Raw genomic sequence first — 288,358 nt, 5'->3', positions numbered from 1 at the left:
AATTTAGAAGTTTCAATTGAAGTGACAGATTTGGCAGTTTCTGGCACCTGTAAAACTACACGGAAACAATGGGCTTGTATAAGTTTCATTGAGAGTCAAATTTGTACTGTAGAATATTACTGGTGACGATGTGCAAGTAGGAAAGAATCAGGCTTGTCTTTCTTCACTTAGTCTGCAAAGCTGACAGCAAAAATATCTGTAATCTAAATATATTTGATCTGAACCTATATAGAGAGAAACATGACAACCTATCACATCTTTTTTCTTTTTAAACAAAGTCATATTTCTGAGAAGAACTGCAATTTAAGGAGTCTTTCAAGTTTTGAGGTCTAAGCCAGTTACGAAAGCAGAAAGCAGACATAATGAACATGCAAGTCTCCAGTAGGAATATTTAATTCATGTTAAATAAATAAATATGTATATAAATAAATAAATATATTTTATATACAAATGGAGAATTAGCATGTTCCTCAGAAGGATGACTTCCCCTCAGAAATGTACAAGAAAACTCATCATAACTTTGTTCTCAACAGGGATCACCTCATATTGCCTTCTGGAAAGCTTTCTAACATGGGCTAGAAATCAACCTGTTCATTAGTTGTAATACTGCATCATTCTCCTTCCAAGAGATGCTTCAAGAGAGAGGTCAGGAGACCCCACCGGGATCCAGCTAGCCTCCTTCCAATCTGTCTGCCCTGTGGCTTCAACCGCACTTCTTCACAAGATCCACAGTGTTCCTCTGATTTTTTTCTCAAAATAACCTAATGTGCTACACTAACACTAGCATTAACACACTTTGAAATCCAGCTACACCATTTTGAAAGTCTAATTATCACACAGATATATATTTTCTACAGTTTATTTTATATTTTTAATTATTCTAGACTATCTCACCACCTTCAAACAACAAACGGCATTGTATGTATGGAATATGGGTAAGACTGGCTGGAAAACAACACATTTACATATTGAGAATGTTTGAAGTTTTGACTTCTTCTGTTTCTTTTTTGATCTGCATAAGTAGGACTTGATCACAAACCTCCCACGCCTTGTGTATGTACTAATTTACACTAATCTGTACCTGTTTTGCTGAAATTCTATCAAAGATGTGATGCAATCAGCATCAAAACTCAAAGGTCTTTTGCGGGGAGAATGGAAAAAATTTAATCAGCTTTAGTTATGACTAAGTAAGGCACAAACTGACATGGAATAAATTTAATGTGGACCTCCAAGTAAGGCTTCAAAGATTAAGAAAAAAAAAAGAGGAAAATGAGAGTAACACAATGCATCTTTTTACTTCGATTAACAAGAGGCACAAAGGAAAAAAAACAGATGTTGATCAGCATTTAGAGGACATAAGAGAGGTTCTTGTATATGGATATTTCTAATTCTTTTCAAAGGTCTCTGACAGAGAATAAATCTTTAATTTATGATCTAAGAAAATTTGAGTATCAGAAGCATAATAGTCAAATTAAACTCAAAAAATTATCTTTCATGTCAATAACACAGTCTACAAATATGCACAACATTTAAAACAAAATTGTTATAATTCAAATCTATGAACATCCTTATGCAGAGATCCAAGTGCTGAATATTAACATTCCATACCATATTCAGTTCTATCTAAAAGGATGGACAGTGCACAAAGCCCTTCCCCGAGAAAAAGGGAACAAATGGTTTCTGAGGCAGGAGAACTAATGCAATCTGACTTCCAGTGGATTTACTCTTCATGTCTTCTTCTTCCTCCACTTGCATGGCAAGAAGCTCAAGTCAACTCATCTTTCTCACTGTAGTCCCATTAGACCTTCTCCATTCCACCAGCTACCTGCAATCACCGTTATCTGAAAAATGCCTTTTGTTCCTCTCTATATTCTCATTGAATCACTATGCTGTTCTCTTTTTTCCTCTACCTCACCTTCCTCTAGCATTCCTTGTTTGCTCCAAACCTCATTGACCTTTCTTGGTTTGGGCAAGGCATAGCAAGATTTTGTCTGAAGCCAAACATACCTTTGCTGAGGTACTGTGCATGCGCTTGTATACTTTTCTTACCTTGCATCTGGCTGTTGCCAAACTCAACAGATAATAGCTGAGTTTTCTCTGAAATTCTCCCACTGGTGCTATTCACAGGGTTTCTATCCTTTAATCAGCCACTCTTTTCAAAAGTGTTTTAGGAACTTAACATCTTTGAGACCTCTGTCTCTATGTTACTTTTGATTAACATTTGCCAGTGAATTCAAAACTTATTAGCAGAAGACTGACAGAAAGTGCTATCACTTATGCTTTTTTCTTGAAGAACCCATGCAAAAAAAAAAAAAAAACAACACAGTTCAAAGAGCTGTCACTCACAGTGTTATTCTTTCTTCTGCCACAAAGTTCTTCTCAGATTCAGTATAGCTTTTCTTGCTATATTACACTTTTTCCTGACCAAATCATCTAGAGTTTCATACAGACTTCAAAGAAATTGAAAGGTGTTTTGTGCTAGGTCATACAATATGTCCATGACACAAGTGTGATTATAGTGTGATTATAGTTCTGTACTGAAAATCGTAACTTGTCTTTGCAATGGTAAGAACAAGGTGTAGCCCCACATTGGTCCTTCTAAGAGGACATGAGTTTCACCTTTATAGAACAAAGGTAAGAACATATCAGAATGGTCTGGATAAATGAGCCAAAAAGGTATTTTATCTTGGTTATTAAGGCAACCTGTAAGGATGCAGAAAATTTTTAGAACAACTGAAATGCTGCTGCAGAGTCTTTGATAGAATTTTCTACCCTAAATATGCTTGGGTATTTTTGTATTTTAATTGCTACTTTAAAACACTTTAATAGTTCAGTATAAAAATAATAATCAAGAATGTTGGTCATTCTCACTCAAAAACTTCCTGCAGCACTTAAATATAATGCTCCTTCTTTTTTCTAAGTGGGACTGACTCCTGTTTCAGATCAGATTGATCTGAATCAGATTGAACATGCAGCACTGCCCCTTCTGATTGAATACACTGCACCTCCCAGCCCTGAATGGAGCCCCACAAGAAGCTTCCAGGTGTAGCATAAATAAGTATACAGTGATCAGTACTGAAGACAGTGAATGGCAAACTATACTTGGTAGGAACTATTAGTGGCCTCTGAGATATCTGCAGGAGCAGCTTCTGACTCAAGTGAAATATTCTTTCTTCAAGAAGCAACACTTCATCTATAAAGAATTATAGAAATATCAAGGGATGCCTTAATTGCCACACGTTATTTTAAAACAAAATTTTAATTGTTTGCCTTAAAGTACACAAAACAGATCAGATTATTTCATTTTAAAAGAATTGGAGGGCTATACTGTAAGATCTGCCTGTGTACTGGGCAGAGAACATGAGAAATGGAAGCTCTACCCACAATCAGGACAATAAAGGTAGTAATCCTAAACAGTCCAAACTTGGCTGAAGACTTATCCATGGCTATTCCTTTCTATTGTCTCTTGTTGTAATAGTCCTATTGTGTATGAATAGATAATAACAAGGATAGAAAGATAAAGTCCTCATTCAAGCATTTAAGAGCTTCTCATTTAAGCATTTAAGCTTCTTGTGGGATGAGGATGACCAAGCTTCACCTGTGCACTGCATTGAACAGAACTGAACTTTCCCAGCAGTTGAACCATTCCATCAGAATGCCATTCCCACAGTCATTGTAGGAAACAGTAAAGCACTTGAATCTGTTTGCTGTGTCTGAGATCAGTGCTTCATCCACAAGAACACTGCCTACGATAGAAGTGCATTCAGCAAGGAATTCCAATCAAAATTTTAGACCTCTCCTCCTCCTTCTGGTTTAAGTGTCATCAAAAATGCTAGATTCCTACAAAACCTTTCTGTTTCAATGAATGTGTATTTTCACATAGGAAGTTTTAGGTGAAAAAAAAAAAATCCTGATCAGCCCTATTCAGAGTAGCTGCAGAATCCTGTCTGAGGGATTTGCAGACTCTTATGAGAAACCAGAATCTAAAAAGTGATCATTTCTCAGAACTTTGCTAAGTTTAGATTTCCTTTGATGCTCCCTTAACCCTGGCCACATTTGTTCTCAAAATGAGAGCACCAGGAAAGCCTTGTAAAACTTCAAAGTAACCTCAAAATATTAGCACTTCAGAGATGCTATCACTGCTAGCAGGAAGAGGATACTGGAGAACATATTTGTATTTTTCTGGTTTTGTGGAAGCCTATAGACTTGCAGAATCTATCAGATGAACTCACCACAGCTGTGACCAAAGCACACAGGCTCACCTTGGATAAGCCAGACAAAGTGGTACTACAAATGAACCAAGGTCAAATCAAGGAGTAGGTGCAAAAGATACCTCTATGGGAAAGAAAGCTCTTTGGCTAGGAGAGTCTTACTGGCAGAACAAAAATACAGAAGCTGTATATATATATATATGTACATATATATATATATATTCACTTCACAGAAAATGGCAAACATCATTAAGCATTGTTATTAGCCAGCCAGACTACAAAATAAATTATTTTTTCCAGCACTTCTTACCAAAATGTGATTGCAACTGAAAGTGACACATTCTTCTAACTACAAGCTTTGATGTAAAAAAAAAAAAAAACATTAAATAGGAATAATCTAAAATAAAGTTTGAAAATATGATTTCTAGCCCTTCACTGCCTACATGGGGAAGTTAAACATACAGATATTTCATTCTTGGCACATTGAAAAGGTATTTAGATGGTTTCCTCTCTATGCAGGCTTTGCTGCTGCAGAGAACAGTATGAGTTTCCCAAGTATATACTAACATAAAAATCTTAGATATTCTAAGTGGTTTGGATGTTGTTCACCTTTTTTTCAGTGCAATTTTAGGATCACCGGACCTCATATGTTCATTAAAAACTTAAGCTAATGGATAGCAACTAAGCTTTTCTATATGAAATTATACATGAATTTACATCTTGGTTGTCCCAAAGAAACATAAGGATATTGAGGACAAAAAATAAAAAATAAAAAGAGAAAAAAATCTCTTTCTAAAGAGTTCAGACACCTCATTTGCTTTCTGTTTTTACAGTTTTTTGTGTAAAAAGTATTTAGAATGTATTTCCTATACTTTTCAAATCCAATATGCCAGAAAAATTGGAATGGGATGAAAAGGAATTGGTATTAAAGTGTTCTGTACAACTAGAATAAATTGCAAAGTTTCAGACTAAATATGTATTCTTTCTGTCCCAGCACGATGCAACTCAGACCAGATATCACATACATTGAAAAACTTTATCACAGTAATGCTTGGAAGATAGCAAGGGGGGGGGGGGAAAGGAAAGAAAACTTCATCACAAACAGTCAATCTGGAATAGGCTGCCCTGACAGGCAGTGGATTTTCCAACTTTGGGGATTATCAAAACTCACCTAGACATGGCGATCTAATTCCGAAGTTCAGTCTAACCTCAAAGCTGGCTCTGACTGTGTGGAAGCTTAGACCAGATGACCATAAGGAGGTCCCTACCAACCTAATTTGTTCCGTGGTTTCATTTTCTGTGTCAAGCTTTGCAGGCTAACAACAGTAGCATCTTACAATCTCAGGAGTACAGCCTGCAGTTACCACCCTAATACAATGATTCTTCTTCGAGTTCTGCCCACTGTTCTTTGCAAAATTTGTTTTATAAGCACACCTTACATGGCATGACCATCTCCCCAGCCAGTCATCATTCTGGCTCCCACGGTGTTACAAACTCCTCTATCTTTTCCTAAGAGCATCCATCATCTCACATCCTTTCGAATCCTGATGCTGGAGGAACCCTAATGGAATTTTGCCTGAAGAAGGAAATTCTGTGCTTCTGCACTAAAAAAGGCCATTGACCTACTTAGCACTAACTGCTGAACTAATGACAAAGTCCATATTTATTTGTTCAGTTTGGCATTTCCGAACTTCGAAAATTTGCACTTCACCTGCTCGCCTTCCCAGTTCCCAGGCATTCAGCCAATTGCACCTGCAGCAGAATCAGGAGCAGAAGAGATGTCTCTGTGCTGTGGTTCAAATGGTACATGCAGGTGTGGAAGGCAGAAATTTCTGAGTTTGAAACTAGGCAGTGTGCACTTCACCTCCGCTTTTGCACAACTCCTAGATTTCATTCATCAACACCCGTTACAGGAGATTCCCAGGGTTTTTATCTTAAAATCAGATTACAGGCCACAGCATTGTAGTATCCAGTGTGTGTAGCATCCAGTAGATGTGGCCAGAAGTGGTGAGTGAGAAAACAGCCGCCCAAAATCTAGCCCTTAAGTATTCGCTATGGAGTAGGTGCCCTTGGGCCATTCTTTTTTTTCTGCGTGTTCTGATTTTCACCTGACTGCCCCAATTAGACTAAATATGTTCATATAGTAAATACTGAAATAACCTAATCAAAATACCATGCACAGCATCAAGTCTGTCACACCACTCTGAGTTTTAACTCGCTAATTATCTTGAACAGCATATGGAAATAAAGTAGCATGAGGCCACACAAAGTGCTATGATTTTAACCAACTCCTTTCTAATGCCTTAGTCTTCAGATATCTCCTCCAATGACTTTTGTCTTTTAATCTGCCATAAACAAAAAGATTGTGTAAATGCAACCATTGTAGAGTTTGCTACCACTGTTTCCTGGGTGCGGCCTGTGGATCAGTGATGCTTCTTCACTGCCATTTCAAGAGAACCAAAACATTCCCATTTCAAGAGTCAGCATGATGTTTCAGTGTGCAACCTACCCCTTACGAAGATATTGTGGTGTTTAACAGAACACAGAGACTTTCTGATGCGGATATATGTGCATGCATGCACACAGAAAAAAAAGAAAAAAAAATAGACTGCCCTTTCCTTGGCACTGTGGAAGTGTCATCTCTGGCTTCATTTTATTATCACTGAGGAACGTGCTTCTCTTTGACTTCATCTGACCTTTAAGAGAATTGTCTGCTAATGCTAACAGCGTACTACTGTGCCTGAAGTGCACTGAAAAACGAGACTGACTTCTGGATATGCATAGTGCACGCAAGCAAAGAAAGCCTTTTTAATGCTGAACAGTGACAGTCAAACCACTGGAGGTTTGAGGTTCTGTTAAGCACACCAAATGGATGATTACCCAAACCTTTAACCAAACCTCTTTGGCCTTTGAATGCAGAAGGAAGTCTTTCAAGAGCAGGTGTGGGAATTCATGCTTCTTGCTTTGTTGAACTTGGTTGGTTTGGTTTTATTTCTTTTTTCCTCTGGATTAATTTTAGGTCTCTCTGGAACAGCTACCCTTCCATGATGCAGGTTTTGCACAAAGGGCCATGACTAGAACAAGTGCAGAGTATATGAAAATGAATAAAAGAGAATGAACTCGAAGAGCTTAACAAAACTCCAAGATCAGAGCCTCGATTGAGAGATACCAATTAAAATCTGACAGATTTGACAGATACTTCAAAAGTAGTCCAATCTACGTTTAGAATTGACTGTTCTTCACCAAGTCCTTGAACTAATTTTATCTGGACTGATTTGCCTATTTCTAATAGGGTGCCCTGAGTGCTCTGTTAACACAGTCCTGGGAATGTGTTACCCACACTGATACACTGACTTCAAATTTTAAGACTCTGAATAGCTGGAGTTTTTTTTCCTCTGGCAAACTGGCAGTATGACCAAATATCTCTTACTAGCTCCCATTAAGGGGAACATATTGTAGTAATTCCATAAGGCAAGCAATAAGACAGCAGGAAAGACAGTACATATTATAAGGAAAATTTTAAATAGCAGCCAACAGAGTACCCACAATTCTTACTGTATTAAATGTAAGGAAAATGCCAGCAAACATTACAACAAAGTACATAATTGCAGTGTTTTCTGTGAACACCCAGAAATGGAATTACAATTGATACTACTGTCTATACCATTGATAAGGCAGTAGTAAAAGAATGATTGAAACAACTGGGATTAGAACAAGAGAAAGTCAGGACTGTATACTCCACTACCTTTCTTTACGTTCCTCCTCCACAGAATCACAGAATAACTGCAGGGGTTGCAAGGGAGCTCAAGAGATCATTGAACCCAATCCCTTGCCAAAGCAGGTACTCTAGAATAGGTCACACAGGTAGGTGTCCAGATGGGTCTTGAATATTTTCATAGAAGGAGACTCCACAACCTCTCTGGGCAAACTGTTCCAGTTCTCCGTCACCCTTACTGTAAAGAACTTCTTCCACATGTTTGTATGGTTAGGACATTGCTCCTTGTCCTATCACTATACACCACCAAAAAGAGCCTGGCCTCATCCATTTGCCTCCCACCTCCCTTTAGATATTTCTAAACATTTATCTGATCCCCCCTCAGTCTTCTTTCCCCCAGGCTGAACAGACCCAGATTACTCAGCCTTTCCCCATAATATTCATTATATTGAATTTTAGTTTGGACAAAAATCAAACTTTCACAGAATTAGAAATCAAGATCTTACCCAAAGCACATCTGCAGCAATACTTACCCAAACCCTCAAACTCTTTGCCAAAGCTTTTCAGAATTAGTAACAACAACAACAAAAAAAACCAACAAAAACAACAACAAAAAGCAACCAAACTCCTTTGAAAGGCATTGAGGACAATCCTGCATGAAAATGTTCACTCAGCCAATTATGGTCAAATATTAGCAGTGACTTTTCTGATGTGGGCACTACTGATGATTTATAGAGAGACTATTACTGTAGCAGTGAAACATTTACTAGAAACTGGACAGGGGCCACCAATTCATTTCACACATGCTATTGAAGCAGCAAAACGCTCTCTTGTTTCATTACTAATTTGAGCCAAAGTTATTCAGTTCCTTTAAATCAATGTTTCTCATTAGTCTGCTTTAGGTTCAAAAAGGCTGCTTACAATCTTTATGACTATTTATATGGCTTTTAAGCACTTAGTTTAGTGTAGTTCATTAAATGAGGGTTAAAGTAATTGAAACATCCTTGTGAAACATACGTAGGCCTTTTTCTAAAACTTTTCCTGTTTCTATACATTTGAATCATTTTGCAACAATGAAGGCAGTTTAATAATGCAAATGGTATTGCTGTTTTTACTTGTTTTCATCAATCTTTCTGATTATTCATGTGGAGAACTGCAAAGCAAAGCCAGCTACAAGTAGGCTGGGACATGGATGCACATGCTTTGTCCACAGAGGATCATAATGAAACAACAGCAACAGAAGAACATAAGCATAAAATTGAGCAGATCCACCTATCACCTTTAACACCAAGACATCATGTAGTGTACTATCTAGACTCAATTCTAGAATGTCTTAGCTACCAGATCATAGAATTATTTGCTCCCAAGCTTTCCTGTTGGAGATGCCTCATAATGTATAAATGAATAAATGGCTCCCTGCAGTCCAGGCTTGAAACCTTCTCACTCATCTGTGGTGGATGTCCTAACTGTGGACATGGATTTAGTCCTCCTCACTTTTTGCTGCTGCAATTATGTTCATGAAGAATAGTTGTGTTAGGTAAAAATCCAAGAACTTTTCTCTATTCTAGAGAATATCTACTCAGAATATATACTCAGAATATCACTATTCTGTGATTTGGTATTTGTACCATTTGTTGACTACTTGAAGCCACTGCTTAAGTTGCTGATCTGCTTAAAGATTTGAATGTGGATTACTCACATCTCCAGTGAGTGCCCTGCACATTGAGTCCTCAGTGACTGCTTCAGCTTATGTTTGTGAGACTGTATGGGTGTGTGAGATGCTTTCTCATCTAAGTCATAAATTCCACTCTGAATCTGAAATTCTCTTCAGGAAGTGCCTATTGTGACACCTATGTTATTCAGAAAATTCCAGCCTGACAATTATGCAACCTGTATGTTGGATACTCACGTTACTCCAGATTGGATTTGAGTTAGAGGACACTGCTGCTGATGGCTTTCTCTTTAAAATGAGGCTTTCAGCACAAAATTCTCACTTCCTACCCTGTTTCCTCCATCTCTGTATGAACAAGACACAGGAATCTAGGCATCACAGGTAAACGGCTTGCAAACACGATGATGCAATGTCTGGTGAATACCCCAAACTTCCTTCCACTCATTTTAACAAGCACACTCAGCTGACCATGTTCCTAATCTCCCTGCTCCTCATACAGAGATGAACACTGTGTATGGAACTGCAAAGAGGAATTATCTTCTGTCTACTGCTTATTCTCCCTTACAGCCCAAACCAGGACAATATACACACCCAAAACCAAAGTTTGCAAACAGACCAAAGACAGGCTTGGAAACAATGTGTATGTATTTCTCATGAGATAAGACAGACAGACTTTAATCCACAGCACTGGATTTTACATATGGAAGCATTAAACTTGCTTAAAAAATATCACACCTTAGTTTAGATTATAATGTTTTGGAAAAAAAGGAACAATTAGATAAACATGAAACCTCCAGTACTAAGTTCAGTCACTGAAAGAATATTTGCAGATCTTCTCACTCAAACAGCACGCTTCGTATGACTCAAGTAACAAACCCTAGGTTTATGTTTGTGAAGTTATCAGCCAGTCTCTGAGGACAGTCTCTTGAAATGTATTGTAACTGCACAAATAGATTTTGTTACTTGCTGTGACTGTTAAAGAGAAAAGATGACTACGTAGGTGGGGAGACTACAGAAAATAAGTAAAATAAGGCAAGTCCCAGGGAAGAGGAGCTTATGGAAAAGTTGCTCCCCACCCTCACAAGAATTAAATTTGTTTTTAACGCAACAGCCATGCTTTCAAATGGTTATAACCTAATCTCGTCAAAATCTATGGCATTAGACTAAATTGCACACTACCTGAATAGTACTGACCAGTACTCTTTTTTGCTGCAAACTATTCCATCTTCACAAATAGCTCTTCACCATAAGAGTCTCATATGGGCAGAAAGGTTCTCATCTCATCTCTCATGAGCTTCCCATGAACTCTAATTAAATAACTTGTAGCAGGAGTCCGGAGGCACCAGCCTGGTTTTAATTGTGTTTTCATTAAGGCAAGCACTGCTATTGTCCAAACAAACTGTGAGTACTCCAGTGTGGCCTGAACTGCCTCTGCAAAACCCATGTGAACTGCAAGCTCCAGCATACACTATTTGGAATACAGTACTGTAAAGAAATTAAATGCTATGGCTAGCAATGTAGATGGTCAAATTATAAAGCTACTCGATTAAAAGCAAAACAAACAGTTGTTCTTTCGTTCCCTTACTTTACTGCCAAGAGAAATAATAATGCTAAGCCACTACTGAGGAAAGCGGCCTTACACAGCAGGCACATGGCACTTGCAAATACATAACACAAGTCTCTCAATGCTGATCAAGTAATACAGATGCAGTACCGTCCTAATAGAGAGGGGAAAAATAAAAGACGATACTTAGCATGTCTTCCAAATGAAACCTGGCAAAGAAAGATAGTAGTTTGCACACAAGGTCTAGCCTATGCAATTTTAGCTTAACATCTGCTGCAAGAGTAGATATTCCCACAAAGCCTCTACAGTTATTAATATTGAGAAAATAGGATTATTGCCTGAACAGCGAGGAGATGAAAAACTGTTTGTATCTGTGAGCTGTCTGCTTTTTTAGAAAGCACTGAACGCTTTTTCTCCTGATAACACATTAGAAGAACAACTTTGGGAAAATAAACCTTTTGGACTATTTTTCACTCTCTCTCCTCCCCGCAGATGACCTGTGTTTTTTTCTAACTGACACGGATTGCACTAATTCTTGCATCTTCCTACCACATGCTTGGGAAGGGCTTTTGAGAGATTAAATTCAAGGATTCCAAATCATAATATTAGAATAATAAAGAATGATTTGGAGGGCTTCCTACCACAGCAAGCTTGTCCTGAAGTACTTAAAATCAGCCATCACTATTACATAAAGAGGTAAGCGTCTCTCAGGTTTTTATTTCAGACCCTAGCTAGAAAACTGGAAAACACTTGAGAGGAAGAGTGGATGAAAATACTGGCCCTGCTGATGGTTGCTAGGCACCAAGCAATGCATTGAGGCCTACAAGACAAGTTTCAAACAGATTTAGATATTGTCCTAATGAACATAAAGTGTCATTAAAAACCCAGGGATGCTTTAAACAATTTGGTCCAAACTGTTCAAAAAAGAAAGTGATTTTGTCTTACCTTATTCTTTAAAAAACAGATTCAAAACTCATGTGGGTATACACTTTCAGGTTTCAACACTGACAGTTGCAGACACACAGTTGATCATACTCAATTCCCAAATTAAGGAAAATTAAACAGCATTCAAGACTCCTGCTGAGCACAGGCTCAGTGATTCACTTACCAAGTGTCTCTCACAGAATAGGAATGTGAATCCTACCCAAACCATGTATGCTTCATTCCTGAAAGTGTTTACATCTTTGCAGCTTTGGCTGTACATCATTACCCAGGATGGTTATCGTGGGCCCCTACCACCTTGTCCTGCCTTGCAGAGGTTTCAGGCCCGCTTTGGACAAACCTCTGCTAGTTGCAGAACACATGTGGTAAGTTGTACCTTTCGAAGAGGCACTTCCATGGGCAATGTCCTCCCTTTGAGTTCATCTGCCAGGAGTCCAGAGCACAGTGTACCTCTGTGCCTACGCTAAAGCATACTACTGAGCATTAAAGAATCCTGAAGTGATCTGCATTCGAGATCATCTGATCGAGTCTCCCACTCAAAGAAAGGCCCTGGGGTCCAAGCAGACTTCAGGTCTTTAAGCAGTTCTATCCTTAAATAGATTCCGTTTCAGAGTCTGAACAGTTTGGAGGAATTTTGTTTGTTTATTTGTTTTTGCAAGCTCAAGTCTTTGATCACAGTTGTTTTTGTGGAGGCATGACACTTCCTCGCCCATGTCTGCCATTCCTTATCATGGTTTAGATCTAGAAACTGACTGGAAATAAAATCTGAAATCAGCCCAGATTTTGGAATATAAATACAATCTTCTCAGTTGTCCATCTGCTTAAAGTGCTTCTGTGAACATAATTTATCCTAGCACTTTCTTCCCCCGATTCCCCCCTAACTTTTATTATTGGTACTTAATTAAAAAAGAATTTAAAAATAAGAAAACCAATCATCCTCAAGCCAAAAGACTCCAAACAATCCTGAATCAGTCAGGGAGATGATCAAAAAGCAGATACACAGACACGAGCTCCTTTCCAGACGTTCTGTGTTCTGTTGAGGCCATACTAAGTTTCTCTATTTAAAACAATGAAGCTATATGTTCCTCCGTATTTTTGCAATACAGAGAATTCTCCAGGTCACCTGCTAATAGGACAGAATCCTCTCCTTATATATTCAGTTACCTTGTGTTACATCTTTGGAGCATTTATAGTCTATATTTATTTATCTTCTTAACATGGAACAAATTTTATTTTCAGGTTGTATCAAAACTTGTGTTCCCATCTTCTAAGGATATTTGGACAGAATTTCCATTATTTAAAAGTGGTTTTTTAGGCTAATTTGTTCTTTTCCATGATTTTACTGTGTGAAACTTATTACCTCTATTTTTCTTATTCAATTTACTTTTGGAGCAAAATCATAGAATCACAGAATGGCTTGGGTTGGAAAATGTATTTAAATAGCTACATCCAGGATGACTTTATGTCTTAAATTTTTCTTGCTTTTCCATCTAACTTTCAACCTCATTTTAACAATTTACCTTCAGTTTTCACAATAACGAAAATACGTAAATTGCTATAGTAACACCACTGTTAATAAGTTAAACTTCCATCACTTAGAAGTTGAACTACTCTTAGCCCTCTATATAGGGGCCACATATAAATTTCTGCCATTATGAACTAGTAAAAATTAGCATCATTTTAGGAAATGCTTATCCTATTGTCTCCAGCTTTTCAACCAGTTCAATTAGGTTGTGATCCACATAGCAAAATTATTAGCACAGGGGAAAGAAACAGGGAATGGGGCAGCTGAGAGTAGTAGCTGAAGGGAGGAATCCCTTGAGACCTGCATGGTTGGAGGACAAAAGAATCCCACTCACTGCTGCCCAAAGTGGAGAGGAACAGAGTTTGACTTCATAGGCAAACCCAGCGACAGCTAAATATAGCAAAAACCTGCATTCACCCAGCTATGGGTGCAGCAAGCTGTCTGCTCCACCGTTTTGTACGACTGCAGATAGTTGTCCCCAGGGCTCAGGCAGTAGCACGCAGAGCATCTGCCAGTGATTCAGCAGCCACATGTCACTGTGCAGTACACTAGCATGATTCCCAAGGCAGGTGAGTTTGCCTTCATGACAACTGAAATGCAGTGGGCCAAGGGAACGGCATAGTTTGCTATTATTTGCTATGTTCCATGATGCCTTCTTTGCCTCCACCAGTTCCAGAGAGGGTTCTGAGTCCTTCTCCTTTCTTTATGCACTCCAATAAGCCAAGTATTTGTTATGTTGCTATTCATACATACAGAGAACTGTTTCCTTTAAATATATCCCCATGTGTCATTCAGTGATTTAATATAGAGTTAATCATAGTATTCCCCTGATGCTTTCATAGTAGGTTTTAATGTATTATCATACAGGTCTTTTCACTGTTTAGATTCTGGCACAATATGCTACAATTCTGCTATTACCTGCATTCACTGATATTTGTAACCAAAGCCAAGAATTTGAAAAGCGACTGCTAGGAGTTAGTACTTTATGTCTATATTTAGGCATCTAAAGCAGCGATTTGATTTTCAAAAGCACTGAGCGTACAGCTGCTTCTTTAACTTTCAAGATAAAGAATAAGGGTCACTGAAATTTGAAATTTTTCTTGCTAAAAGAAAGTGTGTTTTTCAAACTTTATTCGCTTTTATTTTCATGATGCAGCTAGAAAATTTGACAGGTAAAGCAGTCTGGCTGAATAAATAAAAGCTTTTATAGCGATACTGGAATTCATTGCTACAAGAAATGAGGGAGCTCAGAACTTCAGTGAGTTTTAAAAGGAATGCACATAAATAAAATGTATTGTAGATTCTCAGCCAAACAGTATGAATATTTTCCTTCTCAAATAGGATTACACATTATAATGGATTTTCCTCTTCCACTCTTCTATTCAGACATCACTACAATCCTCCACCAAAGGAAGGTCAGTGAACATGAAAGACAGTATGAATTTATTGTTATTGCAGTTGTGGAAATTGCAATGTTGTCATGGAGCACCCCAAAGCACTACTCTGCCCATTTTTTAAATCCCACATTTCCATTCTTAAGTGCACAAATACCTCTTAGATTGCATTACGCATGGACATAAACAAAAACAGCTGTATTCTTCCTACTTGAACTTAATACCAATGTATATTCAAGAGTTTACCAAGAATACAGATTTTTGATATTCCAGACCAAAGGCAGCAATATTCAGACTTCTGAATTTCAAGCACAACCACAGTATGAAAGCTCCACCATGCCAATATGAAGTAAGATGGAGAAGAAATCAAAGTGATAATAAATTCCCATGTAATAGCCAATACAGTAACCGTGAATCTAGCCCAATAATTAGTTAGATGTCAATTTCTGAAGTTTCATAGGAAAACACCAAGTCCCCATTCAACACACTAGTAGCAGAAATCTGTAAACATGGGAAGAGTAGGGGAAGCTCACTGATTCCCACAGGCAACCCTCTTACGTCAAAGCATGTGGCATAATTTATCCGTGATAGTCATTATTTTATTGCATTTAAGCCCAACAACCACATTGTTTTACCAGTAAATCCTACAATTTAGCTAACATCTTCACAAGCATTTCAGAAATTTCTCCAAGCTGTTTTATGGAAAGAAAACAAAAATACTTGTGTTGTTAGCAAACATGTTTTCTCTTCATACAACTGTGTAATATGAAGTCGATGGAAAACAAGATGAAGGTGAACAATGCCCAAAGTGTTCTTCCTTATCCTGGCACAAACTAGAAGTTGCCCCTAGTCAGTCAGCTAATTTAACTAACATAGCTGGAACAGTGTCAAGCCTGTCAAGGACTCAGACATGCCCACACATCTTCTCTGCCAGCTGTGCAGTTCTTCCAAATGACTTGTCATGCACGAAGAAAAGATGGACAAGTCTTTCTGCCTTAATCCACTACCATGTGGGAACAAAGGCTTTGGGACAGTCACTCACTACAGTGACTGTAGTTGAATTATTATATTTTTTATTTGATTTGAATAACTTTGCGTCTAGCAGAAAGCTATCATTCTGTCCTGATCTTACATCAACATTTTATACCATGTAGATGTGTAACAACAAATCTCACTATGTCTTAGACTTCAAGGATTTTTCTTTCAGGAATGGGATGCAGAATTTAGAATATGCATATCCCATTAGCTTAAGAGATAAAGGGAAGAGAAGCCAGAACCATGAGGGCCGCACAATATGTATGCAGCTCATCCCAATGACTTTATTTGAACTTGCCAGTTGTAAAGCATTTTTTCTTAATATCGGGCATTTTCACCACTTTTGAACAAAGTTGTCATAACACATAGTTCACAAGGAACTGTGCTTCTTCCAATCTGAAATTATTCTGTATCTATAAAATATCTGAAGGTAATGAAAAACTGCTGTCTTCTTGCCTGTTGCTTCTTCTCTCCATATGAATCGCTTTCCTTACTCATTTATTTTAATTCCAGCATGAGAAAATAGGTAACTCTTGACAAATTTCAAAAAAAACCCAAACACATAACCCCTTGGCCACAGTCTGAAAACAGTCACTCACAAATTAATCTCCAAATACCACAGTTATATTCATGATTCTTGGAGCTTAATCAGTTCAAGTTATGACTCCCTTCTCCTCCTTTTTTGATAACTTTCCACAGCTTAGGAAGGTGAAAATGCTATGTAAAGTCACATTCTTAAATACAGAAATTTGGTATGATAAATACCACTTGCTTTGAGTCAGCTCTTGACACATATATGAACTCACTCAGATCTCAGCTTGTGATGATATAAACAAAGCCTGTTCTCATTCAGGACAAGGAATGGTGCATCTGGAGGAAACTATTTGAGCTAGACAGGCTTACTTCTTCCAAGCAAGGAACAGGGACCAACTTTTATTTTTAGTAGTGTCCAGCACAACAGGATCTGGTCTACCTCTAAGGCTCCCAGCAGCTTGAATTCATTAAATAATGCTACTGCAAGGCAATGACGCAGATGGGACAGATCAATTTGACAACTACTCCGTGCTACTAATACAAACGCTGAGTGCCGCTCAGTTGTCATTGCATTATGTGGCTGCATTGCTCAAGATAGCAAAACTAAAAAGACAGCTTCACCCAGGTCTCTACAGAAGATATTTTCGTAAAGATGCACAGAATGCTTCTAGAATCAGTCCCAACCTACTGAAATTCAGCCTACTCCACCAGATCTGAAACCCATGGCAGAAGCGGGTGGCTACTCTTCTGCTTCCTCCCAAACAGCAATGACCACAAACTCTGACCCTTCTCAGCTTTCACAAAAGCACATGCAGACATGATATTCTGAGCAGCAAGCATCATCAGAACTGGTATCCTGGCAGCTGAACCACTAACCTAGGTATCAGTAATGGAAAGGTTTGGAGTTTCTGAGGGTATCAATAACACTTAAAAACAAGAGACTCATTCACATTTAGTGGTAACAATTCAAAAACCAGTATTTGTACATCTTGCATTATTTGATCTAGTTCTATGATATTTAAAAAATAGTTCAGATGAATGTTGTCAAATGCTGCTTCCTTAATGTTTCCAATAAGATTAAAAAAAAAAAACACATAATTTACATTACTAGTGATTATTTCTCTAAAGGTACTGCTTAGAGAGAAAAGCATTTTCTACTGAAGTCTTAAACTTGTCTTTTAAAAATCCGTTAGCTGTGCTTATACTCAGAGCCTTCTCACATAAGTATTATTCACGTAATTTAGGTAATGTGTTTTTACAGAATTTATTTGTGGTGGTTGAATTAGGAATATCAGTTTGAATCGCTTAGCAGAAAGTTTTTCTCAAGTATTTTTACAACTATTTTATAATTCCTTTGTTCTTTGTGCTACTGAAGTCTTCTAAAAAGTGTTTTATTAGTGTTCCTACTAGGACGGAACTGCTTTTTTCAAATCACCATATTAACTAAATATTATTAAAATGACAAAGGTGTTGTCATGATACATACGCTTACAGTCTAGAAGTGCAGAATACTATAATACCTCACAGATGATACTTCTCATTTTCTTATACTGAAAAGTATAAGAATGTCAGTTTTATACTTAGGAAAGTTGTAAAAATGGGAATGAAATAACAAAAAAGGTTCTGGTCATATTTTTAGGCCATTACAAAAAAAAAAAGCAGCTTCATCAACACTTTCATATAGGAACTGCACCTACAGTAGAGTCCAGGAAGGGGATCTGGCAAAGCCATTGTAGGTTCGCCTTGATCTTAAGTTCCTGCTGCCTATGTTTGTGTCCTGTTTGGAATCTGAACCTGAGACAAGTTCACAGGGGTTCAGATCCAGAAAGAGATTCATACTACTCACCTTCCACACCTGCAGATATAGAGAAAACAGTGACAAATTAGATGTCAAGTAGATCCAACTACAGATTATGTTAAAAACAGCGATTTTGCTTCACCTGTCTGGGAATTCAAAACTGCAACTCTGAGTTTCACTAAATTGCTTTAACACCCTCAGGAGATCAGTAGCAACTTGTAGCAGACTATAAAGGAAACCTTACCAACAAAAGATAAACTTAACAGCAGAAGTCAATAAAACTCTGAAAAAAAAAAACAGAAGGATGTGTATAAAGTGAAAGATCTCAATTTGAAATGCATAGTGTGAAATCTAACAGCATCTGGGTGATATATTAGTGCACTTGAAAAAGAAAGCAGAACAAACAAAATAACTTTAAGCTTCTTTTTATTGGCTTTCAGAGTAATTTTGCTGAATTGTCTTCCTAGAGAATGTGAGAAATGCCAAAAACAACGCAAGACACAGCGGTATATTTCCCAGCATGAAGAGTCAGCATTCAGACCTTCAATTCAGACAACAGCAGGGACTGACCTAGATGTCACAGAGCTCATCCTAGGCTTGTAGTTGAGCGCAAAGAAATTCACTTTCATTATTAATCCACAGTGAATGCAGATACCTCAAAATTCACAGACTGGTTATTACATACCCTGATTTGAATGGGATACAGCATCTCCTCTGTACATTTGGTAATGAGATTCTTGCACCTGTGTTGCCTAACTTACCTGCAGGTACCACTAGACAACCTTTTGAATAGAAAAATCTTTTAAATAAATAAAAAAAATATTGAGGAAAAGGTAGAAAAAAGCAATTTTTTCAGTCATTTGAAATTTAGCACCGTTCCAAAACATTAAGGCATTGAAGCATCAGCAGTTGAACAGAACAGGTCTCATATTCCTAAGCCACCTTGGAAAACGTCAGATTGGTGCTGTGCTTCCTTTTCATAGAAAGGCTAAAAGGGAGCAGATACCTTGAGAAAATGCATAGAAAACCCCTATGCAATTACAGCTGGCGTTTGTTGATAATATGTCCAAGTAATAAGTATAGCTTGTTCCTGTAAGCTGTCTTCTAAGAAAGTTTCCCAGTTAAGAACTTTATTGGAAAGACTGTGAGGATTCTTTTCAGGTGAGCTGAGGCCTTTCAGAGATCCATTTTTCTGATATCTGGGACATTTATATCTGGACTCAAATTTGCTAGGGAATTGATGAAAATAGGGATGATATCTAGACCGTGCTGCTAGGTTGATTTTCCTTGGAGAGAGGCTGAAATGTCTTGGGCTCTGCCATCTCCTTTATAGTCCTTGTGTGTGACTCCACTGAAAACTCCTTGAAATAAAGCTACTGAAGGACACTGTGAATAGAAAAAAAGTGTCACAAGTCTGATGTCAAGTCATCAGCTTCTTTGTGACACTAAACTGCCAAGATTCTAGTGCAGGATACATGGTGTCATTTCAGATTTCCAAGTTCCTTGCTTAATGGCAGTGTAGAAACAAAACTAGAATTCAGAAGATGTTCCAAATTGAGGGCTATATCACCAATAAACCAACGTCGTGATATTATTTACCCCTATCCCCCTCAGTTTCTAGCTGAGATTACCATTTCAGCTTAGTATCACTCTTCTAACTCTGTATCATCCTGAGACGATGTGAATAGTTCTCCCAGCCACATTCAGATTTAATTTCTCAAATTCATACAGGTCCAAGTACAATCTGTATGAAGCCAAAGCTTGTCACCAAAAAATGAGCCATTTGACACAAAAATGTTATTTCAGATGTCTACCTGAGTTTGACTGTTCTTACATTACCATCTCAAGGTCAACTGACAGCCTTGAATCTTCTGCTTTTCGTAAGTTCAATTACAATAACAAGTCATAAATCTTCAGCTTCACTTATAGTTGTTGTCTGTTAAACCAAGTCCACTAAAAGGCAAAGACAACTGACCTTAAAAAACAGTTTCTGCACTACAAGTCCCGGGTATTCATAATAACTCATTGATCACTTTTCTTTCCTTCCTCTCCAAACCAGCAGATGAATGACCATGAAACCATAAAACAGCAACAAGAAAATATCTTGGCTTATTCTGGATTTTGAATTCCGAAGTTCTGACTTTCAGGCTTCTTCTTTCCCACGCCTGAACAAGGCTTCTTCTAACCCACTGTAATGCCTCCAAGAGCAATCATAATCAAATGCCAAAGCAAGATTGGTTACAGGAGCGGCATGTACTTCTGTCATGCACTCTCCCAATCTTTAATTATTTTCAGCTTAGGGGATTTCCTGAGTCGAATGCAGTTTATCATCTTATTAACCCCCGATGGAACTCTCTTCCAAGTTCTTGTTCCCTTCTCCCCTTGAGTTCATGTAAACTTTCTGTATTTTTATACAAAATACATACTTCATACTAAACCTCTTGATGGTTCATGAAGTAAATGTCAGAGGGGAATGGTACAAAGAATGAGTCATTTCTCTGTCCTGACTCAACTTTTCTACGGGAATGCTATTTTCCTGTGAGGTTATAAGGAATAGGAGGTAACTGTTTCTCCTTGTACAAGTCAGACATTTTCCATGTGCAAAAATTAATTTTAATAAGCCAGCAAAACAAAAAGCTTATTTGAAAGTCATAGGAGACTTCTATGTGGTGGTCATTTTCTGTCTTTAAAACGTGTAGACTTTTCTATGATTCACTGAAAAAAGCAGGATGAAAAATGAACTTTTGTTCACTGAATGAAAGGATCACTGAGAAGCAATAAAAATTCTACCAAGATCTCGTCTACTTTTCAGTTTCACAGTCTAAGCTTATTTGACATAAATAATTTCTGTTCTTACAGGATGTTAGGATGAAAAAATTAACATGAGGGGTTATCAGAACCATCATACCTGCTTCATGTGTATAGCACAGTCTATATAAGTTCAGATGAAGTTGGAGTCTATGTTTTTCCAAAAAAACAGTGAGACAATGAGAAGATTTTAACTTTTAAGCAAATAACATCCCTGTAAGGAGACAGTGCTTTTGCTTTCCTCCTTCCTCCCTCTCTCTATTCTAGCACTCCATGATGGATGCAAAGACAAGTATAAATCACTATATGACATCAATGCAAAATTGTCCCTGAGAGCCTGGCATCCTGCCCAGGTTTTTACTCATTCCATGACAAGCGGTGTTCTCTTCAGCCAGAATTTATCCAGCCTCATCAATAAATACCTCAAGCATGGTCATTTGATGGACATGATAAGACTAGATTCCAAAACATTCAGAACTGCGTACAGTATTTCACTATTATAAAGAATATGGCAAATATCCCTAAGCAGGAACAAATTCTTTTTCTGACATTAAATGCCTGAACAAGTTATTGTACAGTCCTTGAAGGCCAGTCAGAACAAGAGGGCTTTCTAAAATGCACTGTTTTCTTGTATTTTCTTCCCCCGTACATTACTCTGTTAGCCATTTTCCCCTTGGTGGTTTGTTTTACAATCACCACTTCTCTCACCCATGCATGATGAGGGAGAATATATTCTCATTTGCCTCTTAGGAAGCCAGACCTGGATTTGTTTACAAGCATTCATTTCTTCCTTTTCTGATTCAGACGAGATGATCTAAAATAACAAGTTTTTAATATGGCAAGAGAGTACAACACGCTCAATGCCACAATCAGTCTCTCTTGCTCTCTACTCCAATTAAAACATGTTTTCTGATAACAGAACAGAATAGCTACAAAATTATTTCTGCACAATGTGGGGCTCCAGCAGGTAATACAGAAGATGTAGATACATGCCAGGCACAGCCAAACAGCAAAAGAAACACAACATGTTTGCAATCTGTTTCAATGAGACTCACTTACCAACTGAGATCAGTTTGAAAGCTTCTGATTTTGCTAAAGCAGCAAAATCCTAAAAGTATATATCAGAGAATTGGGAACTATTGAATAATGTGTGTTTCAGCATGGTCAAAAACAAAGGCATATGTCAGGGACCAAAGAAAGCAGACCAAACTCGTCAAACTGTCATTGCAAACTGCATAGCAACAGTTCTTCAGGGAGGTTTCCAGGTCACATGCAAGGTCAGCTGATCACAAGCATTTGGGCAAAATTTTTGGGTAAGATGCCTCATAAGATTCTAGGACATCCAAGAAGAAACAGTGAACCAGAAAAGAAGTATCAGCTTTCTATGCCATGCTAGAGAGAGCGTTAGTGAGAACGTGATCTAATGTCCCTCCTTCAAAAATAGATAGAATACTCATCAGGTGATTCAGATGAGTATCTTCATGAGTGTTAAAAAAAAGCAAAACCAACAAAACACTGCACAAGAAGTATCAGCAGAAAACAGTGAAAATATAGAAAGGTTATAGTCCTTATCATAAAGATAATTAATACATGACTCAAGCATAATCTGTCAGAATGTTCATGGAGTTAGGAAAGATGTTTTCATTCTTGGTGCAAAATTTGTAATAGTAGTAGGACAATGTATGGAGAGATTTTAAAAATTCTCTCTTATTTCAGATTACATTATTCCTAAATAGTTTTAAACTAGAATTGAGGCTGTCTTTACATGTATTTTTCCTTGAAGGATGAATTACTGAAGATAACACATGAAATTACACTATCAGTAGAAAGCAAGACTTAAGTTGATCACCATCTCCCACTTACAGTCTGTTCTGTAGTGTTTGGCTCTAAATTTGAGTTTTTGCTCACCTCTGCATCCTGCAGTGGTTTAGTTCATTTGGTCTCTCCCAACTCCCACAGGGTCAGACATACTTTCAAGAGGTCATAGGCCACTTTATTTTAAGCAGTTCAATGAAAGAGGAATCATTTTCAGCTCCCTATAGATTTTCATGCTTTCAAAAGGCCAAAGGCTCCACTGAGACCAGTTTCCCTTCTGAGCTGGAATGGCAAAGGCACATCAGTTTCTGTAGCCAGAGGCACACAGAGCACAGTGTGGTTATCACTGGAGTTAGCTGTGCTCAGCCCTCTACTCCTGTGACTACATGCACATATGTAGATGCATCGATTAGTGGCAGTTTTCAACACATTCCTAATCAAAGCTTAGAACAGTCACCCATGAGACAGCAGTGAAAGGCCTTACCTGCTCTGCCACTACATCTAAAGCTGAACATTATCCTCTCCTGCCAGCCTATCAGGCAGACCTGCCACCCATCCCAGGGAGACAGAAGGGAAGGTGCAAGGAAGAGGAAGAGGCAGAGGCACCCCTCCTACACACACAGCTGCTGCTGTGTCTGCACACAGAGACAAGGAGAAGCCTCCAGACTGGTGCCTGCTAACCAAAGCGTCTGTGTCAGTGTGAACGCGTACTTTTGTTAGAAATGGGGAATGACAGGGACAAGGCATACCTCTTACAACTGCAGAGCCTCTCAGTGATGGGTATTGCTATGAACTCAGAAGCATCCATAGCTCAGGCCCAAAGGCAGATCTCAGAAGTGGGATGTACCACTCCCAACACAGGCAGAACCATGCTCTTCTAACTTCAACACAGTAGCTCAACAGGGGCTTTTTACAAGACATACTGAAGAGCTAGTGATTCAAAAATCCATCTTTGTAAATTGTTATTCTTTGAAGAAAAGAAAAAATGTTTAAGTTATTATAGTTCATCATCTGATGAAACTTTTCTTTGTATTCTATTCTTAGAATCGTAGAATGAATCATAGAATGGCTTGGGTTGGAAGGGACCTCAAGGATCACCAAGTTCCAACCCTCCTTCCACAGGCAGGGTTGCCAACCACTAGATCAAGTAGTAGATCAGGTTGCCAACTGGGCCTTGAATACCTCCAGGGATGGGGCATCCACAGCCTCTCTGGGCAACCTCAGTAAAGAACTTCCCCCTGACATCTAATCTAATGATAGGACAAGGGGGAATGGGGAAAATAGTAAATCTTCCCCCCTTTAGTTTCCCTTTTCCCCATTCCTCCTTGTCCTATCACTATCTACCCATGTAAAAAGATGATTTTCCTCATGTTTATAAACTCCCTTTAAATACTGGAAGTTCACAATGAGGTCTCCTCGCCGCCTTCTCTTTTCCAGGCTGAACAAGCCCAGTTCCTTCAGCCTCTCTTCACAAGAGAGGTGGCCCAGCCCTCGGATCATCCTCATGGCCCTCCTCTGGACTCCTTCTGAAAGCTCCACATCCTTCATGTGTTGGAGTCCCCAGACTTGGACACAGTGCTCCAGCTGGGGCCTCAAGAGAGCAGAACAGAGGGGCACAATCACATCCCTGTCCCTGCTTGCCACCCCTCTTCTGATGGAACCCAGGATACCATTGGCCTTCCAGGCTGCAAGCGCAATTGAACATCAGCAGACACATGGGCTGGGAGCCATGCCAGTTCAGTTTTGGATGGTGGAGGGGCAGAATGAACAATAAAAGACACAGTCTGTTTTAAACACACACTTTTCAGTTGGTGTCAGAGCCCAACAACATCACTTGCCTACTATGGAAAATGACTTAAGTAAATGAGATGAACAGAACAGGGAAGCACACAGTAGCAGCTTGAATACAAACTGTGAACTCTCTTCCTTTGAAAGAAGGATCAATGTCTTTGTGGTAAACTTTTACATTACTTTAATATGAAACTAAAAGCAAACATTTCCGAAAGGAGTTGTCAACCACCAGTGAATTTATTTCAAGAGATACTTATCAGAACTCTTTCCATAGTTGTATCAACACTTACTTCCCTCAAATAGTGCATTACATTTTCCCTAGATTAGCTCCTGCTCTTAAAACCTTTAAATTTCATGTCCCTCACACATGGCTACATCTTCTGTAAGGTGACTGCTATCAACATGCTCAGAACTTTGCAGAACTAAACCTCTTGGTAGTTACAAATACTTTTCAGCAATGTTCCCCCCTCTTCTTCGTTCACTCCATAATGCTTCAGTATGGAAAGATCATCTGAATGATTCAAACACATTCTCATATTTCACTGCTTCTGAAAGGCTAAAACATTCAACTTCACTTCATCTGGTTCTTCCTTTTTCCCTGTGGGCTGTCAAATACATACAGCAGTCTGATACTTCAAACTGAAAACAAAACAGAAGCGGTGCTGGTTTTATCATAGGAATAATAGAACATTGAGACAAAATGTATCTAATATTAATATTCATACCTTAGGTTGTTTCGTACATTTTTTTTTTTTTAAAAAAAGGAGACTGAGACTGGGATGTAATTCTTTAGCTGTACAAAATGTGTTAGATGTTTACTTTGAGAAAACAAAAGGTAATGCTGAAGCTAAAACTTCTATAAACAACAACGTATTTATTCCAGGATGAAACCATCACACTCCCGAGACTGATAAAAGTTGTGTTATTGTCAAATGAGAAGTAGAATACAGTGAAAACATTAAATAAGATAAGAGCTATAAAAATGTCAGTGGCTGGATTCACAGCTAAGAAAATTGATTTCAGGTTGGATAAGGGAAGAAAAAATCATAGTTAATTATTTATAAAACTTAGGATACAAGTTAGTTCTTCTAAAGGAGATGTATCAGTTTCTTCCTGGTATAATCATAGAATCACCAAGATTGGAAAACACCTCCAAGATCATCTAGTCCAACAGTCCACCTACCACTAATATTTCCCTACTACCTTAGTACTACATCTAAATGTTTTTTGACCTCCTCCAGGGACAGTGACTCCACCATCTTCCTGGGCAGCCTGCTCCAGCACCTCACCACTCTTTCAGGGAAGAAATTTTGCCAATATCTGCACGGCAGCTGCACATCCAGGCCAGGATATCTATGTCCGCTTGCCAACTGTTACCAGCTGTTCTCTCTACTTTGACATAGAGTGCTGGGTTTCACAGAAAACATCAAGTGACAAATAGAGTACTGCCCAGCTTCTGAAGTTGCAGATGATTACTCAGTATTTGCATAAGCAGATGTTTAGTTAGCTTCTAGTGCTCAGGAGGCGCGTGAGGCATTTGATAGGAATGGGAAGCCAAAAACCCATTTTCTTTCTTTTTGTTGCAAGGTCACTAGTGACTTTGAAGAGCAGGGGCAACTGAATTCCTTATTCTACAGAAAAATTATCCTTAATAGTTAAATGCCTCAATATATCTGTCAATACAGTGCTAAAAATTGTATGTATTTGAGATCTTAGTTTGTCATTGTTACAATTCAGTGTTAACAGCTAAAGGAGGTGAATGGGTGCTGTTCGTTCTCTATTCTTTCTATTTTATCTTGCAGTCTTTCATCTCACTCAGCTATTCCTGAAGGGCATAGGAGTGTATTTTATTCAGATACAGATATTATCTTGATGACTATAATGAGGAGAACCTTTCTGTTTGTTTGTTTAAATGCAAGTTTAGATTGTGAAACAATTATGCAAATAGATCTTAATATTTTTTCTGTGCTTCATAATCTCATTTAAACAGGGATTTTTGTTTTAAAGTTACTGTAACAAACAACAAGGCCACACAAGGATAACACTACGACAAGTGGTTGTCAATGAATAAAAATCATAATAAAATAACCTGTAAGTTCCTCTTCTGTGCGAGAGTATGTTGTAGAAATAATATAAGTATCCATACAAAAAGCAATCATCAAGCTTCAGATCAAGGAGTAATAGTAATATATTTCCCTAATCTGTTACTGACTAGAAAAAACATTTCAACATACCAGATGAGGATAATCGTATGCAAAACATGATTGTGTCAGTTTCTAATGTAAGAGACGTACATAAATTTTACAGGCAGCACACAATAGCAAGCCAGCATAAAGGGAAGAATTCCTAGACCCCAACCTCTCCATCAGCGTAAGTTTAACGGAATGGCTTGAAAAACACTTGTACAGTTGCCAGTACAGCTAGCTGGGGAACCAAGTACATGCCACTTTTAGAAAGCTTATACTGTGGTAGTCAGCACCTGCTTCTGCCATTGCCAAATATAGTTCATGTGGCTAAAGGTGTTGACACCCATTACAGAGATGAAAAAACAGTGGTTAGAAGTGCTATCAGCAACCACAGGAAGGTAATAGTTTTCAAGGAGCAGGTTTGCTCCTTGTGTGAGGGGGTTCTGCATTAGAGCCCAACATCTGTGGCAGGGGGTTGGAACTTGATAATCCTTGGGGTCCCTTCCAACCCAAGCCATTCTATGATTCTATGATCTGCATGGATAAGATCAGTATGAGAAGACAACAATGTGTGTAATTCATGTATAAGAGTTTACAGGTATAAATTAAGTAGTTCAGCCAAGCAAATCACGATGACCCAGCTCCTTTAGCCTATGCTTAGGTGCAACGCAACTTGCTAAGGATGTCTTAAGGAGAATCTGCTGTGTCAGCTTCCCAGCATCTGCCAGAAATGCAACATACTGAAGAGATGTTAATGAACATTTTCCTGCTGCTTACTGGAAGTCTTCCCCTAACTGGTGAATGTTCAGCATTAAATTCTTAATAGAAAAATATCATTAATAAGGACAGGCTTTTCATGGTGAGAATGATGAACAGAAAATAATTTGTTCCATTGGTTGTAAACAAATTCATTTCTAAAATTGTCCAGCAATTCTCAGTGCTGAATTTCAGGATGGTCTTAGCTTGCTTTGAACTACCAGCTGTCCATCATTCAGCCAGAAGTACTGAAGAGCTGCTATGACATTTGAACCCTCTGGTTTTAGGAGTTAGAACTCAGAGGAAAAAATAGGAATTGTTCCTAAGAGGAAGAGTCAGTCATAACTTTGATAGGCATACAAAACATTTTCTTCCTTTCTGGCAATTGTGCCCCTTGGCAAGCAGCACATCCATTCTTTTATTACTAAGACAATTATTAAAAGTTCTTGTGCTTTTTTCTAGTTTACACAAATTCAAGGAGTATCACCTTTAAAGTCAATGATTTTGTAGATGTTAGCTAAGCCTGAGGTTCCAACAGTTGTTTGTCAATAGCATACAGTAAATTAGTGGATAGATTTAAGTATGCAAACTCCAGTGAGGTCAATGGGACATTTGCTTGAATAAAAACAAACTGTGGTATATTACAAATGATACGTGAAGGAATCTAAAGATCCTATATAAAACTGCTGAATTTCTAGGTAGAAATGCTTGTTCCCAATATCATTAGTAGGATTCTGACAAACTCATGAAAAGCAGTCTAGCAACCCATGGGCTTACAGAGGGATAATGATACTTTCACCAAAAAGACAACACAAGTAGTACCTGCCATTTTGGGAATGTCCACTGTGTTTAGAAGGCTGTTACTTTTGCAAGGACAAGAATTAAACTACAGTGAAAACAACAGCACTTAAAATCTCTTATTTGGCCTGCTTCCACACTTCTCCTATCGTTCCTGAACAGCACAACAAAAAAAGCATCCCACAGTGAACATGAGGTTTATAAAAAGGAATATTACCACCTGGAAAAAAAAATGAATACATACTTGATAAGTCAGGGATTTAGAAAGCTTTCACAAAGAAATCATAGACAGAAATGAAAAACAGTAACCAGGACTGTCTAGAGAAATGGGATAAATCACTGTTTGAACTACACCAATAAACTTGTCATCAATCAGAACCAAAGTACACCATTAAAATTTTGAAATGCCTTACATCAGTACATACAACCTTTTTCAAGCAAATATTTTGATGAGTTTGGACCAGTCTGCATAACACAACTCTTCCTTCACAACTACTCTTCCAGATTCCTACTCTAAGTGAATAGGAGTATCTATTTCTAACAATCTTGGCACTGTCTGTACAAAGGTCCTTCCTCTGCAGCACCTCTAAACTAGGACAACCTTCTTTGAATAGTCAGATTTTGCCTCAAAGGCATGTATTTCTCTTTCAAATCCTATCTGAAACCTACTTTTTGCCTTGATCTGTATTTCTTAATCCTTCTCTCCTAACTACCTCATGTGCTGCATAACATGAATGGACATTTTATCATTACAGTACTATATATAATTTATTATTTAATTCTAAAAGCCTACCATGCCACTTTTCAATGTCCCACTGATTCAGTGAGGCACTGTTATATCTTAATATGGAAGATAGTAACGGAGGTGATCTCCAGCACTACTTCTGTAAAGGCTACCCAATGCCTTAAATTATTAAGATACTGTTTTCAGCTGGTTTTAATTGTGTTAGACTCAACAGTTAATACAACCATTTTCCAGTCTGATTTCTGCTTCTGGCTGAATATTTGTGCAATATTTCAGCCAAAACAGTTGAACAATATCCACTGTTTTAACCCAGTCAAAAAACCCTCAACACCTATTTTTTTAGTGACAGTATACTTTGCAATAACATCATATGAACTGGCAAATTAGCAGTCTTTGTGTCAAGGCTGCATTTTTTGTGTTGTCTACCCACTTAAGTTTAGCCAGATGGGCTCTTAAAAACTCCAGCTGCACAGGCTTTGCAGAGACTTGCTAAAACTTAACGCCCAAATTGTCAGTACAGACATTAATCTGGCATCTTAAGGCTTCTGCAGACCAGAATGCATGTGTCATTTCCACAAAGCTGAGCAAGGACTACAAAGGCTTACCAGGGTCTCATCTAATAACAGTTCTTAACCAGTTGGGATCAAGGTGGAATAAAGCCACTGAACTTCAAGTTGGGCCTGCTTTCTCAGTGTTTCTGCTGCTGGCACCCACACAGCATTGGAAAGAACACGATTGACTTCAAAAAGCAGAAGGACTAAGGCCAAATTAGGGACAGAATTAGAGAACAATACACCGGGAATGGAATTGGAAAAGGAGAAGGAGAAAGGAGATGGAAAGAGCACTAGGATTGCTGATATTCTTGGCTTATGAACTGAAAGACTAGTGTTAACAAGAGAAATGATCGGGGATCCAAAGCTGAGGACAGAACCGAGACCTATGAGTAATGGATGAAATTCCTATGGGGGGAGATCAGAGTTAGAAGCACAAAGGAAAAGAAAGGAACAAAAAGAGGCAGGTCTGATGGAAGTTTGACTGGAATGAGGAAACTGACTTGGCAAAGCAAAAACAATGAATTTTAAAAAGGAAAATTAAAAAAAAAAGGAGACACCAAGGTGAGTGACATGTCAGAGTAGATCAAGATGTGGTAAGTGCTAACAAGCACAGGCTGGGTGAGGACTGCTGGTATAAAGAGAAGCAGGAGGCTGGAACTGACTGGGCCTCAGCAGCAAGCACCGTGCAGGGCTGAACACCGGATGGCTAATGAGAGTAGCAGAAAGGTAAGAAATCTGAAGTATGAGTGTTAAGTCCAGTTAAGGAAAAGAACAGAAATGACAGATCTGAAGAGGAGGTATTGCTCATACAACAATACCTTAGCTGGGGAGAAATCCAGAAGGAGGTATTATTAGAAGAAAGCGCCAGAGGTGTCAAAATCCTTCCAGACCCTGATATAGAACCAAGCATTCCTCTGCTGTGGGCCACCATCTCTGAATCTCACAAACCTTTCCCAGTTCTTCCTTCACCTGGCCCATGAAGAAGAACCTCTTACTACTGCCAATTACCATTTCGGTGGCAGAGGCCTGCCCAGGGAATCCAACAATTTTAGCTCTGCTAATAACACATGGAGGTGTTAAACTCTGCTTTACTGGATTCCTATTCACAAAGTCTAAGAAATTACACCATTATGTTAGGAACGATACGAAGGCTACAGATTTAAATATTCAGAAATGGTCTCCTCAAATAATCCAACACACACAAGCAAATTATGGTGATGCAGTCCTACACTTCTCCACAGAAATTAAGATCTGCCTTGCCCAGTGCAAAAGGAAGGAGGTCTGTCCTACCTCTTATCTATTCTTTCTAATTAGTGGTCATGGGCTCAAAAGTGATTATTTTTGTCTTGAGAGTCTTTTCTACAGCAGCATTCCTCGTAACACTCCGTGTGATGTAGTGCACTGACTAATCACCCTCACTGTGGAAGCTGTAACCAACTCGCTTTACAGATGGGAAAACTGAGACCACAGTTTACCCAGAGCCCCACAGTTTGCTAATATCAGAACCAGCAGATGGGCTTGAATGTCTTCCTCTCACACTTAGTGCTGATTCTTCCAACCCTGTGCTTCAACGCTGTTAGAGATGCTGAGTAACAACCTCTCCCTGTCAGAGACAGGAATTCTGAGGATTCTTGGAAATGTTGCACCTAAATTTCATCGTATTCAGCTTCCTTAGCATCATACTTATCAGCTATTCTCTGTCTTTCCTTAGTCCTCACAGATTCTTTCGGAACAGTCTCTTTCACTCTCATTGCAGCCAACTTCCATCCTTAGCTCCTCTCTTTCAGCTTTTGTTGCTTACTCCTCACTTTTCAAATCAAATCATCTCCTCCAGCTGCAGTAGCACTGGTATGAGGTCCAAGCTAGTAAACCTATAACAGCTTATTAGCTTGGTATCCAGTCTACCCCACCCTCATCTCACCTTTTAATGTCAGCATTTCTCATTTCCGTATTCACTCACTGGCTGGGAGCTGCCACACAGGAGGACAATAGCAATGACAGAAGAGAACCAAAAGCTTTTGTGTAGTATTCTTTCTTATCCAGAAAAAACATGCTTTCTTTTATTGACCCCCTCACCTTCATTTTCCTTTCTAACATTTTCTGACTTCACACCAGAGAAATGGTGACAAGTGCAACTGTTCGATATGCTAGCTTCAGAATTCTCATATAAAAAAGGATTAAGTTTGCTCTGCCAGTATCTAGAAATACAATAGGTATCTAGCCACGTGTACATCTACTGTGTCAGTCTGTCACAAATGCAAAAAAAATTAAAAATGTTTTCTTTTTTTTTTTTGTACAGGAATCACCCACTGAACTGGATGCTACTACAGTCACCAGCTAATAAAGCAGCCATGCCTCCCTGAAAAGAAAGCCCTCTTCCATGGACTGGCACTCACACCAGCTGGCACAAGCAGTGACAAACAAGCACAGATCCCATCTTCCCTTACACAGGATCCTATTTCAGGTATAACAAATTAGCCTCTGAAAGTGACATCCAATTATAAGCTGACATATAAATGCAAGAGATCTCTTTTTAAAACTTAACTATTGTATGACAGGATATCCTTCCTGTAATAAGGAAGTAGAGCTAGCCAAACAACACGAGGAATTTTCTCCTATTATTTATCCAAGGCACAAGCAACCAACTGAGCTGCCTTCCACGGAACGTGCTGTAAACGTTGGTCCTAACCTCATTATGTTATCACCATGCTGTGACATTGACCAGGCTTGTGCCATTTGCAATTGCCAGTAAAGTGACAGAAGCATTTTCCTCTCAGCTTCCTATCTCAGACAGTCTATAGTTTTATTCCTAAATGTACATTATCTCTGTTCTAATGCATAATTGCAGGGATAACAAGCAGAAAGCCTCCATATCAGTTACAGCCTCTCATGCAGGCTAACTTTAATTTCCCTCCAACTAGCTCCAATTTTCCTGACTGCATCAAGAGAGTACGTAACTGTTCTTTGCACAGGGTCATGCATGAGCTTTCTTTACTTGTAAATTTAAGCAAAGCCTCAGCAGAGTTGATTAATACCAAAATGATGTTGCAGCTAATACAACTCCCCTCCATTTGTGCAAGTTTAATAGTTTTCCAGTCAACACACTGTAGAAGTAAAAATGTACAAACTGCTGAAGCCAACTTCAAGCCTTCGTTACTACTACGATATTATTCTAGCATATTTCTTAAAGCCAATAGCAAAAATAACTCCAGTAAGCAAAAAAATGCAACATCTGTTTTTTATTATACATATGTGCATTGTGAAAATGAAAGTGCTGCCCAGTCCAAGCTAACACCCCTAGATTTGACATAAATGGTTTCATAATTTATAGGAAATATTATAGGAAGTCAGACTGCAAGGAAACAGTCAGTACATGTGTGATTTTTGTCCTAAGTCAATACATAATAGTTAATCACAAATCCTTGCTAAAACGGAAGTTTTTATTTAGCAGAAACTTCTACATTTAATTTTAATGCTTATTACTATGGCATAGCATCAAATAAGGCTTGCACCTAAAGACAAGGCTTATGAAAATGGAGACATGACCATATATTACTGGTTTCTGTACTCATAAATGAGGTATGCAATTTTTCAAAAGTTCTGTGGAAGACACAGAACAATAAGTATGCCTCACTGGATAAACGGCTGATCACATCTGTGAAATTCACAGGCACATATATTAAACATAATTATTTATCAAAATATGATTTCATTTTTGTATTTCTACTTTTACAGAAAGGCAAGAAAGCACTCAGTTCAGAATTTCTGTCTTCTCTCTCTGCCCTCTACTCAGTTAGCTTATTAAAAATGACTGTTTGAATCTTTATCTCAGACCTAAAACAAAATATTCATTGAAAAGTTATGATGAAACCTTAGAAGAGAAATAACTTGGACCCGAAGGGGACAAGTTTATTGGGAAACTGTTGTTCTGTCACTTTCAGACTGTATAAAAGTTACTATCCATCATAATTTTCCTGTGGATGGTTCCTTTCTGTCTCAGAAAGTTATGGATGGCTCAGGAAACAAGGGAAGTGGAAATATCTGTGGTAGGTTTATCACTACAGAATTAAATTGTAAAATGGAAATGAAATTTCTCCTGGGCAGCTAGGAACATTCTGTAAATGTTTGGTCAGCATCACACTTCTGCACAGAACACGCATCTGTGTGCAACATTAACCCACATGCAAGCATTGCAGACAGACTCCATTCCTGTTTCAGATTATGGAGCTCTAGACTTCATGGCTACAGAATAAATCTGATTGCAAAATACATGTTCACAGGTCAAAAGAAAATAACGTCAAGCAAGTATACCAAATTTACAGGAAGACATTACCAACTTCAACTTCTTTCTACTCTGTTCCTTATATTGTTTGGCTATTTAAGAGTAAGGTCTCAGACTTCTGCAGTTCATTCTATCCAGAATAGCTTTCCTTTAAATCTGAGTTTCATCTCATTCCAAGACACTGCTAGCGTTTTTTGACCCTCATCTCACCCACTTGCCTCCACTTTCCCTCCCTATTGCTGATCACTATATAGTCCAGTGTAGAGTTTGAGAATGCCACAAACAACATATACAAAAATTTTGGTTCCCAGCAGAAGGAATTATCTGCCAAAATATAACAGTCTGAGGGGGAAAAGTACAAAACAAAACAAAAACAAAAGCACAAAAAAAGGCCATCAGGAGAGAGTGCTGAACTGACACCAGCACAACATGAAGCATAATTCAATGACTCAGACCAATCATGTTATATCCTGTCATCTACATAGATCACAGGACCAAAGTTTACTGGGCAGTCAGAGCTCTGAGGTTTGATCTATAACACAGAACAGAGTCTTGATACCACCAATACAAGACCTTCCTAGGCCAGTGGAAGTACTCCATTTTCCATTTTTCATTCCTTTTTTTCATTGAGACCCAAAGAATAAAATGCAGTTGAACGAACTCCTCCATTTACTTTGTCCCTTTACTTCTCTGAAACAGCTAGTTAGAGAAGTTAACTGTGCCTCCTCATCCTCAAGGCAGTAACACTTCTAAAATCTCCTGAGCCTATAATCATTTGGTGGCTTTTTTTGGTTTTAGTTTTAAATGCTCCTTACACCTAACACTGGTGTTAGGATGGATTGAACAAGTGAGGTACAAAATGCCTCTGAAAATAAATTCAGAAAGCAACACAGCTCACAAATTGCATATATTTTCTAAGAACAGAGCAGTTTCAGTATACCTCATTCAATTATGAAGTTGTTTGAGCCCAGTATTAGCCAGCAGTCTCATCACTTAAATAAGGAAATATGCACACCCAATTAAGCCCAAGACAAATTAGACATCCTCTGACCTTCAACTCTGCTTCATTTTTCTCTTGAAACCTTGCAAGTCAGAATGTGCAACAAACAACATACTGTCTTTTGTAGCCAGAGGAATGAATGAATCTGTGATTTTATTAAAATATACCAATTTCTGAAAGGTGCCACACTGAGGCGTTCTAAATGTACACACTGCACTTCGTCATTGTTCAACGCTATGTCAGGCTTAGTAAAGAGATGGAAGCCAAAGAGAGATATCAATCCACAGATTTTCCCAAGCCAGTCTGTGCTTGAAATTAACTGTAAGTGTAGAGAATAGTTAAAAAGTTAACAATCACTTATCTCCTCCTGCTTCTGTTTTTAAACTTCTCTACAGAGTTACGATGGAAAAGCGCTACACATAGACTCATTTAAAAAAATTATAATTTTGTTCCAGAAAAGTCCTGAAGTTTGCAATTTGTTTTCCACAGCTTCAAGAGATATTTAATCGAATGACTTATTTCCAGAGAACAGCATGGATCATTTTAATTATAGCGTCTGTCAGCCACCCTAACTATCCCTACTTTGGAAGAATGGCTCTTATTTCCCGCCTCTGCTTCTCTAAAAATTCTTATGTCTCGGTAAATTTTAACCAGGAAATTGCATCCCAACTCTTAAACTTTGGGAGTAAGTTTTCATTCTGATCCAGCCACACAAGTAGGAGATTTGCTCACATATTTGGGAGGAAGAAAAATGTTTTCTGCTAATTCAGTGAATTGCGTTCCAGAACTGTTTTGCATCGTGCCCTTACCAAACAGAATTCTTCACTATGACTTCATGCTAAGCCAAAAGTAAACACTCTCTTTTCTCTATGTCCAACTCCATCCTAAATTACCAGCATTATCATCAGCGGTGACACAGGAACAGCTATATTCCCCCCACAAGAAGGAAAAAAACCCATATTGTTCAACAAAACACGTATCTCAGTGTGAAATGCAAGCATTAATGCACTTCCCAGAAATTAGTCATCTAGCTGTGCTTCCAGACATCACCTGGCAGTAGGACTGCCTCAACTTCGCAATAGCACTTTGAAAGGCAAAAACACCAAATAATCCTCAGTTAAAGGATTTTGTCCGCAAACACCTGCAGTTTAAACTTACCAAGCACTTTTGCAGCATGCAGAAATTTGCTAGCCAAAACATCACATCCAGCTCCCGCACTGTTTTCGGAACAATCCTTGCTAAAGCCAGCTCAATTGAAACAGGTGCTCACATGAATAGAGGAGACTTAGCACTCAAAACCAATTTTTACCTTATTACATTTTCATCTCTGGTGGATATACATACGTTCTCTAATTTCAACAATCTCTGTGGTGACCTCTAAAAAGGACTTTCAAAGGAATAAGATTAGATACCATCAAGGACTTACCAGATTGGAATTGGTGGCATTGGAATCATCTTCTGGAAAGGGGATATAGATAGCTAAGGCCACACAATTGGCAAAAATAGTCAGTAAAATAATTATTTCAAATGGTCTGAGGAATGGAGTTAAGGAAATTGTTCTGAAATGTGCACACACAAATAAAAAAAAAAGTAAAAGATTTATAAGAATCCTGTTTAAAGAAAACATTCCAAGCTCCTTAAATTCTGAAAAGAAACATATGCCTTTTTAAGTGCTTTTAGTTGCTCCCGGCCAAAAATCTTCCTAATATGTCAAAAGCAGTGTAGGCCAGTCGCGTGCCAGAGTAAACACAGATTTCTTAAAAGTTTTTCTTCTTTTATTTATTTAGATAGCATTTTCCCTATTTTCCTTCAAGTGTGGCTGTACTGTTTTTAATAACAAAAGCCTCTTCTGAAAGAACTGTCATCTTTCCTCCCACAATTAGTTTCTGTTTCTTAGCCTTTTCCATCCACATTTATACTTTTTTCCTATCTCTCTCATATCTCAGAGTTAAATGCAAGGGCCCAAGACATGCACATTCAGCTTGAAAGCATTTAAATGATAACATTTATGGAAAAAAAAAGCTTTATCCAAAGTGTACTCATATTGTTTATAGCTATTTTTTTTTCTTTAAAACTATTTGAGATAGAATTTCTTTTTCTTGTATTTGTATTTCAGCTAGCTTTATAGGTAAAAGAAATGTGTGTATGCAGAATGGTAGGGACACCAGGAATCTAAGAGCTCCTAATGACAGAAACTACTACCAATTCAGGGGCATTACAGCCTGTCATCAACTTCCTCAAAACAAAAACAAAGAAACAAACAGAAAAAAAAACAGGATGGATGTTCAACAAACAAACCTTGCACAACCTCTGATGTCCCACTGACACTCAGCGGAAAACTAAGGGCATTTTTCTACTGACTTCAATTTGCTGGCACTGTATTTCATTTATTTTTTGTGGACTTCTTAACCTTAGTAGCTGTGAAGTGTCTCCTGTTAGACCAGAGACCAGATTTACAGTCTGTCTATATTTACTTGCCTGCAAGATCACCCTGGAGGCTAGCTCTGGGATAACTCACCAGTGCTCTGGAGGGGAATGAAAAGCAGGAAAGGACACAGAGAATGCAAGGTATAACCTGTGCCATAGAGTGCATTTGAGCATGAGTTTATCTACCATGGGATTGGCTTTGCAGAATTGCCAGATGTCAACACGGTATGTATGCTTTTGGTCAGCAAACTACCATTCTCAGTAGGTTTTAGCAAAAATAAACCAGACATCAGGATATCCAACTGCCTGAACTGCAAGAAATAGACAACTTCCAGGCAACTGGCCTCTGTATCTGCTCAGATATGTTCTATATTTTACATGTGGAAGAGTCAAAGTGTTCCAGACTCACTGGGCTATCTGCTTAAGACTATCAATGCTAAGAGGTGTGTGATAACATGGAGAAAGAAGACGTAAAAGTGCAAGGATAATGTGACTAGTAGGCATTCAGACTTAGGAACTTCAGGGCAAACATCAGAGCCTTGCAGATCAGAGTAGATATGTTACTGGTGAAAGCACTGGATTTCTCAGATACCTCAAGCTGCACACATAGTGTTTATTGCATAAAGACCAAAATAACCATAGGCTTTCTTTTTCTTAATTGCCTTTTCCCTAGATTTTTTTTCCTTAGAGGAATATTGTCCATAAGCTTATCATTACTTATGTATTTTATTTATTTTTACTTCTAGCCTCTTTAAACACTGCAAAAGTAGAATGGTTTAAAATCTGAAAATACACTGCAAATCCAGCAGAAAAATAAACAGGCAAATCTTTGCAAAATAAGGTAATTACTTCATTTCGCTTTTTCTTCTACACAGCTGCACTTTCAGGCTCTTAACACTATAATGTTTGAGTATGAAATACCATAGAATTGCCATTTGATATTTAATATCTACTGCATTTAGATTTTAGAGGTTCAGAAAATTAAGCTAAGATCTTCCCAGTAATTTTCAGCAGTTAGGAAAAGCCGGTGTACAGTTAAAAAAAAAAAATCTTATCACAGCTCTTTGATATTGTTATTTGTCCTTGAAGTGTTTCATCTTTATGAGGACTATATATCCAATGAGAGGTTCTGAGGAAAAAGATATTACCACCAACTCACCTAAAACCAAACAAATACCAAAAAAATGCAAGTGTCGGCATCTTTGGATTGCTTTAATCACATTGTTTGGTCCTCTTCTTGATCTCAGCAGTGCTGTATCCTGTTTTACAACACATCACTCCCATCATTCATTGCTGATCTTATTCATTTATCAAATGTCTCTCTGTGCTCTTTCACTATAGACATGCTTACTGGGGTGCTGGCAAGTAAACCAAGATTCAACTTCATCCTGTTAGTCATCATCCGTCATCTCATGCTCAAAGTATCACAGCTATGCCAGAAGGGATAAATAGTAGCAAACCTTAATCAAAAGGATTAAAAATTAGCATCTAAAGAAAGGAATAGGCAGGCAGAAACTTTAAGGATATCTAACAATTGACAAGAATGTTTTTAGCAAGTTGCTCTTCTGAAAATGATATCCTAATATGCTCATATTCTGTTTTTATCTTTTCAGGGTCCCGCCAGATCCTCAAAGGGACAATATTATCTCATTGTCTTAAATGGCATCTTTTTTTTAAATCATATTAACTACTGCTGAGTTCAGTATTGCCTTCCCCTGACGTGCTTATTTACCCCTAGCGTACTTTTGTTTTCACATTTACTGAAGAACCCCATTAGCTTGTGATTTACTGACTATTACTCTTCAGTCAGTCTTGGTTTCTCTTCAGGGAAACAGAGGAGTTGTATTTTTACTTCTGTTTCTATTTCACACCAAATTCACAAGTTCCAGCTCTGTTGATCAGATTCAGCTGACTAAAGTAGACTTTGCTCCTTCCACATGAGGAGCCAAGAGCCAAACTCTCATTGCCTTTCCAGGAAAGCAGCGCTGACCCTTGCCTTCTGCAGCTCTATGTCAGTGGTTATCATCTATCATCTGTGACAATCTGTCTCTTGTTCAGACTGCTAGGTCTGGCCCCATACTGAATGTGTACATGTGGCAGGATCACGTTAACTATCTGTCTTTTTCCCTACTTTGGTATAATCAGTTTATCTTTCCATATATTAGGGAGTCTTATTGGTTTCAATTGAATCCCAATATGATTAACAGAGCTTAGGCCTTGTTTCAGGGCTTTATCACATCAGGGTTTTTTTTCATTAGTTATCCTCTCAACCCCATTTTGCCCCATTCCTTTCTCCATACTGTAGAAATCATGATGCTACATGTTTAATGAAAAAGCATACAATTTTGAGTTCCAGAGCTCTTTATGTGGCAGAATTTCTAAAGCTCTGCAAAAAAGAAGGGAAAGGCAGTAGCTGCCATCAGTCCCATGGAGTGGTCCAATTCTGGCTTCAGATACCTTGCATGTCTCCCAGCAATTTCAGCTTCAGCCACGTTTTTTAAAGAATTCAACCCCTACCCTTTATCGTTTAAGCTTCTGGCAGTTTCTTACACAGGGTACAGTTAAGACTTCAATTCTAAGCATTTTTTTCCCAGCATAAATGATCTCAGTTAAGATAGCAAATACCACTTGTGTACTTTACATTCCCAATGGCGCCTTTCAACTTAATGTATTGATTTCTTCACACTTATGAATAGTGCCTGATGCACACTAACAATTTGCTGTTTTCCAAATGAGAACATCAAAAAGGATATTTCCATTCGACGATGCTGATGCATGCCCTCCGGATGGGATTTTTCAGTGTTAAACACAGCAGTGCCCGGGGAGGACGTGTAGCTGTCGTGGTACCCTGTTTTTTCTGTTTCCCGTACTGCTGCCGTTTTCTCTGCGTGGAGCTAGCTGTGGATATTGTTGCATTGCCAGCACTACCCATCAATTTGGCTTGCCTGGCAGCATCAATTGCAGCTTGCCAGGACAGAGCTGCCCCTGGTGTAGGGATATGCTCTGGGGCAAGCCCTGCCGCTGCATTGGCATTCATGTTGGCATGAGCTGGACGGGGACTCCCATAGTTGGAACCTGTGAAAGGAGAGGGGAAAAAAAATTGTGAAGGTATTCCTTTAACAGTAGAAAAGATAAAGCTTTTTTTCTTAAATCATATGTATCAGTAAAATCAAAATCTGAGGTTAAGGATAAGTGTAGGGTATCCACTTAGTGGGAGCTTGTTCCTGCAATTCAAGCCCTCATTTCAAGATAGTACTACTGTGCAATCATTCACCTTGCAAGAGTCTCCTAAGAAGCCCAAAGGACACAGCTGTTAGAAGTGTCTCCAATCAATTCAATCTCCAGAAATTCCTCAGAAAAGAACGTGCCATTCATTTCATTTTTTACCCACACATTTTGCAAGTTAGATTGTTTGAAAGCTCAAAAGGTGAGGCTAGCTCTCACTGCTATCACGCGGGCATGCAGCACTATGCTATTTGGCATGTGGCAAAGAAACCAAATGATACTCTCAAGTTTATAGTAAAAATCCTTCTGTTTTCGAGATTACTTCAAGGGAAAGTGACAGTTCAACAACAAGTTGTACTCTGTCTGTGAACATTGCCCATGTAAAAGCCTAAAGCAGCCTGAATAAAAGGGACACTAAAGCAGTAACTGCAGCATTAGGGCAGAGTTCATCACTTGTATGCCCTAAATGATGTTGTGTATCTAGTCAAATTTAGACCAACCAACAAAAAGTTTGAAACTGGAACTGATCCCTTATCCCAAAAAACTGACTTTAAGAAAGCTCAATAATCGAAAATCAGTGGAGTAACAGACACTAAAAAGCCTGTACTGGCAGGAATGCCAAGATCAGGCAGCTCCATGTTTTGCACCTCTTTTAGCTGACATTGAAGGAGCATATGCTTTCTCAATCGTAATAACAGAACAAATATGTCAGGCGATGTGTCTGATATTTGGAAGGTCTTAACAGTACAAGATTTTAAGGTCACCTTTTCAAGCCAGCCCAACTGTTCAGTCGTTTCAGTAAAGGCAGTTATGAAGCCACCTGTGCCCCTCCAGTGAAGACGTTTCCCCTGGGGGATTGTGGTTACCTTGCTTTTGAACTGGAGACACCATGCTTCAGAAAAGTGCACATGGAAAAGTTGGATAGTAGAAAGCCAGTAATGGAGTTAGATCACCTTTTATTTCAGTCTACCTATTGACCGTGCTTCACTTTAGATTAATGTGGAAATACGGTGTTATTGAACAGATCAGAAGTGCTCCTATAGACCACAGGGCAAAACAAACAGAAGACCACATGGCTACCTGTTTTGCTGGAAGTATTGGATGGAAGACAAGCAAAATTAGGAGAACAAACTGCTTCAAGGTTTTGAAATAAAATAATTAACCCAAGATGCATATTTTATAGCCAGATGTGCAATGCCAAGAAATCACAGCCATAGCAGCATTACATGAATTAGATCAGGTAGAATAAATACAATTTCATTGGCACCTAGATCACGACAGGATATGCTCCTACCCAGAAAGCATGCCAAATATTAAAGTTCATCTCACTGAATTGCAAGGAAGGACATGGTAGAGTCAGATGTTATTTTACGTCAGGTATTGCCATGAGATTTCCAGGCTGTCATTGTTTCACCACATAGCCAGAAAATCTAGAGCTTGTCTCTGTCACTGGAAAGCCTCCTAGTTGCAAACCAGCCAAAGAGAGCTGGTGAGTAATGTAACTCTGATAAGTGAAAGGGAAAGCTGAAAGAAGCAAGAAATGGGAAATAGTTAATTTACATCCCTCAGATTTTGAAACTTAAGAAAAACTCCTTTCAGAATCACACAGACTAAGCAGATTTCCTAGATGAAGCAAGCAATCAACTGGAAGACAAACGTAGTTAGTTCTCTAAGACTAAGCAAACTGTACGCAGCACTACTCATGGGATACGTATTTATTTTCAGACTAGTTCCAGATGCACATTTTCTCCTTAGCATCCATTTGACCTCCCTAGCCTGAGGCAGGCTGAGGAGAAAAATAAATGGAAAATTACTCTAATTATTCTCCCAACTCCAGCTTTTCTTTAATATCGACCCATTAGAGAGGATAAGAAAATGTGTGTATCTTCCAGTAAAAGCAAACTTGCTGATCCATCGCCACTGTGTTCCTATCATGCTGACTAGACCATGTGGTCCAGAAAACAAACAGCTGCTCTATCTTAATGAAGACTTTTTTTGCAATTGTTAAGTTTCTCCATTATTATTGCTTATTAGTTAGGTTTCACATGAGGATTCAGGTTTATGCACTTTGACTTTGATGTGCCAGCAAAGTTAAGGACGCGGATTCTGATGGTTTTGTTACTTTTGCTTCTACCCATAACAAAGTGCTTTATCTCAAATTAACTTCAAAAGATGAGCTAGTAATGACAGATTTATATTAACAAATATTGCAAATATTGATTACTGATAAAGATCTGTCTGCTTTGTGAAGCACAGAGGCTACTGACTGTCTTTACTAAATAACTAATGGCAGTGACAAATGCCTTGATCTACGGGCAGTTTAGAGAAATAGCTTAAATTAAAAAGAGTGATGCTCACATAACTCCACAGAAAGTACATTGAAGAACTGCTCAAAATATTTTCAAGGACAGCATAGCCAAACTTGCAGGGAGAAAACACTGCAAAACATTTCTGTAACCTGAGAGCTGCAGTTACTGGAATTGCTGTTTTCATTTTGCAACGTTTCAGTTAAAATACTTCATTCTATTTCTCCACAACAAATAAAGTTTCACTATACCTAAACCACTTCAACCATATTTATTTATATAGTTATAAAGCTGGAAGTTGACAAGAAATGAGAAACAGAGATTCAGCTCCCATCCAAATGGAATAACTCACTAAGCACTGGGTTCTGCAGCATCACCACCCTGCTAATCCATACCACCCTTCAGCAAGATGTTGTGCTGTTGGCTACATTCCATTGGTGCACAAAACTCTTATCTCTCAAGTACTTTTGTTATAGATCATGAATTTAAATATTTGCACAGTAAGTAAATGGGAAAGTCCATAGAAGAATATAAATGAATCATTTTGATTCCAAGATCCTAGGGATCAGCTTTCATTTCTGCAAAGATGCAAAGCTGTAGAACCATTTCAAATGTTTCAGTAACAGAACTACAGCTTTCAAAATCTGAACTAAGTCAGAAAAGCAACAGATAATGTTGCTATACCACGGGAAATGAACCATGCTGCACAAAATACCTGACACTGTAATCTTACAGCTAAATTGCCAAAATACTATGAAGGCTTTAATGATCATCAGTATATAGGGCTATTTGCATTCTAATAATGTACATCTGTCAAGCCCCCTATTAATTTACAGCTTCATTTAAAGAAAAAAAATCTAAGCAGCAATCATTCTGTAAGAAAAATGGTTGAGTTAATGACATGATGACATGATGAAATTGCAAGTTTTAAATGTCCTGCATTTATCAATTTAGCCTCACATTTATTTTAGAGGAATTTGTGCTTAGATTAATTATTTAAAAGAAAATGGAGCAATGCCAATGTAGGTCTTCACTGTTCTTTTTTTTTTCCCCCCTAATCTCTAGAAACATCAGAATCCTAAGAATGAAAACCTCAGAACAATGGTGTTGCACAACTGCATTTTTCCCCAAAGCAGATGAGTACAGTAAAAGATAAAATTGGTTCAATCAGCCTCTTTGCTGAATGCTGACAGCAAAAATACAGAAAGTAGGAAACTGGTTATCACTACTGAGATTGTATGTAGACTAATTCAAGCACGCAGAGAAAAAGTTATAAGATACTGAGGTGAGGAGATGCCTAGCAAGAAACCTGAAGAACAACAAAAAAAGCATGTCATCACCTGTTAATAATACAAAGAAAGCAGAAAACGTTGATCCATTAACCAATGGAGATAGAGCATACGCAAGATGATGTCAATAGGGCTTAAGTGTTACCTTCACTAAAGAAAGGAAAAAAAAGAAAGACCAAGAGAAGGTGACAATCAAAATGAATTCACAAACCAAAAAAGGTATAATTTCCACCTTTAAAGGGAAAGAATAAGTTTAGAGGGTACTTAGATAAGTAGGATGCTGGCTGAAAGTACATATATTAGGTACTGCATCCTAAAATATTTAAGGAAGTCTCTGAAGTAATCTCAAAGCTGCTAGCTGCTGTTTTGAACTCAAAGGACAGCAGAAATTTGAGAACTGGGAAAGGACAAATGTCAACCTCATTTATAAAAAAGCAAGAAGGGAGAAATTTAAATTCAACTGATCTTCAGTCTCCATAAGTAAATAAACAATAATAATATGAGATAAGTAAAACAAAAACGTATCAACAAGTGCTTGGAGGAGAAAAGGAGAAAAACATTAGCAGATATGCATCTGTCATGAATACAACTAATTCCTTCCACAACAGTGCAACAGAATATACAAGCATGATGGAAGTGATAGCTGTCATGTCTCCCAACCTTACTAGTACTTTCATCGGGTCTTGTACAACAGTTCCACAAGGATGCTAGGAATATAGAAGCAAGCAAGAAGAAATGCTGCAATGGAAGCACAAAGCCCATACAGTAGATGGCTGAGAGCAGTTATGATTGGTACACAGTCTAATTGGAGGTTGTGTCACATAGAGGTACCCAAAAGCCTGCACTGGATCCAATTCTGTTCCACATCTTCATTAATGATCTGGATGATGAAATGGTGAATAGCATTATAAAATGTATATGTAACTCTGAAACAGGGAGGTACAGCAAATGTACTGAAGGAGAGGATTTGAATTCAAAATGAGCTTTGCAAATTGGAGAGTCTTAAAAATAACATGGAGTTCAGCAGAGAAAAATGTAATGCATTTAAGCAAAATGAATCATCTGCCCAAATTATTTTCAGAAAAGCCTTGGGGGTTATATTGGATGCCCGGCAGAACAGGAGCTGATAACTGTCACACTGCTTTCTATCCTCAGAATGCCATCATCTCAATGTAGTATATAAACAGGTACAGAATCTATGCAGAACCAGTGATCTTTCCCTCCCTAGGGCCTCAGCTGAAATATGGTGGGCAGCTTCAGATTCCATGCTTCTGGAAAGCTCTTGTGGCTCAGTTCAGGCTGAAGAAGAGATCGACAACGAGATCAACAAAAGGCCTAAAAAACATGAGCTCTTAGGCAAGGCGACAAGGAAATGGGAATGCCAGGACTTGGACTGCTGCTCCTGAGGATGTGATGGAGAAGGGGACATGGTAACTGTCTATGTTAGATGTTATATGTCATATACATATATAAATACAAAAAGCATATGTATGTTTTATTTCAAAGAACAGAAAGAGAACAATCTATCACTATACTCACAGTGAATAAGCAACAAGCAATGGCTTTTGCAATAATGAAAAACAAGGATATAAATTAGGAAACACTTTCTAACAATAGTGACAATTACATATGCATATTGATCTTCTGGATTGGTGGTAGTATCTCCCAGAGCCTATGTGTTTTAAACCAGGCATCACATACATGAGGCTAGATTTGTACTCATTTCTTCTGTTAGACTGAAGAAGGGCCTTTGCATAGAAAATTTCTATATTTTTTCCATGATTTATCTATTAAGAAAAGACATTTCCTCTGAATAAACGATCCTTAATTCAAACCTTTCACTCAACACAGCTCTATCAGCACATTGTAAGATTTATACATGTGTGCTTTTCCCTCCTAGGGACAGCCCTCAGTCCAGTTGCCCTGGAACTTCATTTCTTTGGTTGTAAAATCTGACTCTCGCTCTGCAGATACATTTTTCTAAAATTCTTTCGGTGTCTCAGGACATTAACAACTAGCCACACATAAGGTTTAAAGTCGTGAAGTGAAATAATCCAACTGATCTATATGGAAAAAAAGCCAGTCTTTTCCAGAAATAGTCATTACATTTTTATAGAATCATAGAATCATTAGTTAGAAGGGACCTGTAAAGGCCATCTAGTCCAACTCCCCTGCAATGAACAGGGACATGCACAGCTAGATCAGGTTGCTCAGGGCTTGATCCAGCCTCTTTAGTTGACTTTTCTTAAAATTCTCTATTCTGAATGCAAGACTACAGATACACACAATTCAACTTTTTTCTTTTTTTGCCTTTTAATTCTGACAGTTAACTGTGAAATGACTCTCGTTTTTCCCCAAAATGAGATTTTTTTTCTGGAAGTAATTTGTAAGTAGCAACAGGGATATAGTGAAAGCTGCATTGCAACCTAAACTGTGGGTTTTGCTATAACAGAGTTTATAATATACACATATGCTTCTAAACATCTTGTCAGACTAAAATTCAGTGTGCAGTTGTTTGCTCAGATAAGAGAGTTAAAGAATTTTTTGGTGTGAATTGTTTTGGAGCTTCAGAACACACACAAAGGATTCATGATTTAAGACAGTTCATTCGCCATACTTGAGACTAAACATTTTAAAATCTAAACAAAAAATCTTATTCAAGAACCATGCTTCATTTGCAACTACATCTTTAGTTTCCTTTAGTTCCCCTCTCCAAACAGAGCTTTCTTTTTTTCTGCACAACATAAACGTAAAAAAGATGCCATGAGCTACCAGCAATGTGAAAAAAACAAGTCCATTTCAATGAAGAGATCGAGTGCGCATGCTCCTCTCATGTCAAGTAATGAATGCTTTTAGGTTAAATATTTACAGTTCAAAATTAACTAGGGATGCTGCATGGTAAATTTTTGTAGCTTTGCCAACATCATTTAGATCACAAATTTTCTAAGAAGGGAAAAGACATTTGTTCTACACTGGTAGAACGTTTGGTGCAATGGATGCCCAGCTTGGGAATAAGGCACAAATACACAAGTAAGAATAATTCCCCATGAACACCAGAATAAATCGTAGGACAACACTTCCCTTTAAGTTTACCACAAATCCATTCTTTCCATGCAAAAATATTATGTTTCACTACTAGAGTATACTGGAAAGCCACTGTCCTCCTGATAAGATCTTTCCTCCGTACGCTCCATATGCACTCTCTTAGACATGCAAAAGATCTGGGCACTGAGATACTGATTTCTATCATTTCCCCTCCAAGCACTGCAAGCGCTGAGATCACTCTCACGCACACATGTGAGCACAGACAACAATATAACTGTTCCTTTTGGTATACATCTTGTTTTACTAGGAAATGATTTACTCAGGTGAGGCCCAGGGTAGATCACAGTGCAGTATTTCTTGATATCAATGCAGTCAGCAGGCCCTTATGCAGTTAGTTGTGCTATCTGGAAGATACCCACCACTCAGAGAGAAACTGGACAGATTAGAATAAAAGTCAACAGATTTGAAGTATTTTGAGAGCTAAGATGGCCTCATGACAAAATATATGCCTACTAAAACCTCGGATCAGGCACTCAAAAGGCTTTTCCAGTGTCATTTGCCCATATGGCACAGTTTGCTATCTTATGATAAGAGAAGGATGGATAAAATACAGAAAGGAATAATGTTAATTAAAGGATATGGTCTTTCACACTCTAGCACACTGTAGTTATTTGTGGTTTTTTTTTTACCAATACCTTTGTTTGCATTTAATCACTGTACTTTGATCTCCTCTTTTAATCAATGAACAAGCATGAGGTTCACTGCATTATTGCTATCAAATCTATAATTTATTCAATAGAACAATGGCCCAGAATATTTGTTGTCTTTCTGACAGTCAGTAGGCTTCATTTGAAAATCAGTCTTCATCATTCACATGCTGAAAACCCCACAGTAGAATGCTGAAATGTGGACAAACAGGTAGAACCATCACCAGAGTCTTCCACTACATTTTTCATATAAGTCAGAAACAAATAATCACCAAGATTGGAAAGCATCTTCAAGATCAAGTCCAACCATCAACATGACCCATCACCGGCTCCATGTCCCAGTTTGGTCAGTCACTCCTCATAACTCTTTTCTGGTCCTTCAGCAACTTCATTGTTCTTCTCTGCACATGTTCAAGCAATTCCATATCCTTCTTGAAGCAAGAGGCCCAAAACTGACCACAGTACTCGAAGTGCGGTCTCCCCAGTACTGAGAACAGAAGAACAATCTCCTTTCTTGTCCTGCTGTTCACACTATTTCTGGTGTGAGCCAGGCTGCCATTTGCCTTCTTGGCCACCTGGCCACATGGCCAGTTCATGTTCAGCTGACTGTCAATCAACACCCTCGTGTCTTTCTCCAGGAGACAGTTTACCAGCCACTTTTCCTAAGGCCTGTGTCACTGCATGAGGTTATGACTCAAGTACAGGGCCCAGCACTTACCTTCGTTCAGTGTCATGTGCTTGTATGTAGCCTGTCAATCCATCCATCTGCAAAGCCTTGCAACCCTCAAGCACATCAACAGTCCAGCCTAACTTGTTATTGTCTGCAAACTCACTGTGAGTATACTCAATCCCCTCACCCAGACCATCGATAAAAGCATTAAACAAAACTGACCCCAAGACTGAGCTCTGGGGAATATCACTGGTGACCAGATGCCAGTTGGATTTAACTCCATTCACTATGGCTTAGGCTCAACCATCCAGCCCGTTCCATCCAACAAACTGTACACCCGTCCATGTCATCAGTAGCCAGCTTCTCCAGGAGTATTGTGGAAAACACTGTCAAACACCATTAAAATCCAGGTAAACCTCCTCACCTACTAAGCAGGTCACCTTGTCATAGAAGGAGATCAGCTCAGACAGCACCTGACATTCGTAAACCCATGCTCGCCACTTCTGATCACTCAAGTGTTCCATGTGTACCATGTGATGACAGAAGCCTCTAAAGACTACTTTGCTTTTTGAAAATACTACGTTTTTCAACGAGCACAGTTCAGGTTACTTGTTTACATGCTTTTTCATGTGTGTTTTGTTTTTTCAAAATGAGACACAATCTTGTAGCAAATTATATTTTTTTTACTGACAAATGTTTTTACTTTGTTTTCATTTTATTTTTTTTACAATGTGGTCTAATATAAAACAAATGAGAACAGAAAAGGTTTCAGGAGAAAAGAAGGCAAGCAAGGTCTCCTTTCTCAGGAGGAGGAAAAGGAAAAAAGAAAGGAGCCTACCAAATGTTAAGCTTCTTTCTTCTACCCCAAGGCAAGTGTCTCAAAAGAAAAGTCTGATAATTGATAACGATACAAAGAGAGCCAGAGAAGTCTATATTATAACTCAACTGGACTGAAAATTCTACTTGGAGATTATTTTACTTGGGGGGTGTTGGATGATCAATTTCCTTTGAAGGATTTCCATTTTCTCATAGCCTTTAAGCTACAAGATATAAAATACAAAGAAATCCACAAATAATCCTCTTTGGTTTCTTGAGGTATGTTTCTGGTGTCACCTAGATTAAGCTCTCAGAAATCAAGCCACGGAACACTTTCCTTTCCATCAACAATAGCTTGTTCATAAAACTCAAAAATAGCAATGGAAGAGCAATGACATAAAGATCCTTTTTACTAATAACAGTATTTGTATTAATCTCAGGTAAGCCCAAGAGAGCTCAATTAGCTATGTATTTGAAGGAATGGCTAACAAGAACTTTTACAGAAAACTGGAGTTCTGCTGTGATAATGTAATCTCCCACAGAATGCAAAGCACAAAAGGCATTTCTAACACCAAATGGAATATAAATTAAAAGCCCGTGTTCTTCACTTGTAAGAGTTCAGTGTACCAATCAGTACAAAACCTTTGTTGTAACATGTGTACATGTCACGATACATCTCCTGGGAGAACAACATACCAGTTGGACAAATTCTAAGCACAGATCCTCAAATAGGGGTGTCAGGAGTGATTTATTATCCTTAAATGCATCTTTTTGCAACATTCATCTAAATTAAAGCTACCACCATGAGAGATATTGAGATCAAATACATCTTTGGTAAAATTTCCTTGACATCAGTAAAATTCCTCCAGAGATTAACTATAACTCAGTAGATTGGATTCTTCTGACAAACTTGTCAACTTAACTGCTTGTCATTTTCTTATTGGTGAATAATGATTACTCTTCACTTAGTGAATAATCTAAATATAACTATCTTGGAAAGAAACAAGGCTCTTACAGGTTTAAAATAGCTTTTACTGTACTAGATGGTATCCAGATTCTTTGTCTGAGAACACACAGTGGGATAGCAATCAATACAGAAAACCATAAATGTGATTTATCTCACTCTACCCAAATCATCAGAAGAAAAAGGGATCTTGTCTAAGCTCCCTCTATGGTAAGTGCAGAGGAGCATTCCTTCCAGTCTTTAGAGACAGATGGAAGTGTCAATCCCTTTTCACACTGTATACAACTAATTGAAAATATTATTTTAATTGTACATAAAATTTAATTGGATAAAATGAGATGAAATTACTTGCACATGTGGGGAGTACATGCATGCACATGTGATTGCGCATAAGGTACAGAGAAACTCTGAAGGAGCTTTTTTGCAAGAATTATGATAGATGTTTCTATTATGGACCCAGACAGAGTCTGAAAAATACATACAAATGTGTGATATCTAAATAATTCAAAGCCCACAGTTTCAATGATTCTTCATCCTAGAAAAACCAAACTCAATTCTTTGTAAACAATTTTCCTCCTTTCTTCTGGGCAGAAGGTACTTCATCAATAGTTACAAGACAAAATGTTCAGGGACTTACTGAAGTGAGTGGAAAAAACTATTTTTCTGCTTTTATTACATCAGTACACTGCAATTTTTCTAACAAGTTGCCCAGAGAGGTGGTGGATGCCCCATCCCTGGAGACACTCAAAGTCAGGCTGGATGGGCCTCTGAGCAAACATATCTAGTTGTAGGTGTCCCTGTTCATTGCAGAGAGTTGGACAAGACAGCCTCTAAGGGTCCCTCCCAACTCATAAAATTCTGTTTTTCTATGATTCTATGTTAAACTTACACTATGCTCAGACCTGAAAGAGCAGTCTCTTCCCAGTTGCATCAGGTAGATGACTGCTAAAAACAATAATCACTAAATATGGACCTATATAGAGATCCCTATCTGAGCTACAGAGCGTCTGATTTTCAATAAAAACAGATCTGAACAAAACAAAATAGAAAAAAAAAAAAAAGAAAAACACTTAAGCATCTAAACTAAATGGAGATCAGCCCCAAAACCATGAAACCACACACAGTGCAAATTTTTTTGTCTTTTCAGGCCAAGATTTTTCCTTCCTCCTGTTGTTTATGGAGTCAGTGTTCAGATGTGCAAAACCAGACAACAGCCAGAATTTGTTGGAAAGGACTTAGCAAGTGTTTAAAATAACATACATCTAACTTCCTTTTATATGCCATAAGCACTCCCTGCCAGCCCTCTCTCCCAGAGATGATACCTGCATTAGGAAGTCATTAATCCGCATTAACATACAATAACTTTGGCTGACTCCTTTTTTTGCCCTCTCATTGAAAGTGGGCAGATTTCATTAACCCTTTTGGCTACCCATCACCATACTTAGCACTACTACTGTCTGCGTGTCTGTGAAAAGGGTTACAAAGACTGAGATTACAGTGGGCACCGAAATCAAGGATACACAAACGAGCAAGGATTAATGCATTAAGGTCATATCAAACTATTTCTCTCCCTAAAACTACTAGAATCATTCCCTGTTCTAGTATTCCTGTTTTATCCAATCACCTAGTTTTCAAATTAACTTTCTATTCAGTGCCACGTGTGCCATTCTGTCAGAAAATATGGACAGCTTCTCATTCTACCTAAATTTCCCCACAAAAATATACATAGTTTTAATGTCCCCTACTCTTCTGGTAGATACTGAATCTGATTGCTTTCTCCATAAAGCTGTTGACATTCACTTCTAAAACAGGGCTCCTAAGCACCATTACATTCTGAAAGTTGATTCTGTCTACGATACTTTCCTCTTGCACAGAGGAAGCTTGGTCTAAGTTTTGAAAAGCGACTTCTGATGTTAGAATTTGTAGGTATTGGGCATAAAACTTAAGAGAATAGTACGTATCTAATTTTCAGTGGTAGCTAATAGAATATACTTTGTGAAAAACAGACGTCTGTAAATTATGTCATTAGCACCCACACAAAACAGAGTCACATAAAAACTATTTATTGCTTTCCAGAAAACCAAAACTTAGAATCTATTTTAAGCTGTATTTACCTAATTTTAGATTAAATACGCAATATCCTCATAAATTAAAGATGCATTCCCTTCTTGAAATGCAGTCAGTTACAAAGGAAAGTGTGTTAAAAGACACTTCAGATGTCAAAACTGACTTTGATTTCATCTATTAATCCTAGCATTCTAACAACCACACTTCTCCATTTTTAAGAGGTGCTTTTCCCTGCTGCTTGCAGTAAGACCAACCAAACACCAGAAAAAGGAGCTACAGAGGAAAGCTTTGAGAGCAACTGCACCGAAATTTCTACCAAATCCATAAGCAAGTGAAAATAGATTTTTTTTCCCCTTCATTTCAGTAATCCAACCGATGTAAACCTATTTTCTATAAAATTATTTAAAAATAAGAGCATTTTGATGGGAGGCCTCTTTTTAACTTTGCACTGCTAAGGTGCTAGAAAGAGATCATGCAAAAAATGGCAAAATGTGAACTGAAGGGGAAAAATGCTGCCTCTGTATTATCATTCTATTTCTTTTCTTCTTACAGAATCAAAAGAATGGTTCATATGCAACAGGCTCTACAAGCAAAGGAAAAATGTTTTGCTTGGAAACCTCCATTACAATAAATCCACAGAAAATTACTAACTGCACAATTATAAACCATAATATTCAACAAAGGAAAACGATGTTTTGTTTTGATTTCAGGGTGACAGAGAAAGGCAATTTGAAAAAACATACTTTTATTCAAACTAGGCCTTTGTGATTCAGAGGCTCTGCAGCATTAACAGATTTATAGTCACATTTTTATAGACTCAGAAAATAATTTTATTGAATCGTTTGGGTATCTAAAGTAGTACGTTCTATCTTTAACATACAGACATTCCTCTACCATCCTATTTTATTTACTGGTATCCTCTCAGAGAATGTTCCAAGTCTGAATACTAAGCATGTCTAATATCCAGATGCAAAAACAAGCACTCTTGACTTGCTCTGCTAGTCAAGAGCATTCCCAAGCTAAATAAGGCACTAAATCAGAAGGTTGCAACTGCAGCCAAGGGAAAAAAAAAGGAGGAAAACGATAATAAAAGGTGGGGAAAAACACTGTCTTTGTACAAACCTTGATGAGGAAAAAAGACAGCATCATACACTGAACATTGTTGTGCAACACTGGAATAATGAATCGTTCCTTTGTCACCAGCTGTCTATACAAACATTGTTAACCAGCTTCTTTCTCCCTTTCTGCAGTAGATGCAGACAAATGTTTGAGACTCTTGTTATAGATTTTTTCCAAAAATAAAAAAAAATCCTGCTTATGTAAATGCAGATCATTACCAAAGTTACATGTATCAGAGCAAAGGTGGCAAGAGCAGATGCACGCTGGGTTTGCGGTACATTTGCTTACAGCAGGCATTATTTCTGCACTGACAGAGGAGAGCTCCAGCCACTGCTCCAGCTCCATCTTTCTAACAGTTCTCAGATCTCGTCATGATCTGGTTGTGAAATTGTACAGTTCTGCTCATTGGGAAAAAGACATCCAGCTTATTTACCAAGAAATGGGCATCTCTCATAATGTCTGGAATTTGGCATCAGTTCTGTGCCCTCCCTGTCTGGAGGCAGAGCTTGCATGCAAGTTAACTCCTCTTTTATGACTGCTTTGGCCTGACAGCTGGTTTGATGGCTCTAAGGAATGATCAGAGTGAGCTAACACGCAGACAACACGGACCCTGATGAGTTTCGACCTACACATGAGCCTAAAAGTCCAGGTAATGTGGCTGTACAGACTGCCACAGTGTTACTGTGAAATACTGCAGTTCGGTCTCCAGTTCTCTCAAAAAGAATAATAAATTAGTTTAAAGAATTCAGAAAAAGACATAAAATAATGTTTAGACTGGGACAATATCTTACAGTGAGAGACTGAAGACATGTGAGTCAGACTGGGACAATGTCTTATAATGAGAGACTAAAGGCATCTGAGTCATTTAGTCTTACATAAGAGATGGTTAAAAAAAAATCGATCATAATTTCCCAGCACGAGCACATGAAAGAATTTTGATACTAGACGACCCTTGCACCTAACAAGAAAAACCCTCATGAGATTAAATATTTGGTAGCTGTAACCAAGCAAAGCCAGACTTCTAATAACGTATCCATTGCTATGAGAGAGGAAGCCAACCGCTGGAAAACTCAAGTGGGTGATATCAGGAGTTGTGTACACTTTGTCTCCCACATCAGACCTGCTTTTTTTTTTTTTGAACCAGAAACCTCCGAGTGAGATTCTTTAGTTTGGCAGATGCCCCTTCTGCTCTTAAAATCCATTGTCTATAGACAGACCAAGGATGGTAGGAAACATAAGACTATTAGGATGATATTTAGAATACACCACTTTGAAATTTCTCAGTAAAATGATGTCTTTTGCAACATATCAAGGCCTGTTATGGGATAAATCCAACATTTTCACACATACACTGAAGATCCCCTCCGCTGTCCTGATTTCAAGTTATTTGCAGCACAATGGCTTAATCAGAAAACTAGTATTACAAAAACAGTTACGTTATTTTAAGCAAATCACTCCCACTTAAATCTATGCATTTCCTGAGACATTCTCTTGTCTCAAGCTTTGAGTCATTGTACCATTACAAAGCACTGGCAGTAAAAGAGCGTTCAAAAGCAAATGGTGAAATGATGACAGAAAACATCACAGACAACCCCGTGCAAAATTACAGAAGCTTCCCATAGAGGCGCAGCATATGTTTTTGATTTCTATAGAAAGTTCAGACTGGAAGTCGCGATCGGGAAATGCTTTGGTTTTTACTATTATTATTATTATTTGTGGAAAAGTCCCCTTACTTCTCATTTTCAAAATTTTCAAATTTGAACTAAAAAAAAAAAAAAAAAGCAATGATTTTATGAGTACCTCACAAGTCAGAGTTTATCTCAAAAAAAGCAAGCATCACTTTAGACCGGTCTGCTCCTCTTTGGATGACACAAACTGTGAGCAGAATTTCCTGCTGATGCTCTTCAGGAAGTTTTATTGGTTCCTTCACGTATTGCAGCTGCTGTAGCACATCCCTTCTCCCAGGGCAAGGCAGGTGAATTCCAAAAGGTTACATGTGCTTCAAGATTATAAAATATTACAAAGATGTGGGAAAAAAGCATGCGTGCCACTTTTATTTAGGGGAAAACAAATAAAAAGCTTGCCCTGTCAAGACAGGTCAACATGTTCTCCTGACATCTTTTTCCATTCCTCCTTTGGCTGTATCCTGGACGGACAAGTGCTTTCCCTCCGGTCGAAGTCACAGACCCAGCACACTTTGCAGAGTACTTCAGGCTCTAGCAGGTAGAAGTGTGTTTGCCAGCATTAAATCAATAAGCCCAAATGAATTCTGTACCTTAATTTATCTTCCCTTTCCCTGTTACTGTATAAGTTTACAAAAGCTCAAAAATGGCACTTTGAGAGCTAGGCATGCTGTATTTGTTCACCCAAAAACACAAAGCCCACAGACTAAAGAGTTAAACTCTCTACATTGCTATTACCTAACTGTTAATCTTTGCTTGTAAATTTTGTACATTCCAGTCAGCCCAGCTAACCGCACTCACTAGCTAGGAGAAGCAGACTGAACTGATTACGGCACTGTTCCTCTGATGTCGTGTCTTCTGGCATGCTGTCATCCCTCACTGACACTGCCTGGAAAGTCCCATCTCCTTCCTGAGGCTACTGACTGTGTGCTCACAGTATTCTCCACTCCTAAGCACAGCCTTGGGAAAAATGAATCTTTCTCGCCCCAGATGGAGACTGTGATATTCCTCAAGAATACCTCTGAGACAGTAGATTCCTCAAGAAACAGCTTCCCTGGATTTCCAAGACGGATATTCCCTGAGTTACTCTTTTTCTAGTCAAACTCTGCTTTAGCCACCTCTTTTATTTGGTGGCATGCGTTCAGGCAGAAAATATACATTTAATATAGTTGCATTCAGGCAGGTCATCTGAAAGACAGGTGATATCAAAACAAACTGTAGGCACATAACTCCTTTCTTCAACTATGTTTTTGCTGTTGACAACCAAAATTAGAAGTCAACACACAAGCTGAAGGTGGAATTCATTTCATTGGTTCCAGCAATCTAAAACCTGGCACTCATTCTAACAACCATAATAGCTCTCTGCATAGAGAAGGTACAGTTAAGAAACTCCAAGAAGGCACTCCCCTCAACCCATCTCAAACATCTATAAAGTTCTGTGGCCGTGGCTGCCTTCCTCTCCACTGCCTACACTTGGATTCTAAATGATTAATTAGATGAACACCTACAGTGAGGTCAGGTGAAACCTATGAGAATTTATCATTTTTAGGCTACGAGGCATGACAGTTTGCAAGTGTGCCCCTAAAAGCCTTTATTGTACACATTCAGGCTCTTTGGACTGAAGGTCTTCATATTATAAGGCAGTCTGGATCACATGCACCAAAGCCCATCTCACCCTTCTTTCAAATCGCCTGGTTTCTTTCCAGATCTTTCATAACTGCATGATTCCAATCAGTCACTTATTCTGGCCCACAAAGTGAATTACGCTTCTGCATATATAAATACACATATATCTACACAGTGCACCTGCAGGTATGTTCTAGTGATTTCATAGCATAGACATGTTTTTCCCACTGTTTGAAAACAAAAAACACAGATGCCTTATGACATACTCTGGAAAAATGGCAGATAAAACCAGAACTGCTTGTGTAGCTGGATTGCTATTCAAGCCCCACTGGTGCCTACTGATAAATAAGTGCACTGCTGGGAGGGAAAGAGAAGCATAATTCAGTGACAGGATGAGAGGGAATGGCCTCAGGTTGTGCCAGGGGAGGTTCAGGTAGGATATTAGAAAAAAATTCTACTCTGAAAGAGCAGTCAGGTGCTGGAGGAGCTGCCCAGGGGGGTGGTGGAGTCACCATCCCGAGAGGTGTTCAAGAAATGTCTAGATGTTGTACTAAGGAATGAGGTTTAGTGGGCAATGTTGGTGGTAGGTGGACAGTTGGACTGGAAGCTCTTAGAGGCCTTTTCCAACCTTAATGATTCTATGATTCTAAGATCATTCATTTTATCCATTAGCATCTAATCTTCTGTACGCCCACCAGGTTCAGTCTCCAGGGAGAGACCAGACAGCAGTCCCCTTTTCTGACAGATTTGCATGTGTTCACAATGATATCTATATTCAAGAGAAACACACCTGATTTATGCAACTTGCATCCATCAGTGAAACAGCCCATGTGCTGTGATCTCTGCGCTGACTTTTCATAAATCTGAGGCTCTCTGAACATGTATTCCAAACCTGCCTGTTTTTTTGTTTCTGTTTACCCAAAATACAGGTCTCCTTCTATGACCACTACATTTCCTAACTATAAAACTTTTGATCAGCAGAAAAAAGATCGTGAGTACACAGAAGAGAATCTTCTTTATATCCTAATATGCAAGACTCACTTGCCAAAGTTAAGACTACCCAGAATGTTTGGTATTTAGCTGCAGGCAGATGAGCCTGCCATGGTCTAGGTCCTGGCCCTGCACACAGCTGGACCAGTAAACCAGCAGTACTGCTTTTCTGGCCACACCAAAAGGATCACACCTGCTTGTGCAATCAGGAGGACGGGAGCAGGGGCTGCCCTCCTTGACTTGCATCCCAGTGGACAGATCAAGCTCTCTGCAATTGCCACACTGGCATCTGTTCCAGGCTTGATGATAGCAGCTGAGATGCATCGCTTCATAACACTCATTTCATTAAAATTAAAAGCCATATTAATTTTTTCACCTGCATCTCCCAAAGCAATATCTTCACATAAGAACACATTCTCAATAGAGTTTATAAAGAAAAAGAAAATAAATGTTTCAAGCCTATTGGCCTGGCAAGTTGGGAAGTGTAATAGAATATTTAACATACAGGAGATGTTCATACTACAGGGACCATGACCATGTAAATATGTAAGGACAGATAACTTCAAAGGAAAAAAATTCTCTGTCAGCCTTCCAAAAGGAAAGAAGTATAGCCTTTCTGGAAGTCTACATCCGAACATAAAAATAAATTAAAATACAGTCTTATCCTCTAAACGTCCATACTCTTGACTTTACGTTAATCTCCCAAATGGCGCCTGACAATCTGTCAAATCTCTCTGTTCTGTGTTTTGTAGCTGAAGCACCAGGTTTAGATACTTTTTATCACTGTTATTCAAGCAACTAGCCACGTAAACTAGAGGTTTAAGTCCCAAGACGACAAGTGGGGCTTTCCATCCCCTACAGTAATTCTACCCTCTAAGTATTTTAAAATTGTATTTCAAAATTGTATTGCAGTGCTGACATAGGGAGATGATTAAATCCTGCCCTCTGGTATTGGTAGAATGGGCTCCATGTAGAATTTCCCCATCCACATTTCTCCTAAATTATGCATCCATATGCATTTGTGCCAAAATGCTTAGCAATTTTCAGACACATTCACCTCTGTATTCTATGTACTGACATTCTCCATGATAAAACCTCTGAAAGTACAACAGACAAAACCTCAAAAATACATATCCCAAAATAAAAATAAAGGTGTTCTGGTGAAATATGAGCAAAATGAAAGCAAACCAAAGATAACTGAAGTTCTCAACAAGAACACTAAATACTAAAAAAAAAAAAAAAATGATAGAAAACTGTGGATTCAAATGTACCACTAAATTCAAAGAAAACTTTGCCCTTACTTCAATACAAGTTTTGCATTAAGTTAGAGGGATGTACATACCATTCAAATATTTATTGACAGAAATACTGTAAGGTAACTCACATAGCAAATTAAATGCACATAAGAAAATGTCTAAGCAAAGTCTTCCATAACAAATGGTAGAAGTTGCATTACGAACATTAAAAAGGTTTTCAAACATGTTGTTGGATTTCTCATATTTTAAAATCTGATCCTTTTTAAAGTGATTCAAGTCTGATCATGCACTTAGACACTTCCCTGCTGATGCTAGCAAGCACCTGTAGAGTTCCACGCCCAACTCTTCTGAAGCTTGAAATCTAACTTTTGGGGGTTAGTTTTAAACCACTTGAATAGTTGCCTTTAGGAACTGCCAGAAGCAAGTACCTCTAATTATTTTCTGACTGACTTCCTGGCATACATAGCAACTTTTATCACTGCTTATGAATTAGGACACAAGTTTTCATCTCTTATGTTCTTTCTTGACACTATTTGCCTTAAAGAAAACAAAAGCCTTCAAATCATATTCATCTCATTCTTTCACTCTTACTTCTGACTTTTTCTGTAATGGTCAAATCAACTGGAGAGACTACATACCTGCCACAATTATGCCATTGCATTTGTTCTCAAAAGCTAAATAAAAATTGAACTATTAGTCTCGTGTTGCAATGTAAGTCCAAACACCAAACTAATAATTAAGCTTCAAAATAGTCCCTCCTGAACTTCACACAAATGTGGGATTCTCCCATATCTGATTTAATCCATAAGCTCTACTATATTTAACCGATAATCAATTCTCTTCAAAGAAAGCCACAGAGAAATGTGCGTGAGAACTCAGCACTGTACTACTTAGTGCAAGACTAGCACATCCCAAACACCTGTTAGCAGCAACAAACACTTTGCATTAGAGGATTTGTGCAACTGAGCCAAAGCCAGTGAGATCCTATCTGGCAGACAAAAGATAATAGAGTGATATCACTCAAGCAGTTCACTGTTCCAAGAACTCAGTTTCAACGCTGCCTGCACCAAATCTACACTATCTACAAATCTCTGGTTTCTCACTTCAATTTTTAATTGAGGTGAAAGTGATGTAAAATGTCGTATAATCCACTTTTACCTGTTGCTTCTGTACAGTCACACAATAGTCCCTTTGAAACCACAGTTAAACCAACCAGTTTCAATTTTCAACGAATAAATGAATTCTCGCTCTCTGGAAGACACTAGACCAAATCTAAATTGCACCTGAAAACACTGTGTGCACATGCATGATTCATAGGTCAGCAATAGAAGGTGATTTAAGTACCACAGGGGAAGCGCAGCAAACAGGCTAAGTTTCTTCCCTACACAAAAGTCTGTTTGTTCATCAATCAGGAAAGCAATGAATTCTATGAATTTCCTCTGTTTTCTTAGTAGCACTTTGGCTTGTTTGACTTAATTTGCTAACTCTGCTGTCAATATGTTGAATTCTACCCGAAGAAATCAGATCACTCAACACTAAACTAAATCTAAATTTCTAATATTTACATATAGGTTCTGCATGGAAGCTGTGTTTTTTTCTGAACTATGTGAAAGCTACAGCATTGAAATCACAGTAAAGCTTGAGAAAACACATCAGTCTCAACTTCTGCCTTACTGACATTTGTCAATCTGTGTCAGATTTAAAGTTCAACATACTATGCATTTTATTTATGTGCAACATTTTTTTCCCCGGTATACTCAACAAACATCAGTCTTACTTCTTGAATTCACCTGGCTTCTGTTGCCTCTCACGCAGCCCATTGTAGTCATTCTATATCTAAAATTCATGAAATCTACTGCTAACAGCTATATTCTTTAAGACAAGTTTCAATTTCAGAATTATTATTCTTGTCAATAATGCATGAAGCAGAATATAGCTGGTACCTAACAGAGCTGGACTGACTTGCAAGAAGAGAGACGCAAGTAGTCTCTTTGTATATTCAACATCTTATTTCATCTGACTAAAGTGTTTGAGAAACATCTCATGGACCAAAAATGCATATTAAATTTTTTTTAATGGATGAATCTTAAGTAGTGTTACATCCAACCAGAAATACTGAAGAACTGCAGTCTTTTTTCCTCCTTTGGAATAAAGGATCTGAAATGTGATCACTAACATGAATTCATTCCTACAATGCCTGTAGGAAGAAATGTTGAGTTAATTACTCAATTAGAGCATATTTACTTTGTAATTATAATGTCATGTTCAGTCATATTTAATTGTTTTTTCCAAAATACCCAAAGGCAACCATCCACAACATGGGCTGAAGACCTGAGAATTTTAAGACAAATAACAAAGCCATTAGAGAAGCATACTTTTAACATACGACAGAGCACCCACTAAGGTTGGATGGATCTCAGATAATAATCTCCTTAAAACAATTAATTATAAGATTTATGTATAAGATGCAAATAGAATTCCCACGGAATTAGCCAGACTTTTATTCTCATTTCTGGGCCTAGTTTGAAAGTCATTAAGTCTCCAGTCACCCTTAAGAATGACTTTAATTTAATCTTCTGTCTTTTACCATTAGAGCAGATTTTCCCTCCCTCATATCTGTGCTAAGTGTGTTGGTGACCAGTTGAGCAGACGATGAATCCTGTGGATTTTCTTCCCCTCCTTAAAGGTACCAGGATAAATAACCCTTTTTTCCTCTCCCATTCATACAAGGTTTAACTAGTATTCTGATAACTCCCCACAACCGTTGAAGGAAACCCAACCTCCTGGTCACTTTTCGTGGATTCTGAATGTTTTAGCTGCTCAGACAGCCACTGGGGTTTAGAACGTAATACTGAGACTAAACACACATACATGGCAAATTGCAGAAGTGACCTACCAAGATCCAGCAAATATATAATCTTTGAATTCCTGTAAAAGCTTCTAACATCCCCTTAGAACATCCATTAACATTTATCTCAATTTTCTTTAGTCAGCAGTGGAAAAGGAGCCTAAATAGGAGTTAGGACCCTAATCCTTTTTTACAGTCGTCGCTTCCATAGTGATTTTATGTGTTGGTATATATATCCACAGAGCAAGCAGTTAGGTTCAGCAGAATGTTTGCAAATTATAGCAGAATTCCACTATTGACCTGATGCATTAACAAGCACTGGAACATTAAAGTGAACTATTTATAGATTTCTACTGCCTCATCAGTGTATGCGCTGGTCACTGTCTCTATCCAGCTCTGCGTGAAAGCTATTCCAGCATAGCACAGGGAAAACAACCCATTATAAACTCAGTGACTGAAGCTCCAGGCTTGTCTCACCTCACCTGTAAACTCTAATTATATATGACTTCTGACCCCCAAGAAACAAAAAAGCAAAAATGCAGCCTACAACCTACTCTGAAACCAGCATAAAGCAATGAGGCAAGAGTCCCTCAAGTCCTCCATCTCAAAGCTTCAACAAGTGGTCACAAGATCTGATTAAACATAGAAACGTGGTCACAGTTTAGCTATTGGCTGGTGTATGTAACTTAGTTCTCAGTCTTAAAATATACAGATTTAAATACATAGACTTAATACTTCAAAAAACCTTTTACCATTACCGTAGCTAAATGCTGGAGTTGGCTGCCCAAAGAGTCCCTGGAGGCTCTGTCCTCTGAGATGTCCAGGACATTACTGGATGTGGCCCTAAGCAACCTCATCAAATTTTACTTGTTTTGAGCAGGGTGTTGACCCGGTCGGCCTCTGGAAGTCCTTTTCATCCTATATCATGTTTTTATTTAACCCTCTACTCTTTAGAAACACAATTCTCTGCAGTGAGATGTGTACCAGTGAGAACAGCGTCTCAAGATAATCCTTTCTGGGAAAGATGATGGAGAAAGTGATGAATACAGCAGACCAGTTTCAAAGCCATTCCCAGCAGCTTCTCCTCAATTTAAGACTCTCTTGAGGACAAAAGAAGATAATAATTAACCCTCATATCAGGATGAGTGATGATGTGACAAAATAAAGTCAAAATCTGATTTTACAAAGTCTTCTGTTACTATTTACCCTACATATACTGATATTTTCTCAATGTTTTTTTTTTCCCCCACTGCCAATGGACCATCAATCCAAACTGTACAATCTATTAGCTTTGTACTTAGGTTTCTGGCAGAAACTCAGCTAGGCCTTCTGTTCTGGAAATCCCTATACACAGTATAGAGACCACTGCGCACTTCCAGCTGGAAGAAGCCTACCCTGATCCCTCTCAAGTTCTTAACAAGGTTTACACTACTATCATTGGTTTCTGTCAGCTTCCATGGATGGGGCATAGCATTTTAAGGATTCTTTTGGACAAAGATTTATGTATACCATTGAGTATACCATCATTTATTCCATTAAAGCCTTACAAGATAGGTCACAGTAGGTACTCATACAACAAGAAGACATCATCATTATATTTCAGAGCTCCCAGCAAGACCACTTTACCACCTAAAACTGATGCTTTCAGCTGCAACACGCCTGCTCTCTGACACAAGCATAGTACGTCCATCACCTAGGCCCTCTTCCATTAAAAATATATGCATATTTATGTATATTTAAATTTTAAAAACCCACACATACACAAAAGGAAGGGGAGAATATCTTCAAGTAGTGTAAGCATGTAGTGTTTCATTTACTCTAATAAAGTCAAAATCATCTAAAAGTGGTAAGTACTCCATTTTTCTGACTTCCATTTGTTAAAGTAACACGAAAAAGTAATGTTATGTTAGGTAATAGATGAACTATATCAGAAGGAAAACAATTCAGGGGTAATCAATAAGTCTGAATGTTTAATATTGTCTTCTTCTCTTATAATGAATGATACTGAAACTACAATAAGCATTTTAATTAATAAACTCCCTCAAATCCATCTTATTTCTACTATCTAAATAAAAACTACAGTGTTTCAGATAAATGAAAATACATTGGGTTGGACTACAGTCTTAAGAAAAGAGAGACAACTGAGCCTTTTAACGACATTATGTTTTGTAAAGCATATATCTGCCATTGGTAAAAGCTTTTCTCAGTGTTGATCTGATTTGTTGTTTTCAATAATTTAAGAGAGACTTTTACTGCACATAGTCACATCTGTTAATGTTGGTTGATAGCCAATAAATTTAGAGGAGCCACTTGCACGGAGACCTTGTTTTCGCTATTCCTGAACTTCAAGGGAAAGTGTTCCTTGAATTAATCCCCAGAAAGGGTTAAGTGAGACAGCTTTTAACAAATCAAATGGCAAATTGATGCTCTCAGCTGGCCTGTAGAAGTGACAAGTAGCACACATACACACCCACGAAAACTAAAGGCAAAAGCAATTGCCATTCAGATAAATGCTGCTTTAAATATGTATGTAGACTCATTTCCCACAAAACTGAAAGAAAATGAGAAAACCTAAACATAGATGGTAATATTGAAGTTATACTGCATGCTGCTCAACTGAAATGGTTTGAGAAAACAAACAAACAAACAAAAAAAAAAACGAATAGATGAGGACAAATAATTCAAAGTAAATATCTTTGTAGAACAAATTCATTCCATGCAGAAAAGGTGTGTCAGGTCTGCTGTGGAGAATTACAAAGATGTAACCCCCAAAACAGATTGCAGAGCAGATAAGCAACCAAGGGGGGGGGGGGGGGGGGGGGGCTCACAATTGCAACCAAGTTACAGAGCTCAGGTGAGGCCTTTACAAGTAGGTGCTTGTGATGGGAGAAACTCACAACCTTCAGGAGAACCTGTCCAAAGCAACACTTGGATTGTGACCTGGCCCAACTCAGCCTCTGGGACTGGCGATCATTTCAAAGAAAATATTTTAAAAGCATAGATTTCAAATGCCAGGTTTTTAGCAGATACTTAAATACTCCTTTAAAGAACAGGAAATTGTTGAAAGCACTTAAATATTTTTCAGAAGGCTCCATCAGTAACTTCCCCAGTGCAGCAGACTTTATTATGCAGAATATTTAAGCACTGCTCTTTGACGTTATATTAAATATTTTTATATGTACTGCCATTTCGTATCATATTGAACCGAACACCGAGCACATGAAATGTTTTGAGTACTTTGAGGTAGAAGATCACGCTTTATAAATACCGGCAAATACCGTCAAGTCAGTGGGGTTGGAATTTTAGTGAGTTGTTTTCAAACAGTGATTCAGATTTTTCCCCCAAACCCAAAGATAAGCTGTCTCAAACCAATTGCCGGTATGCTTTATGCCCCACATCTACGGCCCACTGTGACAAACCCTTACATCAAAAGGAGAGGACAACAGGAACACCCTGAGCTGAAGATTCTGTTTGCTCATCCAGTTCCTTTGCTGCCATGGGAAGAGCACTGTCTCTACATGTCAAAGCACTGCCCCACAGAAATGAAGGGGATAAAACTGGTGTTTTGAAAGCAGAGCAGATAATCACAGCAAACATCCAATAAATTCTAGTTCCTATCTGTGAGGGTTTTGTCTTGTGGCACAGCATGAATCAGATTTCAGCCCTTAAACTGAAATCAACAGTGAAGTGCCCACAATCATTGGTGTATTTATACCTGGGAAGTTAAGGGGAATATCTGTGGATCTGACCCTCAGCTCAGGTCAGAAGATGCATTAGAAATGCATTAGGGAGTACACGTGTGACTTGACCCTCTCCCCGTCAACAGGCAATGCTAATTAGCTCCTAATTGAACCAATTCGAAAGATACAAGGACTATGAGAAGAGTGTCTTACAGAGAAAGATTTCAAGAACAAAATGTGTGCAGGTTAGGAAAAGAGGTTGCCAGAAGACCTAATTACGGCCGACAGATACCTGAGGGGGTTCTTTTTACCATCAGCAGGTAGAAATCTGTCCGAAATACGCAATAAGGACAAAGCCCAAAGGCATTAGCTGACACGGGAGGAAGGGCAGCTCAGAGGAGCCGCCACAAGCGGCTCCACCAGTCGGAGGACCGTCGCTATATGGAACACGCGACCTACTGGGGCTCTTTCACTCGCAGCGAGCGCGGCTCGGAGAGCTCCGTGCCGCCGTCCCCGGGCGCAGCTGGGGTGCCGCAGCCCCGCGGTGCCCCGCACCGGGCTCGGCGGCCCTGCACCGCCACCTCCTGGGGGCAGCGGGAGCGGCCCCTCCCGGCCCCGCAGCTCCCACCGCAGCTCCCCGGGAGCGGGAGAGGTAGCGGGCCCGGCGGAGGCCAGCGGGCTGCAGCGGGATGCTCCCACCGGGCTCGGGCTGCAGCACCGAGAGCCAGGTTGACTCATCGCGTGCCCTCCCCTGGGAGGGCTGGGAAACATGATGTTGCAAACCGATTTTCCATTTCACGTTACGAGGGCCGATTTTCAAAGCGCCCGTTAAAGACGCCCATCTAGGGTTACAGCGAGTCCCACATGTGCATTAGATGGGATGGAGTCCATTCTGAAAGCTTCTTCTGCCACTCGTTGGGTGGTTTTTAGGATTTAGAGCTTGTTTTTCACATTTTCCAGATAAACACATACTCCGTGGTCATAATGAATAATTGATTGTTATCATAATATAGTCCATTGTGCAGCAAAAATAAACATTGAGAAGCATCTCAGCACCAGCAGATAACACTGCCACGCTCCCTTCTCTTTGTGTAATGTGACACTGCACTGAAAGCACAGAGCGCTCAGATGTGCGCATCCAAAAAAATGAGAAAATCCTTACTTCGGGATGAACGATTTCCAGCGTACTGAGCGGCACTCAAAAGCGCGGAACAAATATATTACAGATCCACCCCAATTAGCAGACTGGCAGTCAGCGTCGCCTTTTCAGACACAGTTCCTGCTCCCCACAGCCCTCGCCTCCTGACTAAGGGCCTCCAGCGCACCCCATGGATTTGCCTTGGGTAAGGCGCTGTTATCTTGTCTCCCGCACCACACGGGCACTGAGCACACGCTGTTCCAGCAGCCCAATGAGCAGACATGTGCAGAAAGCAGCAGCTGGCAGAGGCCTAGCCGTGCTGCTCACTGCTCCGAGCAGACATAACAGTGTGGCTCGTGCTGGCAGTACCTGAAGCATCCACCTTGCTGCCAGGAAGGAGGCACGAGCATCTTGGCTCAGTCCTCCCTCATCTCCGAGCATCACCCCCCTGTCACAGCCCCACTCGCCTTCCACTCCCATGTTTAATCTCCACCTTGCAAGTGAGAAGCTGTGGTTGCTTTAATTACTCATTGCACACCCCGATTGGTTTGCTCTGATCTCCTCGCCACCAGCTTCTCCTGACTACCGAGCAGTTTAACCTTTCAAGCGCCGCTTGCACAAAACAAAAATAGACTGGAAATAAATGGCAGCCCGAGCACTCTGGGGAAGCAGAACTTTCTTCCACCTGGCCGGTTCTGTTTGCTTGGGAAGTTGCTCTTTCACCTGGCAGTAATGGCAATCCGCATCGAGAGACAGATGCAAAAGTGTTCCTCCAATTATATAATCACTGCAGCTGATAAGGAGGGAGCAGGATTTAGGTTGCCATAGTGTTGGCATATTGCTATGGAGGCTGAGCTCTCCGGCCACGTTATCAGCTCCGGCCCAGGAAGAGCAGCCCTATTATGCCCGCTGGACGCATGTGCTTGGCAGGAGCACTCGGGATCAGGGGCTGCTTCTTCCCCTCTCACCTCACTGCCATAGAGCGGCTGGGGGGAAGTGCTAGGCCTTGAGGTTTTTCATTTTAACCTCTATTTCTTTGTCAGGAGGGGGGAATGCTCCCAGTGAAACCCACCGCCACCCCACTACCAAAGGCTGCCCCAGCCCTAACGTACATGCCCCGGCCCCGTGGTGGGCGGGGGTCCTGCTGGGGTAGGGTGCAGGGTGGGAGAGGGGGTCCTGCCTGGCTTGGGGCCCTGCTGGGAGGGAGACGTGCCGGCACCTCGCTCCCTCTGGCCGAGGGGAGGCAATGGCTCTGCCGCTCCGCAATAGCGACGTGCGTGTGCGGGAGGGGAGGGGAGGGGTGGCCGCATGCAGGTAACGGAGAGCAGGAACTTCGGGGAGAGCGGAGCCAGGTGGGGCGGGGGAGGCTCCTGGAGTTGGGACAAACAAAGTTGTGCCCTGGGGATGGCCGAGCCGGCCGGCGCAGCCGGGCAACGCGGCGCGGGTCCGTGCCTACGGTGCGGGCGATGCTCGGAGGAGCTGGGTGGGAAACGCTGCCCGAAGTAAAGCTCAACTTTAATTGCAATGCGGGCGCTCCCCGCCGTCTCCGTTCTCCCGGGCCGTGCGCGTGTAAATAGATGATTCCCCTTCCCCTCCCCTCGCGCGTGAGAGACGAGAAATAGCGCGGAGAAGGGAAGGGCTCCTCTCCCGGTGCCCGAGGGAGCCGTGCCCAGCCGGGGCTCGGAGGGCCGGGGCGGCATTAAGCGGCACAGCTGCCCGCCTCCCAGGGCGCCGATGTCCCCCGTGCCACGGGGCAGCCCCGCGCCTCCGCTTCGCCTCCGGCCGCGCAGCGCGGCCCCTGCCCCTCCGAGCCCCTCTCCTTCGGAAGAAGACGACGACGACTCACCGCAACTTTTCCTCGCCCGCGGCCTCGCGACACACCCAGCCCCGGGGGCGCGGGGGGCTCCCGCAACGCCCCCGCCCGGGGTGTCCGCGTGCCCCGCGGGGACGCGCTGCCGGGGCTGCCCCCTCCGGCCCCCGCGGAGCCGAGCGCGGACAAAGGCTGCGGGAGAGAATGGTCGCCAGCTCCTCCGGGGCGAAGCTCGGGCTTACCTTGATGGTTTTCCTCGGGAATGTACATCCTCTTGTTTTCATTGACCATTTAAAACGAGTCCAGATTAATCCCTCCGCAAATCGGCTCGGTAAAATTCGAGGAAGAGTGGAGCTGCAGAATTTCCCCTTTGATTATTACCTGATTCCCATTATTGCATCAAACACCAAAAACTGATCCTTTCCACTACTGCCTCCTTTAGTGAAATTGCAATGCATCCTCAGTACATCCGGGCCCCTTCCAAGAATTTAGCACAGCACCTCTGGCTGTTAAACCATAAAAAAGAACGAGAAGGGGGGAAACGCGAGAGAGAGGGCGAAAAAAAGAAAAAGGAAGAACGGCAAAAAGCAAAAGCATCCAGGGCAAACCACGGAGGGTTAAACGTCTCTTTAAAATCCACCAACTACAAGAGCAAGAAAAGGAGGAGGAAAAAAAAAAGATGTTCAAACGCTGCTGCTCCTCCTCTTCAAAGCCATTCGGAGCGCGTTGTGCTGGCAGGGAGCTGTTTCTGCAGAGGAAGAGAGCCCAGTCCCAGCCCCTCACTCCCTCCCCTCCCTCAGCGCTCGCTCCCCGCTGCCGCCTCTCTCCGCCGCCACGGCCGCACTGAACGCTTCCAGATGTTCCAGCTGCGGCGGCAGCGCGCAGCCCCCCGCGCACAGCGCTGCCAGCCGCCGGGCTGGCCGCTCGCTCGCAAAGTTTAACGCGCTCCGCGCCGTCACCGCGCCCGCCGGAGCCTCGCCACAGACATGACGTCAAGGAGAGGCGAGCCGGAGCCGGCCGCCTCGACAAGTGGGGGACAGCGGGGGGACAGCGGGGCCGGGGGCGGCGCGGCGATGTGCGGCCACACGGCGCCGCCGCGCTCCGGCCCCGCTCCGACCCGCGGGCTCGGCCCTGCGGTTCCGCACGGAGCGCGGCCGTGAGCGGAATGGCGAGGAGCGGGGCGGGCGGCGGCGCTCGGCGGGGGCTGCGGTGGCCCCGAACCGCGCCGGGGGAGGAGGAGGGAGCCGGGCTCGGTTGCGCGGCCGGGAGGATGCACAGATGTTTAAACAGATTAATCAAGCTCGGATTTGCCAAATCCTCGGTGGAAACGCCAAAGCGCTCCGCCGGTATCCCACCGCTCGCCTTAATTATCCCTGTCATTTGGCCCGCTCTAATTGAAGCCTCCGCAGAGAGCAAAAATGACTTCTTTCGAACGAAACGCGAACTGAACGCGGCCCGCGTTCCGCGGAGCTGGGCTCCCCGAGCTGCCATGTTCAACAGAGTTCAACAATAGAAACTGCCACAGCCCGAGAAGCCGACCCGACCCGGCCGAGCGCCGCGCGGGGATGCCCAGGGCACCGCCGCCCCGTGCTGCCCGTGGCCCAGAGCATCCATCGGACATCCCGTGCGCGGAGCTTCAACGGCGGCTCTTCCCCTTCCCGTCCACACGCTATCCTTCCATTCACGCTAGGAGAAGAGTGTTTCTATTCAAATGTTTTAAAGTTGCTAATATCTCTACGAAGGAATTAATTTAGAAGGAACTCAGCGCCTTCCCTGCACGTGGATTCCAATGGGGTTTGTCAGCTCTCTCTTTTTGAAGCCTTTTCCCCACCACTTCCAGGTAGCTGTCTCTTGGATGAAACTCCAAATACAATAGAAAACAGCAACGCCCAACAGCTTTAGCCAAAGCATCAACAAAACACATCCGCTTGGAACTACAAGAGAAACTGGAATAGATGCAAAGCGCTTACCAAAGGCTGGATGCAGCCAAAGCACTTGTCCTGACGAAAGGTCACTGAGGTTTCTAATAACTACCAGTCATCCCCACTGCTGCCTTAGGTGCTATCCAAAAGGTAATTTGGCAAAAGCATATTGCCATCGGCAGCATGTAGAGGTGCAGCTTTATTTCCGAGTAAGGAGGAAGAGTTCCTCCGAGCAATTAAAATACTCTGTCCTCTATTGCTAGTTTTTCTCTAATAATGTCACACGCACTTATTCCATTTAAGTTATGAGATCAAGCAAGATCGCATCTAGACGTGGAATGGCAATATACTGGCTTTCGTTTTCAATTCTTTCTCTTGTTAAAAAAAGAAAAATTCTCCCTTCACCATTACAAAAGGACAGTAAATCCTTCCCTACCTAAATTTACTGTGTAAATACACATTTAATTTTTCTCCTTGCTAACAGAAATTCTTGCCATTTTGGATGGCGCTAATTCCATTTTCTCAACCCATGAGTCAACCAAGAGTTGAATGATTCACCCCGGCATGGACATAATCTCTGGGGAAGTAATTAAGTGCACGCTGATCACTCTTGCACAGAATTCAAACACTGGTGGGGCAGCTGTAAATATATATATATATTTGCCCTTCTTGGGTCACACTCTCAGCTAGCAAAGGGTGTATGTACAGCATTAGTTAAACAGCCAACATCCACATAGCCGTGCTTTGTGCCAGCTCACATCCGTACTCAGCCACATACACAAGCTGTCCCTGCCACCTACAAATCTTTTTCTCCAGTCTTTCTCCCTCCCTCTCTGCCAAGCTCCCCCAGTGGGACACAAGTTGGACCAATTACCAAAAAATCAAATGCAGAAAAAAATAGATCAAGAAACAAGAATATTAGCTGGCATTAATTTCTTCGGTATAAATAAAATCGTACTATAGCTCATGGTTTCTTTATTCAGCATTTCTGATGCAAATAATTTTCTATACGGAGAAGTGGAAAGGAACTGATGGTAGGATGAAGGTGGAAAGATCCTGCCAATGAAGGACAATCAGGTGATGTAACAGTGACTGTTGTACCTCCCCGTAAAGCACTGCTATGTCAGAGCATGCTAAAAAGAAGTTTGCAGAAACAGGTTTGGTAGAGGTGGCATTTGAAGTAAAGGTGCTTCTACGATTTTTCTTAATGTGAGTACTGAAATTCACGTCTAACAATAATTCTCACAGGAGAGAACTCAAGGTGTTACTCTCTGCAGAAAATGGAAATAGTCAATCGACTTCACATTTCTTTCTTCCAGTACTTTTCACCTTTATTCCATTTTTCCTAGCAGCAGCACAGAATGGACTTTGTTAGATTCCAGAGCAGCAGCTCAGAGATTTGCGCAAGGACAATGACAGCAGGCTTTCCCTGCATGGCCTCTGATCATGTACGTTCTGGGCCGGGACTCCCAAGGCAAAGTGTACAGCCTAAGCAAGTGAGAAGGCTTTCTACTACTTCTGAGGGACCAATGCTCTAAAAAGCCTTAAGGCCTTCTGATGGAGGAGCACATTTTGCCTTCTTCAGAGTTAGATCCCCACCCACGCAGCCCAAAGACAAGTATACAAGTGAAACCTTTAAGAAAACATGGAGTAATAGTTTGTTCAGTACAAAAAGAATTGGAATGATCTTAGTGCTTGCCTAATATGGTAGCCAGCAGATTGAAGGTAAGATGGAGAGTGCAATGATCAGACACAAGGGTATCTCACACCAGGTTCAATCTGTGCTCCGATTCTCTCCAAGCAGATGACATACGTTGGACAAATCATCCCATGTTCAGCCTTTGGCCAGTTGTAAAGAGGAGATACTAGTTTTCTAATCCACAGGAATGCTAGGAAGAGGAAAACTGTTCCGCAATCACTCTGAGAACAATAGTAGAGAGCACCAAGACAGAGATTTCTGAGAAACAGCTATTTAAAGTTACAAAGTGTCAAAGATGATTTGTAGGGTGTGAAATATTAACATGCAACAGTCCATTCTGCATGTAAGGAATTTTTTGTTGCTGTTCTGTCTACAATGCAGTACTCTCTCCCTCCTACCCAGCCATATATAGAGCAGACTGGGCACAACAGCATCTTCAACATCCAGTATCAGAAGCCACGTCTGTCTTCAGAAGAGAAATTGCCCAAATAGGTTGTGGAGAACATCTCAATTCAAAAAGGAAGAGTTCTCGTCTTGCTGATGTGTAGAGATGGGGCAAGAAATTAAGGAGAAGAAAACAGAAAAGAACATATAGCAGCTCTGCATTGAATTATTTGTATAACTTACAAAATTATTTGAAAGGCTTTTTTAAGCAGTCTCAGTACTTCTTAAACAATCTAGGGTTCTCATTGGGCCTACTGCATAAGTTACTTAGCTACACCATTGCAGTACGTTATGCTCATGGTATTTTGGCAGTTGTGCTTTGCGCTATAAAATAAGATAAATTATTCAAAAGTGGAAAAGAAATGTATTTATCCCCAGAAATAGTATTAAGGTTCACAATACAAATGTGAAATCTTTCCAGGGCCAGTATAAAGAAACACTGCCAGAGATCTTCATTACCTTGCTGCAAGGTAATGAATATTTAATGAATATTTAAGGTTTCACACCTCCGCCAACCAATAGAGAAGGCTTCCCATAAGAATCAGCACTTTCTTGCACTGAAAACTACAGGATATTTTTGTCATCGATTTAAATAGATGGGAACTAAACACAGTGCAACCTTTGCACAAAGACTTTGACCTTCCTTTTTTCAAAGGTTAACATGTTAGTAATTCTGTTTTCTATCTAGAGACTCTTTCCTTCGGAGCATTCAAACCTAAAATGGTTAGTTCTTGGTACATTAAAAGAGTTGTCATGGATGAATAACATAACACCCTTAAGAACTTGTGTCACTTCTGACAATACTGCCTTGATGGTATAATGGCAATACTGGGTGTTCCCCAGTGTTGTGTGACAATCTATTTACTGTAAATCAAACACTGATGGTGGCAAATTCTTCTCATGTATCATGACTGCTTTGTTTAGAATCGTTCTCAAAGCTGCATGTGATTCTTCTCTTCTCCATGTCATCAAGAAATATCTCTTCCTCTCTGTTTGTCCTTCCTAACTGTTGCTGAAAAAAACCACATTCACAACAACAACAAGCATAGATCTCAAAAATATTCTTTATTTGGTGGTTTTGCTTTAGTGGCTTAATTATAACTGGAATAAAAGTAACTGTTAGTCCTATCTGAAAGTATTCAAATTACAATCAGGAAGCTAGAGACCTTTCAAAACTAACAGCTAGCTAAAACACAGGAGACTCCCTCAAGAAAAAAGAAATATTGGATGAAAGATGAAAGTAAGGTTTATGATCAGGATTTATGGGTGATTTCATTTCTTAAAATCTGGAACATTGCCATATGCATATTTTATAGTCAGAAACATGGATTTTCGAACACAGCTTGGAAAACGTAGCCATATTTTTCATGTTGAGATTTCAGCCATTCGCTTTTGTATTAAAACATCAACAAGCAACCACAGAAAGTTAGAATGAAAATGATGAGATTTATCAGGCTAATTGTAGAGTCTACTGAGGCCTAGTACTGGTAAACAACAGAAAATATTAGATCTGAGGGGGAAAAAACAAAAGAATGGAAACTGACAATTGCATAGGAAAGTTGCTATTAATTAGGATAAGCTGCCATTAGATGCAGAAGAGGGCTAAGTAGATGAAATTGAGAACCTTTAAGTAGGTTTTGATTTTCCAGACTTCAGAATCTTCTAGAAAGTAAACAGGATATCTGTAGGTATGTTTTTATTCAAACCATGCAAGCTAGCTTAGTTTTCAGCTGTAATCCACACAGACAATTTCAGTGGGTGGTAGCAGTAGTGATTTTTCAACGCCAATTGCAGGAATGAAAGAACTTGCCATTTATTGTTTTAAATAGGTGATTAGTCTTGAATGATTACTGGGTAGCATTGAATGAATTCACGGACAAATCTAAAGTGTAGCAGCAAACAAATGCTTAAATACATTGAAATAACAGGACACATTTATCCCAAGTAAAAACATAAATGCAATTATGCTTCTCAGGCTCGAGGAGAACTTGTGACAGTTTTCATGACCCTGTAGGTAAGATTCATTAGGCTGTGGTCATCATGGACATCTGGCCATAGCACTAATTAGCGCACTAAGTAAGGTCTAACAACTTTTCAGAATTTCAAGACAGAAGTAGTCTCTGTTCCTCCAGAATTGAAAAGGTCAGCTCGTAATGGTGCCACAAAAGCTGAAGGGAAAGGCTTGAATTTAACAAGAACTGCAACACTGTTTCTATTTTGAAAAATAAATCACTGGGTCTTCCCTAGATTGGGAAATGTACAGCTTAAAACTGAGTTATCATCAGCAATTCACTATAATTACTACAAATATTTTTTTTTTAAATGACATCCTAAAATCATCAGTTAAACAAAATGAATGACCTAATCATGTCTACAAGAGTATCCAGAATGGAAAATTAATTTTTAATCCAATCACTTCACACTTTCATACACACACACACACACACACAAAAAAAAAAACCCATTCAAACTGTTGAGTGTATCTTTGATAATTGCCATTGCTTTCACAACAAACATGAAAAAGATATTACCATTCTAATGTTGTTCTACAAAATGCTCAGAAATATGTAGAATCATGGAATCACAGACTATCCCGAGTTGGAAGGGACCCATAAGGATCACTGAGTCCAACTCCTGGCTCGGCACAGCACCACCAAAAAATACCTGTAACTAAGTACCACACATAAACTGAGATCTACGGCAACTATGACAGAGGACTTTTTTTGCAGAGCACTGGATTCTTCAGGGAGTAAATTTATGCAAGCTGTTGAGGAATACTTCACAGTGACTAGAAAGATTGCAGGATGCTGGTATTTTGACACCACCGTGGATCTAATTGTTAAACAATGAAAACCACACAAAGTCAAAATAAGAAGGCAATGCATAAATTACATTTAGTCAGTAAAAACAATTCCAAGCATAAAAATTATAAACGGAATATGAGTAGAATCATAGAGTCATAGAATCATTAAGGTTGGAAAATACCACTAAGATCATCTAGTCCAACCCATCACCACCATGCCTGCTGAAACTTGTCCCTCAGTGCCACATCCACATGATTCTTGAACGCCTCCAGGGATGATGACTCCACCACCTCCCTGGGCAGCCTGTTCCAATGCATCACCACTCCTTCTGAGAAGAAATTTTTCTAATATCCAACCTGAACGTCCCTGAAAGAGGGACATAGGTGCAGGCTATAACACCAAATTCCTTCTTTTGGGAACTGAAGACGATTTTTGGAACTTCTGAATCTGCTTTATCAAACATAGAAAATTGCTGACAAACTCACAGAAGATGAGACTTTGGAATTCTGACAGATTTAAGAGGATGTATAATAATAAAATATAATGGTCTGAAAAGTCATGGTCATATGTATCAAGCTGCAAGGAAAATGATTAGATTAACATGTTGGCATAGGCAACTACTGTGATATCGGCCTTACATACATTGTCAAACATTTCATTTTGTACAGTGGGTCTTTCTAGATCAAAGGTCTACATTTGTTTAGAAAGTGAATCTGGTTATAATGCAATCTTTGTCGTGTTTTTTTCAGGCTTTTTTTCAAGATTTTTTTCTTTCCAACATGGATAAAATCACAACTCACTCAGCAGTCAGCATCTGCTTCAACTTCAGCACCTTTAACTCATGTAATCTTAAATCTGCTCTAAACCAGTTCTCCCACTGCATCCTCTTAGAAAGACCAGTAATTGATTTTAGTTTAACCGTGACTCTGTGGTCAATTCAAATGTGCACTAAGTTAAAGGTATCTTCCATAGATAGCAATGTTAGGTTTCTACCCCAGTTTCCAGAATTGTGATGGTTACAGACTATGCTCAGTCCAGGGTTATCTCAGTACTACCTAAGTGTTGCCATAAAGTAAGCTAAAGCCCTTATTTGCAAACCGTTCTTTAAAACAAAACTAATTCCAATAAATTGCTCAGAATATCTCTCTTTATTCCCATAAAAATCATCATCAAAATACCACAAGCAAACACTACATAGACCCTAAATGAATTGGTTAAATCATCTACTTTATAACTGTATGTTTTACTCCGGTTCCATCTCAACTAATTGTTCTCCTAGGACATCCAGAAACTCATTAGTGGGACTTTATTAAAATGTGACAGAAGTTCTGGAAGTGTAAAACAAAGTGTTTCAAAGTGCATCTTGCTGGAAAGATATTAAAAGTATCCTGGAAAGATTCCCAAATACTGTATAAATTAAATCCTCCCCAGCTCCATCGGTTCGGGCTTGCACAGAATAGTTATTCAAGGGATTTAATTTCAACTTGGTTGTGTGGCTATCACTGTTTGTAAACTTCATGAGTGCTGCAGAATATTCCAAATACTTGTATCAATGTGTAATGTGTAGTCTCCTGAATGGATGTCCTTCAAAGCTTCCTTCGCTCCAATGGAAGTCCAATGGAACAGAGTGGAAAAAATAGGTAGAGTGCCAAGCACCAAATTTGATGGTGCTTGATGAGAGCATTATTTGGTTTTGGAGAAAACACAGTTAGGTAGGCTTTTAATCAACACAGTGGAAGAGAAGTTTGTTATACTTAGAGTTTCTTCAGAAAAAAAAATTGTAATTTTAGAACCTGAAAAAACGTTCTATTGTTATTTAAACTATCTCTCCAGCATGCAATCAGAAGAGTTTATTTATGTCTCCCCTTTCATTTCCTCCCATCTTTGCTAGAACATGGAGATGAGCAAAGTGAAACAAATAAACAACTCTTCTCTAAAGTCTTCGCTCGCTCATTAATTCCACATGTTCTAAAGGAAATATTTATATTTCCTCAGTATAAATAGTTAAGAGTTCTGTTATTTTATAATGCCATCAGATTTCTACTGTAGTTTACGAGTTGCTTCTCAAGAACTGCACAAGACCATGAATGACCAAGTTAAGTTCCTAGCACAAAACCAACCAACCAACAAAAATCCTTGGAAAAAAAATAGCCTTTATTTAATAAAAAAAAAATAGAACTCAAAAGAGAATGGAAAGTTAATGCCAATCATACACAAAGCAAGCACACATAATTGCATCACATCCTTGTCTTTACTCCTCCTTCCCACTCTGTGCTCCTACTCTTTCTGCAGTTTTCTTAAATCAGAATAAATAGTAGCTGCATCTTATGTATTTGTAAAGAGTTCAGACCTCAATCTCAACTCAGACTTTTGAGCATTAAAACAATAATCTGATAAAGTACAGTATGCTTATCACAGTAATCTTGCTAACTAGGAGGAGGGGAGGGGAGGGGAGAATGGAGAGAGGGGAAGAGAATAGATGTCTAGCTTGATGATGCACAAGGAATAAATTGTGAAGAAAACAGAAATCGCTTTTTCTGCTTTGTTCTCCTGTTGCTTCCTTTTTAGATGTCCTTTATATCTCACACATTTGTGTTTTTAGAAGACAGTTTGAGTCTCTTGACTTTAGAAGGACATTAAACGAGTGAAAGCAAGATGAATATTTCAGGCCTAGCTCCTGAATGATGAAATTCCTGGAGAAGTCTTTCTCTGGATCCTTAGTTTTTTTTTAATAGACTTCCAGAGCAAGGCAGAGCCGGGATCTTTACATCAGACACAAGGGGCAACGGTCATAAACCAACACACAGTATGGTCCAACTTGGCATTAAGGAAACTTTTTTTACCCTTAGGACTGTCAGGTACTAGACTAGATCTCTTAAAGGGGCCATGGCATGTATATGGTTGAACTAGAGGAAACCCTAAGCAAGCTGGTGCCTGCTTTGGAGGAGAGCTTTGAGTAGGTGACTTCCCAACAGCCCTTTCAACATGAATTGTTTCTATGAGTGAGAATGGAAAAATTGCCATAATTTTTAGAAGGCACTGCTGGTGTATATTTTGTCATAATCAGCTTAAATTGTCCATTGATATAGTATGATTCTGAAACAAGAACAAATGAAACAAGGTTCATTCACTTTCAAGTATACCATCTTCCTTTAGTCTGGAGGGTACTTCTCTTGCACTGAAGAAATAAAAGGCTCAAAATCTTGCTCAGTTCCATCTGTGTGATAATGCAAACAGCTTGATCGTTCTGCTATTTGACTGAGTAACTGTTAGACAGAAATAGTTTTTTTTTTTCCTTTTCAATCTCCTAGGAGAGTCTCTGACTTTTACAGTTACTGTATCATCTGCTGCCATCTGCAGAAACACAGCTTGAACTTTGGAGGAAGACAGGAAGATGGGAGTTATCAGTGCTCTGAACCTCCACTGGTCAGTCCATACAAAAGGAAAAGTATGGCTTGCAAGATACAGATTGATTCTGTCTAACAAGGTAAAAAATGAATATTTCAATATATCAGACTACTATGTCCCTCTGATTCCATTTATCTCCCATCTAAGTGTGTAGTGCTTATGGCAACAGCTACCATGCACAACAGGGGCTGCTGGTTCTCACTGCAGCCTGAGGAAGGAGTCCTTATCAGCACAAGCACAACAGCAAAGCTCGCACAGTCTATAACACAGCAAATCCACAGTACATGGGATGCACAAAGAGTACCTGATTTAATATGACGTGTGACCGTTGTTCTAACATGAATAGGCATAGACTTGTGCCCAAGGGATGGACTGACAGATTTCACATTTTGAGTCGTATTTAGCTGTACATTATTGCGCTGCTGCTTTACAGCCTGACTGATGTCTAGAAGTAGAATACATCAGTTAGTTGAAGAAAGAAGCTAGAAGGGAAATTCTGCTCTCAAAATGAATGCATATAAAAAGAATACTAAAGAAAAAGCTGCATGGCCTAGTGACCCAAGACATGCCAGTAAGATCTGACCACAGTCAGACATGGCTGTGCCTATACTTACATCAGTCTTCCTTTTTATGCTATTCTAGTGTATCAGATAGCTTCAGTTTACCAGAAATAGATCTACAGAAATAGATCTATAGCCATATATAAACAATTTTTTCTTTTCTGCTTCTCCAGTTTTAAAAAATCATTTTAAAATCATGCAGCTATTTTTAATCTCGATTTTTGCAGTTTAACTAGCGTAACATATCAAAACAATGCAGTCATCAAGAGAGTTACAAAGACAGAGGATCGACTACACGATGGCAGATGGCATTACTGTCAAAATGGAAGCAGGCTGGTGTTTGAGCCTGATCATTCATTGAAAGCTACACCATGCCTGAACTTTCACACAGGAAGAGCACATGGCTTAAGCCAGAATCAGAATCCACATTTGTTTCCCTGTCCATGGGGAATCCATGTACTTTTCAAGAGAACTAAATATGTATGTTTGCTCAGACCAACCCTATTTCCAGTGAAGTTGTTGAGCCTGACAAGATCTCACACAAAATTATATGGATGTATGTCAGTCTTACCAAGTTAATCCCAACTTACATTATTATAAATGGGATCAAGATCATATTTAATCTTCAATGGAAGTTAAACCAAACCCATAAAGATACATCTGCACTTCAGCATTAAGCAAAATGGAAGTGATGAATCATACTCTTGCCCTAAGAGTGACACAAGGGAGTAATCAGCTTGAGCTGATGTTTTGGCATAAGTAAGAATATATTCATGATTCCCCATGTTCTTAGTTTCTCAGTCTTTGAGATGAAGCTCCCATAGTCTGCAGCAGCATCAAATCCAGTCACTAATAATATTCACAACGTCTTGCATCCAAAAAACTTCAGAGCATACAAAAATCGTTTAAAATCATTTTACCAGTCACAAAGATAGAACTGACATTTGAGTTAAAGCTTCCTCTTGAATTAACACCACAGAGTACTTTGAAACATGAAGTGAAAAATATTGTGTGAAGTTATTTAGTTATAATAAAAATTGGATACGAACGTAATTATGAGAACAGGAAATTAGCTTGGTCCTCAAAACTTTACTAAAATGTTCCTTGAGATCTATAATACCATAAGTTAAGCTACCAGATGTATGTTACAGTTGAAAGGTAGCATATTAGGCAGCATGGTGAAACCCAGAGCATGTGGATTTGTTGGCTCAGTACTTATTCCAGGAGAAGAATGCAATCCTACTCACTAGCTTTACTATCCCTGATATCACTCTAAATCCTACTTTAAATCACATTTGATTAATAACTATAATCGATTCTACTTAGTTTGCAAGAGTCAAATTCCAGTTAATATGGCAAGTAGAGTAAGGAAAAGCTGGAGGATCCTAAAGTGGAGAACTAAATTACAGCGCCTATATTCTTTAAAAGTATTGCAAAGCATGGGCTAATTAATCTTCAGAGCATCTATGAATACTTGGAGTACTGCGTCCAGGCCTGGGGACCCCATCACAAGAAAGACGTGGAGCTCTTGGAACGAGTTCAAAGGAGGGCCACTAAGATGATCAGAGGGCTGGAGCACCTCTCCTGTGAAGAAAGGTTGAGGGAACTGGGCTTGTTTAGCTTGGAGAAGAGAAGGCTCCAGGAAGACCTCATTGTGGCCTTCCAATACTTGAAGGGAGTGTATAAACAGCAGGGGGAACGACTGTTTACATGGGTGTATAGCAATAGGACAAAAGGGAATGGTTTTAAACTGAGACGGGAGATTTAGCTTAGATATTAGGAGGAAGTTTTTCACTCAGAAGGTGGTGACACACTGGAACAGGTTGCCCAAGGAAGTTGTGGATGCCCCATCCCTGGAGGCATTCAAGGCCAGGCTGGATGTGGCTCTGGGCAGCCTGGTCTAGTGGTTGGCAACCCTGCACTCAGCAGAGGGGTTGAAACTCGATGATCTTTGAGGTCCTTTTCAACCCAGGCCATTCTATGATTCTATGAAGACAGTGAATAGATCTTGTTCCTTATGTTCAGATTCAACAAGACTAAATTGCAGGGATCTTGGAAACTTTGCCTGTAACAAAACCATACTTACAAAGGTAAGATCAAATGTATTTTCGAATAAGCCCAGCATACCGGTTCAATTATGTGTAAGGAAACAAAAAGATGAGTAGGCAGCGGCCAGTAGCATTCTTACAAGCAAACATTCCTCTCTGTGTCCATGAAATAACCTCTGAGAACAAAAATTTTAAATGGACCCTCACAGAAGAGCATTTCTTTAGTTCTGCAGTTAGGAAAGAAAAAAAGTTTGTGTTTTTTAAACAAAATCTTAAGTTCTACACCATCTTCTGTCTAATATCTGTTTCTCTTTATACACTCAGTGCTTTAGCATACAGCAAATATTGTCCTCTTGCTTAATAGATCAATCAGTGCAGTTAGAAGTAGTAAGTCTTTCAAAGGCAAAATGAATGGTAGACCACAGGGATTCAAGAGTAAGGGGTAAAAGGTAAATCATAATTGTACTTCCAATTAATTTTCTGTTTCCTGTCAGTGAACAATACAGGCCATCATTTCCAAGCTGGTGGAGCCAGATGGTATGAAGCGATACAGTTGATATTAATGGTTGCATGCTGCCTTCTCTTGACTAATCAAGAGTGCTGCTTCACATTGTTTTTGAGGAGAGGGCTTGAAAGCCAAGGAGATCTGTGATTTTAAGGAGACATGAAGTAGAAATTTCTCTGTATTCAGATAGGCTGCAGTATTCATTGTTGGTAGATAACGTTTTAGGCAGACTTTTTTTTTCAGAATTTTTCTGAGAGTTATCATAATACTGGGAATATTTTCAAATGTTGAAGAAAGTGGAGCAAAAACCCCCTTCAAAACACATTCTAATTTGTGTTTTTTTATTTGGGGCTGAGCATCTTTGGTCCTCGTGCCAAGGCATGTTCCCTCCATCTCTCTAAGTTTGGAAAGCCAAAGGAGTAACTTACAGCAGTCATCCACTTTACTCTCTATCATGGTTTAGCACTTCACAAAAGATGAAGCGTTTCCTTCATTGAGCTGAAAAGCACCACAGTATGTTAAGTTCTTTACCAGAGCATTAAAAGAGAAATATAAGATACTTTTAAACTCTTTCAATCTTATCAGTACTGATTTCTTGAATCAGGAAACATTTTTAATATTAAAACTCGGCAGCACCTTAATATGGAGCCTTAACACATCTGGATTGCAAAGTAAGGCTGGGTGGGACTTTGGGTAACCTGATCTAGTGGGAGGTATCCCAGCCCATGGCAGGAGGTTGGAACTAGATGGTCTTTAAGGTCTCTTCCAACACAAATCATTCTGTGTCTCTACCCTAATAATGGATAATTGGGGGGAAAAATAAAAATAAATAAACAAAACAAAACAAAACGCCTTAGAGTGTAACCTTTGCTCATTGCATCTGCCATACAAGGAAAAAATATCTAGGGCCAGATCTTCATTTCTGTTGCCTTGTGCTGAATACCAGTTCTTATGAACAGTAACCCAAATTTGGATGCACTTTTGAAATCAGAGTATTGATGATGGCTACTACCTTGAAATGAATTGTGCCATATTCTACAGTGTTTTATACTCACTCAGGTAAAATGTTAAACACCTTAAATAGTGACTTCAAATCAATGATGACTTTTCATGTATTACTTTCCATATTTGATAATAAGGAGGGATTCTGAAAGTCCATGTAAGCACCTCGTACAAGCAATCAATAAAAATTTTGAACGGAAATAATGGATGTTTAAATTTTGATCTTTTTCCAGGACACGATTTCCTCTTAATTTATAGTACTTCATTAGTGGTGGTCTGCAATCTCACTTCCCATCATAAGGAAAGTTATTTTTTTTTAACATCATTTGCCTATATTTTAATTGGAAAGATCTAATTTCTATGGTCTATGTTCTGATACTCTGTATATTTTTTCTTTTATAAACACTAATGCAACAACTTGTCTTTGTAACCTAGAACTACAAAACACAAAATCAAAAGTCCACGTGATTTTTAAATAAATTCTTTCTAACATTCAGTAACATGAAAACATTCCAAAGCCCAGACTGGAAGAAAATATTTTCAACTAAATTACATTATCGAGTTTCATGCAATTTCTATTAATAATATCAACTAAAATCTGGTTTTGTTTTTCATACTGAAGTGGTACATCTGATCTTCTCAGGCACAAATGCTATTTTAAAATAAAAACTGCTTCTATAAATATTTCAGCTTCAAACACCCATCATTCAGTTTCTCCCTCTCTCTCTCTCTCTTTTTTTTTTTTTTTTAAAAAAAACCCTCTGAAACTGCAGCAGGGCCTTGGAGAGGTTAAACAACTACCAAAAAATGAACATCCACATTATGACTGCTAGTAGCATTTCCCCATCTTCAAAGCAGACAGTCCATAATTCAGAGGACAAGACAAGGTCACCAATAAACATCAGTAAACTGTGCCTGCTTTTGCAAGTTTCACATAAAAATAGTGCATCTGTAAGAACACAAAGCAGACATAATAGATTAGTTTAATTCACATCAGAGCACGCATAAACACAAGAAACAAATCATCTTTTGATTGCAACAGGCTCTGACTCAATTATTTTGCAACACTAGCAGCCCTGTCCTTTGTATAGGTTTAAAAGAAAGTAAAAAAAAAGTTGTTTTGTAACTTAAAACAATTAGAACCAATGCCAAACCCAAATTCAGTTCCTTTTAGACAAAGTAAAAGACTGCATTTGGCCTGTCATGGTCTGCACATCTGGCAAAACTGGACATGAGAAACTACACGTCATGAATGTGCCACCAATTGAATTATCAGCTCCCATCATAAATCACACACACAGCAGGGTGGGAATGAAGATGTTCTTTATCACTTTACTTCTTCTGAATGTAAAAAGTTAATCCAGAAGGACTGAGGGACCCCTTACTGCACAGATATCTCTGTGAAAAAAAACACACTCCGAATTCACCTCTCTAAGTAAGTTGTCTTCAGCTCTGAGAAAAAAAAAAATGAGAAAGAAAAAGAAAACAAAAATTAACAAACAAACAAAAACAAACTATCACTGAGTGATCTGGGCCATGAGTGGAAAGTTGAAATACTGGGGGAAATACTGCACGGTCATGAACTTACAAAGTAAAATCTTGGCCTACCAAGGGCCAACAGGTTACTACAAGTAGTACAGACAAAAAGTGCTCCAGAATCACTTACTCTCACAATGACAAACCAATGAGGGAGTGTGGTCATCCTTAAAGCCCAAGTGATAATGACTGTTAAGTAATCAGAGAAAGATCAATGATCTCTGAATTATTTAACACCTTTCTTCTTTCTTATTACAGACACCTCTCATTCAGGAGTTTACTGAACACATGGAAACTGTTGAAGTTCCAAAGGATAAACCAGAGTGTATCTTAAAATACACTGCATTTCAATAAAAGACATGTACCAGATGTCCTCACCCCCCAAAAAAATCAAAGGAAAAAAAGAATGTGCAACATTATTTTTGTGTTTCTTCGGTACTTGGCACATTTTAAGGTAAAAAGCATTGCATCTTTTGCATACTTTCTTCTTGTTTTTTCATTTTTATCTCTAGTTAGCTTTCTGTGTTCAAATCACATTTAAAGTGTCAGCAAGAAAGAAGGACAACTTCTTCCTTAAATATTGGTTTCAAGACACATCTTGACTTAGCTGAACTGCCACGTCCTCCACACGTTATTTCCCAGCCACCGCACACAGTCAGTCAGGATGTTTGTGCTGACATCTCCATACCTTTCCCCTCCATCTGCCAAGCTTGGTGGAAGCGGGTACACTCCCACTGGGAGTAGGGGAGAGAAGGGGAAGAGAAGATTTATCAGTGCAGGGTAATTCATTATTTAAACATGCAGAAATGGAAACAAGAAGCACTTGACATCTCCTTGCTAACTGCTAGCTATATCTCTGCTTAGGTATACCTCCAAGATTCTTAGTCTCCTGTAATACTATGAATCAAATCCTTTTTTGTGTGTTTCTCTCCCCAGAGAGTCTCTATATTTCAGGGGAAAGAGAGCACCAGCAGGAGACAGCTACAAGAATGAAGTCTGATCACGGCATGCTTGTGGCTTTCTATGGCTAAACGTAAGTTTCACAAGAGGATATGCAGTCCGCTTGCTAACCACATTTGGGAAAGATTTGGTTTGCAGTAAAAGTTTTTAGGATCTTCGGTTCAAGTGGAAGATATGGAACACTCAAGGCTGCAAGCACTCTTATTCTTCAGGCATATTTCCTCATGACAGGATGCAAAGGGCATGGCAGTCTCTTTGTATTGCTTTTCTCATCCATCACATCCTCTCATTTTCTGAGACTGAATTTTGACTGTTCTGTATCTTTTTGCTAATATCACCCAAGTATTTGGATAAGCAGTATGACAGGGAATGAATTTTCATTCAAAATTAGCCTAGTCTACACATGGTAAGTGCCATGCAACACTACCATAAGACATTCTTTTTAGTTTTTGACAGCAAAGTTTTAAATGCCTGGATTTAAAACTCTCAGGTTGAAGGTTGAATTAATTCTGCACATTTTTAGGTGGGAGAGGAAGAGAGACATCAGTGGTTTCTATCAAAAGGGTAAGAAGTGCTTTGTCCTGCAACATCAGAAAATTCATATACTGGAAGTTCCTGAGAAGACAAGCAGAATTGCTCAGATTTCTAGGCCTTCTGTCATATACATGACTTGAATTTTGTCAAATTAAAATTCCAGAAAAGAATTGTGACTTTCATATGCTCAGCATGGAAGAAGAACAAGCTTTAGGACAGGAAACATCCCAGATCACAAGAGTCACTGACCTCAGAAGCTAGACTAGAACAACACTCTGGATCTCATAAGCTCCTCTGCTCAGAGCGCATAGCTTTAAAACCCGGGGCAGGTGTAATCCCTGTTTTCTCTTCAGGACTGACACAGCAGAATGATCACCTACACTTGTTAGCAGTTATTCCTGCTTTCCAAATGGCAAAATAAATGCTGTGAATAGAAATGTTTCAGCTGTTTTAATAAACTATGCAGTAATAGCATTCCATATATTTGAATTTGGGGGTGGGTGAAAGTGAGAGTGTCTCAGGAGATGTATACCAAGAAAATTACATCCAAAATACTCTGTGAAGGAAACAAGAATTAAGCCTGGCTGAGTAACCTTGTAATTCTGTTTCCATGGAGTTATGTCTTATAATATTTAAATTACGTTCAAGTGCTACTTTCTCATAAGACCTGAGGAATCCCTTCTGTAATTTTGATTTATCTTCTCTACCTTTGGAACCAAGAGACTGAGGAAAGAGGTCATATTTACAGCAAAATTTCTGCCCCTAGGGAAAAGATGCATCTCTACACTGAATCAAACTAGAGTTACTGTAGCTCCAGGCAGGCATCACAGTCCTTGTTGATGGATGACTGGGCAAGTGCGGTCTGAACGCAAGTTATTTTTAACTATGTCATGGCCATTTGGAGATTGCCATCCTATCATCTGGTACTTCAAATCAAAATGTAATCCTTCTTCATAAGCAAGATTTTGCTGTTCCTCTAACGAAACTGAGTAATGAAAGTGAATTCTCCATCAATTTTAGCATGACAAAGATTGTCCTTGCCTTAGCTGACCTGTAGAACAAGTTTCTCACTTCAGAATTGCATCTCACTGGACAAATTCATTAAACATTGACAAAATTAGGAATGTGGGATGTAGAAGATAGAACCCAGCATTTGCAGTCATCCTGAAAATGCGAATCTTCAGTTGCAGATTATCAGCTGTTCTTCTGGGACAATAAATATCCCTATGAGCCTGAGCCTTCTATGATCTAATTATTTAATCTTATTTTTCAGCAAACTGCTGCTTTTCTTGTCCTTTGGTAGGATAAGAAAGTATGCAGCTTGTCAACAGTGCCCTCATGAATGTCCTACCTTCAAAAAAGAAAAAAAAATAGAAATACTTCTAATCATGAAAAGGTGCATATAGATGATATACAGTAGGAATACAATTAATATTATTCCCCTCTTATAACTTGTGGCAATTCCATGTTTTTAACATAAAAATGAGGATACATTTCAGTTAAAAGGTTGAATATCTTGAGATTTAATATTCAGTGCAAGAAATATCAGTACAAGTTTGGTGTGGCTGTGTTAAGCCCACAGTGTCAAAACAAGAAGATTTGTTTCTGAAGCTTAATATAATTTAAACATGTAACAGTCTGCTCTATATCATATCCTAATTTTATCTGTAAGTATATAATGTATGAGACATGAAAAACTGATATTTTTTTCCACAAAACAACTTTCTACAGTTCTGGATGGACATAAGCTTCATTTTCCAACTTAAAACCATTTTTCCTTCCTCATTTCCTTCCCTTTACTTTACTTAGAATGAACAAGCAAAGCAAACTGATTACTTTTGTAAGGCATTCCTTTTTCCTCATACAACACATGAAAAAGTATCTTTAAAAAACACAAACATCTGCATAAGATCTTGCACGTGGCCAGAGAAACGTTTTTTTAATCTAGTTGAAAGAAGGTTACAAAGTGCTCTGACCAGACACGTATAATGGGACATTCAAATAATTGTACAACATTTCTTAGAATACTATGGTGGAAAAAATACTGTTAGTATTCGATTCCTTGAACTTCTCATCACTAATGCCTGCATCCTAACAGTATGTTCTGCCTGTATTCCAAAAAGTCGCCTTGATGACTCCTTGTAGTCCACTTGCCTGGAATTACGCCCTATGATACATGGATCAAAAGGATGTGCTAATTCACCCAATACTCCTTTGTTGGATAACTCCACTGTTGATGATGTATAGTGAAGTCAGTTCACTTCCACAGAACAAACAGTGATACCTGATCTTATTAGCCTTTTCACTCTCCTGAGAATCTTTATGTAATGCTGCATTAGTAGCCTTTACTAAATTAGAAAACCAAAAGGGAAGATAAATCAATATGAATGTACGTTTGCTGATATCGATTTTTCCCTTCATAGTCAGCATGGGAATATTGTGGCTCCTATTAATAAAAAGAGTGGGAGAACTTTAAACAGTTCAGTCTGGATAATTACCCAGTCATTTTGGAGACTTACTCAAACTTCTTTAATCTGCAATTTTGAACTACACATATCATGAAATGAAATCCTTCTCATGAATAATCACGAGAAGATGCTGATGACAATTTCTTGATGCAGACTATCAATGAGATGACTAGGACAGGCATTCAATCTGTTACTCATGAAAAAGGATGACTAGCTGGGCAACACAAAGGTCAAGGACAGCCAAGGCTGCAGCAAACATGATATACTGCAGTTCAAAATCCTGGAAGAAAAAGGTGAGCAAGGGACATATTGGAACCACAGCTCTGGATTTCAGGAGGGATTTCTGCTTGCTTATGAATCTGCTGGGCAGTATACCACAGCAGAGTGTCCTGCAAGACAAAAAGGCTCAGGACCTGTGGTTGGTCCCCATGGGCAACCTCATCAGTGCACAAGAGCAGGCCATTCCGATAGCCAGGAGCTGAGCAAGTGTGGCAGAAAGCTCACAGGGAGGAGCAGAGAAGTCTTGACTGCGCTCAAATGAAAAAAAAAGGGAAGTATGCAGAAGATGGAAGCAGGAACAGTGTACCCAGGAGGAACATACAAACATCTCCTGAGAATGCAGGGATGGAGACAGGAAAGCCAAGGCTTACAGGCAAGTGGAAACAGTGAGAGATATGAAGGGCAAGAAGGACTTCTCTAAGTGCATTGGAGGCAGAAGGAAAGGTAAGAAGAATGTGGACAATAACAGCAACCACAACCACTTGGTCATATCACAAGCAGTGATTCAAGTGACATAAAAATTGGCCATGGCAGAAGGGCAGCTTCCACCGATGACGGCACACTGTTTGCCCATCTTTGTGCTCAGTATTTCATTTGCTCTAAAAGCCCAAATGCTCCCCTTTCCTCTCTTTCCAATTACAAAATCTACTCAATTTTTTCTGCCCAAGATCTCTACTGACTCTGTCCTTTTCATTTCATTTTGTTCCTAGCAGCTTCCTCTTTCTTGCCACAAGTGTCCTTCAGTTTTGTTCCCACGTTATTCCTGCCTTCCCCTCCACATTCTTTCAGACTCAGAAACAAGCACAATGACTTTTCCATCCAAAGAAGAAGAGGAATCCTACTGATTAGCATTAGGACCAAGCAAATTTTCCAAGGGTTTAGCAGCAGTTTAACATCTTCATTAATGATCTGGATGATGGGGCAAAGTGTACCCTTAGCAAGTTTACAGATGAGACAAAACTGGGAGGAGTGGCTGATACACCAGAAGGCCTTGTTGCCATCCAGAGGGACTTCAATGGGCTGGAGAAACAGGCAGACAGGAACCACATCAAGTTCAACATGAAGAGCAAAACTTGGTACCTGGGAAAGAACAGCCCCAGGCACCAGGACATGCTGGGTGCCTTTTGCAGAAAAAGACCTGGGGTCCTGCTGGACACCAAGTTGAACACGAGCCAGCAATGTGCCCTTGCTGCAAAGAAGGCTAAAGGTATCCTGGGCTGCATTAGGCAAAGTATTGCCAGCAGGTCAAGGGAGGTGATCTCTTAATACTATAAGCTATACTTATAGTATTAATTTAGGATGTTAATAAAACGCTTTTGGGCAAATCAGCAGGAAAAACAACAGGAAGAAAGAAACATTGGCCTGTTACTGGTTATGGAAGCTTTTCTTTGAAGAATCTCTGTAGCTCATGTTTCTGCCAAGCAAGGTAATATGCCTGTAAATTTAATCTGACAGAAGACATAGCACAGCATCACCAGAAAATGACAAAATCAGATTGTAGAAGAAGGACTGCCAAACGCTTTCACAGCTCTCAGAATTCACCCAGGGAAACAAATTGACACAAGTGTAATAAAACCAGACTCTGATACCCACTGGAGTTTTGTAGTGCTAATATCTGTAGTTTCTACTTCAAAAATCTCATTCAAAGTGCTTAAATCTACCACTGGATGCCTGCTGGAAGCTGCCTTTGCCCATATCAATCCCTCCTGAAAAAACAGGGATAGATTGCGTTCATTGTTTACCCAACACTTCAAATGTTACCAAGTTTCAACTTCTGGTACCCTTACACAAATACGGCCTTTCTTCCCATTCCCACAAAACATAGCGCAATATAAATAATAATCAAAATGAAGAAATAAAATCATTCTTAATCATTCTTAACTTTAACTAAGTGGCAAGACATTACATTTAAAGCACAGAGGTAGTTGTGGATCCTCAGTAACAAAAGATAAAAGCCAATTTTTAGTTTGAAAGGAAGTCTACTTTAAAGCATATGCCAGCCAAATAATGCTAGTAACAAGTAAACACGGTCAAACAAACTATGAGGCAGAAATATCACCTCGCTTATTTGGCTACTTTAAGAAATCTTGCCTGTATCATCATTTTATCCATTGTAGGCCTCAGCATTCAGTACTGTTGTAACACTCCCACTATCTTAATTTACCCGTACTACATCTAAAGATGCAAAATCTTTTACCAGAGTCTAACAAGCACAAATGTTCTTCGTTAACGAAAATATATGTAACGAAGCATATGTATGTAACAAATATATTTCTGTCAGTCAGATACACGTACAGTAGAAATTCAGTGCTTCTCCTTTTTCAACAATGATCTCACGAGAGTTAATTTGAATGCACACAACACATTTTCCAAAAATGTGTCTCCTTTGGCACCAGGGGCACATTCCCCATCTCCAGAACTCCCCCCACACCCCATCACCTTGACCAAACCCATCCCAGGCACTATTCATGCTTGCTACCAGCATCTTAGCAGCAGCAACAGTAACGCATCTTTGTGATGACTCCATTTCATTAACGTGGCAAGAGCTCCCATGCCAGGTGAGGTGTAAAAATGAGGTCTTGACTATGTAATTATCCAAGGGAAATTTTCATTTTAGGATTTAATTAAATGAGGTCCTCTTCTCTGTAACTAGTCGGAAAATAGCTCTCATAGAGCTACAGATGTTTGACTCTGACAAATTAAATGGTGATTACCAGAAACACGTGGTTGGAAAGGTATTGTCTTAGGTGAGATATAATTACTGGTATATCTTATTAACCTATGGGAGATAGCAGGCAGGCCCTGTCCTCACCGGTATTTTGGAGGTTTGCCTTGTCAATTGACAGTGTAAACAATGAACATGATGGATCAAATCAGTTCATGGCAACTTATAAGAAATGCATTAAGATAATAGATCGCAACAATATTTTAGTGATTATACACAGTTGTGGCAGCAAAATTGCTTAAGAACTCAAACACTAGCCCCCAAAATGGCGACATCATGAAAAAAAAGATAAGATATTAATAAATAATTTAAAAATCAGTGTCATTTTTTTAAGCTGTAATTAAATTAGAGTGGGGGTCAAAGCAAAGCAACTTGTGAAGTTAAACTTTGAGAGGGAATATTTCTGAAAGAAGCCAATGATTTCTGATATGCTAAATAAATAAAGGTAAAAGTAGCCAATGATGTTTCACAGAGTTTTGTTCCTTGTTATTGCACAAAAATCTTCAATTTATGCATAGAACGTATCAGCATTTGGGAGAGACTGAAAGATGTAGTCAAAAATTTTATTAAGAGATCTGATAGAATCATGCTCACAATTGCATAGCTAAGTAGAAGTCAGGCAAAGTTATGGGTAAAGATAACACCTTTTATTGAGTCAACTAGTATAACTAGGAAAAAAAACGTTTCAGGCACAAAAATCTTTTTCAGCTTTATCATTTTCTCATTCCTGCTCTGAAATCATATTTCCAGTCAGTGAAAATCTAACACTGACACTGCATTTTTTACTGATTAAATGTACACAATATTTTTTTTCTAACACTATAATTCAATGCAATTATATTGATAAACATCACCCTTACTCATCCCGAAATGGTCTTTTCCCAGTACTAAATTTTTTTCAGCTCAAATTATATTCCCTGAAAAGTTATTAAAACTAAATCAAAAAGAGTTCTCTAGAAGAAGAGTATTTTCAGGCCATGGGCCAGGCCTATTAGAAAAAGTAAAGTTCAGTATCTTTCAAATACATATCCCCAAAAAAATAAAGCAGAGAGTTACCAATAGAATCACTTAGCAAAAAGTAAGTCAAAGAAAGAAAGAGCCTTTTGGTAAACTAATATATAAACAAAAATTCTACTGAAAATCATAGTAAGCTTTAGCTTACTATGTATACATGGTAAGTATAAAATCAGAACTACTGAGCCAACAGTGCCAAAGAATACCACCCCTCTTTTGTTTGGACTAACATTTTACATATAATCTTGGAATGGTCTTACAAACCTCATCAGGAGCAATGTACAAACACGCACGTGTATGCTAACAAAATGCTTCGGTTTATTTGGGGGTAGAGGGAGAGTTGTTTTGACTCACTATGAAAATAATCAGATTTAGTCTTAATCTATAGATTTTTTAATAACTGTCCCAGTTGAAATTATGTAGTCAGACCTATACATGTTATGGAACATTTAGCAAGTAATAAATTGCCAACAAAAAAAGTAACATTTCTTTAACCATGTAGAATTTGAGTTAAAAAGTGGTCCAACAATGCAACCAACAATTTCAACTGCTGAGCAGGAGAAAAGCAGACTAAAGCTAGCTCCTGTGAGTCTGTAATAAAAGACCACACATTTCATCTGTGTCTGGGAAGGAATGCATCCAGCATCCAGCATTGGCTCCCAGGTGGTGAGAGGTACTGTGCTGCAGAGCTGTGAGCACATCTGCAGCAGTATGTGGAGCCCTGTGGGATCACCCTGGTTCCACAAGAGCCACCAACTGTTCCCCAGAAAGCCAGAATGCTGAACAGCATCAGGCAAAGAAACACAAGTGGCCCTGGATGCAGGACGAGAAACCTACTAATGCTGCCACAGCACCCTTGCCACCACTCAGAAACAATTTATAGAATCACAGAATTGCAGAATCGCTTGAGTTGGAAGGGACTCTTAAAGGCCATCTAGTCCAACTCCCCTGCAATGAACAACCACAGGTAGATCACGTTGCTCAGAGCCCCATCCAGCCCGGCCTTGTGTGTCTCCAGGTATGGGGCATCCGCCACCCCTCTGGGCAACCTGTTCCAGTGCCTCACCACCCTGATTGTAAAATACTTTTTCCTTATATCCAATCTAAATTCCCCCTCATTAGTTTGAAACCATTTGTCCTTGTCCTACCACAACAGATCCTGCTAAAGTGTCTGTCCCCTTCTTTCCTATAGCCCCCCTTGAGATACTGAAAAGCTGCTACTGAATGGCAGCCTTGGGGAAGGAATAAAAAGAAAAGGCAACTACTGTGCACTAACAACTTCAAAGAGGACAAATACGAGGAAGTGGTGCAAATGAGATGCCCAGCACTACATTTTCTCAAGTGAGTCCTGCTGCTTCTCAAAACAAATTGCTGCTCAAACTAAGGCCTGCATGTGAACAGGTAGAAAAGCAGCTGGTTGAGGCTGTGATCCCAGCAGCAATGTGAACACTAGTTTTTCAGTCAGTTCACTTTCCCTGTCTGACTGGTGGCCACATACACACTTGGGCCATATACACACAAAGGTGCCAGAATGGCAGGGATGAGTGGCTGGGACCTGGGATGGGGGCTGTGCATGCCCAGCAGTGCCACCAGACACATTCACATGAAGTCGTAACCTCAGTGTTGATAATTGATAATTTCCTGTAGGAAGCAAGATTTGTTTTTTTACAAGTAGCATAAATAACATGAACGTGAAGCAAAGACTTAATATCTGTTTGAACAATCCTTGCAAAAAGGTTTAGCCTAAACATGTTAACGTTTACAATTAGTGGAGACCCTAAGAGCAACATGCTGTATGGATCTTGTCTTAAATCAGTGTGGATATTACCTACATAAAATCCCTTTCATACTGTGTCAAAATAATAAAAAAAAAAAAACAGAATAGTATCCTGGCAGGCATAATACAAAAATGTGACATTCTAATTATATCCTTCATGAAATTATGACATATTCAAAGCTAGTAAATGATTTTGTTTCATAAACAAAATACAGCAAAATCATTGTAACTTGATTTGATAGTTATTATAGACTATGGGTAACTGACTGCAAATAATCACAGCTTAAAGCATCAACCTTTTCAACCTGTGACATTTTTGCTAAAAAGTCCTTACCTTTAGATGCACAGAGAATTCACAGTGTTTCTCTGCTTAACAAGATTTTGTTTCATGGAAAAGATTTTAAGTCTACTAACAAGTGATACCATAGTGCAGGGCAGAACTAACGGTTTTATTAATTAACTTTACTTCAGGCTAAATGAAAGGAGCAATTTTGCCCCACTTACACAGCAAAGCAGTTGGAACCAAGAAAAGCAACCACACGGTGCCACAGCAAATATGCAAGGGCATGATCAGAAGCTTGACAGAACCTGTCAAGCTGAAACTGACTCAGAACAGAGGGCTAGGGAACCGTCTCTCCAGCTGTGGGAGAAAGAAAGAGATGCAGTAATCCAGGAGGAAGGCAGTGCTAAAGAAGCCACAAACAGGGTGCTGAAAAGAGGCAACATTTTTGACAGGCTTACTTCAAAACATTGAACCTCACAGTTGGGTTTTCTTCCACAGAGTTCAAGGAAACAGGACACTCTTTACATTCTTTGTATGTCAAGAGAAAAACACCAGGAGACACACTTGACTCAGTCTATTTCCCTAAGGTAACAAATGTGCAAAGCCTCAATTACTGTTAAGTACCTGGTTCCAAAACCACCTGAAAACTTCTAAACTCCAAAGCCATGTCTCATTAGAGCCCCAACTGAAACAAGGTGACTGTAGAAAAGACAAAGTGAGGCAGATTATAATAAAAGTGTATGTAAAGAGGTTTCCTCTCCCCCTCTATACTTACAGAGCAAGCTGTAGGTCCTTATTTGAAGGAAGACCATTTTCAGCAGCCTTCTGGGCTACAAAAAAACCCTATACATTCTCTCCTGAGACCTAAAGAACAGCCTCTTTTACTGTCCATTCTGAGAGCATATCCATTCCTAACTCCATTCAAGACTCACTGTTCCTGCTTTAAATACTACGACACCAAGCTTGCCATCTCTATTCTCTTCTATCCCCACTTTCACACTGTGTAAGTTTTACATCTGGGCTGGCCCAGCTGCCCCTGAATCAGATGCCACTGCTCACTGTATGCCACAGAGCTCAGGCCTAGTGTGCGAAGAAGGGAAGAAACAAAATGGCAGTCTTCCTCCCCTGTGTCCAGCTACTGCTCTATTAAATACGTAGCAGCTAGAATACTGCAAACAAATTAGTATTCATTACCTTTGCCTGTAGTTCTTCCGGGGTATCCCATTCTCTGGAAGGAAATATACTCCCCTGCTGCTTCTGTCTAACCATGTGGGGAAAGACTTGGGCATTCTGGTGGATGAAAAGCTGGACTCGAGGCAGAAGTGTGCACTCACAGCCCAGAAGGCCAACAGTATCCTGGGCTGTGTCAACAGAGGGGTGGCCAGCAGGGAGAGGGAGGCGATTGTCCCCCTCTGCTCTGCCCTTGTGAGGCCCCGTCTGCAGTGCTGCGTCCAGGCCTGGGGCCCCCAGCACAAGAAAGACGTGGAGCTGTTGGAGCAGGTCCAGAGGAGGGAAGAATGATCAAAGGGCTGGAACCCATCTCCTATGAAGAAAGGTTGAGGGAGTTGGGCTTGTTCAGCTTGGAGAAGTGAAGGCTCTGGGGAGACCTCACTGTGGCCTTCCAGTACCTGAAAAGGGTTTGTAGGCAGGAAGGAGAATGAATCTTACACAATCTAATAGTGGTAGGATAAGGGGGAATGGCTTTAAACTAAAAGAGAGGAGATTTAGATTAGTTGTTAGGAAGAAACTCTTTACTCAGAGGGTGGTGAGGCCCTGGCACAGGCTGCCCAGAGAAGCTGTGGGTGCCCGGTCCCTGGAGGCGCTCAGGGCCAGGTTGTACATGGTCCTGGGCAGCCTGAGCTGCTGGGTGGCAGCCCTGCCCACTGCACAGGGTTGGGACTAGGTGGGCTTTAAGGTTCCTTCCAACACAACCCATTCTGATTCTGCAATTCTGTGTTGGCAGCTCCTTCCAAAACTGACACAGAGGTCTGATACGATGAAGTCAAATCCTATTTGCTACTGCAGGGGTTCAGGCTGGACTGTTAAGCAAGTCTTAAAATGTGTCTGCGCATACTGAGTGTATCTGCACGCCACATAAGGCTGAAATATTCACTGTGAACTGTAGCTATCAATAGACTAATAATAAATATATTTGACAGGAAAATACGGTAACTAAATTCCCACTCTTGCCCATCTGTTCCTCTGCTGTTTGTGTATCTCCCTATCATAGTACACTTGCTTATGTTTCAGCTGCCTATGTCACACGTACGTGACATGTGTATATATATACACACACACGTAGCAGCCCTGCGCCGTGCGCTCGGCGTTCGATTGCGGTGGCTGGGCTCCGATCGGGCCGGTCCGGGGGGAGGGGGGGGAGCCCCCTCCTTCCTCTCGGCGCTGGATTGGTCGCGCCTACTAGGAACCGTGTGTTGTTGTCGGAGTCAAAATGGCGGCGGCGGTGGCCGGGGCCGCCCTGCTGGGCAAGGGGCTGGACATCAGCCTGGCGGCGCTGCAGCAGCACGACCCCTACATCAGCAGCATCGTGGACGTGGCCAGCCAGGTGGCGCTCTACACCTTCGGGCACCGCGCCAACGAGTGGGTACGTCGAGCCGCCCCTTCCCGCAACCCCCTCCCGGCCGCGAGGGGCGGGGCTGGCGATAGGCTCCGCCGCTATGGGGGCGGGGAGGACCAAGGCCCCGCCCCATCCCTGTGCGGAAGTGGGGGTGGTCCGCCATGAGGAGGTGTGAGGGCAGTGTGGCCTTGTCTGCTCCTCCTGGGCTGGGCTCGTGGGCTGGTAATGGAGGTTTTAAAAGTAGTGTTTAGCAGCCTGGGGTGTTGAGAGTTGGGGTGTAGGGTTGGAGGTTTGCTGCTGTTTCAAAGTGTATCAGCTGGAACCAAAGTGTGTGTGTGCAAATGTTGCATTTACCAATAGCAAAAAGCCTTTTAAAGATGAAATTAACCTCATGGAGTCATTCTGGTAGCTAGAGGGGTTTATCTCACCCTTAACCTGACCTGCGCTAGCTGTGCTCCCTCACCACCATCTCATCAAGCCGGGCTTTGTTATTTTATTTCGTAGCTTAAGGGAGAGGGGTCAAATGCTGATGGTGTTGGTTAAACAGAGGTAAAGGGGCTTGCTTGTGTCTGGCAAAATGAAGCCCTAATTTAAACTTTTTTAATGTTCTCATTCAGGAGAAAACAGACGTGGAAGGAACGCTGTTCGTTTACACAAGGTGAGAGCGTTATGCCTTAACATCTGAAGGTGCGGCCTGTGGGCGTGGGAATGCTGGGATGAAGCTTGGCTGAAGGACAGAAAATGCTCCCAACTGTGTCATGCTCAGAGCTGAAAGGAAACTGAGAGTGGCAAAGACAAACGCAGGGGAGGAAACACAGAGAAAGAGGGAACACCATGCATGTGAATAAGACTTCAAGATGTGGTTTAAATCTCGTATGGCTGAACCATAGAAATCTGCAAAACTGCCATTAATAGGATTCAGCATTGGCAGGTTAAAGGTGTCTGAACAAAAAACAAACAGTGAGCTAAATAATGATATCTCTTAAAGAAAATGAATGGTAGAACATATGAGCTCTGTATTTAGGAGTTCATATTTCTTGTGTCTGACTATTCAGTTTTGTGGATGTTCCATCCAGCAGTTGGATTTTCTCAGTGCTTGCTATTTGCAGCAGCTCTAATTGCAGTTTGACAGAGCTTGAATTTGGTTGCTTACTCCAACGTATACTTTAGATCTACTGTAAACATGTCCTGGTTTTGGGTTTCCAAAGTAGTGCCCAAGCATTTCCTTGTACCACTGTTAAAATCAGAAAAAGACATAGTGAGCAGATCTTGCAGTTGCTGCTGGGATGGGGTGCTGAAGAAGAAACTTTCAGTGTTTGTTTTTGAGAAGCTGGTGGGAGAACTGGGGAAGCAAGAGAGGGCAAGAGGTGTGTGTGTGTGAAGTGGCAAATGGACAGGGAGGCCCAGGAGACTGAGCTTTGTGTGGAATGGGAAGGTAGGAGTCAATCTTTTGAGTTCCCTTGTACCAGCAGTTGAAATCATCATCAATAACTTTTCCAAACTTCTTTAAGGTAAATGGGGAGGAATAAAAAGGCAGGACAAGATGCTGTTATCTTGTTACCACTGCAAGAGGAAAGAACTGGCCCTTGATTTTGCTAGCAGTAGGTAGGGGTAGCTGGTTGCATGCTGTGAAACGGAGGTATTTGTCTGGTATGTTGGATTTAAAGCTCCAGAACTGACAACATGTAACCTGACACTTGTAGTATCTGTGATCCTTCATCGTGCTGTTTTGTTGGCCGAGGAAGTTTCCATTTACAGCAGAGATTGCTATCCTTTCTGCCATGTGGGCGACTACATGGAACAGGTTGTGAGCAACATTATACAGGGCCCTCCGCACCAGTTTTAACTTTATTTCTTGTGGTTTTGAGCGAAGTTAAAAAATCACGTAAAATAAACCTTGCCAGCAAACTGCAGGCTGGAGTCTGCTGGTGTTGCTTTGTTCCTTCTTATTACTATTATGAGTATGTAATGTGGCCTTTTTCCTGGAGCTGATTGTATCACAAATTGAAGCTTTGCAAATTCTGAGGAAGAGTCAAAAATCAGGCTTCCCACTGAGTTAATACCAATGGAAGTTGACTCTTTTGACTTAAGTACTGATTGTTACAGACAAGGATTCTTGTTAAGGGTTCCACTTGTGTTTCATTTCCTGTTGCTTCTTACTCTCCACTGCAGGCCCCCGTGCTTTAGATTTCTTAGAGATGTCCACCAACAGGCAATTACCAGAGATGGCAATTTTACCAAATGTTTAACCGTTATTTACTTACTTTCAAATGACGTTTGACAATAAATGTCTCCTGTCAGGATGGTGATAGGGCTAATGGCTTGCATCAGTAAAAACTGTCTAACTGGCTTGAAGTGTAACCCCCATGAGCAGGGGTCATTATTTTTTTTACTTACTGAAAAGCCTATCTAAAATGTATCATCTGCAGTTGCTACCAGAATGTTAGTGATGATAATAACAATAATTGCAATAATACAACATGCAGTGCTCCTTGCTTGTGGCTGAATCTAATCATTGTTTTCTACAAGAAACTATGGTTAGAAAACATGATGCTAGTGATCTGAGACTAAGTGGCATTCAGTAACATCTTGCATGTTCAGAAGTCGTAGGCCTTAACCTTGAAGTAAAAACTGGACACACATAAATGATTAAAGCTGTGACCAAATCACTGGATCTCAGATGGTATCACAGGTGCTGCATGCTCTCTGAAGCTATTGTGAGACCAGTCATGCTTCTGAAATAATTTAAAGGATTCCATGAAAGACTGCAAGACTCAATTATAATTTCCTTGGAAACAAAATTAGAATTTTTTGTAGTATCTGAGTAGGGAGGGCGGGGGAAAGCATTTTAGAGATCTATACAACAACACAAAATAGTAATTTCTTTTTTTCCTTGGCTTGATGTGATTTCTACTCAATAATTTTCAGATCAGCTTCTCCAAGGCATGGCTTCACGATTATGAACAGGCTGAGCATGGAAAATCGAACAGAACCAATTACTAAAGATCTTGATTTCCAGCTGCAGGACCCTTTTCTACTTTACAGAAATGCCAGATGTAAGTATGAGATATGTTGCGTTAAAATGCTGAAGAGGTGAGGTCTTCAGCATCTATTCTTAGTTAAGGTAATTAGATTAGAGTTTAGCTTTCAAGGGCTGGAACTGGCTGGCTAACGTTTACAGTTGAAGGAGTATATTTTGTTCGCTGATAATGCAGAAAGAGTTGTTAAGAGCTACCTGAAATGCCACTGTTGAAAAGAAAGTCACTTTAAACTGGCAAATATCAGACTTTTGTGGCCCTGTATACGTGATGGGTGTAGAGATTCATAGACATGCTTTGTATGTTCTGAATATACCCTCATCAGTGCTGGGATATCTTGTCATAATACAAACCCCCTGACGATAGGAATAATTCTTGTGAGCTGCATAAGGGTAAACAAATGGAGCTAATTAAGACCCCTGTGCTCCAGCTCTGATACACTGTCCTTAGAGCAACTTGGAAGGTGGGTTACTTCCCAGCTATTGTAGGAAACCCTGACACCATAGTGCTAAGCCTACTTTAAACACTGATGAAAGATGAAGTTATTACTGTGAGCTCTGTGTTTGTCTTGCATAATTGTCAAACCTCTATACAAGCACGCAAACTCAGAAATGAGTGGAAGACATGAAAAAGCTGTGCTTTTACATGCAGATATACACACAGAGCGTGATAATGTGCGATTATATAAGAACGGTTATAAATATGCAAGTTTTTATCTGTAGTTGGAAAAAGAACTATAGTATGATCTATATTCTTGATGCATAAAAGTACATTGCAAAAATTCTTTATGTAAAATGTGTTGCAGAAGTGTTCCCTCTGGATGAAGTAAAAGCAGAGGAAATTGATGGCATACAAAGCAGCACAGTTTGATAATCTGCTAGACCTTTTTATTTCATAAACTTAATTTGGAGTTGGCATGTATATCAAGAGGGAATTCTGTTGTTTCTACCACATTGTGTGTGTGAGCAATAGAGATAACATTTTAAATAATCTAAATTGAACTTCTATTTCTGAGGATATTGGGTGGGCTGAAAAATAGTTTAAATTCGCTATCTGAAATTCCCAGAGAAGCTGAAAAGAAATACAGACATCTCCAGGCTAACCTAGGCTAGACCAGGCATCAGGATTTTAAATACCGTGAGGCTTTTCTCCCATGCGATTATGAAAACTTTCCTATGTATATGTAATCTATTTTGGTCTTGTTTTGAAATTCCACTAGGAATTTGTATATGTATATACTAGTATCTACTTTTTGGAGCCTGATCTATTAATTCTTCCTTTTTGTTGAGACAATTAGTAGAAAGTGTAATTAGAATTTGTCACAATTATGCTGACGTGAAGAAAGACGGTCTTCAGTCCAAATATTACATATAAACTGATTTATATAGGAGAAAAATCTGGGGGCTTTGGAGAGAAGTATTAGCCATTTGTTCACTAAGAGATGTCGTAATTACAGATTTGCAGAGTCTCAAATGCAGGTGCTAACATGCTTCTGAGCAGCGAGCTTGTGTTCAGCTAATGTGTCTGGGGTTTTTTGGCTAGTTGTACAGCAGCAAATTGCAGAAGGCTTCTTTTCTGGGCTATGCATAGACAGTGATTCTTTTAGAGTAGGATTTGAAAATGTGTTGCCTTTCAGCCTTTACAAAGCTCAGAGTGCTTTGTTGGTGTCTCTTTGCACTTCTGTGCGGTACAATTTTATTAAATCCTCCTATATTCGTAAACACACCAAAGGATTCGCTTTCCCCTAGAAAGGTAATACTCCCTTCTGCTAGGAGACAAGGCTGCAGCATAAAGAATTTTGAATGTACATTAAGGACCAAACCCAACAATTGTTGTAGACAAACTAAGGAGGATTGGAGCCACAAGGGTGAAAAGGACATCTTTGGAGACAGACTACTGTGCGGATTTTGTCTGGAATAGAGTTAATTTTCCTCGTAGTAGCTTGCTCAGTGCTGTGTTTTAGCTTTGTGACCCCAGCAGTGTGTTATTCACATACTGATGCTCTTGCCATTGTTGAGCATGTGCTGTAGTTGCTTTCTCACATAAGAGGACTTATATTTTCAGTCCTGCTCAGTGTTTTGCAAGTTCTAATATTCTGATCTTGTTATATTGCATCTATCATCTTAGAAAAACTGCTTTGCATCCAGTATGTTATTACAATAGAAAAACGTGTTCCAAAACCATATAGAAGTAAATATTATTAATAGTTAAGAAACTTTTGATCTTTTACTTTATCATGCTTTATATTTCTCCTGTTGTTCCATTGGTCTTGGTAATCAAGAATTGAAATACTATCTAAAAAACCCTTTTCAGACACCTGTAGTCTATTCACAGGTCTTTTGGGGTTGATGTTGAGATCCACGCCAGTAAATGTGTGCACTGATCCACTATTTCACAGAAAAGTTTAGTTTGGAAAGTCTAGTCAGGCAAGCATAAGCGTTATTCATTTCAAAGCCAGGAGAATTAGACGCAGGTTACAGCGCGTTTAGTGCCAGAAGAAATCCTTGTCTAATTACAAGAAACAAAAGGCTTTTCAGTCAAAGTGTAAGTATCACTGGATGGCCGCCTCCTTGTGGGTACTTGAAGGGAGCGTATGAACAGTAGGGGGAACGACTGTTTATGTGGGTGGATAGTGATAGGCTAAGGGGGAATGGTTTTAAACTGAGACAGGGGAGATTTAGGTTAGATGTTAGGAGGAAGTTTTTCACTCAGAGGGTGGTGACGCGCTGGAACAGGTTGCCCAAGGAGGTTGTGGATGCCCCGTCCCTGGAGGTATTCAAGGCCAGGCTGGATGTGGCTCTGGGCAGCCTGGTCTAGTGGTTGGCAGCCCTGCCTATGGCAGAGGGGCTGAAACTTGATGGTCATTATGATCCTTTTCAGCCCAGGCTGTTCTATGATTCTATGAAGTATTTTCCATGTTATCTGTAAACGCTAGTAGTTAACTGCAGTTTCAGGTACTTTCTGTGAGCAAATAAGACAGTACTGCTTTTTTAACATCAAAAATTTTTTCAAAAATTTAAAATATGTCCTTCACATATTTGAATAATCTTATCTGTGTAATTAACTTTTTTTTCCTTAACCTTTGGTGGTGTTTATTGTAAAAAAGAACACTTGGAACCTGTTGCTTAAAGCTTGATGCTGGTTAATATGAGCTAGTCCAGAAAAATGCATAACTATAAATCGTTGTGTAAAATAACTTCAGTTTCTCCTTTTAGCAACGGTCAACTATATAGTAATTTACTTGCAACTATTCCCAATGGTGTATTTTGTACCAGGTGTATATGTCTATACGGTGGGCCAGTAAGTTATTTCTTAGGTTGACTGATGTACCATTTCATCACTGAACACTGTTTCTCATGTTTATAGGACGTGGAGCACTTGAGGAAAGTTGCATATCTTAGAGCTCAGTACACCTTGTGTGTTTTAGCTGCCAGAAAAAGATACCAGATCCAGCTTATGAAGAGCTTGTATGCAGGTTATCACTGCTGATTATTGTACTGCAGGAAGTGGAGAAAGAAACTGTGTGAAAGCTCTACGAATAGTCTGACCAGATCTACAAATAGAATCTGACCAGATTCTATGCCCGTTTGTGCATTCTGGGTCACATTTGTAGCAAGGGCTTTGGTCACACCATCTAGTAAAACTGAAAGTGAACGAAGCTTTCTAGCCAGATGTGACATATTCTACTGAATATCAGGTTTTGTGGAAGTCCAGGAAGTGCTGCACAGGCAGACCAGATGTGCTTGCTTTTAGTAAAGCTGCCTCATAATAATTTCAGTTGTCCAGTTTAACTTGCCACCTTGTGTTTGTCGGAACCCTAAACAACTAATATCGTTTTTCTAGATTTCTATGCTGCAAAGACTTTTAGTAGATGGGATTTGAGGGAAAGTTTGCCAGCTGTCCAAAGAAATGGCTTAAACTTTGTCGTGGGTGGGTTATATTGTTGCTGTTGTTTTTCCTCTCTCCTGCGTCACAACTATTTATGTATGATTTTTTTTTTCCAAATATGTGTTTGTGTTTGAAGGCAAATGTGTTTGATTGTAAAGTGTTAGGAAAGGGTGATGGTGTATATTTTTCTTAAACTTACTTTTTATTCCTAGATTCTGTGTTGCAGCATTCTAGAGCACTCTCAAACAGAAGAATTCATCTTCTTGGGTGTCTAATTCAGGTCCATTTTGTTTACTCCTCTAATACTTATATATTGTATATACTAAGTCAGTAACGTGCCCTGGTTCTGTAGGCATATTGGGAGACTTATTGATCCTGTAGGTAGACTAATGGTAACATTTCTCTTGTAAGGAGCAGCTTGGTTACAAGAATATGAGAAGTTTACTCCCCAAGAGAAAGGAGGAGACCACAGTAATAGGATTTGAGTGATGTGTAAAACTGAGTATGGCATGAAAAAGTGTCTGCTTTACCCTGGAATTTATTCTTGTTCTATCATACGTTATATATTCTATAATTCAGTATTATAAATCTCTTGCTAACCAGATTTGGCTGAATTTTTTCTAAAAGCTTGCCTGGATCGACCACTGCCATTTGCTCAGAATACAAATGTATGTGTTTTACCTGAGGTACTGTCCTTGGTAGGCATTTTTGTCTCGGAAAAATAAACAAGAAGCTCCTCCTTCTTTCCCTTCCACCACCTCTCCTTTGATCAACCTGATAAAAATTCATCCTGCCTCCAGCTGGGCAGGAACAGCAGCCGAGGTCAGGATTGTCCTCCCAGGATATTATTCACCTCTGACCGAAACTTCAGTTTTGCTGAGAACATTTGAATCCTAATGTTCTGTATTAAAATAATGTCCTAACAGATGTTATTTTTCCTTTTTAAAAGGAAAATGTACATACCGAAAGTACATTAACATTGCAGTGTTGTTTCTAGAATCAGAAAATTCAGCTGACTGCCTGGATTAACTGTCATGCTGCATGCATGTTTTTAAAAACCTGTTTTAGTGTCTGTGTGGCTTTAGTATCTTACAGTTTGTTGTATGCAAATTTTCTCGAAGCAAATTTATCCCTCCTTCTGTTTACTTACTTGCCTGTTGCATAGTGACTATAAATTTTTGATTTTTTTTTTCCATGTGATGTTCTGTCTTCCTTGTACCTACTTGCAGAAATTATCTGTTCTTAGACTGGTCTATAAAAGCATATGTGAAAACGTTATTACTTCACTACATTTCCCACTTAGTGCCTTCCTTTGTGTTCTATGGTATGCTGTTGTGCTTAAAAAATAATAAAAATTCAAAATATGAAGAAGAATAATCTGCCTCTTTAGAAATGATGTAGGTATGGCTTTACGATTTTATACTTAAAACCATAAAATAGATGTGTTTCTATATTAAACGTTGGCCTTTCTGTCTCACATTCTAACTTCCAAGGGTACCTAAAAATCCTTAGTATTTACCTTTAGAGATGTAAAAACAATACGATGACTTTATGGCACAATTAAACTGTATTTTGCAGGTGAGCATAGATGGGCGTGCAGCAGTGCTGGCTCAAGGCAGGAGACTTTTAAGGCCAGGAGTCCTGATCTTTTCTCTAGTGATTAGCAACATGCATGTTTTAGAGTATACAACCAGATGCATCTGGTTTTGAAATCTATAGCTATACTCTGCTCGATGCTATGGAGATTGGATTGGATTTTTACGTAGTGTGACCTCTGAAAGGGGACAGGATTATTTGGCTGTTTATTTATTAAGAAAAGATGTGTGTATACATATATGCACAAATTACTGCAAAAATAAATAATTAGCAGATACTGGTTAATCTTGTTTTCTGGTACTTAGGATTTTTTTGTGCTAATCATGAGAAGTAAGTGTAGTTCAATTATTGTAAACTGAGGTTTTTGGAGTTTGGATCAAGAAGGCGAATTATATGATTCCCTTCTGTTGTTTTTTATTGCTTTTTTTTTAAAAAGCAAAACTCTTTGTACTTGTAAGTATTTCTCAAGTGCTTTTTCTTTCTTCTTTTTTTCTTATTTAACATGCTTTCCTACAGATACAATGTATGTTTTTCAGTGGAAATTGAAGACCTTAGCCTTATTACTTCCATTCTGATGGGTAAAACCATGTTCCTTTTCACCCTGCCCAGCTCAGCACAGTTATACAGGGTTTCAGTTTGGACTGAAGGACATTTTTGTTGTTTCCTCCTCACACGTCCTACCCTAAGGATTGGGTTGCAGTTGTGGAAGCCTTTGGCTGAGAAGAGCAAACAGTTTAGAACACTTTGTATTTGTGAAGTTGGTTTTCTCAGGATAGCAGGTCTTGCAACTATGATGACTGCAGCCATCTTTTTGCTCTTACAATTAGTTCCAGATGTGATTATGGTGGTAAAAACTACAAGGAGAGAAGTACGGTACTGCTAACATAAGTTTTCAACTATGTGGAATGATGGATTCTGATTTGAATGTGTATCGAGGGAAAAAACAGACTAAGGAGCTAAGGTAACAAAGCTTTTTAGTAGTTTTTTGGTGGCTGATAATTATTCTGAGTATGGTGGAATTGTTGCTGTCTGGGCAAGCAAATTGGTAGGAAAAATGCATGGAATAGAATTAAAGGCATCTATCAAGCTCTGCAATTGTGGATGGGCTTCTGAGCAGAAAGGAAGGAGTCTCATACTGTGTATATCTGCTAAGCACAGTCTTTGCTTCCCATTTATGGGTATTGTCACATAAGCAACATATTAACTGGTCTGGTCGTTTACTGCCGAGAGTGTACTGCCAGCACTGGGAATTCCGGACATCTCTTCAAGATAAGATAGGCATATGATGCAGTGGAACTCAAGAGTTAGTGTTAGAACAGATTTTTCTCTTTTAAAGAGGGTTATCTTCATGTGACTACCTGTACACCCTCTCTTTCATACCCACCACCCTGTATAGCATAAAATACTAGATGTTTCCAGAGCAATGTAATTGCATTCTGCAATTGAAAATATTGTAGAGCTAGTTGGTTTTTAGAATTCACTCCCATAAATCCCTTTACACAATATGTATCCATTTAATATTTTGAGTTTTTGTATGTTCTAAACCTCTTAGCCTCATTTCTTTCTTGTTCCTTATACCTGCGTGCCTTTCCTGTGCCTTTAGTTTTTGCTCCAGTGCGAAAGTGGAAGTGAAAAAGCAACTTTCAACAGATGCTCAAAGGACAGTATGTTAACAAGAGTAGCTGTCTGTCTGCTCAACTCCACCGATGTGAAAATTACCAAAATTCCCTCAATCTTGTCGCGCGTACAGGAATTCGCAGTACCTTATCCCCAACTATTTATTTACGTTACTAATGTTATTTCATACATCATACAGACTGTTCTGCTTATGTAGAAAGGGAGTACATATCCAAACAGATAGATACCAGTATGGTTTGCATGCACGCGAATGTATAGTGCTCCCTTACCTCCAGGTTTGATGTAGAAGCAGTTGAGCTGAGTTTCATGCACCAGCTTCCCCTTGTACTTGGTTTCAGATTCCCCTTGCTGGTGGCTGGATAGCGGTTGATACGCTTGCCGTACAAAGGCTTGAAACATGTTTTAAAATTCCAGGGAGCGTTGAAACCACTGAGCTTGAATATATTTTCTCAGTATAAAGAAGGTAAATTCCTTTTAGACAATTGTTTCCTAATTCAGAGTTATTTTATGTAATAGCTTTGTGCAGAAGTTAAAAACCAAAAACCAGAACTACTGACAACTTGATCCTTTCATCTAGAAACTGTTTTCCAGCTCTCTGAAGCCTCCACAATATCTAACGCACTGCCCTTCCTTTCCTTGCTCTTCACTCCTAATCCTTTTCTTGTCCTGTCCGCCTTATGTTCTGTTGGAGCCTTCTCCTCCCCTTGTGGTTTTTCAGGAAAACTTTTTCAGGATTGAGAAGTGGAGATAATGGGCGCCATCCACCCGTCAGCTCATCACCTCACCGAGCCATGGCGATCTCTGCTTTCTGTATATCAGCACGGACTTCTCTGATAATATCCTCTCGTGTCTGAAAAAAATAGGTTTGTCTAGCAAGGGGTGGACTTCAGTCCTGACATAGCTGGAAAACTTCTCTTGGAATGTGAGCTTGCTCGCTCTCGCTCTTTTATGTGTGTGTGTATATATATAAAAATATTTGTAACCTTCTCTCAAAACACGAAAGATAAATATAGGAACAAGTGTATCCCACAGTGCATATACAAGCTGCCCACTTCTGTCTGTTACTGATTTAATACAAGCTCTTGAGTGCCTCATCAGCTCTGTCTTCGTCAAAACAAGCCTTAAATCAGAAATAAGCAATATTCTTCAATTGGAGGAGGAAAAAAAGAAATCCTTCTCAAGTATAAGATAGCATACCCTTTAAAGGACAAGGAATGTGTTACATACAGAAAGCCGGTGTTACTGTTACAGTGGAATTCCTCTAAGGCTGCAAATGCAGTGCTGCTTTTTTGTCTAAAGTGACATACAAACTATTAAGAGTGTTGGGCTTAATATTTGGTATCTGCTCGGCTGTAATTGTTATGGTTGCAGTTCCTTTGTTGATTTTGCAGTGCAGAGCTTTCTATGGTTAAATTTAATAAAATAAAAAATCTCAATGTAAAAAAATATTTTTTTTAATCAGTCTTCACCAAAAATGTGGCTTGTACCTGCTAGCTTCATTATTTTGGTCGTATGTACTTATAAGCCTTTTAGAGCCTCTTTCAGTAATCCTTTTGCATAGCAGAGAGATTATTTATGTGAATAAAAGCAGCCAGAGATCCTGTAGCCAGGAAGAAAAAAAAGTGATGTAAGACACATGCTTTGGGTCAGAAGTCAACAACGGAGGGACTATGAAGGTTCTTCCTGTGAATCATCTGGTGCTGCTCATTGTCTTAAGATATAGATTTTAAGTTTGATGAACTCCACCAATTTTTTTTCCCTCTGCCAAACAAACTGCCTTTCTGTAAAATTTCAGGTTTATGAGCTTTACAATGTATGGTGCTAAATCCTCTACACAGGAATGTGTAGCATCTCTGTGGAGAGGTTCATAATTAGGAAAAAAGTAACAGTGTATTTTTATATTAAGTACAGTATACCTGTTTGCAGTGCTTTGTTTCTTTTTTAATTGACATCTCTCTCCTTTTGTGGTGATTTTTTGTTTTTCCTGGCTTCTCTCCCATTAACATTTTGTACGTCTTTCATCGTACAGAAAACAAAGTTCAGGTTTAGATTCACACTTAGAGTTAAAAGCAGGAGGAGGGGACAGAATGGGGAAGCAAAAGATGATTATTAATGTTTTATTCCTAAAGGACCGTGCACGTGGTATAATACTTCAGAAGCAAAATCAAATGATGCACTTTCACTTTCTGTATGAAAATAATGCAGTTGCTGTAATGAAAATCACTCAGTGCAGAACTACAGTTTTTTATCTGTATTGAAACGTACCTCTATATCCTGTATCCAGCAACTCATTAATTGTAGGGTATGTCTCAGTGCTGCTTCAGTATTTTGAAATCTCTAGCTGCTAATAGAAAATTAATTTGATGCTTTCTGATGCTTTCACCTGTTGGATTTCATGCTTAAAACAAGGGCATTTTAACAGTTTAAATTATTCTAGTCACGAAGAACTTGATCTTGTAAGTATGTTCTGTTTCTCCCACTGTAACAGAACCCACACTTGTGGTGGAAGAAAGTAGAAAAGTCACTAAACTGCTAAGTTAATCTGAACAATTAACTTCAGTAGTTAGAATTGTTTTTAAAAGATATGATAAAAAAAACAATAAGGTAGTTCAGAGAGGTGGTATTTGTGTATTTATGAAAGGAACTATGAAGTTGCAACTTTCATGAGGAAAAAAATAGATCTTAAGGTCATAAGATACACTTTAATCATTTTTTATTAAATCTAAAGGATAGGATGTAATGATCCTTCCATTTTCAAGTAAAAATACAGTGATCATATGTGAATGATAAATGGTACAAGGTGCAGCTGTCTACTGAAGCCTAACTTGAAAGCACAGCGTACCCACAAGTGTGAACCTAACACAACTGGGTAATACTTAGTACTATTTGTCTGAGATTTTGTGAGAGTAGTAAATGACCTTGCTGTGGGTTGTATTCCTAAAAATTAGAGGTGTTTAAGAATTTCCAACAGCAACTCTACAGAAGAGAAGGTGTTACTTAAGTCAATGTCACGACTGTCTATAGCAAAAGGAATTGCTTCGGAGAAATAGGGAATTTTGTTAATGTATTGAATATAAGTTGTTAACAGGCTGTGAAAAATCAACAGAAGCAAATATGTAAGAGATGCTGGAAATATGAACATTTGAAATGTCAAAAAGAGTACTTTACTTTACAGTTACTTATTTCTAAATGGGTTTTTATATTTCAGAAATAAAGAGGTGGTATAGGAAAAATGAGGAAGTTGCTTGCCTCTAAAATGATGGCAAGTACAAATGAAAAGATGAAGTTTTAAAATAACAACTTGGTCATGTTCTGGTATTTTTAGGTGTCATTTGTTCCAAGAAAAATGTGTATATATATATTCAAACAGCTTAGACTTTTTTTGTTGCAAATTAACATCTTATTTCAAATTTGCAAATATATTTCCAGTCAATTTGGGGTCATCAGTCTGATTATAGTATACATTCAGGTTTCAGGGAAAAGAAATTAACAATAAGCTATTGAACACCTTTTTAAAGTTAAAATATCCTTCATTCTTTTTTATTGCGGAAAAAAAGTATAAATGTATACTTTGTATAAAAAGTATAAAATAAAAACGTCAACATAGTTTGGAAAATGACTTGCCCTTGAACTTGACTGTAGCTCTGGAATTGAAGATTTGCTTTGACCCATGGCAGGTACATCAGAGATGCACATTGGAAACACATTCTTCTGTTTGACTAAGTCAAAAATGAATACTCAAATCCATCTGTGTCCTCTACCACCCAATTGTGTATGTTATTTACAATGGAGAAAGCTTCGTTGGAACAGGGCTGAGTCCCTGGATACTCAACAGAAGTTGCCGCTTTCCTTAACCTAGCAGAAAGCAGGATGGAAATACAATGACAAGACATTGAAAAGGCAAGGGAAGAACTCCTTTGTATTCTTTCAAATATAAACAAGCCGCCTTCTGGATGGAAAAGCAATGTTATAACCTTCTCCTTGATTGAAGAGCGTTCTCATTGCTTTTAGCTACTACTGGGTGTGATTCTGTACACAGAATCAAGAAGAGAGCTTGTTTTATAGTTTCCTCTTTTTCACTTGGGGTGATGTTATGTCAGGGTAAGCTTTTCTGCTTATAGAAGTTACGGATATATATTTAGTGTAGATTTACATAATGGCGTTTTTGTGTTCTGGTCTGGTCATTCCTGTAGGCGAGGGCCTGACTTCATTTCAGTGTGCACTGAAGGCATTTTTAATGATTTGTAGTAGGAAGTTAGCTAGGTAACAGGGCACTGCTAAGCTAGTAGAAGTCATGGTTTCAGATTTTGAGGAGTTAAACTTCTTTTCTACTGAGCCATCCTCTGGTAGAATTTCTTTTTTTCACCGGAAGGATGCTTTTGTTGATTTAGAATTTTGGGACTGACTTTTTAGCCTTGCTAAAGACTTCTTTGCTTAATTTTTCAAAGTCAGTGTCTATCATATTTATGTATCAAAACCAGAATAATACTTTCACCCACCATTTGTTTATCTTAACATCTCTTCACTTAGCTTATATACTCCTTGAGTGAGTCTGTGTAATCGTTTCCGTTGCAAAAGGCAGTGGAGCTTCAGTCCCTTGGATGTTTTAGAAGTCTATTGTGAAAAAGTAATGAGAACCACTTGTTGCTGAAGAGCAACTTATAAGAACAATAAAGGATTTATTAAGAACAGTTTGTTATTTAAGAAATTGATAGCCTGGCTCCTACAGACAGACTTCCTGCCTTAATTTTGGTATCATGCATCATCATGATTTAAAAATTACTTGGAAATGATGTTGCAATGACAGGGGATGCAGCTGGGGAAGAAAAAGTGCACTGGGCCAGATGGATCATAACGTAGATTCTATTCCTGTGTCATGACTAAAGTAACTTTGTGTTGCATCATGAGAATGTAGTTTTAAGGTAAATGTTGCAAATTGCGTTTGCCTTTGGGATCTTTTTCAAACAGTAAAGAAACAATTGGTGGACTCTTGCATCTACTGAGCTTTATGAGAGTAAATGGACCAATGGAACTTAAAAGTTTCCTACAAAGCTAACATAATTTTTACTTTGAAGCTATTTAAGGGACATTCTAGTCAGTCATTCTTTTTTATGTTTGCTACAGAGTTGGTGAGGATTTTTGGTTGTTTTTGTTTCTTTGTTTTGTATTGTTTTCTTTTAGTAAGGCATTTCCTATCTATTTGATTAAAAATCTGTGTGAAGTCAGGCTGTCTCAGTAGAGTTGTGGCAGACATGATTTTATTATCAAGACACCATCTCTGAGTTGTCTCTTTTTTGCCTCATAAAATCAGAAATATTTTGTAGCGCAGTATCTGGAGGTCTGTGAATTGGTCAGCTCTGTGTGCTCCCCAGCCCCCTTGCTAGCAGGGCTGTCTTATCAACAGTTATAAATATCTAATGGGTGGGAGTCAAGTGGATGAGGCCAGGCTCTTTTCAGTGATGCCCAGTGACAGAGCTGGGGGCAGTGGGCACAAACTGAAACAGAGGAAGTTCCATCTGAACACAAGGCAATACTTTGAGGGTGACAGCGTGTAGGAGCAGGCTGCTCAGAGAGGTTGTGGAGTCTCTTCTGGAGATACTCAAAAACCCGCTTGGACGCTTTTCCTGTGGAACATATTTTAGGGAACGTGTGTTAGCAGGGGGTTGGACTGGGTTATCTCCAGAGGTCCCTTCCAACCTCTGTGATTCTGTGCAACATCCTTGGCTTTGTACAGCAAATACCATTCTTTGTCTATATAAAATAGTTACCCAGGTTATGGAATCAAGGTCTTTATCAGCCTTTAAATGGAAGAGCAAGTGTTCAGTACTTTGACAGCTATGTTTCTTTCACTAGCTTTTTAGGAACTGAAGTTAAGCTCTCATCAGAATAGTTTTATGTTAATAGAAAAATTCTTACGTTGCTTCAGTTTCTTGGCATTTTTGTGCCTGGGATGCCATGAAAGTGTTGATTTCTGAGAATTTCCAGAAACAACAGGTTATATCTAATCTGTATTTCCAATGTTGAGAAACAATTGCATTTGTTTTATATATATTTTGTACTGTGCTGCTTTCTACAATGTAAAGAAGCGAGACCTGAGAGGTGCAGTTCTGTTTATATGCCGTATCGTGGTCAATATGGTATTATATGATGATTTTCTTTTCCTAGTATTTTGTTTTAGCTAAGCATGATGTTGCATTTAAAAGGCCACAAAACTGAGCATTCCTAAACTAACAAATACCAAAGTTAAGGTTGGCTGTGCAATGTCCCTTTTTTGCTCATGGAATTTTGAATTCTGTGATCATAATCTTTTGCAATAAAGACTTGTTTCAGTCATCAAATGGCCTGAATGACATTAATGTGGAGTGGCTTCTCAGTGTTCTGTTTTTTCTTCATTGCTTACATGTGGGCTTCTTGCTTTGTCTGTTGTTTGCTGTGGAAGTTCTGCAGTAGGGACGGAACTATTGGTTGTTCTGTCGCCATTGTCTGTGATACTCATCCATATAATCGCTGATAACTTGTTGCACCTTGCTTAGATTAGAATTGTTATTTTTTCCATTTTACAGATTGGAATAATGGGGCTTAGTGGTTAAAATCACAAAGATCAGTTAAATGCAGTGTGTGACTTTATTTTTGTGTAATTTTTCAAATATATTTATCTTTCGTATGTTCAAAACAACTTCTACAGACTTCAGCTGTGATTATAAGTAGCTGGCGTCTTTGCAGGTCATGCCCTGAGATCTTACACCCAGGTCTAGGATCTCACATCAAGAACTGAATGTGAAGCATACACGCTCTGTGACAGCCACTTACGATGACATTTCACAACTTGCGTACCATTGCATAATATCTGAGGGACAGCGTCAGAGATAGCATACAGCTGACTTAACTGCAGATATTTTAAATCCTCCTTCCTTTGTTGCAATCCTGGTTTGCTTTATCCTGTAGAGCTGGATGTAGAGCTTGAATGGGCAAAGTCTCCTTCCCTACCTTTGCCTGAGCAAAGTGCATTGAACACCATATATCCTTATTGTAATCATAAATACTGTATCGTAGATAAAGGGATCACATTTGCATTAGAGTAAAATGATAAAAAATTAACATGGTATGCCTTAAGTCACGTTTTAAGTTAAGAACTCATCGATTGTATAACCTACAGTTGGGTCTTTTTTTTTTTTTTCAGATGGTCCGGCAAAATGGATGCTGGAATATTTGAATATATACTAGAAGGAGAAATCTACCTTTTTAAAATTCTGAGAATCTAAAGATTGATACTTCTTAAGTGCTTTCAATTGGATAATTTAACTAACTTACTTATTCTAGTTCAATATTAACTGTATCTTGTTGATTTGATAGCTGTATTATATCTTTCTAGTTCTACTTAATCTTGTTAACGGTGTTATAACTTCGGTGCCTCTTTTCCTCTTTATGTAATCAATTCATTATTAAATCTCATTTGTTTTAGTGAATCAAATGAGTTGGGACCTGTCAAATGCGGATGACTAAATGTATGCCATCTTGTCAGTATAAAAGTCTCTCGTTATTGGTCTTTTGTTAGCTACTTTTCATGTGGCTGGCCTGCTTGGGGAACAAAAGATACTTGATTTTGATTTGTCCTTTCTTTGTCCGTTTTTTACAGTAGTCTCTTCTTGGATAACTTGATAGCTGAAGCTGGGCCTAAAAGTGACATAATATTTCTTCTTTTATGCTGCAGTGGAAGAATTTGCTTTGTACCTCTGCCATTTAATGATTCACTTTTAAGATGTAAACATTTTAGCAAAATTACCATTACCACTCTATAGATTATATTTAGGTCTGGATTTCTGTTTTGTCAAACACTCTGATAAGATGGAGGATGGATAGAAAAATAATCTCTTTAGTTTTAATCCCAATAAAACACAGAGTGTTTTCATGCTGGTAGAAAGCCTGCAGTGAAATTTGCATTGTATGTCTATTTATCTTTTTTATTAGAGGAGAGCATTCCAGGTTCCTAGCTTGACAGTTGCAGTTTGTAATTATCTCAGCTTCTTTTGCGAGTTGTGGATGCTTATGCATTGTCATACAAGAAAGAAAAGCTTGCCATTTTATGTTCATCATTAATAAAGAACCATCAGTAGAGGTTTTTACTGCTTTCATTTCCATTTTTGTTTCCATAAATATAGCAGAATATATTGTATGAATTTACGCTGTGGTTAGCTGGGGTGACGAGCGCCTGATATGAAAACATGAGTTAGCGTATTTGGGGTACCTGGTATCTCAAATCATTACCAAAGTATTGTCTCCTCGCTGGTACATTGTTTTCCCATGCATGAAAGTGTTCAGAGTACACTGTGCTGCAAAAAATGGAGCATATTCAAGTATGCTGATTTAGAAGGATGTGTAGTTTTGCACTACAGGACTGTATATTGGAACCTTGCTAATTATTCACATGCTTTTCTACAGCTTTGCAGTTTATTATTCATGGTATATGTTAAAATAATAATGTCCATTTTGAATGTGTATTTTGATATTTATGTCCGTGTTACAAAAAGGAGGTGATCTAAGTAGTTCAGCTCATATGTTGCACATTTGGAGGTGGATTTTAGAAGCACTGTGGCGTATTGTTACTTGTGATTTTTGTGGTGTATAACAGAAATAATGATCAAACTTCTGAAAGTTTAGTCATGAAAAGGACTGTATACGTTATAAAAGGTATTGTCTGTCTACAGGATAGCTTTTTAAAGGCTTCTCACCGCTTTTTTCTGTGTTAAATAGTTGAACCATTTTTAGCTGTATAAAAGACAACACGTGGCTGAAAATTAGAGGGGAAATGGCAATAAGCATTGCGCTTCTCTCTTGCAAACAGCTGCACATTCAGTTTCTTTTCAAATATTAACAAAGCTAACTTATACTTTATATGTCATGGGTTTGTTCTTTGGAACTGAAGGAGCGATTGCTTTTGTATTCCTCTGATACAAGGAAATATTACACGATCAGTGTTGGTGTTTTAATTCTTTTTAAACGGGTGCTCTATCCACTTCCTCTCCTTGCAAATAGAATCTAGCCCCCATTGTGTCAGAAGGCATGTTAGGAATTGCCATATCTTAGTCAGATTAAGGGAAACTTTTGCTACAATGTAGTAGGAGGGGAAGAAGGAGAGAAACAAGGTGGCTACCTAATTGCTACCATATCATATAAGGAGAATGGATTCGTTTCCCAAGGTTGCAGCGGGATTGCTAGGTACAGGGGGGAAGGTCCGTGTTTACCCTGTAAGTGCTTCTTCCTTTCCCTTCTCACAGCAAATTTGTACCTGAGATTAAAACTGAAAAACATGGATGGGTCATTCATGAGAGTATGATCGGACAATGTTACGCACTTATTCCCAGGCTAACAGGAATTGTACATTAAGGTGATGGATGGAAAAAGCTCCTTGTTTATGATGATTGTGAAAGCTGCGCTAGCTACATCTCCATTATGGCTATTACCATGATGGTGGTTTTGTTAAGTAGTGTGTACATGGGAGAATTTTGAACTATTACTGCATTTAAATCTGTTGTTGCTGGGCAAAGCTGCAGGCACTAACTTCTGTGGAGCTAGAATCAGAAGTCTGAATTCAGGTACAGATAATAACTTCTTTTGGGGGTTAAACTAGTTGATAAAATTACAGGAAATCCACAAGGAAGTAGAGATGTGTTCACACTACCATAACAACTTTGATGTATGAGATAGGCCTCACGGTTGTTGAAAACTAAACATGTCTTGCATATATTTGTGTGCAACACTGCCTGCAGTATGCTAGCCCCTGGGATCTAATCATTATGATATGGCAACTGGAAGATTCGTGGCGGAAAAGTTTCTAAGGGAAAAAAAAATGCAAAATGACAAGCCTCTGTTTTAGTGTTTTGAAGAAAAGGAGCAGAGGAACCTTTGCTTGTAGCCAGAGTTCAAGAGCTTGTAATGTACATCCTTAAGTACACCTTTCAGTCTTCTTTGATTTTGCTGGAGAATTTGAGGTGTCACATTTATAGAAGGGGGAATAAAGAAATAAAAACTAAAACTTACAGGTCATTTTTAAGTATCTACCAGGCAGAATTGCTATCAGGTAGAATTGCTGTTTGAGAAGATGCTCATAGTTTGTGTTTGATGTGCATTTACAGTGTCCATATATGGGATTTGGTTTTATGATAAGGAAGAATGCCAAAGAATTGCAGAGCTCATGAAAAAGTAAGTGATGGGTAAACAAGACTTTTTGTGCTTTTTTTAATGTATGTATTTCTGTACATACATGCACATTATATTGCTAGGATGGTTGTACCTTTCTACTTTAAACCTGTTTACACAGAATTTGTTGCAAGTAAAATTGTCTCACACCTACATTTTATATATTCAGAAATAAGAATTGCAATACGTTTTCCATATTTTGCTGCGCAGGTTTCCAGCTACATTAGAGTGTAACAGTTCATCTGATTTATGTCTAGATGATTCAGAGATCTGTTCTGTACAGTTGTATTCTTTGGGAGGGGTTAATGTATTTCTCAGTTTGGGGAGATTTTCTTCTTTTATCAATGTAAGTATGGATTATCATGAGGGAATACTGCAGTGATACAGTTAATTGTTTTTAACCTTTTTCTACACCATGGTTGAATTCCTGCTTCCTCTTTCCTTACCGGTATGTAAAGAATCCACTTTGATTTAGCAGTATAAAGAAAGGCTTTAATTAGCTTTGAATTCATAACTCTTATGTACTCTTATTAAGAATATTTTATATATGTTATGCAACCCTAATTCTGCAATGAAATAGGAGATCAAAATTTCATACAAAACTGTATTAATCTTACAACATGATGGATGGCTTTTTAACTAACCATGTAATGGATATTTTTTCACTGTTACCGCTTTTTCCATTTGTCCAGGATTGGCAGGTTTCACTCTTCTGTTTTTCCCTCTGCTTGATCTAATGACTGCCTTGTTTACAATGATTCCTTTCTTAAGGCTACATTCTACAGGTTTTCATGTTTGCTTGGAAGAGGAAGGAGCTGAAATCTTGTAGATTTTATCAATGTATACAGTCTGCATTTTTTTTTAGAGGTGTAATATGGAGTGTATGTAGAAAAGAGACATTATAGGAATGGGCATTTTAGATGTAGTAGTTGTCTGTGGTATAGAGGGTAGGATTTACCATTGTGTCACAGTTCTTGTAGGAGGTAGGAAGAGGAGTATTGTAGAGCTTGGTCCTTGTCATCCCATGAAAAGCCATGGGAGACTAACACAATCAAGCCAACATCTTTAGGTACTAACAGAGTGAAATGTAAAAGCATGGAGCTGTGAATCTCTCCTTTTCGTGTCATCTGTACCTGTCTTAACAGCCTGCTTAGGAAACATGTTTCTGTAGCCAGAAGCATGCTGGGGAAGTGACATCAGTTCTAATTGCCAAAGTATCAAGTGCCCATTTACGTGTCCTGCAGTACAAGTCCAAACAAGGCTCATCCTTGCAAATCTCGATCCATAGCAAAGTGCCTTGACTCTTCTGTGTTCCAGATTTGGACTTGTTACAAAATACTGGATGGGAAGTCTTGTTTCCTCTACATCTCTTTTTAAAGAAGTGCCTGCTGCTTTTCATTTTGCAGTGACAAAACATTGCTAAACACAGACTGTAACGGTGGGATTTTGTTTGGGGATTTTTGTTGCTTTTGCTGCATGTTCTGCAGCTCTAAACTGACTCAGTTATGACCCAAGGAATAATTGATAGGGATGAATTTCCAGAAATAAGCAGTGAACCCTAGGAAACCCATTTTTTTGACAGCTAATTTTAGTTAACTAGCTCAAGTTTCAGTTGGTGGTGATTAGGTGCTCTCAAACTGGTAATTTAGCACAATAAAAATGAGTTTGCAGAGGATTCATGCTATTGTAAGCCATGTGTAGTGGTTTACAATAGCAGTGTTGCACGTAGATTAAAAAAAAAATACCCTGTCATTCAGCCAATTGGCTGTGTGTTTTAATTCTCAGCATTCTACAATAATAATAAAACAGCTGGGGCAGGAAATTGGTCATTTGCTGGTAGTTAATGACTGATTTGTGTGTGTTTGCCATCCTTTACCACCAGCAGAACTGAACAACGTTATGTATTCCCTGCTCCTTTTGGATATGGAAATTGTGACTGAGTCATGGAAATTTTAGGGTATGACCTAGTCTATTCAAGATTTGAGAAAATGTTTCTTGCTCCTGGTCAAATTATGCTTTATTACGGTTAGTTAAATAGAGATTAACTGTATTGTAATGTAGTTTGGGGGGAAGGGGAGGGTATTAAAATACATGTTTGCTATTTTTTTTTAAGTTCTGGTAAAGTAGTTGTAGTTAAACTTTTTATATTTTACCTGTTTTTGTCTTGTGTGTTCTCCTCTCACCTCTTATTTTCAGCCTGACTCAGCAAGAGCAATTCAAAGCACAGCAGGGCACAGGAACAGGAGTGTCCCCAATGATCATGAATTCTGCTAATAACAAAGAAGTGGATATCTTACGGATGCTTACCAAGGCCAAAGATGAGTATACTAAGGTGAGATTTGCTATCTCTAAAATCTGAGCTTTTATTTTTGATGATACTGTGATGCTAATTTACTCAAAATTTAAATTTTAAAACATATTTTTTTTGTTAAGTAATTTTCCTCGAAGTTAAACTGATTTTTGGACAGAATGCTCTGACTTTTTGTGAAAGGGTGTCATTTTGCAAAAGTATAAATGTTTTGTCAGAAATTTCTAATGATTGGAAATAATTGAATTCTGTCAACAACTCCTGAAAGGAGAACATGAATGAGATCGGTCATTTGTTGAATGCTAGGGAGTAAGAAAAGTGTAAATTAGCGTTTGTTTTGACCTTTAGAGTACCTGTGCTTTCAGTACCTGAAATTTGTGACCACTTTTAGGGTGAAGTATTGAAAAATGCTGATAGTTTCTGTGGTTTGCACAAATAATTTACCTTAGGGAAAACCTTTAACATTGACCTTTAGTGCCTTTAGTTGTAGATGCTGTCTAATTTAGACGCTACTGGAAGTAAATGAAAAGGTTAAAATCTCGTATGATCTCGTATGCTGCATTGGTCTTCTGAGGCTTCTGAACAACAAAGTAACTAATGGACTAATAACATTCTCTATTATTGGATAATCAAAAATGTTTTACTTTAGGGAATAAAGATCTAATAACTTTAACTATTTATATATATGCTGCAAATTGTTTCAGAGCCTGTGGGTTCCTACTGCTGTTTCCTTTATTTCATGTGTGTTACCATGCAGTAATAAAGGTCATTACGTGTTTTGAGTGTGGAAATACGTATGTTTTAAACATAAGCATAACAAATAAAGAGAGGGAAAAAGTTATTTTTCTGAAATGTGGATTGCTATCTTCAGATAATAACTATTTGAGTTATGGTAACATGTATGCCTTTTTAATGTAAGTATAATTTCTTTTGAAACTGGGACCTCCTTTTGTCTGTAATAAGGATTTAATGTATAGTCAACAAATGCTTCCAGCTCGTGGTATCTTATTTTATTATTTTTAAACTGAATCAGTATCTAGTCTAGGAATAAAAATGATTTGATTGCTAAAGCGTATCATAATATAATTTTGTTTAATGCCTTAAAAAGGGAAAACTGGAAAAACATTAGGCTGTCATTGGATTCTATGAGAAGGATGTAGAACATGTTTTAAAAGTTAACTTCCACTTCTACGTGAACACACAGCAAATCGAGATCAATGAAAGGAAATTCTAGAAGATCTGTGTTAAATAGTTTCTTGATTATTTTTTTCTGCAGCTAAGTTCTTCACCAGATTTGCATCTTACCTCATCTTTAATCTTTCTGCTTATAAGGAAATAACATGAAAACTTTTCTGTCTGGGACATTAGTACTATTATCTGACTTCTTATGAACTGCATTTGTGCTTTTTCTTGCTTGATTTGTAACGCAAAATTAGGAAGGACATGAAAAATTAAGGCAGTGACAGCTATTGTTGTATTTTATGTCAGTATGTTCCATAGCAATTGTGCTTTTTGACTTCTTATGTCATTTACTTCCTTGTCAACATATGTCTTCAAGTTTACAATGCTAACATGCTGAAATCAGGTATGAATTATGTTGTTCTTCTTTCTGAATTATATGTGGTTTTAGAAAATAAGGTGCTTTAAATTGTTGTGAGCCTTAAGATAAGAATATCATTTTTTCCAAGCATCTATGGGATTTTACTTAATTTTTAAGCCCTAGGTTATTATTTTTAAAATCTGGTGAGAAGAAGTGCTTTTAGGAGGCCTCATCGTGATAGCCAGGCAGATAAACAGTTGAAATGCTGCTAGGGTACAGAAGAAGTACACCAAAATGTGTTGCTCCTTAACCATTGTGCCTTGCCTTGTACTACAAGATAGAGTGGTTTTAGCTCTAAGCTACACAGTTCCTCTATAGCATCCACCCATTTAATTCACTGTCCTTTGATGTGTTAGAGGTCAGATTAGGTGCACGAGTTTTGTCTGGTTGATGTGACCAGAGTAATTGAAGCTTCTCTCTTCATCACTGAGGACACACAAACATTTGATAAGAACATCTTGTCTGGTAGTGAGCAGAGGCCTCTTGGCTTTTATTTTTGCTGACTGCTTCTTCCCTGTCTCAGCACAATACTCCAGTGGTACTGCCCTGCTTGAACAGAAATATAGTTTCTGTGGTTTCAGTTGTCTTCATAGCTTTTGATTTGTTATCAGTATGAAAGACTTGATAGTAGCTTATCACCTCCCCAGAAGGCCTGTCTTTCTTAAGGACACTGTGCTGTACTCAGGCTGGATGATGCAAATTGTATGCTGCTATTCTTGAATGGTCTGAGTTGGGTCTGAATGTCTTGCTTAAGCAGGGATCTTTCTGAAAATCCTTGCTGCTACTGCTCTCTTTGAGATGGTTCTTGACCTCCAGCTTTTCTCTTCTTCAGAGCACCTTGTGCATTTTTGTGTGTCTGTTCTCTGATGTCTTCTTGTGGTTGCTTTACATCAGCTAGATTGAAATCCCACATTTCCAGGGGTTCTTAGCTCTACATTTAAGTTCCTGCGGCTTCAGAGTTCTCTGTGTTGCTTTCCACATAGCCACCCATCTACAAAGCTCTGCTAAATCCCATCAAGTCTTGGCTGACAGTCTTTTCCTGATATCAGGCCTTCTCGCATCTTGTTTTTGTACTTGAGAGGTCTTTGCAGCTTGTTTCTCAGTCAGGTTTCAGCTACAGACCAGCTACAGATGAGGATATGATATGGCATTTGCTTCAGGAGAGCTGCACTACTTATGTTACCATGCCTGACCATTGTCTAATTCCTTTTGTCAATGTCCTGTTCAACTTGAGCTTCATATTGCACAGGTAGACTGTGAAATCTTTCAGCAGAGAGCAGTTGTTTGGTGTAGTCAGAGACATTTAAGGCAAATTTGCCGAAGGCATCTTCAGTGAATGTCTTTCTTCTTTTTGATTAGTGTTTTCCTTTTTAATGTTGCTTGGTCTTCAGAGTGATCTTAGAACTTTTTAATTTCGTACACATCTCTTGTAGGAGCATAACTTTGAACAAGCCTCATGACTAAATGACTGACCTCTGAAGCAGAATGTGGTAGTTATTAAGTATTGTAGCACATCAGTACTCTGCTGTTTCTAACACTAAAGAGCATGTTGACATTTCTATGAAAGCTGCTTTTTGCTGTTTGATGATGATGGCAGATTGTATCTTTTTTTACCTGTCCACCCAGCAGTGGCTTAAATGTCAGGCTGGTGTTCCTAATTTACTCATCAGCTAGGCCATGCTGCCAGTGTGCCAAAACGACCTTCTACTCCGAGCTTCAGTAGTAGAAATCAGAACAGGGCTTTTCTTCTTCAGTTTATACTCCTATATTGGATACCAGCCTACTAGCCATGTTATCAAATCACAAGAACTATACCAAATCAAGGTAAAAGTCATCCACTGTAGTAGTTTTTGTATACTGCTATAGTTTGTATTTTCATTTTGCTGATGAATTACGTCTAAAAAAAATGCTCTTACAGTGGTAACTTTTAAACACTCCTACTTCTCATTTATATATGCTTAGTTCTGGTACCATGTAGTCTATGGCAGTGGTATCTGAGGTACTCACGATTTCTGAAGAATTCAGCTTATTAAAATACCCTGGAGAAATAAGGGCCTAATGCATTTATTGAAAGTCTGCGGAACTCATGAAATATATAAGAGTATGTCATACATCATGTTGGAGAAGTTTATATAGATGCTTACGTGTTTTTTCCCCAAAAAGCCACGCTGAAAAAATAGCAGTAAGGAGGCATATTGAAGAAAAGGCAGCATCCTGTAGAAAGAGAACAGTCTGGGAGGGAAACGATATTTAATCTTACTGAGGTGTGTGTTTGTTCTGTATAATATCATAATGGGTTAGGGTATGTCCTAACAACAACAACAAAAAAGAATGATATCCACTTGTATTAGTGTAAGTCAAATAGTGGTTATAGGAAGCAGTTATTAGAACTATCAAAATTCTTTACTCTGATAATTAACAGGTAGGATATATTTTTTCATTATATATAATTTTCATTAAATGAATGAGAGACAACAAAAGTCACTCGTCAGAAACTGGCTGAGAAAGCGAAGTAACAAAGTGATTTAAGAGTAATTCAGCCATTTGTCTTAGTGTGCTTAAAAAAAAATCCTCAAATTCAAGGATAACAATGTGTCAGCTGAAATGAAACAAAAAAAATAATTTCTTTGAGCAGTGCAGACTAACCTCCCTTGGAGTTCTTGTGCTTACTGCTTATTGAGTGATATCTGGAAGTTCTGTCCAACCTCGTTTGCATAAAGGAGGTTGTCTAGAGACATGTTAATTCAGGTTTTGAATATCTCCATGCACTTTGGGCAATCCAGTTGGTATTTGAACAGCCTTATAGTATAGTAAAGTTTTTTTTCTTAAGTTTGAACAGAATTTTGTATATTCCATATTTTGCCTATTGACTTTTATCTTCACTGGCCTAACTTGGCTTTCTTTATTCCCTCTCATCAGGAATGTATACCCTGAGCTTTCTCTCCTGAAGACTAAGCAATCTATACTCTCTCAGACTCTCTTTTGAGCCATCTTCATAGCCTGTCAGTGGAGTCCTACTGATATATCTGCGTCTTTCTTGCTCTGGAAAGCCCAGAACTGGACACAGCGCTCCAGCGCTCAGTAGACATAGCATACACTAAGTAGAGTGCTAAGTAGAGCTGAATGATCACTGCCCTTAACCAGCTAGCAATACTCTGCCTAATGCAGCCCAGGATGCTTTTGGTTGTCTTATGTTGGCTCATGTTCAGCTTCAACTGGTGGTGTTCCCCAGGGGTCCATCTTGGGTCCAGTACTCTTTAGCATCTTAATCAGTGATGTAGATGATGGGATTTAGTGCACCCTCAGCAAGTTTCTTGATGACACCAAGATGAGCAGTTGCAGTTGATGGAGCAGAAGGAAGGGATGCCATCCAGAGGGACCTTGATAAACTCAGAAGGTAGACCCTTGTGGACCTAATGCAGAGAGACCCTTGTGAACAAAGCAGAGTGTGAGGTTTTTCATTTGGGTCAGGGTAATCCCATATATGTATACAAAATGGGAGAAGAACTCCTTGAGAGCAGCCCTGCTGAGAAGGGCTTAGGGATTCCGGTTGATGAAAAACTTGACATGAGCCAGCAGTATGTATTTGCAGCTTGGAAGGCCGGTGGTTTCCTGGGCTCTATCAGAAGAGGGGTGGCCAGCAGGGTGAGGGAAGTGATTGTACCCCTCTGCTCTGCCCTTGTGAGACCCCAGCTGGAGTACTGTGTTCAAGTCTGGGGCTCCCAACATGGGAAAGATGTGGAGCTTTTAGAGAAAGTCCGGAGGAGGGCCATGAAAATGATCCAAGGGCTGGAGTACCTCTCCTATGAGGATAGGCTGAAGGAACTAGGCTTCTTCAGCCTGGAAAAGAGAAGGCTGCAGGGAGACCTCATTACGGCCTTCCAGTATTTAAAGGAAGTTTATAAACTGGATGGAAATCAAATCTTACACAATCTAATAGTGATAGGACAAGGGGGAATGGTTTTAAACTGAAGGAGGGGAGATTTAGATTAGATGTCAGGGGGAGATTTTTTTACTGAGAGAGTAAGGAGATGCTGGTGCAGGTTGCCCAGAAAGGCTGTGGATGCCCCATCCCTCAAAGGGTTTAAGGTTGGATGGTGCCCTGGGCAATCTGTTCTAGTACTTGATCTAGTGCAAGGGGGGCGGAACTTGATGATCCTTGGGATCTCTTTCAACGCAAGCCATTCTATGATTCTTGTCTACCAAGAGCCCTGGGTCAATTTATGCAAAGCTACTTTCTGGTCATTTGTTCCTAGCCTGTATTGGTGCATAGGGTTATTCATCTTCAGTGTCCTTTTGTTAAACTTCATGATGGTCCTCTGAATGGCACCACAATGACCTGATCTACTGACTACACATTCTCATTTTACATCCTCCACATGCCTGCTCAGTCCCATCCAGTTAAGTCATTAGTGATGTTAAACAGTATTGACCCAAATATCAAGTCCTGGGGTATACTACTAGCAACTGGTCCCCAGTGGGATTTCATGCCAACAGTATTTTGAGTCCAGTATACCAGACCATTTTCAGTCCTGTCTGCTTACCTAGCCTGCATTTTTATCTTCAGTTTGCATCATTTTTGCATCAGTTTGTCTTTCAGGATGTTACGCGTCAAAGGCTTTGCCAAAGTCAAGCTAAGCAATATCCACTGCTCTGCCATTATCCACTGAGTCACTCGTCTCCCTGTAGAGGCTATTAGGTTGATCAAGTGTGATCTTTCCTTTGTAAATCTATTCTGGCTACTCCCACTCACTTTATTTTCCTTAACATGTTTAGAAGTGGCTTCCAGGAAGATTTCTTCCATCACCTTCACAGAGACTGATGTGAGGCACACTGGCCTGAAGTTCTTCAAATACTCGTCTTGCCCTTCCTTGAAGATAGGAGTGATACTTGTTTTCTTCTAGTTCTAAGTTGTAGGTAGCTCTTAAAAAATAAATAAATCTTCTCAGTTTCTTGATTTCAGTCATTTCTAGAGACAGTGACTTCCGAAGTAGTGTTTTCTTTTATGCTGACAATAACATTTCTTGTATACCCATTACTTTTTAATTTTGTTGACTAGATTGGGCAGAGAGAAACCAGAGGAGGTTTAACAAGAGCAAGCGTAGAGTCTTGCACCTCGGGAGGAATAACAGCATGCACCGGTACGGGTTGGGGGATGACCTGCTGGAGAGGAGCTCTGCAGAGAGGAACCTGGGGGTCCTGGTGGACGACAGGTTGGCCGTGACCCAGCAGGGTGCCCTGGTGGCCAAGAAGGCCAATGGCATCCTGGGGTGTATCAAAAAGAGCATGGCCAGCAGGTCAAGGGAGGTGATCCTCCCCCTCTACTCTGTCCTGATCAGGCCTCACCTGGAGTAGTATGTCCAGTTCTGGGCTCCCCGGTACAGAAAAGAAAGGGATCTCAGGGAAAGAGTCCAGCAGAGGGCCACAAAGATTAGTCATCTATCTCTGCCTGCTCATTTATAAATGCAGTTATTAATCCTGTAATATTTAATAAGAAAATGTGCAGATTCTACAACTTGATTAAATCTTTAATTATTTTTCTGTGTGAGTATACAAGTTCTCACGTCATGGAATGTTTATGTAAAAGAGTTTGAGTTTAAAATTTCAGTTTTTAGCAAAAAGCATTTTAAATACTCTTTGTGTGCACATAAATCCTTGTATCTAGACTACTTGAGGCTATTAGAGGACTAGCTGACCCCTGATACAGGGAAAACATGTCAGATTGATTTTATGTTAAGTGCAGGACAAGCAAAAGATGAGAACTGAGTTTCAAACTAAAGGGAAGCCTTATGCTCAGAAAACCTTGGAATCAAGTTTTTATTTTTACCTTTTTTTTTTTTTTAGAAAATCAGGTTGTATTTACAGTTATTTCAACAGCATAACACCTCATAATCAGTGCTACAGCTGTCACTTTTGGTAATTGAATCCCTAGCTTTGTCTGGATTTTACTATGGTAGAGAACTAAGGAAAAAGGTGCAGTTACACTTACTAAAAACACTGGTTTTCTGTTTCAGTGTAAGACCTGCTCTGAGCCAAAACAAATAACCAGTTCCTCTGCAATCTGTAACAACCCCAACCTAATCAAACCAATTCCAGTGAAGCCTAGTGAAAATCAACATCAACGAATATCTCAGCAAAGCAAGGTAAAGTGTTGTGTGTGTGTTCTGACTAGTGTTATTTTAATCAAGTCGCCAACTAGGAGTACTTATTTAGATCAGGTTTATGCAAGAATTAGAGGTAAAACCACAGTAAGGATTTTTTTTTAAATGCTAAACTAACCTATTTATATGAAAAGTCTGCTTCCATCTCCATGTGATGTGGAAGTTCTTAAATTACAGACATGCCATCCTGATGCAGCAGAAAACAAAAAACAAAAAAACTTGTTTTTCAGTGTTGGGATGCTGCTTTGATCCCAAGCTGGTGTAGTCAATTGCTGAACCACAATTTTTGTTCTTTATCTTCAAGGAAATTTGGGTAATATAAATAAGAAAAGTCTTTTGATACATCTTCAAACTGTACCATATTGCAAAGGCTGAATTCAGTCAACTGTGACAAGGAGATGCACAAGAAGAGGCCTTGCTCTGCACGAGGGGAGGGTTTTGTCCTTCATTAATGTTGTACAGATGGCTGGAAGGGTAGATGCTCTTTTATGGTATTTAAAGTGAAACCACTGCTATCTCTCAGATTCACTGTTGTTTTTTTTTTTTTCACATTAGCAGCTTGACAACTGTTTCCTTGCCCTTCTGATGTGACTGAACTATTAGAAATTTTCTTGGGAGAAAAGAGCATAGCAATTTTCTTGGCTTTTTCTTGAATACTGCTGGCTAAATATTGTCACCATTTAATGTGATTTATCATGTATGCGATAACTGTGCTTAAGATTTTTTCTTTGTCCCTTCACAGAATGTGGATCCTGAACCACAACACTTGTCTTTGACAGCCCTGTTTGGAAAACAAGAGCAAACAGATGCCACAGAACCACTTAATAAACAGCATCAAGAGAACCTTCCTGTTAGGCAGGGTGTGGTACGTTCCCTCTCCTATGAAGAACCTAGCAGGCATTCTCCCTGTGCAGAGAAACAGCTTTGCCCTGCCATTCAGAAGCTCATGGTGCGTGGGACAGACCTTCACCCGCTTGCTGAGTTTCCTGAGAACCGACTCTGTGAAAATGGCAATATCCACCCTGTGAGTGAGACTTTCACAGGACTCTTCCAACCTGTGACTTCTCGTGGCATTGCAACATCTCATGTAGTTCAGGATGCTGCTGGTACTCAGAATTTGTTACAGAAATTACAGAGTCAGTCAGGGTCAATGACTAAAATGGATCCCAGCGCAACAGGATCTGTGAACTCAACGTCTTCTGTGTTCAGCAGGACTCCTGCTGCTGTTGGAGCACCAGCAACACAGATAAGTAATATGACCCAGCCACCTTTGGTATATTTCAATGGTTCCCTGCCAGGTCAGACTTTAGAGTCTCAGACACTTGGTAAAGAACAGTCCAAACTTCCTAGACAGCCGGTTTCTCTCTCTGGCAATCAGACAGCCAATTCTGGGGTGATATCACCTCAGGAGTTATTGAAGAAGCTCCAGATAGTGCAACAAGAACAGTTGCATGTATCCAGCAGACCAACCTTGGCAGCTAAGTTTCCTGTTGTCTCTCAGAACACCAATACCTTGAAACCACTGGATTCCTGGATAGAAAAGGCACCGTGTACGGAAAAGCAGAGCTCTCTCTTTCAGGTAAATAAACAATTTCAGAATCTGTTCTAAAAAAAAGAAAAAAAAAAAAAGCAGTCTTCTAAGTTTTTAAGGGCCATTCTCTCTTTTTGGCCATACTGTACTTCTTTCTGCCTTACTATGTGTTACTATCTTGCCCACGTGATTCATTTTGCAGGTGGTAATTTATCAGCAGCGTAAGTAAGTTGCCAAGCAGTGATATTGTAAATACCAAAGGGAATGACTCTTGTACATCAGCAATCACAGAAAGTACTGCAGTTATGTAGTTTTTCTTTGTTTTTCAGACATGTTTAGAAAAGTCATGTAGGTTTCAGTGGCCATACTTTGTAATGTTTTGGGTATAATAGTATTTTTTCCTCACAAAATTAATCAGTACTTTTTCTGTGCTGGTAAGTGTTCCTTTTTGTGCCAGTTGCTAAAAGTACTAAAGATGCTGAAAGAACACTTGCTTTCTAACAGCAAGTTTTTAAAATATGTTTATATTGCTGGATTAATTATCTTGGACCATAACAGCTACTCCAAGCTGTTCAGTAGTTTGGGTTTTTTATTTGATAAGTATTATTTTGAAAAGTTGCCTTGTGCATTAAAGTCTTCAAATGGGGGGGGGGGGAGCAAATCCCAAAACAGTGAAGTCTTTTGATTGTGACCCTAATATTGGGGTGCTAGAAAACTCAGGAGATGTCAAGAGATTGTGTCTCTACTGAGTACATTTTCTGTCCTTCAGGAGAGCCTCAAATGTGATTACTATGTGTCCAATCCTAGACAACTCCTCTCTTTGTTAACAATGTCATTCCTTGTAGGAACTTCCACACTTGAATGAATGTCTTCATGTGTGCTCTGCTTGAGGATGAGCATGTAAGCCCCTTTTGATTTCCCTTATAGAAGACATAGAATCCACAAGCCTTACACTGTGCTGGAGACTACAAGTTACTTACCCAAATTATAAACTATTCATTTTTTCCAACATAAAGTTCAAAAGCTGCTTTTTTACTGCAACTTCTTAAAAAGCTGAATGGAAGACTCACTCCAAATATCCTTCTTATTTCTTGAAAGTTATTTTTCACCTGAGGAGGCTGAAATGACCATTTCACAATTAAGGGCCACATGGGCCACGTTTGTCATAAACACTGACGGATCATGATTTCTAATTTCATGAGAGAGGTCAGAGAAAGATGAATTTGATAGAGCAAATAGCTATCATTATTTTAATTCTTTCAATTAAACCAGCGTGATTTTGAATCTGTGTGAAGGAGTGTTTGGTGGATTAGTCACTGAAATTTTTCAGGATCAGTTGCTTACAGATGGCAATCTGAATTTACAGTGAAGTGCTAATGAATAGAAAGAGGATCTAGAGTCACAGTAATTTACTGTTTTCACTGGGAATGGAACTTGCCTGCTGTAAATGAAAGAAATTGTCTGATTCACTGGGATATGCGTGTGTAGCATGGAGACTTAGGACATTCCTTCTTGGAAGGTAAAACTGAAATGATGCAAGTGCCAGGCCCTGCATAATAAGCCAGTATGCGCAGTAAAAAGTGGGAAAAAATCTTGATGTGTTTTCAAATGAGAAATCCGTATTGATGCTGATGAGGCTAATACTTTGTGTATATTTGAGAAATAAACCCATGTCAGCATTAGTTTCAGTATGAAAAGGGAATTAGTGGTCTCACTAATAATGCAGTTCCAATAATTGTACCGCTTTAGTATAAATAGAACAGTAGCTTGAGAGAAGGGAACAATTTTCACTGGAAGTCGCGTCCAAGTTTGCTTTAACATATAGAAACAAAACAAACAGAAACACACACAAACACACACAAACACACACACACACACACACACACACACACACACACACACACACACACACACACACACACACACACAGCACCTAAAGAGACTCTCAGTCCCACTTTGTGTGGCTGAGCCGTCCAAGTAGATTGAAGTTGCCTAGGAGTGGCCGTGCTGACACAGCTACAGCCACTGTTGAAACAGCATTAGATGCAGTTTTTCTGACACATTTATTTCTTGTTTATGAGACTTAGTACGTAGAATAAAAAGGATGAAAATATGACTAATTATTGATTAGGACACCTAAGGCTCTGCGGTGTGGAAGGAATGGCCTCTTTCACATGCAGGAGATTGCCCCTCCCCTCCCCCCCAAAAAAATAAGGGGGGGAAGGATAGAAATTAAGGAATAAGTCTTTATACCTATAGGTTGCCGTGAATTTGCCACTTGAAGAGATTCTGGAAGGTAACAATTCAAAACAACTTTTAAAAGCAACGTTAATCTTTTTATAACCACATCCTTACTGTAGACCAAAAGCTTTAAGCGCTGCCACGCCTGCAGACAGACATTTGAGTGAAATTGAGTTGGCACCAATAGATCTGCACATGCTCATGCAAAATTGATCAAAGCAGATTCTGATGACAAGTACGGCAAAAGGTTTGTTCTCTGTAATTACTTATCTTTTGGTATTGCATCTTTTACTGTAATTCAGCATACAGAAAAAGCAAATGCTAAAACGTCTGACAGGAATAGAGGGGTTATCTGGGCAGTGTCTGTGTTGTTTGGAAAAATCACATTACAGGAACATCCCAGATCTATCAGCAGTGCTGAGAAAATTAAAGCAATAGTCTTTTCCACAATTGACACATTACAAGTCCAATTTTAAATTGGCTTCTGCATCTCCATATGGTGTAAGAACTGTGATCTCCCACGTGGAGAGGAAAAGACCAGTTACAAAAGGAATAAAAAATAAAACTAAACATGAAAATCTAAGGAATAATGCTCAGAAGCATTCATCTGATGCTAGCCCTATTCTGAGAAGTATTCCTTATCCAGACAGACAGTAACACGTGCTTCGGATGCAATAAAAATGTATTAATCTGCAGTGGGCTTTTAAACATGTGTTTAGTATTAGGCATGAGTTATGCCAATTATAGATTCATGCATGCTGAAATGTTTATGTTAATCAGAATTGTGATTTTAAAAATGCTTACAATAACCTTGACACAAGTTTATCTTTTCTTCCGAAGTCCATTTATACTGTATACCACTCGCTTGATTTCTTGGAGCATTTTCCATCAAAAATGTGTTATCTGCCTACTGTGTTACATCTTCTGAATCTGTTTATGGTACATAGTAGCTAGTGGTATGATGTTCACATCAAAGATACCTATTACTATAACGGCTGTTTGAGCATGAGATTATAAGCATGCCCAGGAAGAATGCAATAGGTATGCTGAACTTGTCATGAAATGTAATTTCAGATTCTACAGTTACGCATCAATGACAATTTTCGGGGTTATACCCCAGAGACAAAACAATGTTAAGATTAGCATTATAGTTGGCTGTATTTTAACAGCAACTTTTTTTTAAGATTCCAAAGCCGTTCCTAAATGAATTGTTCTCAGCTCTAAATAATGCCCCTGCAACCAGCCCCTGGCATCCCTGAGTGCTGATGTTCCGGAGGAGCACTTGATGCAGGTGGAATTCTGTGCATGCAGAAAAGAGGAAGCAGTGCCGGATCCCAGTCTCCATTACAGGAGAGCCATGTGTTTCTTCGTGCGGAGTGTTATGTGAATTTGCCAGCTGTAATGTCATCTAGCTGCTAGCAGCCATGCAGAATATCAAACGTATCTTAGTGAGCATTTGTGCTTCAGAGGAGGAATACTATGTGCTGCAACGACTATCTTGCACATTTTTCATTGTTCTTACTTTATTGCTGCACAACTGACAGTAGACTCCCACTCTGTTATTAGTGACTCACAGAGGTAAGTGTTGACCTGAAAAGGCTGGAGCTAATTCAGGGGAGCCTGGATGCACGAGCAGCTCTTGTTAGATTCAGTGAGAAAGAAGGAGATCGGTAGTGTTTTGGAAGGGCTGTTATGCCTTGTACAAAATTACTCAAGGCTAAAAGACTGGTTGGAAGGCTGTATGTCCCTAGAGGGCGTTTGCAGTGCTCTCAGCAAAAGCTTCACACTGTAGGAACCACACTAGCAATGCCAATCCAGTGTCCTACATTTGCTGATGGGCATCACTTGTCAGGTGGCTGGAGATGATCTGATTTGAATCCAAACTGAAAATTTGCCTTTTATGTTTTAAAAGGCAACCATCCTGTTTATGTATAAGTTTCTTAAATGGCAGAAGCTTGGATCATGATTAGCAAAAGAAAATACATTTTAATTGCACACAAAAGCAGTTAGTATGGGCTGAAAATAAGGTACGTGTATTTTCTGTTTTTCTGAGGCAAATACTTGAAGTACCGCAGTAACCTGTAGATATTAGCTGTGTCACCAGTAGATGGCAGTATTGCTTATTCCATAGACCGTCCATATGATTGGAAAATTCTACCAAAAATCTTGTGTCTATCCAGAAAAAAAAAACAAAACAATTTTTGGTATGTGTGTTAAAACAAAACATGTATATGTTTGCAAATAGCAATCATTTGTTACTAAGAATGTAATTTGTGTCAGGTTTTATTTGTTTGTCTCAGACTCTAGAGCTTAGTGTCTTTTGATTTCAAAGGACTTACCATTTAGATCTTTGACATCGTCAGTTGTAGGTTTCCAGTTTACCTCCTCTGGCTGCTTGACTCCTTTGCTGGAGGCTCCTACCCTGCAGAGCAGTTTGTCTATAAATTCTTTAAATCACATTGGGAACAATCATCTGGTTTAAGGTAACCCGCCAGTTTTACTTGAGATAAACTAAAGAGGACTTATTCAAGCTGCATGGATGAGTAGGTCAGAAATGTTGTGGTGAGTCTGGAGGCAGCCAGTCTTCCACAGCCATACCTACAGGAGCATACATGTGCACAGGCAGAAGGTCTCGATCTGCAGTGGTATGTCCCTATGGACTTCTGATAGTTTTCTTCTAAAATGAGATTGGTTTTCAAGCATAGGTGCATGAATGTCTGTGCCACTTCACTGTATGAAGCAAACCTGCAAGAAGCTAGAAATATCATTAAGTCATTCAGGAGCTTGTAAGACAGGCTTGATTATTTCCTTTGTCATGTCATGAGGGAGAAAAAAAGGGTTGTAAGTAGAGAGTTTAATTTTTAAGTAGTATTCTGTATTTGAGAAACGGAGGAACAACATTTACCTGAAAAGTGTCCTGGGAGATTTCTGTGTAAGATGCATATTGTGTTCTTTCTGATGTGTATAGGTCTTTCCTTACCCCTAGTCTTTTTGCTTGCTTCAGTTTAGCACAAATGAGCATGAAATCTCAGTCCTCGTTATTCAATTTCTCTTTGTATTGTAGCCTAATATTGTTCAGAAACGTCTTGTGTAGAGCAGTTGTAGCTAGGGCTAAGAGAACCAATGAAAAAAAGAATGCTTTTTAATATGCATCTGCATTGTCTTGCACATCTAGGAGATCAACTTCAGATTTATTTTCTTATTTCAATTTTGAAGAAAAATTAAAACTGTAACCCAGGACACAGAGTGGAGTGATGCTGTAGCCTTTCACCTTCATGGAATAGCAATAAATCATGCTCCAGTTCCAAGCGTGGCGGGCTCATAGTAATTCCTTTGTGCATTCTGGTCTTTCAAAAAAAGATCGGATACTTGAATACTGAGGAGACAGCTGATTAGGATTTATTACTAGAATTACCTGCAGAAAGTTTCAGTGTCTACAAACTTGAAGAATAAACTTTATTATGCTGTATATGATATTTGCTAGTGTTGACTAGTCCTGCAGGTTTTAAAGTTCTGAGATGTATTGCGAAACTTAAATGTAAAAATTCTTTGACACCCATATTTGCATGTTGGCATGGATATGACAAAGAGGGAACTTGCAGAACTACAGCAGTGTCTGGATTTTCCTTCTCTTCGAGGGCCGCTTTGATTTTAAGAGCTGAGTATTGGTTAGGAGTCCATTCTGGTTCTGACAGTGCCAGCAGTTCACTGCAGGTCTTTAGATAAATCATTTAATCTCTGTTTTGTTTCATTTCCTCTTACATAAGAAGATAATACAGGTGTGTGTATGCATGTGTATGTACGTGTGTATATATGTACGTACATTTAAACAGTAATTTGAAAGTTGTAATTGGCAAATATTTTCCAGTATTAGATACAAAGGCTGGTCTTTACTACTGAAATTTGCAAGTAAGAAAGAATATTCTCAAACTTCAAGGTTACTGACCCTATGGAAAACTTCACAGCTGCACTCTCTAAAAGTGTTCATTATTCAATAGTGGACTGATTTCTGCGATAAAATGCTTTTGTACTCAGATAATTTGTCAGGTAGACTGTATTGCATTTGAACCCATGACTGCATTCTCAGTTTGGATGGAGGACTTTTTAATCTGGAATTGAATCATAAAGGAGTCCTGAACTGGAGGCTCATATAACTAGACCAATTTCTAGCAATTTCTGTACCTGTTGCAAATCAGTCTGCAGCTTTAATTGTCTTAATTCCTATAGAATTAATTAAATAGGTTGGTTAATTGTTTACTTTATTTTTATATGGACAGGTAATCTCACCTCAGCGTATTCCTGCCACTGTGACTCCTACCTTGCTGATGTCCCCAATGGTGTTCACTCAGTCCACACCTGCTGCACCAAAAGCCAATGAAAGTGGCCGGTTAGCAGCATCAAACCAGGAACCTCCTGCTAGCACAGCTAACCTTCTCCTACCACTGCAAACCCCAGAGCCACCTGCGATCAACAGCAGCTCAGTGACGAAGATGCAGCTGCAGGAAACACTTTTACACCTGATCCAGGTAAAGTGCTAGGAGTTCTTCTGCTTCACTTTAAACTTTTATTCCCGTTTTGATATAAGCACCTGGTCACCTAAGCACCTGGCCATCTAATGAGTTGTATCCATCTGTCTAGAGGCTAAATGGATAATTAAGTATGTGCTGGAAGTTGTGCTTTTTATGGCTGTGTTAATGGAGCACTGTGCCATAGACCAGGGAGGTAATAGCCTCTTCTTGAACAGCGCTGCCTTAACTGTGCTGTGATTAATCAGTGTAGTTTGAGGTTAAGGAAAGATGGTACAATTGAAGGAAAAGAATAAGGATGAGTGAACGCTTCAAAAGGCTGGCCTGAGAGCTAGAAAGATACCTGTTGTATTTTTAGCTAAGTAAGGGGGGTTTATCTTCTTAGCAGACAAATACATCAAAGAGGCATGTTAGCAGCAAGAGGAACTCAGATGGAAAGTGTGAGCAACTTTAAAATATGGATTAGATAACCTAGAAACATGCTAGTTCAATCTATTCTATATAATTCTCTACTTGAAATGCTAAAATTCCTCTTGCTAGAATTATTCAAATTTAAATCTGACAGCATTAACAGCATGTAGGTGATGATTGTTTACTGCTCTGGGATTACATGAATGACTATGATTTTTTTCAGTAATGTGCTCTGAAGTTAATATCTGGAGAGTGGAGTTTGAGTAGAGACTAGAATTAAAGAACTGGCTATAATGCATAATGAATGGAGACACGAGTTTAAGTGTCCAATTTGTAGGCCAAAACTATGCCTGTATGGGTTGGCAATAAAATATGTCTTTATTGGAATGCTGAAGTGACTCACATAAAATGAAGTATAAATGATAGACCTGGAAATAAAATAGTGTCTTTAAGAAATCAGATGTTCTTCTCATTTTCCTCTTTATTTTGGGATTAAAGAGAAAAATACCATAATATTCTGTCTTACATGCTTGGAATATCTCGATAGTAGGAAAACCACGTATGAAATTGAAAAGGAGACTGCTTGTCAAGGAAAACTAGATACTGTGCTCTGAAATTGTATTTGTAAAATGTGTGTTCAATCCTGCTGTTCTTGACAACAGCTAGGATTAACTGCATTACCTGGAAATTATTTACTGTTTAATAACATGATGCTGGTTGCTAGTTCCTTAGCTGTCATTTTCTGTTATACAAAACTACAATCTCAGATGCTCCTGGTTTTCCTCAAGGAGTATCCTGACTTTAATTATCTTCATATGTTTATGTAAGCTACTTAAGACATTCTTTCTTAATGTGAGTTTGCCAGTTCTTGCAAAAAATGGTCTTCTAAAGAGAAAAGTTAAACATGCGTCAGAGCAAAAGGAGCAGTGTCTGGTAGGAGTATTAAGTTTAAAATAATTAAACAATCTAATAGTGATAGGACGAGGGGCGGTGGTTTTAAACTAAAAGAGGGGAAATTTATGTGAGATGTTAGGGAGAAATTTGTTACTCAGAGGGTGGTGAGACCCTGGCACAGGCTGCCCAGAGAAGCTGTGGGTGCCCCATCCCTGGAGGCATTCAGGGTAGGTTGGATGGGGCCCTGGGCAGCCTGAGCTGCTGGGTGGCAGCCCTGCCCACAGCAAGGGGTTGGAACTAGATGATCTTTAAGGTTCCTTCAAACCCAAGCTGTTTTGTGATTCTGTGATAAACAAGATGGAAGTATTTGTCCAGGTAGGATTTAGTATAGGATCAAAATCCAAGGTGTTCCGCTGTTCCTTCAGACATGTTTATAGTTACCAATGAACTAATGGAAGAAACTACTTAAGGAAACTGCTAGGTAAATGAGGGCAAAGCGAAGAAATTACAGGATTATGTCATAGAATCATAGAATCCTCAGAGCCTGAAGAGGATCTTGAAGGCCATCTAGTCCAACTCCCCTGCAATGAGCAGGAGCATCCACAGTTAGATCAGGTTGCTCAGAGCCTGTCATCTCTGCGATATCATGTGAGAATAGCATACTCAAAATAAACCCAATGTGATTTTGGAAAGTTTACTTCCTGTGTATTCATTATTACTTATAGAGTTGTGCTTCCCATCCAGTTATTCTATGGCTTGGACATAACACATATATGTTTGTGAAGGAAATAGCCTTACTGTTGCGCGCGTCTTAAAACAGAGCAAGGTTGAAAAGTATTTTGCCCATGAAATGGAAGGAAAAAAAAAAACCCTTATCTGTTTACTCAAGAACATCTCCTTTGCAGTAACCATTGTGTTTCCTCTTTCAGAATGATGACAACTTCTTAAACATCATTTATGAAGCGTATCTCTTCAGTGTGAGAAAGGCGGCAATGAAGAAATCCATGTGAAAGATGTTTTTTAAATTTCTATTACTTGGTGAATCCCAGGAAACAGGTTTCCAAATTTTCAAGTAATGTTACATTTAAAGAAATGAATGGTCTCGGGCACTTTGCATACACACAGATTTTGCTCGTTAGCAAGTACATGTTGTACTGAGAAAGAAGTGGGTGGAAACGGCTTGTGCCTTCATGGAGGGACAGTGCTGAAGACTTAATCACAAAATATTTTTCGTAGACTGGCCCATACTTAGAATTGGTTTTCCTGCATAAAGTCACTGTTCTCAGAATTCAGTTTCGTTTTTTACTTACAGCATGGTTATTCATTGACTGGGTGCTTGACATGTGTTTCCTCCGATACCACGCGCAACTTCCACGATGAACGATGCCCGTTTCTGACCACATGGTGGCAATGTTGGACTATTTTTAGGAAAATGAAAATCTGGTGAAATTTTGGAACTGAAAGTCTTAGGTACACTGTTATGTCATCTTAGTTGTCTGCAAAGCCATTTAGAAGAAATGTCATGACTATCCCCCAAAATTTTGTAGAAAAATCTTTTTCTATTTTAACAAGAGTATTTTTAGCTAGCTGTAGAAGTGGAACTCTGCAGGTGTTTTGATGAATTAGGGGGGAGGGTTTTGTTTGTGAATGTACTTGCTATCAGCATAGCTTTGGGGTGGCACTGGATTCATGTTTCTATTACTCCAGATTCAATCTACATTACTGTAAGCAGCGTGCAGCTTTGTTAAGGGGGAGGCTACCTGGTGTGAAAGTCCTATTAAGCTCTTTTTTTAAGTGTTTTTTTTTTTTCCTGGAGCACAGTGATTTCATTGATCCATTTCTAAAGAAAATAAAATGGATAGTCCCTACTTTGTGGTGATTTTGTTTTATTGTACAATGGACTATATATTTAGAATTGTTGGGATCGGTTGTACTTCTGTGACTTGAAAATGTTTTTACACCTGCCAGAAGAGCCAAATGAGATTTTAAATCAATTAGAATAAGTGGCTGAAATAAATTTTCTCTATTTTTATTAGCATCTCCTGTTTAAGCGCAAGTTTGCAAGTTAGGAACCCCAAGTTGTTGCTGAGGAGGTATTTCCTTTATGAGTGCAGAGAGCCTGACCTGTAATGCACAAATGTATATACACTTGATAGGGATTTAGGCACAGCTCACCTGCCGCATCTGTGAGGGAAAGGTTCTTCAGTGTAAATTGGGACATAGGTTTCAATTAGCATAGTTCTGACTATATAGTTACCCCCATTCCCCATATATCTGGCCTTTGGGGAGGGAGGAGAATAACATTGCGCGTGTTCCTTGGGAAAGGCTGTAAACACACACACACAAAAAAAGTGAAGAACTACTTGTTTTATGCACAAGTGAATAACCCCACGAGACTTGTGGCTGCCAGACTGCTAGACTTTTTTCCTATGCAAAGTAGCTCATGGAGAGCAAGTTGTATTCTTGATGTTCCACTTGTTAGCAAATTGCTTTCAGGTTCCATGGAAAGAATGTGTTGCACAGGTAGGAAGGACAGACCTTAGAGACAGCAAGACCTAATTCTAATTTCTTCTCTGCTGTGAAAGAAATTGGAATCTGCACAAAGGAGTTTGTATGAAACTAAATACATGCATAATGTCTTTGATTCTGGATTATCTGAGAGTAGAATTTAGAGATGATGGGGATGCATATAGTTACAACCTAATTTGACGTGTAGAACCTTCTATAATTGGTGGGTAAAGGAAATCCCTAAGTGTCTCTGACCGTGTCTGTGATTGGTTTTCTGGTCATGGGACAAACATTTATATCTGCAAAAAAAGCAAATTTGATACACAAATTTTAAGAACATCCTTATTTATTGCTTTTCAGAATAACATGTCACTTAACAGATAATTTTTTTAAAAAATATACCTTTAACTCTTGATGCACATGGCAACAGTAGTACTGGCGTTGTGTCAGCAAGCTGAGGCATATCTTAAAGCAGGCATGAATAAAGCTAAATCCGGGTTTCTTCTCCCTGCTCTCTTTCCAAGTTACTGCTCGACCATATAACACTGACGGAGCTGTTTTTCTCTCATCCTCAGAGCTCTAGGGGGTATCTGAGATTGTCTGGGTGGTGAAGACCTTCCTTTGAGGGGTTTATAAGGGTAGTTTCTAAAGGAGGGACATGCCATTTCAGTTAACTTTGGATGCTTACCAACAACAGAGGTGACAAGGTAGAACAGGCTTGGGAAGAAATGCTCTGAATTCTAAGACAACGGACAAAAGAGTACAAGTACTGACAAAAGTGAATTGCAGTCAAATCTGTTGTTCAGCTTTTTATTTTAGATGGCAAAATCAGCTTCTTCAGAGGCATTTGGGAACTGGAGACTGAACTTGGGGCCTATGCTGTTCTGTGCTGTGTTGAAGAGAGAAGAGGTGCTGTGCCCTATTCTCTCTTCTTTATCCTGTGAACTGAAGAGTCCATTTCAGAAAGCCTCTTTTTCAGAAATATAGTCAGAACCTTCCAGTACCATGGAAAAGCTGGAGGATCCCCTCGTGCAGTGATGAAAATTTATATTATTCTGCCTAACAGCCTTTTATAAGCTGGGACTGTCTCTTTAGGCAGCCAGATCTGTGCATGATACCGGAATGTTTATGTCAGTTTTTATAGATCCTTACCTCAAAACTAGAGTGGTTCTGAACACTCAAGTTCCCAAGTTGTTTTGTTTGTAAGACACCACTGGAACTAGGGAGACTAGGAAGCCCCAGGGCTAGCAAGGCCTTTGGAGGGGAAAAGGCTACTGCCCTTAGGGCTGCCTCTCTTGGGATGCTAATTTTTTTGTTTTTAAACTGAAAAAGGATTAAAGGTCGGAAGTAGAAAGTCAGAAAATTTGTGAGGACTGCATTAATTTTAATTGAGGCGTTTCCACAGTATCCACGTGTAAATTTTTGTCTTTGATGTGTATTCTCTAATGAACTAAGTTGTTTTTCTTTTTTTTTCCCAGTAGAAGTAAATATGTTGGAAGTTGGTGGTTAGCAGAATTCCTGATGTCGCAGCAGTAATTTTTTTATGTATTATTCCCAGTCTCGGCACTGAATTGATACTATATTTCAGAGCATTTCCCCTTCAACACTGCTTGCTTTCTTACAAAATTCCATGCCTATTGAACCAGAGAGATAAGATGAGGAGCAGAAAGTCAATCAAATACTGAAACATAATCTCTAACTAATTCTGCCAGTGTTTATCATGGAAATCCATAATATTCAGTGAAGTCATCCCAACCTTTCCTCAGGCCCTTCTCACAGAAAATTCAAATCCTTAATTTGATTTTTATTCATTAGCTCTCTATTGCTCCTCTGTCTTCGCTTCCCTGTTGTTGCTGCAAAGGGGATAATTAAAACTGTACAGCAAAATAAAAATTTTCCAGGAGCAGCATGCAGCTGAATGGGCAGGATGCTTCGTCTCCTCTGACAGCCTGTTTACAATGTGTTGAGCTTTGAATTTCAGTCATAAGTGCAGTAAGAATTCTAGATAACTCAGTCCCTTTAGGATATTAAAACCATAGTTAATATTTTAGCAAACTTGGAGATCTTTGCTGGGGAAAAGATGAGATTAAAAGACATTTTTCATCAAGCGTTTGAGGCTCTAATGTTGAAAATGTTATGAGAAGGCAGCAGCTTTACCCAGAGGGATTCCTGAAACCTAGAGAAAAGATAACTTTCCAGTCATGAAAGCGAATAATGCACTAAAAAATTAATCCTCAGTCAACATACAGTAAACTTTACTGCTCATCCTGACTAAGGACTTTTAAGAGCCTCATGTGACTCCTGGCCTTTTCCAAACTGCTATGGCTATCCATAACAAGCTTGTTCTGACCTCTGGGCATGAATCTGTGCTGAGCAGAACTAGGAATGAAGGAGGGAGCTTGGCATGTATAAACAGGAGGAAAATGCAGTTCTGCAAGACGCAGATGAAGAAACAAAGACTGCAGCTTTATAAACATTTCAAGCTGGCTGTACTGCTGTAGAGGCAGCCTGGCCTGCCACCCACTCTTAGCTGCTCACTCCCACACCACTCTTTCCTTCCTTTTTCCCCTGTATTTTTCCTTTTCATTTGGATTAAGACAGGTACATAGTAAAACGTGTTGCAGAAGAATTGGTCCAGGTTAAGACTCTCTCCACACTAAGGTTAGTTTAAATCTGGATCAGTTTGGTGAGCAGCAGTGCAGGTGCCTGCATTAGTGAGGCATGGGGGTAGAATCATAGAATCATTTGAGTTGGAAGGGATCCTTAAAGGGCATCTGGTCCAACCCCCCTGCAGTGAACAGGGACACCCACAGGTAGATCAGGTTGCTCAGAGCCCTGTCCAGCCTGACCTTGAGTGTCCCCAGGGACGGGGCATCCACCACCTCTCTGGGCAACCCATGCCCTAGCAGGGGCCATGCTGAGTCATACCTCAGGGTATGATGAGGGCTGACAGCTCTCCTGCTTGCTGCCCAGCTGCCGATGGAGCTGCTGTGAGAAGAGCAGACCTAGGTATAAATCCTGAATGGGATCTGCAGAGAAGAAAGTGAAGCAGGAGGACTGAGCTGACCTACTGCTTTAAATGACTTCAGCTTTTGTGAAACTGAGCTGAACGCCTTTTGCCTCTCTGCTTCATACTCAGAAGATACCACTGTAGGGGCAGTGGAAGGACAGGATTCTCTTGAGGGCAAGCATGAGCACAGACCTAATTTGGCCTGGGAGATTAGACTGACCAATCTAAAGTTAGCTTGTACGAGCATCATCCCCAGCACCACCACCATCTTTGTGCTGAAACAGTGCTGACCACAAAGGCAACGCCTGCTTTTCCTCACAAAACAGCAGAAGCTTGGGCGAATGAATTTAGAATAAGCAGCTGGTATATACAATGGAAAGACACTGTATGAGTTTTAAAAGCAGCAACCTAGGTCAGACAGGAAATAAACATTTCTGAAACTAATTAAGTCACACATAAAAATCCTTTTTAATGTATTTGGACGTGAAAAGTAAAGCAAGCTCTGAGTTCAGGACAATGTGTGTGCACTAGCAACATTAGTCAAAATAGGCAGAAAAAAGAAAACCCTCATGTCATGTGGACAAGAGTCAAGAAATAGAAAGAATCACAACTCATTTTACTATCAGTAAGATACCAGCTCACTTTCAAATGATGAAGGTCCTACAGGTGCTACCCTGTACACAGAGGGATGTTAAATGTTGGCTGGATCCTACACAACTGTTAACTCTTCTCTTGCCCAAATACTGCTAGTCTGCACAACAGGCGCATCAGCTGAGTGCAGAGTTCCTGTGCTTTGGCTAAAACTCCGATGGTGTGCGTCTCTGTTACAGCAAACATCTTTGGGTACAGCTATCAGTACAGCATTTCTTCACCTGATACCTGAAATCTACTTGTGAAACCTATGAAATAATAATAGGTATTATTATTATGTCACTTCAAACTGATACAACTTTGTGCTTTTCTCCAGCACTTGCCTGTAAATACTACAGTTAGGAGAGCAGGAAGGAACAAGCTGGCTCTTGGCAGCACTCCCAGCACAGGGCTACTTGGGCTGGGGACAAAAGCTCTGTTTTCCTTCATTTTTACTGCTGCTTAGCAGCCCAGATCACTAATGGCCTCCTTCTTTCCACTTAGAGCAGTAGCCCCAGACCTACCACTTAGTAGAAGTGCCTGCATTTCTCATTCATCTAAGAAAGTGGTATTTTGTTTTGTTTGGATTTTTTTTTTTATGCCTGAGTATCTCCTCTTGGGTTTTTACTTGGCTAGTCCTGCACTTGCTGTCCTCTCCCATGGGTGCAGCGAGCTGTGGCCAAGTGTTGGAATTAGAGGATCAGTCAGGTTGTAGAATCACAGCCTGATTCTGGGATCCTGTGCTTAATGCTTACTGTTTGGCAGTAAAAGTAGCAGTGCACAATCCACCGTTTGTCCCTGCTGTCTCACCCTCTTGGGATCTGCTTTCTCCCTCTTTCTACACCTACAGGGCCAAACCTAGTGCTCCCAGTTCTCTTTCCTACCCCAGCTGCAGTTCCTGTAATCTCCACCTCCATTTCCTCCAAAGCAGCTGATCACAGGGAGATGTTTGCCCACATCTTCCATGTGAGCAATCACAAGTGCTCACTCTGTGCTACTTTCAGATGGATCACATCCCACTAAAAACGTGTCCTGCATCTTAGGAATGTCTCAGCAATATTGGTAGCACTGATCAGAGGAAGACTGGTGATTCCTGTAACAAATGAAAGCTTTGTTATCTTTGAGAAAAGATAAAGGAGATTTGTCAGGGGGAGCTTAGAAGGAATGAGGGGAAATGCAAAGAGGATGAAAAATCTCCAGTTAACTCTCTTGACTGAAGGTTATGTATGCTGGCAATATGCTCAAGAAAATGCAGTAAACTCTTTGAAACAACAGTGAATTATAAACAGAAAGGTAAGCTGGGAATTTTCAACTCACCTGTGGGGACAGAAGTGGGTGTGAAAATTGGAAGAGGATGAAAGGAGATGGAAAAGCGCAGATGAAACTCAATTTCATCCAGGAAAACTTTCACTCCATCGTATTAAAGCAGAAATTTGGAGGCCATTGCAGTTCAGAAGAGACACTAACTAAGCTAATCCCTGACTGCAGGAGGCTGTTAAATCCAGCAGTTGAAAGTTCTTCAGTGCAAAGTGCCCTGAAGCGGACAGGTGACCAAAGGTGAAGGCAGTAAACACTTATCTCTGAGCCATCAGCAGGCAGCTGAAGCAGAGCAGGCACTGCAAAGCAGAGCACTTCACAAGTGCTTCTCTGCATACCTTGAAGGAATCAGCTACCAAAATGAGAAGAATTCAAATACCAGCTTAGGAGGTGACAGAAGGAGGAAAGTTGTGATTTCTTCTTGTCGCATCATAACAACTTGTTTAATTACACTGGTGCTGAGGAAGCAGGTCTGAATATGGAGGTGGTGGGATGGGGAAGGTTGAGTGCAGAACAAAGGGACACAAAAATTCTTGTCAATATTTAACCCACCATGATCTGCTCTCTTTTTGTTTCAGAAAGTCAACAATAGCAGTGATTTCATAATCCACTTAAACATATTTGGATGAGAGCTCTTGTGTGATTGTAAAGGGTGTTTCTTGTGTACATTTTGTATGTCTCCAACATCGTTCTAAGAGTGCTCTTCTGCAAAGAGCTAGATAGATACAAAGTGCTTCCATAAAAATTACCCTTGCAAAGGAGAATGAAATACATCTCCATCTAAAATTGCGGTGACAAGTGGTTACACAGTGGGTTTATGGCAGTTGCAGAAGAAGTCAAGGGACATGGGCAGAGACTCAGCCGCACACCACTGGAGTCTTGGTCCTTTCTGCATCTCACAATTTTTGTTTGTGGCAAACAGAAATCCCTCAGTCCAGCCCAAATGTCACCCTTGCCCAGCAGCAGCACTTCAGAAGGAATCAGCAGGTTGTGTGGGCAGGGAAAACAAGAAACATCACTGAACAAGGAGAGGCAGCAGCCCTGTTGTTCCCTTCCCCTGCAGCATCCCACGGAATGGACAGCTGAGGTGGCCTGCACGTGACAGCCTGCTGCAGGACAGAAGAGCCAACGCAGCCAGCAGGAGCAAACCAAAAAGTGACAGTATTTTCACATGCAGGGAATGCATTGATCAAAAAATAAATCACCATGCTCTGAGATGTGCTCTCTCAGCTGCACAACAGGGCTGTGCCAGGGGCTGTTCCCCTTGCCCTTCCCAGCCCACCAGCAGCCGCTCCGTGCTCAGCTTTTCTCAGAGCCTCTCAGAGGATTTGTGAGGTGCTGCTGACAGAGCTACTTCCTCCCCGTAAATGTTTTTCTCCTACCAAACAACTGCAGCAGCATAAAAGGTGCCCTGTGGGCTTTCTAATGACCTGCTTGGAGGCGAGCAATTGCTGCTTCAGAAAGGAGCAGGATTAACAGAAAGTCCCTTTTCAGGGAGAGAGGAAAAGAGAAAACATCCCATGTACTACTGTTTCCCTGCAGAAGCAGCTTTGCCAGAACAGGTGGGACTATTAGAATCATAGAATCATTGAGGTTGGAAAAGATCTCTAAGATCACCTAGTCCAACCCCAACCCAACACCACCGTGCCCACTGACCATGTCCCTCAGTGCCACATCCACACGGTTCTTGAACACCTCCAGGGATGGTGACTCCACCACTTCCCTGGGCAGCCCGTGGCAGTGCAGCACCACTCCTTCTGAGAAGAAATGTTTCCTAATATCCAATCTGAACCCTCGACTGGTGCAACTTGAGGCCATTACCATCTGGGAGAAGGGGCCAACACCCACCTCGCCGCAACCTCCTTGCAGGGAGTTGTAGAGAGCAATGAGGTCTCCCCTGAGCCTCCTCTTCTCCAGACTGAACAATCCCGGTTCCCTCAGCTGCTCTCAATAAGACCTGTGCTCCAGACCCTTCACAGCTCTGTTGCCCTTCTCTGGACACACTCCAGAGCCTCTCTGTCCTTCTTGAAGAGAGGGACCCAAAACTGAACATGGTACTCGAGATGCAACCCCACCAGTGCCAACTACAGAGGGACGATCACTTCCCTGCTCCTGCTGGCTGCGCTATTTCTGACACAAATTTGTGATACAGAAATCTGATAGAGATTCGTGACCACCTCCTCCCGTTACTACCCCTCTCCTTGGCCACCACAGCCTTTAGAGAGACCCCGCAGCCTTGCATAACGCTGGTTGGCAGTGCTGACTCTTCAGCGACAAAATGGCTGCCGGCTCCTGAGGGCTGGGCCACGGCACAAAGCCTGGGTGGGCTGTGTGCTCCACAGCACCTTTTCTTTGTCTCTACAGCTTATTGGCCCTGGGCAGCCACCTGCACCAACAGCAATTTTCTAGCGGCTACCATGGGCAGCACCATGCGAAATCCATCTGATTGGGGTCATCTTTGCCAAAAAGCAGGAAAAGATCTCCATGGCCATTCCACCTAGTCAGCATTTCTCACCATCCTACACAACTAATTGCAAGGATTTTTTAGTCACATGATGCTAAAATACTTCCTCCACTTCCATCTTATTCCATACAAGATGTATGATATTACAGCACTTTAAAGACAAAGCCGACCTGAAGCAGAGGATTTGCAGGTAGCACAGGCTGGAGATGCCCCAGCAGAGGACACGCTTAGTCCTGGGCCCTGTTTCCATATCAGGCTGTGATGAGGGATGCCAGCTCTCCTGCTTTGTTCCCTGCCCTGCTGCTGATGGAGCCACAGTGAGCAGAGCAGACCTAGGTGTACACTGCAGCTAGAAAGGGAATCTCTCCAAGCTGGGAATGCCTATTAACTCTAACATCACTTGCACATATAAAGCTGAGGTCAGAGCTGCAACAAACAACCATTGCTAATGAGATTTCAGTGCAGGTCTGCCTCATTGCTGTACATCAGGCATTCCATGCAGGGATCCCCAGGGCACGGCTGCACAGCTTCTGCCTGAGATTTGGGAGACTCCATCTCAGGTGTTAGCATCAACCTGGTTGTTGCACTCAGCAAGAGGTGGGCAGCTGGAGTGTGTTTCTTCAGCAAATTGTAGATGGCTATAGACATCAAGGCTTGGGATAAGAGTTTTCTTTTTCATTACATATGCATGCATTATTTATCAATAGCTCTGGTAAACCTAAGACTCGGGTTTTGTCATGGGAAGTGAATGCATTTCTCAAATTAATTTCAAGCACATTGCAGACTGCTCTGCCCTCGTTCCAGCTAAACGGTTTGCTGAGTTGTCACTGTCTCTACTGAGTACCACATGTGCCGCCTGGATGCCAGGAGGCAGCAGAATAAGCAAGGCTGCTAGAAACTGATTGTTTCAAACATAGATTTTGCATGCTGCTACATGTTCCAGCAAGAAGAGGGAGATGATTTGCTCCCATCGCGTATGTGCATAGATGAGGCTATGTCCTGGTGAGCTGCCATTCCCTTTCACCCTGATGCCCTCCTGCCTGCCCAGCACCCCATGGGGGGGGTGGTGGCTTCTGGTGTGGGAGGCTGGCAAGATGTGCATTGAGTTTCTTCCTCAGCACATTTGTGCCCCTTGAAGGAAATCAAAGGAGCTGGCAGGTGAGCCAGCTAATTGCAGACTCTAAGGCAATTTAGGGCTGATGGGAAGTGACTCAAGTCACTGGGGGCTTGGAGGAGCCCCACTCCCCATAGCTGTGGGTCAGGGGAAACATCTTCCTCTCACTGCAGGAGGAATCAGAGAGCAAAATGCAGCCTGCTTGGAAACTGTGTATCTGGTGTGGAAGCCTTCTCACAGTCCTTCTCTTCCTCAAGACTGTCATGATATTTTTAATAACAATTGATGGCTGCCTAAACTCACAAACATGTTTTCATTAATATTCATGAAAGAATGGACTGTTTTTATCTACACCTACATCACTGTGCGATAAAATGTATCCAAAGCCCAGCTTTTATCTTTAATCACATTGAAACTTGATCACCTCTGATTTTTATGGGAAAAAAATAGTCCTTTTTCAAAGGAGGAAAGCATGAAATGTTATAATTTGTGACCTAGAATTTTGGCAGAGCTGCTCCATTCTGTAATACCAAAATGGAGGGGAAAAAAAACCCAAATTTTTAAGATTTTTAATTGAGCTCTAAATATTGCAGCCATGCCGATGTGCATTTCTACAACAGCTCCCACCCAGACACTCAGTGTAAGCACCCTGAAGCCATTACCCAATAAATCCTCATCAGGCTTTCTGCACGTACATGAGGCAGTATTGTCAGATCATGAAAGCAAGGAACTCATCTCTGCCTCCACATCTGTCAGGGGTAAGTTTTGCACTGAGGGAAATGAGGCCCTGGCACAGGCTGCCCAGAGAAGCTGTGGGTGCCCCAGCCCTGGAGACATTCAGGGCCAGGTTGGATGGGGCCCTGGGCAGCCTGAGCTGCTGGGTGGCAGCCCTGCCCATGGCAGGGGGTTGGAACTAGATGATCTTTAAGGTCCCTTCCAACCAGAACCATTCTATGATTCTATGGTCTGCCAACACTGGCTGGGACATAGGGCAGGCGGGACTCTGCTTCCTTCTGGCCCAGACAGGCACTCTAATTTGACTCAAATACCTCCATGCTGATAACCATGTTAACCCCTGGATCCTTATTAACACACTGAGCAGGGAGAAGGAGGTATTTGTAGCACGTCCTGTGAGCAGGGTCATCACATCATGCGTTTAATGCAAAGGATTTGGCAACACGAAGGATGCTGCAAGACACACACTGAGTCAAGTGTTTTTGTGGCTGTGGGGATTAGCAGATTAAGTGGCATCATTTTATTAGTCACTTGTTGCATTGCAGTTCCTGGAGCTCCCCAGGAAGCGAAGCATCCTCCCTCAAAAAAGCTGTTCTAGTGCAGCTACTTTGCCAGGAAAGCTTTAATCCCTTTCAAAATGGGGTTTCCCTTCCTCCTAATCAAGTTCTTTTGGGTCATGTGGACTTGAAATGGAAAAGATTATGTTTAACCCTTTGATAGTAGAGGGAGAGGGCTTAAGTTGACTTTCATTCTGGCTACCCCTGTGTCAGGACCCAGGAAAGCAGCTGTCTGCTCACAGTTCTCTCCAAATTGAACATCTCTGTTCATATTACTTCATTTTTTTTCCCTTTTCCTTTCTTCTTGTTTCACCATGGAGTATTTAAACAAGTCTAAATTTAGAGTAGAACTGTGGAAAAAAAAATAAAAAGGAAAAAAGACAATGTAACGAGCCAAAGGCATTAATTAATATGACACCTACATGTCTGCTTCTATAAACAACGGGAAGAGAATGCAGCTTGCGGATGAGCGATCTGCAGGCAGATATTTGCAGAGCTACTGGGTGGAAGGAAGGTCTGAAAGGCCACATTGGGCCAGAATCCTGCTGACATATGGGGAAGATCTGTAGGCCAAACATCCATCCATTATTCACTGCTCCTGAGGCAACCTGAAGTGGAGAAATTTGGGGGTATAGCACCTGCCTGTACCCCCAGAGCTACACTAAGGGTGAATCTCTACTCTGCAGAGATCTCAGTGAGGCACTGTGTACCTGCTGTATGTATTCATAGCAGGGTCTCCCTGTGACCAGTCACTCAGCAGCATTGTCACAGTGAGCTGCAGCATCTGGGGGTCAGCTGGGTCTGCTAGCTCTGACACGGTCAGAACAGGGATGGCAGCACACACAGGGGACAGGGATGGGGATGGAGATGGGGATGGGGATAAGGACGCTTCCCAGCCCCCATCCTGGGGGCCTGCCTGCAGCACCAGCACTACTGTAGGAGCAAGTCTGCAGCCCTTTTCACCCACTAAATCCACTCTTCTGTGAAGTCAGCTTGCAGTTCTAACCCTCCTCTGAAACCCGATCAGAAGAGATTTGCATGGCCAGCCAGTAAGACCACAAATAAAAGTGCTTTTCCATCACCACCTCTGGCAAGGGTCCCCTCTTCCTGGCAGCTGCTGGACAGGCAGATCAGATTCCCTGCTGCTGGTGAAACACCCCACAGCTGCCTTCCATACCTCGCCAGGGAACAGTTAAATCTCCTCAGAGAGGCCAGAGACATCGTCCTCATATCTCCCAAACAGGATACAGGCTCCAGCACTGTTGAGAAAAGAGCTTTTCAAGCACAGTGTTTGAGCAGGGTAGAAAGGAACTTCTATACCCAAACACTCAGCATAGGTGTCCTGGCGTGAGACAGACAGGCACAAGATTATGAGCTCAGATAAATCTATCTGCTGTTAATACAATCAAGTATTTTGTTCCCATCATTACTTGTTTTAAGTTATTGAAAATCAAAGCAAATAATTCTTATTAGGAAATGATGCTGGTTTAAGTTAAGGATGATGGTACAGCAAAGATTTGCTTGGAGGTGCCGGCAGACACACAGCAAGATCCCAGTGTCTTCAGAATGAAAACCAAGGGAATACCCATCTCCTACACCTTCTTCCCAGTCCTGATATCCACAGGGCAGAAAGGACTCCATATAGGCCCCAAGAGATTGACCTGAAGGATAGGGTGCTCATCTTTGCCCTGCTGCATGGGCTACCTGGGAGACACATACTGTAGTGCCACAGGGAAGAAGAATCTGGCGACCAGCTTCAGGCAGATAAACCTGGCACCAGGAGGAGCTTCATGCCCGAGGGGTCTGAGACACTGCCTCACCTGCTCTTTATCTCCATGAAGCTGCACACTTTGTTCAGGGCCTCTGCCCTGTCCCCCATTCCAGCTGGTTTTCTGACAAAGAAGTGCCTGGTTGCTACCAATTGTGCCCTGGCAACCTGTGCTGCATGGAGAGAGGCTGCCTCAAGAGGCTGTGCCATGCAGCTTTCTGATCAGCTTTTTATGGTGCTCAGTTTCCCTTTCTTCATTTTATCCCTTTCTCTTTATCTGGCTATAAGATTGCACTTCAGTCTGCTCAGGAATTCCCAGGTTAGGCTCATCACATGAATGCATTAAACAAATGAGGATATCTGTTGTCTTTAAGAAACCCACCTACAGCACTGCTTACACCAGTGTTTTGACTGTTTGCTCCTTGGCTGATCTTGACACTTGCCGGGACCTTCTCACAACAAGATAATCCAAACTGACCTCAGGTTCTAGTCAAACCAGAAACGAACAGAGCTGGTAAATGTTCCCTACATCTATGAACACAGCACAAAATCGCACTGGCACTTTTTATTGCATCATGGTTTTGCAAATTTATCTCTAATTTGTTTCACTCCCTGCCCCCATATCTCTTGCAGCCTTCCTCAGATTCTCACAATTCATTAAGGATTTGCTCTCATTCTTTCTCATAGGACTCATTTTCTTCTTCCCCAACAAGACCCTGCTGTCACTTATCTCCCTCCTGTGCCCCAGTTGTGCTCACACACTGCAGTGCTGAGCTCTGCAGAAGCACCTCCACACACACTAATCCCGTTAAGGGCTCTCTAGGTACCTGGTGTTTTCCAGTTTTCTGTGCTGTTTTCATTTCATCTTCAAATTCCCCTTCTTGCAACTTTAGGTCATTAAGGGGTTAAGTGATGTATATCTGTTAGGTGATAACCATTAAACAAGATCAATCCAAATAAAGGGATTTGGGCCTCCCAGTTTAGCCTGTTGCTGCATCTCATTGTCTTTTCTATGAGTGTTTCAGGATGTTCAAACACATGCAGAGCAGGACGCTGTCCAAACCCATCTGGATTAAACTGGGTCCCTGCTGCAAATAGCACACAATGACTGGAAAGGCTAGCAAAAAGATGCTGCAGAATCACTCACAGTAACTCTTTGCTTATGGCTTCTTGCAAAGTGGGGAGAAAATACTGTCTGAAACACTCATTCTCCTGCCTTCAATTCTCCTTCAGATTTTTTTCAGAATGTGAACTTTCATCATTTCCTTCCTGAAGTACCCAGACAAGTATCCTGCCAGGCTCAGACTCTACCCCTCATTTTTAATCCCGGTAAATGAGAAATGGGACCTTGATGATCAGTCTTCATAGTCCCTCCTAGAACAACATTCTCCTCTTTTCAGGATGCAGAGAGAGGAGGAGGAAGAGGAAGCAGCAGCAGCCTGACCCCATGATCCCTGGTGCCAGCACCACCATCTGAGTCTGGGGAAGAGCAATCAGCTCCTTCCATTCTCACAGGCAATCCATCACACCCCCTGTCTGCAGTGAGTAATTGCGGGAGGAAGACATTTCTCCATGCTGTGCTCACCTACAGAGTCCTCTTGCGGCACTCCAGTCAGATCTGTGCTGACCCCCTGTCATGGCAAGAGACCCCATGGCACATTTTGGCCATTTAAGAAAGGTATTGGTACGATCCAGACCCATCCATCTGTTACCTTCATCTGCTAACGATGCCATTTGCTGTACAGCCATGTGGTACCCCAAAGGCACTGTCTCTAAGAGAGTGAGTTTATATGTGCAGATTTTTTATCTTTTTTGTGGATTTTAAAGTCTCAAAGAGTCATTTCAACCTTCCTGAGTAACCCTTTGCCCAGCAGATTTAAGAATGTCATCTGGAAATTTCAGCCTACCAGGCCCACTTGAACAAGACCATAACTTAAAAGACACTTGGTTTGGAGTAAACATTGCAGTAAATGCAGAAACTGGCCTATCCTGAGGTGAGTCAGCTCTGTAATGACTTAATTGTTCAGCCTGGGCTTTCAGACTCTGCATCACACCATTTAACCTCTATTCCACGCATCACCTTTTAATTCCCTTCTCTGTATGTTCTCTGACACATCTATTGTCCCATTTAATGTGTGGCACGAACACTGCATTCAGCAGCACATCTATAATATGTGTGCTTTGGTTTTACTTCAGTTGTTTGACAGTCACGTTCCTCCCTCACACTGTTATGAAAAACCTAATGATCTATCGTGGCTTTGAATTGTATAGAAAATAAACCATTTTTAAAGGTGCAAAAATGATTTGAAGCTATTCTAAGAAGCGAGTTAACCCGTAGCCACAGTCAGGCTCTTCTACAGGTCATTCTGCCCATTTATATCTTTCCACTGCTATATCTACAGTTATTCATAATTCATACTCTTCACAATGATAATGAGCTTTCAAAGCGTGCCCCTCATCTGACTGTGCACTTTGCTGCTCGCTGCTGTTCATCACATTCAGCCATCGGCTTTCTTTGATTCATTGGTCTCCAGACACCGATCAGGGGATGGCAATCTCAATTGAATGTTGCCCAAATTGAGAGGTTCCACTATTAATAAAGCATCGTTCACATGAGGAGGAGATTTGGTAACGGGCAGTCCTTCTGGCAGCCCATCCCTCTCCTGTCTCCTGTGTGAGGCCTCTGGACATCCCGACCCCACACAGCACCTGCACCCCAAGGTGATGGTGCCAGAGTGGGCACCCAGCATCCCGCGCTGTGGGTGGGTGAGATCAAAGGTCGGGGGGCTTTTTTGGACCTGCAGCTATGAGCCTTTTAAAGCAGGCCGGCCTGACCTCCGGTGGGAGAAGCTGAGACCCGTCTTCAGGAATCAGAGTAATCCCGGCTGATTTTATCCCACTCCACTTCCCTAAATCTGCGGCTGCTGCTGCTTGGCCAGGGGATTAAGGGGCTGCCGGGGGATTACGTAGCCGCTGCAGCTCGGGGCGCAGAGCTGCCTCCTGGCGCGGCCATTGCTCGGGGCACAGGGCCAGCAGCATGGCTGGGGCTGCACGGGGACCCCCGCGGGGCAGCAGGAATGGCATGGATCCCGCACATCCCGCCGGTCGGGCCCCTCGCTGATGGCTGGCACATGGAGGATGGACCGTGGAGCCATCTCGCTGCTGCTGCTCAGCCTCCTCTGCCTCCTGCCTGCCGCCCAGCTCCAGACCAAGATACCGCTGGAGACGTGAGTGCTTCCCTCTCATTTTGGGATGGGGTGGAGTGGGAGGGGGACGGCATTCCCTCCAGGCAATGCAAATAGCAGTGGTGGTGGCTGCTGGCAAGGACACAGGACAGGAGTCCTGTTCCCCACTCACCACGCAGGGTAGTGACACCCATATGCTCTAGTTAAGCACTTGGACAGCAACTGATGCTCCTGGATGTGGAAGGCAAAACCACCTCATGGATACCTTCATCCCAGCGTGGGTGCAACTTGTGATGATTTGGCCATGGAGCCAAACTTAGGCAGCCCAGAGCCCATGCTCAATGTTGCTTTCACGAGTGCTGCTGTGCAGCCTACAGGGACAGCTGCGGCCAGAACCCAGCCCTGGGAGGCACAGGAGATGCATGGTTGGCTGAGGACACATCTCTCCACACAGGAGCCAGACTGGTGCTACTTTTACCATTATATATCATGAGCACCGATCCGAATGCTAGCCAGGTGCACTGGAAGCTGATAAAAGCAAGGATCTGCTTATGCACATTGTGTTTATTCTGTGTGGATGTTAGCAGGGGAAGCTGAGTGGAGGACAGGGCCCACAGCCCCTTGACCTGCCTGCTCTGCTCTGCCTTGGTGTCCGCCAGGAGGCTCGTGATGCCCGGCAGGCCGAGCTCGTGAAAGCCTCACCTTGTTAAGCTGATTTAGGCAAGTTAAATCCTGTCAGGTTTAAAAATGTCAGCAGGGGAGTTGGTGAGGGGGCTGGGATGGGATGGTCAGTGGAGGGCAGCAGTTAGTGTGTGGAGGTGACAGTGCTGCTGTCGAGTTTCAGAGATATGACTGCTAGACCAACCAAAGTCATCTCGTGCCTTTTGCTGAGAATAAGAAAGTGTTTCGCGCTCAAAAAGTGCCATCAGGTCCCTTGTGGATGTGCTCACCAACACAGCTCACCTGACTGTTGGAACTGGATGATCTGTAAGGTCCCTTCCATTCTACGATTCTGTGATTACCAGGCGTGGCACTGACTTCATGCAGGGGGCATCAAGATACTTTGCCACCAGCTCCACTCAGGGCTGCATGCATCAAACTCTGCCCCAGCAAAGTGCTTCTGATACGGTGCCACAGAAAAGACACTCAGGCCGCACAGAATTATGCCAGCCCACTCCACACCTCTGCACAGCCCATTTGTCTCCATGAGTGACTTTGCTCCCCTTGAATTGCAGCAGTGTCTCCATGCTTTTTAATAGCAATGGAGATAGGACTTTAAAAATCCAGCTGAAAGGAACTTTTCCTCTCTTAGCTCCATCAAATAAATTTCAAACTCTATTGTAAAATAAAATTAGAGTTCAACCTCAAAAATAGAATTAAACCTCAACTGTAGAATAAAATTCAACCCCTAACAGCTTCAGGCTATGCAAAATAAAATTGACTCTCCGTGCCCAGAGTGAATGCTGCATGGAAATACCTTTGGCCTTGAAATCTGTGGCATTAAGAAGACAGTCTGTCCTTTCTGCTGTTTTCACCACTGAATACAAGTGCAGGGATTACGGGCAGGCAGTCTCTGGCCAAATCCTTTTCTGATGCATGTGGTTATAATGTGATAGTCCTTTACTACTGAGAAAACGGTTGCGTCACTTTGCACAATTTGGAACTTGTTCATGTACAAGAATAAAGAATAAACAATAGAAAAAGAGCTTTTCTCCTCTGGTGCCAAAACCAGACCAAGAGCTGAATTAATCCCTTGTGTTTCAAATCTACTCATGATTTTGACTGCAACACAAAAGTTGCCCTTTTCAAATAAAACTTCAGGAGAGGAAGACATTGGCCAGAGGAGAAAAGAAAGTAAATCAGCAGAGAATGGAGCTGCTCCACAGATTGCATGAGGACATTCTGGGGACACAAAACCAAAAGCTTTTAAGCACCAGCTGGGTTTGATCACTGTGAAGTGACACAAAACTAAGTCAGCCTCTTCTGCCCCCAGAGTCATACCTGCCTTTGCAACACTGCCCTCGGTTCATCACCAACTTACATCTTTGCAAAGATCGATTGGCTTTAACTCCAGCAGTGCAAAAAATCTGCTCAGTCCATTGCTAGCTTCAGCACAGAAACCACTTACTCTTTTCTCCTGGTTCCACTTGATTTATAAGCTGGCCATGGCACGGGATTTCTTGAGCTGCAAGGGCATTGAGGGTTTGGGCTGGCTGCTCAGCCTCTCTTTGCTCAGGTGCCAGAAATGTCAGGGACTTCAGGTGGGAGAGGTGAAAATCAACCTCATACAGGCTCCTGCCCTAACCACCTCTATGCATTTTCTCCAACCCCCATGAAACAACACCATGTATTTTAATTCCCTGCTCCTCAGCCCTGTCACGTAGAGCCTCTTGTTCCTCTCTTTCCTCTGGTTTTCCCACCACTGCTCCCACACTCCAGGTGCTAGCCCTCCCCACCTTGCTCACCCTCCTCCCTTTGCTCCTCCTTGTACTGTTGCCTGTCCTGCACAGTGCAGGTTTTGCCATGTGGACCAGAGGAACATCAGCCCCCAACAGGCAGAGCAGCTCAGATGTGGCTGTAGGGTGCAGCCTGAGGCCAGCACTCAGCACCTCAGGGACAGGCTTAGGAGCTGTGAAAATGCATAAATCCCAACTCATTCTTTCCCCTGAGTTATGCTGTTACTGGATGTTTCAACGTTCACATGTTTAGGCCTCTTTTGCCATGGCCTCAAAGGCTAAAAAGTGAACTTCCTTCTTCCTGTTTCTATGAAAGCTGAGAATCCCATGTAATCGGGTGGCTTTGGGGTTTTACAACCCAGCAGTTCCCTCAGCACAGAGGCTGGGTTTACCATAAAGCCTTGTGGCTGGCTTCTCTACCAACCAGTAATTACTCATATTCTAGACTCTTTGTCTCAACAATAGCATCGTTCTGCTGAAGCTGTCCAACGACACCCACTGGTCTGAACTTACTATCTCTGACTCTTGTACCCCACGGAGTAGAAAAATTACAAGAAGTGGTAGGAAGAAGGTCACGTGCATGGCCACAGACAGCACAAAACAGAAAGTGTAGGATGATATGCCTCTGATTTATTTTATTTTGGAAAATAGGGTAAAAATAAATCTCTCTGCCAAAATCAGTACCCCAAACTTCATGCTTAAGCGCTTTCTTTCTTCAGTAGAAGGTGAGATTTGCTGAGTATTAGTTAATATCAGCACAGAACATCTCACACCAAAAAAAAAAGCTGTAAAACTAGCTGTTGCTAGGGCATAAAGTTAAATACAGGTTCATAGCTTTTCAGGCAATAAGCTAATCACTACAGCAATCAGGAAAGCAATCCAAGGGGGTCTCTCTTTGTGTTTTCTTCTCTTTTCTTTCCCTAGGCTTGCTAGAATAACTGAAATGCAGCAATAAATCCTGGCCTCCTACCAGGTACTTATAGCCTTTTTGCTCTAAGAATGAAATGAAGTGATAAAAATCTGTCCGTCAAAATAAGACACAGGCCACAGTATCCAAACAATGCAGCTGTACTTACTGATTTCAGCTGGTGCTGGCTCACAGCAGATGGAAATGAGTGCCTTATTCCCAGCTGAGAAGTGGTCAGAAAGGGCACCTACTCACATTGTGCCTCCTTCATAGACATCGAGGAAGATCAGGGCAGAAGTTTTACAGTGGCTTCAAATCATCCCTCATGTCTGCATGCATTTGCAATAGGAGAGCCTAACAGACAGGCTTCCTAGCTAAAGCTAGCTGTTGTGGTTATTCCACCATTGCTGAGCTGCCTCTGCTCCCGAGTTCGTCTTTTTGTCAGTGTATTACTCTGCCCTAACAGCGGTGCGATGTGCCGAGGAATCAGGCCTTAGGGTTAAAGCCTGCTGAAGGCTGGGAGGCACCTACTGAGAGCCCCAGGCAAGGCTGCAGCCCATAAATATGTAGTGTATGCTGGTAAGTGGAGAAGGCCATTTACTCCATTAAAGAAATCTCTCTTAAGTGAATCCTTGCGGAAGGAACTGCATGTAGGTGGAACTGCCTAATGTGAATCATGTAACAGATTTCTGATGAAGTGCTCTGTCAATTATAAGAGCCTCCTATTTTCATTTGGATGGCTCAGTGTTCAGGCTGCTCTTCAACGTCCTTATGTTCTCCATGTGGAATTGCTATCATCAGTTATTTACAGGATGGCGCAAATGTGAGTAGTGTTTTACAAGGAGGAGGTGCATAATCTCCTCTGGCATTAGGAAGCTGTAGTACCTCCTCTAAGAGCAGTAAATTCATCCGGCTCATTAGTCTCTACCCCACGCAGCTCTGGGAACTGAATCCAGTGGTGAGTCCTGACAACTTCTTTCAGCTCTGATACTTATTTCTGCTCAGCAGTCTTGATGTTAGGTGTCTAGCCCTTCACTTTAGGCTCTGTCTGCAATCAGTGAAGACAAGCGTCTCTAGAGAACACTTTATTTTACCTTACTAACAGTAGAGGAAACCAGACAATATCTATGACCAAACAAACAACTTTCACACCTCTAAAGGGAGATGAGGCAAATTCCACTTGGAGTCAACAGGCAGTGACCAAGGCCAGCAGCATTCACTGATACTCCTTGCTGACAAATGTCCTGCTAATCAGCATTTCTCTCCTTCCTTATCGCTCGTCTCACTCACTGTTTGGGAAGAAAGCATTATCATTGCCACTCTACAAGTTTGAGAAATATGAGGAGCTTTGTTCTTAGGAAAATGGAGTTTTCACTGTCAAAAGAAGTAAGCAGTTCTACTACCTCTGAATTATTAACACTGATTTTCCCTTTTTTTTCTTTTTAGGGTTAAGTCTTGGGCAGATGCCTTTGGTGGGGAGCTGTACTCCATCGTGACCAAGTATTCAGGCTCTCTCCTATTGCAAAAGGTAGGTGAAAGCTGTGAGGATCCCACTGGCCTCGCACTCTCTTCCAACCTTCACCCTCCACACAAAACCTGGGGTGGAAAAAGGCAAGCACACAGGTCTCCAGCCAACTTCCAAAACCATGTGGGCTTATAACTATGCGAACAGTGATGTCTCATGGCTACGCCAAACTGCAGAGGGTGATCTACGTCTTCCCTGCTTTCATTAGCTATGGCCAAGTGCCACAAAAAGCAGTCAAAAAAAAATGCTTTTTAACAGTAGTCTTCAAGTTCACCCTCTGATCATTTCACTTTCTCTCATACCAACCCTTCATGTCCTCTCTAACTGCACATCAGTCCCCCCTCATCTGCTCATAGCTCACCTGTTTGTCATCACCCCACAGTGCCCTCCCATAGCTCTCCAGCTGGTACTTTTGTTTATTTCTGCCGACTCATTTGTATTCCTCCAGTAACTCTTCAAGGCACTTTCCTTGCATTTGAATTGTCTTTAAAACCATCTTTGGGACAGAATCTCTGGAGCAGAAGTCCTGGAAGCTATGATCTTCCTGAAGAACAAGGACTGCCCCAGTAAGCTCTCTGCCAACATTAAAGGAAGTAGCTCTAGGGACTTCAAATAAATTTTTCCATTTACACTCATAGAGAATTTGCCCTGTAGTGTTTGATTCCTAAAGTCAGAGGTGAATGGCCGCTCCTGTTCTGATCTTTGATCCCTGCACGCTGCTGCAGCAGGTCTGTACTAATCAGCCCCTCCTAATTACTACTCAAGGGGCTGATGGCTGCTGAGCACATCTGAGGGGATATGTTCCCTGCTCCACCTCATGTAGCCATCCAGTTTCTTTTCATTTCTTTCTCTGGTTCTTCTCTTCAACACAAGCCATGCATTGCCTGTTAGTCCCTTTAGGTGTCTGTTTTTTGTCCTCTAGTAACACCCACATCCCAGTGCAAAAAAAATAAAAATAAATAAAATCTGGATGCTAATGAGCCCTACCTCTGGAGGAAGGGAGAGCCTTTGCTAGGCTTTCCTGAGAAAGGCCTTTAGCCTTTGTCAAAGGAATATGATGATTATCCGCCCTACTTAAAAGAATGTGTCATGATGCAATAAATAATTTTCAGCAGATATAAGCACCTCAAGCCTAATCATAAGGCAGCTGTAGTGTGATACTGGGCATAGGCAAATGTTCGCATTTTAGCAGTTTTGAGGATGCAATTGCATTGACTATTCCCACATGAGGTCCTTAAGCAGTAGTGTTAGAGTCAAAGTGATATGCTACAGCATCTCAGGTGGATACCCAGTCTCCAGTGGACAGTGCACACCCAGACCGGGACTATCAGATAGTCAGATATCTGTGCCTGGTGCTGTATAAGTATTTGATGGCCAACAGGAAGTCTGCAGATTCCAGATTTTTATTTTTTTTAATATTGCATGTAGACCTTCTCCCTGTTTAGCATAAATTTTCTTCTGGGACTTAGTTTGCTTGTACTTCTTCAGAGTTTTTCTGTTTGTTTCTCTGCAGAAGAAACTAAATATTATACTGCAAACCCAAATGCTCTATTGCCCATCAGGCCTTATTGCTTCTGGAGAGCTGGCGAGGCAGTAGATGTCCCTTGAATTCACAAGGGCAGGCTCTCATCCTGGACCAAGCAGCTTTGAGAAAGCCCCCAGGTGGCTCTTGGTCTCCAGCAGCCAGGATGCTATGAAATTTAACGTCAGAGTTGTTTTGATTTGATGGATGAAGCATTCATTGGACATTATGCAGCAGAGGTCAAGAGAAGCTCATGCACCTGTCTGGTACGTGAGCCTGGCTTGCTGATGGGTCTGCACCAAAACACTGGCCAGGGACTAGGACAGCTGACAGCAACATAGCTGGAGCCAAGCGGTGATGTGGGAGGTTGAGTAGGAGGCTAGTAGCATCTCCCACAGCTTTAACCTTTGGCTTGTTAGGTCTGCTAGCAATGGCCCTGCTGCAGCTGTTGTCTAGGGCCTGGGGCCACCAACTGCAGCCATACCGGGAGGTCCCTGCGGTGGTTCTAGGCTTCTCTCCAGAGCTTGGCTTGCCTCTGAGTGAGACAAACACTAATCAGTCTCAGCAGACCCAGAACTTATTTTTTCCTCAGCTATGTTAGCAATGTATTATAAATGTTTCTGGGAATTCCTCTTGCTTCCTTCTGAAGCTGAGGTGACAGTTGCCTTCCTTGGTGGATAGGGCTTAGAAAGGACGGTAGAGCTTTGCTCCAGATGTGTGATTACTATAAAGCAATGCAGGTAACTACAAAGCAAAGAACAGAAAAATAAGTTCAGTTAAGACATGCTTCTGGGTGAAGATGAAAGCAATGTCTTTCACACCCTTAATATAGTTTCACTAGCGTTGAGTAATGCAACACTACATACTTCAATGGGCTTAATTTTATGAAGGTGGGAACAAGAAAATATATTTGGTGGCATATCTCTGTTCACAGTTAAAAGTTTAGATACTGAATTCTAGATCTCCCACTTTTAAGTTGCCACCCCCACAGAAGGAGAATCTTAATGAACTGTCCCTGCTATTTAAGGGAGTGAAGCACTAGAGGAATGTGAAAGGATGTGTTATTTCAGTTACCTGTTTGGTCCCTTCTCAACATCAGCTGACTGCAGCCAGTTGTCCCAAGCTTGCAGCTGATTCACTTGTTGTAAAATTTAATGATTTGATAACCTGAACTTGCGTTGCAGTAGTTAATCTTGGTTGGCAAGAAGTACCAGTGTTGGCACTTACCACGTTCTTTGTGCTATGGAATCTGGTAACAGTACTGAGATAAAAGGTACAACCCTGTTGCCTACCTATAGGAAGTCTTGCAGTGAATATTCTTTAATAGCCGGAGCCTTTAGAGGCAGGAATACAGATACAAAATGGATTATGGATTGTTTGCAGGAAAAAAGCTCGAAGGGGATCTGAGCTCAAACCTGATTTATTCCTCACAACAGCCAATTGAAATTGTGCAAAAATTTTGCCGCATCTTCCCAGAACATGCTAGTTCCCAGGGCTGAGATGTGTATGATATTAGCAGGCTGCTTAAGCTTGCTTGTGATTATTTTACCTTGTTAACCTCCAATTTTCAGTGTGTTAAAAGCACATTAAAAATAATTGAGAAGTAATGAACCCTGCTTTTCTTAATCTAAGGAGTGACCCAAGGTAGCTGCGGGCAGGTCACTTTGTGAAGCGCACTATGGCTGTGCTAGTGCAGTCTCCCCCCATCACCACTCTCCCAGGAGAGATTAGTCTCCTCCCCCCGAGGAGGGTCTGATTAAAGCATGGCAGAGATCACCTCCCTTCCGCTGAAACCATGACATGGAGCTAAATGGGGCAGGCACCAGCTGGGTGCGTGCTGCAGGCTGGTCATCAGCCAGAGCCCTCCCTCAGGGGCTGCTGAACATCCCTCCTTCAGCAGTGCGGTTATGCCAACCTCTGTGCTCAACCTGACCTCCTCCTCCTCCTCATCCACCACCGCCCCAGCTATCAGCTGCAGCAGAGGGAATGTGAGGCCTGGCATTTTTAATCCAGTAAAACCCTTGCTGTTAATCACGGCAGACAGAGCTAGCCATGCCTGCTGCAGCCTGGTTGTTGCTGCTATTTCTGTCTGACCTCCTCAGCCTGACCCATCTTCAGGGCATTTCTTACTCTGCCTGTGCTTGGTTGCCTTCCCCAGTGGTCAGTGAGCTGCCTGAACAAAAGGAGCTCTGCTCACTCACCCTCAAGACATGCAAAGTCCTGCCCCTACCACTTGCTTCCAGTTCAAAAATGCCACTAAAGCTTCTGCTGTCTTTTCATTCTTTTCACTTCCTCAAATTGTACTTGCAAAAAGAGCACATCCCTAGTGAGATTGCTGCTGTGGTGCCAACACAACATGAAGCATGTACGACCTTTACGAAGACCAAGTGTTGAGTCCTACATTTGGGTTGTAATAACTCCATGCAATGCTACAGGCTTGGGGCAAAGTGTCTGGAAATCTGTAAGAGGAGGAAAAGAATCTGGGGGTGTTAGTTAACAGCTGGCTGGACATGAGCCAGCAGTGTGCCCAGGTAGCCAGTGCGCTACCAGGCATCCTGGCTTGTATCAGAAATAGTGCAGCCAGTGAGACTAGGAGGTGATTGTCCCTCTGTACTTGGGACTTGTGAAGCTGCACCTCAAGTACTGTGTTCAGTTTTGGGTCTCTCTCTACAAGAAAGACATTGAGGCCCCGGAGAGTGTCTAGAGAAGGACAAGGAGGCTGTGAAAGCTCTGGAAAACAAGTCTTATAGGGAGCAGCTGAGGGAACTGGGATTGTTCAGTCTGGAGAAGAGGAAGCTCGGGGGGATTTCATAGTTCTCTACAACTCCCTGAAAGGAGGTTGTGGTGAGGCGGGATGAGAGGGGATGGTCTTAAGCTGTGCCAGGGGAGGTTCAGGTTGGATATTAGAAAATACTTTCAGAAGGAGTGGTCATGCAATGGCACAGGCTGCACAGGGAGGTGGTGGAGTCATTGTCCCTGGAGGTGTTCAAGAACCGTGTGGATGTGGCACTGAGGGACATGGTCAGTGGGCATGGTGGGGTTGGGTCAACAGTTGGACTACATAGTCTTAATGATCTTTTCCAACCATGATGACTGTATGAAGACGGAGGGGATGTGTGTGTGTGCTACAGAGAGAAGTGATGATGGGGGATACTCAATTGTTTGCACTTCCACCAACCAGCTAATCGTTAATCAAATTGTGTTGGCTGCCAGTATTTCCCTTTTCTTTCTGCTTATCTGTTAACTTTGGGACTTTTTTGGAAAGAAGAAATAAAGATGGTACAATTACGCCGTTTAGGACTACTCCCAGGATTTTAATGTCTGCATTAGGAATAGCTATGCTCATAATTCCTAGCTATATTGCCTTTTTAAGCAGCCACAAGCTCATAATTGGATTGTTTACTTTTACTTAGTGCTTCATGTTCTGGTCAGGGATCTGCATGTGCACAAATTATAGAGTAAAAAGGGAGGAAACGCAAAAATGGGAGAAGAAGGTAAATCATGTTGGTTCTTTCAACACATCTTTCATCACCAACAACAATGCCCAGCTAGCAGTAATAGTTTCAGCCCTCTTCAAGGGCCTCCCACTCAGCAGGGTTTTCTGCTTTCCCTTGGGCAGAAGTACAAAGACGTGGAGCCGACCCTGAAGATCAAAGAGGTGGATGGTCTGGAGCTGGTGAAGAAGTTCTCGGAGCAGATGGAAAGCATGCTCCGCAGGAAGGTGGAAGCTGTTGAGGTATGACCATGGGAGCTGTGGGAAGGAAGTCCCCTCCCAGTGGCTCCAAAGTAGCCGGTGTTGGCCTCCCTCTGCTTGCACCAGGGGTGCGTGGGCACAGAGGTTGTGTGAGGACTTCCCTACTGAGCTGAGCAGCTGGCTTCTCTGAGCTTTAAGTAGACGCTGGTGGGAGGACGTGGGCGTTCAGACAGGGGAATGCTGGCTGCTCTGTCAGCCCAGAGTAAGAAATAAGACAAAAACAAAGTCTAAGAATAAATATGAGGGAATTAACACTTTTCTCCTTGAAGGTGTTTAATTCTGTAGCTGTTAAGAGAAGGAAAAATCCTCTGATAAGTGAAAATCAAATTCATCCTTGCATGATGCCCTCTGGCCACTGAAGACTATAGTAGCTTGTTTCAGCTGTGTGTAGCTCAGGGGAATTTCCTGCAGCCCCTGGGCAGGAGCTTCAAGGAAAACACCTGGATTTCCAGTGTACAAGGGGAAATGTGAAGTAGGTGGCAAATGAGCTTCAGATGCTGCTGTGCTGTAGATGAGGAGAGCAGGTAATCGTTCTGGCCCCTCTCAAATCTAAGGATCTATCATATTCCTTTATATTTACCCACTGTATAAAGCGTATTTCTGTAGTCACAGAGCCTTGACTGTTTAAAACATCTAATGTGGAAAAGTCATCCAGAAACACATCATTTGAATCTTGAAGCGAAATGTGGGCATATTTAGATCCAGGGCTTTGGCCCATAATGTTAAATTCACAGCCAGACCTTTCTAGTGTTTGGACTGCCTTATGCTTTGTGAAGGAGCATAAAGAATCTTTGCTGAAATTGTCACTAATTGTGCAACTCTGAAAACATGCACATTCTTCTCTGGATTCCTTCCCAGTCTGCATGTGAAGTGAGAATTAGTGCCCTGAAGCATCATATTGGAGAATACTAGTGATTATACTGGCACCACAAATGGTCAGAGCTTATAAACAGCCATAGCATCACCGAGTCCTTTACGAAACCAAGTTACAGTCTTCTCAGCAACAATAGCAGACTGAGACTCCTTTTCTTTTGACAAGTTATTGCCATCAGACTGGGTCCAAAATGCCTTTCCCATGGCTTTTTGGAAGGGTTCATGGAAAATGAAATATATCTGTTTTTTGTCTAAATGGATACGTTTCTATTTGTGTGCACAAGTACAAGTCTTGTGATGACTGAGTCTGCTTGAGAGAGTTTTAGGGATTCCAGAGTAAGCAGGTGTAACTGCACTCAGCAATAAAAGCTGTGACTATGCCTTCCAAGTCATAAAGCTGCAGCATGGGATGACAGCACAGGAAAGGAAGGGGAAAGGAGAGTTTGTAGCCCCGTGACTGCATTGTATTGAAGGAGGCAGTCGCATGTCTTCTCATTATATGAGTGCCTTTTGGTGGTGGAAAAGCTTCTGGGGACTTCCCACAGCATCCCTCGTCTTTCTTTATCTGTTTGCATTAGAGGTTGGTGGAAGCAGCGGAGGATGCAGATCTGAACCACGAGTACAACTCCTCACTGGAGGTAAGTTGGCCACTGTCAGTGACAAAATATGGCACATATCCTCACAAGGACTGGGCAACAGGCTGACCTAGCAGCACCCCTCCCACCTCAAGCACCTTGCATAGCACACCTGACCTCTATCTAGGAGCCAGGTTAGGAGTATCCTTGTCTTCAGAACACTCAGTTTGTCTAGGAACCGGCATGACTCCTTGGACAGATCCCAAGCCTAAGTAACACATAGGGAATTAGTCCCTTTGACATAGGGATGGGAAGGATTTGGGAAGATGTTGGGTTGCACAATGTTACAGTAGAGGTTTTACCTTTATTGCACACCAGCTCTGTCATTATGTGACACATTAGTGCAAATTAGATGGTGCTTCCTGAGTTACTTGCCTGGGAAATTAGCTAAAAACTGGTGTATGAGCAACAAGGAGGGTCCTGTTGCAAAGGTCATAATGTTACTAATACCCATAGCAAACTGTTAATCCCAGTGAGCAGACTTTCTCACCTGCTACTGTCATCTTTTCTCTAGCTTGTGGACACACAAACTTGTCAAGACTTCCTGTTGGATGAAAGTTTGGTGCTGTCCATGCAATTTGGATAATTGGCTTTCCCTTAATAACTGTTTGGAACTAAGCTATGGATTATTGCTGGTGAAGGGAATTGGAGTGCAAACTGATTAATGAAGTCCATTATCCACACTGTAAGCACTGAGCGCGTAGCAGAAGTGCAGGCTACTCCTGCAAGTAAAACTGTTGATGCTGGGAAAGGCAGGGAATGAAAATACTTCATGAAACCAAGCCAGATATCAATTTTGCCTCTTTTACCCATTTGTTTAAGAGTCACGTTACAGTCATACTTCTTGCATCATCTGAATTCGCAGTAAGGGTTTTGGGTGAGTCAAGGCACATGGCCCTTCATTCACACACACGGTTCACACCTCTGAGTACTGATAGTACTTGAACATACGCCTTTAAAGGGCCTCTTCCCTCAGATAAAGTGAACAAAACATGTTAAAAACAGCTGTTATCCAATGGGGAAGACTATCCTGGAGATACTAACGTGTCTGTAGCAGCAAAATCCCCAGAGGGCCTTAATAGGGAGGATTTGTGTTGTCTTTGAGCACCTTCTGCTCTGTCCTTTGCTCTTGATGAGCTCCTGCTGCCTGAAGTGACAGCAAGAGGATAATCCCATCTGGATGTACATCAGGAGTTAACTCCAGTACATGACAGTGGTAGAGACAGGGCGACTAAGGTCAGCATAGGCATGCTCCAGCAAACCTGTAAGCCAAACCCGGTGAGACACTCCACCTCTCCAGACAGCAACTTAAACACTGCTGAGTGACCATGGTAATCTGTCACTGCATCCCTTTGCTCTTAGGCTGCTCTCTGGCAGTTGACTATGACTATGCTTGCAACCTGACAATAAGAAATTGGGCAGAAACCATCATTTGGTCAGCTTGACACTTTTCATTGGTAATGGCTCTCATTTGGTACTCATCTTGATGCTAGCTGAAGCCCAAATTCTCCAGATTTCCCTTTTTTTATGGGTGAAAGAGCATTTTTTTTTTCCAGATAGTAATGATCACCGTACTCTCATTGCCTTTCTCTTTTTCATTGTCTTCATCAACAGTTTGATTACTACAACTCCCTCCTGATTAATGAGAAGGATGAAAATGACAATTATGTGGAGCTTGGAGATGAATTCATTCTGGAGCCAAATGAGCATTTCAATAACCTGCTGGTAAACACAACATACAGTGATATTCAGCTCCCTACCAATGTCTACAACAAAGGTAATGGATGACTGGCCTTTACTTTCTTACTCCTAGTAGGGTGGTGTGGAAGCTAAAAGGGAGGAATACCAAAAGAAAGGATGAGGGAAGGAAAAGGCAATTGAGAGAAAAAAAAAAAAAAACAGGTCTGGAAGATATTTTCTCAAGACACAATTATGCCTGCGTTGCAATCTATCACTGTGACAAGGCTCAGGTGTAATCTGCTCTCGGAAGACCTCCAGTGATGGACAGTCCTCCATTTTAGGCAGGCAGTGTAGTCTTTTAGATTCATCTCTATAACCAAAGATGCTGTGAAATGAAATGTGATGTGGATTTATTGGCAATTGCTATTCTGTACAAAGGGTCAGATCTATCAAGATATTTAGGTGTCAAGGATCTCATTGATTTCAGCTGAGAAAATAGATCCCGAGAATCTTTGTGTTATGAGATCCTAACACCTCATGGAGATGCTCTTAATTCCCAGTGAGTACACTCACAAGGGAATGGTGACAATTCACAGCTGCTACTGGGGCATGATTGTTCTGGGCTATTTTCCTTTCTCAATAAGGCTTTGGTAGCTGCCAGAGCCCAGGAAGACCCTGAGGCTCATACAGCCTCATTTGAGCTCAGTCTGTCCTCCCCCGCCTTGCACACTGATGCCATTCCACCTATGCACCAGGAAATGGTCTGTCTTCAAGCCAATGCACACACTGCAGAAGCTGCTGACTGAGGCCCAGTTGTGACTGTCCTAAGTTTACTGCTGATTTTGGTCAACACACAAAGATGCCTTGAACTGGCTCCTTGCCTGCTGCCCAGTTGGTTCTTCCTGTTGAATACATTTGGGAAACAAACAAAAAACCCATTATTTCTTTCATAGATGGAGCTCATTTACAAGCCTCAGGACCAGATGGGGCTGGCACTGTTGACTGAGCTCACAACTGGTACATTATTTAGAGGGACAATAGAGGGAGTTTCATTTCTCGCCAGATTTTAAATTAATTTCATCTGGTCTGAGACCCCCAGACACAAAAACTTGCACACAATAGAGCCACCAGCAGGGCTGGCTGTGGCTGAGCACAAGGTAGGCAGCTGGCAGCAATGGCACATGGAAAGGTAGCCAAATGGCTGCTGTTGGAGACAGCAGAGATGCTGTGCCCAGCTTTCTGATTTCTTGTCTGTACAGCCGGACACAAACCATCCAGCTGCTCTTGCTGCAGTTGGAGAACAAGCAGGAGATGGAGGAGGAGGTGGCAGAGGCTGTTTCTGTGCCTGGGGCTCCTCTCAGGAGCAGGCCTGGCAGCGCTTGCTCCCTCTCTCATATACGGCAGCGGGCTCAGCAAGCTTTTGCTCTCCACAGCTCTTCTGGCTCCTTTCCTGCATGAGCTACTTTGATCCCATCGCTGGGGAGCCACTGTTAAATTTTGCCCCTACTTTGATCAAAACCGAAATGACTAAACAGGAAGTGGTAGGTCAAAGTCCTGTCCTGTCTGACATTAATACTGTTAATCCTGTGGTGACCACTTTCCTACAATTCCTTTCTTCTATTGCTGCTGCTCTGTTTGGTCCCCTGAGGCAATGAGTCAACACAGACGCTGCATGTACACTGCTTCCTACGACTTCACACAAATCTGCAACTTTATATTGGTTCTGATGAGATCGGGGGCAAGGGAGGACAGCTCAAGCTTTCTGAAGGAGAGGGAAAGCAAGGAATAAAAATGTGAGGAAAAAAAGGAGAGACGGAAACAGCATGTAAAACCTAGGGCTCCTCTGTCTTGGGTAATTGCATCATGGGGACTAGCATAAATTTAAACACTGCAGAAAGGCTGTTCCACTTAGGGGTGCATCTGGCAGTTTCTTACAGCAGCTCAGACCTGTCTGTGCTCACTTGCTTATCATCTCTAGTCTCTCAGACCCTTCTTCCAACTGGGTGTAAGAGAAAATGGGGATGATGGCATACGACCCAGCTGGGACTACCTCCAGCCACCAGGGGTGACCTGCCCTCCATAGTTGGCTTAAACCATGCATTCTGCACCCTCCACTGCTTCTACTGGAGAGCTGCTGGTGAGGGGACAGGCGTCATTGAGGCACTGCGATAAAGGGACATGACTTTGGGCAGATCAGGAGGAAACGCCTTTGCAGAATGCTGTACTCCTCAAGGATCGTCTTTGTTCCCATCTCATCCTGCATCTTGAAGGATGGTGAGGCAGGAGAGTCTCCCCTCCTATACACTCTTTTTTGCTCATTTTCTGTTCTTTGTCCCTGCAGATCCTGACATCCTGAATGGTGTTTACATGTCAGAAGCCTTGAACCCTGTCTTTGTGGATAACTTTGAAAGGGATCCTACACTGACCTGGCAGTACTTTGGCAGCTCCACGGGGTTCTTCAGACTCTACCCAGGTAAGAGAGCAGCCATCATCCCAAGTCCTTTGGCACAGAGCAGGATGGAGTGGAGCTGTGTAAGACCCCAGTCTGGGGATAGCATGCCCCCCATGAAGAGCAAAGTGTGGTGAACAAAAAGACTTACTGTTACCTTAGGCTGAAGGAAGAGCATGCATAGTAAGCATAAACCCTCATTTCTTTCCTGGATTGGCCCCCAGGTATGCTACACTTGAAGCCCCAGAGAAGTTTGTCTGCAGGACTGTGCCTTAGGCAGGCTGCCCTCCAAAGAAGCTCCCCAGGCTGGGTGTAGATCTTCACACTTCCCTGCTGCATTTAGTTGCAATCACAATGCCACAGCACCTTTTCATCCCCAAGGCCGCACATGCTCAAAACAGCTGCTCAGCCTGACTTACCTGCTCACCAGTTGTGAGCACTGTGTAAGGTCACAGCGCTAGAGGGAGGGCCCACACACTTGGAGGAGGCTTGGAGATCCTCCACAGCTGCAACATGAACTGGTGGCCTTTCTGTCAGATGGCTGTGTGCCCTTGCTCTATGACCTGCCTGCCAAGTGCTATGGAAGGGAGCACAGGGATGGCTGAGCAGAGCCTCCAGCAGGGAATGTAGGACACATCCCTCTCTCTGCAGCTGCTGCTTTATGCTCTTGATAAGAAAAAAAGATGTGGAGAACTACATCAGAATGTTTAAAGTAAGTGCAACTGCTCCTCAAATTCTACCAGACTATATAGAGACACCAGCCAACACCTAACAATATTCACTAATAAAATTTTAATAGTTTGCTGAGAACTCCTGAAGACCACACAGCTCTGCTTGTGCTTTGGATACACTGGCAGGGAGTCCATGCCTTCTTGTGCACATGCTGATTGCTCCCTTTGCTGCTCCCCTCAGGAATAAAGTGGCTACCAGATGAGAATGGGGTCATCTCCTTTGACTGCAGGAATCGTGGCTGGTAAGCATTGTGGAGAAAGTTGGTTCTCACCTGTTTTTCAAGGTGATGCCTGGGGAGCTGTGAACCAGCAGTCACTGTGCCATGCTGTTCATGCAAGAGAAGAAGGGTACATAAATAAAGGCCTGACACCAGACAGTGCCAGCTTTCCATAGGGGATCTGACATGTGCCGTGTGGAAAGCACGACGTGTATCCTTCCACTGTTCCATCCTTAATCCTGCAGCTAGAGGAACAGGGCTGTTTAAACAGAAATGCAAGCATTCACTCAGTCTGTCCAGCACAGCCAAATGATGCAGTAGCAATTGTCACTCTTGGCCGAACCTGAACATATGTCTGCACCTGTCCTAGCTCTTGTCCATATGCAAAGAGGCTGGGGCCAGTGGGAGAAGCAGGTGGGTAGCAAGAGCCCCATTTGTGCCCGGCTGAACTCCGTGGGATAGCTGTACTCACAGTGCACATTATGCTGTGACTCACATCACTCAGATGCATATGCCCAGAAATCCTCCACTCCACAAGCTCACCATGCTTTCTTGTATTCCTCTTTTTATCAAGGTACATCCAAGCAGCCACCTCTCCCAAGGACATCGTCATCATTGTGGATGTCAGTGGAAGTATGAAGGGCCTGCGGATGACCATTGCCAAACACACCATTGTCACCATTCTAGATACTCTTGGGGAAAATGACTTTGTCAATATCATTGCAGTAAGTATGTCTTTGGTCAGGATGCACTGGTGCTACTGTCTCCCTTCTCAAGACCCTGGCCAGGATGAGGATAGTCTGATTACCCAGAAAGAACCAGCACCAATAACCACAAAAGGAAAAGTTTTCCATGATTCGCAGCAAGACTGGGGGGATTCTGATCCAGGTTAAAGGCAAATGGCCACTCACCTCCTAATTCTCATAGCTAATTCAAGCACCTCCTCTTTCACTAGGCTTTCCATATTCGTTTGCCAAGGCACAATCACCAAGGTATAAAATCTACTTTTTCATGGGAGCTTTCCCATTGTGTAATATGGTTAGAAACTCCAGTGGTGATGGCTCTGTCTTTATATGGATGGACGGATGGAGGGATGAATTATGTTGGCAGATAAAAGGAATGAAATTGTTAAGAAGATGTAAATCTGGACTATTCTTCAAAAAAAAGAAAAAAATCACAGAAAGGTCAGGAGACCTTGTTACACCTACACCAAGAGCCTTCTGGCTCAGATGCATTACAGTCTGACCTAAGTCCCTATTGATAAGCTGAGCGTTGGTAACCATCAGTAAGTACCATCTTGACCCTATGACAAAACATGCTCAGCTGAACCTTAGAGGAAAAGGTTTATAATGGCATCTCTTTCCTCACGTACTTCTCAGGATAGAAGCAGACATGGCACTTGTAATTGTAATTCAGTGGATGTGGGGTAACTTGATATGTTACTATTTAGCTGTGTGCCAGAGACATCGACTGCTGGGCTACAAAACCATTTACAAGGTTCAACTAATGACTGGGGCTCAAAGTCTACAGAAGTAAAAAAACATGTGCAAATATAATAACAAGCAATTGTAAGAAGGGGCATAAGCTTGTAGAGTGTGGAGATCTAGAGTGTCTGAGTGGGGAAAAAAAACTGTATTTGTGGATATGCCCAAATGTAACTCAGAAAACTCTATAATTAATAAATTATTTAATCATACATGGGTTTATCAAAATTATATATTTTCTTGATCACTACAAACAATTCTAAAGGGAAAAATTTATAAAATGCATTAACGATTAATAATGCTTTTCAGCCTTCACCTAGGACGTTACAATAACTTTCTTCTCATTTTTCTCATTTTGTCTTTGCAGTACAATGATTATGTTCATTTTATTGAACCCTGTTTTAAGGGTATCCTGGTCCAAGCAGACAGAGACAACAGAGAAGTGAGTACCAGGCTTCCTCTGATGCTTTCCAGGCTGCTCCCTTAACGGGATAAGTTAAGGAGCAGTTAAGGGGTTAAGATGCTGCAACACAAAACTCTAGGGACAAGAAACAGTTATCTCCTAGAAGTATGTGGGTCATGCCTACATTCTGAAATGTAGGCATTTCAGAAACAAGCACCAGCTCAGTAGTGTGTGCTGGCTCTGATTTATCTTTGCACAAAGGCACTGTGACATCGGGTTAACTTGTTGCTAAGTTGCAGCAACCAGGTAGCGCATCCCTCCACATCTTCATCAATTTTCTCTGCAAATTTCTTTCCCATCCTAGCTCTGGGTCACAGAGTATGCCTCCAGAGGTAATATCTCCTGCAGTGTTTCCCAGAGGAGCTTCATGTCTTTTGGACCTTGTCCATTTTGTGGAGAGCAGTCTTCGTGGGTTTTGTTGTAACTAGATCAAAGCCAGTTATAATTTGAATGCTTGTTTTCTTCTCCCCTTGTTCTGTTGCTCTCTCATGCACAGGAATGTTTTGTTTGTTTATTTGTTTCCTGAAGGAATGGATAGAGGAAAGTCAAATTTCTAGTTGTTTTTTTCCCTTGTGTGATGTTTCACGGTCCAGTGGGAATTCAGAGTCCTTGTAATGCGATGGCACTGCAAACAGCACGGCCACTTCTCCACCTCCATCCATGGCAGTGTGACACTGCCCTGCCAGCTATGAAGAAAGGATGGGAGCCCACCAGGATGGGCTCTCCAGGTCTCCCTTTCTTCCCCCCTCCAAGGACAGGCCTGCCTGCAGCTCACCACTGCTTTTCTGTCTTCTCGACAGCATTTCAAGCAGCTGGTGGATGAACTGCAGGCAAAAGGAGTGGGAACAGTGAACAAGGCCTTGACAGAGTCCTTCAAAATCCTGAGGGAGGTAAGAGGCTCTCTGCTGTTTGCTCACACAGGGCATGTGTATCCCTGCTCTCCCCTTTGTATCTGATGTAGCACAGCCATCATGATGCTGTGGGGGGAGTTGACATGGGTGGTGCAAACTACTCTTATGGGTCTTGAATTTGTGACAAGAGCAACCAGGTGTAGGTTTGTGTTTGATGCTGCTGAACCTGCTCAGGATGGCAGTTGAGTGCCCAGAGGAGCAGAGCTCGTGGGTATGGGAAGTCCGCAGATGGGGGGACATCTCCTCACTTGGCCCCACTGAATCAGCCTCTCCTCCTCCTCATTGCTGTATTGCACTGGCTCATCACAGGCCAGGAGGATTTTGGCTGTGATAAGGTTCATAAATAATTCATTGCCTTATGTGAACATTTGCGATTTCTGCTTGGAGGTAAATGCATGACTGAATTCTATTCCTTAAGAAATATTAACAAAAAAAAGGTCCAAGAGCTGCTGGACACCCCCACCTCCTCACTACTCTGTCTGTAGTGGGTTAGGTGGAAAGATGTCCATGCCCTTGGTGCTGGCAAAATATATGTAGCAGCACGATGCCAGTGGACCAAATAAAGGTGCTGATGTTAAAGGTTGTAAGAGAGATCTTGGCATCCTGGGAAAGGTTATCCACTCTTACTCATTTTGCAGACTGTAAGTTTAAGCTCATTGGCTATATTGTGACGGTGTTCCTAATTTATGCTGGTGCAAGTATGATCAGAGCTGAACCCAGCAATGGTGGTGGCTGAGCTGACTTGGCAGTGGAAACTAAAGCATGATTAACTTAATAGCAACCTGAGAAGAGTAGTTTAGCATCATCACTGACGTAGTTTGACATCTTTTGGGGAAGATAATTGCTTAGATGACCATGGAAGCAGTAATGATACAAACCTAGAACAATTACGTGCACTAGATGTCTGCTAGATCTATCTAAATGTATCCTTGCATTTTATGGCAAAATAGATTTTTATCTTCATAACAAAAGACCCAGAGCACATGTAGGCTCGAGCAATATAAATAAGAATACTTAAACCATTGTTCCACCAGAATAAAACTGGTTTCTTAAAGTCTAACATGTCACTTGTTATGTACAGTGACAACAGATTAAAGAAGCTTAGTGCAGTTCAGCTGCAGGCTCTCTCAACCAGCACAGCTTTGCAGGGCTCAGTGGAGAAGAACGGAGTGCAGCCCTGAGGACAGCCCCCTTGTCCCAGCTGACATAGCAGGCAGCTATACCAGCCACACACACCAAAACCAGTCTGGTCCCACAAGAGAGGAGACTGCACACCTCCTCCCTGATGAGCATGGCTCACTCGTTGGACTAGGCAATCCCCAAGCCTGGAGAAGGATGCCCCCTGCAAGCATACATGTGCTTTAAGGACTTTGAAATCCCTTATAGCTTTACTAGATCCCAGTCAGCCATAGGAGAGGAAAAGGGTCTGCATCACCATGTCCTGAAACAAACCAGTGGCGCTGCCGCTGTACTCGTGCAGATAAGGCAGGCAACTGCGGGGCTGGAGCGCAGCCTGGGTGGAAGCAGCAGCCCCCCTCCATCAGGCAGAGTTCACATTCTCAGCCTGTAATCATAACTGTTCCTCGCAGATTGTCTGTCCTGTTATTGTTCACAGGAGCATACGCCTGAGAATGAAAGATGCTACATCATGCTGATGAAACGGGCTTTGCTGATTACAATAGACAACCAGTAATAGTATCTATAATGAAAGTGACTGCAAAATTTCCCTGGTAATTTTCCTCAGTCCAATTGCTCTTAGAATTAATAGCCTAGCAGAGACGTACTCGGTAAGTTACGAGTGGCAGAGGGGGGTGAAGGAGAGCGAGATCTCTCACCGTCCTTGTTTCCTTCCATTATCCCCTGGGGGAGGCAGGGCGTATTTTAATCTCAAAGGCAATCTGCACAGCAGCTCCAGGAGCACAGCTAGCCAGAGCTTCCCCTGCCTCTGCCACGCTGCATAAGCCACTTACACTCTGTTTCAATTTAGCCACACACCGTGTAGTTTCACTGAAACATGCATCGCAGGGGAGCAACGGTGCTAAGCACGCGTTCACAAAGCGCTTTGAAATTCTCAAGTGTCGAGCACAGTCTTCTGAGTTCCTTTCTGGCTTGTCAAGTTTGAGTCTATCTCACTGCTGCCTTCTCTCTTCCCATATGCTGGGCACATCTCGTCTTCTCGCTCCTTCCCATCGGATGTGTACCTCTTAGTTTGGCCGCTCCGCCCTCCCTCGAGCAGAGTGCTCCCAGTAGTACTGAGTGCCGCAGCCGAGAGCTATCGAGTGCTAAGCGGAGCAGAATAATTACTTTCCTTGTCTTACACTCCACAGCCCTCTTAACACAACGAAAGACAACAGTTACCTCTCTTCAGACGCTGTCACATTGTTAATTCATAGGCAGCTGATCTGACTCTGCTGTATTCCTCTCCAGCCAATGTTCAGCCTCCTCTTCTGCACTGGAGCCTCCGATTATTCTTCCCAGTGTAAATAAATTGCAAATACATTTTTATATTTGTATGCTCATGCCATATATATGTGTGTACATATATACCTATGCAAATACCATCAAATCCTAGGGGCATCATACACATGTTCGTATATTCATTATAGGTGAACCACTTAGGATAAGGCAGTGCAAAATCTGGGGCTCTTTTGGGTCCTCCTTTCTCAGAGCCCTCTCAGTAAGTAGGCATTTTGAAAGCTGATCCCATGGAGGAAAAGAAACCCTGGGTTCTGCTCTCTGAGGCCACCATGGAACAATCTTTGCTCCTAACACCAGGCTGTCTTAATGGCACCCTGACTCACAGAAATTGTGAGATTAATTATGACTGGCTCACTCCCAAATGCCTATAGGCAAAAAAAAAAAAAAAAAAAAAAGAAACTGGTAACAAATCAGCTTTTGGTGAAATATAAATATCTGAGAACTAGTGTCATGGTAAACCTGTCTGATGTAGGAAATTGAAAGAGCTTGTGGCCTCTTACGTCCCACCTATGTGGGACTTTCCCTCTGCGTACTCATGATAGGACTGTCACTATTTTTTCTAGCACTGGTGTAGATGCTTAAGGACAACCTACCCATCTGGTTTGTTCCCTTCTTGTAAAACATACTTTCTGTCAGTTCTTTGTTGCCCTTTGGGATCCCAGTAAGATCCCAGTCTGGTCTCAGCCCACAGCGCAAGCAGTCCAGCAGCACCTTCTGTGATTCTTACCCTTCCTGTTCAGCACAGATTATTTGAACGCTTACAATTTGCCTTTTCTTTAACCCAACCACTTTGTGACCCTTACTGTAATCCTTTCTTTTCTTTCTTATCACTCAGAGTGTACCCAACCACTATAATAGTGTCCTTTTGATGATAAAGCATGGAGGCTATAAAGCATCTCTGATTATTTCTCTGCTGTTTGGGGTTTTTTTGTTTGTTTGTTCGCTTGTTTTTTTATCATCTGCCAACATATTCTTTGTATTCCCTTTCTTCTCATCAGAAAGTTTATAAATCTTTTCTTGATTCCACTCACATCTTTCTGGACTTGAATTCTGCAGTATATTTTCCAGGATATGCAAAGCTCAGAATTTCCTGTTTGCCAGCCTATGCCATTCTGCTTTAAACCATCTCTTCTTTCTCCTTCAGTGACTTTCCTTCCCTAGTGCTAATTTTCTGCCCAGGGGGGACTTGTCTCTAAGTCTGAATGCCTCATAATTCTGGAGGCAGGTCTGTGTGAATGGGACATGGAGAGGTGGAAGGGGACCACTCAGCTATCTGGCCAGATGGGTGTACCATTAACTGGGGGATGTGTATGCCACTGAGCTATGCTGATGTTCCCATTGCTTCACCATTGTTTTGGCCAGGCTGAAACTGCAAAGTAAATAGCGATGAACAAATAAGTGAGCTTAAGACACCATGACCCTGAATGAATTAGGTCATGCCTGTTACTCCTGGGAACCTGATCAAACTTCTACAGGAGAATACGTGGTTCCAAGCCTCATTCACTGACTGCATCTCTAGCCCACACCTCTTCAGACATCTGGTCTCTGGGCATCTTGCTCTCCATCTCACCTTCTTTCACACTTTTAAGTCTTCAGTCAGAGCAGGGAATTATGCTCAGAGCTTCATGTGAGTGTTTCCAGATCATTTGCTACAGCTGCAGCCAGCCACAAAAGGATCCAAACATCTCAGGGATTACCTCTTGTTCATTTGTTTTCTGAATCTGTTTTTTTAAGCTCTATTTCTGTGACAGTGATGATCTCATTTTCCCTGCTGAAAATATCATCTACTCCAGTAATTAGGAGATCGCTGGTTCTGATACAGCATCTAATTTCTCAGTATCTCAGTATCACAAAGTCTTAAGTAATCTACAGAGGAGATGTCTTAAGTAGTTTGTTGAAATGGTGGGCAACCTTAACAAAGCATTAATTTAATAACTGCCCAAACAAAACACTTTGCAGATTGCAACAGTCTGAATAAGCTGCATTTTTAATTACAAGGCTTGCATATCTGTGATTTGGACCTCATTCTGACATCTCCTGCACCACCATAACCCTGCATCTCTGTGATGGAAACTCACATTTACCATTCCCTCTGGAAACAGTTGATATCTGTCCTAGGAATAGCTCACCTGAGATTCCTTCTCATCTTCCTCATCTGGTGGTTTATAGCACAGTCTCGCATGGCTGTCAGGCTGCTTTTCCCCCTTCCTTCTTCGTACCTAAGGGCATCCTATGCTTGTTGCTGTTCAGCACTCCCAGGCTCTGCGTTGGGTCTCCTTGCCAAGCAGGAGACACTTCTGCTGTAACAATCCTGGGGGCTCCAACTATCCTGCAGCTGGCTCTCAGGGCTTTTCCATCGTACAAGGTATAGAAACTTTCTGGACCATTGGAAACATCAGAGCTTGGGGACTCCATAGAGAAAGATACGCAAATGACCACATTACCTCGCTCTTGAGAATGAGAGGGAATGGCCTCAAGTTGCACCAGGGGAGACTCAGGTTGGATGTTAGGAAACATTTCTTCTCAGAAAGTGTAGAGGCATTGGAACAGGCTGCCCAGGGAGGTGGTGGTGTCACTGTTCCTGGAGGTGTTCAAGAACTATGTGGATGTGGCACTGAGGGACGTGGTTGGTGGGCATGGTGGGAATGGGCTGATGGTTGGACTGGATGATCTTAGTGGTCTTTTCCAACCATAATGATCTGTGATTCTCTCTTGTAATCATCTGTCCAGATTTTGGTCAGTGATACAACATGATTATTAAGCAACTGAGAGGGATGGGATCATACATGTGGTTCTCATAGTGGTCACTCAGAAGCTATTGAATTCATGGTCATTGGAGTGGAGTAACAATTACTTCAGTGATATTAAGAGCGGTGTTGAAGAATACAGGATCGAGAGCACAAATGCCAGTGGAAGGAGACATTATGGTGACATTAATTCTGACTCTAGTATTTTATATAGATGAATAATCATAGAGGTAGTGGTAGGAGTGATTAAATGACTGGGAAAATCTGGACTTTGACTAGGCTTCTGGGTACTGATGATCATGACACAAATCTGCAGTGGTAGCACAGTGCCATCCATATTGGTAAAGATGCTTGCCTTCTGTCCTGACAGCCTTGCCAACTCAGAAGAGACTTACGAATTGAAACCCGAAACACTTCACGAGTACCTGTTCACACCCTGCACTCTGTTCTGTCCAGTGTTTGCTTTTATTTTATGCAATTAGTTTGCCACTTCAAGCCTTTATTCCTAATTCATAATATATGTCTATCTTTTCTAGCTTAAAAATGCTGCTCTTTGATATAACCTCAGCCACCCTTCAATTAGCCTCCCATACGCTCTCCGTCTCGTGCCATTGCCTCATTAATTTCCTATGCAAAGCTCTCATATCTTCCTCTCTCCATACTTTTCACTCTGCATACCAGCTTCTTCAGCTTTCTATGCTGATTAGACCTTTCCTTGGTCAGAGCACAGAAACAGAGAACAGAAACAGAGCACTGACATTTGTACCAGAGTCCTAGCTACCTCTACTTGCCTTAAATATCACTTAAGTGCAGATACTGGCCCTCCCTCATTACAGCACATGGTCTCTCTATCTGATGCATTTGTGCCCTACTTCAGTGCTGATAGCAGTAGCCTTGCTTTTTTCATGTGTTCCTGTTTTTCTTTGCTTTTTTCGGTAGATTGATGGATTTACCCTGAAATAATGAGTCTGATTTCCCCCTCCTCTCACATTTTCTGCCATAAAAAGTGACAGTTATTGCTGTCAAATCAGAATGGCAGTGCTTATGGCCAGTCTATAGCCATTTAGCGTAAATGAATGTGACTGCACAAGCTGTAAAGCAACAGTGAATTGCACCCTTCCTCTACAGTGCTTTTCTTCTTATTTTACTTCTGTAAAAAGCCTCCAGCAACCACATTAGCTAGTAAGTGTTGTAGAAATTTATATATATATATATATACATATGCAGCATCAATATAACGTCCTTTTGCAAGCAGAGCTTTCTGAGCACAGGGTGAGATTTGCAAGAGGAAGACAGAATCTGGTCCTTGGTGAATAAAGATGCTGCAGCAACATAAAAGGGCCAGTGCTGCGGTAACTAATGCTCTTCACTCTGCTTGCAGTTCAGAGACGCTGGCCAAGGAGGCTTGTGTAACCAAGCCATCATGCTGATCACAGATGGAGCAGTGGAGGATTATGAAGCTGTGTTTGAAAAGTACAACTGGCCAGATCGGAAGGTTTGTCTGGGAAGAGAGAGGCAGGGCAAAGAAAGGTGCTATCCAGTCACGGTGGGAAGAAGGTGATCCAGGGTGCTGGGCAGAGCTGAGCATCCAAACACCTGCGTGCATCCTGCTGTAAACACCAAGCAGCCAGGCAGGACTGTTTATAATTGGCCCTGTCTGGGAAAGTTTTGTCTGTTACCAGTCCATATGGTGGGCAGTGGAATGGCCCAGAAAACCTCTCTCAGTACCTCCCAGCTCTGCTTGCTTTGAGGTCTGTGAAAGTGAAAGAGACCAAGCCTAAGCCCTCCAGATTTATTTGTTCACCTCATCCCAGCTAACAGCAATGCACAAAGAGAGAAAAGCAGCCTACCAGAGCGCAGCGCTGTTAAAGCTGTTTATTTCAGGATTCACTCCTTTGTTGTTAGTCAAACACAAAAAATGGTGAAGCTTTCTTTAAATGGCTCACAGGACCAGCTGTTCCCCTGGGTAAAGGATTCCTGTAAGCTATAAACCTCTCTGCATGTGGTTGCTGAGTGCCTAGCAGAGCTGCTATCTTGAAATCAAACAGAATTTGCAGTTCTGCCTTGTTATGCAGATGATCCTGGGTGCTACTTTCTGAGCTTATTGTCATTGGAAATTAAGTTCCAGCCCAGAAAATGCAAAACAAAGGGAGCGAGAGGCTCCTGTCTCTGCATGAAAGCAGAGCTCTTGTCCTGCACTGCAAGCTAGCACTCACTGCCGCATGGCAGGGTGTCAAACCTTGAACGCTTGGCTTTGGTAGCATGTGACAGCTACTTCTTTTAGGCTACCTTTGCTTTCTCATTCCCAGGTCCGGGTTTTCACTTACCTCATTGGACGGGAGGTCACTTTTGCCCCCAATGTGAAATGGATCGCCTGCAACAACAAAGGTGCTGTATGGTAATGGCTACCCAACTCGAACCGCTCACCTCACATGTGGACCGTGACTTCGGGTCCCTGGACTGCACCACTAGTTCCCCACTGCAGCTGGGGCCCAGGAACCATTGGGTGGAAGATTACCTAAGGAAAGAGCATGCCCTGCTAGTCTGCATGGGGTGTGCTCCTGTCCAGCTAATTCAAATCCTCGGTGCTGAGCCACCATGTTTTCCTGTCTAGGTGCCAAGGGACACTGTGACCGAGATTCATGCCAGCCGTAGTCCACCTAAGTCCCTGTGCTTATTGTGTTCCAGCTGCTGGCTTCTGACAAGCTGTCTAAACCTCTGTCAGTAAGCCTGACATCTTATGAATCAAATGTAAAACAAATATATTTTTTAAGGATTTTACAGCATTTTTCACAATGCCTGCAGGTTAACCCCTATGTGCCAGCCAAATTCTTTGTGTGCCAGTGATTTCACTGAGGTACTGGGACAGCTTGCTAACTCTGCCCCAGAACCAATGTTCTCTGTAGCCAGCATGAAATGGCATGAATGGGAAAGTTCATTCAGAGTAGATGAGTCATCCCTACCCATTTGAGGCCATTTCAAGAGTCCAGTTAGACCAATCAGGCATAGTAGAAGAAAGGGAAAAAAAGTCTTGTCTGTTTGGGCCTGACTTGGCCCTGGTACATCTGGCGATGGCCAGCAACCTGTAGTGCTTGCTATGTCTGTACCCATTTTCAACAGAGAAAGGAAAAAGAGTCTGAGATTGGGGCCTGATCCCTTAGGGTTATTGGCTCTCTTTCTGTCCGAGCAGTGTCCTCAACAGACTCTGTGAAAGACACAGGTGCATTTGCTATTGAAAATAATTGACAGTCTGGTCTTTAGAGGTACGCTCTACAGACATTGCTGGTCAGTAGAGTGCACATAAGCTGAGGTTGTTCAAGGTTCAAATGTTTACCTTTCAGCACTGTGAAATACAAGTAACATTTTAACTGTTTATTAGATGGAAAAAAAAAGAGAGGATTTTAGATTGCATATTCAACCATAAGATTAGTGACAAGAAATTCACAGTGCTGTTGGTTCACTATAAAATGTGCGAATGGATTCTCCTTGAGAACAAAAATATGCTCTTCACACTTGAACACTTGAATTCTCACTCAGCAAACTCAGTCTCCAAGGAAGGCTCACTGATCTTGGCTCTTCTGTTTCAACACATTATATAGCTCTTTAATCCTTTTCCATTTTCAAGCACACAAAATGTTTCCATATCACAACGCTTATCAGCTCATGAGCCATTTCACATGGCATTTCCTAGTGATAAGTTTTCCATATACTTGACATACTCTGTGCTGCACCAAGTTTAACAAATGAGATCCATGTTTAGCATTTCTAACCAGTTAAGCAGCTAGCATTTGACAATCTTTTGATAACTGGAAGACATTCTTTCCTTGTACTCCTTGTTGTATATTTGATTGCTATGGGTCAATCTGTGGAGAGAAAGCTCTGGAAATAGGTAACTTACACTTTTAGGTTCTGCATCCAATGGATGGGTAGACATAGTGCCTATTGTCGGATGTAAGTCTAGGCAGAGCAAAGAGTAGAGTACTGGAGAAAATGTGGAAGAGAAGCTGAGAGTTTGGGCTTCATGTAAAATTGGACAGGGGAAGTGAGTAGCTTGGTGGAATACCTTCTTTGTGCATGTTTGGCATTCAGGAACACAGGCAGCCTGATTTGTGAATTTTTTTGCCTAAGACCTAAAACAGCCTTTTACATCTGCTTGATGTGACTGGCGTTATATCAAGACTCTGGTCTTGAGTACAGGTCCAATGTTTTGAGAAGAACAGAGCCAGTGCTTTGAAACTCTAGATTTCCATGGAAACTTGTATACATAGAAGAGCATGGCTACAAGACGTGTCAAGGCGCTTTTTGTAAAGAGCGGACAAAACTGTCTGGGTAGATGCAATTTTTGACTTAGCATTTTCTAACTTCACATGAACACTCATTTGCAAACATGAGGGATGTGTCATGAGAGTGACTCATGCTTCTGTTTCTCCATGAAGGCTACTATACCCAGATCTCCACACTGGCGGATGTCCAGGAGAATGTGATGGAGTACCTGCACGTTCTCAGCCGTCCTATGGTCATCAACCATGACCACGACATTATATGGACTGAAGCCTACATGGACAGTGCGGTAAGGAATGACACCTCAAGACTTTAGTCAGCAAACAGCAGGGCCTATGAGCCAATCTGGCAAAGGCGTTAAACCCTCAGCTAGCATACTAGGCATACAACTTGCCCTAGTTCCCATCTAAATATCTTATGTGTATCAGGGCCTAAATGAAGTCCTGAAATTTATGTAAAACCAGCAGCTGGTTGACAGATAGAAGTTACAGGTCTCTGGCTGTGCTGAGACAGGCAATATTTCTTTTCTGCTTGCTCCTGGAGCTGAGATGTATATATAGACTCAGGTCTGGATCTGCAGTGACCCAGGAGCCCAGGACTAATCACACAGACACAGCATGACTTAAGAAGTGTTCCCATGAAAGAAGGCTACCTTCTAAAGGATTATTCATAGGAAAGACTATTTACAGCTCAAGATATGGGTCACAGAGATTTACTTCCTCTAGCCCAGTAGCTAAGCACATACTGTTAGTCATACAAAGATACAGATCTCAGATTGGGAGGCAGGCTCACTCTCTCATTCCTTGGGTTAGTAAGATGTAAGGTCACCCACTGTAGCGGCACTGTGCTCAGCCTGTGGGTAATGGGCACATCTCATTTCCTGGGCGGGAAACAAAGGACCAGGAAGTTGGGGCTTCCAACACCCCTTCCTTGCCCCAGAGGAAGACTTCAGAAACTGGGAACACAAGCAGGTTCCATCATGATGTTATGTTGCCCGTGCACCTTTGAAATCCAAAGGAGAGATGGGGAAAACAAAGCTTATCATCACTGCAGGTGTTTTCCCCTGCACTACCTCAAATAGAAGATGTTCCTCAGTCTTCATCTCCACTTCTATTTGCATTGCAGAAAGGGAAAGTTACACTTTTTGTGCTTTCTATGCTTCTAGAGAAATAAATGTGGTTTTTTTTCATACATTGGCATCTTCACCACAGAGAGATTTCTGAATAACTGTGACAACTAGAGCTGACCAGAGGAAAAATTCTCTAGAAACAGTGAGAATGTTCCCATACACTATTTCCTGGACCGAATTCCACTGTGGAACTGCTCTTACTAGCCCAAGTGTGATCAGCAGCATCTTTAGGATGTCTGCCACAGCCCTGAAAGGAACTGGGGAGAACCCACAGTTTCTGGGATATGTTTGCTGCACTTTTGTTGCCGCATCTCTTTCCTTGCCTCTTGCCTTGGCTTGCAGTTCTTATCCTCTGCTCCAAACTCTCCCATCTTTGACTCATTCCTCCATTTGTGTATTCATTCACCTGTTCATCCATGTCTCTCACTAGCTGCCACAGTCTGAGGAGGTAACTGCTGCCCTGTGTTTTGTGAGCGTGTCGTGCCATTCCCCTGTGCTGACTGGTGTGCCAGTGTGAGCACTCACAGCCACAGCTGGCCTCTACATCTGGGGGTGGGGGTCTGCGGCTCTGAGTAGCCCTCTGACACAACCAAGAGGAGAGGCAATGCTGGATGTACTGGAGAGCTGTGCTGTGGGTCCAGAGTAGATAGGGGTGTCTGTGTCGTGTGGTAGCTTAGTTCACTGGATCTCTTCCACATGTTCAGTAAGTGCTGGGCACAGTCGTTTGCTGTGTATTAGCACAAGTGTTACTGTGGATGGGAATTCTCTACAAAGAAGCATCCAGACCAATAACTCAAGACACTGGGCTTAAATCTCCATCAGGCAACTGCATAGATTATTGGCTGGCTGCTTTATGGCTCCTAGCATGTACACTAATGGAGACAGGAGGTCAGTTCTTGCCTTGCTACTTATTTGACCGAAGCAGAAATGGAAGGGAGATGTTACTGGCATCAAGAGAGTAGGTCCTTTTCACTGCTAGGCATGTTCAGGAGACTCTTGTGCATGTGTCTTGCCTGTTTTTCCTCCTTTCTTGTGTGTTTTTAGAGCATCTGTCTTCCGCAGTAATGGGACCCTCTGCTTCCCCACTGTGTGCGCACATCAACTGTACAGCCAGCTCACTGTGTTGTCCTCTGTTTTTCCTATGCTTATATGCCTCAGTGACAAGTTTATATAAGCAAGCTGTGTGTGTATTTGTGCCTTTTAAACGTTTGCCTATGCTGTTTCTCATTCATGCTATTCATGTGTTTGCAATATAGATGATATTTGTGTTTTGTTCATATTTGTGTTGTTTTTCTACATTCTGTGCTTCATGTGTTGGTGGTTTTTACACTTGTTGCATAAGTACCCATGTCTCTACACCCATTGTATGGTGGTTTTAAGTTGTGTCACCATTTCTACAGGTTTCTTCATTCTCCTGCCTCAACACATTTCACTGGCTATCAGCCCATTCTCATCACCCCCATGAGCAAGCATCCATCCTACGATCCTCTTGGATACAAAGCATTGAAAAATGCTGCCATCTGTTTTCAGAGGGGTATGGGAGGCAAGGAGGTGTCTGATCGTACCCAACATCTGGGCTCCCTGGGACTTCCAGTGCCTTTTGCTTGGGTTATCTGTGGTACTGCGTCTGCTAACACACGGCTTGTTGTTCTCTGGCAGCTCTTTGCATCTCAGGCTCAAAGTCTGTTGCTCATGACAACAGTGGCTATGCCAGTCTTCAGCAAGAAGAACGAGACGGTGAGTGCAACATGGTCTTCGCCCTCCTTCCCACCAACAGAGGTGTTGGGCTGCAGCAGACCTTTGTGAGGTTTTAGAGCCAACACTTCTCTGAGAGACTGCCTGGTCATTAGGAACTGCAGCAGACTTTGGGCAGGATGTGCAGATGATAATTCGTCTGTCAAAATGATAGTCTGTCATTTCCTCTGAATGTTATTCATTCCAAATACCTCTTAAACATGTGGGAGCTTCTGAGCCATTTTTTTTCTCAGACACTTAGAAACAAACAGTTCCCCATTTCATGGGGATTTCATGCATTCATTTGTCCTAGATTGATAACTTTGTATTTGGCATTCGGTTCACTTAGCCCAGTGACAAACGAGTATGTATTGCTCCGCATGGTTGCCTTGTCCTTATTGTTATTCATGTATACTGAATGAATACTTTTGCCATCAAATCTTGTGTTCAGTCATTTTATATTACTTCCGAATCATAGTCAAAAATGTGGACTAGCGTTGGGTAGAAATGTTCCTATCCATAAACTTTGGAGCAACCCTTGAGATTTTCTGACATATGCTAGCTGGTTTTAAATGAACATACACAAGTTTGGAGGTCAGTAGGAAGGCAGCAATGTGTATTCAGGCAGAAAACTACCCAAACTTTATTTCTGAAAGTAAATTCTTGTTTTCAAGCGATCTCACGGCATTCTCCTGGGTGTGGTGGGCTCTGATGTGCCACTGAGGGAGTTGTTAAAACTTGCTCCACGTTATAAGGTAAGACGGAGATAAAACCTGCTATTTTATACAGTGAAGTCATTAGTCATTCTTCCATGGGCACGTCTCTGAAGAGTCATTCTTCTTCCTGAAGGAAGAAGGATGAGCATAAAGCAAGAGCAGTTGGTTGTGGTGATACATGATAGGAACACAGGAAATCATTCACCCCTAGAAGCACTTAGGCTGCCTGAGAAATACAAGGACTGGATGATGTGGTTTTGCAGCTAGTCACGGAGTCTTTGCTCCTTTATGGTCACCAGCTTAGATCCCTCAGAGATTATATGGATCAGATAGTCTGCCTCAGAAAAATTAATGTTTTATATCCACTTCCCAGTGGATAAGCTGCCATACCAGTTGCCAAAAAATAAACCAGTTTCCCTGTCAGTATATTCTTGGCAGAAAATCTAACAACTGAACGGACTTTGGAAACCAAATGGTTTTGTTATGCATAGTGGTCTTTTTTTCTTCCAGCTCAGCATGAAGACTTGTTGGCAGAGCAGTGAACAGGAAGTTGGCTCTCACTCACTGATGCTATACCTAGACAGAGTATTTGCTCTCCAGAATTAGTCCTAGAGTTCCCCTAGTTCTGTGTTCAATATATCTTAAAAAAGGAAAAGCATACATCAATAGGCAAACACTCCAGAGATGCGCTGTTTAGTTTGGTTTCTGCTGTAAGTTCTGTGCAGTGACATTTTGTTCAGTTGGTCTGCATACCAGGAGATGGTAAACTCATGCTAGAATCACCACAGAAATCAGGCAGTTTGAAACATCATTTCCAATTTCCAGTTTCTCCTACAGAACTATTAGACAACAACTACCAGTTAGGCAGCTGTCCAAAATGCGATTGCTAGAGACTCACAGGAGTGGAAGTGCTGTCAGAAGCAATGCATCTGTGTGGCACTTCAGACCCAGATGCAGGATTTGAAGACCATTCGCTCATAGCTACAGCAAACTGCCCTTCAGGGAACCCAGGAACTGAGAGTATCAGAGTGCATGTGCTCAACAGACTGCTGGTTTGGGCCTGCAAGAACCTTGTCCAGGAGTTTCAATTTTTATACACATTCATTTTCTGTAGAATACTTATACCTTTTCATTTTCCTTCCTCCATGTCACCCAAAAGCCATGTGTCAACAATAATCTTTCTTCTAGAACTAGAAGGGAAACAGTCCTTTACTCCAAGCAATGCTACAGAAGGAAGGAAAATTATTTGAAGAGTTTCTTTACATCACTGGCAGGACATGACTTCCAAGAAGTGATTTCAATTTCAGACCAGTTTGGAAACCTTGTTTCTTCACCTTGACTCCTCTGGCATACTGGCTACAAAGGACCAGTTCCAGAGCTACCTTGAGAGCTCACTTGAGTCTGCACTTTTCATCTGTAATAGGCCAGCAAGAAAATTTGATGCAGTACTGATCCAATGCCTTGGATTCATCTGCCATGCTGAGCTCTATGCAATTTGGATAAAAATCTTTTACATAGAGTCCAAGTTTTGATCTGAGATGTATGCAATATATAATCCATTCCCTTCAAAAAAAGTACAGTGAATGACTTACCTCCCCGCTTCCCTATTGTTAGCCCTCCAGGATTGTCTCTATAGGAACATAAAGTTGCTTCTTTTTTTTGAAGATGGAAACCTAAGCCACTCTTATTTTCCTTCAAACACCTCTTGTTTTGGCAAGCACAGGCTATCCATGGGTTTTCAGCAATTCAGTTAAGCTGGAATTTGTATTATGTATGGGCTTGATCTGAGTAATTGCTCTCTTGGAAATCTCTTGCAGATCAGGTCAGACGGTGCCTGCTCTGGCTTGATTATGCTACTCCTTAAAAAGTATTTTAAAACAGGAGGCCTATACGACTGGCTGAGGTTTGATATGATCTTGCCAACACCAAAGCACAACGCAGAGCTCCTCTGCAGACTGACCTGGCTTCCAAGGGAGGCATGTGGGACTCCCTACTCCCATCTCCTCTCACTGCTGTGCACAGCCATCGGCATGCAGCCCAGTCACTGCTGCTACTGTGCTGTTTGCAGTGTGCTCCATTGTTGCCCATTTTCTTTGCAGAACTGATGTTCCAGCTGTGAAAAATTTATTTTGCTTCTACATGGCATTTGCCAGAGAAAGCACATATTAGACTTCTGGAGCATGGCTCGTCCTCTCAGAGCAGCCAAAGGGGCAGAGATAAATGTTTTAGGATGAAGCCTGTTTTCTGCCAGTGAATATCTTTAAAAAGAAAATATTTCCAAATACTCTGAGTTGGCCAGGGTACTAGTGGCACCCCTTATGGAGCAGTTTTTCTAGCTAAAGCAGAGCTAATTATTCTCATGTCTCTTTCTCCAGCTGGGTGTCCATGGATATGCCTTTCTGAACACCAACAATGGCTACATCCTCTCACACCCAGACCTCCGTCCTTTGGTATGTTCAACTGCGAATTTAAGAACCTTTGCTAGTTTGGAAGTGCTGGCTTTTGGGGATGCTCCTGACTTCTCATGTTTTATTGATATACCAGACTCAGGAACATGAGAAATGGAGAAATCAGTGCCACACCCATAGATGTACGTATGTATGCACGCGTATGAAGTGGGAGGTACCCTGCCTTTCCTCTCTGTAAGAGTCTGTGGATGATGTATTTGTGCACTGCTGTATTGTGGGTACACATGTATTTGCATGCATGCAACATTCCACTGCTGGGCTAAAGGACCCCTCACCCAGGCACACCTCCTTCAGGAAGATTCAGCACCTCAGTAATAGCTGGCCCGCAGCTGTAGCATTGGACATGTGGGGAATCCAAGGCTAGCAGGGTCCAGCACCACAAATCCTAGTAACATGTAGGTCAGAGACAATTTAGGGACCAGCAGACCATCTGGGACTTGAGGATCAGGGTGGACACAAGGATGTTTCTCACTCGTGGTGCCTTGTGGAACTGCAGACCACACATCTCTGCAAACACTCAACAGGTTTCATTACCCAGGCATGCTATGCTCTTGATACTTCACACATGTTCCTGTCAGCATAAATCTCCATGTACGCAGCAGTAGTTGTTAGTATGGATACTGGCAAGAGAAAGTGCCACCACAGGGCTTCACAGCAGCCATCTTCATAAAGGCAGACCACAGATGTGGGGATTTACTTCATTAAGTCAGGAGGAGGAGCACATCACGTTTCCAGAGGGGCAAGGCAAAGCCAGGCGAGGTTGCTGCCTTATCCTCCACCTGAAACTGATCTCTTAGTCTACTTCACGCCTTTTTCTTCATCAGGAAGCTTACAGGGAAATAGCTGCCTTGCATCAGCTAACCCCGAGGTGAAAAGCCTACTTTTTTCTTAGTGAAGCCAAGGCCTAATACCCATCAGAAAAGCTCTCCTGCTGGTATAATAGTGTTAATGGGATTACACTCTTAGCTGTGGGAAAAAAAAATGGTTTCCTGGAGGTGATTGTATTGAAGTGTATTGTACTGACCTATTTAGCTGAATATTCCCACAAACTAGGCGGTACCCTTTATCTGCAAGTTCACCTGTGTTCCTGCTTGTCCCTTTCTCCTGAAACAGCCTTTCCCACCTGAAATATCTCGACACTGCCCGCATAAATACATGGCATGGGACTGAGAAGGCACCTGCACACAAATGCTGCCTTCCCAGTCAGAGAATGAGACAGTATTATTCTTCAAATCAGATTTAATTCTTCCCAGGTTAGTTTACAAAGGGTTAGTTTATCTAGACACTTACTTGAGTGTTTTTCTTCTTCTTTTTTTCTTTTTTTTTTTAAATAAATACTAGTATAAAGAAGGAAAGAAACTGAAGCCTAAGCCAAACTACAACAGTGTAGATCTCTCAGAAGTGGAATGGGAAGACCAGGATGAAATAGTGAGTATCAGAAAATGAATTCAAGCTTTTTGTAGCTTCTTCTAACTATTACTTAGTGTACCTGTACAGAATGAGGAGGAGGGAAGAGGCACTCCTGTTTTTACTGTGTGTATCTGGCTCTTTGAGAGCCTGGCTAGAAGAGAACAAGGCCAGTACTCCCTACAGAGTGCTCACCTTTCTTCTCTGTGTGGGCTTTTGTCTCCATGGAACAAGGAGGGAAGGTTCTTGCAGGAGGAAGGAAGCAGTCGGAGGATGCTTCAGGGAGTCTGTGTGTACGTGGCCCACGAGCTGGTGCTAGCTGCTGCACCTCTGGATTCAGCTTAATACAAAGCCAGAAAAGCTTAGGAGTATGGAGATGTCCCATGATGTTACTCGTACATACAATATGTGAGATATAGCGGAGACCGCTCAACTCATGAGGTTCACAGCAAGGAAGAAAGTGCAATTCAAAAAGAGACTAAAGCTTGTAGTCGCTTCTAATGATAGACAAAGAGCATAAAGGATGTAGACACTTAAGAAAACAGTTTTCCAGACAACACCTTATTGCATGTGTGGAACCACTGAAAACAATAGCTGACCAGAGGGAAATGATTTGAAAATGCCTTTTCTACTCTCTCTTGAGCAAGATTGTTTAAAAAGTGGTAGACAAGAAACAGCATGCATCTCAACAGCTGCATGTTGTAGTGTATCAGAACTTGGAATCCAGATATAACATGAATGTAGAAAGGTTCTTCCACAGCTGGTTTTCTTTCTCTCAAAGGAATTAAGAGAGAATAGCTACTTAAGTTACTAAGATAAGAACTGAATTGGGAGTAAGATAGAATTAGCTGTAGGACACATGCTTCTGGATTACAGGGGAGACTGCTGAGATAAGCAGACCTGGTGCTATAGATACCCACCTAGACAGGTGGGACAAAGAGCCCAGCAAGGGGATCACAGCAGCTATTCCGGCTAGTGCAGTGCAAGCAGTAAGGGCTGTGCTGTGGGAACTCAGAAAGCAGAAGAGTGTGGAAGGCTGAGAAAGGAAACAAGACTGAAACACAGAATCAAAATCACAGAATCATCAAGGATGGAAAAAACCTCTAAGATCATCTAGTTCAACAATCCACCACCAATATTGCCCACTAAACCTAAGTACTACACCTACAAGTTTAACATAGAGAATAAGATAAAAAATAAGTGGTTTTATATGCAGTGGATTTGATGAGATGCAGCTTATCTATGGCTTTGTGTGGGTTTGCTGATGTCTTCTAGCTGTTCTACTCCTGTGGTAGTTTTCTGTCTTGCTGGAGACACTTTGAGAGCTACTTCTTTCTACCCAGTATGCTATTTCATAAATACATACTCACATACAAGTAAGTATGTATGTGTATATATATATGTACACTCCCAGGAAATTAAAACTTTGCTGCCATATTTATTTGGCTAGCAGGTTACTATCTGATCAAATAACATTGATACCTGAATGCTAATATGATGCACAGTGTAAGGATGCAATCATAATAACATGTCAAAAGAGGCATGCAAAACAAAGCCACTTTGTATTCCTCTACTGCATCTTCCAGAAGAAAGGAAGGTTGCAGCCACTGAGTATACAGAGACATTCAGTGACGTGAGCAATATCTGCAGTGTGACTTCAGCAAGTTGAGAGTCTCTCAAGATACACCCACTGCAGCAGAAAGCTGCCAGCGTTTCAACACTCAGGTTCACAGCTATGGTATTAGATCAATGACAGACTCAACATCAGCTGCAGTGCAATCTCAGCAACACTGATAAGCAGCAAAATCAGACTGGAAAAATATGCCTAAGTGCTAATGATGTGTAATACAGCCTGCTGCTAAAGAGAAAAAGAGAGGGAACATGGCACTGTCTGGAAAATACAAATTGATGTAGAATGGCGTGCCTTGCAGCTGGGCAGCTAGGAAGTTTGGGCTTGCTTGTAAAGAAACGCTGGGCTATTCTCAGTGTGAGGGGAATGGGAAAGGGTCAAGGGATCATGCCCAGCATCAGGAACTGCCACCCAAACAGGCTTTCTTCAGACTCGACAGAGCTTTTGAAGAAGAAATTAGCATGCACGTACGTTGCAACTGAGTGGCAAAACACCTAGATGGTATGAGAACCCTCAGGAAAACTGTATGTCTACCAGCATGAATGTACATGAGTGGACAGGGAAAAGGAATTAGCAGCACTCGTTGCCTGTGATGGTGACAGTGTGGATCCATTGCTCCAGAGATCTCACACACCAGGACTGGCTCCTTTTGAATATTCAGAGCAGGAGAAGCTAACAGGAAAGAAGCAGCAAGGTTGGGTTGTGGCACCAATCTATAGCCACTGCCACCCCAGGCGGGGCACAGCAGGTAGCCTGCCTGTGGGCTGGCTGGGGCTGAGGAGATCCGAGATCTCATCCCCACTGATTTACTTCTCCACTGCCCCCTGGTGCAATGAGGGATGGCTGACATTGAAGAAGATATGGATGAGACAACAACAACCACCGAACTAAACCTAGGACCCAGAGAAACTGCTTCAGGCTGTCAGACCAGAACAGAGTTTGCTGTGGCTCTGGCAGGAGGTCAAGCTCTCTTAGCTAGCGAGGAGTTACAGTACCAGTCAGTGTTTGGATTTCCAAGACACGGACTTTGGAAAACACAGGCTTTATATTCTAAGCCTGTAAATAACCCACATCAAACAGCCATAATAAATAGAGCTGTGGTCTTGTAAAGCAAATGCAGTTGAGTCTGGCCAGAACCTGAATGGAAGCCTGTCTGTGGAAGTACGGAAGCAATTTGTGCGAATGAATAAGCTACTTCCCACCTTTTTTTCTATCCAGGCTGAAGCTATAGGCTGATATGCTCTGGCAGGCTGAACCTAATGTCAAACCCTCTGCACTTATGGAAAAATTTCCTGGCTCTTTCTTGCAAGAGGCTGGGAGTCACTGTGAAAATTATATTTTGTCTTTGGAACCTGGATTGAATGAAGTGGGCTTCTCACTGCCTCCCTAGCTATCACACAGCCTTGCTTTGCTGTGTTAAACAGCTGCTTTGTTGCACTCAGAAGTGGTACTCCATACAGTCTATAATTTATAAATCAGGTTAAAGAAACGCCAAAGAGCTTTGTAGTCAGCCTGAGGGAGCTGGTGGGATTCTCAGGTGTCTCCTCTTTCAGGCTCTCAGAGCACCGTGCTAACGACGTTCTGGCTGTCAAATGATGAAGTCTGAAACATGGATTGACAGTTTCATAGCTTCCAGATCCTTTCCTTTAGCTCAAAAGACGTATCAACTAGCTTTCAGCATAAGCCATTTTTATTCTGTGCCACTGACTGGACAAGGATCCTGACCACCAAGAACAGGTTTTCAGTTTAAAAGAAGTAAAAAAAGAGCTGGGGGGGGGGGGGGGGGAGGAATGACAACCACTCTTTCCTGCCAGCCCCTGTATGTTAACAATGAGCAGCTTTATTAATTGCTGTCCTGCTCTACCCAGAGATGCTAAGGCTGATCTTGTTTACCTCCGCAGCTGAGAACTGCCATGATCAATGGGGAAACGGGCTACCTCTCCATGGATGTGAAGGTCCCTGTGGATAAAGGGGTAAGAATTATCCTGCTCAGGTCACACAAAGGGAGGGGAAATGGATGCTGAAGAACCGTGAAGGATGTGGTTTTAACGCTCAACTTCTGAGTGTGAGGATTTTATTGTTTCACCACACATATTACACGTGCTAAAGACATAACAAAGAACATCGTTAGAAGTGCTCTTTATACCTACAGGCATTCTGCGTGAGCAGAGGCATTGGGAATGCCTCACAGCTCCCTGCTTTGTCCAGGCAAAGCCAAAAAGCATGCTGTTCATGGTTTACAGGGCTGTGAAATGAATCAGAGATCTTCAAGAGTTTAGAGATGGGGAAGACATGTTGAGCTGACCTAGACAGAAAGAGGTTTGGAGGCTTTTTTCAACTCTCTTTCCTTACCCAAAAACACTCAAGAAGACTGGCCCTCACTCTGTCAGAATGTGTTTTCCTTTACCAAGTCCAGGATTAAATTTCTATGCAAATATTTACAAGCATTTTATGAAAACTTCTAGTGAAATGGAGACTTTTGAATGTTCCCTACCAGCTCTAACCTAGGGTTGGTCATCTTCCCCTGGAATCAGTGCAAAATTGTCTTGTATGTTTAGGTTCACTGGTACTTTTTCATTTGGGTTTATTTAACTTTCCCAAAGAGTTTGGCTTCCATCATTTCCTCTTAGGAAGTATTCCAGAGGCCTGCAAGTTTAACTGCCCAGAAGTCTTCCAAATCTCAAGAAAAGTTTCCACCTTTTTTCATAGACAGTCTTTTTTTTTTTTTTTCAGCCATCAGGCTGGCTGGTCTGCTCCCACGCTAAGTGGGAGCACCAATTCCAACAAACCAACTGCTCACAGCCATAGGCTGAAATTATGCCATTTCTCAGTGAAGATACCCCTCTATTTCCTCTGAATGGTTATGTTGCTAGATATTGTAACTAAATTACCTGTCTCTATTTTTGATGTTTACAACTATCAGGTACTGCCAGCTGTCAGTGGGTTTGCCCTTGCCCAATAACTACATTTGAAATATGCAAATTTCAGTCCAAGCAGTTGAGCAATTATTTTTGTTGCCTTTGTTTCTTGTACCATTTCTGGTATCTAGGTACCAGAGCTTCACTGAATTATTTGAGCACTGTTTCCCTGTTCTCTGTAGATAGCATCTATTCTCTGGATATTTCTGAACAGGAAGCCCCAGACCTCCTTTCTGCTGTCCCTTCATTTCTTTCTCCATCCCACAGTTGTCCCAGAACTGCTGCCTACATTTCCATGTTTCTTAGCTATTTTTTTCCAGTTGCCTTTTTTTTTTTTTAACCTGAATTTCACTCATCCTTTTTGTCTTAGAATTTTTAGGCCTGCTGACTCAGTATGCAGAGAAATGTTGATTTCTTTTATCTTACATATCGCTGTGCATAATGGCTCCTAAGATAGCCTCTCTATCTCTCAATAGGTCTTTTTTCTCCTGATGCACTGTTGTTTACTGCTTCTTTCTGTTTAGAATACTGCAGTTGGTTCTCACTCCAGATCCCATTAAAGCTCACATTAAATGATTCTTTAGAATAAAATTTCATGAAAAGCTGTTTGGAGTGCTTTATATAAACCCAGATACAGTGCATGCCCTTTATTTTCTTCATCCATTACCTTTGTTATTCTGTTGGAAAAGAACTCAGGGTTTGCCAGCAAGATCTATTCTTCGTCAGTCTAGATTGCTTATTTCTTAACCTCTTTTTTCACCCTGTCTCTGGGCACCCTCCATAATGTATCTTCTGAGTCATCCAAAGATAGCATTTTAGTTCAACATTTTAGGGGCGTCTTTCTACTTTCCTGTTGAGGATTAAAAAAAAGTGGCCTTGGTAAGAGATATTACATGCTTTATTCTGCAACACTGTGAGCCTTATGAAGTATAATAGGAGTCTGAAACTGAGCAAGTTATAATTTTACTATTATCTGAATACATAGAGTAGGGACCAGAAATGAAACTGCATTTCCCACTATTGCTGTGCTAGCTGATGAAGCAGAGCAGCAGTTGAAACAAAGAAAGTGCTGACAGAGCCTGGAACCAGAGAGAATGAGGCAGTCAGCGGAGTGAAGGGCTGAGTGAAGGGGATAGGAATTATTCTGTCAGCCACATAATAGCAATTCCCCAGGCTGATCTTGGGAAGGTATCGAGGGCAGAGTGAGACACAGAAGGAAAAATAAGGACTGAAGATGAAGTGCAGCTGTTAAGAGGGATCTGGTGGCAAAAATTGCCTTGGTTTTCAGCTTGGGGATAAATGGGTAGGCCTGTGGCAAACATTGGTGGCATTGGTCAAGAGTGACTGTCCAGAACAGTCACAATACCATAGCTTGAAATGTATGCGTTCCCAGACCTTGGTTGCTGGTAATGAGCCATCCTGAATGCCCAGGTTTTCATCTTCTCCCATCCTCTTTGCTTTCTGGTGAAGTCCTACCTGCTTATCCTCATGGAGGCTCTGGCACAGAGCTGTGTGAGGGGAGGGGCAGCTGGGGGATAGGGACAGGTTCTGCACCAGAGGGCGGTGGGCATGGAACAGGCTGCCCAGGGCAGTGGGCACGGCCCCAAGTGCCAGAGTTCAAGGGACACTGGGACACCGCTCTCAGAACTAGGGTCTGATTTTTGGGTGGTGCTGTGTGGAGCCAGGACTTGGACTCAGCGATCCTTGTGGGTCCCTTCCAGTTCAGGATATTCTGTGATTCTATATGCAGAAGAGAGGCTGCAGGTAAGGAGTAAAGGATGAGCAGAGCAAGCACTGCTGAAGGACCTCAGAGTAGTGGCACCCCTGGGCTGTCTTCTGCTACATCCTTGCCCACAGGTCTCCTTTTTCGTCCTGCCTCCTCCCCATCAGATCACACTACAAACAGGGAAATGGAGTCTCAGTCTCTCTGGTACCTTCCCCATAGCCACCAAAACACCACTTTGCCACGCTGCCTGGGTCACCGTAGCCCTTCTGGAACATCTCAGCTCAGCAAAATACTTCAACTATATTGCAGTACACAATTACCATGCATGGAGAGAGAGGGAAAAGTAGGGGCTGAGCTGTCTGCCATCTCCTCACTGTAACATAACCCTCAGCCTTTCTCCATCTCTCATCTGCCAAGTGCTGGCTTGTCCATTGTGCACTGTACTTCTTCTATGGCTGTATGGTCTGAGCAGGTTAGAGCAGGCATGACTTTCCCTGGGGAACAGTGAGTTTTCTGTATTTGCTTGCTGTCTCCCACACACATCCTCTCACCTCATTTTCAGACTGGGACTGGGATTTTAAACATATTAGGGTTCCTATACTGCCACAAGGGTGGGATAAAAATTTTCCAAAAACTTTTCTCCTTTGGAAAGGAGTTCCACTTTCCTATAGGAAAAGGCCAGTCTGGCAAACAGCTGAAGTTCTGAAGCAGCTTTCTTGAGTTGAAATGTCAGTCAGAAACAAATATTTTCATATGAATCAAAATGGCTTGGATTTGAATCAGCACTTTTGTTTAATTTGAAAATGTAAATTGTTTCTTTTACTGGTGTTTTTTAACAAAATTGGAATATATTAATGTTATGTCCCAGTTTGGCATGAAAGCAAATGTCAGGAATCTCATCATTTCCCACAGGACTGGGGAGAGCTGGCCCCAACTGCCAACCCAAGCAGTGGGTAGGGTTGCCATCCTGCCTCTCTTCTCAACCCATCCCTGGTTCTTACCTGCCCCACTGAGTCCCAACTCCTGTTGGGCACCGTGATGATCTGTAAAGCCAGCAGGGTCGCTTTGTGCAGCTAAAGAACAGCAGTACTCCAGTGTGTGAGCTTGGAGGATGTGAGTGGGAGGGCAGCTTTCGCCCATCCCATGCAGGAGCCCTAGAGCAAAGAAAGGTTTCACTGAAGACCTAGATGGAAAGACAAGGTGGCTGCCTGAATCTTGAAAGTCACAAGTTGCTAAATATACTGAATACTGCACATTCATCCCTGCCTCTGGCCAGTCCTAGAGAGCTATGAAGTGTTGGGGATGATCAGCTGCTTTTGCTTAACCCCAAATATGTTAATCTCAGGTCTCCCTTGCCACTTGACCTTGATCTGTCCCATGGTCTCTCACTTTCTTATTCATTCTCATTCCAGAAACGAGTTCTCTTCCTCACAAATGATTATTTCTTCACGGACATCAGCGGCACACCCTTCAGGTGAGCATGGGCTCATACATCAGCAATGCAATACATCAGAAGTCTGCCATGAGGGATGGCAAACTGGTCATAAAACAGGCTGTGACTCATGAGTACAGCAGCATGAATAATTGACTTATTTGTTCCTATCGCCATCAAAAAGTTATTTATCTGAAGTGCAGAGCCCAAATGCTCCACCTTAGGTGAAGCACATGGTTTCAATTCAGAGAAATTGGAACATATTCAACTTTCAGTTCCACTGAATGTTTTTGTGTGCCGGTATTGGTTCTAAACAAAAATATTATTGTAAACTGAAAATGATAAATCTTCACATAAAAATCAAGCTAAAAATTTTCATGTTTTTTTTTCTTTTCCGTGGCTGAAATGGTTTAAAATTGGCACAGATTTTATACATGTTATTGTTGATTTGAACCTACAACTTCGGCCAAATATGTTGTCACCAAAAACGTCTCACAGCCCTACAAGCAGGTTCCTTAGTCTCGTGTCGCTGTCAGATCTCACTTAATCCTCTTCTGATGATGTTCTTTTCTTTAATTGCTGTGAAGGGAGCTAATGTCTTTAAAGGCTGTAACTGCAGGGAATGCAGTGTCATGTTTCAGGATTACACCTCTCCTTGCTGACAAGCCCTCTGTTCTCCCTGCAGCCTGGGAGTTGTGCTGTCCAGGGGACACGGGGAATACATTCTGCTGGGGAACACTTCAGTGGAAGAAGGTAGGTTAATCTGGAACAGCCCCACTGTTCTAACAGACAACGTAGCTATTCTGAAATGTACCACTTCACTTCTTCACAGCCTCTGTCTGTCTGTCTGCTGCCTAATTGAATTCTGAGTGTATTATTTGGTTTCAGGTTTGCACGACCTGCTCCAGCCAGACCTGTCTTTAGCAAACGAATGGTAAGTTGAGGAAATCCTGTCAAAGGCAGAGAACTCTGTCATGAGATTTTGACAAAGTTCCCAACAGTTTTGCTTGAGTTCACCACCCTCAGTGGCCTAGAAAAAATGCAACGCTGTTCAGGGACGACAGGTCTGGAAAGAGCTGATGATCTCAGGGCAATGTAGTGGTACCTCCAGACCTCAGTTCCACCTCTTCCTTTGAGGGATCCCACCAAGGCCTTGTACACCCCCCAGGAACCATCTCCTATGATTTATTCTCAGTATTCTGTACTCCAACTCATTTTGTTCCTCCTCGTGATGCTCAGAATTGTGCTGCAAAACTCACAGTATGTCAGACCTGTCAGTGAATTTTGTAGCAAGCTTAGAGAGAAACTGAAACATGTTTTAAAATGTTAGCTTATTTTTGGTTGGCGTTCCTCTGAACTAAGTCTAGACCTAATTCCTAGAGAACACAAAGGTGATTTATGACTGCTGTTTCAATAGCATGCATAATTTACAGTTTTGCTTGGTTTGGATAGAAGACAGGGTAAAGCATGGCACTTTCCATTTATTGCTGTGAGCTTTGGGGATTTTCATGAACCCAACATTCAGTTACACTCAGGCACGTGAACCCAGCCTGTATCAAAGCCAAAATAACTATATTCAACAAGCCCCACAGTCCTTCACACCTCTCATTATACTGTCAAGTTTCATAGGCAGAGCACGTGAGATGCTTGCAGTGACTTCTTCTACTCCTAACTTGGGGTGTCAGTTTACCACATTTTACATATTCATTTCTCTTAGATGTCGCTCATAAATCATTCCTTTCAGTCCCTTAATGAGATGCAATTCTCTCATGTAACCCCTTCCATTCCTTGGTCCCAACAACGAAGCAGTCAAAATTGGAAGCAGGATTAGAAGGCCGGTTTCTTTTATTATGCAGACACCAACACTTGTAAAACATTCTCCCATTTCTCCCTAAAATGTGTCCTACAGCAGCGTCTCATTGGAAAGTTTTTGTTGACACTGTATCATACTGCAAGCTCATTCCTCATCTCACAGTTGCATCTCTGTTTCTTTTTTTTCTGTTCCCAATCCAATGTTACTCACATTGCATGTGGCCTCCTGCTTTTCAGGTCTCTCCATCGCATTGTTTTTGTGTATAAATACACAGGTACACATATAACACAGTGTACAATATTGATAAATGTGCTGTAATTATTTGAGCCTGATAATATATTGCATTGTGAGCTTATGCTCGCAGCCCTACTATACTCATGGCCTAATAAGCACAGCCATTGAATTAACTGATGCTTGGTTTTATTGGTAGGGCTTCACTTAGAGCCACATTGTTGGAGTTTGAGTGGCCACGGTGTGCAACAACAGCAAAATCTTTGCACCCCAAGCTTTCTTGCTGAATTCTGGCTTGCAGTTATTATTCTCGAGAAGCATTTGTTTGATGGTGATTTCTTTTTGCCTTTTTGGGCTTCTCTTCCCCTGCCCACCAGGATTTACTGCATCACAGACATCGATCCAGACCACCGGAAGCTCAGCCAGCTGGAGGCTGTGATCCGTTTCCTCACGGGAGAGGAACCTGACCTGGAATGTAAGTTCTCACCATCCCAAGAGCCCTGCTGGGTTCTCCTGTACCTGTCACAGAGGAGTGAGAACTGTGAAACTGATTGGTGTGAGACTGAGCTTCTGAGGCACCTGTTCATGCAGGCAGGGCTAGACTTAAGCCCAGCTTAATCCACAAGTGGAAATGAGCTGAGGATCCACTTCCTTGTCTCCAGCAGAGGACTTTTTTCAAAGTTATTATCAACATTTCAAAGTTGTCACATGACTTGACTTCACTGAGATCTTTATACAGGTAACAGTGAAGGTTGAGAGACTTGAATAGGATGTGGTGGGGGCTGAACACCTTGTTTCAGATAGACCAGCCAGCAGGGCTAGAAGGGCAATGGCAGGAGGAGCCAGAAAGCTGCTGTGGCTGTTCTGCTCCCCAGAGCTCCAGCTAGCATCCTCTGAGGGCTGCACTGCGCCATGAAGACAGATGATGTCTTTGAGAAAAAATGTCATTAATTTTGTTTTCCATACACAATTCGTAATTGATTTGAGAGCGAAAAAAAAATGTCACGGAATGATTACCTTCCTTGCTGCTCATCCCTCACAACAGGTCCGACTCTCCATGTGAGGTGTAGCCACACAAGCAGCTGATATAGCACCACTACAGAATGGGAACTTTGTAGACAGGCAGAACTGGGCAACCGTGCATGGGAACTCCCTACAGCACTTTAGCTTTAGGATGTCCTTCAGTCCACCCCACTCTCCATGGCTTCAGCCTTCTTAGTTATGCAAAGTGCTGAATCAATATTTTGTATGTAGTGCTTCAGAAACCTCTGATACAAGGGTTTCAAGGATTTGAATCTCTTAAAACTAAACCTAAATGTAATCTGTAATCTGATAATTGCTCCTCTCTTATATTGTGTGAACAGACCCATCTTGGCTGTGTTTGGAGAAGGCTGAAAAGAGATGTGGTAGCTGAAGAGGCCAGGAAGGGGGAGGAAGGTTTTGAGAGAGTTTTTAGGACACAACCTAGGCATGTGGGGCCTGAGGAAGGAAAGATCTGCTGGTGACCTCTGATTTTGAGTTCTGAATGACAGGGAGATGGAGTAACGTATCTTCCCAGCTGTGATGAAGAAAGAAAGTTGGGAGAACTAGGAAGAAAAGATTAGGGGATACCTGGAGGCTCAAGCCAGAATGTGAAGCCAGAAACACTGAAACGGAGGGGATAGCTCTGCCTAGAACAGCACTGGAAGGGCCACATCTGCAATATGATATCCATCACATCTTCATGGCATGAGACAAATGGAAATAGGGCAGCATAGAAATGAAGTAGGTCAAATGAATGGGATTTTAGACTACACCATTTAGCATATAATGGTATCTCAAACTTTTCTAAACATCTCTCAGACCCAATCCAGACTGGACTGGACTGGTGATCTAGACTGGCGAGGTACCTGGGGTAAACCAGGACAGGAGAGCATTTTGTGAGATTCACAGTAAGGGCATGTGGTTAACTAGAGGCCATGAAGAAGCCACTAGGGGCTTTGAAGAAATCTTCTTGGGTGGAATGGGGTAGATGGTATCCTCACAACAGGGCACCCAGAAGAAAGGTTAAGGCAGGGATCTGAGGCAAAGCCTGATGAATAACCTCATTTGAAAGCCTCTCATTTGCTAACACTTTCAAACCTAAACCCTTCCATTGAGCTTGCAGGGGAACCAGTGTTAAGATCTGAGCTGTAACACCTCTTCCTGTGCTCTCCTCCATCTAGGATTTCAGGTCATGTTTTCAGTCCTACAAAGGGAGGCCTCATTTGTGCCTGTTGCTCCACTGCCCTGGGCCAGGCAGATGGTCTGCAGTGAGGGGCTCTCTGAGACGTCAACAGGGGCACATGTCTTTCTCTTCTGACTCTTGTTCTTCTTCCTCCCTAGGTGATGAGGAGTTGGTCCAGGAAGTGCTGTTTGATGCAGTGGTCACCGCACCCATGGAAGCCTACTGGACAACATTAGCGCTCAATATGTCCACGTAAGTGATTGAGAAATAAATATGTGTAACACACTATTGAAGCTTTGTTTCCAGATGGTGTGGAAAACTGTCACAGATCCCTGCAAAGCATATAAGAAACTTTAGAAATAGCTCAAAAAGCTGTTAGAAGTAGCACAATAGATTTAGAAATAGCTCAAAAGTGTCTCTCAGGAGTAAACTCCAGCTGGTTGGGCCCTCTAAAGGAAGCCTTTAGTTTGGTGAGGGCTTGTTTTGGTAACAGAATATTAATGCCAGCAATGTTCGAATATCACTGGAAGACAGCAGCGATCCAGATGTGTCACTGCAAGGGGTGTTCAGCATCAGTTCTTCGCCGTGTTTAACTCAGATGCACAGCATTCTCTGTAGTTGACAGTTTGGGATCTCAGGGCACTTGAGACTACTTCAATTTAAAATTAGTATGAGTTATTTCCCTATGCACCAGTTATCCCTTTGAATGACAGCAGCATGGTTTGTCTTGACTTCCACATGACTATAGAAAAAGCTCCATTCTAGCTGGCAAGGAATTTGTTCCCCTACCAACAGTGGAGAAGAGACTTTGATCTTGTCTCTGATGTTGATGCCTGATGAAGATTGAGACTCAGGAAGGAAGAGGACAGGCTGGCTTCAGCAAACAACATTCTTCTTTATTATTCCCAGTGAGGCACCTGATGCTTGTAGTATCTAGTACCATGTCACACACGTCTACTTTCAGCAAATAGCATGCTACTCACAGAGCTGTGTGGCCACAGGACTCATTCCTGTTTCAGTTACCAGTATCCCTACTGGTGACGGAGACTGAGCCAGGGCAATCATGCTAAAACACCCAAATACCAGCACCATCCTTCAGTGGCTACACCAGAAAACCTCTCACCTGTTCCATACCACGCTGCAGCAGACTTCTCACCATGTAGCTCTCCCATCAGTGCCCTTCGTAATTCCAGCAAACCTCATGTAAATCAATCTACAGTTAGTCTGCTACCCTGCCTATCCTGTGCATGCCTGAGACAGCCATTTTCTTCCTGCAGTCCCTCTCCCTTGATTCATCCTATGTGCAGGCAGCCTGGAGCACAGCTAGTGGGAGAGCAGCTTCTTTCCTGCTTACAAAGAACCAAATGAGCAAGCCTCCAATGAGTCAATCTAGGCACAAGCCTAAGCCTGCCAATTGTTAGCTAGTAACAACTTGCTGCCATTAATGAGTTTTTGTTCCACAGGGAGTCTGAGGCAGGGATTGAGATGGCATTTCTGGGCACTCGGGCTGGACTCATGAGGAGTGCCCTGTATGTGGGCTCAGAGAAACTTTCCAACAGGTAAGTCCCTCAACTGCACTAAGGGATTTCTCTGTCTCTGAAGGTGTCTCCAAAACCACCACTAGACTTAGAAATGTATTTGAGGATACAGAAAGGAAAGGAGCAGGACCGTGGTGGCATGGGTGCTGATTAACGGAGTCAGGGTACAGGTCCTTTGTGTTGTTCTGGTTCTTTTCAATTTTTTCCTAAAGTGCTAGCCCAAAGTGCATTAATCTCATTGTAAAATAAGAAACTTCTATTATTCGCTGACTTCAGTCAACTAGCAGAGAAAATGTCCATCATTATTATATACCCCCAGGAGCATTCTGCAATGTAAAGGCCCTGTGCCCTGTGACATCCCAGCTTGGCTAGGTTTGATCTTTCTGTCTCAGTTCCTCTCCCAGTTTTATTCTGTTCTGACTCTCACATGGCCCACATCACATTACTATCTCAGTGCCTTCCAGTGATGCATTAAGTGATGTGACTGACATCTGTCATATATGATTCATTCTCTTGTCCTCTCCCTCAAGGCAAAAGTGCATGTTCAGTGGAGGTTTTAGACATGGAAAGGGCATAGATTTTTGTTGTTGACGAGTTTTGAACATGCAGGCTGATACATGCTGCTGTATGAAAGGACAGGTCGCAAAGGCAGATGGAACAAAACTGGATGGTGATGGTGGTCCTTAGCTTCTTGGCAGGTGTTTCACTGTCTCCCAGTTTCTCAGATATGAATCATACGTCCAAGGCAGAGAGCTGCACTGTGCCTGAAGTGCACACCTTGGCAGCCACTCTCACCATGTTTCTGAGGCAATCTTGGATAGCTCAGAGTACTCAGGCTTTGGTGTTGAGGAAGAAAAAGTGCTACAGAAAGCTAATAGAATGACTCCCTACCCCACACTGCTCATCAGGAGCGTTGCTCAGTGCTTCGGAACAGTTGTAGTCACTACATTTCAATGACAGATCCCCACATGTCACAGGAGAGGCACTTTTGGGATCTCTTAAAAGGAAGGAATTGTATAAATGAGTAACTATTGTTATGACAAAACATTCAGCAAAAGAAGAGCCTGAAAACAAAGGGGATTTGTCAGCCAGGAAGAAGGGCTCTCCAGGGAAGGCAATGACCTGATTTTCACCAAGGCTTTTCTGAGCATTGGCTGCCTGGCAGACCATGCCCTCAGCACCCATCCTCTGATCTTCAGAAGCACTCATTTCCTCAAGTTCTTCAGTCTGCGCATCTCTAGGAGTTCAATATTTAGCATTTCTTTTTTCCCCCGGGCCGTGCCCGGCGCCCTCGCAACGCGACCCACGCTGCATCCCGGCGGAGGGGCGGAGGAGGGGGACATATTCCCATTGCTCAGGGCCCCTTCCTGTCCGTCCCCAAGCCCAGAGGCCGAGGCAGTCCCCTCGCTGTCAACACGCAGGGCCCCAACCTCTCCTCGCTCGACCTCGGGGCTGGCGTGGGGGCGGTGGTGGCGCCGCGGGCCTCGGCCTGGGCAACAGCGGCACCTGGCGGGCGGCTGGCAGCGGCGCGGAGGCCGCGCTGGCCCTGGAGCGGCGGGGAGCGGGGCGGGGGCGGGGGCGGCTGCCGGGCCCCGGGGCTTGCAGAAGGTGGCTCCCCGAGCGGAGCTGCCCGGTGCAAAAGGCGGTTCTCCGTTTTCTTCCGGCAGGAAATTCCTGACTCGGAAGGACAAGGAGAGTATCTTCACCATGGACCACTTCCCTTTGTGGTACCGCCGGGCGGCCGAGCATCCCCCCGGGAGCTTCATCTACAGCATCGTTTCAGAAGATGACTCAGGTAACCTCACCCTGAATGCAAGAAGAGAGAAGAGAAAGCTTTGCACATGTGGCCACACCGTGCTCGTTCCGATCCCTTTCTTGCCTCTTTTGCACAGTGAGAATTGCAGAGGTCAGGCCTCGTGGTGCACCCTGAGTACAGGCGGAGGGCCGGAACCATCAGAGCAATAGCCAGGACTGATGAGGAATCAGCAAACACTCAAGAAGTGACTTGAGAGGGTGTCATTTTTGTTTCTGTTGCTGCTTTCCACGACAGGAAGGGATGGGTTTGTTGGGGGAAGAAGGTGCAGGAAAAGGGAGGAGTGCTTTTCCATGGTTTCCTCATCGGTGAGGGTGTGCCATTGGTGCCCTATGTCCCTTCCATCACATTACTCAAATATAACACTTCTTACTCAGCAAAGGAGTGCAAACACCAGAGAAAAGCAAGGAGTAGCTTTTTGGTGTCTCTCCCATAGAGTGTTGATTCCTGTGAGTTTGCAGAGCCAGCCAGGACTTCCTCAAAGGCTGGAAGAGAGCAGAAGAGCTTGGAAATTAAAAATCAAAACAAAACCCTCTTATGAGACTCCTACACAGAAGGTGGAAATCCCCTCTGCTCCCCGGCCCCTAGCACTCAGTCTCTGTCACGGAGCTCAGCACTTTAGCTGTCAAAGCTTTTTGTGGCACAGTGGTGGGAGGCTGGTGGGTGGAAAAGCAAGAAGCAAAGAGAAGAAAACAACACAGGGAGGCAAGAGATGAACCAGGATGTAAAGAGAGAGAGGTGGAAGGTGGAAATACTTGAAACCTTCCACCAAAGCCTCTTTCTCTGCATAGCACCTTTACATCTCACTTAAGCAGCAAGTGAAGAGAAAGGGGGAGGCATGGCAGGAGAAACCTTGCACACAACAACGTTTGGTCTTTGAAATAGACATTGGGCTAGAAAGACAGGCAGGAACACCCTATGGGGCTCCCTGGGATAGCCACAACCCAGGCCCCTGTAGTCATTGCTGGCTAAACATTTGGGATTGTGGCTTGATGTGGCTTTCTTTTCAGTCGGAGGTAGTATCGCATGGATAAAAGCAGAATAAAAACAGCTGCACCCGTTTTTGTATGACATTGCTATTTTCAGAAGCTTCAATCAAATCCAGGATCCCGCTCTCCTGGAAGCCTTATGGGCACGTTATAAGAAGTAATGCCTGCCCCTGAATACTTTATGCTCTAAACTGTAGAGGTGATTATTAGTCTCTTTAGAGGTGAGCAGTTCAGCCTAGTGAAACTCCGATCTATGAGATCATTCAAGATGACTGTGAAGACCTTGGAAAATAATACTCAGTTCCCCTGAGCCACTGTGCTTCACTGTCAGAGCAGGCTCTGAGCTCTTCACTTGACATCCTTAGAAACAAAGGTGCCCCACCTTTTGGCCAGAACAGGCCACCCAGTTTCTTATGAAGTTTTTGGTGATTAGATTCTTAAATACCCTTTCTGTGCTTTCTGTAAGTTAGTAAATGCCCACTGTGTGACAAGGAGTTTTCATGGCAGATGCTCTTCTGCTCACGTAAGAGTCAAGAGCCTGGCAACCTCTGTGCTGGGGAGGAGTCCAGTGGGGAGTGACTGCAAGTCATCAGAATAATTTATCCAGAGTACCTCCTTCCAGTGTCCAGAAGTCCAAGAGAGAAGACGACAGCAGGGAAAGCTCAGCAGGCCACATACAACTGTTCTTGCAGCCCAGTTCTCTCATAGGTTGGGTTTTTTGCTTTTTATTGTGTTTTGCTTATTTGTCCCATTCCAAGGGTGAGCTAGAAATGTGGGATTCACCGTAAAGATACAATCAGGCGCAAGGCATGTCAGTGTAAGTTGGCATCCTTGAACAAGTTAATCTGACTTCAGTCAAAAAAAAAAAATAAAAAATGAGAGACTCCAGGCTGAACTGCAGTAGCCACCGAATCATGCTCAGAATAGGCCGAGTACCAACAAGAATGATGACAACAGAAATGGAAAACAGTAACAAATGCTTGAGCTCTTGGGAAGGAAAGAATCCCTGACCCATCCATCTGAGCAGCAGTTTTCCATCTAGCATGCGAGGAAGGAGTCAGTTGCAGATTAAATCGATCATGCTGACCTTCAAACTGTCCCCTGGCAGTTTCAAAATAGGTGCCCCAGCTGAAGCTAACCTAATCACTTAAAAATACAAAATTGAATCTGTCACATGGGCAATTGCAGGCTGAAACAACTGCACTAACAATGAGAAAGGACGCGGGGCTCAGTTGCTTAAATCTATCCAGCCATGCTATTTTAATTGCCCTGTGGGATACGAGAGATCTGCATGGGGGTGGCAGATGGGACACGGGACCTGCAGGGACACTTAAGAGAGCAACTAAAACATAAACAGAACACCCTTGGGCGTAACAAAGTTTTGACAGCTGAATATATCTCGCAAGACTTTGTTTCTAAGATGAAACGGACTGTACTCTAGAAGTACGTTGAGTACTGTGTCTGTCTCTCCAGTTTGTAATGCTAGTCTGTCTTGGGTAGCAGAGCTAGACATAAGCCTGGCCTTTGCTATGTAGGGCCAGTGTCAGAATTCCTTGTCCTGCTTCTTCTCTGCCTGCAAAGTTTAGCTGGTACATGAAGCAAAGCATCCTTCTGGCCTAAGAGCTCTACCTGTTCAAGCTGCAAGAGGCCAGTCCTTTACATTTTATGCTGAGGATATCACTTCTATGTTTATCATGAGATAAACAAGTCTCCTTATTTATTAGCCCTTTAGGTCACTTAACACGGTTTGGAAGATGAATTCTTCCAAATTTTTGGATCCTTCAGTGCTGAGGCACCTGTATGCACTGACCTGGATGTGAGTCCTGCTGCATTTTCCTAATCTCTGGTGGTGAACTTAACCAAGCCTGCTGTTTTTGTGTCTTGACAGAGGGCAGCGGCCTACCAAAAGTGGTGACAGTTAGCACAGCAGTGGCTGTATCTGTCGATGGGAAGATGGGTATTGCTGCAGGTAGGAAATTCTGGTTATTCTTTTTATCTTGAATGAAATCGTAGCATCTTGTATTGAGAGCACAAGATGAGAGCTGTTTGCTTGTCATTCAAGGGAAGTGATGGGAGCCACAATAGACTGTCATGTTGAAAACTAGGCTAAACAAAGAACATTGGAAAAGGTACGAATGGTTGACACGTCTTTGGAAGGGAAGCTGGCTGTCTGAATGGAAATTTCCTATCTTCAGTGCCAGTGTCTTTGTGGATTGAGACTGGCTATTTCCCTGGAGCACGAGCAGTCCGTGCAAGTTTTGAACTGCTTTGAAAGAACAGCACTTTCCTGCATCTCTATTGTTATCTCAGCTGAAAAATAACTTCTGTTGGTGGAATGGGCTCACTGCTGGCTTTCCAACTCATATGTATGTAGGTTTCTAAGCTTGTCTTTGTATTTGAGCTTTGATCCCCATTTGACAGACCTTCAACAGACTCTGCATCTACTTTTGGAATACTTGTAGAGCACAATATTTCCCTCAAAATCCAAAAGCTTTTGAAACTACCATTTTCTGTAGCAATTGCTTCAGTGAAGGCTGTATTGCAGATACCTCCAAATCACAGTCAGCCATTACTTTTACCTAGACTGAGTAGGATGCAGTGGATGGTCTCCAGTCTACTACTAAGTTAAATTATGGCAATTTAACTTCATCTGATGAACTTCTCCTTAATTTCCAGGCTCTCAGTAAGTTCCAGTTGAGAGAAGTACTCTTTAAGTATCACATGGGGTCTGAGAGAGTGCTTATAATCTAAGGGAGTGATGATATAAACTAGTGCTTTTCAGTGCTATTCCACCACTTCAAGTCCAAACAAGGAAATTTATTAGGAAGTGAAGCCTATCCAGAGACTCTTGTGAAATAAAGGTGTTTTCAGTACAGTCCGTTTTAATTAAGTGCTCGACTAATTGAAAATACTCCCTAAACTGATACTGGCTGGCACTTTATGAGTACACCAGCAGAGAATGAAATAGCACTGAGATTGTGCAAAGTGTGCAGCACTGGGGCATTTTTCTCATCATGAATTTGAGAGGTGAAAAAATGCTTTTAAAAAAGATTATTCTTCATGATTCTTTTTTTTTGTTTCTTTTCCTGACCTGTGAGTTAGAACAGAGGCACACAGACAGTTGATTTGGCACTCAACGTAAATACAAGGAAGGAAACTTCTGGGTAAAAGAGCTAAAGCAAGAACAAGTGGCAGAAGGAGCTGCCCCTGACAGAGCCAATTCTCTTCTGTCAGCAGCACTTTTCACAATCCCTGTGGAGATTTCCACCCCCTCAGTTATCCTGGATGCTGAATAGACTGTCTCTGTGGACATGCTGTGAAGGGGCAGAATCCTCCGCTGTGGGAAAATGAGGGTGGAGAAAGCAGCAGAGGGCAGGGAAAAAAATCCTGTCAAAACAATAATTGTAAGATAAAATTTCTGACATTTGTTGAAATGATACATAACAAACCATTTTCCTGATTCATAATCAGAGAAGCATAGAAATGAGGTTCTCAATTGGTTTTGTACCTTAGAGGTACCACGGGTCCTTGTCGCAAGGAGGCATATTAGGTGACCTGACCACAATCATCTTCTGCTTACTTCCACACGTGGTATATTCAGCAGCGCTGAATGAAACACTTTCTCCCAAAGGGTCTAAAATCCTCTGGGCTCCAGCTGTAGCCCCTATTGACTTCAGTGGGAGTACAAGACTTTCCTGAGGTACATCCCATCTGCTTTACTGGGCATAAGTTACAACTTGCTGTGGGACTCCAGGAAGTAAAGTGGCACTATATATTACCATTTGTTTTGTTTCCAGTAGTGAATAGGTTGATCATCTGAATCTTTCATAACTTCAGTAGTCATTTAAAAAAAAAAAAAACAAAAAACTGTGGTCTCACTACCTATTACAGTACTATTTGATCTTGCTTTGATCTTGAGGATAGCAGGTATGAGAGTAAATATATAGGTCTCCTTTTGTTCCCTACACACTAATGCTGAGTGGCTAGAACCTGGTTCTGGGGAGATTCACCCCTCAGCAGAGGCTGCAGCAAAGATGCTGCTGCAATACTGTCCTGCCCCCACGCTGGGTACAGGAGAGAGGTGAGGGAAGAAGAGTGAGCAGAGGCACAACAAGAGGCAATCAGAGCAGAATAGGATGCAGATTGTTATTATTATTGTTATTCGGATGGCATCAGCCTTCGGTGTACATGGTAATTGTGTTCATGTAGAGTCAGGAAACTACCAGAAATCAGTCTGATACCCAGCACTTGTTCCCAGAGAGCCAAATATCTGCATAGGCTTGTACTTTCTGGATAAATGCTGTCACAGTTCTGTAAAGGGGGGACAACAGAAGGCTTTTTAAGTGCCCCTATAAAAGTGCAATTTGTATGAACTGGCCTGTCATTCTGCCACTGATTGTTACTGTCATTTGCTTGACTTGATGGTGCTTGGGGGGGATTTGTAAGCACTCTGAAATGTTCACTATGCATGCGGTGAAAAATTAAGCTCTAGGATTTACAGCTGTGCCTCTGGGGAGGGGGCACCCCGTGTGCCCCCGCCAGGAGGACGCCGGTGACAGGGCCCCTTTTGTTCTGGCAGCTGAATGGCAGTCCCCAGCCAAGGCGGAGAAAGGCAAACTCCTAAAATCAAATGTCCAGGAAGATGACATCGGCCTGGACTCTGTCAGAGAGCGAGGGAGCTGTCAGCTAGGATTAGGGAGCAGCTGGGCTGGAGGGCTGAGGATAGCAATGGAGGGGGAGCATGGGGCCTCCGTCCTCCTGTTTCTGCGTGGCTTGATTTAGCCAAGCCCCTGAACCTGGGGCATGTGGGACATCATGCAGACGTTTTGAGGGCTGGAGGTACCCACAGGTCTTCCAGATAACACACTGGAGTCACTTACATGCGTTGGGTTGGAGTGGTCTCAGAGTCAGTGGGAAGCCATGCAGGCAAATCTACCGCTCTACCTGTTCCTTTGAGTTAATGTTATCTACCTGCTATATTGTGCTTTGGCAGCTCAAAGCACTATGCAAACATTAACTAATGCCTGGATGATTAATTATAACTAATTAGCAGGCGGCTATTCTCCTGGGATGTCAGTCCAGTACCTTTCACAAGCTCTAACTTTGTTGGAAATGAAAAATAAGGAATCGTGATGGCACTCTCCTCAAGCCAAGTCCTGCCCCAGATAGCACTGTCATCTGCTCCCTCCACTGAGTCAGTAGCCTGGGGCTTTATGGTCCTTTTGGGGGGGTGGAGGGGGTGCGCTGCAGAAATCACATGTAGTTGCTGACAGCAGCTTTTAGTGATTTAAAGCCCCAGTGAAACTGCTAGAATCTGCGCGGGAGTTTAGCTGTCACTTTGGGCTGAGTATGATGTCTCTTTTATTGCCTGACCTTTTCTTTGTTTGAGTTATGTGGTGACCAGCTGGCTGCCAGTCAGATCAGGGACAGGTAAGGGCTTCTTTCTGGTGGGCTGGTTCCACGCCATTGCTGTTGTGTCTCGGCGATGGGAGATGGCTGATACTGGCAAACCATGGGGCATGCACAAACTCCACTGTCCCCAGTAAAGCAAATAGGGTATCCAACCAGGCGCTTGGGAGATCCAGGTTTGTTGTATACAATACCTCTCGCCTCTGTTTATATTTGAAGGTAATGTTCCTTCTTATTTACAGTGACTGTGGCACACTGACATTGTTATCCAGTGATGACAACAGTATGTACATACATGTTTGGAAAGAGTCCTAGGCAAGCCCAAAGAAGGCTGAAAGAAGAGAAGTGTTATTCCTATTATACAGAGGGAGTTTGGGGACACCGAGTTATTAAGGCCAATATTTTCAGAAGAGCTCTGGACTCACAGCAGGAGCAGATTTTAAAAAAAGCTTAGATTTTTTTTCAGAAGCATTTGAAATCAGTCAGTCTGAAAAATGGATAATGGAAAGTAATTTTGCCATTATACCACTGGTTAAAATCCAGCCTCTATCAGTATGATGGAAGCTCTTCATTTGAAAAGCATTTACTGGCCAGCTTGACGTCTCTCCGTCCTCTTCCTTGGTCCTCAATTTTGGCTACCTGCTGGCTGTTACCAGTGAGCAGAGGGAAGAGATGCAGGTGCCTTTTTCAGCAATTCTGTTGCTGTGGCATCTTTTCAAACTAATCTACACGCAGTTCTGTATTCCTACAGCTTTGCTGTTTGGGTGGATAAAACCTCCTCTATTCCTCTCCAGAAAGTGACAGTTGTACCTGCCGAAGCGGCTAAAATGCATGGAAATAAGCTGCAATGACACAAGCACCTTTTGCACTGAAATAGCTGCATCCAAGCAGGAGGATTAAAGTGATTTTACTAGATTGACTTGGAAACCAGCATAATATTACCAATACAAAATCTGAGAGCAGCTGATCTCCTGAACGTGTGCTGCCATATTCAGAAGGGATGCTGTCTCTCTTTTAATGCTGCACATTGTGCCAACATTGTCCCAGTGGAGGGATGTCAGAAAGCTTCTGAGGCATTGCATGGGAGTCTTTATGGAAAGGCATGATCTCCTTTGCATGCAGTGGTAGCATGGGCAGAAAGAAGGGATACTCGACTCATTTTCACCCCCCTACCTGCTACTGCTAGTTTCTGTCTAATGCCATTCGCTCCTGGCACTCCCTGAAGCCCAAGCAGTTTCTCAGGCAGCCCTTTGATCTGACCAAATAAGAGACATCTGAAGGGGCAGCGCTTGGAGCTCAGTTATAGGAAGCATCAGGGGCAGTCAGGAAGGCAGAAACACTCATGATTTTAGTACTACCAGTAGCCATGTCTTCTCCGCCTCTCAGGACATCCATCTGGAAGCTCTTATCAGTTAGTGCTCATTTGATTGGCCTAAGGGTTGAGCCAGTCTTCTGCAGGCCAGGTTACTGGCATCGCACAGTGCCACTGGTGCTCCAAGGGCAGTATCTCTCCATTCTCCATTATGTATAGATGTCTCCAGACAAAGGCAGTAGCTACTGACAACGGGGTCAAATGCGTTTATTTTACCCTCGAGAGAATGCAAAAAATCAGTGTGTGAGACACCTCCCATTGCATTCCACCCACTCTGGCTGGACATCAGCAATTTCCTTTTAATCCGTGGTGTATATGCTGTTTGCGTCAACGGTGAGATCTTCGGCACAGGGGCTGTGCCTCTGTGTGTGGGGACATTGCCTGTTGCATAGGGAATGAACCCCCTGGGCCCTACAGCTGTCCGTTCCCAGCCTTGGAGCCTGTTCCAGGCCGCAGCTCCAGCCCGGGAGCCCGTTCTCGCCTGTGCGTGGCGGAAATCTTCTCGCCTGAGGTTATCCATCGCTCTCGCCTCTGTAGCTCCTCTGATTGCTATGGCTGTCACGCTTGAAGGGAAGAGAGCCCTTGACACTGACTCAGGAGAGGCTTGCATATAGCTGGATTTTTTAGATTGACACCCGGCGCCTTTGCTGTGTTCCCTTTGCTTGCAAATTATTTGATATCGTTTTAATTCTGAGCCGAATTAGAGCAGTGCGAGGGTTGCCATAGCAACCATTTCCTTGTGCCTTTTGGTCTGACTCATTGCAGACAATTACTCTCGCGCTCCAGGATTCACAGATGTGATAGGAGAAGAATCATGTGCTGGGCTTTCAACTTTTTTTTTTTTTGCTTTTAATTTCTTTCCCATCCTCTCTTGCATTAACTCCTACCCAGCCACAATCATCAGGGACTTGTGTCTGCCTGGAGTCACGTGGGCCTCTGGGAGCATCTTGTGTGTAGAATATGTCGATGCCCAATGTGTGAGGGAATTTGTGCATGTGTATGTGGTTTTGCATACACAAACAGTTTCTCTGCAGTGTGTTGTGTGGTTGTGATACCTGTCTCCACACATAGCACCAATGCATATATTCGTGCACGTATCTGCACGTATTCCTAGCTGTGGTGTGGCTGCACGTTTGTGTTTTCCGTGTACACGCAGGTACATGCATGAGTAATCTGTGTGGATGTGGTGTGTAGTGGGTGTGGGTGTGCAGAGACAAGTGGCAGCAGTCTGTTGATACACGCTGAGCTTTCAGCAGGACAGGAGATCTGTGAGAGTCACAGATGAGCCAGGGCCTCCCATTCACAGTAGTGTGAGGATCCTCAGCCTGCCAAGCAAGGAGCATTAATGTTTCTCACCAAGCTGAGCACGTTGCCTCATTTGTGCTTATCCCCCACAGCAACTCAAATCTGTGCATCTAAATATGTGAAGTTGTGCTGTCCATGCAAGGACCATGGCTTTGGCACAGCTACAAATGATGTCATGAGCTGTATTAGGGCCTGTAGTTCAGCAGAGGAGCAGAGTCAACTGAGAAGATCCTAAAAGGGTCACAGAAGCAGTTTGTGAATGTGGGGATGAGGGAGATAAATATTGCAGTACAGCAGGTTTTAGGGAATATTTTGTGAGACCATTTGGCCTAAATTCAGCCAAGGTATAAGCAGACAAATTTTATAGGTTCAGAAACATGGAAACTTAGCAGGTCTGAGGCAGTTCCAGTCTATTCCTAAGATGTGTGACTTCTAACACCAAACAGCCTATTTCCTTCCTCTTCCGCTGTGCTATCCCCTTAGGACACAAATCTCTCCCGATCTCAAAGCTATGTAATGAGGCTTCCTGCTGCCAGCCCTTTCCACTCACAAGACCTTTTTCTTCTCCTCCTTTCCCTCACTGGGATACAGAAGTCTCATTCATAGAATCATAGGATACTTCTGTTGGAAGGCACCTCAGGAGGTCCCTTGTCAACCTCCTGCTCAAAGTAGGGTCACCTATGAGGTCAGACCAGTTTGCTTAGAGCTTCATCGCAGTAATATTCCTGATGATATTCTCGGAAATATTCCTTGTTCCTCCCAAATGCAGTTACACTGTACTCTCAGTCTGTATAGAGGCTTTACAGATAACTGTTCTCTTTTCCTCTGCCTGTCCTTTCTCTGCTTCGGGGCTATCAGCAAACCCTCTTGGCTCCCCAGACTGAATAGGTTGCCCACACCTTGCTCAGAGCGTGAGGATGGTGGTCTGCTTCTGACTTTTGGCACTGTTTTCACAGAGAACACATGGCTGGAGTGTGTGTGTGGGAGGGGGACTGGTCCATTTTCTGGGGATGCTGTGGGTCCCTGCATCTGTCTGCTGCCACAGACAACTTCTTAGGCTACTTAAGCTGGCTCTGCAGAGCCTACATGGAATGGAAAAGAGACAGCAAAGAAAGCTGTGCCTTAGAGGTCAGGAAGTGTAGGGATAAAGTGAGGATTGCTTACAAATCAAGCTGAGTTAGACCCGGCAATGGAGATTTAAACTAACAGCAAAAGATTCTGCAGCTATTCAGTGAAAAAGAGAGTAAGAAGTGGGGCCACTTCTGGGGAGTGAGAGCGGTCAAGATCAAGGAGACTAATAGTCTGAGCCAAAACCAAAGAGGACTGTGCACCCAAGTTATTAATAAGGACAGCTATATTGTCCTTGGGGAGGGAACAAGCTGAGTACTGGAATAAGCAGCTCAAGCTGCTTAGCGCACTCAGTGCAAGGGCCTGGGTGCACTCCATCCCTGGCAGAGCTGCTATATGGAAACACAGCAAGGGTTTTTTGCAGCTCTGCCTGCAGTTGTGACTCCATGCTGGCTGGAAAAATGAAAATTCAGCAGTCGGGATTAAGGAAGGGAGAGAATTGCCAGTCTCAGACCCATGCAACCTCCGTAATGCTTGTAGTGCTTTAGAGGAGATCTTGAAGGAAAGTGTAATTATTATCATGTGATTAGGGGAAAGGGGATTCAGGCAACCTGAGTTCAACAAAGCTAGACTGTGCTGGACTAACTCAGTATCTTTTTTTTCAGATTATTGTTTTCCTGGAAGGCATAAGAAATTTCAAAGATCTCATATTTGTGTTTCAGTGACCTGTAAGAAACAATTAGGTAAACTGGAGGAGATAAGGAAACACAGAGGAGTTGTAAGGGGCAGGGAGGTAAAATTGAGTCCAGGGTGATGGCAACAGCAACATCACCTGTCCATTTAACAAAAGATTACTTGTAACACTCCCTGGTGTTCAGCCACCTTCAGTCTTTGCTAACATTACTCTGAGACCCTGACACAAATAGGAGTAGGTAGTGAGGAAGTGTCCTGATGACTCAACACTAGAAGGCATTGCTAGTACAGGGAAGAACCAGGATATTGTAGAGAAAGCTTTATTTGACCTTGGCAGGAGTACCAGAAACAGAATGAATTTCAGTACTATGACAGACAAGGTCATATGCTTGAGAACTAATATTAGCAATCCATGAGCAGGGAACTCTGTAAGATCTGGCAGAGAGCACAGCGAGCAGGACTAGAGGCAGCCCTTGTCTTCTGGGAACTGCTGGGTCCATTTTGCCACATCTCAGTAAGGATCCTCAGTGTAGGCTGTATTGCCCTCTGATACCCACATAAAATTCAGGGAACCTATGCCTACCAAGTCCAATCCTGAGATCCTTGCTGAAAGGCATCCAGGCATTCTCAGTGGTACCCAACAAATTCTGGTGATGTGTCAGCCACATCCTCCTCTGCCCCACCCCGTTCTTCATCAACCTTTAGATCTCAGGATCTGTTTACCAAATTAAGGATTATTTTTTAAAAAACTCTTCCTTTCAGTATCTAAAGGGGTCTATAAGAAAGAAGGGAACAGACTATTTAGTAGGGTCTGTTGCGATAGGACAAGGGGAAGTGGTTTCAAACTGAAAGAGGGGAGATTTTGACTGTATATAAAGAAAAAGATTTTTACAGTAAGGGTGATGAGGCACTGGAGGAGGTTGCCCAGAGAGGTGGTGGATGCCTCATCCCTGGGGACACTGAAGGTCAGGCTGGACAGGGCTCCTAGCAGCCTGATCTACCTGTTCATTGCAGAGAGTTGGACCAGATGGCCTTCAAGGTTCCTTTCCAACTCAAAGAATTCTGTGACTCTACAATTAGGAAAGAGCTTATAAATATATCCTGAGAGAATTGAAAGGACCATGACTTCATAAGATACGATTGATGTAATAAATGCATCCTGGGGGCAACAAACTAAAGGACATTGCTAGTATGAAAACAACATAGTATAGCAAGGCCATGAAAATATTTAGGGTGGAACACTAGAGGAGGGTTTCTAGCCATTAGGCTAATACAGCTTTAGAACAGCTTTCCAGCCATAATCTGAGGTAAAAAGTCACGTGGTTTGAAGCTGAAGCTTGAAAAGTCTGCCAGAAGGTTGTGGTGCACCTGCAAGGCCGCAGGCTGAGCAAGGCCAGCCTAAAACCCTCCCTCAGCCTTTGGCAACATGATAGTTTCTCTGGATTGATTTGGGTATTTGCGGAATAAAGAGGAGTGAGCAGAGAAGCCCCTGCTTATGATAATGAGCCTTTAAAAAGCAGATGGGGATGTGGGGGCTGGCATGCTTGTGGCAACTGAGAAGTGACAGTTGAGGAGATCGGAGAAGGGAGGATCTGAAAAGCAGCTGGTCAGAGGCAGACGCTGAAAGGGGATGATCAGTCAGAAGAGAGCAAAAATCAGGGGGAGAGGAGGAGTGACATGAATCAAAGGCATTTATGTCCCGGGGAGAGATCTGAAAGATACCATATGAAACCAGGACTGAAAGAATTAGAAAGTGGCAACTGCTGAAGGGGTATCGTCAGATTTAAGTGAAGGTCTTTCTCTTACCAGGAACCACATCAATGTGGAGAATCCTGTCTGAAATCCAGGGAAGTGGTGCTACAGTAAAGGTGGTTGTGAAGGAGATCAGAACCAGTTTCCTGTTAACCAACTCCCTCAAAATGATTTATAGGGTTTTATAGTATCTTTTCTGTCTGCCTGCATCTCTAAGTAAGAATAATGCTCACATGGTCTAGCAAGTGTATTGTGAGACATGGCTGGTGGGTAGGTGTAAGGAAAGGTGCTATTTACTATTGTATGGGAAAACCTTGGCATTGCCAACGATGCAGGTCACAGATTTTGATGGGTGAGGAGTGTTCTTCTATAAGGAGGAAAAGTGGAAAAGAATGCAACACAAGTCTATGGTATTGTTCCAGATCTGAGGAAATGCTTTATAGCAAAAATGAACTTAATGAAAATCTGCTTATCTTTACCAAAAAAAAAAAAAAAAAGAAAGAAAAAAGAGTGATAGGTGATTTGATTAGTGTATAATGTACCTTCAAAGGGAGAGTTGCTGGTTACAAAATGTTTGGGTTTTAATCTACCAGGGAGAAGCATAACAAAAACCTATGATAGGAAACTGAATTCAAGCAGATTGAAATGAGATATTAAGTATGAACACTAACAGTGAGCATGAATAGTTACTGTAGTAAGGTACCAAGGGAAGCGAGCAGATTTTGTCATCTCTTGAATATTTTCAAATCAAAGGTTTGCCATTTCTGGAAAATTCGCCTTAGCTGCATGTAAACACACCGTTGGACTTTCTACGGGATAACTTCTCTATTTTCTGTTTCATAAGCTAAGCAGATTGAGCTCTTTAAGCCTTTCACAGCAAGGCATTTTCTGCCACCCTCAAATAACGTTTGTGGTTCTTTCCTGCACACTTTCCCATAGCGTGCAATACACAGAAGGTCAGACTGGATGATCTAAAGTCCCTTCTGGCCTTTATACTCTCTGAATCTCAGCCTCTGTGCATTCATTAATGCTTGCAAGCTCCCAGAGAGCTGCCAAAGGCAAGCACTATAGAAATACAAAGCATTGTTGTTACTCTGGATATTTCTCTTGAGCTTTACGCAGAGCTGGGTGAATATCTCAGTGTATAGTCCATGCGTTTTTTCTCAAACGAAATACCTGCACTTGCCACTCTTTCTGTGCCCTTTACATGTTCACTTTCTGCAGATGTTCTTAACAAGCAAGTCTATTCCCAAGTTAGAACACAGGAAAAATAAACATGATGGGCTGGATCTTGACCTAGCGCCCCAAGCAAAGAGCAGCACATCGTTGTCCTTGCTCAGAAGCTCCACATAAGACAGGTTGTTATTCTTAGCATCATGCTTTGCTTTCTTCTGCTCCAGGTGCCTTACGCATGGCCTCTGCCTGGCTGCAGAACCGTGCCACTGTGTGAAGGAGAGGTCTGGCCCCTTGATTGCTTCTCTCTCACCTTCTAAAAGGAGAAAAGCTGTGAGGATGTTGCCTCACCCTCGCCTCTCTAGGGCTGCTGTTGTTGTTGGAAGCTCCCCAGAATGACATGGGAAATCTTTTATTCACTTTCACCCCATTCTGTAACTGTACTCTTCAGGGAATGCTTATTCTTTGTCTGTATCACACAGTATTCTGAGAGGGAAGGCTTTTTGGTCCTCAGAAATCCCATGCTAGGACTTGCATCTATCTAATAAGTACATGGAAAGTAATCCTCTGAGCTGTGCTCCCTATCAGTACCAGGAAGCGCTCTGCAAGGCTGCAGAGCAAGCTGCCCATGAACAAGATACTGAGGAAGCATTGTATTTTATACATTTTATGTGTATTTTATATACGCATATGCGTAATTACATGTTTATATATACGGAATTAGATGTGTGTGTGAATAGGTATGTATAGGGAGCAAATACGTTTGCCAAACAAAAGATAGTCAAATTGCAGAAAATCATAGGCTGCTCCCAGATGATCTGTGAACCAAAAGAGCTGAGAGTCATCAGATGAGTGTGTTGGCTTTGCTTTATTTTCAGTTCTACATTTATGATTATTATATGAACTGCTTAAGAGTACCTCTGTGTGCTCCTGTACCTACATGGTAAAATTAGATTAAAGTATGCGTCATGGACACCACGGTGCTGAACATCAATGGTGATTCTCTCACAGTACATACCTTTTCAGCAGAAGAGATGCCTCAGCTCTTATCAGATTAGCAGTATCTGGATTCTGCTTCCAGTTTCTCTTTGAAGGTCAGGCTGAGCCCGACAGTGTGACTGAGTATAACAGTGCGAGTATGGTGGCACAAGGGTTTGCTTGTGGCAGGGTTTAACACTTTTTGTGATTCCACGTGCCGCACAATTAGCTTTTTCTCACAGGGAGAGTATGTGATGAACTGTGTGTACGTGGCAATGGGAGTGGAGAAGTAGGGAATTTAAACATCTTAGCTGCGTGTGATAAGCCTTGCTAGTGAACAGCTGGTGGAGAGACTCATCTAGCTCTGGGGGTGACAGCTTGTGTACTTGGGGGTGCAATAGGATTAGATAGAGATTTCCATTCATTTTAAAATAACCTTGCTCAGGAGAGGCAGAAATCTGGAGATGCAGCAACCCATAGCTCACTATTTGTTACAGTAAGTTTCATTGAATGTTATGCTCTAATTTAAAAAAAAAAAAAGCTTTTGGAATCAAATTTGACCTGAATATAACTCCATTGGCTTCTGCATTCTTACACTAGGGATTAATTTGGCCCTTTCTACTTTTATGTAATGAGCTGATTGCCACAGTATCTTATCCTTGTTACACAATCGCCCTTGCCTGTCTGTGTCCCTGGAGCTGCCTCTGTTTGTTTCCAGTTCCAGGGTCTCACCTTGACTGCCTGTGTATTCAGTCCTCCAGCCTCACCCTGACTGCAGGCAGATGCTTGCAAGGGCTTATGCTCGTAGTGTTTGCATGTGTACATGTATGTGCATGATCACTCCAAGTTCAAACAGTATGTATAGGGAAGCATATGCATATAGGGAAATTCAAAGGCTTTTTTGTTTAGGTGATTGTATCCCTGCAATGTTTGCTTTATCTGTGAATAGAGGAGGGGGAAAGTTAGTATCAGAGATCTCATTTAAACAAGAAGGAGCATAGGAAAATACATTCTTTATTATTCTTCTGTAACAACAAGCCAGAAATATAATATACCTTTAAAAATTTTCTGTCTCATGCCAAAGAAACCTCCATTCAGTCGTTTTAGAAAATCTTGTTGCTCTCCCTCAAACAGTAACAAAAAGAAAAAGAAATTACAAGTGCCATCTGTTCCCTGCAAGAAATATGCCTGCCTGTACCACAGGTGGGCGTGCGGGGCCAGGGGGTGGCGGGGAGCAGGGAATGTGTTTTTGGTGGGCCAGCCAGCCCCTAAGGAAAGCATGGCCCCGGCCTGTTGGTTGGACCTGCCTGCCCCAGAAGACCATTCCCTGAAGGCAGCTGCCTGCTCTTGGCATCGGTACCCCTGCCTGCAGCAGAGAATGCATTTACTGGTGTTCCCCCATGCCTGCAGGGGGCACTGGGTGCCCCCACCTCACACAGCAGAGGAACCCATTGCCTGGCCATACAGGGAGTGCTGGGGCTCATTCTGTGCCTGGCATCATGCAGGAGAGCATAATTTCTGACCCTGTCAGACATTGTGTTCCCTAGAGATGCTTGCTGACAGTGCAGTGGCTTTCCAGGTGTGCTCCGAAAGAGTAAGAGCCTGTTTGCCAGTGGTACAAGGAGATAATTTCCTGGTGAACCCCATTACTCTGCTCTGCATGAAAGAGAACAGGTCCTCGTCCTTCCAAGTACAGTATTTGCTTTCTAGTGGGGCTCCCCATAGCATCCAGCCTTCATGTTTCTCAGCAACATTCCTTTCTCCCCTTTCCTGTCTTTCTCCTTTCCTTGGTGGATTTCTAAACACAGCGGTCCCTTGTCTAGGGGTTGAGATGAATCCAGAGTTTCTGCCTTATAACTGAAAACAAAGAGGAAAGGATGGGCGAGGTCATCACCAGCCCCACAACACGAAATATAGAAAATGTTATTAGCAACAAATTAAAATTTGTCGGGACAGGAGGAGGTCACAGGGAAGGTGCAGAGAAAGGAGGATTTCCCCCTTCCCCAGCCCCTGCCTCCCTCCTACTCATTTTGCCTCTAGTCTATCCCCCTAAAAACAATTTCACTCTCTCTCTTGCTCACTCACACACACACACACATACACACATATACAGATCCCATTGGTTTTGTGCAATGTTTCACCATTATTTGATGCAAGTAAAATATAGATCTATAAATATACCGCTCTGACTCAAGTCCCATTTCAAGTATGATTGCGGAGTCCAGTATGGTAAAGGGAGAAGTTCCCCTGAGAGGGAGTTTGGGGGAAATTTGGATCCAGCAGGCAGAGTCTAGTCCCGGCTTGCTGGGAATGTGGAGCAGCACTAACACACATAAGGAGTCTGCAGTGCACCAGTTCTGCCCTTCAGAGCGGGCTATGGTTGCGGCAGATGGGATGGTTTGTGTGGCTGTACAGTGCATGGGGGAAGAGTCCTTCCTCCTCACATCTTGCCAGCCCCCCTCCTCCTCTTCCTCACAAGCAGTGTGCTGAGAGTGGGAGTGCAATGTGCGCCCACGCTGGTGGGTGGACAGTTTCTCGTAGCCTGATCTTCTGCTTCCTGGAGAACATCCTCATCTGTCCCCTGCAGCCCTGTGTCATGCTAAAACGGTCCAGAGCATCCTGTCTCTTTGCCTCTGGTGGCCCTGGATAGACCAGGAGGGATTTTGCAACTCCAGGCTTTGATTGAAGGCTTGTCATCACGTGTCCATGGGTCAGTACAACAATCTGTCTGGGACCAGGAGGGGTTGAGGGGCTGGTGTGCATCGCTCTCACAGGGATCCAGCAGCAGCGAGCAGGAGGGCTGTGAGATGTCTGAAGGCTTTGGGATCCAGCTGGAGCAGGAGGGAGAGGTGAGGTGCCCTGGCAGTGCCACCTGCAGTGCCTGCTGGCCTCTGAACACGGGTGACTCGCAAAACACCCTGCCAAGCTGGGCTCACTGCCAGCTTGTGTCCCGATGGCGAGGATCACGCCATCCACAGGCACCGTGGATGCACGACCTCCGATGTCATCTTCCTAGCCCAGGAATACCCACTGTGATGGGTTAGAGCAGGTTACCATGGCAATGTGTGCTCTCCCCTGGAGACAGCATTTTATCCACTTCCAGCGATACAAAATGAGTCCTTATATTGGGTTTCCTTCATTTTTTCCTCTCTCACTTTTCTTTTTTTTTTCCCGTCAGGTTGAAAAGAGCTGAGACTAATAAGAGGCACTGCAGTCTGAGGGCTTTAAAATCTGGTTGGGGGAAGACACCCTGCATGAGAGCAGCAGTGTGCGCAGTTGTGTATGGGCATGCTCATGCAGCTGTGGCTGGCAGAGAGCACAATGGTGAATAGTGAGATGAGCGTATGTGGGCCGTGCTGTACACCATGCCAACTCCTTTTCGGGCTCTTCCACCTGTGCCACACTGTGGTCCAGATTTCAGCCTTTACCTTAAGACCCTCCAGAGTTGTGGCCCTCCCTCCACTTGCGCAGCCACACTGCCCTACTTTGCGTTCTGTGCTCACCCTTCTGCCAGCAATGTCAGCTCTCAGGTTGTTTCTTTGTCTCCTGCCACCTCCCCTTGAGACCACACGACCCCATAGCAGCAATCACACTGCCTGGGCTGGCAAGCCATGTTCTCCTCGGTGCCTTCCTGATGGCCCACATCTGCTCTGCCTACCAGACATTTCCAAATGGAGGCTTCATATCTTTGCTTTCTCCATCTATCAGAGAATATGTAAAATGAATAACAGAACCTCCTTATTTTTCATGCTCTGCACTTGTTTCCACCGACTCATGCTGTAACCTTAATAACTCTGCCTCTCTCTGTCCTCTCCTCCCCATTTCCTCCAGCTCCCTGCTACAGCTGAGAAGTTTTTGTAAGCTCCTCAGTGGCAGAGTTCATGTATTTTATCCAAAGCATAAGGTACTACACACTGTTACAATAAGAGTAAGCTGCAGTGGCTAGATGGATTCATGGCTGCATGCACAGGGCAGATCAGTGTGTGCAAATGCGGCTCTGCATATGCAGACAGAGTGTCTGCTTGTATGGAGCTGAACAGACTATGTGTGTGCGTTCGGATCAGAGTGAGTCAGGAAGCGTGTACAGAAGGATGGCTCGCTGTCTGTGCACCTGTAATGGATGATGAGGCAACTGGCAGATTTGGTGCTGGCTGGGAGCAAGAAGAGGGGCTTTGTGCTCTCTGGCAGCGTGTTAGAGTGATGTAGGTATCTTTCCATCTTCAAAAGTGGGAAGAGAAACCTCCTCTCTGACTACTGTCACCCCCAAGGGATCCTCCATCCCTTCTGATGCTCTCTTGGGCACACTGTGGGCAGCAAGTTATGGTCACACAGCAGCAGTGACCCTTCCAGTGAGGCATGGACACTTCTGGTCCTGCTCCTCCCACAGACTTTCGTAGAGCTGCTCTCTCTGTTTCCAGACAGCTCTTGATGGGATAGAAGACAACTTAGGACTGAGGCTGAGAGGATGACACAGGTTCCCAGAGGGTGCCAACTGCCTCCACAGCAGGCACGTGAGGGAAGCTCTGTGCGTGGGCGTGAGGCACAGCAAGCACTCGAGGTCTGACTCTACTTTATTTGTCTGGGCCCAAGGGTGAAAGGGCACAAATAGGCCTGGGGCAGAGGAACAGAAATTAGAGTCAGATGCCCTGACTCCCCAGAAGCATGTTGCACTGCTTGGGCGAGTGGAGCAATAGCACAGTCTGTCTTTCTGTCTGGGAAGATGTATTTTGGGAGGACCCCATGCTTGCTTGTCTGCTCTCAGGTACCTTTGTTCATTGCTGTCCCTTCCTTCCTAGAAGAGTCTCATGCCACAGAAGAGATTTGTTTTTGCTCTTCATGTTCGCCCTCTGTGTCACCCATGAGCGGTTGCCTCTTCTTCAGCTCCCGGTGATACTTGGCCATGAGGGAGGCATAGATGCAGCCATAAGCGGCCGCCACCACCATCATGATGCAAACAATGCCGCAAACCACCCCTGCAATGATCACAGTGCCAATAGCCCGTCGCACGCTCACGGGCCGGTATCGCTGTTTCTGAGGGCATCCCACGCTGGGCTCCACTTCTGGTTCTGGGCCCAATTTAGTTTTGGAGGGAGTCGGGCTTCCTTTTGTGCAGGGTGGGCCAGTATTGTCCAGCACAGTGGAACTGTTCTCATCATCCAGCTGTGAGCAGTAGTTAAACATCTCCATGGGCACCATTCGCATATCCTTCCCTTTCAGCTCCTTGGGCAGGGTGCATGCCAGCTGGTCGATTTTCCCACCTGTCCCAACAGAGATAACAGGAGTGAACCACAGCTTCATCCTGATGCAGAGCTATGGCATAGCATTTAAGGACAATGGAGCTAGATCCTCAGATGAGATAAAGTTCCTGTGTCTCCATTCACACCTGACAAGGATTTGTCCTGCAGAAGTAAAGTGCAGCAGCATGATGGTTTTCTAGTGGAGTACTGCCTCGTTATAGCTCTGAGGCCATATGGAATCACAGAATCATTAAGGTTGGAAAAGACCACTAAGATCACCTAGTCCAACCGTCAGCCTATCCCCACCACGCCCACCAACCATGGCCCTCGGTTCTTGATCACCTCCAGGGATGGTGACTCCACCACCTCCGTGGGCAGCCTGTTCCAATCCCTCACCACGCTTTTTGAGAAGAAATTTTTCCTAATATCCAACCTGAGCCTCCCCTGGCCCAACTTAAGGGCAGTACCTCTCATCTTAAATCCCTCTTGTGTGAATGCATTACTGAGTAAACAGAATATTCAGATATCTTCTCCCTACCCCAAAATGCAGCCATAGTCTTGCACAGTATGTATCTAGAGTTCAGGGGAAAGACTGAAATCAGGATGTGCTGCAGGCTGATAACCAGGCCTTCTAAAGGATGGAGAGCAGGAGGAATGGCTGTACCTCCACGCACCAGGCAGGTGTGCAAATGATATCCTTTAAAATGATTGTTCTGCTTGATTTAGAGATGTTTTGCGTGCCTTAGGCCTTCATCAAGGGAATGGCTTGAACCATGGCAGCTTGCTAGGATGCTTCTACCTGGGTGGGATTTGACAGTAGAGCTCAATGGTTCTTGATATCTGTGTAGACATCTTTAAGACCGAGATGTGAAAGCCCTCTGAAACCATCTATTAAGTCAATCTCATGTTTTTTGCTGAGTTATGTAAGTGTCAGCAGAATCATTTTAGAAAGGGGGAAATTAAAGCAAAAAGATAGGGCCAGGCTCTATCTTCTCAAAATAACAGCAGATACACAGTACCATCTTCTAACAACTAATCCATCCCCCCCCCCCTTTACGGAAATAGTGACAGATGTTGAAACAAATGCTTGAGTGAGTTTGGGTAATTTCTTTTGGGGGGAAAAAAACAAAAACAACAACAAACAAACAAAAACATCTGTATGCTTTTTATGGACTGTGTGATATGAGAATCAAACAAGAAAACAGCAAAAAAAAGAGAAAAGTGGCACTCATATGCTTGTTTGATTCTGCTCACACAAATGCATATTTCAGACCGCAGTCTAGCCATAGGCGTAGATAATCTCTTTGCAGCATGGCTGTGATCAGCAGGGATGTGACAGCTGACTGCTGCTATCCACATGATTTGAGACCCTTTCCTGCTCATTGGCTGCAGTGACAGAAGGTCAGGCCTTCAATCGTCATTCCTGTAAGATGTGCCATTTTGCTGTGAGTCGCAGGTCCTGAAATCATCAGTCAGAATTCCTGCAGCATGATACAGACCTTTCTAGCCTTCAAGGATAAGCTGTAAATATAAACTTGTCAAAAAATACTCATTTTGAAATAATGACTTTATAGCCAGTCCAACTTAGGGACTGACTTGTTAATTTGAGCTTTTGGATTTGACAATATTTGTTGTAACGTTTTCCAAAGCAGCACTGTTCCTGTGGTTCTTTTGCTGAAAGCAGACCCAATGCTTTGCAGCCAAATCCAGCTCATAGTTCTCCCAGCCTAAGGAGAAGACCTGGACAGTTGTTTTCAGGCTTGAAAAGCATTTCTTCTCTATAGGCAGAAAGGGTTAGGGGAACTTATAATCCTAAAGTTTTGAAGTTATTTGAGGAAACTACTTTCCCCTCAAAGAAAAAAAACAAAAAGAGTCATCTTTGGGGTTAGAAACCAAATGAGGAACTAGGGAGCCTGAGGCTGCAGAGGATTCTCAAGCCTGGCAGCATTACTTTATGAAGGTGCAGCAGTGTTATGCTGTCTGTCAGCTTTATAACACTGTCCTCTTGCTCCTTGGCTAAGATCCAGAATTTAGGTCATTCTGATCTGCCAGATGTGTCTGCTTGCATTTCCTCCCTTCCCATGGCAAACTAACACCTGCCTGCTCTGCTCCCGCGCGAGCACCTACCTCGGTAGGAGAACCACTCCATCCAGTGCTTGAAATCCCGCAGGTTGCAGTCGCATTCCCAGGGGTTGTCCCCAACCTGGAGCTGCTGCAGGCTGGTTAGCGGCTCGAAGGTCACCCTGTCCAGGCTCTGCAAGCGGTTCGACCTGAGCGAGAGGGAGCGAAGAGCAGGCAGGTCGTCAAAGATGCCCGAGGGGATCTGGGCCAGGCCGTTGATGGAGAGATCCAGCTGGCGCAGCAGGGCCGTGTGCTGGAGCAGGTCCTTGTCCAGGGCCCGGATGCTGTTGTTCCTCAGCTGGAGCTCTGTGAGGTTCCCCAGGTCACTGAAGATGTTCTGTGGGAGCTGGTCCAAGAAGTTGTTGGATAGATCCAGCCTCTGCAGGGCAGAGAGATTGGAAAACACTGGTCCCGGCAAGATGCTGAGTTTGTTGTTGAGAAAGAGGAAGGTCCTGGTGTTTGTGGGGATGTCTGAGGGGATGGAAGAGAGGCCCAAGCCACTACAGTCCACTTCCAGGATACCACTGTTACACTTGCAGGAGGAAGGGCAGGCAAAGAAGGATTCTGCAGCACACAGCGACAGCCAGCAACCGAGCACTGGGAGGCGGAGAGCAGGGGAGAGGGAAGAGAAAATGCATGTGTTAGAACAGTGCTTTCCTATCCTTAGCGAGCACCACTGCACACAGCTACAGCCACAGTATGGCCCTCACAGGGGTACTCCTCACCACAATACCCCAGGCAAAAGGAACTTCCTCACAGGCAGATCCTCCTGCTGCTGGCCTGCGTCCTGCTAGCATGAGTTTCTCATGAGCCTTTTTTTAATGAGCAAGAAAATAAATATCCTTCCAGTTTCCCAGGACAGTGTGTCACAGAATCACAGGATTGTAGGGTTGGAAGGGACCTCTGGAGATCATCGAGTCCAATCCCCAACGATCCCAGACGACTTTGCTGCCAGAGAAGTCAGAAGAGAATGGAGCAGAGAGCCGTAGGAGAGGTTACCTCTAATAAAGGACAGCTATTCTGAAATGTCAGAGTTGAGAGGGGGGAGTCAGTGGCATATATTTAAGCAGCTCTATTTTTTAAAGAAATAAGCATGCTAATGAAAAGCTTTTAAGAAAAATCAAAACAAAACAACCTACATCTCAGTTTTACTCCTGCAGTTTGGGTCACGATCTTTGTGACATCAGACTCTTGTTCAAGTTAGCCTCTAAATCATTTGCTCTACTTATCTACAGCGTGTTGTGTGGGCCTTGTGGAGAAAGGCTTTTTTATGAATTAGATTAACTTACAAAGGGATGACCAAGAAAGCTATTAGCAAGTAACAATGAGCCACTAAGCCACTGGGCACTTTGTATGTGCCATTGCTCTCAAAATAGTTTCTGAGTCCCACAGCAATAGTCCCACAAGCATCTTCTCTAACCAAAATTACCGATAGCAAAAGAGAGAGGAGGAACAAATTCCAGCCTTGTAATTGAAGAAAGGGTGTTAGAAAAAAGAGCACACACTCTCTTTCTACTCAAAGGTAAGGTTGGACGTTCCACAAGACAGCAGTTTTTAGAGCTGTTCTGGGTCACTGTTCCAGTAATGGATTCAGACGCTGTGCGAAGTGTCAGGGTTGTAGTTGTCACCCCTCCCAGGGAGCCAGTGGCTTTTAAAACTCTCGTTTCTGTGACAAGGAAGCATCAGCAACAGGAAGGCAAGCTTTGTGCCTCCTGTCGTTAAAGGAGTGGGAGTTATGTTTAAGCAGACTGTGTAAAACATTTGCATCCTTCATCCCAATTCCTTTTGTGGAGTTGAGATTAATTGCTTCAGTGTGGGAAGCAAATTCAGCTCCCTCGCTTTTTTTAAGGTGATGAGTTTGAGCACTTGACTAAAACTGAAATAAGTTTGTCTCTGCATCATGCCCTATCATTTTGCTTCAGGGAAGTCACTTGGGCCCGGTAGTCTTTAGCAGTGAATGGTAGCAAAAATGGATGCATTTGCTGTCTTGTTATTCTTTCCATGGCTGAAAACTATGCCCTGCCTGCACTCCCTCTTTTTCATCCAACAGCCAGCAAGCAGGTGTTTTATTTTTTGACCCAAGGGGAACTCTGAAAAGACTGTCCTGGGAGGGAGAGCTGGTAGACACCCAGGTTGAGGAGAAGCTCCAGCTGGGACAGATCTGAGGACAGATGTGCTTCTTGTCTCTTCCCTCATGCCTCTGTTTGTGGAGTTTAGCCTGCCCCATCGCCCAATTTTTTTTATATCAACTTCGCTTCTGTCAGTGATGCTGCCTTCATACTTGAGTCCTGTCATCCTGTGTCAGTTCTTTTTCTGTTCCTGGTGATCCTTGCGAGAATTGGCATATTTTTGGACTGACACCCTAAGGAGAAATGCACAGTTTGGATGCTAAGCTATATAACTTTATTAACAACCAAGGGATAAGTATTTAGAGAGAATCTCTCTGCTCTTTTTTTTTTTTCATGCATCTTTTCACAGTTCCTTCAAGAATTTTTCTTTTTGGTCCACAGTTGAGATCTCAGGTGTACATCAGCCCAAGCCATGCCACTCTGCTCTTTTAATGATAATTATAGAACATCACAGTGAATTATAGGCAATATCTTTACCCTGAGCACGTCTGTGCTTTCTTGTCATGCAAAGGTTGGGGTCAACAGCAGATATTGACATGAAAGCAGATCATAGCCTGTGAACTGGGACAGCGCAGGGACTGCCTGGCTGGGTGATATTTAATTCCATTCAGAATATATCGCTCTCTTGTTGTAGGAAGAGAATTAAAAGAATGCGAACTAGAGTGAGGAAGGGAGAGAGCCATGAGTCACTCGAGTGACCCGGTCTTTTCCTGGATGCTTAACAAAAGTACACTATTAATAATAGATTGACAGCTGTGATGATGAGATAACACTTAGCTTCTTTGTATACTGAGAAAGGCAAGAGCAGACTGTGTAATGCTATACAGGTGGCATTCTGTTTGGGGCTTATCTCTCCAAACACCTACCCACCGCTGGCCCCCAACCGCTTGCCTGTGAGGTGCTGCCAGTGGTGGATAGGAGCACAGTCTCAGGCAGGTGGCTTTGGTTCTTGAGGAAATGCACTTATGCCGAGTTTCTGCAGCCATGTAGGATGTGCTAAAAATGTCTGTTATTATCCATATTCTGCTTTGTGCTCTTAGAATCACAGAATCATAGAATGGCTTGGGTTGGAAGGGACCTTAAAGATCATCTAGTTCCAACCTCCCTGTCATGGGCAGGGCTGCCCCCCAGCAGCTCAGGCTGCCCAGGGCCCGATCCAGCATGGCCTTGAGTGCCTCCAGGGATGGGGTGCCCACAGCTTCTCTGGGCAGCCTGTCACTGCCCTCTGCGTAAAGAATTTCCTCCTAATATCTAATCCAATTTTTCCCTCTTTAAGTTTAAAACCATTCCTACTTGTCCTATCACTATCAGGCAGTGTAAAAAGTTGGTCTTCCTCCCTTCAAGTTCTGGAAGGCCGCAATGAGGTCTCCCTGGAGCCTTCTCTTCTTCAAGCTAAAAAAGACCAACTCCCTTAACTTTTAACTTTAACTTCATAGGAGAGGTGTTCCAGCCCTCTGGTCATCTTCATGGCCCTCCTCTGGACCCATCAGCTCCATGTATTTTTTGTGCTGGAGGCTGTAGGCCTGGATACAGTACTATTGATGGGGCCTCACAGGGCAGAGCAGAGGGAGACAGGCCCATTCCTCTCCCTGCTGGGGAGAAGATACTGCTGGCCTTCTGGTCTGTGAGTGCACACTACTTCCTCACGTCCAACTTTTCATCCACCAGAACCCTCAGATGGACTCACTTTTCAAGCCTGTCCATGTCCTGTTGGATGGCATCTCTTCCTTCTGTTGTATCAAATGTACCACCCAGCCTAGTGTCATCATTTCCTTGGAAACACTGTACTAAAATCATAGAGAGGAGAAAGTCTGATTTGATTTTCAGTCCTTGCAAGAGATGCATCCACTAGGATGTGAGCAAAGACCAAGAAATTCATCTCACTGGCTACAGTGCACCTTTACAGGGAAGAGAGGGAAGCAATAGGCAGAACCTGAAACTCTCTTCCAGCCCTGCAGCAGGATGAGCAGCATGTGTTTTTGTGTTAGGTGAAGATGAAGTTACTTTGTGAGGTGTTTGGTGACTCGTGTAGGTGGCAGAAAGCTGATCCAGGAATATCAGATTAAGTCAAGATTCAGTAGTATTCATTGTAAATAATTCATACGGCATTCTAGTCTGTGAGGATGGATTACAAAAACGCCTGTTTTTTGGAGAAGGAAATAATTCCCCCCACCTTCTTACAGTGGCTGCCCCAAATTCAATCGGGAGGGCAGGCGGGAGGGAAACCACAGGCCTGGGCATGTAGCAGTGATAGGTGCTCCCTAATGTCCCCAGGAGCTTCTCTGCAACACAGGAACAGCCCCCTAAGCCCTACATCACTCTGACAGCTCTGCTCTGCACTCAGGGATGCTGCAGCGGATGCCTCTGTCCACTAGGAAGATGCAGATGCTGAACTTTTACAATTCAATTTGAAAGATATTTTCTTTATTTATTCTTTGATTTTCACTGCATGTGGCAGTGCCCAGTAGGAGAATTCTGCATTTGCATCCTGCATTCCCTTCTAAATTCTGTCATGACTTCTGCCACGGCGAGCAGGGAGCCGTGCTCGGCAGCCTACATATAAAGCCCTGCCACAGTGAGAAAGCTGCAGCCTACAGGATGCTGATCTGAGGAGCGTTCCGGTGGATCTGTGTGCAGTGGTATCTGTCTCGCTGTTTCTCACCTGTCAGCCCACTGGAATTCAGAAGCAATCATCACACACTGTCCCACTTTAAGCCCATCTTCAGCTTTAGAGTCTCGCTCTCCCTCCCAGCTAGCCTGGCCTCTAAAGGAATCAAGAATTAGTTCAAACATCTCCATTCTTAGCTGTCCCTCTCCCCTATTCTTAACCCTGCGGTGACCTATTTTCTTCCCATTCCCTTGACAAAGAGGATCATCGTACTGGGTACCTGAGTAGGCATTACTTACGGCAAGCCTCCTGCCACCTCATGAGGGATCTGCTCCTCCACCGGTGGCTGGCACTCATAGGCAGCATCTTTGTCCTCTCCAGCGTGCCTTCGCATCCACCGGCCAGCCTGGCACTCAGCCCCGGGGTGCGGAGTAACCTCCAAGCCTGCCCACCCGCTCCTGGAGGGGAGAGCAGAGGAGAGTGGGTAGGATTCAGTTCCCGGCCACAGGACGTAGGGCTGGGCTCACTGCTCTCCTTTCCCCTCCCCAGCTAGAATTTTGCCTTTCGGGCACCAGCTCCATTTCAGAGGAGAGATGGAGGATGTTGCAGGAGGCGCAGCATGATGAGGGTGTGACAAGAATTCACCTTTACCCTCTCAGTACAGAAATAAGGCCTGATTCTCATAGGTACCAAAGAGACAAGCCTGTGCTCGAGCAGCCTGCTGCGGCAGCTCTGTGAGCCTGACATTCAAGGTCAACCTGATGCATGGCTGAGGTGACTCTGCCAGGACAGCTCCCCACCACTCGCCGCCGCGCCGGCTGCAGCCACCTGTGCATCCCCAGCGCAGGCTCGGGCTCATGGAGCCGCCGAGCGGCAGCCAAGCAGCTTCTCCCCCCCGTCTTCCCCACTAGCGCGTCCTTTCTGTTTCAAGGTAAAATGGATGTGGTGCCTAGAGCAGGGCTGGGCAGCGTGGGGATCTCACTGCAGCAACTGCGGGAGCTGAGGAGCCTCCGAGGGGAAGGGAGGGCCTGGGGCGGGGGAGACTGAGTGGGAGTGTTGAAAAGAGAGGAATTACGGCTTAATTAGAAGAAGGAAAAATGCTCAGCCTAATTAGAAACCCAAAGACCATAAACTCTCCCCTGACAATAAGTGACTGACAACAGGTCCCCCCTTCCCTCCCGGTTCCCTCTCAGATAGCGGCGGGCAGGAACAAGGGGAACATTGCAGACCCCCCCAACCCTGGGTGCTCTCTGACATGCCCCTGCAGTCGCAACAGCACTCAAATGGACGCGTTTCTACCAGGGCACAGAGCAAACCACCCCTGTGCCCCTGAGAGGCTCTGACAGCCTCCATAGCCATATTTCATCTGGGCGCTGTGCTCCCTCTGGGACAGTCTCCCCATGCACGTGCCCTCCCTCAGGCTCCTGTGACAAATTTATTCTGGACAGGAGTGTAAACCACCGGGAAACATTTAAATCAGCATCTTGGTGAGAAAGACAAGCAGGCTCAGTGCCTGGACTCATGCATGTTGCAAGGCTGTTCCGCTCGTTTACCAAATGCACCAGCTAGATGCAGACCTCTCGCAGCACCAAAACCAACCCACTTCAGCCCACCGCAGCTCCCCCCCCACCCCATGGAGCCAAGGTCGCCTTCCTTCAATCCCTACTGGAGAAGAAGCCTCAACAAGGAGACTTCCAGCCTCCCCCGTGCCGATGGCTGTGTCCTGAATGCCACCCCGAAGCCTCCCATCTCCGAGAGCAGTGAGGAGGATGAAAAGCCGCCAGCACTTACCTGGAGGGGCTCTGCCCACAGCCACTTCCACCTGGCTCCCTGGGCACCACACGGATGCTGCCGCTTCCTTCCCTCTCCCTCTGTGACTTTCACTCCCAGCAGCAGGCTTTCCGTGTGCTCTATTTAACTCCCTACAGCACAGGAATAAACGGCAGAGTTAAGCTGACAGCCACAGAGCCTTATCTGGCTGCCGGATAGTGGGAGCCGCTCACTTCCAAATCCTGTTGCCGACTGATCGCGTCCTTGCTTTCAGCATTGTTCAGGGGCTGCCTGCCACGCTCTGTCTTTCCCTCTTCTCCACCTTCACTCCATCTAACTTTGTCTGGGTTATAGATAGCTCTGTTCCTTGCGCTCTTGCCTTTTGGCTCTGTTTTGTAACACCCCATCTGTATCAGCTGGCTTAGCTCCAAGCAGGGGGGCTAAGCTTTGGGAAAAAAAAACCCTACAAAACCAGCTTGCTTGGGTGCTTCGTGACACCACGATCCCCTTCAGCCCAGGCACCCTCTCCATCCCAGGGCTGGGGTTTTCCCCCGCCTGCTGCTCCATTCCACCACGCCGACCCCAGGCGATACCGGGGGGCTGATAGCAGCACTGCGTACCCGAGATTGGCAACGGAGTCGGGGTTTGTACCCCTGGTCCCTTCTGCTCTGGATGGCAATGTCCAGCTCCCACACCCATCCCTGGTACCTCACAGGCGCCTCTTCCTATGAGACAGTGCCAGGGCTCGAGCACCGAGTGCAGGGTGGGAGGAGCAGCAGTGTATAAATAAGCCCTCTCCCTATGTTTAGAATTTATTGCAGTGCATAGTGATTAACACCTGTTCAGGCTTTAATGCTGTCTCCTGTGCTGCAACATGCACAAAGATGGAGGTACCTCGATAAACCCGTGATTATTTTCAAAGCATGTCACATAAACACTGTACTCCCTGCCCAGCAGATAACATCCACGCCCTTGTGCATTCATATACGTTTCTAAGATTTAAAAGCAAATACCATCATATGCATATGCAGATATAGTTGCTAATCTAGCTTACATTTACAAATGTGTCCATATCGTTGGGCTTGCACGTGTACTTAGGACTCGTCTGTGACCCATATTCATGTCATCCATGTCTTGCACGAAACTGCCTACTTCTCCCAGCATAGCATATGCTCAGGGGGCAGAGCATGAGATTTGGAATAGGTAGGGGTTCCTGAATGCTGAACTGAGAGGGCCAATGAGCTTCTGCATTTCTCCTTTGAAGTCACGTGCCTATGGTAAATGCAGCACTGGGAACTTCGTGGTCCTGGGACAGTCTGGGACCTGCCCAACACCTCAGGGCTCCCCAGGGCATCACCAGAGCTGTCTGGTTGCTCTCAGCCTTACAGCCAGGGACTTATCCAGCAATGAGGACTCTGCGAGACCCAGGAGAGCCCCAGCCCGCAAGGAGAGGCACAGTGCCATCTGTTCTGAACTGAGGCGGGACTGGCTGTTTGGGAGCTTAGTGATGCTCTGTATGGCTGTGGCTCCAAATGATCTGAAGACACCCAAAGGCTCTACAAACGCAATGTTAATCTTTCTTCCAGGATTACTGGATGAGTCCTTCACCCTGGAACAACCTGTCAGCCAGTTCCCCTCTGCTCCATGGGACACAGTGTCCAGAGCTTCCTTCCACATGCTTGGAGCTGAATCTCTCCTCCAGATTCTGGAGGAATGAACAGCGGAGCCTGCAGGGCTGATGACCTTTGCTTCTTGCCATTTGGTATAGGAGAGTAAAGCGCAACTTTTTTTAGTTTCAGCTCAAAGCAGCAGAATGAAATCATCCATTTCTTGCCGTGGGCTCCAGAGGCCAAAAATACACTGAGCTGAAGTGCCACTTGGACATTTGGCCTGCTGTCAGACTTCCCAGAGGACTCTAACGAGGATTCCCCTAATTAGCTTAACCAGGGAACTTTACTGCTGGGGGGATGCTGGGGACATTTGTAATGACTCTTCAGTGCTTGCCAGGGCATAAAAGGTACAGCAGGAACTGTCACTGTCTGGTGCTTCCTTCTCTCTGCCCTGACACCAGTCATGTTTACAGTATCACTCCAAAGCCTTGGCTTTGCTAAGCAGGGTCCTAAGGAGCATGCTGTCATAGCAGCGAGAGCTTCTGTTTGCTGCATCCACATCCTGCTTTAGTAACACTTCCCAGTGCGGCTTCATGAATGACTTTTAGCATGATAGTAGGTATTGTTGCTGTTATTTTGTACTTAATGAACCCCAGAAACAAAGTTGTGGTTAGAGCCAGTAGGTAGGTGGACAAAATTATCCCATTTTCCTGCAGGGACACGGCGGCTATAGAGACAGGTGGTTGTCCCAGCATGTCACTGGGATGAGCCGTGGTCACAGGCAAGGCCACAGCTTCTGTCTCTGATTCTCCCTCCCCGTCCTTTGTACTAACCCTTGGACCATGGCTCAGGGATCAGACTCCTCTAGCAGACTGGCTTACTGGCACTGGCGGGGCATGTGGGTGACCTATATTATAAGAGGGTAGGTAACAGAGGCTACGACAGATGCCAGTGATAAATTACCAGAGAGTGCAAGCAGACGTTCATCCCTCCCCCACACTCTCCCCAATGAGTGATGGCAAAGTCCCTTCCCAGTGCTGAATTGCTTTAGCCTTTATCAGAAAAGCAGCAGGGCAAGGGAGGGCATGGGGGACACTTAGAGAAGATTATCTCCCCCCTCCCCTTTTCCTGTTGCTTTTAGGTTTTGTGTTTTATTACCATTGCCCATAATGAAGGGGGAAAGTGGTACCCTAGAGCCCAATGATTAAAGCCTGCTGTCCTGTGTCTCTTCCTCCATCAATACTTGGAGGATGAGAGTCTGTACACAGAAGGAAGGGAGACATGTCAGCCACGTCATCTGATTGCAGCAACTGAAAGTTCGTTAAGCAACCTGGCTGGTGAGTCCTAGTGAGGAGCTGTACTCTTCTGCAGTACCATGAGTTTAGGACGCACTGTATATGATGCCCATTCTTGGTCCCTCAACAGACCTGGGTCAGTTCAGCAATGAGTTCACACTGAAGCGCATTGTCTCAGCAGCAGCTCTTCATTTGTTGCTTATTTGGATTGCAAAAGCACCCAGACTTGGCAGCCAAGCTCAGCACCACTATAGAAACATACAGTGTGTCACTGCCCCAGTGCGCCTATAAGCTAAATAGCTGGGGGCTTCATTTCCAGCACTTGCTGATTTATTAACACAAGTGTTCAGGATTCATTAGTGTTGTGTTGTCACAATCGATGGAAAGCACATTTTAAATTCACACTAGAAACCCAGCTGCACAAGAAACGGTGCCATCTGACTTGCAAGCAATCGATCACAGCGAAGCAAAACACCTCATACAGAAAGCTGTAAAGTAAGTAAAAAGCATGCAAAACCCAGTCAGTGTTGTAAGGGAATCTGCCACATTCCTGACTTGGTGTGAAAAAACCTCACCCTATTCACTGGGATGTGATGAGGTCAGAGATCTTCTGATCTTTGAGATGACAATGTGTAGGCACCTCTGAAATGCAAATGTGATGGGTGTTTAACAAACATTTCCTCCCCAGAGGCTGCCAAGGAAGGTCAGCTTTATTCTCATTTTATGGAGGGGTAAACTATCTTAGAGGTTACAATAGCTGCTGAGTTTGGCTGCCTGGAGTTTCAGTTGCCCAGCTCTTGGTACTTCATCATGGGCCCACATCAGTTCCCAGCTCAGGATTTTCAAAGTTGCCAAGTGCAGTGGTCGCACAGAATTGCATGGGCTTGTGAATGCCCTTCTGCACTGCAGAAATGTGTGGGGTTTATCGAATTTTCACAGAATAGAGGAGTTTTGATGGGGCTTTCCCAAAGTTGTCCGACATGCCCGCACCAAAATCGGGAGAGGAGCAAGGTGTCTTGATTCCTCCTCCCATACCTTAACCAGGAGATGTTATTTGCATCCAAAGTCTTCCTGATCAGTGTGCAACAAGGAGATTGGGAAGGGTCAGAGGGGCTGGACCCAGGGCACCGAGCCTCAATGAAACCTCTGAGAAAGCACAGAGCATCCCGAGGGGAGCCAGGGAGCAGCACCAGTGGGGAAGACCCAGATTGCGGTGAAGAAGTGGGATTCCTTGGGAGGCTGTGGAAGCAGGTGGGGAGACCGGGATATCCAACACAAGAGTGACAGGAAAGTCCCAGCACAGCGAGAGTGTGGCATATGGAGGAGGCCCGGAGCAGCAGCAGGAGGAGAGCTGAGGGGGCAGCTGGCAGGAAGAAATCCAGCCATGTGTGTGCCAGCGTCTTCTCTGAGCGCGACAGACCACGTGCATGCTTCCTTCAGCAGAGCGCGGGGGACGAGCAGGGAAGCGGGTGAGGAGTGGGAGAGGGGCTCAGGAGAGAGACACGTGAGCTGGCTACCCGGTTTCCTCCTACTTTTTTTTTTTTTTTTTTTGCTTCAAAGTGATGTTTTTTTGTTCTTCTCACACTGTTGGCAAAAATTGATAACCAAGTGAGATGTGGAGGGGGGGTTCTGCCTGAAGACTGAGATAACATTTTCTGATCCAGCTGGGAACAGTTGGCTGTGGGTGGTGGCTTGTCACCAGCTCTGCCAGTTCTAATCCAGATCCCAGTTTTTCTCTCAGCTGTGAAGAGCATTCTCTACAACTTTAATTTCCTGCAGGGGTTAATCCCGTGGTCAGTAGTAGCTCAGACCCTTAATCCTCCCACTCAGCCCTTGGCAGAAGGACTGCACCCTCTCCCAACTCAGCAGATGGGAGAGAAGCCCAGTTTGGTTCACGGCTCCGTTTCTGTGCCTCACAGGTGTCCTTCAGCTTGCTGGCATTTAGAGCACTGCTCTCCCTTCCTGCCAAGCCTTGAAGATGGGTGGTGGGTGGGTGGCTTACCCCACGGAGAGGCTCCAGGAGAGAAGGCGGCTCGGTGGGAGAATCCCAGCGCTGTGCTGCTCATCTCCCTCCCCACCCCACACACAGATACCTTCCACGTTTCTCACTTGGATGGTACTCTGAAATTGAAATTAATCCTTTCTTGGTTTTATTCATCTTGTGTTCAAGAAAAAGAGTATGGGCCCATGCTTGTGAAGGACTCTCAGGGGGCTCAGAAATCTCAATATGACCCAGTCCTTCCCTTAGGTTTCTCATCAGGGGCAAAGGATGCAGTCAGTCTGGACTGGGGAAGGTGCCAGCCTGTCTGAGATGAAAGATGTATTTACATGCTCAGAGCAGCATGGCAGCCAGATAGGAAAATGCAAGTTTCATTATCAACCATTCACAGTTCTGTCTCTGGGGAGTTGCACTTCTGTCAAATCATACAGCTGGATGGCCAAGTCAAAGGGCCTCCAGACCTGTTACACCTTATCTGGACCAAGGTGCTTCAGTCGTAAGCATTCCTCCTTCTGCTTCTCAGTTCGTACACTCAGATGAGGTTCTGCAAGCCTGGGTGATGCCATACATACAGAGCATCCCACACTTCCTTATCTGCAACCACTCTTATCTGCAGTAGCCCAGGAGCTGCCTTTGCCTTTCTTCATAGTCTGCATTCTGAAATTGGTCAGCCCCCAAGTTCGCTAGCCTTCCTAGTGCTTGGCTCGCTACTTTTGCTTCTGGGAGCTGAGATATCGCATGGTGGAGAAGCCAGAGTGATGGAGGATCACTGCCGCCCAAGCTGCTGAGTTGCGGTCCCTCAGAGTCAGTCCATCAGCTGCAAGGACAGCAGCTTCCTGCTCAGCGGTTGGAGCAGGAGGAGGGAGAGGGGCCAGCAAACACAGTGGGGTGAGGGAAGGAGTTCACTACTGTCTGACTTCACAAGCCCGTGCCCCTGGCATATTCCTAGGGCCAGGGATCATCCATGCATGATGATCAGTGGTGGGGCAGAGTACAAGATGCAGGCAGTAAAAATCCTCTCTGCTCTTACTGTAAGGGGATCAGCGACCCAGCACACACACAGCTCCTGGCAAGCCTCCCAAGGAACGGCTGACTCTCATTGTTCACACATGATGCATTTATACTGAACTCTGAAGGAGACCTTTTGCTGATTTCTTTTTCTGCCTTAGTGAGTTGCATGGATCTGTTTCACTTGGTTGCCACCGTGGCCCTAGTACTGTGGTGCTGCCTGTTAGAGTGGCCTGGAACTCTTCTTCCCCATCATCCCCCATCACCCTCCTGGAGCATCCAGGAGGGACGTCCCTGCAAAGTCATCATGAACTGCACAGGGTCCGAGGAGGCTTGAGGATCACTGGGACACGATTCCGCTCTTTACAAGGTGGCAACATTGCCCACAGCTCAACAAGACAAGGTGACAGCTATGACAACCCAGAGCTTCACCTCCTCGTATGCATGTGGGCCTGCACACACAGCACAACCCTGTGCTGCAGGGCTTGCTGGGGCTGGAGAATGTCTCAGGACCTGAGGTGACTTTAGTTTTCTGGAGGATCTGCAGCTACAGAACAGATATGGGCATGGCAATATTCACATCCCATCCAAATCACTGGATGCAGAGCAGGGCCCACCTCAGACCATCTGTTCTCACATGGGCACCTCACAGCAAAACCTCAGCTTTGCAGAGTGGCCAAAGGGACCTTTCCAACCTCCTCACAGCAAGGAGGGGCACGGCAAAGGGGCCTGCCCTCAGGCTGAAGCCTTTGCCTGGAGTACAGGCTTGGATGGCCCCAGTGTGAATTTAGGTCTCAGGCTGTCCTGTGATGGCTGTGAGGCATTGCTCTCTACAACTCCCTAAAAGAAAGTTATGGCAAGGTGGGGGTCAGCCTCTTCTCCCAGGTAACAGCAATAGGATGAGAGGGAATGGCCTGAAGTTATGCCAGGGGAAGTTCAGGTTGGATATTAGGAAACAGACTCTCTTTCTGAAAGAGTGATGATGCATTGGAACAGGCTGCCCAGGGAGGTGGTGGAGTCACCATTGCTGGAGGTGTTCGAGAACCGTGTGGATGTGGCACTGAGGGACGTGGTCAGTGGGCATGGTGGGGATGGGCTGGTGATTGGACTGGATGATCTTAGAGGTCTTTTCCAACCTTGATGATTCTGTGATTCTATGATTCAGTGTATGAATAATGAAAAGTGTCTTGTTTTCCTATTCATAAAAAAGTCAAGAAACTTTTACTTGCATTAAAAAAAATAAGGCCGTATGAGGGAATATGCCACATGGTTTGCAAAGCCAGTACCTACATGTGAGTTAATTATCCTCACAGCCTTAATTCAGCCACTCATATATATGCATCACAACATTGCCTTTGCCCACCCCAGCAGGTACTCTTTCTTTTTTTCAGAGGGCCCCGTGCCAAACTCAGTGCAAACAACAAATGATACTCGGGCTAACAATGAAGATGTTGTAATAAATAAAGCTATTTTTATACGGACAGCTTAAGATACTAAACTGCAGTTTTGGCAACTGGCCACAGCCTGTACATTCCTAATTTTGTGGGTACCCCACACGAGACCCTAGGGGCCATTTTGCAGATTTGCTGAGTACTCACAGCTGTTTTCCAAAATGCTGGCAGCGTAGCCAGCAAACTGGTGCGGTCTGAAGGAATTAGTGGCACTGGGAGCCAAGAGGCCCCGAGCTCCAGTCCTGCACCTGCTGCTCCTTCCCTGCCTAGCTAAGGGGAAATGTCCCTCTCCCTTTTGACAGCAAGCAAATAACCACTCTCTCGTGCCTCATCAACAGCTTAAATTCTCTATCGTCAGTGAGGCAGCTACAGCAGAGTAAGTCTTCAGAACACCACACGACAATGCATGATGATGTATCGCCTGAAGGGCTGGGATGACGGGCAGTAAACAAACAAAAGAGGAACATGCTTAGCAGTACCAAAAAAATAACAGCCCCTGCTTCCCTCCTCAAGCACCATGGGTCCAGCTTTTGAGCGAGGCAGCCTTCTGAACATGCAGGGAGGTACCAGGGGCTGCAGCCCAGCATAGACAACGTGCTGCTCCCAATCCTGACATCTCCTAGCTTTCAAGTGTTTGTTTTAGCAATGTGCATAAAACCGTATTTCATGTAAACCCACAGCTTGCAGGTGAAGCAGCCTTGCCTTTGGTCTAGCCAGCATGCATTTGAACTGGTATATAGAAATACATCTTGGTTTTAGCATCCCCTAAGACACACAAAGCATTCTTGCTAGCCAGCACTTCAGTACAGCCACAGCAGTAATCAGGTTTGTGTTGGGAAGTGTTTCTTGCAGCAAGGACAGGAGCAGTCCAGGATGCTAACCTCAGTTCCTTCCCACTGACAGCCAGAGCACGTGTCATGGTGTGGCACTTTGGAGCTTTATCCAGCTGCCAGAAGCATCCCAGTATGGTCATCTGAATTACTGCTTGAGCCACCCAGGGCTGGGACAGATGTCAAGCACTGTGAGCAGCTGCTTGTAACCAAACATGGCAAGTGAGGAAAACTCAATCAGCAACAGGCGGGTGCAGATCAGTCACTGCAGACCTGCCCAGAAACACGCTGCCACAGCCCTGTGCCTGTCCCTGTCCCTGTGCTGCCCCACTCTCAGCTCCAGGTCCCCTCATGGCCTTTTGATGCTGCTGCCCTCCCTACTGTGCTGGATTCACATTTCTGCCTTCTGGAGAGCTTGGAAAATCCTTTGCATTGGGGCTGGAAGAGCCAGAAGAGGGGCAGGTAGCTGGAGATACCCGTGCTGAGTGCACCTTGCTAGCATGTGGCATTCACTTTGCTGGAGGCAAGGGTAAAGCCATAATCCAGTACAAAAATTACATAAGAGGACTTCCCCTCTTCTCCTTGCAAACTGCCCCTCTGCTGAGGATTTACCATAATTCCTCTGAGTGGACAAGATATGCCAGCAGAGCCTGCGCTGATGTCTGATGGGGAGACAACTCCCTCAAGCCTTTTGCTCATGTGGAATAATTCCCTCGCAAATGTTGTTTGCCCACAGCGGTTAGAGAGAGATCCTCCCCCTGAAATGGGCCCAAGTGACAAAGCTCAGAAGAAAAATGGTCTGTGATCCCAGAACGGCACCCCGCCTCCTCCCTGCCAGAACATCCCCTGCTCTGTGACAGGTCCCTCTAAGCGTCCCGGGGCTATCTTCCAGGGTTCCCTTCCCTGCATGGTGCCCCACTCCTGCCACAACAGCTCTTTCTTCCTCCCGCCATCCTCCAGCAGATCTACATCTCAAATCCTACTTGCCTGCGCCTGGGATGTGCTGGGGCCGGCACATTTGGTCCCCCCCGATGATGCAAACTGTGGTCCTGAGGCATAGTTCCTTGGCCATGGCCTCTGTCCAGCGCAGCAGAGGCCTGAGCTCACACGTCTCTCTTGCTTAGGGTGAGAGGCGGTGGCAGCAATGTGCTGGGCAGGCAGTGGGAGGAGGGGGCAGGATGCCCTGTGCACCATGTGTGTGTGCACGTGCCGGTTCACGCATCCATATGCACACATACGTGCACGCTACCACTCACACATATTCTCCCCACCACAAGCAGAATCTGTTGGAGGCTTCAGCTCATCTGGGACCCATTTCTTCCCTCCTTTTCTCCCAAGCGGAGCTGCCCTTGGTGGCAACACTAGGAAAGGCTGTAAAGTTTCCCCATGCTGCATTTTGCCCTCTTCTCCCACCAGTTCAGAATCACAGACTCAGCCTGCTGGATGCAGCTTGCCACTCATTTTTGGATACACTGATGGCAGGGCAGCCTCCACCTTGTGTCAGCAGGCATGTCCCTGAGCTCTGCGTGAGGAGCTGTACATGCACACACACACGCACCCACACGTATGCACAGCATCCTGAAGCATGTTTGCTGAATGCTGGATCTGTCGCCTCCCCGGTGCTGGTCTGGGAGACGGTGCATCCAGCTGCCCGCACTGAACCAGGCTGGATCTAGCACCTCTGCCCTTCAGCCTCGCGTTAACGACTCTGTGGCCCTCCCCGGGGAGGTTGATTCCAAGGGGCAGCCCCACTGCTCTCACGTAGGCTGGGGAGGAAGCGCGGCAGGGAGACGGCTCTACTTACAGGGATGGACGCTCCTCTGAGACACGGGGCTTTTCCAGCGCACCCTGGGCAATCCCAAAGCAAATCCAGCAGAATGTGCCTCGTCGCCCAGCAATCGCTCAGATGGCTCTAGTTGGCACGGGCTCGGTGGCCAGCAGGCCAGCTGGCCGCACCACACGTGGAGCTGAGGAGCCGCGCGCTCAGCGGGCAGCGTGGGGAAGGAGCCGTAATCCCCTGAGAGCAATAAATAGGGGAGGAGAGAGCGAGCGGGAGGCGAGAGCGGCTGAGCGCGGGGCTGGGGGTACATCGGCAGCGGCAGCACGGGGACGCGCACCCGTGGTGCCGAGGCATCACCCAGCCGGTGGGCAGGGTCCGATCTGGATCAGCTGGAGGAAGGGACACGGGGGCTTTCCATCTCTCTCAGCCCATCCTGGGGGAAGAGCCGTCGCTCGCCTTCAGCCTCACCGTCTTCCTCCCGCCCCCTCGCTCCTTTCCCTCTCCCAGTACAAGGGGCCGAGGGGGGCAAGGAGGTGCCGGCTTGGCGATGAGGCAGATTGATGCGAGTCCAGAGGCTGCAAGAGGAGCTCTGAGTCGGGCTGCCTCCTCCCCGCCTCCTCTCGATGTGATGGCTGATCACAATGAGCCAGGGAGAAAAGCAGGCAAAGGGACACCCGCTGTGTTGGCTGCGCATCCTACGGGGATGAGACACCCAGTGGGGGGGACACCAAGGGGCTTGGAGCGAGACCCCCTTCCATCGGTGCTGCGGAAGGCAGGGTGTGTGGTGTAGGGACTTCACCAGGCATGGCTGGGCGCACTCCAGCTGCTGTCACCCCTCTGTGCTGGGATGGAGCACGCCTCGGCCTCTGCTTCCTTGCGGGGATTAAGGGAAAATTTGACAGGGGGACGGGGAATGATTGTAGTGCGGGGAATGGTGAGAGAGGGGAGCACTGACACGCACTGTGTGCTCTCTTGGTTTGGGGGAGTGGTAGGGAGCACAGGTCAGCCAGGATGGCACTCTATTTCTAGTGGGTGGCAGCCCTGCCCATGGCAGGAGGCTGGGACTGGATGGGTTCAAGGTCCCATCCAACCCAAGCCATTCTGTGGTTAATTCTATGATTCTGAATTGCACTTTCCCCTGCCCACCATGCTGCAGCCTGCTAGTGAAGGGGCATGGGACAACCCAAACCCAAGCCCTGCCTGTCCCGGGCATCCCACTTTGCTCTCGCACCCATCCTGCCAAAGCCAACCCCTGCTTGCTGGGAGCCCCAGCAGCTAATGTTTGCCAGGCTTTGCTGATCCACTTCCGTGTGATTTTGGCTTTTTGATATTTTCAATGTGTCTTGAAGTTATTTTTTAAATAAAATTTTTAGCGGATTTTCTCAGACCTAATGGGGCAGCTCCACTGCTGGCTTGGGGTTGGAGAATGGGAATATTTCAGAGATAGAGAACGGGGAATACAGTGGGAAATAAAGGCTGCTCGGGCACATTCTTTCATTGGAAGCACAGTTTTTATTTAAGCATCAGAGCGGCCACCATGAAAACAGGTTCTGAATGGCAAGGTACATCTTGATAAGCGGTCCCCGGGATGTAATCTCGCAACTCTTTGTGGCGCCTCTTTGTGATGTGGCAGGCCAGAGAACTAAACCTTGAGAAAAGCTCCTTATGAGAGCAGCATATGGATAATCAAAGAGACAGGCTGGAGAAGGCAGACAGAACGAGAGACGGCAGAGGATGAGCTAATGAGGCAGACATGCTCGGCAAAGGAAGGAGCAGGTGGAGGGGAGGCTCTTCTCTCCGCGCTGAACCAAGAAGCTGGTAGCAGCGGGTGCCGGCCGGACCTGCAGGTGGGAAGCTGTCTGCTGCTAGGTAGCTCCTCGGCACGATGTAGCAGCAGCTCGATATGCAAGGCGTGCAGCATGGCTTGTCCCCATGTTTTGTTTCATTGCTGGGAAACTGGAGGCGTCCCGGTTATTTGCACATTGGTCGGAACAAAACAATTTGCCACGGTCTCTCCGAGGACTTCACGGCTGTTGCTGTGCAGCACACAGGGCCATTCGCAAATTTCATGGCCTTGGATCTTCCACTCCCGCAGCACACTCTCTGCAACCAGAGCAAAAAGGGCCATTAGCAATCAGTTACACTTCGGTGTGAGAAGAGGGTCTCGTTCCAGTTCTCTCCCCCTCAGCTGAGCTGTCCATCCACACCAGGGTGATGAGGAGTGGTGGTGCCGTGCAGGAGCATGGGGCAGTCCCTCCACCATGGCTTCCTCTGATGGGTGCTGTGCAGACAGGCAAACCTGACTGCAAGTATAGAAGGGGACAGACTCCACAGCTCTGCCCAGGCTCAGGATGTGCTGCTCCTGCCTGATGGGCAGAGGCAGCGATGACAACCAGGGGCTGAGGTCCCTCAGAAGAACAGTTTGGGGATAGATGTTCCCACCGGCAAAAACATGAGCCTCTCAGTGTGTCTGTGCCATGCAAGGTTAGCTGTGTTGGTGTCAACTCCTCTTTCAGTCTCATAAAAGCTATAAGGCCTGGGTAATGCTCAGTGGCACTGATGTGATCTGCTGTGATAAGGGGAATAGCTGTTTCCTGAGATGCTTTAAAGGATAACGAGGAATCTCAAGTGAGCGCTGTGTCTTGTCTAGTTTGTGCTGTGCGGGGCTTAGGGCTTAGGGCAGCTGTACAAAATGATTCCTTTCCCCCAGTCACCGGCAGTCAGAGCCACTCTGCAGCAGGCAGGGCTGGGTAAGGGGCATGCCCGTGAATGGGATTCCGTAAGCTGTGCAAGCAGTGGGACTGTGACAGGAAGGGCTCTGACACTGGCACAGTAGGCAGAGCTTCTGTGACATGGCTGTGGCCCCAGCTGGTGCCAGGCTTTGCGTGTCCTGCATGGAAGTCACCATTGCAATACCCTGGTTTTAATTCACACCCATCCAAATGAGAGCATCAGATCTCTGAGAGCATCAGAACAGCTGTGTTGTTCTGTCAGGGAGACCCTGCCCGCCTTCTTCCAGTGTGGAGCTGTGCTGTGCTTCAGGAACATGGAGCTGGGAATAGAAGAGTTATTAAGCTGAGAAATTAGGGCGCACTTCATTAAGAAACACACACACTTCTTGGAGTGTGCCCTGGGCTGGGCTGGGTAACAATGCAATACTACCCCACATGCTCTCATCAAGGGGCATTAGTGGTTTTGTGCTTCTGAGGTGGCTTAAAAGCAATTTCAATCACTGTTGTTTCCCCTTGAGAAGGGGGAGGTTCGCATCCCTTCCTCATGCTGCCCTACTTTTTGCTGATTGATACTGGGTTGTGAGGAGATGAGACTGGGAGGATCAGAGCAGTCCATTCCGGCTGGACAAACCCACAAAGGGCAGAGATGAAAGCGCTCAGGCTCTCTCTGTTGTTTTTTTTGGGGGGCTGTTTTTTTGGTGGTGGTGCTCTCAGTTTGTAGGTCGGCAGTGTTCAGTGGGAGGGAGGTGTCAGTGCCTCAGTGCAGCAGCCAGCATCCCCCTCGGCCCTACCTTGCTAAAGCTCTGACTCTCAACTGCAGTCTGTTTACCCCTCCTCTCCTAACTTTGTCTTTCTCTCTCTTGCGTGTTCCTCTTTTCCTCCTCCCCTATTCCCTAGCGGTGGGCGTGCAAATCAAGCTGGAGCTACTCCAACGCAAGTTCTGGATGGCCATGCAGCAGGTAGGAGCACCACTGAGCGTGCAGGCAACGCGATGCTCTTGGTCAGCTGGGCCAGGGCTGCAGTGCATCATGCACAGCGGTGGCATTTTCATAAGGGCTGCTGCAGTGAAATTCATATTAAAAGATTTTGGAAGTAGATTAGTTGGAAGTCACAAGTTTCCCTAATCCTGTGACAGCACTAATGCCGCTTGAGCCCCGGGTCTGCTCCGCAAACACCATGGTGACGGTGTCAGCATCCCAGCCCGGCGTTAGCTCCGCTGCATATGACATTTAATTGTGGAAATATGTCTTTGCTCATCCTGCCTTTCAGAAACCTCGTGGAAATCTGAAATTTCAGGAACACAGGGGAAAAAAAATCAATTGCCCTCTTTTATCATCTCGATGATGGTAACAAAATGCTACGAGCTTGCCAAAATACAAGTGATTCGCTGCAGGGATAAACTTTCAGTGTCGTGCTAATTCTGAACCCTTGCTGCACGATGAGGAATTACTGAAGCTCTCCTGCTCTGAGGGGCAGGAGGGGAAACACCATCCTACTAGAACCGGGGGCTTTCCCTGTGGGTTTTGCCTTTGGGTGGGGGGACAGACCTGGGGCTGGAGCAGCGTGCAGCAGACATGGATCTTGGTCAGCAGGAAAGAGCCAGAAGGTGAGGGCTGTGGAGACAGGGGGCCGGGAGGGTACTCACCGGGCCGGGCAGCAGGGGGCAGAGGCATCCCAGCTCCTGAGGGCCATACCCAGGTGGCTCTCATACAAACACTGGCACAAGCCCATTTCAGTTGTTAATTGAAACTAGGGGCGCTTATTACAGAAGCTGAAAGGAGGCTTGTGTGCCAAGCACCTGTACACCACGGCTGTAGGAAAAACCCTGCCTGGCTTCCTCTGGCCGCAGCCTGGCAGGGCCTGCACTAACAGCTCTGTTTCCTCTCTCTTGCTGCCCTCGATGTGCTGCACCCAGCCCAACGACAGCGATGTAAGTAGGCCCCGGCTGGCACTGCTGAGTGCCTTGGGTGCCAGTGCATGGAGGTCCTGGTCTGTGGGGGGTCTGAGGGTCATGACTTTCTAGGGCCTGCAGTCAGGGGAGACGGCCCCAGCCTGTGTGCCCCACATGTGTGACCCCTAGGTGGTCATGCTGGCTCCTTATGGCCGTATTTCTCTGCTGTGCTGTGTAGAGGCAGCGGTGAGGCTGTGCTTGAATCTGTGGGTGAAGCCATCTTCCCCACAGCCTTGGAGAGCTACTTGGAGCTGTACTGAGCATCACTGACCCCCTCTTGAAACTGAGCAGAGGGATGGAAACCTGGAAATACCGAGTCTGTTCTGCTAAACTCGGGATGAGAAACAAATCCTACCTTAGAGTAATGGCCTTGTTGTGTTTTGAAATGGCAAATTCACTTCTTGGTATTGAGAATCATCCAGAAAAAGGCTGGAGCTTCTGCAGAATGGCTTTGCAGAGAGAAAGGGCGGGGGGGGGGGGTGCAGGCAGGCTGCCACACGTCAGCATCCTCCCCTGGCCCTGGAAAACCTCTGGCAGGAAGGGGACCCCATGTACAGAAACGGCAGTGCCGTGTCAGCTTCCCTTTCTCAGCTGCTAGTGTGAATGGCCCTGAAAAATAACACAAAGAGACAGACACAGGCAGCCACCACCAACTCCCAACAATTACAAAATCAATAAGCACCTGAAGGGCTTTGTTACTCACCACTTAACCCCTCGTGTCCCCACCCGGTTCGGTGTTGTGAAACACATGTCAAATCCGGTACACAGAAATCCTAAATGAAACAAATGGATGGTGCCCGGGGCTGCACAACCACCATTCACTTCCTATTTTATCATTAGCTGTCCTGAGAGTAGAGAAACCAACAGCAACAACAATAAAAAATCCCCGCCTGAGAATAATCCTGATTTAAAATACCATGCCATGTATTTCCCAGCAGATGCTGAAATGCATGATGTTTCCTTGCCAGTGCACAACAGCCTCTGTGAGCACAGCAGAGCCGGCTGCTGCCCCTTCCCTTACCAGCCCTGGCTCTGCTCTGGCTGGAGGGTTCTGCTGGGAGCGTGCCAGGGATTGCACACGGCCGTGGGCCTGGGGGTGCTTCTTGTCTTGTTCCAAATGCCACCTGACCTGCAGAGTTTCATGGGATGCTGGTGTGGAGACCTTGTGCCTAGCAGTCCCACGGGGGAGGCTGGAAGATGAGATCGTGCCATGATGTAATTCCTGCTTTTCCTTTCCAGTGCAGTGCCTTCGATGGTGCCTGTCCACTCAGCTGTCAGGACGACGTAAGTTGCCCAGATTTCCTCTATGTATCTGTAATGGGAGCTACTGATGACCATGGAGGTCTCTGTCTCTCTGAACATCAGGTGCTGCTCGCCATCTCACAAGAGGTTGCACAGCTAGGATAGGACAGCTTAGCTTAGGTATTCCCCTAGTAGTGACATCAACTGTGCGATGTCAGCCCTGCCCATGGCAAGGGATTGGAACTAGATGATCTTTAAGGTCCATTCCAAGCTAAGCCATGCTATGATTCTACATCAGCTGAGCCCACCAGGGACATGTGGTCTCCAGCCAGTCCATCTCTTCTGAGGCAGTCCCACCAGCATCACCAGCCTGCCAGAGAGAGTGGCTAGCAGCATGACGTGTGCTGGACAGTCCTCTTTGCATTTACGCCACTGCTCTGCATGTCTCAGGCACATTGAGGTCAAGATATGGTGCCCTGGAGAGTGGAATCACCACAGCTATCCTCCTGTGTTCATCTAGGACCATGATTTTTCCGTGAGACCCACAGATTTTCATCTGAGATCTGTGCCTCTGTTTCCTGCTCTGCAAAATAAAAAAATGATAAAAGCATCACAGGTACTGAGTAGTGAGGAGAGGGTTATTTCATGAGTGGTTATAAAACTCTGAATTATGGAGATGGAAAACAGTAGAAGAGGGATACCCTCAAAGATCCAGTCATTCCCTACAGGATGTATCATCTCTTTAAATGTGGTTTAAACCGTGCTAGCCCTACATACAGCCATAGCAAGAGAGCATCTCTGTCACAAGCTAAATACCTCAAAAAGGAGGAGTAGAGGGAAGTCAGTACTCCGAAGCCTGTGTTAGCTGTGTGATGGGGAAAAGCATGGCAGTGTTGGGGCTGAGCCCACACACTTCACTCTGCAGAGGACAGCACAGCACTGTCTCTGATGTCACTTCTCTTTCATCTCTGCAGGTTCTGAATTGCTTCCTCATTGATAATAATGGCTTTATCCTCGTTTCCAAAAGACCTCCAGAGGTAAGAGTACATGAGAGAAGGAGGGGAGGGTGCTTGGTGTGTTCACTGAACACCAGTGAAGCCAACTGTGTTACAAGGGTGGCCAGGTTGCGATGACACTCAGCTGTGTGGTGAGGGGACAACACATCCTAGATAAGGCAGGAGTTTGTGGTGATAAGGAAGGAACTGGTCATATCATCCTTTTATCAGAAGGGAGGAAATCAGAATCCCTACTGCAGGTGATCTGAGGCAGCCCAGAAAGGGGCAGAGGGTGAAACAGCACTTCTGAGCCCCAGAAAAAGACTCAGAATATTAATAAATATATGAGCAACAGAAATGTCTTCCTTTTCTCCTGTGGATGTGACTGGGACAAGAAGCACGTCTATAATGGAAGAAAATCTGTCTTAGCAGCTATAGTTCTTTGAAAGTGTTGGCAAAACAGTAGATAGGGGAGAATGAATGGCAAACTGTATTTCAGTTTTTCAAAAAGCCTGTAGAAGAGTATATCATAAAAGGCTGTTCAAGAAGTTGTAGTTTAAAAGTGGAGCACGAGGTAGTGTCATTCATCTCAAAGCGGATGGGACAGAAAAGAAAAAAAGAGGAATAAAACAGGATTTTTATAATGAAAATTTGTGTGTCCCATAATTTTCCATCTGGATTCATCTTGGTTACCATGCTCGTAATAGGCTGGCGAAAGAAAAAAGTGAGATTGTGAATCCAACAGACAATACACAATAATTTCAAAGAGACCGAAATGAGGACTGCTGGGACTCACAAAATCTGCATCATGGTAGCACCAGGACATGATATAGACAGATATAAAGATACAAAGAGAGCACACGGCAAGGAAAAACCAACCTCTTTTCTGTCAGGAGGGTGACCTACCTGGCACAGTGAATATTTCAGTAAAGGTCCCTGTTCAACAACTTATTTTGCCAAAAATAAAACAAAGAAAACTTGAAAAATTAAAGAGGAAAATACTGCAAAGATGTATTTGGCTCCCTACTCTGAGAAGCCGGGTCCTGCTGTCCGTTCACTATGGGTTTGAAGTCACTTTTGTCCACTGACACCATCAGTGGTGCTTTACTGAGTCCTATCTTGTCTGTAGATAAAGACATTTACACCTTACAGGTACCATGTCTACTCTTCATCTTCAGCATCACCCACCTGGGTTCTGTCTTTGTATTTTTCCTGCATCTTATGAAAAATGGGTTTTTCAAAAAGCTTGTCTCTGAAAGATCTGACTAGCAGAAACATAGCAGTACAGTGAATGTGGCTAAATGATAAACATCATCCACGTGCCTCTGAGAGGCATTTGGGCAAGCACCAGAGCTGTCATCTTCTCCTCTGACCTCAAGAGTTCACTGCTACATTTCCTCCCAGATGACTTTTTTATCTTGTTCCAGTTACTGTGTTTGTTTCTCAGCAGCACCATGAGTGTCCACACTCTTAAACCCCGTAGAGAATTCAAGACAGCAGCAGCATTAAATCAGTAGCCTGTGCTTCACAGCCTTGCTAGCTGAATGATGCTCACTTGGTGCTCTGCAGCCCTCCCTGCCCCACCCCACATTCTGTCCTTTGGGAGATCCTTTGGGGTGGGCTCCTGTAACCTCTGCCTGAAGCTTATCAACAGCCAGACCACAGAAGAAAGGGATCAGAGGTGACACTTTGTGCTGTGAACCTCTGAAATCACCGGGACATGTGGAAAACTGCCCAGAGCTGGGAATAAGGACAAACATGGCAGAGGGACTCTTGGGAGAAGCCCATCTGTGGTCCTGCAGTGGCCCTCTACCTTTGTCACAGCAAGGAGTGAGAAAAGCTATTTCTTGCTCAGACACCTTCAGCTACATCTGGGACGACTGAAATCCAAGTGTTCAAAGGGTAGATGATGCTACATACCCATTTGTATAATGAAACATCTTTTAAAGCTTGTTGGGAAGATATTCAGAACCGTGTAGATGATTACCATATGATCTTAGGTAAATCTGTTGAGGATTTGTTTGCTTGTTTTTTAGGGAAATGCCTCACACAAAAAAATGATGTAATCTGTCATCTGCTAGTGCATTCTAAACAACTAGGGGCCTATCAAAGGAAAAGTAAGATGCACCCCCAGACTGCATGGATGGCTCCATCACATATGGGAGCTACTTGTTGTGACAAACCCCATGAGCCAGGAAGAGACAGAGCTCATTTCTTCATTATTATTATTATGAGTATTTTATTTGCTTGCTTGCAAACAAAGCAGTGGACTTGGCAGATTCTGAGCATTTTTGGAATGGATTTGTCATGATTTAGTAATCAGGAAAGCCAAAACTGTTGTTTCTTTGAAGTCTCTAGAGCAGCAGTTCTCAGGTCTGGGGTTGAGATATCTGAGGTCATTGACACCAAAACATAAATGGGACCAGACCACAAGGTCCACATTTAATCCAGGCTTGCCAGTGGGATCTGGGGACTGCTGACTGGGCTGGTGGTAGGGGAAGGCCTCGTAGCCGGCTGAAGTACAAAGCTAAGTGCTGCCTCCTTACAGAGCATGTGCAGTAGGTAGTGGGCCTCCAGAGACAGTCTAGGTTAGCTTTAACGGGAGAGAAATTTTACCTTAGACATGAAAATTTTACTCTTGGTAGTTTACGCCATTTTTTTTCCCTTTCTTGTGTTTGCAGATTGGAAAATTTCTTGGTGCAGTGGATGGCTCAGTAATGACCCAGCTGCTGAACATGGGCATGTTCAGGCGGTAAGCAGGGGTCCCTGCTCTGTGCTTATCCTTGCTCTGCTGGTGTGTGGGGCAGAGCACGTCCGGCTTTGCAAGCAGTCCCACTGAGCAGCACAAGATGCCTGAAAAGGCATCTGTGGCTCTTACTTTGCCACCAGAGCAACTTTAGCTGCCCACATCCTCCCCTGATAGGCTCAGCCATTGTCACCCCACAGCCTGTTTCTCCTCTTCTCTGCTCCTCCAACGGCTTGATGCACTGAGATGTACAGCAACTCCAATCATAGTGTTGCCAGAGAGCAGCTGCTCCTCTGCCTTTTTCAGAGCACAGTACTATGGGAAATGCTTCCTGGCATTTGGGGTGAAAGCACTTCATTTCCTCCTGCCACTTGGAAGGCCTTTCCATGAGAGGATGCCTGAGAGGCCCCAGAGGTGGCATTGCATTTGTCTGAGAACATTCCTTCCCTTATAAAATCCCTCTGGTCACCTCTCTCCATTCTCCCAGCACATTTCAAAAGAAAATTCAGATATTCAGTGACTTGAAAGCGGGAACTAGGGGGACTTTAGGAAGATACAATTATAATTCTCCAGCTTCAGACTCTGCTTTACTCATCACCTGTAATTAGGGATACATTGCCTCCCATACTGACCCAGTTACATTAATCCAAGGCCTGTATTTCTCCCTTTTCAAAGTCCAGCATTGACCTAACAGCAAAGACATATTTAAGCAGGCCACTGCTTTAATTCTTCCACATGGAAACTTTTTTGTAGAATGGGGCCAACATAGGACAAAGTAGCATAGGCTGGCATGCGTGGCCCATCGTTGGTTGCATTGCTTGCTTTTGACTGTCTGCTTGTTTTGTTTTAATTGCAGGGTGACAATGTATGACTACCAAGCAATGTGCAAGGTGCCCTACCACCACCACAGTGGTGCCCGGCCGCTGCTCAGTGTACGTATCCCACTGCACACAGGGACTGTCTGTAGAGGCTTTCTCCTAGGGCGTCTCCAACAAAGTGGTATAGCACACGTGGTGTAACACATTCCCCAAACAAGCTTAAGAGCCATTTGCTTCCAAGTGCTGGGAATGTCCAGACTCATCTGAGACAGGTTTCTGAGGCAGTAATGGCCACTGACAGTGGTTTCTAATTTGACTCTTTATTGGCAAGTAGGATCCTACTGCCAACTGGAAGAAGCAGGGATTGGGCAGGAACCAGATTACACCAGGCTTCTTCTATAATCTGCAACACCAGTTTGCAGCTAAAATGAGCAGAAATGCTTTCACAGGACATGTTTTCACTCAGCAGTCCCAAAGGGAGAGTTGCCCTGACAGTGAACAGAGCATCTGAGAGAAAGTTGTCAGCCTTCAGGGAAGCATGAGTGGGCTGGGAGTAACAGAAAGAAGGGTCAAAGCTGCTGAGAAGAGCTGATAGCCCACAGAATAAACTATGTGAGGGAAAAGTTTTGCCAGCACCCAAATGCAACCTCTCTTTAGTCTGATACAACAGAGAATGTAATTCCTCCCTACCTTTCTAGCAGCCTTGACCAGGCAGAACAAAATAATTAATCACTACTCAGTCCAACTAAAACTAGTTAAAGCAACCCTAAACGGAGATGTATTTATTACTGTTATGATCATTTGTCTCTTGAAAGTGTGGTGTGCTTCTAAAGTACATCTCATGGCATGACATTGTCATTTTTTTTTCTAGTAAAATAATTTTCAACAAAATATTCCTTTCTAATGGCTATACTGAAGCTGGATAGACAAAATATAGTGATTGTAGTGAAAATATTTACTTGATCGAGAATTTTCATTATTGAAAAAGATGTCAAAATATATCAGCTGCCAAAAATAGGTGAAATGGGAAGCGAATAAAAGGATGAACCTCCAAACTTCATCTCTCTCTTTGTCCCCTTACCAAATCCTCAAAAAGGAAGAAGGAAAAGTCCATTTTTATATATACATTGTTCAAAGGAAAAGTCAGTCAAATCTCCAACCATTTTACTACATGCTGACTTATTTTACTTGAAGATAAGCCAATTAGCAGTAATTAAACATTCTCGTGTCCTATGGCTGCTGCATGTTTTGGGTTCCAGGACATGAGTGTGAGTTGGAGAGGGAGAGATGAAACTTAAACATGGTTACTTACCCTGAAGTGAAGAGCCAGCAGGATCCTCTTGCAGAGTAATTGGCCCTGGGATGATGCTGGATTTCCAATTTGTAGCAGAACACATTGAAGATGATAGAAGTCATGCCATCTTGAGGGAAGGCTGCACGAAAGCACAGTTAATCAATCAACAGCAGATAACATCAACTCCTGGACAATGCTGTAGCTTGTCCCAGAAACACCACTTGCAATTGGAATATAAAAGCCTCCTAGACTGGTGGTGCCCCATTTAGCTGTATTTCTCTCCTGCTCTGAGCTCTCAAGGTCATCCATACTGGAGAGAAATCATCAAGCAATTACATCTTCAAAGTCCTTCACACATTTGTGATAAACTCCCTGACCCTGACTGGGAGGGGTGAGAAGATATTATTAGCAGCAAGGCAGTTGCTGCTTCTGATGTATTTTGAGTGTTTTCCAGTGATGCCCAGACCTTGAATTTCCAACCTTCACGAGCTCTGAGCAGTGAGGGGAATTGGTCTGAAACATGGGGTCCTGCATAACAACCGTACACTCTCTGACCAGGTCCTTATGGCGTGTCTCATTTCTTCTTTTGTTCTCTAGCCAATTTATGCCTTTCTAGCTGCACTGAAATGGCTGATAAGTGATTTCCTCATGTGAGTACAAAAAGACATGGGTGTTTGGGAGGCTCAGACTAGCCGGGGTGAGAGCTGAGAGGACTGCGAGCGGAGGCACCGCATAAGACATTGCTGTCGGCCTTTTTGTGACATTCAGCCTGGTGCATTGCTCCCGGGAGGCAGAAAGCTATTACTATTCCCATTTCACAATGGTAGAGGCAGAGGCCTTGAACAGGTCTGGGATTTACCTGAAGTCACTCAGTACAAAGCGGCAGAGTCAGAAATAGGACTCGGGTCTCTGGAGGCCCTGCAGGTCCTTGATGCGAAGTCCTCCTCCCTGTCTCATTCTCCTAGAAGTGATTCCCCCGCAGGGTGAGGGAGGCCGGAAGGAAGGCAGGAAGCCCCGGTCTGAGCAGCAGGTGGGGGAAGAAGAGAGGGGTCTTGTGTAAAGCTCGGATCAGGCTGACCTCACACCACAGAAGGAATAAAAATTAAAGCTCAAATTAGGATCAAGCTCAGATTAGGACCAAAGCTGCTCAGCTTTCTGGGCCCAGGCTGAAACAATGACCGTGAACATCCCAAGCTGAGAGGCAGAAAAGATCCCTGTGCTGGGCTCGAGCCTGTTGGCACAGCATAATTCAGCATGGCTTGTGGCTAAGTCTGTGTCACCGCAGTGCTGGTTCCCCATGAGCCATCTGTGCCCCTCTGGGGGGGCACATTCAGTTATTCCACAGTATAGATCCCACAGTACAGATCTAGACACTGAAAATAAATAAAGAAATAAACCAAACAGACAAACAAATTAAAAATTCAGACTTCCACTGCCAGGAAACCCGCAGTAAACTTGTTAGAGCTGATCTTCACTGGGCCACAGGGCCATCTCGCTGACACTTGCATCCTTCCAGGCTGCTGAGAAAGCATCCTCTGTTCTTGCTCTTTCGACAGCTTCCTTTTGGAGTTTAACATGAGTAGCTTCTGGCACTCTGACAACGTGGCAGACGGTGAGTACGTGGCAGTCCAGCCACCCCATAGCAAGTGAGTGTCACCACTGCTGGTGGCAGCAGGAGCTGTATGGAGAAGCCAAGCCTCATGGAAGAAGCCACCATCCCATCACATCTCCCTCTGCGGACACTGGAAGCCAGCTTCTAGGTCCCAGCACCACCCCGTTTCCCTCCCACCCCCCATCTCAGCCTGCTCAAGCTCCAGAACCCTCAAGGAGAAGTCTGTGCAGCTCACAGCTTGCTTTTCTCAGTGTTTTAGCAAGCAGAGGAGGTTTTTCTATCCAATTTCTATCCTGCATGCATGTCTATCAGCTAAAAAGTCCTCCAGTTGGAAAGGTTTTCTGTCTTTCATGGTGGTGGCCCACAGGACAGGACACAGCCGTACTGTATCAGCAGGCTCTGCAGAACTAGCTGGAAAACCTGTAAGATTCAACCAAGAACAGCTTATTTGCATCCTTTGCTTCAACCATGCTGTGGGATTCTCTGTTGAGTCATGCTGGATGGATCAAACAATGCACTGAGAGTCTTTGCTTTCCCACTGGCTTTAGAAGGTGGTGGCACGTGACACCACACAGCAGCTATGTTGCAGCAGAGGAAACGGAGGGGTGTGGGTTAGGGGTCTGGGTTGAAATCCAGTGACCTGCCCTGTAGCTTCTGTGCTGCCTGCTCTACGTGTCCTGGAAGCCTCTGTGGTCCCATCCCTGCAGGTTGGGGATGTCAGCGGCCCCGAGGTAGCCCTGAGGGACAGGCAAGATGTGCTCTACACAGCAATAGTTCCTTACAAACTATCAGCACTAGTGGTGCTTTGGGTGATGACAGAGGAACCTTCCCTCCTAACTGTGGGAGTTTCCTGGTCTAACAAGGATACAGTCATTTTCAGAGAGTAAAGCATTTTTCTAGTCAGAGAATCAGCCCAGTATCAGGGTGCTGTCAGTCCCACTTACCTCCACCAAAGGGGATCTCCAGACACAGCAGTAGAAGCTACAGATTTCCTCTGTGCAGCACTGGATGCTGTTTAACTTGCAGAGTGTCCCCCAGCAGAAATCAGTGAGAAGGAGTCAGATGAGCAAGTACAAGATTTCTGATAGTGATGTTATGAATGGTAAATTGCTGCAATTTTATTTAATTTTTTGTTTGAGGACGTGTGAGGGGGAAGGGAGAGGATTCTTGCTGCTGCACTACTCACCACCATTTCTTTTTGTGCTTTCTTCAACTCTCCTGTATCACCTCCATGCCTGCCATGTGCAAATTCATCTCTCCACTGTGCTGCCATCATGTGAACCTGTCTCACGGCTCCATCTTCATTGTCTGTGTGCATGCCACTCATCCAGCCAAGGCTGTGTTCCATCACTGTAAGTAGAACCAGCGAGTAGCAAAGAAAGAGGAGGATCTAGCTAGAAATCACAAGCTTGGAATGACATTTTTCCACTTTTTGGACAACAGGGAATTCGCAGAAAGATGTCATGGTGGCAAGGCAGTGCCTGGCTATTTCCCTGCACTGCTGGTTTAGCTGGCTGAGCTGGGAAGAGACATGCCAGCCTCCTCAGTGACTGCAGGCACAAATGAAACCATCACTCATGACTGTAGAACAGATGGGCCCTTAGCTGCTGTGATGTGGTTTGTCCTTCACTCTGGCTCCCGGCAGCCCCTGTCTTTTCAGGTGTTACACCAAAATCAAAGCCGGCCCATGCCTTCTTGCAGGATAATTTCTGTGAGTCTCATAGTCTTCAGATATTAAGAGGCCATTTAAAGTCTCCTTTTCCACACCCCATGGTTTAGCTCCTTCTGATGAATACCAGCCCAGCCCCAGGGTAATGCAGAATTACTTTCAAGCAGTTTAACTGATAAGTATATGCAATAGCTCATAAATCCACTCCTGCAAGCAAGCTAGAAATCCCCCCAGACAGAGTCCAGACTGTGGCTGTGTTTGTATCTCACTGCTTCCATACCTAGCTCGTGTTTGCCGGTTTGTGCTCTGCCCAGCAAGACGTATGTGTGAGACAGAGATAGAGAAATAGAGACAGTTGGAATGTGCCCCGTGCGTGAAGAAGAGGAAGAGGAGGAGAGTGCAGCTGATGAAAAACTGAGGGTCCATGCACGGGGGAGGGAGTGGCAGGGTGAAAGGAAACCACTGGAGCTGGAAGGAATGGGTTGCACATGTTGTTAGGAACGGGCTGAAGATTTTTGCCAGGGATGTTAACATTTTCTTGACTGCCTGCCAAAGCTGGTGAATGCAAAGCGTATGGAGAGAAGGAGACATTTTGTGGGAGAGAAACCGAGTACACGTGAATTCGGGGATACGTACCGAGGAATTAATGTTAGGGGATCTAATGCTCACCCCTGCTCAGTGTGCACTGATCCTATTTCTGCTTCCCAAATTCTTGCGCTTTCTGGGAGGGCGAGGCTTGCTATTGGAGTATGGGCATGACTGATTCAGACTGCACGCCCTGTGCAAATCTGCTTCCCAGAGATGGTGAGAAGACATGTTTGCTTCCACAGATTTCTCACTGCTCTCAGCATCTCCCTCCCCTCCGTGTCTGTAAAGGCTTCTGCTTTTATGGACATCACCGCAGATTTGAAGGCCTTTAATTAAGCTGGAGATACTCCCAGCCAAGACACGCAGCCTAAGAAAGAATATTTCTAGAATTCTGGAGCTCAGAAAGGTTCCTTTCTGACTGCAAGATAATGTACTCAGAGGATGTTTTACAAGCTCATCAATTAAATTCTGTGTTTTGTATTTGTATCTAAGCAGCAGATTTTGTCTCATTTGTACCAGAGTAAATCCACTGACATGGGTGCAGATATTCTTGATGTATGCTGGTGGCAAAGGGCTCACAATCTGGGCTGTACAATTCGCAGCAAGGAGCAGGGCCGCCTTTGCTATTCAGAAGGATTGGTTGCCAACTGTCTGACAAAGTCTTTCTGGAAGTGCAGATGGCAGCAATGACAGCCGGGAATTAACTCACGCTTTGCTATAAAGTTTGCAATTTGTTATCAGCTCCTCCAACTGTTTACTAAGCCCTGACCACCAGACTCTCAGAGCTGCTGATAACGTTTTGATGTTCAGTGCGTGCATGCAGAGGCTCAGTCCCAGTGTGCTGCTGATGGTGCGCATGCTGCTGGGCCCTCCGAGATTCAGAATACTGCTGCAACTGCGTTGCTTCCAGGCAAATAAAGTGGCAGCAGGCTTAAGCATAATCTCTGTCTCAGGTCTTGTCTTAGTTCAGAAGTCAGAGATTGTAAAGTGGCTTGTTTTCATTTAGCCTGTGCCAAGAGGCTGATTTAAGATGGCCTGTGCAGGAGCTGTGCGCCAGTTTAACACAGCTTAAAAGTACATCTTAGTGCATGCGATGAGGTTAACCCAGAGCAAGGCAACTGTAGATGCCCGTGAAAGGCTGTGGGCAGAAATGTTAGCAACCAGCCCATGCTGCCGGGGCTGAATTGCTCTCACAGGGGCCAGCCCTGCTGCACTCTCCATCACTTACCTCTCATCTGGCGTGGGAGCTGCAGTAGAGCTGGGGTGGACGTGTGCAGGTCAAGCCTGTGAGTGGTGCTGGGCTGGCTGAGGCTCCAGGTGTGTTCTGGGTGTGGGCTGGACATCTTTAGCTGCCGTTTCCAGTAAGGCCCTGCTCTCCAAGCCCACCAAGTCCAGCACAACAGCCCTGATTATTCATCACTACTTTCATCACGTATTTTGCAAGCCCAGGTCTGATTCACCCCCTACCTGTGCTCCATCCTTCACACCACTGTTTTTGTGTTGCTTTAACTCCATCCACTTTAATGACACTGCACCAACAAGCTGAAGCTAATGGAGAATGAAGTGCTTTGTTGGGGATATGGGAAAAATGAGGACCTGGATAAAATCTCTGTCTTGTCAGGACAATGACATGAGCAGGATGATAAATTCTTGCAGGCAGTTGTGCAACACCTGTGGGGCTGAGGGATCAGGTCAATTCTCTTTAATATTTCCATAGATGACTTGGATGCAGGACTTGAAGGTATACTAAGTAAGTTTGCAGACAACTCTAAATAGGGAGGAGCTGTTGACTCCCTTGAGGGCAGAGAGGACTTGCAGAGAGATCCTGACAAATTAAAGGGCTGGGAGATTACCAACGGTGTGAAGTTTAACGAGATCAGGTACTGGAATCAGCCCCTGGATATATGTACAGAGTGGGGGACAAGAGGCAGGAGAGCAGCCCTGTGGAAAGGGATCTGGGAGTTCTGACTGAAGGCAAGTTGAACATGAATCAGCAGTGTGCCCTGGCAGTCCAAAGGGCCAACCATATCCAGGGTGAATCAAGCCCAGCACTGCCACCAGGTAAAGGGAGGGGTTGTCCCGCTCTGCTCTGCGCTGTGCGGCTTCACCTCAAGCTCTGGGTGCAGTTTGAGTGATACAACATACGAAGGACATAAAACTATGAGAGCGTGTCCAAAGGAGAGCTGTGAAGATGGCGAGGGGTCTGGAGGGCAAGGTGTGTGAGGAGCAGCTTGGGGGTTAGGAACAGGTTCTTCACCAGAGGGAGGTGGGCATGGAACAGGCTGCCCAGGGAAATTATCACAGATGTGAGGTCTTGCCACACACATTCCCAAGGAGGTCTGTGCCTGCGACAGTTTGGCCACAGGTTATGGAATCAGATGTTCTCCAAGCCAGTAGCGTGGCAAAGTAAGTCGGAAGGAAAGGGTTCCTGCTCCATTCTTCACTCTCCTTTAGTCCATCAGGGATTTCACTAGCTAGTTTATGGTCACTTGCTCTGTAGCTGCCCTGAGCTGGAAAGTGCTAGTAGCTTTTGTCATCAAAGCATGAATGGAGATTCTGTCAGGAGTGCTGAACACTGATGCTGAATTCAAGTCCTGTCTGCTTCTGGATCTGCAAAAAATGAACCATGTTTAACATGGTACTGAGAGGCGTTCCCACAGCCTGGAAGGATTTAGGTAGGAGGTGAGACATTTTTAGAGAGGTCGGGAGAAAAGCACAAAGTGCAGCTGTGGGGTCTCTGTGCTGCAGGGAGGTATTTAGATCTTCATTATATTCACCTGGGAAGGGTACTAGAGGGGAGGTTGCAGCTGGGTTCTATAAACCCTCTGTGCAGCAGCTGCACTGGACACACAGGTCAATAGGCCCTGGGTTTGGGGGGTGTGATTTGAGTCCTTCGTTCCCAGCCCCAGAGCTGGTGCAGGAGCCATCTCCCATGCTTGTCGTTGGCTGAGCCACAGCCGCTCCTCCCCTGCAACAAAGCCTCACGCTTTCACCAGAGACATTCCCCCTGTGTGCCAGAGAAGCAGGAGCTGGCTTTCCCACCTCTAACTGCAGAAAATAATTGCCAGGCCGGCCCGATCGAGTGAGGGGAGGAACATTTTGCTGAAGCCCTAGAAAGGAGAAGGGAGGCTCAGCGAGGCGGCTCGTGGGGCCTGCAAGCACAGGCACCAAAGACTGGGATGCTCGCAGCTCAGAGCCCTGTGCACAACGCCGCGTGCCCGGGGCTGGGCAGGACACAGGGCCTCAGTGAGGACAGCAAGCTGGCAGGCCTGTGTCAGGGCATCATGCAGGCAGGCCCTGTGGCCTCTCGCTCTGCGCAGGGCCAGGCAGTGTGAGCAGTGGAGCAGCGCTGCGCAGGCTGGTTTTCCCGCACCACCTAGTGGGAGCCGGGATGGCTGCAGTGCTCAGCCGCTGCTCCCCGGCCCTCACCTTGGGTAGGCCACGGTCAGAGCAGGACAGGCGCTGCTGCAGCCCTAAATCATAGGGTCATAGAATCATTCAGGTTACAAAAGACCACTAAGGTCATCCCGTCCAACCCCAACCCATCCCCACTATGCCCACTAACCATGCTCCTCGGTGCCACATCCACACGGTTCTTGAACACCTCCAGGGATGGTGACTCCACCACCACCCGGGGCAGCCTGTTCCAATGCCTCACCACTCTTCCTGAGAAGAAATGTTTCTTAATATCCAGCCTGAACTTCCCCTGGCACAACCTGAAGCCATTCGCTCTCATCCTATCACTGTTAACTGGGAGAAGGGGTCAACCCCCACCCCTCCACAGCCTCCTTTCAGGTCATTGTTGACAGCGATAAGGTCTCCCCTGAGCCTCTTCTTCTCCAGACTGAACAATCCCAGTTCTGTCAGTCACTCCATAAGACTCCACACATCATAAGACTTATGCTCCAGACCCCTCACTGCTCTGTTTCCCTTCTCAGTTCACTTCTGAAGGCCCTCGATGTCCTTCTTGCAGTAAGGGGTCTCGCTAGTACTTGAGGTGCGGCCTCTGTCTCATACCTCAGTGCAAACCTCTCCTTTCTGGTGCTCTGACTATATCTGCTCTCCTCTCCCTCCTTCCCACACAGCCCACAAGCACAAGAAGCACGACACGCTGCAGCCCTGTGACACAGAGTACCCTGTCTTTGTGTATGAGCCGGCCATCAAGGAGACCAACGGGCTGATCGAGTGCGGGGACTGCCAAAAGTAAGAACTACAGCTGCCCTTCCCTTAGCGGTGGGAATCACAGCACCCATGCCCAAGCAGTGCCAGCACTGGAGCGTGGTGGCAGTGAGAACGGTGGCAACCTGAAAAGAGCCACATGCCACCATGCCCTGCACGTGTTCCATGCTGTGTCTGCAGCGAGCGCATCCCGAGAACCACACAGCACAGAGTGGGATGGCACCGCTGCAGCTTCTTGATAAAGAGAGGAATCAGAGCCATCTGTTAATAAGCAGAGGTGGCAGGAGGAGGAGGGAGGGAGCATTTAAAAAAGGAAGGTCTCTTTCCATTCCGCAAATTTCAGAAAGGAACCCTTTCTGTTTTTTCACGTTTCTAGCAAATGTTTTCTCCTTAAAATTTTCCTTTTTGCAATGCTTTCAGCTTTCCTTTCCCCTTTTTATTTTCCCTCTTTTCTGTTTTTCTACCAAAAAAAAAAAAAAAAAAAAAGGGAGGGATTAAGGGAAAAAAAGAAGTGTTAAACCAAAAGAAAGCAAAACACGGGTGCACATTTTACTTTCTGTTTTCATTTTAAGAGCATGAGCAGTCAAAAATAACAGAAAGGCATTGTGAGAAGAGCCATTTTCAGCAGTTGCATGGCACCCTCAGCACTCACGTGTGGAAAGGTGAAGAGAGGATGAATTTCCACTGGCCTTGCTTTTCCTAATGTGCTGCTACAGAAACCCACACAGAGGCCAAAGAGATCTGACTGGAATCCCTCATAAAGCAAAGCAAAGCCCTACCTGGTCTGACTTCAGTCTTGGACTGGCTGCAGGAAAGAATTAAAGGTCAGGAAAACAGCCTGTGCTAGTCAGCATGGCTTGATGAAGAACAGGCTGTGCCACGTATTGCCTGAGCTCAGAGCATGGATTTGCTGACAAAGGCTGTAGGGGCAGTTCTGCAGGGCACAGACCAGCACCTTGCCCCACAGGGATGCAGCATGCCTTGCCTAGTGCCCACCACTGCAGCAGCAACCTGGGGTCTGCTCAGCTCCTGTGTAGTTAGAGGTGTGGGGTGGGGTCGCAGCCCTGGAACTGGGTGCGTCTCTTGTACCTTTCGTGCAGATGTTCAAGTGGGATGAGAGCCCCAGCATGGGCTCTGTGGAGCGTTAGCTGATGACCTGCTCAGACACACAGGCTCTCCTAGTGCCGTTTAGAAACTCCAGATGGTTCCCAGTGCAGGGAGAAGCTGGGCACTGCTTCATTCTGGGCACCTCCATTGTGATGACAGGGTTAAAATCTGCCTTTCCAAGCTCCTGGAGTAGTCATCACTCAGGAGGGAATGAAGCAGCCTCAGTGAGCGGCAGCGTGTGACATTCAGCACCTCTAGAAGCAAATATGAAGATCCCTGGAGGCAAGAAGCAGACGCTGGGTGGTGAGCTGTCAGGAAAACTGGTTCTCCAGAGCGGTTGGGTCAGTCAGGGCATCCTCACAAACCTGTATGTCCACAGCCCGACCCAGAAGCCCTCTGCCTTAGCCGAGAGCAGGAACAGGAGAGGCACAGACAAGGCACAGGGTGGGAGGTGACGCAGGCTGGTGAGGTGCCACCATGCAGCCACAGGCACACTCAGCCTGCATGCAGAGTCACGCTTGAGCTGCCCAGGCACGTGCACGCGTGTGCACACTCATGCACAGTGACACACACGTGTGTGCCCTGCCCACATCAGCCCTCCAGCTCCTGCGCAGCCCACAATCCCTCGTGCAGGTCCTCACGTGGGTGTCCTTGGGCAAAGGCTTGTGCCTGGGCTGATCCTCACCTGCACGTGCTCATGCTCATTGCTGGACCTTTCTCCTCATCCCTCGGGGAGGGGAAGGGACAGACAGACTCAAAGCTTCAGGATGATGTAGCACCCATGATGTTACTGGGATCCTTCGTGTCTCACTCAAGTAATGCGAAGTTCAGCAGAACTCTGCCCTCTGCCCCTTGAGGACCACAGAGCACACAATCACTCATGTTGTTTGGGCACAAATACAGATTGGCTGAGTGTTGGCATACCTCCTCGTGGAGCCGGGCCTTCCAGGTGTGCTCCTCTGAGCCATGCTGCCCAGTTCCATGCTGCCTGCATGTGCCTTGGGAGCGGCTCTGCTGGGGGTTGGTTTTTGGTCAGTTGAATTTTGCTTCTGATGTTGGCTTTTGTCCCCTGTGGAGCTGTGCTTCTGAGCTGGCTGGGCACTTCTCCACAGCAAGGTGTACTCCCCGCTCCTCCCCTGCCTTCTGCTGCAATCCCTTCCAGAGCTGCTTGCTTTCTTTTGGGTTTCTTTTCACCAGGCAGTGCCGGTGCTGTGCAGGGCCTGGCTGCCATTTCTCCATCGCTCTCTTTTCTTTGCAGGATGTTTGTGGCACAGCAGATTGCCAGTAGCAACCTGCTGCTCCTCGTCACAGATGCCACCTGCGACTGCAGCATCTTCCCACCTGTCCTGCTGGATGCAAAAGAAGTCAAATATATCCTTCTGCTGCGTGCTCTTGTGCTCAGGGCTGGCAAGAGTGGAAAACCTGTTCCGCTGGCAGTTCCCCCAGAGAAAAGTGAGGAGGGCACAGCCTGCCTGTGGGATAGTGGCAGGCAGGGAAACGGAGCAGTGTGGTGGACAGGAGGTAACAGTGCTGCTGCGGCGCCCTCTGCGTGCATTTCTGCCATTCCCTGCCATTGGTCATTCCTTGCCATCTTCTAGCTCCTGGAGGCCTGCCAGCCCACGCCCCTGCAACAAGCTGCTGGGAGGATGCTGCCCTTCCCTGGCCAACCCTGCTCTAACCCGGGGCCGTGCGGTTGCTCCCATAGGTTTGCACCCAGTTGCTGTGTGCTGCAATTGTGCCTTGTCTCCCTGCCTGTGTCCTTAACAGCCCCGCACACAACGCATCAGTGAAGTGTGACCGCATGCGCTCCCAGAAGCTGAGGCGGCGACCAGACACGTGCCACGCTTTTCACCCTGAGGTATGACTGTGGGCGTTACAATGGGGAGCCCCAAACCCTGGACACTTTGTACACACAGCCCCTGCTCCCACACACATCGGCTGGGATATAGAATTATAGAATCAAGGTTGGAAAAGACCACTAAGATCATCCAGTTCAACCGCCAGCCCATCCCCACCATGCCCACTGACCACATCCCTCAGTGCCACATCCACACGATTCTCAAACACCTCCAGGGACAGTGACCCCACCACCTCCCTGGGCAGCCTTTTCCAATGCACTGCCACTCTTTCTGAGAAGAAATTATTCCTACTATCCAGTCTGAACCTCCCCTGCCACAGCTTGAGGCCATCACCTCTCTATCACTAATTTCCTGGGAGAACAGGCTGACGCCACCTCAGCACAACCTCCTTTCATGTCATTGTAGAGAGCAATAAGGTCTCCCCTGAGCCTCCTCTTCTCCAGCCTGAACAATCCCAGTTCCCTCAGCCACTCCCCATAAGACTTGAGCTCCAGACCCATCACAGCTCCACTGCCTTTCTCTGGACACGCTCCAGGGCCTCAGTGTCCTTCTTGCAGCAAGGGGCCTGAAAGTGAACCCAGTACTCGAGATGTGGCTCCAGCAGTGCTGAGTGCAGAGGAACAATCACCTCCTCCTGGCTGCGTCATTTCTGATCCAAGCCAGGATGCCATTGGCCTTCTTGGCCACCTGGGCACGCTGCTGGTTCACGTTCAGCTGCTGTCAACCAGCACCCTCAGATCCTTTTCCTCTGTGCAGCTTTGCAGCCACTCTGCCCCAAGCTGGTGGCGTTGCATGGGGTTGTTGTGACCAAAGTGAAAGACCCGGCACTTGGCTTTGTTGGAGCTCATACAGCTGACCTCAGCCCAGCGATCCAGACTGTCCAGATCCCTCTGTAGGGCCTTCCTACCCTGAGGCTGCAGCCTGGTGGCTCCCCAGTGGGCTTCCTTGCTGGGGTAGAACACACTGGGGATGGGCTCCCTGTCCTCTCTCAGCGCCAGCGGGGCCCACTGACGCCTCCTCTTCATCCTCCAGGAGAACGCCCAGGACTGTGGCGGTGCTGCTGAGCTCTCGGTCTCCCCCATGCTGCTCCTCCTGCCCCCAGCGCTGCTCCTGCGGTGACACTGCCGCAGTGGGGACACGGCGAGGGACAAACGGCCGGCCCTGTGGGAACATCCTCGTGACACCGGGGATGGCAATGCAGCCTGGGAGGCACAGGGCTCTGCTGGGCAGATCTTGCCTTAGGAGAACGAGTAGGTGAGAGACCCTGGCTTGTAAGAGAGGCCGGGGTTTTGAGCCAGGACAGGGCCTTCGGGGTCCTCAGTAGTGAAGCGACCTCTCCTGGTCTTGGGATGGTCATCAGCCGGGACCCCGGGTTCAGGACATGGCTCTGGCCCTGGATTGCACTGACTGCCTGCAGCCAGACCACAGTAGGCAGCACGGCTTTGCCAGGCAGCTGCACCTCGCTGTGGACCTGCTCCAAGCACTGCCAGCACAATTCTCAGACGCATCTCCAGGTGTGGGTGTGCCCCCGGGAAGGGGCTGCATGCTGCCCACCGAGGAGAGGCTCCTTCCCTCTGGGCAGCGCTGCCCTGAGGCTGCCTGTGGCTGCCCAGGGCCCTGAGCCTGAGCCCAGCCGGCGGGCGCAGGCTGCTTCTCACAGAGCTTTATGAACAAGGGGTGGGGAGCATCCATCTTTCCTCTCTTTTTGTATGAACTGCTCCATACCATCTCATTAAAAAGAATATATATGGCATATTTTAAATAGATATTTAAGCGTTATCGTGTCGTGTTTGGTGCTCATCGTAGCCCCACAGAAACCCCTCTCCCTGCCGAACCCATGGGGATGGGCACAGGTGGAGACCGTGGGAAGGGAGCTGTGTGCCCAGGGAGTGCTGGGGTCAGGGGGTGCTGCCCCTCGTACCGCCGGGTGCCTCTCAGGACATGGTGGCTGAGTTTGCTTCACCGGAGGCAGTAAAGAGGAGAGGACTGCTCACTGGAAGTGGATCAGCCTCTGGAGGTGGATACGATTTCTCTCTTGCAGATCCAGTGACCTTATCAGAGTCAGGCACAGCCAAGGAAGGTAAAGTGAGTGCAGATGGGAAAGGGGCTCTGTTGGGATGCAGAGCTCGGGCAGCCCCAGGGCTCGGAGCTGCAGCCCCTGGCACGGATGCCCTCGCTGTCAGAAGGGATTAATGGCCCCAGCACCGTTCCGCTTGGAGAAGATGTGTGCGCACGCACTGCCTGCCATGGCTGATTTCCAGTGCATTAATCCACAACAAACACGCTCTCATGAACAGACCTGCACTGAGGGAGTAATTATGTCCAGCTCCCCACTCCTTCAGCCACCAGCTGGGCAGAAGCAAGGAGAGCTGAGGACAGAGGCTTACCGGCAGCTGAGCAGCACCACACTGACCTGGCACAACTCGCAGCTGTGGATCCTCCAAGATCCTGTCCACCCCTGTAAGCAAACAGCAGGCACCAGGCTTTTTAAAATTAAGATTCAAAAGGAGAGAAGTCCCACCGAGTGCCCCTACCGCTTCTGGCTGCTGTGGCTGACACACCCCAGCTTGAGTCACACTGCCACGCTGGTGCTGTGGGCCATCAGGTATGGTCAGGCAGGTGTGATTTCACACGAAGAAAAACAGGAAAATCAACCCAACTGCTGATTTTCATCCATCAGCTGCTTGCAATCTGGAGAGAGCTCCCCGAGAGGCCCAGCTGTCCCACAGGAGCTTGCCTCCCAGGCACAATGTGCTTGGTCCAGCGGAGCCCAGCCCCGACGTCAACCTCCAGCACTGTGTGCAGGTTCAGCACGGCTGCAGACAAACACAGAAGGTATCTCCCAGGTCTGGTTTGGGTGTAATTTGCCTCTGTTAGGGAAACACATCAGTGCTCTGGGAACCCAGCCAGGCATATGATTTTCTCATCTCATTTGCAACTGGAGCAGCTCAGCTTTTATGCCAGCTGCAAAGAGCTTCTGTGCCCAGTTGTTCTGTGCCAGAGCTGAAGCTGCTAAAAAAAATGAGATCAACTTGAAACGCCGCTGCAAACATCTCTGAGTTCAGAGGCAGCAGCAGCAGCAGCTCTGGTGTTCCACTACAAGTGTTACCAGAGGGGAGAACGGTGAAGTGAAGCTCTCTGAGGTGGCTCTGGAGTGCCAGAACTGAGCCGAGTAGCCCAGCCCTGCAGGTGCATGCAGGACTGCCCGGTGACTGCTCGCTCACAGACCCCAGGCCTCCTTCCTGGGGGAGAACAAGGTCCCCGGGTGATGCTTTGAGGGCAGAGCATTCCCTCGTGTGCTCTTTCTGTGCTGCTGTGGTGCTCGAGGATGACAATGGTGACACGCTCGATGTTGCCACAAGGCTGCTGTTCCTCCCCCATCTACAGCAATTTGCACCTTGGGATCTTCTCCGAGGAGTTGCTTTTTTAAGGGGCCGTCTGAAAGCGTATCAGCTGGTGCTCAGCACTTCTGGAAATCAGCCTTGAGAAGCGAGGCTGGAGCACTCGAAGCAAACACAGAAGTGCCGACCAGCAGGATGGGTTGGCTCAGTGCTTGATGGCATGCAGCAGGCAGGGAAAAAAAAAGAGAGGGAACTTGGCTTCGCTAACAGCTTCAACCAAAACAAACTCAGCTCCTTCCTACTAATCATACACCAAATTTCTTTCCAGCTTCTTTGAAAAAGTTAGGCAATGGCCCTAGAGGCTCACCTTGATTGCAGCGCTTCAATCCGCACCCAGGACCTTGGCATCCTTGGCAAAGAAGGAAGCGATTCCTGAGGGAGGACTGAGCACGGCCCCAGCCGCATGCAGAGGCAGCAGGGCGCGCAGCTTCAGACTGCCCAGGCAACTTCTAAGTATCGTTCCGATTTCTGAAAACACAACAAGCCCAACTCATACTCCCATGTGGCAGCTCTTTTTAGCGTAACTTGTGTAATCTAACGCTGAAGTTCTCTGTGCTCCCTGAATTTGCTTTGCATTGGGAAAAAAAAAAAAAAAATCCCTCCTGAGCCATCTAGCTGACACAGATTATTTACTGGCGCTGGCTCTCTTACAAAGCGTGTATCTGGAGTACGGGAACTGATAAACAGCACAGCTGTAGGTGCCCAGACTGAGGCTGAACCAACACGGGAGGAGGATGAGGCGCATCTCACCGAGGCGGCTCACAGATGTTTGCTGACAGCTGCAGAGCGGAGATGAAGGAACAGCAGGCTCTGTTCCAGGCACGGGGCCGCTCTGGTTGGCAGCAGCCCCGCTCCCTCCCCAGCCTAATGCGGCTCCATCCCGCCCCGCCAGCCCGTGTCTGCTTAGCAGGAGGAGACACCCAGCCCCTGTGTGGCTGAGAGCTGGGAAGCGTTTCCTCCACACCACTAATTCCAGTCCAGCCTTCCCAGAGAGCTCTTCCAAGCTGAAAAGCCCACACCAGCCAAGGGCTCCAGCACCCGTCCTCCTCCTGCCCAGCTCCCCTTCTTCTGGCTCCCAGCCCCTCCCACCCATCTTCCTTCCCACAAGCTCTCACCCACCAGCAGGTGCCCCACCTTCGACCTCCCGACGCTGCCCGCAAACCACCAACCCCGCTCCTTCCACCCAGTTTGGTTCTTGGCCAGTTTGTTCCCGTCCCCGGTCTGCCAGGTAAAGGGGCAGGGAGCGATGGAGGGAGGGAAGGAAGCCAGAGCGACTCTCAGATGTCACAACCAGCCCAGAGAGACCCAAGCCAGACAGACAACGTTCAATTTGGTTCTTTTATTAGCAGAAGTTAAGAATACAGCAAGTAGTAAGATCCCATCTTACGTGGAACCATCACCAGAGTCCCCAACCATCAAAACCCTAGAATGTGCTTCATTGCTTTCAACAGTAAGCAATTTTTAAAAAGAAATATACTGAACAAGGCCACTATTTAATGGGGAAGGAAAGAAGCTGTAGGTCCTAACTATTCTATGGCAATAACCTGCACACAGAGCAAGCAAGCCTCTGACTGCTGAGAGTAAGGCATTCAGGTGCCAACCTGGGAAGAGTTCTCAGCAAGAGCTACAGAAAAGTGCACAGCTAGGTTGCTTTTATTGGAACACACAAACTTCTTGAAGGGAGAGACCGACCGGGTAAGAATAGCAGGTGAGTACTGTGTTTCTGTAGTAGTTCTGTGCTGTGTAGGACCAGGTTACAATCACCCTTCAAGGAGTGAATGTGGGATGATGCAGGACAGAGACCGCCACTCCTGCTGGTACCGGTACAGAGGCATCCCAAAGCACCCTTCAGACAAGTCTGATGCTGATATGTTCTATTCTTTCCTCAGCCACCAGCCTACTTCCTGCTGGGCACCTCTTTGTTGTGTCAGGGTGCCGGTGCTGCGAGCCCTTCCACCCACTTAATACTGCTTTGCTTCATTTCAGTACCACACAGCCCCACGATTAGCTTCCTGTGGCCCCACTGGCATCCAGTGTAGCCCATCCTACTCAGAGCACATCCCCCCACGCTCACAGAGGGCTGCAGCACCTCTTCCTGCAGCACGCCCTGCTCTCAGGGGCTTTACAGCGACTCCAGCCCAGGGGCAAAGCCTCACTACCCAGCCAACTTTAGGAAGGCGCCCTGCTCCCATCTGACTCCAGCAGACAAAGCAACTTCCCCAAAGACACCTGGTGACACCCAGCACGCTGGAAGATCTTTGCAATCCACATTTTTTTTTTTCCCCTTGAAGGATGAAAATTAAAACTTGCAGGAGTCAAAAAAAAAAAACCAAGAAAACCCACAAAAGCAACCTTTTACCTTCCTTCTTCGTGAACTACAGCATTTTATGAGCTGTTGAACTCATCTGTTGGAGGTAATTGCTCTGAATTTCCAACTAAACACTCCAAGCAATGCTTGTGCCATAACAAACAAAGCGTTCAGGTTTCATCTTACAACTCCAAAGATTCTCCTCCAGTCTGGCTTCTGCCTGGGCTCCAGAGATCGAGCTACATCAATTAAGCAAGAGAAGGGTATATACCTCCCTTCACATAGGAGCAGTGCCTGCTCCACAGCAATTCAGCTGAACTCTTAGTTTCAGGTTTAAGAAATACCAGCAGTCCCATTGCTAATGGGAACAGATGGGAAGCAGACCTAAGGAAAAAGAAAAAAAAAAAAGAAAAAAAAGAACTGCATTGGGCCGAGTGTGGATTTTTCCTCCTAAAAAGAAAAACCTGCAAACCCCCTTGGCATACGGAGCCTGACACATGAGAAGGTAACGTGCTGGAGGTCTGCAGGAACTGTTAACTCCAAGCCTTGGAGCACACAACTTCCTCTTTCCAGTCCACCTTAACCCCATCTCTGTTTCCCCTCACATGCTCAACTACCTTTTGACAAGTGCATTACCACCATTTGCGCAGACAAAACAGCGCAGGCCCTCAGCTGGCAACTCAGCAGGGGCCCCCGGGTATAGGCAGGCACTGACGGGGTCGGACCTTTTGCCAGTTCACGTGCAGTAATCCCGCCACGCTCCAATTCAGATGATGAGAACCCAAACAGCTCGCTGTAAGATCCAAAGCCACACAGGCCAAGCTAGCTTGGAAGGCAGTTGTCCCATGCACTTGGGCATGGTGCAGATGCATCTTTTGAGCTACAGGAGTGGAACTCGCTAACACTGTGATCTGGAGGACAGCTCGACGGCTGCAGCCTTCCCAACCCCTTGTGTACACGTACTGAACCTGCCCCAAGCGCTGGCCAGGACCCCGCGTTGCCCAGGGCATGCTGGCCACCAGGAAAAGCTGCACGGCCAACATGATTCACTCCTGGGAGTTTTACCTGGTCCTTCTGCAATCATTTATTTTGTGCAAAATTGAAACAGTGTGTGGTACTTGCATGTTGCATTCTTTACAAAACCCTTTCCCCCCCCCCCACCCGTTGTTTAAAACATTTATATAAATCTTATTTAAACAGAAAGTTAGAAATCTTATTTACAATTTGTTTTTTTTTTCTCCCAAAAGAGCATCTAAAATCAACTCCCAAACCCTCCAAGAGGATATAAATCTAACCTCGATTTTTTTTTAATTTTTTTTTAAAAAAAGGAAACTGCTAAGCTAGCCCTCCCCACTTCTACAAATAAATATGGCATTGAACAGAAGCCGATTTGGAAAGGGTCCTCTGTAGCTCAATCTGTAGATCCCAAGAATAAATTAGGGTTTCAGAATTTCCTGGTCTTCAAATTGATTCATTCCATTGCTTGAGGTATAGAATTTATCTCGGTTAGTCAGAATCCCCATGAAGCTCCATGCTCCATCAGCTGAAACTTGGATTCTTCTTAGGTATTCATTTCACTAGCCCGTAGGCTTCAGCCGCCCCCGCGGCACTGTTTTGGTTATGACCTCGGACTGAAGCCTGGTCTTACTGCATCCCCTCTTCTTCTGTGCAGCCTCCTCCGACCGTGAAGCGAAACTCCTGGAGGTTGGAAACCCCATGGAAATGCACAAAAGCGCCAGCCACTACGAAGACGTGGAACAGCTGATGGGAGTGGAACTGTGAAGACAAAACACTCGCATTCAGCTAGGGTACGCTGGGTTCCAGGGCCACCCCGTCTCCAAAAAAGCCATACATTCAGCTGAAGTACACAGTAACATGGAGCAGTACCTCAAACCACAAGCTGCAAAGTTAAGTTGGGTATTAAGCCCATCCCTCTGCTACCATTAGCAAGAAGCAAATTCTCCACACGCGCAACCCCACACCCTGTCCTCCACAGTCACCTTAATCACTGATCAATCTACATACACACGACATAAATGCTACGAGCGTATCTCTGTTAAGGGGCAGGGATGATTTCAAAGCTTGGGGCAACAGGCTTGAAAAAGCATCTTTAAAATTACATCCTCAACCACACACGCTGGTTGCTTGTTGATATAAAGGACTATCTCATACCGCTAGCAGCTACACATCTCTGCTCTGGTTACAGGCATAAGTTTTACTGAGCAGATTTTCAGAACGTAGCTATTTTATTTCTGTCACAAAGAAACAGAGCAGGAAAAAATGGCATGTTAAAACGCTGAAACAACCAGATGTTCTCAATGAACACTCAGGATGCTATTGATTACAGTACAACAGAATGAAAACCAGGAGGGGGATACATGACAAAGCGTGGCCTTGTTTGAGGGAAGCCATAGCAATACGGGTGATGCTCATGAAAAAGTCCATAAATGCATATTTGCAGGCTCCACGGGAAGCTTGGAAAGGAGCTGATGGTACACCAATGCTTCTGGAGCCTCTCCCACTATCATAACAAAGTTTAGTTTGGCCACTCAATACGATGTCTCTGACGTTTACACCTAGCAAACCGGTGCTGTGCAAAAGCCACTCAAACAACCCAGGCCTGACCCTCACTTCTAATCCTCTTTAGGGCCATTAAACTATTCTAATGGAACTACAACAGCCTTGCATCTCTCCCCAGAGGTCTCTAATCTCTACTCTTGCACCAGTTTTTCCCCCTGCACCTTCCCCATAAATCTCCACTCCACAGTCTTCACGATCCTCACCCCAAGTTTCCCCCTACCCACTTGCCCACACCACCTTCCCTTCTTCTGGGCAAGGGATCCCTCCAAAGTGGATCAATTCTAACCAGTGTTTCCACTGGCCTCGCAAGATAAGAAGCCAGACGCGGTGAAGATATGAAAGAAAGGGTTGCAAAGTTTCATACCCACCTATTAAAGCTATCTAGTACGTGTGCTGGGGTGAATTAGCACACCAGCAGTTATGTCAGAGCAGCTAACCTGTGATAACTCTGCAAGGAAGGCACAAGGCAAGCTGGGCTCAGAGAGCCCACAGCCATTTGGCCCCTCAAGGGGTGCAGGTCTGATGCAGAGGTTTAGTACTTGCAATTAAAAACCACTGACACAACATCCTCCAGGCTCAAGGGAAACCAGCTTTCACGTCGGTCTCTTCATCCAGTCACTCTGTAGACTCACCCAGATGTCACACTTGCCAGGGAAGAATCTCTCCGGGATGCGGGCAGCATATAGTGCAGCACCGGTGATGTACAGGCATGCCATGAGTGCCAGCCAGCCTATCTGCCCCATTGTGGCTGCTTTCAGGAGCCCCTCAGAGATGACAAAGTGCAGGGTGGGAATAACCCCACTAAGACCCAGACCTAGAAATACTCCTGGGAGGTAAAGAAAACGTGGGAGAGTCAGGTTTGAACACACTGGCAGAAAAGGGAGACAACAAAAAAACCCACAAAAACAGCGGAAGGCAAACTCAGTATTCGCCAAAGCAGCAGAAGGGCGACAACTCTTGTAGCTGGAGGTCCCCAAGGTAGCTATGATGGAGGGGAAGTTAAATAAGACACAGGTTTCCTTCATGTAACAGAAGCTACTTATTTATATGTTCCAGCAGATAGTGACATTTTTCATTTAATAATCCTGTCTGCCAGCTTTAGCGTACGTTACACCAGTTACACATCCGGGACTGTAGAGGGCACTGAGACTACATGCATCATGTCACGCTGTACCACAGTCTCAAGAGCAGGGCAACAAGGAGAAACAACAAAGACATTTTTCACATTCAGTGCAAGTAATCCAGAAAATTCCAAAACAGAAATGTAACATCTGAGGCTCATCTGCCACACCTGAGAATGTGGTGGTTTACTCAGATTTCAGAAGTACTGAAATCTTGGGGGGAAAAAAGCAGCGTGGGGAGGATAGAGGGAAATAATCACATCCTATCCATAGATTTAAGTTTGGAAGGCTGAACTCTCTGAAGGTACATCGATAGCTCGTCCAGGAAATCTGGATTTACTGTAGACAGCACACTGAGGTTAAGTAACAAGAAGTACTACCATTCACCCCAGCTGGGTTCATATTCCATAGCTGCCCACTACAGCTTTCTTTTACTTCCTACGAATGCAAAACCAAACTTGTTTTCGTTCCTTCAATCATGTGAAGAGAACCAGGCTCTTTGTCTTAACGAGGTATTCTATCTAGGCAAATCATTCAGATTAATTCAGTCGTTCAGTGATTTGCTAGCCTGGTGTTACGGAGACAAAACGAAAAGCAGAAGGAAAATACACATACACACACCAAGCAGCCAGCCATTTTGAGCAAAGTTGCTAGCTACAGCTAGAGATACTTTGTACTGCCATTCTTACTGCATGTGTTACTGTCCATTTCAGGAATGCACTTCCAGGACTTGCACCAGCCCACATCTGTGCATCCAGTTGGCCATAAGCAATGCTAAAAGAAAACCCATCAAGTTCGCAGTCCAAGACTATTAGAGCTCAATTTTAGAGAAAGCTAAGTCTCATCTCCTCAAGACTGCTCCTTCACGTGACAGGTAAGAAGGAAGGAAGGCAGACGAGAAGCAAAATAATTGATTTCAGGTCTTACCTGCCCTTACACCCCGGTATTGAGGGGTTGCAAACATGTCCCACTGTGAGACAATTATGGCTGCGATGCCCAGGACACAAATCACAATCAAGTAGATGAAGCAAGGCTGAGGGTTGCAGTAGAACGAGTAGTACAGCCACGGTACAAAGCTGCCCATTATGAGAAGTGCAATGCCAGAATAATCCAGCCTAGAAGGAAACAAAAATCAGTTTGACGGGAAATGCAAACCTTTAGGAGTTTTCACATTAATACTCTTCTCGGGCAGACCAGTCTACTTCTCACTGAAGATGAAGTTTTTCCTCGCTACTGCAACATACTTTCTGACCACAGCTCCTCCACCAGTGCTACAGTAATGTATTATCTTGATAGCACACAAGGTCAGTTCTGGATGGTCATCAGCAACATACCGAGCAGCCTTTAGATCAAGGTCTTTTGAAGGAAACTCAGATTTAAGCTTTGGATGAGGAAAAAAGCAGCACAAAGTGCTACGAACACAAAGAAGGGCACACAGCATGTTGGGAGAGCACAGCCAAGACAAACTCTTTAGAATCTGACAAGTATGAGTTAAGCATCAGCTAAATGACCACTGGGGAACGGCGTCGTAATTTTTCAACCAAGCTGTTTTTCTAGACACCAATGAAGAAAGGAATTCCCACCGCCACTGCTTTTCACCACACCCTGACAAAATGCTCCTACAAGAGAAGATGGAGTTAATTCTTTGGTAGGGGATTTTAATTGCCGAGTTTCTCTAAAGGTGGTCTTGCAGGTTGCATAATGACACGTTGAGTAATCTTAAGAAACATGAGATGCTCAGCAGCTAGCCAACAAAAGAATGCGTAGCAAAACCAAACTTGATACACAGAGCTGTCTTACATAAGAGTTAAGATTCAGTTACCCAGAATAATGAAATGTCAGGTAGTGACAGTAGCTTTTAAAAAAAATTCTACAACTAAGCTCTAGATATACTACTGGAGCAGCAAGATGCATGCACACACCTGCCGAACAACATAAAAGGAAACAGTTATAAGTCTAAAACAACACAAAAGCCCATGCTGAAACAAACAATGATTAGAAGAAGCTGCAGTGAATCAGTCTCTGCTCAGTTCTGTTCCAAAATATACACAACACTCATGCAGTGAACCACGCCTACACTGGGGCGCCAGGCATGAATTCCAGTCCTGTTTTCCCAACTGTTTCCTATTTGGCTTACCCTGCCCTCGAGGCACTTACTTGGAGAAGAGCCGGGAAACACCTTCCGAGTGGCAATAAACTGTGTGGAAGAGCCATGAGAAGGAGAGGCAGAGTATAGCTCCCAAGAAGAACAATCCAACAACCACTTTCTCCTGCACAGGTGCTACAAAGGACATGTTTGGCCGGAACATGTAGAAGATTCCCAGACACAGGAAGAACACGCATCCTGACAAACCAAGAGGCAGAAAGGTGTCAATTTCGTGCAAACTGAAAGCTTTTCTTTCAAAAAAGCATGGCTTTAACATGCAGGTGTAGCTAGCAGAGGAATCGCGTGGTAACTGGTAGCACACATGCTGAATAAAGTTCTTCCATATTTCAGTTACACAGTTCAACCACATTTTTGTTTCGGACTGAAGCAATTCAGACTTGCGTAGACTCTATTTTTACTCATTTTGCAAGAATCCTGACAACCAGTTGCACATTCTCAACAACAACAACAAAGTCTGAATGGAACAGAAAACGAAGAGAGCAGAGTTCAAAGGACTTGCAAGCTGAAAACCACTCATACAAGCTGCAACTTAATGTTCCCATGGCAAAAAAAAAATAATTATCTTAATACCTACACACTCGGGAATAATGATTATTTACTGGTAATTTATTAATGATCAGGAAATTGTTAATTTGTGCAGCTGAGTTGAGTGCCATAATTAAGGGAATCCCAATCCAACCTCAGTGGGAGAAAATAAGGAGAGGGACACCAAGCTAATTTAACAAGTCACTATTGGAATGATAACACTGACCACTCCACGCCAGCTTCTCTCTTGATCTCAGATAAAGAAAGCAACAAAACCAATTAGCATTACACCAAATTGAACATACCTAGAAGATGTGTCCAGATGTTACCAGTCTCCGTATGTATTCTGAAGATACTCTTGAAACAAGCCCGGAAGGAAGGCATAGGTGGTCTGTGTCCATGCAGCAGGTAGTCGTTGTCCTTTAGCCAGTCAGGTAGAACATCATGGGGAATGACTCTCCATCGGCCCTCCCATACCTAAGGGTTACAAGGTTTTGATTAAATACAGGAAACTGAGCTCCAATAAGGTATGGTAAAGTCAGAAAACCCTTATTAACGTATGAGTGTAATAAATAGAAAAGGGTTTGATGAGATGTCTCTGGGGAAAAGCATTTTATTTCAGGAGTATGTGTCTTAAGTCACTCTTCCCTATTCAAAACATTATCATTATGAAGTTTAGCTGCCTCACAAGAAAAATAAGTACTTCAATATTTCATTACACAAGAAAGATACTGGACTTTTTGGTTGTTTTACTGCTAATGAAGGGAGAACATTTAATTCATTTCTACCTTCGGTTACGCAGCAAATTTTCACAGATCATCTTTCCCATTTAATTGCAGGCAACTTGTTCTCTCCAGCAAATAAATACAAGTGAAAACCCTTCCTGCCAACCACAAGACAACCTGGCTATAATATCTGCTAGCGTTTGGGGGCAGTCTAGTAAAAAGGCTACTCATCAGCACTACAACAGGCAAGAAAACACGAAGTGGCAGGAGGCCAGTAAGAAGTGTTCAACCCCCTATCCAGATTGGAGAAAGATCTCCCACACTCCCAGAACAAACGGTGACAGATTCATTAGGCCAACAGATCCACGACTGTCAATTCCATCAGATTTCTTCTTTGAAGAAGCTACTCTTGTGACTGGATCCCAAGGAAAAAAAAATACATATAGCTGTTCTTAGCACTGCTTCAGTGTTGTAAGATACAGGTTGCCTTCAGTTTAGTTTCAGAAGCAGCACTGCCAAGCAGGGGAGTATCAAGGAAGTGCTTTATGTACCGGGGTTGTTTCTGCAGTGTTCGTTGGATTTGACGTCTGCTTTGTAATACGGGAGCGAAACTGGAGAATCCTGCAACACTAAGTTTAAAAAGCTACATTCTTATTTCAGTTTCAACATCAAGAGTTTTTAAAATTCATTTTCCTCACTCCTCCACAAAAGGAAAACTAAAATAATCAGAATAACCATCTCAGTTAAAGACTAGATGCTTAAACATATTTAGCAAGACAAATTAACTGCTTTAGTTAATGAAACAAAGATTTCAATCAAGGTAGGAACAAAATTTTACAGAATTCACCCTGCAAAGCATCTAAAAAGTAGAAAAGATGTGTTGCAAAAAAAAAAAGAAAACCAACCACAAGCAACTTGGGTCCCTCTGTAAAAATAACAAGGAATAGTTCATAAAACCAGCAGGAACAAATATACAAAGGGATAGCACGCGTCTCACCCAAGAAAAGGGGTCCAAGACTGATATTGCCCACACCCTGTGGCTTTAAAAATAACAGAAATCAAGCCAAGGTCAGCAATTGCAAAATCTACAGTGGATTTAGTTGGATAAAGTTTTAATACATTCTTGTTTTCTATTTGAGTCAGGGACAAAGCTTGTTCTACAATGGATGCAAAGGGTGTCAGGAAAGGAAAATATCTGTGAGCCTGAAAAAGAAAAGTGACCTTGTAAATGAAAGTGCCTTAGAAGGAGAAACACTGGAAGCAGAAGGCTTTTATTCTGCTTTGTATGCACAGGTGTTTCTCAAGAAAGGCTTCTCAGTTGCTTGATCAGCTTTAGAGTTATTGTTTTTTTTTTTTTTTTTTATAATCCCTACTGTTCCATACTTTGATTTTTTTTTTAAATTATTTATGACAGACTGAGATCCCAAGAAGCTGTAACGTTACTAGTTATAACAAGAGATGCCCACTCACAGACGTTATGTACCTGCTCTTCCTCTTCCTACAGGTATAGTCAGTTGTCCAGCGGTACTTCCTGAAGAAGGAAATTACTTTGGCGGTTTCCACGTGCTCTTACCTTACACACAAATTCTTCCATTCTCTCCATGGCATGATGGGCTTGTAGAAGAGGTGACATACCCATAAACCCTTCGTCTTCTTGAGGTGACTCATCATTGTGGTTATCTTCGGAGCTCTGGGTTGGAGAAAGAAAAGTTTTGTAAGAAGATGAACAGAGAAAGGAGTTGTTGTTTTCCATACAAAACTCTGATTATTTGAGGTGCTGCCAAATGAAGCAGTCTTCTTTCCTCGTACTGTACTGAGGAAGGAATTCAAAACAACCAGCCAAAAAATTATTACATTCTCAGATATCTGAGAACAACTCACATGCCTGATTCATTTTGCACATGCTTTCACCAGGTTTGGAAGAAAGCAGTGCTCCTCTTTAAGTTATGCTTCATTAAAGCCCAGATACATAGCCTCAGGCTTGCAGCCTACTCTCCTCTAGGGAAGAATTACTACCTGTTTTATGATTCAGTGCCACCATGTACACCTTAATACCACTATAACATACCTGGTATTTTAAAATAATAAAAGCAATACAAGGAAAGAAATCCATTTACCATGTTATAAACCTCAATCTTTAGTTTGAATCTGAAGAGCTGTTCTGTTTTAAGGTCATTTACTCATTTGTCAGAAGTTCAAGATATTCCAGAAATTAGTATGCAACTTCTTTTAGGTGGACAAAAGCAAGCTATCAAATAGAAGCTGTAACTGCCATTAAAGTTTTAAGCAAAATTAAAGAGAAATATCCAACATCCACATCCCCAACACAAGCCAAGAGAATTGTGAAAACAAACAAAACTACTTAGCCCGGGTATTCATTTGATACCTGTCACTAATAACTACATAGGAAAAAGTTGCTAGGTTTAGCAGTTTTCTACCCTGTGCTGACTTGTCACACCGTCTCCATGTCATAGTGCAATTTTTCATTTTGGGGAAAAAAAAAGGGGCAGGGGTCAGAGGGAGAGATGGAAAGAGCTCTGCATGTTTGTTTACTCACTACAATGCTCACAGCCCATCAGGGACTCCATTCAATACTCCACATTCCAAGATAAACAAGTTTGAGAGAGCTAAAAAGGAGAGAATGAGCTTTTTGTACCCCTCAAGCATGATGTAAGAAGCTGCCACATTTCATGACCAAGTCGAGAAAAGCTCCACAAGAAAGCCAGGATGATGACTGGCCTCCTCAATACCACAAGCTACAACGCATTCTCCTTCCTATTCCCATACCAAGATCAACGTTTAGTTACCACTAATGCAGTCTACAGTGACTGGGAATCTAGCATAGAACTTTCTGTAACTTATTGAATAATTAGTACTAGTGATGTTCAAGCCAGTGCCATAAGTTTTGCGTGAAGAGGGAAGATCTTGCTGTGCAGGTCACACATTACAACTCTCCTCTGAGTAAGGCCTTCTTAATTATTTTCCATCAACAAGTAAACTGAACAAGCTGCTTAAATGTTTCTTTTTTTTTTTTTAATAAATACAAGGAACTTCCTTCAAACTGAGAAAATCTCATCTAGACTCTCCAATCTTATTTCCCCTCCTGCCCCCCAAGGGAGGAATGACATGCTAGCGTTTGTTCATTCATTCAGTGCATACAGTTGCCACTGGAAGTTGCCTCTTTTCAGAGGTCTCCCTACCATATCATTCTTAACCCAATTTTGTTCATCCAGAACACAGTTCTTTGCTATCCAATACAAAGTATACATCCTTTGTACGCCATGTACGACCTCACATTTATCCACACTAGAATAATTCAATTGCCTAAAATAATCCTCTCACGTAACCTATGTCACCTGTACTGTCTACTCACCTTCATTTACCATTCCAGTCAATAGCACCTCTGAACAAGTCTGGACAGCAATTGCTTATTTTATATCAAATGTTTGATACAAATATTGATTGCCTATAGGCAAGTCTTAGAACATCATTAGATATAGTCTCACAGCCTTGATTATCCCATTAATTCCAATGAGAAAGGCTTCAGGCAACGTAAGTGTAAATAGGTTTAAAATTATTCCAAAATAGGTATGTGTCCTGTTGGTCTAGAAAGAGCAATAATAAAAAACTTGTTTCATTCTGACTCAACAAAATTCACAGACACATTTCCCACACTGTCAGTTTTACTGACCTTCTCTACTAATGGATCTCTCCTGTTCGGCTTCTCAGTTTTCAATATTATAAATAATTCATTCAAGGTCTAGAAGAGACACTCATTGTAAGAACCTGCACAATCTTAGAAACCAAAGAAATCTTCAGGTGCCAAGAACGTGCCTTACAGAAAAGCAAGGCTGGTATATAAGAAGTCCTGCTACACCGTTAACCTACCCTACAATTCTTTCCCCCAGCAGCACATAAGGACCAGCTGGAATGGGGTGATCAAGTAATCATCAGTTTACAAAACTGACTGGACTGAAGGAAAAAGGTCCTTTCCCTTACTGAATCAAAGCCTGTATTCACTGAGGCCTGTCCAGTGACTCAAAGCCAAAAAACGCTTATTTCCCCCTCTCCACATACTCCCATTTCTAGAATGATGGGAAGGCGTAATTTGAACAGACTGTAAAGCTTGAAGAGCACAGTTATTTATGAACTAGTGCAAAATCTTTGCATTCTGGCAATGTGCCTACAAACAAATCATTAGTGAGCTTTTTAGTGATAAAAAGGAATTCATATCATATATATACACACACAGTCCAGATTACTGCCAGAAAATGGAATTGATTTTACTATCTCCTTCCTGCCATTAAGCTGCAAAATTAGCATTCAAGGAAAAAAAAACCTAAAGCTCAGCTTCTTAGTCCTTTTTTTCCTCTAAGGAGGAAAAATGAAGTCTGTTCTGGAACATCTGTCCTCTCTCAGCTCCTTCCCCTCGTGTCCTATTAGAAAGAACAGTAAACTGCTTTTTGGAAGCTAGGAATGTGTAGCTGGAGTGCAACACCAATGCCAGTTTTCATTTGGAAATCTGTAGGAGACTACTGACCTTCAATTCTTCAGATAATGACTGAACAAAAACCACCACCTTTCTGTTCAGAAGGTAAAACATCCAATGTGACAAGTTCTTTGCATCTCAGGATTCCAAGATTATCTCTCCCTTGGCTGACGATATCAAAAACACTTCTACAACGTAACATAAGCAAGCGTGTGCTCCAGGACCTGCTTTCAACTATTTCCAAATTCTGCCACAGAATCACATTTTAAAACTGGAGAAAACAATCCCACTTGCTCAACACCTTGCAAAAAAACAAGAGCCCTAAATAAAACTTGTTTTCAATGCAATATGGTACACCCTGAACCAAGTACTTCCAGGACCGTTTTTGCCTTTTACCTTCCACATCACTGGCTAAGAAGATTTCTATTTGGCTAATATTTCAGATGTTTTTATTTATTTATTTTGCGCTGTCTAACTTATTCAACTTCTTTCTTGCAAGAATGTTCTCAAATTCTGAGCACGTAACTCTGTGAAGTCGTTAAGGCATTTGGAAATATTTGATTTTGAAATAAAAACTCTCCTCAATCGCTCGTAACAGCACGCTTGTTGCAATCACCAGCTGCCCATCTGCTGTACATAGGCAGCAATAACTAGAATCAGTCTTCCATGCAAACCAGAAATCGTGGCTTCTGAATACTTACCCTCCACACTACATTCAACTGTCTGGGTACTTATGTCTATGGAAATGCCCAACAACCTTCCCAATTTTAAAATGTATCACCTCTGCAAATTCATCAAGGGTTAAAAATACGGGGTACTGTGTTTGCCTGTGTTACATAAATTAAGTAACAGAAGCGTAAATACATCCTGAGTTGATTAAATCATACCCAAGAAACTAAACCTGAAGGGACAAGTGACAACGGTTGGAAGAAAAAAGTTTCACCAGTTTATCCATATGCACTGTATTTTGGGAAGTCTTCCAGTTTCTTTTGTGATAGCAGTGACAGACAAGAAGGCCAAAGAAAGAGGTGAAAATCAGATTAGATTATATCACTTTGTCCAGAACTCCAAGCAACACACATCCAGAGACAGATCATCTTCTAAACAAGAATTTTAGAGTCTATTTTGGAAAGGATGGAAAAAACTTAATGCCAAAACCAAGACTTAGAACATGAGCAAATAAGAGAAACTAACTGCCCTCGTGAAGTAAGTTTATCTTAACTAAAATCTTGTCATTCTACAGCAATGGCACAGAACTTTTAGAAAAATTTGTACAAAGTACAAGAATCTGTAGTCTGAACACCATCCAAAAAGGATGGATCACATAGCCAAAGACCTTACTACAGACAAACACAGCAAAACCTGCTCTGGCAAAATCAACATACTTCTTGTCTACTACAGCAGCTCACCCTTCTCACAGTGAGGAGTAACAATTTTTATACTGTTCCCTTTGTATCTATCAGCAGATGCAAGTAACAAGTAAAGCTTATTGAGGTCTGTAGTTTCTTAACATCAGTTTGAAGACTTACTGAAAGCTTGACGGTTTGTATGACTACCTCACCCAGGTGAGGAGCAAGCTCTTTTTCACTTACAGACAACAATTTTGCTAGAAAAACGCTATCTGCTCACTAGAATGTGCAAACTGAAGCAAGTCAGAATTAACATACAAATCTTACTTTATCAAAAGTGATCCTCTTCCCCTCCCCTCAGTCTTTCAGTAAAGTGCTTCTGGCATTTCTCTGACCCTTGGGTTGATTAGCGGATCCAGCGGTAACCCGGCAGAAGTTACTCACAGTTTTGTTAGGCAAACTTTGTTAGATAATCGAGTTGCTTCATATAACCACGAGATTAAGGAGCTCTAATTAGTGCAACAGCAACATCAGGAGCATCAGCTCCCATTTTCCCCAAAGTCCACCACAGAATACTTTCTGTAGATTACATTCTTGGGCAAATTTCAGTCCAATACATATCAGTTGGACACCAGATTATTTCCAGTCTCTCCTGTACTGCTATCCAGCTAGAATGAAACGAAATGTCATGAAACATAAGGACTTGGTTTAGCTTTCTGTAATCCATGTGTAGCTAATACCCGCTCCTCAGGCTGCTCTTTTCTCCAAACTTCTGAATGTGCAGTTCCAAAAACTGCTAAAAGTGCAGCAGTTTTCATTGGTTGCACCTACAGAATTTGATGCAGAAGTACACAGAAGGGTACAGAAGTGCATGTGTTAACCAGCAACACCAATAACTGCAATACATGCCGCCTAAACCCTTAAAGGCGCACAGCTTTACTGTGATGTTGTTTCTTTTTAGACACGCATTGCTCGGTTACTTGAGGGCCACACTACACCTATGTAGTATTAAGATTGGGGCTAAATAAAACCCAAGTCTCAAGGCTCAGTTGTTTCTGATGTCAATTCATTGTCGAGACGTCGCTGGTGCCACAGAACTACTATCACAGGAATCTCCTAAATACGATTCTGTCTGAACGTGTTTTAAAGTTCTTGTTGCTTCCTTCAGCTGATGGCAGATGTTCCCCTGTTCTCTTCTTGACCCGCATGCATACTGAACTCTGCCTCAGTATGAACGCACCATTGCGCCATGGGCAAGATAATTCAGAAAAAGCAAATGTCTTGATTAACACCGAAGTCACTGTACACTATACAACCCTGGACTTGTGTACAATTTTCTTCCTAAAACACAAGTTAGAAGACACATATTGCCTCATTCACAATACCACCGTTATCCTCTATATTAAACTGAAGTCACAAAGTCTAGACGCGAACTTGGAGCTCTCTTGCTCTTGTTTATCTTGATCTCATCAGATGAATGATTAATAGTGTTTAACATGACATTCAAGTAATTTAATGTTTCTTGGGGCAACATGCCAGATTCAGTAACTCGAGAGCATTGAGTATAATGGCCAAGATATGTTGAAGGCTGCAATATAAAAATGCTATTTTTTCCTGACTGCAGTCCTGTAACATTCTTTCCAGTTAGCCAGATCCCTTTCTTCAGCAACCCCTGTGTACCCATTCTGTCAACTGACCTTTTACCAACGAGTGTTTTGCAAGGAGAAAGCAGTGATAGGTGGTACCACTATGCACTCTCTCCCAAAAGCCTGTTACACATTTTTCAGAATTTCATCAGC

General features: G+C 43.2%; 5 protein-coding genes and 1 pseudogene across 24 annotated transcripts in view; 2 read left to right on the top strand and 4 right to left on the bottom strand.

Moving 5' to 3' along the window:
* Positions 1-69,791, bottom strand: part of CACNA1C (calcium voltage-gated channel subunit alpha1 C) — a 429,930-nt gene extending 360,139 nt beyond the window's left edge. For 8 of the 17 annotated variants that reach the window (XM_021389880.1, XM_021389936.1, XM_021389870.1 and 5 more), the window contains exons 1-3: positions 69,033-69,790; positions 40,306-40,627; positions 36,552-36,657 (exon numbers count right to left, since the gene is read on the bottom strand). In XM_021389880.1, coding sequence (XP_021245555.1) covers positions 36,552-36,657; positions 40,306-40,627; positions 69,033-69,081 — 477 coding nt within the window. In that variant the 5' untranslated portion in view covers positions 69,082-69,790. Of the gene's footprint in view, positions 1-36,551; positions 36,658-40,305; positions 40,628-69,032 lie in introns of all 17 variants that reach the window. The other 9 variants (XM_021389965.1, XM_021389978.1, XM_021389991.1 and 6 more) reach the window with 2 other exon arrangements.
* Positions 97,171-139,394, top strand: DCP1B (decapping mRNA 1B). Of its 4 annotated transcripts, none has more exons than XM_021390031.1 (9): positions 97,171-97,360; positions 97,951-97,991; positions 100,262-100,389; positions 117,627-117,693; positions 119,887-120,022; positions 127,613-127,741; positions 128,502-129,338; positions 135,809-136,057; positions 138,292-139,394. In XM_021390031.1, exons 1-9 carry the CDS (start codon positions 97,208-97,210, stop codon positions 138,370-138,372), a joined length of 1,821 nt encoding a protein of 606 aa, XP_021245706.1. In that variant the 5' UTR covers positions 97,171-97,207; the 3' UTR covers positions 138,373-139,394. The 4 variants fall into 4 exon arrangements, with proteins under 4 accessions (XP_021245706.1, XP_021245733.1, XP_021245717.1 ...); XM_021390058.1 differs by lacking the exon at positions 138,292-139,394 and adding an exon at positions 130,136-130,190 and having other exon boundaries at positions 135,809-135,945; XM_021390042.1 differs by lacking the exon at positions 97,171-97,360 and adding an exon at positions 97,419-97,502.
* On the top strand, positions 158,280-269,628 carry CACNA2D4 (calcium voltage-gated channel auxiliary subunit alpha2delta 4). The gene is made up of 38 exons (XM_021389839.1): positions 158,280-158,592; positions 159,460-159,541; positions 164,680-164,796; positions 166,266-166,325; positions 167,937-168,099; positions 170,344-170,475; positions 171,364-171,424; positions 171,975-172,125; positions 173,252-173,326; positions 174,148-174,237; positions 180,865-180,978; positions 181,793-181,871; positions 183,920-184,053; positions 186,553-186,630; positions 187,302-187,382; positions 189,719-189,793; positions 191,153-191,239; positions 194,750-194,821; positions 198,905-198,966; positions 199,610-199,677; positions 199,813-199,858; positions 201,346-201,443; positions 203,333-203,426; positions 204,638-204,733; positions 206,380-206,507; positions 209,403-209,483; positions 248,732-248,793; positions 251,025-251,069; positions 252,002-252,064; positions 254,704-254,774; positions 255,625-255,700; positions 257,478-257,530; positions 258,437-258,492; positions 259,824-259,844; positions 264,835-264,952; positions 267,294-267,406; positions 267,811-267,893; positions 268,927-269,628. The coding sequence occupies exons 3-38, from the start codon at positions 164,758-164,760 to the stop codon at positions 269,011-269,013; spliced, it is 3,012 nt and encodes a 1,003-aa protein (XP_021245514.1). The 5' UTR covers positions 158,280-158,592; positions 159,460-159,541; positions 164,680-164,757; the 3' UTR covers positions 269,014-269,628.
* Positions 225,818-234,191, bottom strand: LRTM2 (leucine rich repeats and transmembrane domains 2). The gene is made up of 3 exons (XM_021389851.1): positions 233,659-234,191; positions 228,629-229,219; positions 225,818-226,522 (listed from the first exon to the last, which is right to left on the bottom strand). Exons 1-3 carry the CDS (start codon positions 233,723-233,725, stop codon positions 226,068-226,070), a joined length of 1,113 nt encoding a protein of 370 aa, XP_021245526.1. The 5' UTR covers positions 233,726-234,191; the 3' UTR covers positions 225,818-226,067.
* LOC110395452 lies at positions 257,537-264,304 on the bottom strand (annotated as a pseudogene).
* Positions 272,620-288,358, bottom strand: part of ADIPOR2 (adiponectin receptor 2) — a 42,151-nt gene continuing 26,412 nt past the window's right edge. The window contains exons 3-8 of the mRNA XM_021389786.1: positions 282,295-282,411; positions 280,302-280,473; positions 279,462-279,648; positions 278,232-278,419; positions 276,816-277,009; positions 272,620-275,379 (exon numbers count right to left, since the gene is read on the bottom strand). Coding sequence (XP_021245461.1) covers positions 275,248-275,379; positions 276,816-277,009; positions 278,232-278,419; positions 279,462-279,648; positions 280,302-280,473; positions 282,295-282,411 — 990 coding nt within the window. The 3' untranslated portion in view covers positions 272,620-275,247. The remainder of the gene's footprint in view (positions 275,380-276,815; positions 277,010-278,231; positions 278,420-279,461; positions 279,649-280,301; positions 280,474-282,294; positions 282,412-288,358) is intronic.

This window comes from Numida meleagris, chromosome 1, assembly GCF_002078875.1.
Source record: "Numida meleagris isolate 19003 breed g44 Domestic line chromosome 1, NumMel1.0, whole genome shotgun sequence".
Taxonomy (NCBI): Eukaryota; Metazoa; Chordata; class Aves; order Galliformes; family Numididae; genus Numida; species Numida meleagris.
This window is presented reverse-complemented; position numbering and strand designations above follow the sequence as displayed.

What these genes read in the sequence shown, in the direction of transcription:
- DCP1B (XM_021390031.1), top strand. Translation starts at nt 97,208, where the DNA reads ATGGCGGCGGCGGTGGCCGGGGCCGCCCTGCTGGGCAAGGGGCTGGAC. An exon ending in ACTTTACAGAAATGCCAGAT is followed by an intron (nt 100,390 to 117,626) that starts GTAAGTATGAGA and finishes GTGCATTTACAG; the next exon opens with TGTCCATATATGGGATTTGG. An exon ending in AGCAGAGCTCTCTCTTTCAG is followed by an intron (nt 129,339 to 135,808) that starts GTAAATAAACAA and finishes TTATATGGACAG; the next exon opens with GTAATCTCACCTCAGCGTAT.
- LRTM2 (XM_021389851.1), bottom strand. Translation starts at nt 233,725, where the DNA reads ATGCTGCCTATGAGTGCCAGCCACCGGTGGAGGAGCAGATCCCTCATG. An exon ending in GAGGTGGCAGGAGGCTTGCC is followed by an intron (nt 229,220 to 233,658) that starts GTAAGTAATGCC and finishes TCCGCCTCCCAG; the next exon opens with TGCTCGGTTGCTGGCTGTCG. An exon ending in GGAGTGGTTCTCCTACCGAG is followed by an intron (nt 226,523 to 228,628) that starts GTAGGTGCTCGC and finishes CTGTTGGGACAG; the next exon opens with GTGGGAAAATCGACCAGCTG.
- CACNA2D4 (XM_021389839.1), top strand. Translation starts at nt 164,758, where the DNA reads ATGGAAAGCATGCTCCGCAGGAAGGTGGAAGCTGTTGAG. An exon ending in ACCCAGACCTCCGTCCTTTG is followed by an intron (nt 189,794 to 191,152) that starts GTATGTTCAACT and finishes AATAAATACTAG; the next exon opens with TATAAAGAAGGAAAGAAACT. An exon ending in AACATGGGCATGTTCAGGCG is followed by an intron (nt 254,775 to 255,624) that starts GTAAGCAGGGGT and finishes TTTTAATTGCAG; the next exon opens with GGTGACAATGTATGACTACC.